The 288,358-nt window shown below is 39.8% G+C and overlaps 2 protein-coding genes across 2 annotated transcripts; one reads left to right on the top strand and one right to left on the bottom strand.

Moving 5' to 3' along the window:
* Positions 1-57,404: 57,404 nt before the first annotated feature.
* Positions 57,405-175,385, top strand: LOC149192458 (tail-anchored protein insertion receptor WRB-like protein). The gene is made up of 7 exons (XM_089406394.1): positions 57,405-57,813; positions 140,113-140,192; positions 148,398-148,468; positions 148,814-148,884; positions 149,009-149,090; positions 174,881-174,930; positions 175,052-175,385. Exons 1-7 carry the CDS (start codon positions 57,679-57,681, stop codon positions 175,160-175,162), a joined length of 600 nt encoding a protein of 199 aa, XP_089262520.1. The 5' UTR covers positions 57,405-57,678; the 3' UTR covers positions 175,163-175,385.
* LOC149192459 (uncharacterized) lies at positions 67,777-69,364 on the bottom strand. The gene is made up of 2 exons (XM_089406170.1): positions 68,267-69,364; positions 67,777-68,145 (listed from the first exon to the last, which is right to left on the bottom strand). The coding sequence occupies exons 1-2, from the start codon at positions 69,362-69,364 to the stop codon at positions 67,942-67,944; spliced, it is 1,302 nt and encodes a 433-aa protein (XP_089262296.1). The 3' UTR covers positions 67,777-67,941.
* Positions 175,386-288,358: the final 112,973 nt, after the last annotated feature.

Here is a 288,358-nt window from a genome sequence, read left to right as displayed (position 1 = left end):
GCTGTACAGGACCCGCCTCCCATCCATATGTACCATAAGATTTTGTAGGAATCTCAATTTCACCCCCATTTTTATAAAATCTATCAAGGACTTATGCTACCCATCCATAAAGAAGTGTACAACAGAACCGCCCCTATGTTTTATAAAGAGGCCGAAATAGATATCTTGCTAGTAGCCAGATGGTTTAGGGAAGAGACCTTTACCTACATCAAAGTATTTGGGAGGATTGCTTCACTGCATGTTCTCCCATATTATGTCCCCGACAAATTAATGGCCAGAGAAATAATGTACCAAACAATAGGGGAAGACGGGTTAAGCAAAGGACTAAAAGAGAAGAAGGCGGCCATTTGGCCTACATTTCCATTACAATGTGGTGTATTTGTGCTACATGATTTTGGACATGTCTGCAAAGAAGTAGAGATCATTAAGTTTTTGAAATTAGCTATAGTCTAATGAAGGAAATATGAACCAAATGGCATTGTTAAAGACTTTACTGCTATGGTGAAAGTAAAGCAGTTGACCCACAAAGAAGATGCCTTTGATGACCTCTTCCTACAGGCAGAAATATTTTCACAAGTGACGCATATGGCATCACTACTTTTGACCCCGGATGATGTTAAGGCTTTCCATGTGTATAGAAAAAAGAGATTATTGAAGGTCCCATTGGAGCTACTGCAGATTGAACCAATAAGGCAGCCAACTCCCAGTGTAAGCTTGGAGGGAAGCTCCAAAGAAAACTCTGAAGAAGAAACCCAAGAGGGATCTACACATGAGTCAGAGCACTCAGTCTCAAAATGGGGGAGGAAACACCAATAAAGAGTCTAAAAAGGACACAGTTGGAACTACATAAGAGACGGTCATGAAAACCTCAACAAAGAAACAAGAAGAAGTTGCCTCTACATCAACTCAGTCAGGTAAAAGCTCAATTATTGCCTTGGAACAGGAATGGGAACAATTCAACGAAAAGGTTCACACAGATTCAAACCCTGAACAAAGATCTGAGATACAGACTCCTAAGCAAACCCAGCACAAGTCAAATCCGAGAATGACAGGGGAAGGAACTATGGGCACTCAGGACCTTGAGATCATTCCTGCTACTCCCACTTCATAAATTGTTTTGAGAATTGAGGAAATATCTCCGCTAGATGTATTTTATAGTCCTACCCACAAAGTTGTAGTCAAGAGACAGAGGAAGAAAAGAAAGCTGGATGTTGTAGGTATGACGACTCTAGATAATGAACCAATGGACATCGTATGGAAGGACTCATCCATGGACCCATCTGAAAATATTACAAAATTATCACAATTCACAGGAGCCTATGCCACAAAAACTATTGACAAAGCGACAGAGGTCCAAACGCTACTCAAGGAAAAGGAACAAAGAATTTTGTTGTTAGAACAGCAATTAGCGCAGGAAAAATACAATCAACGGGTAGAATTACAAATAGCCCAACTCCAACAGGGATTTGAACATATGAGAATACAACATCAGGCTAGCTTAGAAGAAAGAGATGCGCGGATACAAGCTATGATAGATAAGTTTAAGGATAATCTGCAAATCGATGAGTTCATGAAGGAAGCGCTCAGCCTTAATTCCCTACTAATGCAACAAAAGGAAGTACTTTACCAGAAAATCTCACAAATAAGTCCATATCGCGAGTGATAAGTTAACAAACCAAGTCGTTGACATGAAGCTCGAGTATGACGAAATCCATAAAAGGATTTCTGACTTTATCACCTGACAAGAATTAGAGGATGGGAGAAAGGGTGACCTGCCAAAGCTTGAAGAATCTCATAAAGGCATCTTGTTTACGGATTGGGATTCTCGAGTAAAACAAGTGGAAAGGGAAACATCGATTGCAACGACAACAATAAACAGCATAATAGAATCCATCAACGAAAATCTTCATGGTGCCAATATTGTTACGGAATGCATACTAGGATTTCTTCCGAATGTCAAACAGTTAGAGAAACAGTGGAGACAGGAAGCACAAGAAAAGGAGGAGGCGATCAGACAGGTAAACAGGCTGAATTGGGAAGCATACTGGCAGTTTTTAATGAAACCACACAACGAGTGGATTAACTTGAGGTGCTTAACAACCTCTACACAAAATATGGTGCCAACACTAAAAAATGCCATATTTGTTGGGCAATTAAAATCTGCAATCAGCCAACCGACTCAGCTTAAGCCAATGATTGATATTTTTGATCTTAGAGATCAAGTCCAAAGGAGTTTGTAATTTAATTTATTTCTTTTAATTTTATTTTTGCATATTCCGAGGAAGGTTGTTTGATCCTCCTCAATTATGTTTTGTAATAATCTATTTTAAGACATATAGTTTAGTATTTAAACCCCTCTCTTGCATTTAGAGAGGGGGGTCTAGAAATTTGATCAAAGACATTCTTCAAAACATTGCACTTCTGTACTTTTGAGGAGGTTTTGATGAAATGAATGGAACATGAACTATTTTCTTTCAAATATCTAGCATGCTCCACTGAAATGCACTTTTGTACTCTTAGAATATGTTGGATTGATTGAAATTGGGTCAATATTGTTGAAGCACATGAGCTGGATTTATCATACATGGTACTTTTGTCTTATGATAATGTTTTATTTATGTATCAAGCAATACTTCTTCTTTCAATTGTTTTATGTACGAAAGTCTAAATTATAGTTTAGCATTATTGCACTTTTGTATGATGTTAGCTCTGATTCTATTCTAAATACATGAATGATTTTATATGCGATATATTTCTCTCAATCGTTTTGTCTAACTATTTATCCAAAACAATTATTGTTAAACAATTTAACTTCTTATTGCAGTTGAATGATCTTTATTACCAATTGTTGTAAGATATTATTTTAGATCACATATTATATTTAATTCCCAGGTATATCTATAGTTAAATAGTGTTAAATTAGGATATATGTACGTGTTTATTAGTTAGATTGGATTAGACTTAGTTCAATCATTTTCCTGTTACATCATATATCACCCCACCAACACTATCAAAATCTTTTCTGGGAAATTGGTCCCATTATCCCCAATCGGAGCCACTACACTAAACGGAAAAGGAGCTGCCAACCAAGGTCCGGACTGGGTGGTTTTCCCCCATGTTGTCGCAGCGATTTTCGAGGATTCAACAGGGTTCAACGAAAAATCCTAATTTATCAATACTTCAAAGGTTTTAGATTTCAGACATCATCATTCAACCCTAACAATTTAGGGTTTTTATAACCATGCCAAAACCCCAAACATAACATCACCAAAGCATCAAACATTTTCTTTAGACTTCAAAAATAACCCTAAGTAGGCTATGGTTTCACACATTATCATCGACATACCCTTGAGTTAAGGTTTTACAAAGAAACTTTTTAGGGTTCCACAAGAATAATCAAAGATAAGAGGAGGGTAGATTTATCTAACGATTAATCACCCAATCAAGAATCTTTATGATTCAAGAGATCTAGACACAATAATGTTAGTAATGTAGAATAGTTTATCAAGAATGAATATACCTTTATCATGAAGAGGGAAAAACTTATAGTCTAAGGCATACCTTTTGTTTCTTAACAAACCTTGTAATTCCAATGCTTAGTCTTATGAGGCCTTCTTCCATACTCCTTGAGTATTCAACAACGCTTTTCTAAACAAGGAAAATATGAATAGAAATGTGATTAGTATTTTACAAGCAAACTTAGATAAGTAAGGGAAACCAAAAATTAGAAGGTAATACAAGGAGTAAGATACTTATCTTTGGAAGTTGGTGAGGGCTCCCTCCAAACTCGAGGGATACCTATAACCTTATAAAAACAATTCAAAAATGTGAAACCTGCAAATACTAGAAATTAAAAATGAAACAACTATAGCCTAAAGTAAAGGACTTAGTAGTGTAAGTCCCTTATATCTGATTCTTCAGCTTTATTCTTCTTTGGAGATCCTTCTTCAACAATATTAGCTTGGTCCCTGTTCCTTTTTTTATTCTTCGAATTACCAGGACAATCACTTTTATAGTGACCCATTTTATGACATTGGTAGCATTCTATTTTGGACATGTCTACCTTCCTTCTTGGCCCTTTTGACTTCTTGAAGTTTCCTTTCTTGTGATGAGCGAAGTAGGCATTTGAAACTTTCTCTTCTTCATTATTGGTTACTAACGATATTCCCATCTGGTCTTAGCTACAGGGATTCCATAATTCTTCAAATGAAGGAGTTTCTTTCCAGTTGTTGATTCCTAAAGCAAAATCACTCCATGTAGGTGGCAATCCCAATAATGCAGTAATCACTGGCTCTTTTTTGGTACAATCTCATATATGGCTTGAAGGTCATCTCTAATTCTAGCTATCCTTACAAAGAAGGAAGCCACAATGTCATATTTTGTCATTTTTGTGGTCACTAGTTCATTCTTAAGACTTGATACATGACCAATGTTCTTGATAGTGAACAATTTTGATAAGGCTTCATACATTTCTTGAGCAAAGTCTATGTTGGAAACGTATGGGACAAGATTGTCCTTTATACCTTCTACCATTGGCGTCATAGCCAATATTTATGACTCTCTAAACGTCACTTTATGTGCATCACTAGATCCTTTTGTAGGTTTCTTCACTTTTCCTCTGACCAAATCCAGGACTTTCTTCTTTTCAATAATGAGATCAATTATACTGGTCATTTCTAGCAAGCACAAGCAGTACTTGGGTACCGGTGAGTTGTCTGTCACCATGGTTATTAATTTCCTATGGTCCCTAATGTGCCTTACCTCTTAATATTATGGTTGGTCGTTGGAAATTGCAGTTGATTCAAACAATTACCAAGCTTCGCTTTCTCTGATGAGACATCAGGCACGTTAGCTATGGCAAATGTAACAATCTCAAATCAAGACAATGCAATTTATAATGAAACAATATTTGTTAGTTTTGGTTAGAGTGTTGTACATTTGCTTGATTAGAAACTCGGATCTTGATGATCCCTTTATCTATGCTATCTAATCGAGGACTCTCAAACTAGGCATGTACATACAGGCTAAGCAAGGAACAATGTTTATGTCACCACATAGAAATGATGTTGGTGGAAATCCTTTTTCTGCTATTGGGTGAATATTTGGACTGTATGCATTTACTTCTGGAAACCTAAGCGTCATAATTAACCATTTAGTGGTAATGATATATTTTTATGGAAATCTAAGAGTCACAATTAACCAACTATTAGTGTTGATATTAATTGTAAGCCACATTCCCACAACTGGTTAATAAATTTAGATCATTCCATGGCGGTAAGAAAATGTATATCTGTACCAGCGATACCACATGACTAAATGAAGTTTGATCTGTGAGAACTAATCTTCATGCGGTATTGTTGAACACGTGTTATATATTTTTTGTAATGGCTGAGTTAAATGGATTTGTATGGTTGATAAAATAGGTATCCTCATGACAAGTTCAACCAAATCTGGGACCAATTTTTAGAAGCTTATAATTATTTTAATCTACAGTTTGTGACATTTGAGGAGCCCATTTCAACCAATGATAACAAGGAACTTCCTCCACATGTTGTGATGAAAACGACAGAAGTCATATATTCAACATAGAGTTTTTGACCCCTCTATTGGCCCCCTAGTCACAAAGTATTACTGCTATTATATTTTGCAGACATCGAGAATCTAAATATGTCTCAATTGAGATCTTTTTATGTGCTAATAAATGGTGGATTTCGATCTAAAGCCATTACATCTCTAAGAAATTATTCTACCCTAGAGCTAACGTTCATACCCAATCAAACAGATGGCTTGTATTTTCGCTTTGAGAACACTAGTCACTTCGCCAATAAGAATTTCGGAAATGTAAGTTTGATTATTTCATGTGTTTCCTGTTGAAATCATAAAATTGAGGAGATTCATAGGTGAAATTTTATGTTGGAAAAAACTGTACTGTAGCCAGTGATTTGTCAGGAAAGAATCTTACAGGATTAGTGCCAAGCGAAATTGCACATTTGAAAATATTAGTTAGACTGTAAACAGAATTTGACTTCAAAGAAATCTTGATTAGGCTCATGAATGGGGTCATAGTTTGTGTTTAAATGTTATATCAAAAATAAAAAATCATAGGTTTAGTATTTACCTATTCGTAATGAAATTTTGCAGGCCGGTTGGCAATAATCATTTCATGGGGCCATTGCTAATTTTTTCCACTCTAACCATGTTGGAAAGACACTGAGTTTCTTTTCAACAATTATTTTTCTGCCAGTGTGGTTTTAATGTATCTTCATTAACCAAAATTTACTTTGCTCTATTGTGTAGATATCTACAAAATAACTCTTTAAGCAGTACCTTTCCATTTTTGCTATCTGAACTGGGAAACCTAAAAGAGTTGTACGCCAATCTCTTCTTCCTTCTCTATTTATCTTTTGGGCCACTGTGGTTCAAAATTAAATTAAAATAATTAGTAATTTTTATTGATAATATTTTCTCAAAGTTAAATGAAATTAATGAGCAATTTTTGTATACTAATATTTTTTCCTCATGAATATAGAAAATAATAATTTCAGTGGCGTAATTCCTGCCCAACTTCTTAATAGTTTGGTGAAATTCAGGTAATCATATCATATTTTATGTTCTTTAGGTTTTGACACAAATCGTACCTCAGTTTCATAATTTTCTTTAGTGTTTTCTCTACAGGAAAATGTCATAGACATTGATAATTAATCCATCTTAGATTTTAATTAATCTAAATGGAGGACGTTCATAAAAAATCTCTTTTGTTGGTCTATTAAAGTTATTGTGGAAACCCCTACTTACAAATGCATAAGACAAAATGCATTATACATAATATAAAGGAGAATAAATTTCATCACGAACTGAAGCAACTTTACGTTGTATGACACAAGTTTCATCATTGGGTGCAGGAGGTCCCCTAGGGCTTGCCAGAATGGCATTATTGTTGACCTAGCCACTGGTGCCCCTATTTAAGATTTAAAGGATAGGAAGAAAACGCTGAGAACACAAAATGAATTAAAAAAATTCATTACAAACATTACCTCGCCTCGTTCCCTTAAGCTTAATGGCATTGGCGTCTTGACCGATACTCCAATTTTGCAAGGCAAGGGAGACAACAACACAAATAGAAACAAGAGAACACCCATATAAATGAAACAATGTCTGCTAATGTTTTCCATAGTCGCCTCTCATGGCAACCCTCACCAGTTTGTACAACCAAAATTTTTGAAACATATGCATGCATGCAACCCAGCAAATGCGCCCTGCTTGCCACTTCATCATTATCCATATTGTGTGGTGGGAAAGGAGAGAGATCTACCAACGTTGTTTGCAACAATCAACAAAAGTTGTAGTTTACAACAATATTCACTTTCTCAAAAAATTTCATAGCCTCATAATATCATGCTTGATATACGGGCATAAACTCATCATGTCATCTTCTGACCTCGATTGATCATTGTCTGAAAGACTAATCAAGAAACATAAGAGAAACTATGAATCTACTATCATCATGAGAGTGAAATTCTTAGAGTACATAGAGACTCAAATATCGATTATATTTCATTGTCAATATATTTCACTTGTTTATTTCCTTCCATATTCCCCGACTCCTTCCATCGACGTTCCTTTGCACCTCTCGGTGCAATTGCTAGTATTAATTTTTTTTTCCATTATTTTGATAAATACATTTCATTGTGACTCAAATACATTTTATGAAGACCGAACCTACTTAAATTATTCAACACCCTAATCTCACTACTAATTTGGAGATGAAAAACCAACATAATGAACATAAGAAATGAGAGTAAACATGATAAGATTCTTAAGAGAGTCATATTCTTCCACAATGATTGGATCCTTGTTACTACTTGAAAAGCATATAGGATTAAGAGGAATGCCTAAATAGGCTTCAATTTGTTATAGGCAACTGCCCAAGCTCGTCATGGAGAGCTAAAGCCCATCCATCATTTGGAGGATTTCCTCCTTGTCTTCATTCCAATCCAACAAGACACAACCCAACAAATTTTTGCAAATGCTGATAAATATCCATCATGTACATGTATTGATTGTATCTACCTTTGATGTGCCCTAAGCTTGGCACTAAGTTAACTACTTTCCTAGTGACCTCGGTATTTGTCAAGCAACTATGCTCACCTACTATTTCCCTTTCTTTATTTATCTCATCCTAAATGGACTAAGGAGTGTGAGTGTGGTAAAGATGGGGAGAGGTTTCCTCTCTTTGTTTAGCCCAAGAACCTCCTTGTTCCTTGCAATAAGCTACACATCTCTTGCTTCACACAAGCTGATGGAGCACTGGAGATTTGAACCAAAATACTATTAGAGAATCTGGGGAAGGAGTGACCACTCAAGATGAGGGAGTAAAAGGCAAGGGGAGTCTAGTTAAGGAAAAACATAACAGTCGAGTGCAGGTGACAAGGGATGACTGAAATCTGTGAGAACACTGAGAGGAAGCACAAAGAATAAGGATTTAGTTCCAAAATAAGTTACCAAACCCAAAGAAAGGTTGACAATAGATACAACAACCTAAAGAGAAATCAATAACTAAATTGAATCTTAGAGGACATGCATGGGAATAGAATCAGAGACGAAGGAAACAACAATGAAAAGTGAGCTACCCATGGGGCCAAGTAGAAATGGAATCCATGGAAGCTAATGATATAAGTGGCATCAAAATGGGAGAGCCAAAATCCATGACAATAATAATTCACAACACTACATAGCTTTGTGCCTTGAAAAAAACCTTTGACTCATGCTAAGTCACACTATCATTTGGATCATATGGCATACTATGTGAATCATGAATGGTTTTCATGGGTGGGAGGAGAATGAGTTCGATGACGGCTCCATAAATCCATTTTCCCCCATCATCCTGTTGTAATTATCCACAAAATCACTATTATTGAATTTGTGATAATAAGAGATAGTTCTCACATCAAGACATAATGCAAATGCACGATCTTTTTTGCATCAAATGGATAGTTAATTGATATTATTGAGGGGCACATTGCCACTTCTGGTGGGATGAAAACTAAGCACCCTCCCACCTTGCCCATCTTTGTAACCCTATTCAGGTATACCCTACCATACTTTATCACTATGAGTAACCTGACTTTTCAAATAGTGGGAAAGCCTATCATAACTCAATTGTCAAACCAATTATGAGGACAACCATCTCTAGATGCTATCTACGAATGCAGGCTGGCTCATTACCATTATTCAAGGAAAACCATGCCATGGAATGACCCGATGGTGGTTTGTAAGGGGGAAAACTTTCACTCCTAGTAACCTGACTTAAAATCTCTTAAAACACACACATAAAGGCAAACAATCAAATAAAACTTCAATTGAGATTTAAATTTAATTAAATAACATTACATTATATCTTTTCTCTTTAAAAAATGCCTTTATATTTCATACTCAGAATGTACATGTTTTGTAGGCTTAAAATCATTAAAAATATTCACTTGTAACTCATGTCACATGTAAAATTCAAGGAGGATGACTATTTCTTCTAAACACTTGAACTTATCATCTTTCAACTACGCATTTCTAAATTATTATTTTTGTGCCAAGAGACCCTCTTCAGCGCAATATGGAAGAGAAGATGTAATGTCCTGCCCTTGTCCTCTTAAACATTTTGGCTCGATCAATTTACATAAAAATAAAAATAAAATAAAATTTAAAAACTCTCCAGCCTAGTATGGGATAGATGTAATCTTTAACATTTTGACTCATTCAAATAACATAAAAATATAATAAAATTAAAATTTAATATAAAAAATTAAATTAAATTAAATTAAAAATATGATGAGTAGTGAGTGGGAGGAGTGATGGCGGTTAGGGTTGTGGTGGAGGGTTGCATCGGGAAGGAGAATGGATAGAAGAAAATTTTGTACACTAGCGGCTGGTGGCAGGGATCGACCATAAAATGGGCCATGCCTGGCACCAAAATAATTCATTTGGGGAACATAGCCTCTTGGAAACAGAGTAACAAAGATATGTGATTTCGTAGGAGGGTTTTACATCAGTGTTTGTCTATGTTACTAGTGTTTACCCTCATCTGCATGCGCCCTACTCAGGAGATTAACAACAAGAGGTTTTACGGTTGTTTTTTCATGCTTCAGACAGAGACAGTAGGAATGGTAAACCCTTAGGACTGTGTCGACCTGGAGCCCGAACCAGAAGATATTCTTTCGGTTTTCACCTTGGAGCCTACTCAGGAAAAACTTGCTAATGTGATTCATCCAGGTAGATCTATAGCTTGTAAACTAGAAGGCATGACAATATATTGGATCCTAGAAGGCAGATTAGGGTTTCTGGAAGCAGGAACTCCCTATGTTTCTATTGATGGTGTTGGACCCGCCAACATGTCAAGGGATCTCCTCGGTAATAAGTCCCAACTAGACCTCAGACCGTTTGGTCTAGGAGTCCCAGCAGTGGGTAGTATGATATCACCTTGATCACAGTTACGCATAGAGGTAAGTAAGATGTCCTTGTTGGTAGCAAGGGTGTGACCTTGCAGCAAGTCAAGGAAGGTGCATACAAGGTTCTAACACACAAAAGGGGGGATGAGTGCGCTCCTTAGAAATATGTGATAACACGCAACTTGAAAGGGAACACACAAGCAGTAAGAGATCACGAGATGGAAAGCATGATAACTGACGATCCAAAGTGATGGATTATATCAACAACACATTTCAATAAGATTCATACAAACACATACAAAATAGTCCATACATAAATGTGTAAATAACAACTACATATATCATTAGAGTAACTAGGATAACCGAACTACAATAACAACATATGCATGAAATGCGTTGGATCTGTTTTATTAAAAGAGTGAAATATCTAATCATACATACAACCAAGACTTCCACTAGCCCTGATAGCGAACATTACATTCATTGTCGCCTGCTCCTCCAAAGATATGTACTAGCTCTGCACTGTGGAGAAGCCAAGGCTCGTTACAATACACTCCAAGATTTCTCTAAGTTACACCTATAGGAAGTTTGGCTTTTAAAAGCCTGTACAATGAGTTACGAGGTTCTATAAATAACAAAGGGTGGGGTGACCCTTGACATTCCCCTTTTTGACTCTTCACCTACCCTCATGATTGTTACATTCTACTATCAGCACTTGGTCCTTCACTATTACAACATGTTTACATTACAATCTGCACATGTACCCATGTGAGACAAAATAGGCTTAAATAAGCCATGCAAGGCATCAAAAAGACTCAGACAGTAGTGGGAAGACAAACTCTTCGACATCCTCACAATGATCAACAATGGCGAACTGATGCCAAGCTTGGTAGTCTGCTATGGTTTCCGCATGCTCTATGGTGACATCCTTCTGAAAGCGAAGTCTTGCCTCCGTTGCATTCGGGTACACTAATTTAGCACCTCTATCTAACTCATCTGATAACATGCGCATCATAATCTTGAGTGCAACCGAACTAGCAACATATTGATGCATAGTGTCTACGCTGATCTCCAAGTCTGTGATGGTGGCTATGTGCATCAATTGATCAACGTACATGTCCAACTCCAGTTGAACTTGGTCCTTTGACTTCACCTCGGTGAGTGTGCCAATGGATGGGATCACATGCATGCGCACAATGACATCCATGCTCCTGAACACCCGTGCATATGAAGCCTGCAAACTGGTGATGAACTGTGGGAGTTCCTCATAGTTCTAGATCTGACTTTGAATGCATGCTTTCAACTCTATCGCCTTTGGCTTTATCACCTTTGGCAAGTACAATGGGGCTCCTTTGTACCTCATTTTCCATATTTGCATGTGATCGATAACAATGTGCAGATCTGATAAGATGCGTGCTCATCCAGCATAGCGCTGCTGCAAACCGTTGAGATGGACATCTGACTTATGCATGGCGACAAATCTAGAGTACAACTTTTGCATGACTATCTCAAGAGATGATACTTCATCTAGTATCACTCTCCTCAACTTTTCTCTAGTAGATGTTGTCACCTGCTCTCCTCCCTGGTTGGCTGCTTGTAATTCCTTAGTCATGCGCTCGTTCTCAGCTATCAAGAATCTAACACTCGAGTTGGTGGCTTCGGCATATGCTTTAGTAGCATCGACCAACGGGGATGGTTGTCTGCGCACATCGGACATGATTACTCACTCTTCAAACTGCGCAGGAGATACATGGACATACGGAGTAGGCACTCTACATGACTGCACAACTTTGTTTTGTGATTCGTCGAAAGATATGTTGTGCGTTTCCGCTTCCAGATTGTCTTTAAGGATTTATGTGTCTCCTTAATCACTTGGGACCTACTTTGCTTCCAAATCTAGTGAAGTTGGTGGGGTGACCACGTGGTTTTGAGGCATCAGGTCAATATCTTGATCTAACTCTGGTTGAAACATATATGTGTCCATCTGCTCTAGCATCTGTTCAATTTCTTGAGCCAAGTCCTGCTCCTATGATTGCTCACCCTATCTGCTTTGTCCTAGCTTCTCAAATGAGTTTATAACCTACATGGGCACAATTTCATCAATCTATGCATGTTCCACCTTTTGTTGTTCCTGTTGCGCTTCCTTCTCCTTCCTTTATAGCTCTTGTTCTTCCCTGAGTTACCACTTCAACTCCTGTAAATCCTTTTATATTTCCTCCATCCTTTGTTTCTCCCTCTGCCTTTGCACAATCCTCCTGTTGTGATGTTGCCTCTTAGCCTCAATCTCCAAAGCTAATTTCAACACAAGTGGATCTGCTTTGAACTTGCAGCTTTGCTCTACCTCTACGCTATCAACAACCTTTTTCTTTCCTTTTTCATGCGCAGTTCTGCTTTCCTCTCTTATTGTTGATGATGTTGCTCTCTGTAATGTTGCTTCCTTCTGCTTTGCTAACCACTCTACAACTATGCTGACTAGTTCATTGAGCCTTGAGAAGTGATAGCAGTATCTTCATGGGTCTTCCTTAGGCCAATGACATGCCTCGTGGATCCAAGAATGTTACACTCTCACATAATGGTCCTTCACTGAGCAATGCGGGTCATACAGATTGAAACTTCTGGTGCCGAAGGTGAATCTCTTGAATTCCTCCATCTCAACCACAATATGCTTGAGATTTTGGATCTCATACTTCACGATCCATAAAGGAAGAGTGGGCCAAAGTGCCTTCTTCTTCCTGTGCAGTCTCGCTGACAACCCTGTTGAGATGTGATAAGACACATCTTGCATGATGAGCTTGTCCATGGCAAACTTCGGTAAAACATTCAGAGCCTTCTCTGCAATGTACATCTATATGAAGGTTCCAAGGGGTGAGGCATACCAATCTATTATGTCGGTCAATGCCTCCATTGTTGCCTGCGACATGCAAGGTCATTCCTTTTCAAAGATCATCCTATATACCGAGGTGATGAAGTGGTCTAATAGTTGTATGATAACTCCACAGAAGATGCATTCACAGAAAAACCTGCAATAAGTGTGCACAGAGGTTTTTGAAGGTGTCCATGCCCAACCCAAGCCTAGGAATTGCTGACGGGCACAGACTGCATCAAGTATGTAAGCGAACATGTTTATCTTAGCTTTCTAACCCTTGGGCGGATGTCAGGTTTATGTTACCTGAACCTTCAACTTGAGAGCCAACATGTCGGACCAGTTGCAAGGTATTCCTTTGCTTACCAATTGATCCAACACATTCACCCAATTCTGCGGGAAGTTCTCTGTGCTCTCTTGGCCGTACAAGCGACATGCAAAGATGATCAAGAGTTGATATGCCTTCCATAGTATCTTTGTCTTGTAAACCTAGCTGGGCGTTGTCCTGAACTTGGATGGCTCTTTCACCCAACTCTTCAAGGTATCTCTTGAGTTTACACTGTTGCTGGGTCTGGTGAAGGGTGTATCCATCGTGATCACCAGTTGTGGCAAGTGATACATCTCTTGAAGTTCCTTCGTCCTGGAGGTAGCAAGTTGTGTTACACTGACATTGCTCAACACCATTGCCTCTGGATTAGTATGCGAGACAATCCAGTGGATCATGTCCGCGCATGGAAACGAGGGATACCTGCATGCAGTTCGGTACAAGCTAGACTTGAATATGTCGACATAGACCCTACGGTCTTCCAAATTCTCCTCAAATGTGCCTAAAAAGGTGTCATTGATGCCCTGTCATTTCATATTGATATCCTTGTCTATGAAAAACTTGGTGTCTTCAGAGATACGCAAGCTCATATACACTTGCTCAGCTGCATCTCCAGTTGTGCTCTCAACGGTTTCCTTTGACCCTGCTCTCTTGGAGGCCATTATACCTGTAATTCTAAGAGACAAATGAACACCTGTGATATTATTGTAGTGGCTACAACCACCCTCCAAAATTTTGCCTTAGCTTCATTTTGGAGCCTCCCTATTAACCATCCTTAGCAACATGTCTTGCACTGTCAAGTACATAGGCTTCAACTGAGTTTCAGTGGCTCAACAGCCTGTGCATGTCAACTTGTTTGTCTCCCACCCATTCATTACAGACGTAGACAATTTTCTGGCTGAGATGCTCCCCCTGAAAATTGCGTAATTCCGGAGGGGAGATGCCTTCCCTCTAGAAATTGCGCAATCCTGCTGAGCTCCAGAAATGTGCAGTTCAATTAGACACCCTTCCCTTGGAAAATTACGTAGTGCAGCCTGACACCGGGCTTCAACTCAGGAATTATACAGTTCTAACTGATAGCCAGGGCTTCAGTCTAGAAATTGAGTAGTGCATGAGGGAAAACCAGTCTTGCTTAGCCTAGAAATTACGCAAATTTCATCCCCAGGCTTGTAGACTACTACATGTGCTGTCAGGTTGACCGGTTCCCTCCGGGACTGAGCAATCCTGATTTGCATGCATGGGTTACTTTTCCTGAAAAAGCAAAAGGCAAAGCATCCCTATATTTTAGGGATCTATTTTTAGCAGCTGGAGGTTACATGCAAAGATCGTTTTAGAAACCTCCCACCAAATGTCACTTTATCCTAGACTTGTGGCATGCGCGTCACAACCTCGATCTTATCGAAACTCATTCGTCAGACACTGCAGAGCTCATTCCTTACATCGATCTTGCAGCTCTGACATCCCACATCGCATCTAGGAGTCTTTGGCACATTCAACTTAGCTTTTTTAGGGTAAGTTTGCTTCACATGTATTGTGCTGCATTTCTATCGCTTTTTGTATTTCGCTTGTGTTACTGTTATTTGCTTGATTTCAATGAACGCTTGTTGTCATTTTGATGCATGTTAGCTTGTAGAAGCATTGTTTTAGTTTTTCTTTGCATCTCATTGTTGTCGCATGCATGGCACTATTTCTGCATTGACGGTCGTCGTTGCGCGACTCGCTTCGCTCACATGCTCGTTTTCCCATTTTCTCAATCTTGCACTCACTGTTTGCATGCATGATCATTCACTCTTACTTACACTCAGTCTTGCCATAAAGCTAACCATTTTCATGTTTTCAGTTGCCCGTCGGCGGGTCTGCGTTGCCTTGACCCGAACCTTGCCTTGCACGAACAACAATGCACATTTTTGGAAGTGAAGGCTTAACCTTCCATCTAGAAATTGCACAAACCTGGCCAACACTGACCTCCAGGCTTGCTCTGCACAATTCTGGGAGGCAGTGCCCTGTTGACCCAGAAAATTACGCAATGCAGTCCCTGGGATTGCATGTCACTGTTGACTGAAATTATGCATTGCGCAGTTTCAGTCCTCAACAGGCCAAACTGGACTGTGCATTGCATAGTTCCAGTAGTCATTCAGCCTCCTGACAGCCCAAACTGTGCCTTGCGCAACTTTAGCAGTCAGTCTCCTAGCCTCCTGATGAAAATTGCACAATCTTCACAATCAGTCACACAGGTATGTTGCATGACAACCCTCTATTTTTTTTAGGTTTTCAACTAATAGATTGCTCACCATGAGTGTTGCTATGTATCTAAGTATCACAAATATTCGTCTACCTCTTAGCAATACATGTACAATGGACTCCAAGAGAGCAAAGTCAAAGGACACCATTGAGAGTGCAATAGGATATACAGTTGAGCAAGTGTCTACGAGCTTGCCTATCTATGAATGCACCAAGTCATTCATAGACAAGGATATCAAGAAGAAATGGCAGCAGCATCGCAGTGAGTAGCACCATCAGCAACAACAGAGGATAGCAAACCTACGTGTGACAAATTCAAGAGGAAGGTTGTTGACAGCGTAGAGGCAGAGCAAAGCTGCAAGTTCAAAGCAGATCCACTCGTGATGAAAGCAGCTTTGGAGATTGAGGCTATGAGGTGACAACGCGACAAGAGGATCGCGCAAAGGCAGAGAGAGAAATAGAGGAGTTGTAGGTGTTGAAGCGACAACTCAGGGAAGAACAAGAGCTGCACAGACGAGAGAAGGAAGCACAACAAGAACATGTACAACAAGAGGCGCAACATGCACAGACTGATGAAACTGTGCCCATACAGATTATAGACCCATCGCAGCAGCTGGTACAGAGCAGACAGGGCAAGCAGTGTTGTCGATTGCATGCAAGAGTGTTCAGGGGTATGGATGTCATTGTGCGCACACATGGGATCCCACCCATTAGCACACTCATTGAGGCAAAGGCAAGAACCAAGTCCAATTGGAGCTGGATATGTACTTTGATGAGTTGACACGCATAGCCACCAACGCACACTTGGAGATCAGCACAAATGCTATGAATCAGTATGTTGTTGGTTCAGCTACACTCAAGACTATGATGTGCATGTTATCAGACGAGTTGGATAGAGGAGCCAAAGTAGTGTACCCAGATGCAAGGGAGGAAAGAGTTCGCTTTCAACAAGATGTCACCATTGAACACGCAGACACCATCACGGACTACCAAGCTTGGCATTAGTTCGCCATCGTTGATCATTGCGAGGATGTTGAAGAGTTGGTCTTCCCACAACTGTCTGAGTCCTAGCGATATCTTGCACAACTTTCTCAAGCCTGTTTTATCTCGCATGGGTACATGTGCAGATTGTAATGTAACATCTTGTAAAAGTGAAAGACCAAGTGTTGACGGTTGAATGTAACAGTCATGTAGTAGTTGAAGAGTCATGAGGGTAGGTGAAGAGTCACAAAGGGGAATGTCGAGGGTCACCCCACCCTTTGCTATTTATAAATCCTCATAACTCATTGTATAGGCTTTTGGGATCCAAGCTTCCTATAGGTGTATCTTAGAGAAAGCTTGGAGTGTATTGTAATGAGCCTTGGCTTCTCCACAATGCAGAGCTAGTATATCTCTTTGGAGGAGCGTGCGGCAGTGACTATAACTTTCCGTTGCCAAGACTAGTAGTTGGACATGGTTGTGTGTATGATTGGAACTTTCACTTTCTTAATATAACAAAGCCAACACATTTCATGCATATGTTGTTATTGTATTTTAGTTGTCTTGGTTACACTAACGATATATGTATATGTTTGCTTACACGTGTATGTATGGACTCTTTTTATATATGTATGTATGAATCTGGTTGAGATGTGTTGTTGGTTTAACCATCACTTTGGATCGTTGGTTCACCTGCCTTTCAGCCTGTGATGTATCTTTGCTTGTGTGTTCCCCTCCAAGCTGCATGCTTCCACAAGTTTCCAAGGGTGCACTTATCCCACTTTCTGTGTGTTAGAACCCTTCATGTAACTTCCTTGGCTTGCTGCGCTGGTCACACCCTTGCTACCAACAAGGACATCTTGCTTGCCTCTGCACACAACTGTGGTCAAGGCGATACTGTATGACCCACTGTTGGGACTCCTACACCAAATGTTTTAAGGTCTAGTTGGGACTTCTTACACAGGATATCCCCTAACATGTTGGTGTTGGCATTATGGCTAAAGTGTTGTCCTTGATGGCAACCCATTCAGGTGATAGATCACAGTACTTCAAGTCAGCAGCAGAGATTGATGATCAACTATCAAATATTGAAGAAAATAAGGGGTACGCAGGTACACCTTACATAAGGTGCATACACGCAGGTCGGTGTTACATAAAGTGCGTACATACCCGCAGTTATCCCGTTCAGGAGGTGCGTACCCCCAGTGCACACATTTCAAGGCAGAGAAAAGCACACGTGGGGTTTCTTATGTTTAACCTTTGGTATTTAGCCGACGGTTTTGTGTTATTATGGTGTCGGCCCGTGGTATTGATCCATGATTTAAGGAAGAGTTTTCCTATATAAAGCAAAGAAGATCATTTGGCTTGTGCATGTTTTGTGTTGAATATCTTATGAGGGCTAGATCTGAAATATTATGATCTCTTGGGAGTAATGTCTAGATCTAAATAAGGCGAATCTACTGATGGATTGAGATCCCTTCGGCGCATGTTCAGATCTGTAGATCTGACTGTCTGGGTTATTTCTGAAGTCTTGAAATCATCTATGCCCGAAGGTACGCAGGTACAGTGAAAGAAAAGTGCGTACATACACAGGAACGAAGCGTTTCAGGTGCGCCGGTACGCAGGCACAGAAGGGTTGCAGGTGCGGAGGTCCGCAGGCAGTTCAATGGATACAGTGCGTATGTAAGCAGGCGAGCAGTTGAGCAGGATGCGTACGTAAGCAGGCGAACAGTTGAGCAGGGTGCGTACGTAAGCAGGCGAGCAGTTGAGCAGGGTGCTTACTGTAAGCAGGCAGTACATGGGTGAAGCTGCTTACTTCTCTTAAAATCTCTATTTATCATTGCTGTGTTCTGGGTTTGGTTCTATTATTGTTGATCTGGTTACTACAGTTGACTGGGTGATTCTCTTATACTTGATGATCATTTGATGCTTATGGATCCAGTTTGAAAATTTATGAAAAGTGGTCCTTGTAAGAAAAGAAGTAGGGGGTTGTAGCTCCCTTCCATGAGAGACTGGAAAACGAGAGAGAGTTGTAGCTCTCTGCAGGTTGCAGCCTGCGTACTGGTAAAGGACTGCACCAGTACAAAACCATTGTAAAAGGAGTTTCTAATTTGAAAGAAGATAGAGACATATTGCAGCAGGTGGTTTTCACCCACATTGGGTTTCCACCTTACATCTTGTGTTCTTTGGTGTGACTATCTGTTTTCTTTGTTCATGCTCATTATTTTATGGTACTGACATGCAAAACTAATTCAAAGAACAAATAAGGAAGATTTATTAAAAGAATTAGATAATACTGATTCACCCCCCCTCTCAGTATTATTTCCAACAATTGGTATCAGAGCAGGTCCTTCAGAGAAGCTTGATCGCTTGAAGGTAGATCGTTCATCATGAGCAACTACGAGAGAGAAGCATCAATCAGGCCACCAGTTTTTGATGGGACAAACTTCAATTATGGGAAGGTAAGAGTTACTGCCTATCTTCAATCTCTTGGTACAGAAGTTTGGGACATCGTAGAGACAGGCTACGCTTTTCCTTCAGCTACTCCTACAGATGCAGCCGAGAAAAAGAAGTATGAAACAAATGCGAAAGCAGTCAGTACTCTATTAGGATGTATATCTCAATCGGAATTCATGAAGGTAATGCACTATAAATCCGCAAAAGAGATATGGGACAAAATTGTCACGAGCTATGAAGGAGATGAACAGGTAAAGCGTGCTAAACTTCAAACTCTCAGAATTCAGTATGAGACTCTCGAAATGTATAATGATGAAAGTGTGGCTAACTATTTTCTTCGGGTAGATGAGGTTGTTAATTGTATGAAAAATTTTGGTGAAGAAATAAAAGAGGCTATTGTGGTTGAAAAGGTTCTAAGATCATTGTCCCCCAAGTTTGAATCTAAAGTATCTGCAATAGAAGAAAAGGAAAATCTACGAATTCTTACTATGTATCAGCTACATGGAATTCTAACTGCTTATGAAATGAGAAAGGGAGGTCCATCAGACAGAAGAGAAGCTGCTTTCAAGGCATCAGGCAAAGGAGATTATTATGAAGCAAGCCACGTTCCAGAAGAAGAGGAAGAAGAATCAAATTTTTTCAGAAATCTTCAAAGGGGTTCTGGAAGGTTCAGAGGTAAGTTACCTTTTAAATGCTTTGCTTGTGGAAGAGTAGGTCATTATGCTGCAAAATGTCCTTATAAGGATAAAGGAAAGGAACCTGCTAGATGGAACAAGAAACAGAACGCAAATAAGAAAAGCTACTACACTCATGAAGATAGTGATGGTCTATCAAACAGTGATGAAGATGAACAAGGTAATGAATATAAGTTGTTAATGGCATTTGAAGATGATGATTATATGGATGCTATAGATGTGGATAACCTTTATGATGAAATTACTAGACTCAAGAGATGTATAGAAGAAAAGAACATGATCATTGATACTCTACAATTTCAAATTGATGAAAAGGAAAAACATCTTGAAAAATTAGAAGGTGAAATTGTTGGTCTTAGAAAAGAGATTGAGAAAACAAAAGCTATTAATCTCAAGTTTGTCAAAGGATCTGAAACTTTGGATGAGATTATCAATGTGCAGCGGTCTCCACTAAACAAGACAGGTCTGGGCTATAATGGAGAAACTTCTCAAGCATCCACCTCAAAAAGTTATCTTGATGCAGCAAGAAGAAATGAGCAAAAGCACAATGAAGATCATCAGGTAAAGCAGGGACGAATTACAAACAGAAACTATCAGGGGCAATCCATCTTAAGGGTGAACAAAAGCTACAACCAGCCACAGGTAAAATCTTCTCAATTTGGTTCAAGAATAGATGACAATAGAAATTACAATCAATTGGCTGGTAGATTCGATAACCGCAGAAGTTTCTTCAATGGACAATGCTTTTCTTGCCATAACTTTGGTCACAAAGCAGCTCAATGTGTTGCATATAAAACAATCATGACTAGGGAAGCTCAAAAACAAAGAAGTATGACCGAGATTACAAAAAGGACCTATAACAACTTTTCGGTTCTTGAAAATGAATTTGAATGTTCTATTTGCAATAACTTTGGTCATGAAGACTCTGAATGCAGGAGCAGGTTTCAGCAGAAAAAGGAACAAGCCTCAAGCACCAAAACATGGAGAATAAAGGAACCACAAACAGAAAGATGTGGGATAGCATTTTATGCAGAGGGACAGGAAAATCTATGGTACATTGACAGTGGATGTTCGAAGCATATGACAGGTGATAAAGAAAAACTTGAGTCATATTCTGCTCTAGAAAAAGGAAAGAAAGTCTCTTTTGGAAATGATACTCCTGCAACTATAAAAGGAAAAGGCATTGCTCAGTTAAAAGAAAAGGTCAAGGATGGAAATGTTTTGTATGTTGATGGATTGAAGCATAATCTTCTAAGTGTCAGCCAGATGTGTGATCAAAGAACCGAGGTTATATTCAGATCAAATGGATGTCTTGTTCGTGATCTTGATATAGGTAAAACAGTGATCAAAGGCAAAAGAACTCCAAATAATCTGTACATATTTGAAGAAGGACAACAACAATGCTATCTGAGCAAGGATGATGAGCACTGGCTATGGCATCGGAGGTTGGGACATCTAAGCTTTTCACAAATAAGGAAAGCATGCAAATATCAGGCAGTTCGCGATCTTCCAGATATCAAAATTCCTGACAACACCATATGAAAATCATGTAAGTTTGGAAAACAAACCATAACTAACTTTCTAGAGAAAGAAGGTTCAGCTAGCATGCCTCTTGAGCTAGTACATACAGATACATGCGGTCCTTTCAGGAAAAGAACACCTCGAGGAGAAGAATACTTGATATTATTCATTGACGATTTCTCCAGGTTTGTCTGGTTAGGACTTATGAAGCACAAAGATGAAGCATTCGAAAAATTCAAATCCTTCAAAGCCTTGGTTGAAAATGAATCAGGTCACAAAATTAAGTGCCTCAGATCCGACAGAGGTGGGGAATTTACTTCAAATGAATTTTTCGATTTATGTGAAGAACATGGGATAAGAAGAGAATTCTCTACAGCAAGAACCCCTCAGCAAAATGGAGTTGTGGAAAGAATGAACAGAACAGTCCAACAAATGGCTCGTGCTATGCTTGATGAGTCAGGAACTCCCGCAACTTTCTGGGGTGAAGCTGCACATGCTGCGGTTGTTATTCTCAACAAAACAAATGTCCGGGTGAACAACACTCAAACTCCTAATGAGCTCTGGAGTGGTAGGACTCCTTCGGTAAAGCACTTCAAAATCTTTGGGAGCAAATGCTATATCAAGAACACTGATGAGTAGCTTGGCAAACTTGAACCTAGAGCAGATGAAGGCATTCTTCTTGGTTACTCTCCACATAGAAAGCATACAAATGCTACAATAAAAGACTTGGCAGAATTGTTGACAGCATTGATGTAGTGGTTGATGAGAAGGGATACATTCCTAGGCAAGTACATCATGAAGACATCGAAGAAGATGAAGGCTACCCCCAACGACAGAATGATGAAGAAGAAGAACCTCAAGAAGAACCAGAGGAGCAAACAAGAATAGAAGAAAAGACTCCATCCAGATATGTTCAGAAGAATCATCCAGAATCTCAGATTATGGGGCAGAAAGAAGCAGGTGTACAAACAAGAAGAACAGTTGCAGAAGCTTCAAGCTATTTGGCGTTACTCTCCTCTACTGAACCACAAAATGTGAAAGAGGCATGCAAAGATGAATGTTGGGTGAAAGCAATGGATGAAGAACTTGAGCAGATCGAAAAGAACAACACTTGGGAGTTGGTTCCTAGACCAAAGGATAAGAATGTTATCGGAACAAAATGGGTCTTCAAAAATAAATTGAATGAAAATGGAGAAGTAATTAGAAACAAAGCCAGACTTGTTTGTAAAGGTTATGCGCAGCAAGAAGGAATAGACTTTGAAGAAACCTTTGCTCCTGTTGCAAGACTTGAGGCCATCCGAATGTTCCTTGCTCTCTCAAGTTTTCAAAACTTCAAAGTATTTCAAATGGACGTGAAATCAGCCTTTCTGAATGGAGACTTGGAAGAAGAAGTATACATTGAACATCCAGATGGGTTCATTCTTGTAAATGATCCAAATCTTGTATGCAGATTGAAAAAGGCTCTCTATGGACTCAAACAAGCTCCAAGGGCTTGGTACTACCGTTTGGACAAATATCTTCATCAACAAGGTTTTTCAAAAGGATCAGCAGATAGCAATCTTTATATAAAAGTTGAAAATGACAAATTGCTAATACTTGTTGTGTATGTAGATGACATTATTTTTGGGAGCAATGAAGAAGCTATGAGTCAAAGCTTTGCCTTGGTCATGCAGAAAGAATTTGAAATGTCCTTGCTAGGAGAACTGACATATTTCCTTGGTTTGCAAATCCAACAAAAAGAAGGAGGAATCTTTTTATCTCAAACCAAGTATCTCAAACAGATTTTGAAGAAATATGGTATGGAAGATGCAAAACCAGTATGTACACCCATGGTCACAGGATGTAGCCTCAGTGCAAATGATGAATCTGCAGCAGTACATCAACCAACCTACAGATCTATGATTGGAAGTTTACTTTATTTGACAGGTACTCGACCGGACATCATGCATGCAGTTGGAATAGTTGGAAGATTTCAGGCAAATCCGAAGGAGACTCATCTTCAGGCAGTGAAGAGAATTTTCAAATATCTTCAAGGGACTCAAAATTATGGCTTATGGTATCCTAGAGATACAGATCTTACACTTCATGCTTATACAGATGCAGATTGGGCCGGAAGCGTGGATGACAGGAAAAACACAAGTGGTGGTGCGTTCTTTATGGGTTCCAGACTGGTATCTTGGTTCAGCAAGAAACAGAGTTCAATTGCCTTGTCTACAGCTGAAGCGGAATATGTTGCTGCTGCATCTTGTTGCACCCAACTCCTTTGGATGATGCAGACTTTGCAGGATTTTCAAATCACTTGTGCACAACCAATCCCCATCTTATGTGATAACACAAGTGCAATCAGCATCTCAAAGAATCCTGTTATGCATTCAAAAACCAAGCACATACCAATCAAGTACCATTTTCTTCGGGAACAAGTGCTTGAACAGAAGGTCAAGTTGGAGTATGTTCCTTCTAAGGAACAAGTTGCTGATATTCTCACCAAACCATTGCCCAGGGACACTTTTGAATACCTCAGGCAAAAGCTGGGGGTTGTTGATGCATCATCTTATTGCTGAACCTCTTCTGATTGATGGTACAGGTTCAGGGGGAGCATATAATGCATTGTTGGCATTATGGAGGATGTGCAAAAGGAGATCTTGGAAGTAGCTGCAATATGTCTCTATCTCTTTCATGGTGGATTATGCTTCTTCATTGCAGATCTGGTTCATATTCAGGGGGAGCATGTTCTTAGGGGGAGCATAACCCTTTGCCCTTGATGTCAAAGGGGGAGAATGAAGCTGAAGTTTTGAGGTTGCCATCAAGTCCAAAAGGGGAGATTGTTGGCATTATGGCTAAAGTGTTGTCCTTGATGGCAACCCATTCAGGTGATAGATCACAGTACTTCAAGTCAGCAGCAGAGATTGATGATCAGCTATCAAATATTGAAGAAAATAAGGGGTACGCAGGTACACCTTACATAAGGTGCGTACACGTAGGTCGGTGTTACATAAAGTGCGTACATACCCGTAGTTATCCCGTTCAGGAGGTGCGTACCCCCAGCGCACACATTTCAAGGCAGAGAAAAGCACATGTGGGGTTTCTTATGTTTAACCTTTGGTATTTAGCCGATGGTTTTGTGTTATTATGGTGTCGGCCCGTGGTATTGATCCATGATTTAAGGAATAGCTTTCCTATATAAAGCAAAGAAGATCATTTGGCTTGTGCATGTTTTGTGTTGAATATCTTATGAGGGCTAGATCTGAAATATTATGATCCCTTGGGAGTAATGTCTAGATCTAAATAAGGCGAATCTACTGATGGATTGAGATCTCTTCGGTGCATGTTCAGATCTGTATATCTGACTGTCTGGGTTATTTCTGAAGTCTTGAAATCATCTATGCTCGAAGGTATGCAGGTACAGTGAAAGAAAAGTGCGTACATACGCAGGAACGAAGCGTTTCAGGTGCGTCGGTATGCAGGCACAGAAGGGTTGCAGGTGCGGAGGTCCGCAGGCAGTTCAATGGATACAATGCGTATGTAAGCAGGCGAGCAGTTGAGCAGGGTGCGTACGTAAGCAGGCGAACAGTTGAGCAGGGTGCGTACATAAGCAGGCGAGCAGTTGAGCAGGGTGCTTACTGTAAGCAGGTAGTACATGGGTGAAGATGCTTACTTCTCTTAAAATCTCTGTTTATCATTGTTGTGTTTTGGGTTTGGTTTTATTATTGTTGATCTGGTTACTACAGTTGACTGGGTGATTCTCTTATACTTGATGATCATTTGATGCTTATGGATCCAGTTTGAAAATTTATGAAAAGTGGTCCTTGTAAGAAAAGAAGTAGGGGGTTGTAGCTCCCTTCCAGGAGAGACTGGAAAACGAGAGAGAGTTGTAGCTCTCTGCAGGTTGCAGCCTGCGTACTGGTGAAGGACTGCACCAGTACAAAACCATTGTAAAAGGAGTTTCTAATTTGAAAGAAGATAGAGACATATTGCAGCAGGTGGTTTTCACCCACATTGGGTTTCCACCTTACATCTTGTGTTCTTTGGTGTGACTATATGTTTTCTTTGTTCATGCTCATTATTTTATGGTACTGACATGCAAAACTAATTCAAAGAACAAATAAGGAAGATTTATTAAAAGAATTAGATAATACTGATTCACCCCCCCTCTCAGTATTATTTCCAACAGTTGACAGGTCCAGCACCATCAACATTTTGGAGATAGAAGGAGTGCCAGATGATAAGCTGAGTCTTCACAATCTATTTTCAATCTTTTCATATTTATCATGACTAACTACATAGTTTCTCTTCTGGAGTGTATGTCTCACAGAAATGACTTTGAAGTCTCGGAAGAGCTCTAGGATAACTTGTCACATAAAACATAAGATGGTGGACGCTACGTAGCCTTGGTTAGGGAAGCGGTCGGTGTTGTAGGCTCATGTGAAAGACATGAAATCTTTGAAGATTACATGACCTGCGCGTTGTTCATCTACACACGTCGAGGGCACCCAATGCATTGGTGTGCCACACTGCCCGACAAATATATTCATTCTCTTTCACATCTGGTCACAAAGATAGACCGTGCTTTTAATCACTTTGACCGTCAAGCACTCAACAAAGAAATTCTGGAATTACGGAAAGCACCTAATGAATATGTTGAACAATTTTACATGCGTTTTCGTAATCTTGCATACTGATTTCCCAAATATGAGATTGATTGGGAATTCCTTGATGGAAGATTTGAGTATATTCTTTACACATCTGAAAATCCGCAATTCTTGAAATCATTCGAACCCTGCTTAGCACACTTCGGTGATGGAGTTGCGCAATCACAGGTAGGCACAGTTGCTGTCACAAGTGATTATCTACCTTCACCTCATTAAACAACTCCACCACTGCATAGTGATGTGGGAGAACATGCACACACATCTGTTGAATTGTCACATCTACGTAGATTTGGTTTGAAAGCTCGTTGGTTGTCACGTGGATTCGTTCCCTCCACCTTCGTCCCCACATTTTATCGATCCTTCGGATTGTGCTGTCTTGTGTTCTTTCGTTCTGGACTCCACACTTGTTGTGAACGAGGATCAAGTTGTTGACGGAGTTGGTGTTGTGTAGCCAACCTATGTTGTCATTCATGATGGGTGTGTGTAGGAATCTAAAGAACCCGCGGTGAAGGATGACTCCCTTCTAGTTGTGCCTCATACGCTTTATCCTAACATCCCTTGTGATTCTGCGATTGTTGATTTTCCCTGTGAAAACTCGTTTTTGGATGTTTCTACTTCCGATCATTCATAGGACACATCGGATGTCAGTCTGTCATTACATTGTGGAGAGGACACATCTTCCGCTGAAAATCCATCCAATCTGTTATCTATCATTTCTGAAAACACAGAGGGTGAACATTCTTGTAGGAATTTACAGGGTAAGTTCCTCAGAAAGAACACCAAAAGGACACCGCTCACAACGAGATCACAGATCAATACACCAGTATTTTTGACGTGGTTAAAACCCTCAAAGAGGGAAACAGTCCACGGCCTGCGCCAACGTGGCTACTACAGGCAATTTATTAATCAAAGAATGAAAATTTACATAAGCTTCTCTCATGCACGGATTACCCGAACAATAACCCTCCATGCGCTTTAAATAGAACTCATGGACCAATCGGGTGTCAAGCCACGGATCAAGTGTCGGTAATACCGAGGAGAGAGTGAACCGTCGGATCACTACATATCGTGACCGTCGGATTGTAAGTTACAAAATGTACAACGGTAAAGAAACACACTTTACCTAACTCTATACCTAACTCTATACTAGACCAAGTTGAACTTAACTATTTCCTATGTGTCGAAATATCCTAACATCCCCCCTTAAGAACAACTTGGGATTTCTTGCTTATCATCTACCCCTCTACATGATTCATCAAATCATGAGGATGTCGATAAACATCCTGAATTTTCTGATCGTGGGTGTCTTGATCTCTGTACTTCTTCATCTGATCGCAATGTTGATTCACTCGTTGTTTATATGTCTAAGCCACTGGTCTCCGATTATCTACCTGTCGACGAAGTCAAAACCCCATAGGTTGTCAAGGCACTCAGCCCGAGCTGATGGTTATGTCAGGCCCTTGTTGTCCTAAGGTTGGTTTCACTTCCGATCAGGAAATTGTTGAAACATGCAAGGCTCCTCATCACTCTTTGCTTTGCATTGAAGATCAACCAAACACCCAGATTCTGCTTCCTCCACTCGAATTACACGATCCCATAGCTCTTACATTTGAGGAATATTACACAACAAACAGACTTTATCAATGTAGGTGGTCTACCTTTCTCACATTTTCTTGCATGTCACAGTCAAGAGAATGTGTATGCTTAACATATACACGTAGTGTAACACAGCACCATGACAAGTCCACAAAGTGCATGTCATGCGCTTTCACTCATTTCTTTTCTATGGACGCACTTAAGCCCGAAGTGTGTTTGTCTTCATCGTTATATCTTTCATGTTTATTGGTTTACATGAATATGTTATTCACGAACCATGCCTTCACCAGCATGGGTCGACTAATGCGCCAATGGCTACATTGAAAGTATCACTTCACGTGAGCAGAACCATGCACCATTAGCTTCAGAGTAGGAGTATTGTTTGCTTCTTATCTTGTCTGCTTGCATGCATGTTTGCTTCTTACTTTGTGTGCTTGTTTGCTTGCTTTCTTGCTTTTATTACTCTCTCTGCTTGCACATTTACTTATGATTTTGCTTTGTTTTCTTGTTTACATTTGTAGGTTAGTTTCACATGAAACCGTGTGCTACTCTTGAAACCAGTAGGTGAATTACAAGAGGACTTGTGCTATTATCAATACTTGGTTATCTGTCGTATTGTTTCTATATGAATAACTTGTTGTCTTCAGTCCGTGATACACCAATGGAAAATACGTTCTGTTCGAAGTGAACCTTGATGAAAACACTACGCTTGCACAGTAACTAGTGTCACCTACTCTAGTTGGTTGTTTGGGTTAATCCTTGTCGTCTTAGTCAAGTATAGTAAGGTGAGGGGGAAAACCTTAAAAATCATATCAGAGGTATATACAAATACATCTCTAAAGGAAAAACCTCTTCTGCTCTCAATAAGTTGGGATCCCTCTTCTGCCTCCGAAATGAATAAGTGTTATGCACAGTTGTTGAAAAATACAAAAATGAAAATATGAAACTTAAAAAAAAATGAAATATGAATAAGGCAAAAGAAGAGAAAGGATTCATGTGAAGAGAGGTGATGCAAGTAACTCTGCCAGTGTATTGACTAGGCTCGCTAGCACCATAGCAATGCTTGTGTTCCTGTGTGACTCCACTGGGGTACTGTCCAGGCCTGCTAGCAGTGAAGCAACACCAGAGATGAAACTTAAAACTCTAACTATCATATTGCTTGTGCACCAATATACCCCTCATCCCAATCGAAACAACTGTGCTTTCTCGGCTTGGAATATGTGCTGATCGAACAAGAGCATGGCAGATACTACATCTTCCATTCAAGCTAGTGTGTAAATCAAGATGATTAGAGAACTGAACAATAATTTGAGAGGAGTTAGACTTGTTTTTCATGAAACAAAGTCCATTCAGAGAGTTGGAGTTCTACAAGTGTGTCATCAAGTGTTGTAGCGGCTACCACCCTCCAAAATTTTGCCTTAACTTCATTTTGGAGCCTCCCTTCCAACCATCCTTAGCATCATGTCTTGCATTGTCAAGTACATAGGCTTCGGTTGAGTTTCAGTGGCTCAACAGCCTGTGCATGTCAACTTGCTTGTCTCCCACCCGCAAGCTGTCATTCTGGAATTAATTAATTTTCTGGTTGAGATGCTCCCCTTGAAAATTGCGCAATTCTAGAGGGGAACCAACCTTCCCTCCTGAAATGCGCAGTTCAGCCAAGCAACCTTCCCTTGGAAAATTGCACAGTGCAGCCCGACACCGCGCTTCAGCTCAGGAATTGTGTAGTTCTGATTGACAGCCAGGGTTTCAGTCCAGAAATTTAGCAGCGAATGAGGGAAAACCAATCTTGCTCAACCTAGAAATTGCGCAAATTTCATCCCCAAGCTTGCAGACTGTTGCATGTGCTGTTAGGTTTACCAGTTCCCTTCGAGACTGAGCAATCATGATTTGCATGCATGGGTTGCTTTTCCCAAAAAATCAAAATGCAAAGCATCCCTAGATTTTAGGGATCTATTTTTAGCAGCTCAAGGTTACATGCAAAGATCGTTTTAGAAACCTCTCGCTAAGTGTCGCTTTCTCTTAGATTTGTGGCATGCACATCACAACCTTGATCTTATCGAAACTCATTCGTCTGACACTGTAGAGCTCATTCCTTACATCAAACTTGCAGCTCTGACATCCCACATCGCATCTAGGAGTCTTTGGCACATTCAGCTCAGCTTTTTCAGGGTAAGTCTGCTTCACATGTCTTGTGTCGCATTTCTGACGCTTTTTGTATTTCACTTTGTGTAGGTGGCGTCTACTTGATTTCAATGAATGCTTGTTGTTGTTTTGATGCATGTTAGCTTTTAGAAGCAATTTTTTAGTTTTTCTTTGCATCTCACTGTTGTCTCATGCATGACACTATTTCTGCATTGATTGTCGCCGTTGCGGCGACTCGCTTCGCACACATGCTTGTTTTCCCATTTACTCAATCTTGCACTCATTTTTTGCATGCATGATCATTCACTCTTACTTACAGTCAGTCTTTCCATAAATCTAAACATTTTCATGTTTTCAGTTGCCCCTCGGTGGGTCTGCGTTGCCTTGACCCGAACCTTACCTTGCACGGACAACAATGCGCATTTCTGGAAGTGAAGGATCAACCTTCCATCTAGAAACTACGCAAACCTAGCCAACACTGACCTCCAGGCTTGCTCGTTTTCTCGTTTTCTCAATTTTGCACTCATTTTTTGCATGCATGATCATTCACTCTTCCTTAAACTCAGTCTCGTTGTGCATCTAAACCATTTCATGTTTTCAGTCGTCTGTCAGTGGGTCTAGGTTACCTTGACCTGAACCTTGCCTTGCTTGGACAATAATGCACATTTCTATAAGTGAAGGCTCAAAATTCCTTCCAGAAACTACGCAAACCTAGCCAGCACTGACCTCCAGGCTTGCTCTGCGCAATTCTTGGAGGAAGTGTCCTACTGACCCAGAAAAATGCGCAATGTTGTCCCTGGGCTTGCATGTCATTGCTGATTGAAATTTCGCATTGCGCAGTTTCAATCCTCAGCAGGCCAGACTGGATCGTGCATTGCGTAGTTCCAACAGTCAGTCAGCTTCCTAACAGCCCGAACTGTGCCTTGCACAGTTTTAGCAGTGAGTCTTCCAGCCTCCCGTTGAAAATTACGCAATCTTCACAGTCAGTCACATAGGTATGTTGCATGACAACCCTCCATTTTTTTTTGGTTTTCAACTAACAAATTTCTCGCCATGAGTGTTGCTATGTCTCCAAGTATCACAGGTGTTCATTTGCCTCTCAGCAATATAGGTACAATGGCCTCCAAGAGGGAAGAGTCAATGGACACCGTTGAGAGCACAATTGGATATATAGTTGAGCAAGTGTCTATGAGATTGCCTATCTATGAAGACACCAAACCGTTCATAGACAAGGATATCAAGATGAAATGGAAGCAACATTGCAGCAAGCAACACCATCAACAGAAGCAGAGGGTAGCAGACTTGCGCGCGACAAATGCAAGAGGAAGGTTGTTGACAGCACAGAGGCGGAGGAAAGCTGCAAGTTCAAATCATATCCACTCGTGATGAAAGAAACTTTAGAGATTAAGGCTATGAGGTGACAACACAACAAGAGGATTGTGTAAAGGTAGAGAGAAACAAAGAAGGAGTTGTAGGTGCTGAAGCGGCAACTCAGGGAAGAACAGGATCTGCATAGACAAGAGAAGGAAGCGCAATAGGAACAAGTACATCAGGAGGCACAACATGCACATACTAATGAAACTGCGCCCATATAGGTTATAGACCCATCCTAGCAGCTGACATAGAGCAGACCAGATGAGCAGTGTTGTTGATCGCATGCAAGTGTGTTCAGGAGTTTGGATGTCATTGTACACACGCATGCGATCCCACCCATTGGCACACTCATTGAGGCGAAGACAAGAGCCAAGTCCGATTGGAGCTGGATATGTACTTTGATGAGTTGACGCACATAGCCACCAGTGCAAACTTGGAGATCAGTGTAGATACTATGCATCAGTATGTTGCTGGTCCAACTACACTCAAGACTATGATGTGCATGTTATCAGACAAGTTGGACAGAGGATCGAAAGTAGTGTACCTGGATGCAACGAAGGCAAGAGTTTGCTTTCAGTAGGATGTCACCATTGAACACACGGACACCATCATGGACTACCAATCTTGGCATCAGTTCGCCATCGTCGATCATCATGAGGATGTCGAAGAGTTGGTCTTCCCACAACTATCTGAGTTCTAGTGATATCTTGCATGGCTTGCTCAAGCCTATTTTATCTCACATGGGTACATGTGCAGATTGTAATGTAACATCTTGTAAAAGTGAAAGACCAAGTGTCGACGATCGAATGTAATGGTCATGTAGTAGTTGAAGAGTCACAAGGGTAGGTGAAGAGTCACAAAGGGGAATGTCAAGGGTCACCCCACCCTTTTCTATTTATAGAACCTCATAACTCATTGTGCATGCTCTTGGCAACCAAGATTCCTATAGGTGTATCTTAGAGAAAGCTTGGAGTGTATTGTAATGAGACTTGGCTTCTCCATAGCACAGATCTAGTATATCTCTTTAGAGGAGCAGGTGACAGTGATTCTAACATTCCATTGTCAGGACTAGTAACTGTACATGGTTGTGGGTATGATTGGAACTTTCACTTTATTAATATAACATAGCCAAAACGTTTCATGCATATGTTGTTATTGTATTTCAACTGTCTTGGTTACACTAAAGATATATGTATCTATTTACTTACGCATGTATGTATGGAATCTTTCTATATATGTATGTTTGAATTTGGTTGAGATGTGATGTTGGTTTAACCATCACTTTGATCGTTGGTTCACTTGCCTTTCAGCTTGTGATGTATCTTTGCTTATGTGTTCCCTTCCAGGCTGAGTGTTTCCATAGGTTTCCAAGGGGCGCACTTATCCCACATTCTGTGTGTTAGAACCCTTCATGCACCTTCCTTGGCTTGCTACATTGGTCACACCATTGCTATCAACAAGGACATCTTGCTTGCCTCTGTGCGCAATCGCGGTCAAGGCAATATCGTATGACCCACTGTTGGGACTCCTACACCAAACAATTTGAGGTCTAGTTGGGACTTCTTACTGGGGAGATCCCCTGACATGTTGGCGGGTTCAGCATCGTCAATAGATGCCAGGAGACATAGCAACACTCATGGAAAACAATCTATTAGTTGAAAACCAAATGTTGAAATATGGCAAAAAGAACATTCCAATTTAATTTGTCATTGAATTAAAATTGTGAATTAAAATCGAATTTAGTCTTAACAGCTACTTGGAAATAATTAATTAATTTATATTAAATTAATTAGTTGGAGAAATTCAAGTTAGAAGTCTCTTTGAAGTCATGCAAGAGTTATCCCTTAAATTAAGGAGATAAGATTTAGTTATATTTGAGTTGTAATTAGTTAACTCAGTTTACTGAGTTAAGTCTAGTTAAATTAGTTCCAAACTGTTTGAGGAACTAATAGTGATTTAATAGTCAGTTGATACATTAATGCACTCAACTAGTGCTACTCCAGTTAACTAAAGATTCCCTCATCAGAAACTCATGCATGTCTATTCTGAGAAAGACCCAGTTGAGATAAATATTCAAGGACAGTGTACTATCAGTTGCATGTGTTTTCCCAGGGAGAAAACTCATGCATGCAATCAAGGATTCATCCTTGAGGATTGTGCAGTTTTGGAGGATTAGTTTCCCACTTGGTAAAGGAAAATCATCCACAAGGAATAGCGCAAGGAAATAGGAGCTTGGAGGACAGAGAGGAAGGCTCGAGAGAAGCCAAGATTGCCTATGAGCATCTGTGAGGATTGTACTAAGAGCTAGCTAGCTGTGAGAGCTAAGGCTTTGTATAATTCCTATGTATTTCCACCATGTATGATAATATAATAGTGTGGGGTTTATAGCTGAGGCTTTCCCCGAAGTATTTTCATGTGTATTGTGTCATTGAATCTTCTTCTTCTAGTTATATTATTCAGCTCAATCTTTAAGCTTCCACAAATTGATAGTAGAAGTAGGTTATAGTATTCTGCTTTAATTTATATTGCATTGTCGAGTTAACCTATAACATATTTTCTACATGGTATCAGAGCATGGTTTGTAGAAATCTCTACATGGTATCGGATTTGTGAACAGTATATTGAGAAGAGAATTCAAAGTTTGAAGTTTGGGGTTGCAGGTGCAAATTGAATTCATATCATACTTCAAGGTTGGCCAATGGCATTCTATGGCTTGAGACTCGAGTATGCCTTGGAAGGTAGCTCGAATTACATAGCATGGAAAGATAGAATGGAGGCTGTATTAGAAGATAATGGCTTGAAGGAATTCATTGATCAAGAAATCCCAAAGCCAGCTTCAACTAATGCACAAGAGTTGGCTGAGTGGAAGAAGTGTGTGGTGAAGGTGAGACAGATCATCCTTGAGGGAGTTCGAGACCATATTGTCTCGAGTCTCCATGGGAAGGATACTCCATTTTCAATGTGGAAGACATTGAAGGACCTCTACCAGAACAGTAGCGACCAGAGGAAATTGGTGCTCAAGGATAAGCTTTGAAGAATCAAGATGGAGAAGGGCGATACTATTTCCACATATCTGAACAAGCTCACCACTTGCAGAGATGAGCTTGGCAGTGTGGGAATAATTACTTCCAATGATGATATGGTGAGCCTCACTCTCCTTGGCCTTCCAAAGAGTTGGAATAGCTACTAGGACTCTGTGAATGGAAGGGAGAAACTGCCAGAATGGGAACGACTATGGTCGGATCTTATGTAGGAGGAGATCAAGAGGAGCACATGACATGGTTCTTCATCCAAGAATGATGATGAAGAAAATCTAGCCTTAGCAAGTAAGGCAAGGAAAGGGAAGGGGAAGGATTCCCATTTCAAATCGAATTCTTCTCATGGAGGGAATAAGGGTGACATGTCTAAAGTAAGATGCTTTAATTGTCACAAGATGGGACATTATGTGACTAATTGCCCATCGTAGAAGTCCAACAAGGGATCCTCGGAAGGATCGGAAGGTGAGGCATTAGCCTCTCAGTTCTAAATGGACTTTACCCTCTTCGCATGCATGGTGTCATCGATGATGGGTTGTGTCTGGTATCTTAACAGTGGAGCCACATTCCACATGACCAATGATAAAAATTTATTCAATGCCTTGGAGGAGAAAGACCTCAAGATGCGCATAGAGATGGGTGACGATGGAAGGTTTAGTGTTTCAAGAGTGAGCATGGTTGCTTTTCAGAGGGAGCATGGAGCTCCTCTCACCTTGACAGATGGGATGTATGTGCCTGACTGAAGAAGAACTTGGTATCGGTCACGATGTTGGAGGACAAAGGCTACGATGTTGTCTTTAGTAAAGGAAAGGCGTTCCTAAGACACATAGCCACGGGTCAGACCAAGAGGATAGGGATTCGGGTGAAGGATCTCTATAAACTAGAGGTATATGATTATGTAGCACTGAGTACGAAAGCAAAATTGGTGCAAAGCCAAGACATTGGTGAGCTGTGGCACAGGCGGTTGGGCAATTTGCATCATGGGGCTTTGAAGATAATGCAACAAATATCTATAGGACTTCCCAAAGGTAAACTTGAGCAAGTTGACACATGCAAAGGTTATACCTTGGGAAAGTACACCAAGTCTTCCTTTCATGATCGAGACAGTCGAGCATAAGCTATCTTAGAGTGAGTTCATACTGATTTTTGTGGACCATTCTCGACGGCATCCACAGCGAAGCAAAGGTATTATGTGCTTTTCATTAATGACTATTCTCATAAATGTTGGATTTATTTCATGGAGAAGAAGGAGCAAACTTTCACAAAGTTTTGTGAGTTCAAAGCTTTGGTCGAGAAAGAGTCTGGGAAGAAGATCAAGGCCTTGAGAAGCGACAATGGTGGAGAATATGTTTATCAAGAGTTTAAGGACTTCTGTGCAGTGGAAGGAATAAACGAGAGTTGACGGCACCTCATAACCCACAGCAGAATGGGGTGACCGAGAGGAAGAATAGAGCTATTGTAGGGGCAGCACGGGCAATGTTGCATGACCAAGGCCAACCACTTGACTTGTGGGCTGAGGCATGCAACACAACGGTCTATTTGCAGAATAGAAGCCCGCATCTCATACTTGGGATGAAGACACCAGAGGAAGCTTTCTCCAGTAAGAGACCAAATGTGGGTTACTTCAGGATCTTTGGCTCATCGGTATATTGCCATGTGACAAAGGATGCACGGAAGAAGCTTGAGCCGACAACAAAGTTGGGGATATTTGTGGGGTACACAAATACACCTCACATTTATCGGGTGTACTTGCCTACCAGTTGGAGGACAGTGGTTCGCAGAGATCTCAAGTTTGATGAGCAAAAGGCCATGCGAGTCTCCCTTGAGAGGGAGCTCCAACTACAGGCTGTGGTGGCATTTTTGGTTCCCAAGGAGGAGTAGCTGCATGCAGAGGTTCCAGGAGTGGAGACATCCACTCAAGCAGAGTCTTCCAGGGATGGACAGAAGCACGCAAGAGAAGCTGACGGATTGTTGGAGGATGCGAGAGAGAATGTGGGAGCACCATCTTCTCAGCGCAGACAGAGGAGGTCACCTGAGAGGTACAATGGATACATGGCCCTTGCTGGGGAATGCATTGAGACCGAGCCATCTTCCTTTGAGGAAGCAGTGCAGCAGCCGATTTGGGTTGATGCTATGGTGGAGGAGTATGACTTCGTAGTTCGTAACAGTGTTTGGGACGTGGTTCTGAGACCGGAGAACAAGTCAGTTGTGAGTTCCTGTTGGCTTTACAAGATAAAGCAAGCTGTTGATGGTAGTGTGGAGAAGCATAAGGCAAGATTTGTTGCCCGTGGATTTTCATAGGTCTAGAGGATCATGTTGCTGCAGTATATTTGGACAGAGGAGCAAGATGCTGACATTTTGACAAAGGCATTGTCAAAGTGTAAATTGGAGTTCCATAGAGACAGGATCGGGGTGGCAGATAATCCCTTTCTTGTTGAGAGGGAGTGTTGAAATATGGCAACAAGAATATTCCAATTTAGTTTGTCCTTGAATTAAAATTGTGAATTAAAATCGAATTTAGTCTTAACAACTACTTGGAAATAATTAATTAATTTATTTTAAATTAATTAGTTGGAGAAATTCAAGTTAGAAGTCTTTCTGAAGTCATGCAAGAGTTATCCCTTAACTTAAGGAGATAAGATTGAGTTATATTTGAGTTGTATTAGTTAATTCAGCTTACAGAGTTAGGTCCAGTTAAATTAGTTCAAAACTATTTGAGGAACTAATAGTGAGTTAACAGTCAATTGATGCATTAATGCACTCTACTAGTGCTACTCCAGTTAACTGAAGATTCCCTCATCAGAAACTCATGCATGTCTATTCTGAGAAATACCTAGTTGAGATAAATGTTCAAGGATAGTGTACTATCAGTTGCATGTGTTTTCTCATGGAGAAAACTCATGCATGCAATCAAGTATTCATCCTTGAGGATTGCACGGTTTTGGAGGATTAGTTTTCCACTTGGTAAAGGAAAATCATCCACAAGGAACAATGCAAGGAAATAGGAGCTTGGAGGGCAGAGAGGAAGGCTGGAGAGAAGCCAATATTGCCTGTGAGGATCTGTCAGGATTGTACTGAGCGCTGACTAGCTGTGAGAGCTAAGAATTTGTATAATTCCTATGTATTTCCACCATGTATGATAATACAATAGTGTGGGGTTTTTAGCTAAGGCTTTCCGCCAAGTATTTTCATGTGTATTGTGCCATTGATTCTTCTTCTTCTGGTTATATTGTTTAGCTCGATCTTTAAGCTCCCGCAAATTGATAGTAGAAGTAGGTTATAATATTCTGCTTTGATTTATCTTGCATTATCGGGTTAACCTATAACAGATTTTCTACACCAAAGAAACTTGAGGATGGACATGCAACGCACCTCGGTGACTAATTGGAGAGATTGTGGAATTTTGACTGGGAGGCTCGAAGACTGACTGCCAAAACTGCGCAAGGTACAGTCTGGACTATAAGGGGACTCATTGACTGCTGAAACTGCGAGATGCACAGTCTAGCTTGGCCTGTTAGGGAATGAAACTGCGCAATGCACAGTTTCAGTAAGCAATGACTGCAACCAGAAAACTGCATTTGCGCTATTTCTGGGGCCAGCAAGGCACTACCTCTCTAAATTGTGCAGAGAAAGCCTGGAGGAAAGTGTTGGGCCAACTTTACGCAATTTCTGGGAGGAAGGCAAAGCCTTCACTCTCAGAAATGTGCATTGCAAGCCGGGCAAAGCAGGGCCCGAACCAAGGTAGCCCAGACCCACCGACGGTCAACTAAAAACATGAAAAGTTTGAATGCGTGGCGAAGCTAAGCGCAAATAAGAGTGAATCATCATGCATGCAAACAGTGAGTGCAAGATTCATAAAATTGGAAAACAAGCATGTGTGTGAGGCAAGTTGTCGCAACGAGGACCGTCAGTGTAGAAACGAGGTCATGCTTGCGATAATAGTGAGATGCAATGAAAAACTTGAAATAATGCTTCTACAAGCTAACATGCATTAAAACGACAACAAGCGTTCAACAAAACCAAGCAAACAACGCTCACACAAACTGAAATATAAAAAGCAACAAAAAGGCAGCAAAAGATATGAAAAGCGTACTTACCAGGAAAAAGCTTAGTTGAATGTGCTAAATTCTCCCAGATGAGATGTGGGATGTCAAAGCTGCAAGATCAATGTGAGGAATGAGATCTAAAGCGTTGAATAAATAAGTTTGATACGATCGATGCTTATGACACGCATGCCGCATATTTAGGAAAAAGCGACACTTGGTGGGAGGTTTCTAAAATGACTTTTGCATGTAACCTCCAATTGCTAAAAATGCTTTTTTGCCTTTTCGGCAAAAGAAACCCCTGCAAACCAAAGTTGCTCAGTCCTGGAGGGAACCAGTCAATTTGGGAGAGCATACAATAGTCTGCAAGCCTGGGAATGACTTTTGTACTATTTCTAGGCTGAGAAAGTCTGGTTGACCCTTAGGGATTGCGCAATATCTGGACTAAAGCCTTGAATATCAGTCATAATTGCACAATGTTTTAGAGGAAGCCCAATGTTGGGCTGCCTTGCGTAGTTTCCGGAGGGAAGGTTGCCTGGTTGTTCTATGCATTTCTGGAGAGCAGCAAGCAGCCCAAATGGATTGCGCAATTTCCGGAGGGAAGGCTGGTTCTCCTCCAAATTTGTGCAATTTTCCAAGTGAAAATCACATCCAGAAAATGACTAATTCTTGGAATGTCAGCTTGCGGGTGGGAGGTAAACAAGCTGTCACAAATAGGTTGGTAAGCCACTGAAACTCAACAGAAGCATTTGTACTTGGACAGTGCAATACATGCTGCTAAGGATGGTTGATAGGGAGGCTCCAAAACGAAGCTAAGGCAAAATTTTGGAGGGTGGTTGTAGCCGCTACAACACTTGGCAAAACACTGGTAGAACTCTAGCTCTCTGAATGGACCTTGTTTTATGAAAAAAAAATCTAACTCCTTTGGAAGTATTGTTCGATTCTCTGATCATCTTGGTTTCCACACTTAGCTTGATTGAAAGATGTAGCCCTTTCCAGGCTCTTGATCGGTCAACACACATTCCAAGCCAAGTCAATACAATTGTTTCGATTGGGGATGAGGGGTATATTGGTACACAAACAATATTACTGTCATAGTTTAAGTTTAATCTCTCGTGTTGCTCCGTTGCTAGCAGGCCTGGAGAGTACCCCGACGGAGTCACGTAGGAACACAAGCATCGCTCCACTGCCAGCGAGCCTGGTCAATACCCTTATGGAGTTACTTGCATCACCTCTTTGCATAGGAAGCCTTTCTCTTCTTTCGCCTTATTCATTTTTCATTCTTCAAAATTTTCACATTTTCATTTTTCATTTTTCAAGCATTATGCATAGCCCTTATTCATTTCAGAGGTGGAAGAGGGATCTCGACTTATTGAGAGCAGAAGAGGTTGTTCCTTCAGAGAAGTATTTATGTATACATCTAACATACTTGTTAAGGTTTCCCCCCTCACCTTACTGTACTTGATTGAGCTAACAAGGGTTAACCCAAAACAAACGACTAGAGTAGGTGGTACTAGTTAGTGTGCAAGTGTTGTGTTTTCACCAAGGTTCACTTTGAACAGAACGTATTTTCCATTGGTGTATCATTGACTGAAGACAAAAATTTCTACATAAAGATAGAAGACAACATATAACCAAGTATTGATAGTTGTACAAGTCCTCTTGTACTTTACCTTGCTTGTTTCAAGAGTCGTAGACGGTTTCATGCGAAACTAACCTACGGACGTAAGCAAACAAACAAAAGAGCAAAGAGAAGAAGTAAATGCGAAAGCAAAGCAAGCAAGCAAGAAAAGAAAGAAAGAAAGAAACCAAACATGCATGCAAGCAAACCAAACATAAAGCAAACACTACTCCTACTCCTCAGCTAACGGTGCATGGGCCTGATTACGTAAAGTGTTATTTCCAATACAGCCACCGGCGCATTGGTTGACCCATGTTGGTGAAGGAATGGTTTGTGAATAACATAGTTAAGAGAAACAACAAACATAAAAGATATAACAATGAAGACAAACACACTTCGAGTTTAAATGCGTCCGCAGAAAACAAAAAAGTGAAAGCGCATGACAAGCACTCTGTGGACTTACCATGGTGTTGTGATACACTGCGTGCAAATGTTAAGCATATGCACTCTCTTGACTATGACATGCAAGCAAACATGAGAAACATAGACAACTTACGTCGTGCAAGTGTGCTTGTTGTGTAAGATTCCTCCAATGCATGAGCGATAGGATCATGTGATTCAAGTGGAGGAAGCATAATCTGTGTGTTGGATTGATCTTCAATGCATACATATGAGTGATGAGGAGCCTTAGGTGTTTCAACAATTTCTTGATTGGAAATGAAACAAACCTTAGGATGGCAGGGGCCTGAACCATTACCTCAGTCTGAAGTGCCTCGAAAGCCTGCGGGGTTTCGACTTCATCGACAGATAGATCATCATAAATGGGTGGCTTTGAAAAATCAACAATAATAGAATCAACATCATGATCGGATACGGGAATAAAAAGATCAATAAAGCTATGATCAAAAAAATCAATGAGTTCATCGACATCCTCATGATCCGATGAATCAAACAGAGGGGTAGATGAGAAGGAAGAATTCTCACCCTCTTTGTTTCCGAGAAAAGCAGATGAATAATCAAGTGGATTTTCAATGAAGAATTTGTCCTCTCCGTTGTCAAATGACGGACTGATATCTAGTGTGTTCTGCGAATGATCAGAGTAGATGCATCAATGGATGGATTTACAGAAGGAGAATCAAAGATAGCAGAATCACCAAAGATGTTAGGAAAAAGCAGAGTAGGTGAGGACAGAAGGAGGTCATCCTTCTTTGTCGCTTGATGTTCAGGTTCCCAGTCATACTAATCATAAATGACAACACAGGTTGGTTGTGCAACATCAACTCCGTCGATAGCTTGATCCTCGTTCAAAACAGTTGTAGAGTTTGGAACGAAAGAACACAAGACAGTGCAATCGGGAGGATCAGCAGAACGCGGAGATGAAGGTTGAGGTAAAAAATTAATGTGACAACCCATGGGCTTCCAACCAAATCCACACAAAAATTGAGAGTAGTGATGATGGGAGGATGTGACAGTTGAACAAACATGTGTGCATGTTCTCCCACATCACTCTATGGTGTGGAACTGTTTGATGAGGGGAAGACGGACAATCACTTGTGACAGCAACTGTGTCTGCTTGCGATTGCGCAACTTCATCATTGAAGTATGTTGAGCGGGGTTTGAACTTCAACTTCAGTTTGGGATAGAATGATTTGTGAAGACGATACTCAAATCTGTCCCAAAGATATTGGAATTTCATTTGGTTTTTTGGAGCTTCAAATTGAAGTACGTGGAAGCACTGCCAAAAATCCATAGGCGATTCATGCGAAGTCTTCCGTTGTTTTAATAATTTTTTGTCAAGAGGCTCAGGATCAAAATGATGGAAAGTAGATTCAATTACATCACAGGGTTGCTTAAGTGAGTGCACGCAATTGTGAGGCAAGCTGTGACACCAACATTGTGGGGATTCACGAAATGTGGTTGAAAGCAGCATATTGACCTTTAAATCATCAAACTCATCTGCATCCTCCAAGAATGCGAGGAGGTCATGTAAGTGCTCAGGCCAGGCCACTTCGCCTTCACCATCATACGTGAATTCCAACAAGAGATCATAAAACTCCTTCGTGATGTTAAAGGGTTGTGCATTAGATAAACATCGTGGAGGGTGGACTCTAACGATATCCATGACAGATGTGCGAAGATTCAAAACATGATGTGAGTACTTAGTTTGTCATTTGGCCCTCCTTCTAGCGCCATAAATGTTTACAGTGTTGGACCCGCCAACATGTCAGGGGATCTCCCCGATAAGAAGTCCCAACTAGACCTCAAACCATTTGGTGTAGGAGTCCCAGCAGTGGGTAGTATGGTATCACCTTGACCGTGGTTGTGCACAGAGGTAAGTAAGATGTCCTTGTTGGTAGAAAGGGTGTGACCTTGCAGCAAGTCAAGGAAGGTGCATGAAAGGTTCTAACACATGGAAGGGGGGGTGAGTGTGCCCCTTAGAAACCTGTGATAGCACGCAGCTTGAAAGGGAACACACAAGCAGTAAGACATCATGAGATGGAAAGCAAGATAGCTGATGATCCAAAGTGATGGATTATATCAACAACACATTTCGATAAGATTCATACAAACACATACAAAATAGTCCATACATACATGCGTAAATAACAACTACATATATCATTAGAGTAACCAGGATAGTTGAACTACAATAACAACATATGCATGAAACGTGTTGGCTCTGTTATATTAAAAGAGTGAAAGATCCAATCATACATACAACCAAGACTTCCACTAGCCTCGATAGTGGAACATTACAGTCACTGCCACATGCTCCTCCAAAGAGATGTACTAGCTCTACACTGTGGAGAAGCCAAGGCTCGTTACAATACACTCCAATCTTTCTCTAAGTTACACCTATAGGAATCTTGGCTCCCAAAAGCCTGTACAATGAGTTATGAGGTTCTATAAATAGCAAAGGGTGGGGTGACCCTTGACATTCCCCTTTCTGACTCTTCACCTACCCTCATGAATCTTCAACTACTACATGACTGTTACATTCTACTATCGACACTTGGTCTTTCACTATTACAACATGTTTACATTACAAGCTGCACATGTACCCATCTGAGATGAAATAGGCTTGAGTAAGGCATGCAAGACATCACTAGGACTCGGACAACTATGGGAAGACCAACTCTTTGACATCCTCGCGATGATCGACAATGGCGAATTGATGCCAAGCTTGGTAGTCTGTTATGGTGTCTGCATGCTCTATGGTGACATCCTTCTGAAAGTGAACTCTTGCCTCCGTTGCATCCGAGTACACTCATTTAGCACCTCTGTCCAACTCATCTGATAACATGCGCATCATAGTCTTGAGTGCAGCCGAACCAATACATACTAATGCATAATGTCTAGTCGGACTCGGTTCTTTGAATTTGCCTCTATGAGTGTGCAAATGGATGGGATTGCATGCATGCACATAATGACATCCATGCTCCTTAACACCTGTGCATGTGAAGCCTACAAACTGGTGATGAACTGCGGAAGTTCCTCATAGTTCTGATTTTACTCTGGATACTTGCTTTCAACTCTACCGCCTTTGGCTTCATAATCTTTGGCAAGTACAATGGGGCTCCTTTGTACCTCATTGTCCATATTTGCATGTGATTGACAACAGTGTGAAAATCTGACAAGATGCGTGCTCTCCCAGCACAACGTTGCTGCCAACCATTGAGATGGACAACTGACTTATGCACGGTGACGAATCTAGAATACAAATTTTGCATGATTGTCTCAAGAGATGATACTTCATCTATCGCTCTCCTCATCTCTGCTCTGGTTGATGCTCTCACTTTCTCTCGTCCCTACTTGGAAGCTTCTAATTCCTTAGCCATGCGCTTGTTCTCACCTATCAAGAATCTAACACTCGAGTTGGTGGCTTCGGCATATGCTTTGGTAGCATTGGCCAACGCGGGTGGATGTCTACGCACATCGGACACGATTACTCGCTCTTCAAACTGCGCAGGAGATACACGGACATCCGGAGTAGGCACTCTGCACGACTGCAGAACTTTGTGTTGTGATTCATCGAAAGATATGTTGTGCATCTTTGCTTCTAGATTGTCTTCAAGGATTTAGGACTAGCTTTGATTCCGAATATGGTGAAGCCAGTGGGGTGACCTCATGGTTTCGAGGCATCAGGTCAATATCCTAATCTGAGTCTGGCTTAATCATATCCATGTCCATCTACTTTAGCATCTGTTTAATCTCTTGAGCCAAGTCCTGCTCCTGTGACTGCTCTCCCTGTCTTCTTTGTGCCAGTTGTTCGGATGAGTCTATAACCTGTATGTGTTAGAAAATTATATATTATAGAGCAATGGAACACATAAAATATTGCATAAATATAAACACAGAAAACGCATAAAACAAGAGAGACATAGATATACGTGGTTCACCCAGTTTGGGCTACGTCCACGGAGAAACAGCTAGTCCTTCTTTTTATATTATCCAACAAACTTAAAAGATACAACCTATAGCAGATCCGTTGTAACTCCCTCTTCGCTCTCAATCTCCTCTCTTGTCCTCACTCAGAATACAGATATACCTAGATGCAATACAATTCCATCATATATAGCGAGGGGTTGCCTTCTAGGGCAAAAAAACCTAAATTAAACATAACTTCTACCGTCAGATCTCCGTCTAATGAACGGCCTAGATTGACTATGAAATTACAACATTTTACAAGGCAATTTTACATCTATTCTTAGCTTCAGTGGCACTGCCCCCGAAACCCCCCCCCCCCCCCCCCTGCCAGGGGGGGCTCCCAAAAGGTTGCAGCCGCCCCCCACCCCCTAGACCCCCCCTGCAGCGAATATTTTACGGGCGGCAACGAACTGGGGTCCAATGCGGCGATACCTTTGAATACAGAAGATAATCAGGCTCCACACCCAATAGTATGGGCGCATTTCATCAATCTGTGCATGTTGCACCTTCTGCTATTCCTATTCATGCTGCGCTTCCTTCTCTCTTTTGTGCAACTCTTGTTCTTCCCTAAGTTGTCGCTTCAACTCCTGCAACTCCTTTTCTGTTTCCTCCATCCTCTGTTTCTCCCTCTGCCTTTGTGCGATCCTCCTGTCGTGTTGTCACCTCTTAGCCTCAATCTCCAAAGTTGTTTTCAACACAAGTAGATTTGCTTTGAACTTGCAGCTTTGCTCTACCTCTCCACTGTCAACAACCTTTCTCTTTCCTTTTTCGCACGCAGGTCTGCTACCTTCTTCTGTTGTTGATGATGCTTCTCTTTGCGATGTTGCTTCCTTCTTCTTTTCTAACCACTCTACAACTATGCTGACCGGTTAATTGAGCCTTGAGAAGTGATAGCAGTATCTCCATGGGTCTTCCTCGGGCCAATGACATGCCCCGTGGATCCAAGGATGTTGCACTCTTGCACAATGGTCCTTCACTAAGCAATACGGGTAATACGAATTGAAACTTCTAGTGTTGAAGGTGAATCTCTTGAATTCCTCCGTCTTGACCTTAGCATGCTTGAGATTCTGAATCTCATATAACCCAATCCACAAAGGACGAGCGGGCCAAGGTGCCTTCTTCTTCCTGTGTAGTGTCGCTGACAACCCTGTCAAGATGTGATAAGACACTTATTGCATGACGAGCTTGTCCATGGAAAACTTCGGTAAAACATGCGGAGTCTTCTTTGTGTTGTACATTCATATAAGGTGCCAAGGGGTGAGGCATACCAATCTGCTATGTTGTTCAATGCCTACATTGTTGCCTATGACATGCAAGGTGGATCTTGTTCAAATATCATCATGTATACCGAGGTGACGAAGTGGTCTGATAGTTGTATGATATCTCCACAAAAGATGCATTCAAAGAACAACCTGCAATAAGTGTGTATAGAGGTTTTCGAAGGTGTCCATGCCCAACCGAAGCTTGGTAACTGTTGACGGGCACAAACTACATCAAGTATGTAAGAAAAAATGTATATCTTCGTTTGTTGGCCCTTGGGCAGATGTTAGGATTCTGTTACTTGTTCTTTCAACTTGAGAGCCAACATGTTAGACCAGTTGCAAGGTCTTCCTTTGCTTGCCAGTTGATCCAACACAATCACCCAATTTCACGGGAAGGTCTTTGTGCTCTCTTGGTCATACAAGCGGCATGCAAAGATGATCAAGAGCTGATATGCCTTCCGCGGTATCTTTGTCTTGTAAACCTAGATGGGTGTTGTCCTGAACTTGGATGGCTCTTTCACCTAGCTCTTCAAGATATCTCTTGAGTTTACATTGATGGTGGATCTGGTGAAGGGTGTATCCATTGTGATCATCGGTTGTGGCAAGTGATACATCTCCTGAAAGTCCTTTGTCTTAAAGGTAGCAAGTTGTGTTCCACCGACATTGCTCAACACCATTGTCTCTGGATCAGTATGCGAGACAATCCAAGTGGATCATGTCCGCGCATGGAAACACAAGATACCTGCATGCAATCTAGTACAAGCCAGACTTATGTAGTTTACATAGACCCTGTGGTCTTCCAAATTCTCCTCAAATGTGTCATTGATGTCCTGCATTTTCATCTTGATATCCTTATCTATGAACAACTTGGTGTCTTCATAGATAGGCAAGTTCATATACACTTGCTCGACTGCATCTCTAGTTGCGCTCTCAACGTTGTCCTTTGAGCCTGCTCTCTTGGAGGCCATTGTACCTTTACTGCTGAGAGATGGACAAACACTTGTGATACAAGGAGACATAGAAACACTCATGGCAATCAATCTATCAGTTGAAAACCAAAACAACTTGAGGACTGACATGCAACACACCTAGGAGACTGATTAGAGAGATTGCGCAATTTTCACCGGGAGGCTGGGAGACTGACTTCCAAAATTGCACAAGGCATACTTTGGACTGGCAGCGGGCTGACTGACTACTAAACTATGCAATGCCTAGTTCATCTTGGCTTGTTGGGGACTGAAACTGTGTAATACGCCGTTTCAGTCAACAATGATTGCAACCAGCAAATTGCATTTGCGCAATTTTTGGGGCCAACAAGGCACTGCCTCTGCAAATTGTGCAGAGCAAGCCTAGAGGCCAGTGTTGGGCCAAATTTGTGCAATTTCTTGGAAGAATGCAGAGCCTTCACTCTCAGAAATGTGCATTGCAAGTCGGGCAAGGCAAGGTTCGAGCCAAGGAAACCCAGACCCGTCGACGGGCGACTAAAAATGTGAAAAGTCTTAATGCATGGTGAAGCTAAGTGCAAACAAGAGTCAATGATCATGCATGAAAACATTAAGTGCAGTATTTAGAAAACGGGTAAACAAGCATGTGTGTGAAGTGAGTCGCCGCAATGGCGATTGTCAATGCAAAAACAATGTCATGCATGCAACAATAGTGAGATGCAATGAAAAACTTGAAACAATGATTCTACAAGCTAGCATGCATTAAAACAACAACAAGTGTTCAACAAAACCAAGCAAACAACACTCACACAAATTGAAATACAAAAAATGACGAAAAAGAAGCAAAAGATATGAAAAGCGGACTTACCTGGAAAAAGTTGCGCTGAATGTGCCGAATGCTCCCAGATGCGATGTGGGATGTCAGAGATCCAAGATCGATGTGAGGAATGAGCTCTGAAGTGTCGAATAAATAAGTTTGATAAGATCGAGTCTTATGACACGCATGCCACAAATCTAGGAAAAAACGACACTTGGCAGTAGGTTTCTAAAACAACTTTTGCATGTAACCTCGAGCTGCTAAAAATGGATCCCTAAAATCTAGGGATGTTTTTTTGCTTTTTTGCCTTTTTAGGAAAAGCAACCCATGCATGCAAACCGAAATTGCTCAGTCCTGGAGGGAACCGGACAACTTGGGAGAGGATGCAATAGTTTGCAAGCTGGGAATGACTTTTGCACAGTTTATTGGCTGAGAAAGTCTGGTTGGCCCTCAGGGATTGTGCAAGTTCTAGACTGAAGCCCTGGCTATCAGTCAGAATTGCACAATTTTTTAGAGGAAGCCCAGTGTTGGGCCGCCTTGAATAGTTTCCAGAGGGAAGGTTTCCTGACTGTTATGCGCATTTCTGGAGCGCAGCAGGTAACCCAGATGTATTGTGCAATTTTCGGAGGGAAGGTTGGTTCCCCTCCAAAATTGCGCAATTTTCGAGGTGAATATCACAACCAGAAAATGACTAAGTCCCGGAATGTCAGCCTGCGAGTGGGAGGCAAACAATCTGTCACACACAAGCTGGTAAGCCACTGAAACTCAACTAAAACATTTCTACTTGGATAGTGCAAGACATGTTGCTAAGGATGGTTGGTAGGGAGGCTCCAAAACGAAGCTAAGGCAAAATTTTGGAGGGTGGTTGTAGCCGCTACAACAGTTTCAAAGGCGGGGGGCTAGGGGTCTGACATTAGTTTCCTTGAGAGTCAGGTGACAACAACGTCAATGACGGTTCAAGCTGCAAGGGAGTCTGTGGAGAATCGGGTAAATTCAAAAATCCTCTCTTGTTTTCTTGTATCGGGTCTTTTTTCGGAAGGTTTGGAGGACATTGCCATTAGCAATGGTATTCAAGGAAATGAGGGCATGAAATCGTGCTTGGTAACAGACCTAGGGAAAAATGAAGTCGGTGGGGGAAAAGGTTGAACATATCTAATGCATGCAAGAATTCGTTGAGCCAGAAGGCCAGTGAGGCGACTAATCTCTGTGAAAAATTCAAGTCAGAAGAGGAGACAAGAGAGATCTTTCTCCAAGAGATACAGGCACAAACTAAAGGGGTAGGATCAATTTCAACTGAAATCAAGGGGGAAAAAGGGTGGTTGGTCCCTCTTCTGGAACAATGTTATTTGAAGATGAAGGGTTTTGAAACCCAGGAAGTGGGGAAGCGACTTCAGATTTCAGACCAAGGGGAGGCGGGGCAACATATAGCTCCTGGGGTTTTTACCAGTTGGAAATGAGTAGTGGAAGAGAAGTTAGGGCCGCTGTATGAGGAAGGGATCGATGAGTGGGAGTGGCAGTCATTTTCAGGAGTAGCTGGAAAGGACCAGAACACCAGTGTGAAGAGGAAGAAAGGAAAATTAATAAAGAAGAAGGCAACATGCCCGAATTTGGTTGTAGGAGTCGATATCGAGATTGACAAAGCCATGGAAGCCTCATAATTAACACTGGTTGGAAGAGAAAAAGGTAAACAATACTCAGCAAATTACATTTCAGAATGGACAACCAAGGCAAGGAGCGAGGAACCAGATCATCAGGTCGAAGTGACCACTTTGGCTAGGGGTTGGTTTATGGTCAAATTCAGTAAGGACGAGATGTTGAAATGGGTTATGAAGCAAAACTGGCGTTTTGGGAGAGCGCCAATTCTTTTCAAGAGGTGGAATCCTCTTTTCAATTCACAAAGCGAAAAGGTTGCAAAGATACCAGTATGTGTTTGACTATTGGCTCTCTCCCTGCAACTCCGGACGGAGGATGTCTTCAGAGCGATAGGTAACACTAGGTTTTTTTCCTGGAGGCAGATATGTCGTTCGTGGAAACAAGAAATAGGAGTATGGCTCACATTTTGGTAAGACTAGACCTAAGGGAGGGTTTGGTAGAGAAAAATCATCTTCAACTTCAAGATTACTCTTACACTCAACTCATTGATTATGATCAGTGACCTTTTTGATGCCACGTATGTCATAAGTATGGACACTTAGTGCAGGATTGTCCTCTGGGGTTCAACATGAGAAGAAGACAAAGAGGTGATCCAGGGTCAGAGGACCAGCCTCAGGCTGAAGTGGAGGAAATGTTACAGACCAAGGAATTGGGGAATCAATAGGAGAGTGAGCAGGTGTCAATGGAAATTCAGGATGATCAAAGTGTGCGACTAGAGATTGAGGTTGTGTTGGAGCAGGATCAACTCTAGAATATACTTCGGGAGGATCAGGAGGAGTTGGTTACAATCAACCCTACTCCCCAATCGACGGGTACTTGTTCTCTCCCTCTCTCCTCATTAAATGAATCTCTTTAATTTTTGCTCAATATGATCCTTAGGCTTGGCCCTCTAGGCCTGACACATCGGTAGACTCGTTTATCGACTTTGTGCCTTTAGCCCTAGACAATATAATAACATCTATCTTGACACTTAAAATAGCCATTTCTCCTTCTGATGGCCCTGTGTTTTTTTATCCCCTGTGGACACTGCTGAGAAATATCACTATAACCTCTGTCCTCGGGAAAAGAAGGATTTCCCTCTGGAAACTATAAGTGGTCTGGGAGACATACTTGCTCCCTCTTTGCCTGGAAGACTCGAGGTAGGAAGTGTAATCTATCAAAGGCCCAGCTAAGAGCAAAAATTGACATTGATGATGGAAAACAATTATCTCTTAAAGGGGTGCTTAGAGCAATGCAAGCCCCGATCAGGGTTTCCAAATGATTGTTTTGTCTTTCAATTGTCATGGGTTTGCTAACACTCGCAAGAAGCTAGCTCTAACATCTTTGTTTCTTAATTATTATCATGATGGTATTATACTCCAAGAAACTTTTGGATCTAGCGAGGAAGTACGAAATTCCCTTAGTAAAATGATGTCAGGCTGGCCTTTTCTGACGACTGATGCAAAAGGGAGATCTGGGGGTTTGGCTCTAGGAGTCAAAGATAGTAGTGTGAAGTTGTTAAACTCATGGGGATCAGACTTGGTGTTGGGGGCCGAGGTCTACTCGTTGGAACTATGCTCAGAATTTTCACTCATTAACATTTATGGGTCATGTTAGGATAGGGTTCTTTTATGGAATAATCTTTTTTCTAAATCCTTTATGAAAAATCCCAATTTGGTTGTGGGGGGGATTTCAATTTTTCTTTGGGATTATTTGAGAGTTGGGGTCCAATAGCCCAAGATGACCCTCTGGCAGATTTCTTTATGAATAAAATTTGGTAAGGAAAGTTTATTGATGTAAATCTATTAAAATCTAGACATACTTGGAGGAACAAGTGAGTGGGGGAATCCACGGTAGCGAAGAGATTAGACCGGTTTCTACTAAAAGAGGAAATGGCTAATCAAATTCCTTTCTTTAGGCACTGGGTAGGAACTGGAGGAGATTCAAATCACTTGCCTATTATGCTAGAGTTGAAAGGGTACAGTCGGAAGCATGGGTCACCCTTCAAATTTCATTCAACATGGCTCAAAGAGGCCTTATTCAACAGTTTAGTAAAAACAACCTGGAGGCCATTGGTTAGTCAACAAGGGTCTTATTTAGCCCAATCTTTTATGGCAAATCTAAAAAGAATGAAGAGGGAAATGATAAAGTGGGTGAAAGACAAAAATATAAGGGATGAAGCTGATTTAAACAGGATAGGGGAGGAACTAGATTCATTGGAGAGCCCGGAAGCAGATGGATATGAGACTGAAGAGAAGTGGGAAAGGATCAAACAGTTGGAGTTAAGAATAAGGAAAATATTTAATGATATTGAAGAACGATAGAGACTCAAAAGTAGAGTAATATGGCTCGCAGTTGGTGATGAGAACTCAAAATTCTTCCAAAACTATGCAAAAGGAAGGAAAAATTCAAACACTATCTGGGGACTGGATAGGGCAGATGGCGACATAGAAAAATCTTTTGATGATCTAGCCTCTATGGAAAGGGACCATTTCAAAAATTTGTTTAGAGCTCCATAAGATGTTTCAATTGCAGAGGTTATTCGGGTGGCCTAACTATTCCCTCGCTATGTGGAGGAGGAAGAAAATGAGATGCTTATGGCTCTTGTGACAAAAGGGGAAGTTGAAGGGGTTTTAAAAGCCATGTAGAAAGATAGGAGTTCAGGGCTTGATGGTTGGACTATGGAATTCTTCCAACATTTCTTTGATCTAATTGGGGAAGAACTTACTGGGGTGGTGGAGGAATCTCGGGTTAAAGGCTATGTATATGAACCTTTCAACTCTACTTTCCTGGCTTTAATTCCTAAAACTGATGACCCCTCATCGTTTGAGGAGTTTAGGCCTATTTATCTATGTAACATATTTATAAATCCATAGCCAAAATTATTGTTGTTCGCGTGAAACCAATACTTTCAAGCAATATATCAAAATAATAGTTTGGGTTCCTAGATGGTAGACAGGTTCATGAAGCTATCGGGGTAGCTCAGGAGATGTTGCATAGCAATTTAAGGAGCAAGAAAAAAGGATTGCTAGTTAAAATTGATTTATCTAAGGCATATGACATAGTTCGCTGGCTTTACATTCATATGTTGTTGACGCCCTAGGTTTTAGTATTGATTTCATCAATTGGGTCATGGGATGCTTCTATAATGTTAGCTTTGTAGTTCTGATAAACGATGTTGCATACCCCTTCTTCCACAACCAAAGAGGGCTTAGACATGGATGTTCATTGTCTCCTCTGCTCTTCTTACTAGTGGTAGAAGGCCTAAGTCAACTGATTATGGCCGTGAAACAAAGAGGTGAGTTAAAGGGAATAGAAGTATCTATCAATTTGTATATCACACACTTGTTGTTTGTGGACAACATACTTATATTCAGTGATGGAAGTAGAAGTGATATACAACATCTAAAACTTTCTCTTGATCTATTTTTTAAAGCAACTGGGATGTGTATAAATGCTAAAAAATCATCAATACTACACGAAGGCTTATCGGGGAATGAGGTAAACAGGATCATCTCGGTACTCCTTTTTGAAGAAAAACCCATGAAGGACAGTTTCAAATATTTATGTTTCCATCTAAAACTAGACACTTACAGGAAACATGATTGGCATTGGCTCTTGGCAAAAATTGAAAATCGTATAAAACACTGGAGCTATAAGTGGCTTTCGAGAGCTGGGAGACTGGTTTTAATTAAATCAATCCTTCTAGCCATTCCAGTATATTGGATCGCTCTCACATGGGTCCCAAAAGGCATCCTTACTCAGATTAGAAAAGTGTGTGGACGTTTTCTTTGGGCTGGATCAAAGGAGGATGCAATACTTCCTTGGGTAGCTTGTGACAAAATTACTCGGCCAAAGGCCCGAGGAGGTTGGGTTATAAAGGATATCTCATCTTTTGCATCCTCCCTAGCAGCAAAATCGGGGTGGAGGTTAATATCAATGGAAAATCTGTGGACGACTGTCGTGAAAAGAAAATACATAGACCCTGTGCCCACTGATGAATGGATGCGCATGCTTGATAAAATGTTTTTCTACGCTTCAACAGTATGGAAGGCGACATTGGATTCTTTCATAATTGTAGAAGATGGTTTAGCCTGACACACTGGAAATGGGGAAAATCTCATAATATGAATTGATCCGTGGGTGGGGTGCAATGAGGGTTTCGCTCTTTCAAGGGAGATAATGGATTGTTTGCATACCCAAGGTGTTGAATTCCTGAATTTTATTGCAAGGGAGGACCTCTCCACAAATTGGCATCAAGGATGGAAAACAATAGATGATCTACAACTAGTGCCTCCTTGGGAAGAAGAATGGTAGAATTATCTAAGAGAATTACAACGCACTAATGTTAGGATAAGGGATCGACCAGATGTGCTTTGATGGGTTCATGCTCCTACAAGCAAATATACTCCCAAATATGGTTACAACTATCTAATCGACATAAGGGCATGGGGGGTATAGGATTGGTGGTGCAAATTTCTGTGGAAACTAAAAATCCTAACGAAATCAAGACTCTTATTTTGTTGCATCCTAAAAAACAAAGTACCTACTTGGGATAACCTTTAGAAGTGAAACAAACATGGTCCCGGATGGTGTACTTTATGCAAACGTTCGGAAGAAATTGTCTGTCACCTATTTTTAAGTTTACCTTTTATCAATAAGATCTGGGAGGCCACGCTGAGACTATTTGGGATATCACAAACATGGAATGGGGCAAATATCTAGGATGCCTCACAAATATGATGGAATTATGCTACAGATGAAAATCTCATAAATATCCCTTTGATAATTTCTTGGGGCATTTGGCTGGCTAGGAATAAGGACATCTTCTAGGACATCACTCCCTCACACTCTCTGATTGTTGTTGAATGTGCCTCTATTTTTGCTTTAATCCCTCTGCCATCTCCAAAAAAGACCTCTAGGATCTTTAGAGATGAACAAATCAGGGCTGATTTACCATGGGCATACTTTGATGGAGCATTTGACGCACAAAATAGATGTGGATCGAGGCTAGTTATCCATGTCAAAAATCACAAAACTATCAAAGCTTCAGTGGGCCTTGGCTCAGGATCAAACAACTATGCATAACTTCAAACATTGAAACTACTATTGTGTTGGCTTATTCATTTGGGGATGGGATCAATTCAAATTTTTGGTGACTCACTAAATGTTATTAATTACTTTAACGGAGTACGAAGATGTCAAAATTATATTTTGATTCCAATCTTAGAAGAAATTTTACATTTAAAATTGAGTTTTGATCTCATATTTGTTTGCCACATCTACAAGTAGAGGAATACATAAGCATATCTCCTTTTTAAGGAAGGTTTGCAACAAGATTTGGGCGACTAGCGCATAAATGAAGTGGAGGATGATAGGATCTATGTGTCGGATCATCAACCATACATTTTTTGAAATGTTTGGCCTGCTAGTTAATATTTTTATCTTCTATCAGCTCAACTTTTTGTTGACGTTTTTACTGTATATCAAACTCTTTATGGTTCGGTGGATACTAGTATATACTATATGGTTTTTTGTATAAAAACAAACTATTGTATGGGTCATATTCCCCATTAATGGGGAGGTCTAGGATCTGGACATGGTTATTATTTTTTGGTATATGGGTATGAGTAGTTTTTGTTACGATCAACCCAGATGTAGTCTTGCTATATGTTTTTGGTGGACATATAGTACTTAGAATGCTTAATTGCATCTACAAATGTAACTTTTTATTGCCTTAACAGAAATTTTGAATTTTCGTCGGGAAAAAAAATCAAAAAATCTCATGAACATAATTATTAATAAAACATTTTCACTTAGTATAATTTCATAAAAATAAAATAATAAAATAAGAAATAAGAATATAAGAATAAAATAGAATAAAATAATTTAATTAAAATAAAATAGTCAATTTACCCTTATGAAACATTTTGACTCACGATTTTCACAACCCATGGGAAAAACAACCCTTGGGTTTTTCCCATGGTATTCTTCTCTAAGGTATGTATATATATATATATATATAGTAAACAAAACAGATACATTATATTCAAAATCTGGATTACAAGACCAAAATTGTTTTTACAATATCATACCGAAACTTGCTTCAGTCCGTGTAACTGCTTCCATATCGCAATACAACCAGAAAACTATTTTCTTCCCCCTACAAGCCCTATGAACTACAACAAAACACTGATATCTACCATAAACTCGAAAGAACAAACTCAATATCAACACATAACGACAATACATAGAAAACATTAACTAGGGTTGGACTTCCTCGCATCCTCATTGATTGCTTTGTCTCGGTTGCTCGAACCCGCTCCAGAAGCAACTTCTCCTCCATTTTTTTGCAATTGGGACACTACCTTCTCAGGTAACCCCACTATAATCTCTTTCACCTCAACAAATATATTGTCACTAATCAAATCGAAGTTGGAAATGAGCATGTCTGTATTCATCTTCACTATCTTTCACTCTAGAGACACCTCAACACTCTCAAACTTGGCATTAATGCGCTTGACGTTGGAATCATGATCTTTCTCCAACATCTCCACCTGGCGAGTGATAAGGTCGAGCCTTCCCATTATTAATTTAAACAAGAATTCAACGACCCTCTTCCAACGAGCCAAATCCTCCTTAGGGGATTTCCTACGTTGACCTTCACGCATATCCATATCAGTGTTCCTCCAAACCACACAGTTATAAAATCGACGCTCCAAACTTGTAACAACGAGTGACTTAGGGGAGGGCCGTGAGTCCTTGAATAGACAAATTTCCTCCTGCGCGCAATTATCATATGCTCGTGCCATAATTGCGTGGAGATCCTCAATCTTCAGACCCATTATATAGGCATCCTGTCCAAGGGATCTGCCGAACCATCAATGTAGCCAATTTGTTGAGTAAGCAGATGAATCCTTGCCCCATCCTCTCAACATTAATTATCTGGTGCAATATGTGGGCCCTCTATTTCTCTGATATGACATATTCCCTATGATTTCCATGATGTGAATTAATACCCATCTTATGCCTTGCAACTTGTTACCCTAGGATTTCGAGAAGTCGCCAAGCGCTAGAAACACTCTGTCCTCCCCCCACTTGTCCCCCCTGCTGGTTATACTTCCCCACATCATCCCTTTGTCATCAACATTACTGGAGATATTTATTGCTTCCCTGACCAACATTCTATTAAGGTATGGGAAGATGGCCCATATCTCTCCCGTTAACCTCATATTTCCCTATACCCGTAAGCACTCCACGATTCGTCATCTCGTCAATGACCCTATCTAGGTGGCGAAGAACATGGGAGAACGAGTGTTATTCAATTTTTTTTTCGAATGATAAGCTATTCTTTTAACAATATAGGGTTTTTTAGTATCATATTGGACGTTTGACGCGGTGAACATTCTTATAACCATCAAGGAGTCCCCCACAAAATTTATTTATTTTATTCCAAGAGATAGAGCAAGGTTCGGTTCTTTCCACAAGACTAATAACTCTACCTTGTTATTGGTGGCCACTCCTAAACCCCACCCATATTTTATCTCTACTTGTTTATCGGGGCAACATAATACCCCACCCTCAGGATCTATGAAGTGCCACGCAGGATCAAATCTTTAGAGGTGCAAACTTTTCCTCAAGTTCAATCTTTAAACCTCTTTTTTGAGTGCAAAACTTGAGGAAAGTTTGCACCTCCAAAGATTTGATCCCTCTTGCAACTTACATCTAAAGTTAAGATGGATCTACATTGGTATTGAAGAGATTTTAATGTCTTGTTCTCCTTTATCTATTCTATAAACAAAATTAATAAAATAATAAAAATAAAAATAAAAATAATCTTACATTAAAATACAAAATTTTTTCAACTAATTAATTTGACTTAGTGAAGTTACATATGATTTTTGAGCTCAATGTGCAATGTTTATGAGAACTCATGATATTCATGTTGAATATAACCTATTTAAAAAAGGAAATGCAACCAACAAATGAATAATTATAACCCATAATATTCATATGGAATATAACTTATTTAAAGTGGTAAATTAAAAATTATATTTATATTATTTCTTAATTATAATTAAACGAGTCTATATCCATCTTAACTTCTAATCTAGGAAGCTTTTGAAATGGATAAAATCTCTTGAAGTGCAAACCTCTTTTCGCTTGAAAAGAGATTTAATCACTCTCACTTTGGTTGAATCCAAAATTAAGATGGACTTAGGTTGATACTTAGTTAAACCTCTCATTAATATGAAAATAATTTTAAAATATTTATTAAAAATTATTTTAAAATATCAATTACTATGATCACCAATGAAAATTAATTTTAGAGATCCGTAGTTAACATTTTGAATGTTTCATAAGAATTAGGAAAATTCACCTGCACACATGGTGCAGTTAAACCACACAGGAGCAAGTGAGCCATTGAAATGTGCGGAAGATAGATTTGCAGTTACGCCCGAAGGCTGAAAGAGAAAGTAACCCGTTGAAACGAGAGCAAATTCTGGAGTTCGGCTTGTACGATTTCCGCGCGGCTTTTATGAATAGAAAAGGAAAGGTAGCCAGAACTTATAGTTACAGAGTTCTAAGTAACTGAGCAAGCGAGCTAGTGACTGGATGAATGAGACAATGGACGATCCTAAGAGCATGATCAGCGGAGTAGAAGTACCAGCAGCACCACTAATTCTGGTGGTGGTATTGAGCATGCATATTCTCTTCGGCTACATTCAACAATATCTGGGCAAATTACAGGTATCCACCTCCCCTTCCCTCCCCTCCTGCAACAGAAGAAAAATTAATTTATAATAATCTTCTCTATGAAATGAAATAATTCAGTCATTCATTCCTATCTTTTGATAACTCCACTGCTCGCTGGAACCAATCTAATATGTAAATAAAATAGTTTCTGTCCGAAGTTGGTAAAGCTATATGTGGGTCTGGTCTTTCTTTTCTTGGTTTGTCAATTTGGGGCGATTACCACGCCCTTGCCCACCTCTTGCTGTAAAACATGTTAAGGTCAATACCCACATTAAAAAGATTAGAGACTTTTCCGAACAATTCCTTTTGATTGCCACGAACATGTTCCTGAACTGCTCCTAATGCGCGTTATCTAAAGATGAACTAAAACGCACTCTTTTCGGTTACTTTTCCCGAATCCAGAAGATCAAAATTTCATGTTTCCTCTGGATCGAATGCGTTTTTAGATTTTCTGATGCTGGGTTGATTTAGAGACCCGTAAAACCCCTTTAGCAGGGTGGAATTATAAGGGGAACAATGCATAGAACCAGTTTATGCCGAAATTATACCAGAGTTGCCGAGAAGGGCTGAATTTTCACTAATTTTTAGACTACGGTCTCCTGGTGCCACAAATTAGGTCCCGTTCCTTAGTTCTGAACATCATACAAAGGCGAAATCGGGCACATATCAAGGTTTACATGACTTACAAAAGAATTACCTTTAACGTTTGGAACTTTATATGAAGTGAAACTATGTTAATGTCCATGAATGACTAAAGCAGGTCCATGGGACCAGAGTGCATCAGCATATGAATCACAGCAACATCAGTGCCCAAGAAAGGGGAACTTCTATCTACAGAAACTGAGTATAAAGACTAGGAATTTGAGAAAAGCTTCCATGGAGAGAAGAATGCTAAAATCTCTATTCCAGCAATCCCGGTAAATTAATTCATTATGATTTTATTACTGAAAAGTTAATTTAGATTGAATTCTTCAGCTCATAAAAAATACTCTTGCTGAAAATTTGATTGGAAATATCAGCTTTTCATTAAAATGATTCCAAGCTTATAAGAGCTGCTAAAGAAAAAAGAATTACAGCAAACCTGGCCGTTCTGGGGAACCATATAACCTATATGGCCCTGCCAAAACCTGCTGTAAAAACCCTTTCGATACTGCTGAAATCTGCCCCAGAAATTTGTACAGCCACCCTTCTCTTTTGTTGGGTTGTATGACCTCCTAAAATTGCCTCTGCACTTGTTGTGTACAACCTCTTCAATTTCTGGGAGCTGGGTTAATCTCCTTTTGTTGCTCACATTGTTTCCTCTTTTCTCCTTTGGACTTGCACACTGAATGAAAATCCTTTATCACTCTCTCACTTGTGTTTTTTTAACACTATATCACACTTTTTGTGTCTTTCCCTTTTCCTTTGTCTTTCTTTTATAACATTGAGTTGATAAGCAAGTCTTCATAACCCTAATCTCTCAATGAGATTGATGGTTGAGATTAAATCCCAATCGATGGTGGAGATTACATCTAAATCACTAATGTAAATACTTTACATTTTATTAGACATTAATCAACTCACTAATAAAAGACTCTTCACTTTAATAATTAACTTTAATTAAAGTGAATTACAAAATAGAAAGGACCTTTTTGGATGACTTCCACACATCCGACACTAGACTTGTGCAGAAGTTCTTGTCTGATGCTACAAACATCAACACTCCCTTTTACTGAGGAAGGAACTTCTTCCTAGGATTAGCTTTCCCTTCGGTCTTGTCACAATGTACTGCACATCGTTCTCCACCATGGCATTCCTCTGAACTTGCTAGTCTGCTGCTTCTTCAATGTTGCTACTTATTAGTGCCATATAGTTTGAAAACTTCTTTGGAGGCATGCTCACCCTGATTGCGCTCCTAGGACCCTCCACATGCTCTTGAGCATTTCTCAATGTCTGCATGAACCATCGAAGTCTTCTGACAGAACTTGAAGGAGCTGATCTCTCCTCCTCTTCCCCTGAAGGTTGACTACCATCACTTGAAGCTACTAATATAGACTCAACCTTTAGAGCTTCCTGCTTGTCATCCTTTATTACTAGTAATGTCTCACGTGACTTCTTGGATGCAAGGTCCTCCTTGAACTTCACATCCTGGCTCACCACAGTTCTTCGCTACGCTGGAATGAAAATCCTGTAAGCTTCCCAAGTCTTGCTGTATCCCACAAACATTCCCTTTATGATGGAGGGCTCCATCTTGGTCCTATTCTCTTCTAGTACATGTATATACATTGGACAACCAAAGATACGTAAGCGGCCCACCTCTGGCTTCACACTAGTGAATGTTTCTTTTGGTGTCTTGTCCGCCAAGATCTTGTAAGGACTCTTGTTATGGATGTGTAATGTCATATTGCATGCCTCTGCCCAAAAGAACACGAGCAAATCTTGATTATGGATCATGGCCTTAGCAACCCCTATGATTGACTTGTTCTTTCTCTCTGCAACCCCATTCTACTATGGATTGTAAGATACTACTAGCTCCCTCTTATTTCTTGCGTCCTTGCAGGAATCCTTGAATTCATTAGAGGAATACTTATCCCCATTATTTGACCTTAGGACCTTGATTATCTTTCTTGTTTAATTCTCCACAAGAGTCTTGAACTTTTGAAACGGACTGACGAACTCATCCTTGGTCTTCATGAAGTAGATCCATGTATTTCTATAGAAGTCATCAATAAAAGATACGTAATACATGCTTGCCTATGCTAATGCTACTGACATTGGCCCACATACGTCTGAATGTATCTTATCCAAAACATCCTTGTATTTGGACTTGCTACTTGGGAAAGCGCCCTTGACATGCTTGCCAAGCATGCACCCTTTGCACACCCCCTGTTGCGCCATATTGAAATCTGGAAGACTAGTGACAATCTCCCTTAGAATTAACAATTTGCTATAATGTAGGTGCCCCATCCTCCTATGCCACAACTCACATAGGTTGTCATTGCTACGAATCAAGTTTCAAACAGGCTCACTTTGTAACCTATACAAGTTGCCCTCTCTACCCTAATAACTTGAGCTGTGTCATGGCTAGATCCTTTTGGTTTGATAAATGCTTTCCCTTTTTGGAACTCTATTGGCAAAGCCCTTATCTTCCATGTCTGACACTAAAAGCAGGTTCTTTTTGCACCCGGGAACATATAGCATGTCCTTCACTTCCAACGAGCCACCTAACTCAAGTTAAAACAAAATTGTCCCAACTCCTTTTATTGCATACTTGGCATCATTACCAAGATCCACATGTACTCCTAAGTCCTACTTCGTTAGACAGGTAAACAAATCTTGTGCTAATGTCATATGGCGAGATGCACATTGTCCATGTACCATGCACTCTTGGAAATTGTGCTGGTAGAAACACAGGAAACAAATGAGAAATCCTTCTTGAGCTTTGTATCAAACTCACTAATTTGAGTTCCACTGAGGTTGCTATCTCTTGTTGCTGCAACTTCCCTTTGCCCTTTTTCCTCTTTGGACACTGTGATGTATAGTATTAGTGACCATGCTTGTGCTGAGTTTTGTAGCTTGGAAGGTACTTCTGCCTTGTGTCTTGATTAGAGAGACCTTGACTTGCCTCTTTAGGAGCTTGCATGTGACATGCAGAGTGTGCAAGTGAGTTGCACGCATGTGGATGTGTTGCATGTGACATGCATGAGATATGCATTTAAAACAAGCTAAATTTATGACTTGTACTTGAGTTAAAGTAAAGAAAGCTAAAGATAGGAAAGTTAAGTAAAGTCACTTATCTTTAGTTAAATTGGCGAGCTAATTTTAGCCATCAATATTAGTATAGGAAGTTATAAATTGAGCCTAATTGTTGAGGGGAAGACACAACAACAACATGAGATTGAGAGAGGTTTCTCAATGAGCGTGTGCTAGGTCTGAGAGAGTGTAGATAGGCTGGTGATCAGTTTTGTGTTTTCTCAGTTGGGACATTATCCTAGGATGGGAGCCCAAGTAAGTTTTGTGATTAATTTGTTATTGAAGAACTATTGATTGGGCATAAATTTGTTTGTGTATGTGAATCGGATCAAGTAATTTTGTTTCCGCTAAATATTTTTGGTTAGGAACTTAGCTGTGTATTTGTTCAGTTAATAATTGCTGGGAATTGAATACTGGGTGTTGGGTTCAGTAAAATTCTAATAGCTTGTGACGTACAAAACACTTGATTTTACTCAAGTCTTTCTTCTTCCTTGGCTGTGAGGCTATCTCCTCACTCTATCCTTTACTAGAACCCTTTACTTTGCACTTTATTGTCTAATAGACAAGGGCCAAGTTCTCGATACCTTACTACCTGTTGGCTTTAGACTCCTCCCAAGTCTCTTCTTGGACAAAATCACCCCAAAGCCTCTAAAAAATGTGAAGGTTCTCCTGTGGACAGATACAGTAGGAAAATGGTTCCCAGGGCTTTTATAATCCATTCGGTTACCAATTCTGCATTGGTCACCCTCTTCCCAACTACTGCAAGCTGATTACAGATATGAGTGATCTTCATGAGGTAATTGTCAAATTGATAACTGAATCTAATTTGGACATCTGCATAGTTCTAAGCTTATTCCTTAATACCATCTTCCTGTCTTTTTCTCCTTTGGTTGAGGCTTACTTTGGCATTGGACATCTCCTTGGTTGTCTTCTTTGTAGATAAGTGAGGAATTAGATGATCCTTCACTTCATCCAAGATTACCGGCACGGCGTTGCTATCCTTCTTCTCATGAGTTGCCAATTGCTGCAACTTTGTTGGTGAAGAAACTACTTTGTTAACAATCTACCAAAGAGCATTTTCCTTCAAAAGCAAAGTAACTCTTGCTTTCGGGAACAAGAAGTTTTAAGTTCTATACAATTTGTCTTCAAACCTGAGACTAGCTATTGCCATATTTTAGATCTAAACAAAATTTCCTTGTAGATGTGCTTAGTCCTTCAAGCACCCAATAAAAAATCATTGCTAGTTGCTAGATCTACTAGATTTGCTTGTTTTATACCTAGATCTGCACTATATTTGTCTACTGGCCTCTTAGATTTGGATGATCTGCTTACTGTAAACCTAGATCTGCGCTAGAAATTTTTGCTGTTTACTCAGATCTACAAGATCTGCCTGCTGTAGACCTAAATTTGCACTAGATTTGTCTCTTGGTTATTCAGATCTACATGATCTACCTACTATAAATCTAGATCAGCACTAGATTTGTTTGCTAGTCACTCAGATCTACAAAATTTGCTTGTTGTAAACCCATATCTACACTATATATAAGCACCCAATAAAAAATCATTGCTAGTTGCTAGATCTACTAGATTTGCTTGTTTTATACCTAGATCTGCACTATATTTGTCTACTGGCCTCTTAGATTTGCATGATCTGCTTACTGTAAACCTAGATCTGCGCTAGATATTTTTGCTGTTTACTCAGATCTACAAGATCTGCCTGCTGTAGACCTAAATTTGCACTAGATTTGTCTCTTGGTTATTCAGATCTACATGATCTACCTACTATAAATCTAGATCGGCACTAGATTTGTTTGCTAGTCACTCAGATCTACAAAATTTGCTTGTTGTAAACCCATATCTACACTATATATGTTTGTTGGTTACTCAAATATGCAAGATCTACTTGTTGTATGCTCATATATGCACTATAACTATCTTCTGGAAACTCAAATATGCAGCTATAACCTTCAGATCTGTTGCTGTAACTATGTAGAAATTGACTTCTCTCAGAGATCATGCTCGGATACCATGTTAAAATCTCTATTCCAACAACCTAGGTAAATTAATTCCTTATGATTTTCTTACGACAAAATTAATTTAAATTGAATTCTGTAGCTCATAGAATAAAATACACTTGTTGGAAATTTAACTAGATATAAAAAGAATCAGCAGAAGCTACAAGAAACTAATCTCCAAAATACACAATTTTTTTCCCCTTCAAATATCGCCTTTTCATCAATATTATTCCAAGTTTACAAGGACTCCCAAATTAGGAAAATAGCTCATCGAGAAAAAAAATAAAATCAAAATCTGGCTCTTTTGGTGCATTGTACAACGTGTACAACCCTACCAAAACCTACTATAAAAAACACTCCCTCTACTGCTGAAATCTGTCCGAAAAATTTGTATGGGTTCCCTTCTCTTTTGTTGGGTTGTATGGCATCCCGAAGTTGCCACTGCACCTGCTGTGTATGGTCCCTTCAATTTCTGAGAGAGGGGTTAGTCTCTTTTTGTTGCTCACACTATTTCATATTTTCTCCTTTGGGCTTCCACGTCGAGTGAAAATGCTCTATCATTTTCTCACTTGTGTTTTTCTAACACTCTTTGTGTTTTTTCCTTTCACTTTGTCTTTCTTTTATAACATTAAGTTGATGACCAAGTCTTCGTAACCCTAATCTACCAATGAGATTGACAGTTGAGATTCAATCCCAATTGATGGTGGAGATTACATCTAAATTTCTTATGTAAAGATTTTACATTTTATTAGACATCAATAAACTCACTAATGAAACACTTCACTTTAACAGTTAACTTTAATTAAAGTGAATTACAAAATAGAAATATCCTTTGTGGATGACTTCTACACATCCGACACTAGACTTGTGTGGAAGTTCCTGTTTGGTGCTACAAACATCAACAAAGAGCACATGAGACGATACAAAAGAGAGAAGACAAATGCTTTTGTAGGAAAACCATAAGAGAGGAAAATGTTAATCCTCCTGCTCACCAAAAGTAAGGACATCAAAGTTATTAGTGATAGCCTATAGACAAATGTTCTTTGGAGGGTGTCTTGGACTCATAGGGCTCTTGGGAGCAATCCTCAGTGGCATCAAAGCATTTCCCATAGGGGTTGAAGTGGAAGCACTCCTAATTTCAAGGCTGATAAATCCGAATATAAGTGAAGAAGCTTGCGTTATTCCCATGAATTGGTACTCTCGGATGGAATAGATGATCAACAATTCACACTCATTTTGACATATTGGAACTCAATACACAGTTGGCTTGCCAACAACACAGGGTAAAAGCTATGTTTCATTCACGTTTGAGGGCAAGGGGAGAAGGGGACATAGAGAGACCCCCAAATCATAGACTCCCAAATTATAGGGTATGTCGTAAGATGTCACGGGCACTAAGGCTGTGCTATGGACACATAAGAATAATATGTCGAAGTGACAGAAAGTGCACTAAGTATCACTGATGCCAAATGTCGCAAAAAACATGCCAACTATTTTATATTATTTATTATTGAAATAAGCGTGCTGAGTATGCCAAATGTAATAGAATGTGCTAAATCACAAATCTAAGCTGGCTATGGTACTTTTTGAAGTAACAAATTTAACAAATAACAAAGTAAAAGGAACTTAAAATATTAAAAGAAGAAACATTCAAAATTGTTCATGAAATAGCTACAAAAAATAAACTAACTACTCAATTCAATTGCATAAGAAGTAGACACCATAATGTGGTAAACATAGGGTTTTATTAACACCATATAAATTTGTCATTTTTTAGTTGTTAAAAATAATGTGAATGGAAATTGATTATTTTAATTTGAAATTTGGCATGATTCTAGATTGATAGAATTGCAAATATTAGAGATTAACATTGCACAATCCAGTTGCAATAGGGGTATTCGAAGGCGCTGAATCAATTTTTACATTCAAAATAACATTTTTATGAATCCAAAATTACAATTTTGGGAAAGATTGCATGGCCAAATTTTGGTAATGGCAAAACAAAGAAAAGTTCAAATTCATAGAATGTTTAGCTTTCTTTGTTATTAATGTCTCAACAGTATGGATTACATTGTGGTCTATCTATTTGGATCTCACTTGTGCTCGACAAGTGAAAGGAGCACTTTACATAGTGTCTTAAGACACAATAAAATAGAATATTTTACAATGCTTGAAAAATGTGCTAGCTAGTTAATGGCTCGAATTATGGGATACAATCTCCAAAAAAGGTCCACACTTACAAAACAAACCATCTTAAGGGGATCCGAAGCTTGAATGGTGCCATGTCCAAACTTAGGATAACACAAGGGATGATAGGGTATTATGCACAAGGGACATTAAAATATAACAAAATTACTACTTTTACTATCATTAAATCATGATTAATCATAAAGAAATTCAACAGTACATCCAATCATCCAATTTGAAACTTAAATAGGCGAATCCGTACATCCATACATCATATATTAATATAACAACCTAAGTCACTTGACATGCCCCTCACGTGTCTCGAATCCCTCGTGTCGGACACGACATGAGGGTGACATGTGCCTGACATGAGTTTGACTCGTGTCCAAGATGAGGGTCACGAGTTTGACTCATGTCGGGCACATGCCAAATTCATGTCTCGACTTTCGGACATGTGTCTAACAAAAAGTGACCCGCACGCTTGCTAAATTCCGGATTTGGGCCACATTTGCTCATTTTGGTTTGCTGTTTGGGTGCTGTAGGACTGTGTGAGCGACCAACAAAGGAGATAAACGACTTTTGGAGGTGATTCAAGGTGCAGGTAAGTGGATTTCCCTTCCATTTTTTTCTAGTTTTGCTACAACAATCTGCCAGTCCATTTTGTTTACATGCACAACCTTACAGCAATGCATTTTTCTTTATTTTTACAACAGTCATGGCTCAATCAAGGGCAGCAGGGAAGGGGCAAAAGAAGGGGAGGAATGTCCCCATTGGTAATGCCTCCTCTTTCAATTTCATCAGGGTTTGCCAGATTCCATTTGTTGGAAGTGGGGCTGCAACAACAACTTCAAATGTTGAGAGAAACATCATTTTAGCAAGACAACAAGCTCAAGAATTGAAATATCCCTTGTGGAAGTATGCTACAAGACATCAAGGGCCAGACAACAAGTTAAAGGGAGGAGGAAATGTTCTTTGGACATGCAACTTTTGCAACCATCAATTCAAGAGCACCTATTTCCGCGTGAAAAAGCATTTGTTGGGCACATCTTGTGGAATTGGAGCATGTGTAGGAGTGACTCCATCTAAGAGGAAAGAATTAGAAAGAGAGGCCAATGTTGGTGTGGCAATGGTGGCTGCAACATCTAAAAAACAAGAATGAGGATCCCTTCCATTCTTGAGGAAAAACAATTATCCATTTGGGAGTTCCAGTGGGGGTGCAGGTCAAGCAACAAAAAGGAGGGCACTTGGTCCAATGGACAAGATATTTCAGCAAGAGAGGCGAGAAGAGATTGATATTACCATTGCCTTTTTTTTCTTATCTCAACTTCATATCATTTAATGTTGCACGATCACCTTTATTTATTGAGATGTGTCGAGCTCTAGCTCAAGGGGCTCCATCGGGGTATGTGCCTCCTAGTTCAGAGAAGCTTAGAACCACATTGTTGACTAAGGCAAAGAAGGAGGTGGATAAAATGCTTGAGCCTATTACATTAGCATGGCCAACATTTGGTGTTAGCATTGTTTCTAATGGATGGACAAATGTAGAGCACCATCCACTCGTCAACTTCATGGCGTCTTCCTTGAATGGAACAATTTTCTTGAAAACAATGGATGCTCTTGGAAAATAGAAGGATGCACAATATATGGGTGAGTTGTTCATTCCAATGTTGCACGAAGTGGGAGCGAAGCGGAAGCGTCATTTTCCAAAAATCTAGGAAGCGAAGCGTCCGCGGAAGCGTCTGCTATATATATATATATATTTATATTTTTTTGCATTTATACTCAAAACAAACATCCCAAATACCAAATTAATTGTAGAAGACATGAAAACATGCATATTTTTGCATAAATCAAGATAGATATGGCATCCATGATTCCATTGTAGTTACTAGTATGTACAACAATCATCTATATTCTAGCTATTACAAACATACATCAAATTTTTAAGCATATTATAAAACATAAAACATTTAAGCATATTATAAAACATAAAACATAGAGCATATTATGATTTATCTAGCAAGTGAGCAACTGTCAACATTTGTCATGTCCAAAATTCAAATAATAATGTTTACAAAATATGTCACTTGGTCACCGCCAAGCCAAAAAGGTTCAAAATTCAAATTCACAAGTCTACAAGTCTAATGAGTAATCTATGACAAAAAGTAGTAGATTGTGAATATATCTACTAATCTCTCCTCCTTCCACCACGAATAGAACGTGGTGGCGGGCCTCCACGTGGTGGCAATGAAGAAGATGGTGCCTGTGGAAGTCGTGGCACTGAAACTGATGAAGAAGAACCCCCTGCTGTTGGTGTTGAACCATGGAACCTAGGAACCAAGGGACCAGATGGGGGTGGGGGTGGTGGCATATCAACACGGTCATCATCATCCTAGAATCGCTCAAAAAATTCATGCAAAAAAAAAACACTAGTTAACAAAAAAATAAAAAACATGAATTAGAGAAATGCTTTATAAGGGAAAATTGGAAAATTCATACCACAATGGACATACCTGGATAAGAGCATCCTCTAATTGCTCTAGTCGCAACACTCCATCCTCCAAATTGGGCTCCTCTGGATTCTTGTCCCAAATCAACAAGTCTTTATTAGACTTTGCATCTTCACAGTAATGGGACAACAATCGCAAGTTGTAATGAACATAAACCAAGCTCTCTGCCCGGTCTAAACTCAACCTGTTCCTTTTAACACTGTGGATGAAAGAATAAGAGCTCCAACACCTCTCTGCAGAAGAAGTGTTTACCACCTGTGATAGCACCCGCAATGCCAAACTCTGTAGAAGTGGAGTACCCCCTCCATGCATGTTCCACCACTCAAGAGCAGAAAAAGTCTCTCGATCTTTAATTGCATGCATGCTCCCAAATGGACCAGTGTTGAGCGTATAGTTGCTCACCTGTCTCCGTACCAATGCAACGTCCTCCTCATCAGGGATTAATTTACTCAATGCAGCCATATATTTTTGGTGAACCTCTTGATCTTGGTGTGGTTTTCTCCTGCTTCCCCCCCCAGGTGCTGGTGTTGAAAGCCATGATGGATGATAGTATTTAGGTGTCAAAACATATGCTAATGCATGCAATGGAATATTTAGCATTTCCCATCGGTTTTGCACCTCTACACGAATATAATTGTACAAGGTGGTATCTCTAGGCTCAACAATGTCTTTAATCTGCCCCAACATGCTATCCATTTGCTCATACACCTCCCCAATTACTGGTCGATCTGAATCTGCAAACTTGATCATGTAATAAATTGGTTTGGTGAATTGCAAAACATATTTAACCTGTGACCAAAAGTAACTGTCAAGAACAGTGTCCTTGACTGCATTAGCACCATCTGTGTCAGTGTTAATTTCATCCCATGTTTCAGCACACACCAGATTAGTTAAAGCTTGTCTCACCTTCACTAGCCGCCTAAAGGTGAGGTAATAACTAGCAAATCTTGTCTTTGCAATTTTAAGCAATTGCAACTTGGAGTAAGTGCCATAGAAGTAGTTTACCCTTGTATGCCCTGTGATGAATTTAATGAGCTGCTTCCCTTTCCAGTAAACCTCAGCAATCCACCCACATTCTTTGTGTTTCACAATATCATGCATCAAAAGGTTCAATGTGTGAACCAGGCACCCAGACCAAAAGATGTGTGGATGAGTACGCTCAATAATTTTTCCTGCTGCCTTACAATTTGCTGCATTATCTGTGATCACTTAAACCACATTATTCGGACCAACATCTTTGATTGATTTCAATAGGAGATCTGCAATGTTTTGTGCAGATGCAGTGATGGAGGAGGAGTCATGACATGCAATAAATACTGCACCACTAGAAGAAACACCAAGAACATTTATCAAATGTTGGTTTCTAATATTTGTCCACCCATCTGATACAATGGATACCCCAGAATCTACCCACTCATTTGTAAAACGTGTCAAAGCTCTTTGAACCTTAGCTTTTTCTCTTTCTAATAACACTGTTCTAGCTTTCTCATAGTTGGGGGCCTTGTATCCTTTTGGGGCTTCATTGATGGCCTTTACCATTTCATGCCAATAGGGAGAGCGAAGCACATTGAATGGTACACCGCAAGCACAAAGAAAACGGACTATCTTTCCATCCACATCATCCCTCCCAGCAACATTAAGGAAATCCCCTATTGTTCTTCTACCTCCAGAGCTTGCAGAAGTACCATGAGGAGATGAGCAACTACCAAATTTAGAGGTTGCACTTGATTCAGAATGAGTTTTTTGTTTCTTGTTTTTTTGTTGTGCAGCCATCTCTATTTGGATGTATTTTCTTCTTTCTTCAGTTGAAATGTTTGGGCAAATTTGTACCCCCACAGAACCCTTTTTTTCATCACTGTCCAGCACCCCACAAAGATGCCTCCTCAGACGGGTATATGAACCACAATATGGTTTTCCTCCATGACAACCATGAGGGCACACAAATTTGTAAGATCCACCACCCTTTCCCCCATCAAGTTTGGTCACATAGTTCCACAAGGGTGTTGATGTAGCTTTCCCATCTTGTGTTTCAGTGTCCCCTTCAAGTTCATCCCCTTCCTCTTCAAACCCTTCCTCCTCATCATACATTGGGTCACTACTATTAGGACCATCACCAATGTCCTCTTCTGTTTCTTCCCTTCTATTCCTCACCCTTGCCATCATTAAAACCAAGAGTGGAATGATACATAGAAGCCAAAAGAACACCATCTTGGAATATGGATATAGGTGGTGGACAACGGCAACCTGTAAATAAAGGAGCAAGTAGAAACAATGGGAAAGAGTAGGAGAGGGAGGAGAAAAATACAATTTTTTTTTCAAAAAAACAAGGGAGTTTGGGGTTTGAACTTACCTCTTTAGCTCTTGTAGATAAAGTCCTCCAAGCTCTTGCTCCAAGCTCCTCCTCCTTCTCCTAGCTCCTCCTTCTTCACTCCTCTCTTCTCCTCTCCTTTCCTCTCTTCTCTTCTCCTCTTCTCTCTTCTCTTCTCCAACTCTCATAAACTCAAAGTGAGAAAATGAGGAATGAATGGGGGCTTTATTCTTTTCATTCCTCACCTTAACCTCACCCTAACCCACCCCCTTAAGGTTGAGTGAACATAACTTTAAAAAAGAATTAAAAAAAAATTTGTTTCTCTCCCTTGGGCGCGCCCCTTTCCGCCGAAGCGTACGGAAGCGTGCGTGCGCTCGCGCACGCTTCCTGCTCCGAAGCGCCACGCTTCGGCGGCCCGAAGCGCTGTGCGCTTTGGAGCCGGCGCTTCGGAAATTCCAGGAAGCGCAAAAAAATTTGCGAATCGCGCTTCCGAATTTCCGAAGCGCGCTTCGGAAGGCGCTTCGTACGACGCTTCCGTACGGGGCGCGCTTCGGAGCGGGGGGGGGGGGGGGGCGCTTCGTGCAACACTGGTTCATTCAAGTTATTGAAGATGTAGGTGTTGATTCTTGTGTGCAAATCATTACAGATAATGCACCTATTTGCAAGGCTACTGACATGATTGTGGAAGCTAAATATCCACAAATATTTTGGACACCTTGCATTGTCCATTCCTTGAATTTAACACTTAAATCTATTGCTTCTGATGTGCCATGGATTGGAAATTTTATTGAGGATGCATGCCATATCCACAACTTTGTACAAAATCATACCAGTGCCCTGACAATCTACAAAGAGTACACACATCTATTATTTTTGAAGTTTGCAGATACATGGTTTGCCTTTGCATTCATCATGCTAAAGAGGTTGAGGGAGGTCATGATTGTTGTTGGAGCCATGGTTATTTCAAAGTTTTGGTCTTTTTGGAGAAAGATAGATCAAGAAGCCTCAAAAAGAGTCAAGGACATAGTGTTACATGATGCTTGGTGGGAGAGGGTAGATCTTACTATTAAGATCATGGACACTATCATTACTTTGTTACGATTTGCAGATACAAAGTGTTAATTTTTGGTATGTTCTATGCTTAAGAGCAATTTACTTCAATTTTCTTATTAGCCCAATATCAATATCCAGATTAGCAATCACATCAACATGATAGTAAAATGTAGATAGAACATAAACATAAACAGTAAAAGACAAGCTATGAAAAGAGGTTACAAGATGTGGCACCAGCTAGGGACAAACCCCAATGTGGGGAAACCCTTGATCAATTCTTCTTATATTCTTCAATAGTTCAACAGAGAGAGAGAGAGATAGTACAAATATACAAATCTGATATTTTATGACAGCAACAGTAAAGCCTTGACCAGAGAAGTCAATGTTGGTCAAACAGGATGGAAATCTTCCTCTAAATGGCTCGATCAAACCCAGCCAACATCGGCCTTCAACAGTAAGCTCAATGCATCCAAAAACTACACTGCTGGTTCTACTGCTAGGAAGGTCCTTCAACTCCTCGGAAGATCATCCATATGGCACCAACAAGATGCTCATTAAACTGAACCAAACATGGTCAAACCTTGACCCAATACATCTCCCAAAATGCTGTTGTCCTCTTGCTGCACTTGTTGTCACTGCTTCATGAGTTAGGGCATCAACCTTCAGCCCTCATTCTCCACACAATCAACAATGCAGGTCTTCTTAGGTTGCGGTGTACCAAGGTGAGACTCCACCACTGCCACACTGTCCAAGTCTGGCTTGTTTACCCTTAATGCAACCCTTAGAACAACCTTTGCTGCTGGCTATGGCCTGCGGCCTAGCCCAACAGTAAGTTAGGCCTACGGTCCTCAAACAAACAACACCCAACAACCTCCAATTAGCAACGCTAACTCCTTATCTTCCTCGGCCCACACAACCCTACAATCTTGGACCTTGAACAACAACTCGACTTCCAGTCTTACCCTAAGACAACCACCCTAAACAGATCCGCAAGCTGATCCCTTTCTCGCTGTTCAAGTCCTCTTTTGTTCAGTTCACTAGCCCAGCAACTCGGTTCAAGAGACCACCCTATTTAGACATGTTTTGACCTTCTCTTGCTGCGGCTAGGGCTTTGCTCTTTGCTGCGGCTAGGGCTTTCTCTTTGCTGCGGCTAGGGCTCCTCTTGACTGCGGCTAGGGCTCTTCTTGATCTTTCTTTCCACCACGTCCTCCTTGTGAGAAGACATACCCAAACAAGTGGAGAGAGAGATCATGAGATGATGTGCTCCTCAAATGACTTGAGGTCTCCTCTATTTAAATGCAACGTTGAGGATGAGTTGGGGGTAAAAGTGCTTGTTTAGCTTGCTGGCTGACCTTGACAAGTTGTCAATAATATAAATAAATTCATATCTCCATTTTAACACTCCCTCTCAACTAGGGAGAACTCCATTTGCTAATCCATCTGTTTCGGTACTATCTTTGCCATCAATGCACTGCTCTGCATTGCTCTGCTTTGCACTGCTTTGCTCTGCTTTGCACTGCTTTGCTCTGCTGAACTATGAAGAAGAAGAAGTGATCGAGAATGTATCATACCATTTTCTACTGACCTGAAGTTAGTCCCATATAAAGAGAGTCTCATATCACTCTTATTGACCGGAAGTCAGTTCCAATTGATTCCAGATCAATATAGGTCATCCTAGCATAGGGAGTACGGTAGTACATGATGCATCCATCGCTAGTACTATGGTCCCTATCCTCATTTCCCTACTCATTGGCAAGACGAGAGGTACTTCCCATGAGTCCCAAATTGCATGGGTAGGATGTCTCAGCAGGAGAAGGATGAACCACTCATCCTACCTACATGTCGCGAAGGGGTATCACAGGGGAAGGCTGAACCAATGTTTTAAGACTCCGACTCCGACTTCGACTCGGCCGAGGATCGACTCCGACTTCGACTCCGACTCGGCCGAGGATCGACTTCGACTTCGACTCCGACTCGGCCGAGGATCGACTCCGACTTCGACTCCGACTCGGCCGAGGATCGACTCCGACTCCGACTCCGAAACGGTAATGACTCGGCCGAGGATCGACTTCGACTTCGACTCCGACTCGGCCGAGGATCGACTCCGACTTCGACTCCGACTCGGCCGAGGATCGACTCCGACTCCGACTCCGAAACGGTAATGACTCGGCCGGCTCGATTTCAATGACTCGGTCGTTGTAAAAAATACATTAAATATTTTTTTTTTTTTATAAAAAAACATAATTTTAAAGATTTTAAACATAATTTTAAAGATTTTCATTCATGTTTCCAAACGCACAGCATTATAATATAGATGGAAGACAACATATGATCAAAGTAGGCTCATGAACCAATCCATTATATCAAAATGGTACCCAATGGCAATACATAGTCAACTGTCATACATGATCGAAGACTCAAAACAAAAAACACATAACCAAGGAGGCTAGAAATGGCCTCTACAACAAAAGTAAACTGTGACGGTGACCAGACTCCAGTACTAGTACTACAGTACTACTGGGCCACTGGCTAGTAGCTACTGTCAGAGGAGCCAAGATCACGTCGATCAATCTCTGGATCATCATCATCAGAGTCAGACAGGGGGCCCCATGGCTCCTCCTCATCATCATCATCCCCAACTGCAACTGTAGAAGTGGTACCACTAGCAGGCTGTGCAACTGCAGCAGATGCACGCTGAGATAGAGTAGATATGCGGCTGCGCTTCTGTCGTGGCTGAGCAGAGGAAGCACCTACAACTGTAGTCCCTGCTGGCTGTGAGACTGAGGCTGGTGGATTGGGATCTGCATTCAACTGAATAGGCTGAAGTTGAACAACATGTTCAAGTTTAACTGATGTCTCCAGATCTAAATCTAAATCAAGATCCTCATCAGGATCAAACTTTGCTGGAAAACTCTCCACTACCCAATCTGATGTTGGATCAATGTCTTCCAACACAATGGGATCTGAATCCGGTCTTTTGTTCAGCAAATGGTTTCGTCTGAGCCGAAGGTTGTATTGGACAAAAACTAGATCATTTAACCGTTTTTGATCCAAACAGTTTCTCTTCTTTGTGTGAATCCTCTCAAAGACAGCCCAATTGCGCTCACACCCAGATGCACTGCAAGTTTGACTCAAAATACGAATTGCAAACCTTTGCAATTCAGGACAATGGCCACCAAAGGCCTCCCACCATTGTGCTGCAAAAAACATAGGAGTGTAATGAGTTAGCTCAACAAAATTACAAATTATATCTAACTTTCAAATTATAAACGATTTAACAAACTTTAAAAAAAAGTAAAACTATGAAGAATTTCAAAATTGAAATTTTTGTTTACCTGGCTCATCTGCTTCTCTTGCAATCTTTGCTAGGTTCTTCCCAAAGGTACCTGCTGCATTGCTGAAGACATTGGCCTGTCGGTGTATCTCTAGCTGATCAGACTCCAATGGGATCATGCGTTCAATGCAATCAACCAGTCCATCTCTGACCTCCCCCTCAAAGCTCCTGACTCCTTAGCTTTATAATGATACCGTGGGTTCAAAAAATACCCAGCTGCATGTATAGGGTGATGGAGTTGATTGTTCCATCTTTCATCAATGATTGCCCAAATGGGCCCATACTTTGCCACTCTATCCTTGTATACTGTCTTTATTTGCTCCTTTGCTTGATCCATAGCCTCATAAATGAAGCCCATAGCCAACCTTTCCCCATCCACCAACCGTAACACCTTAACTAGTGGCTCAGCAAGCTTCACAATCTCTGCTGCCTTTCTCCAAAAAGTTTCTTCATGGACTTTCCTTTTCAATTCTTTGCCTTCTGGTTTGTTAGACCAATTGCTTTGATTCCATTCATCACTGGAAAACATCTTTTGCAAGTTTCTATGTTGGGAAAGCATAGATTGCAATGTCAAAAAATGTGTAGCAAATCTAGTGATGGTAGGCCTAATAATATCCTTGCCCCAAGTGTGTTTCCTCATGAGGCTCAAAACCAATGTATGATTGTAGATAAATTTTGTTATGCTTTTGGCATGATCTATAGTGTTTTTGACCCAATCTAATTTTCCAATATCCTCAAGCATGAGGTCTATGCAATGTGCAGCGCATGGGTTCCAAAATATGGTCTTGTGTTTTTCCTCTAACAGTTTACCAGCAAGAACATAGTTAGAGGCATTATCTGTGATGATTTGAACAACATTAGCCACCCCCACCTCCTCAACAACCTGATCCAATAGCTGAAACAACAAGTGGCCATCTTTTATCTTATTAGATGCATCAACTGATTTTAAAAACATGGTTCCTTGTGGGCAGAAGACAAGAAAGTTTATGATGGTACAGTTTCTTTGATCAGTCCATCCATCTGACATGATGGTACACCCTGTTCTTGCCCATGAGTCCCTGAACTCTTGCAAATACTCATTAATGGATTGAATTTCTTTCTGCAAATGAAACCCCCTTAGCTCATGCATAGTAGGGCCTTTGAAGCCTTTTCCAGCAGCATGTATGGCATCAAACATAGGCTCATAATATGGTGAACGAGCAGCATTAAAGGGGATATCAGCATCATACCACCATCTAGCTATGTAATCACAAGCAGTCTCCCTCAATTCTTTCTTCCAATGGTCATCTAAAGTGGGCTGCATTTGAGTTTTACTAACTTTAGGACCATGTGCATCTGATGGAGAGGAGGGAGTGAAATAACTTTTGATAGTCACATCACCCTTTTTCAAATTCATTCTACCCTTTCCCTTATCTTGAACAGAAGCAAAAGAGGGAGGAACATATCGGAAAGGGTTGGATGCCTTAGTTTTAGGGATAGAGGAAGAACCCTCAAAATCATAGTGGGGGTTGGTAGCCATCATTTTTTGTATCTCCCTCTTCCTCCCAATTTCAGCCTGTATGTCTTTTTGCCTAGCCTTATCTTCTTTAAATTTCTCAAAGTTGGCCAACAAATTCTTTCTAATCTCCCCAATTTCTGGTGAGGTACATGGGGTAATTTGGCCTCTAATCCCTGCCAAGTGTTGTTTCAGCCTATTAATGCCCCCAGGACCTTCCTTAATTTTCCTATGGCAAAATTTGCATTGCATTTGACTATCAACCATTTCAACATATGCCCAAGCAGGATCTCTTGCTCTAGGTGCCATTTTTTGACTAGGAAATGAAAGCAAACAATCTGAAAATGACAAAAAAAAAACATTGATTCAATGTTCATTTATTTGACAAAAAACTCTCTTTAAGCTTTCTAGATATGCACCTAAAATTTACTAAGCAAAAACAGATTTATAGAGGTGGAAAAAAATAACTCCAGGCACAATCTGCCTCCTCAAGCTTGCTCCAAGAATCAGCTCCTCAATGCTACTCCAAATGGCTGCCCAAGAAGCTCCTCACTCCAGCTACAATGCTCCTCCAAGACTCCTCACTGCTGCTCCAAAACAAGCTCAAGAACTGCTCACTAACTCTCAAAGAAGACTCTCACTCAAATGCATAAGACTGCTGTGAGTGAATGAGAGCACTTGGGTGTGTTAAATAGGGTTTGGGAGGGGGAAATGGACCCCAAAAATCATTTATCATATTCAAATAGCTGTTTGGGGTCCAAACCAAACATAAAACAGTTAAAAAATACATTAAAAAATGTTTATTTGTTTGCTGTTTACGCGCCTGGGCCGTTCCTTTGTGACTCGGCCGAGTCATATCGGAAACGGTCGGGTTGGCCGAGTCATTGCCGAGTCATTCAATGACTCGGCCGAGTCATGGGTGACTCGGCCAACCAGACCGTTTCCTAGGCCGGGTCACTCTCCAAGCTTCTGAAACGGATCAAGCCGGCCGTTTCGGTTTCGAAACGGCCGTTTCTTAAAACAGGGGGCTGAACCACTCACCCTGTACACAACAAATCACTAGGGGAAGGCTGGACCACTCACTTTGTGATTGTGTCTCAGCAGGAGAAGGATGAACCACTCATCCTGCCTACATAGCAAACCACTAGGGGAAGGCTGAACCAGTCACCTTATGTTTGCTCATCGCTCCAAGAAGTACCCCAAGCCCCCCTAGAGCTCCCATAGCTCAATATCCGTATCATACAGGATCCTTAGGAGAGGGTCTCTCCGCAACTCCTAGTCGTTCTCAGAAAGTCAAGAATTTGACCTTTCCCAGGGGCTTCGTCAGAAAATCGGTGACCTGCTCATCAGTCTCAATGTGTTGGAGCCTTATTGCTCCTCGTTGTACCATATCCTGGATAAAGTGGTACCTGATGTTTATGTGCTTGGAGCAATCATGAAATACAGGATTCTCTGATAATCGAATCCCACTCTGGTTGTCGCAGAGGATCACGGTGGTATCCAACACATGTCCAAACAACTCACTAAAGAGCTTCCTCAACCAGACAGCTTCACAGGAGGCCATACTCGCAACTATGTATTCGGCCTCAGCGGTGCTCAAAGCAACCGACTTCTGCTTCCTGCTCATCTAGGATATTGAAATAGAACCCAAAGAGAAACAACACCCAGAAGTGCTCTTGCGTTCCACCACACTGCCTGCCCAATCAACATCAGAATAATCATGCAGTGTCACATCTCTAGCAGTGTAACTCAGTACATGAGTGATTGTGCCTCGAAGATATCTCAAAAGATTCTTGGCACCAATCCAATGTGTGTGATGAGGCTCAACCATATATTGGCTCAACGTGTTAACTGCAAAACATATATTCGGACGGAAGTTCACCAAGAACATCAATGCTCCTATGAGTTGACAATACTCAGAAGCATTTCCCAATTCGGGTCCGACAACACTACCACATAACTTCTTAAAGTTAAGCTCCATCGGGGTAGTCACAGGCTTGCAGTCCACCATCCCAAATCTTTCCAATATCTTCACAACATATTTTCCTTGAGATAGGAAAATTTCTCCTGGCTTTTGCCAGACCTCCAACCCTAGGAAGTAGTGCATCAGTCCTAGGTCCTTCATCTCAAATTCGGAATCCAACTCCCTCTTACGTTTGTGAATGAGAGGGTCTGCACTTGTCAGAAAGAGGTCATCCACATAAAGTACTAGTATGAGAGGTTTATCATCCACAACCTTAAAGTAAAGGTTTGGATCGACTTCACTCCTAGTGAATCTCAACTTCATCAGATAGCTGTCAATCCTCTCATACCAAGCCTGGGGTGCTTGCTTCAAACCATAGAGAGCTTTCTTCATCCTGCATACATGAGATTCCCGGTCATGAACCTCAAACCCCTCGGGTTGTTCCACATAGTCTTTGAAGTGACGAAACCAGGTGTTTACTTCATCCTTCCAAGAGCTTACGGGCATCATACCAGATATGTCGGAGTGGACCAACTGCAATATATCTGTGGTCTTGCTATTACTTGAGGGGAATGGTCCCCTTGTAAGTTTTCCTTCGGTACATACACCTTCATGCTCTACTTTGAACTCGGGCATCCTTATCACCATTTGTCTCACAGTGGGTAGGGCCTTATAATGAAGATGGGCAAACCTCTGGTGCCATGGTTCAGATTGTAGAGATGTGTCGCAAGACATGGCCCCCAATGGACTTCCTCCAACTTGATACAAAGTGTTGACCTGAGACCCAAGAGTGATAACATTTTTAAAATTCTTTTTCCAAACACATACCTTTCCATCGATGAATGCCACTTTGTATCCTTAGTCTTCCATTGCCAAAATGGACACCAGGCTCTTCTTGAGATTAGGTACATAAAGAACTTCTTGTAAATGAATCGTGTTACCCTGATTCAATTGAAGGGTAACACTCCCTACACCCTTCACGCGATAGGTGGCATCATTTCCAAGAATAATCTCCAAGTTTGTATCCTTCTCTATCAGATTAGAGAGAGCTTCCTTATATCCGGTGAAGTGCTTTGAAGCACCACTATCAATAAGCGAATTCCCCAAAGAGTTCGGAGGAGAAGCAGTGGAGAGGGCCGATATAAGATAATACTCCTTTTGCTTATTGTTAACAACATTTGATTCTTTATACCTGGAGTTCCTTGCTTTCTTTGAGGGTCGACCATTTCTTTGATGTCCTGCATTCCTTTTTCCTTTTCCATTGTACTTGTCATTCCTTCGATCATTGTTGTTGAAGTTGCCCTTAGAATGATTGTGATCATCATCATGTGATATGTCCCTTCTATTTGGACACTCCTTTGCATAGTGGGCAAACTTATTGCAAGCAAAGCACCTGCCTTTCCTTCCTCCCTTAGATCCAGGCTTTCCATTGAAATGACCTTTAGACCTTGCATTATTTCTCCTTTTGGCATGAGCTGAAAATGTAGTAGGGTTGCCTTTATTAAAAGGCATTTCTTGCTCCACCATTCTTGTTTCTTCTTGAATGCACCTCGACATTAATTCTTCAAACCCTAGAATTCGATCATTATTGAGAATAATGGTTCTAAATATATACCACTCGGGTGGGAGCCCTCCAAGGGTAGTGATAGTAAGTTCCCTGTCATATATGATTTCTCCAATCGCAAGAAGATCATTCTTGATCTCGGTGATTCTTAAGAAGTAGGATTGAATATCCTCGTCCTTGCCCTTCTTAATATCCTTTAGCTTATTTTTGAGAAATAAAATTTGATTTGCATCACTAACCTTGAACATGCTTACCAATCTGTCGTAGATTTCCTTGGAGGTGTTTAGATCGGAGATGTAGGCCACCAGACGCTTGTCAATGGAATCTCTGATAATCTTCTTCGCTTTGACTTCAACCTTGTTGTACTTGTTCTTTGTAGTAGCCGGTGCATTTGAAGGAGGCTCAGGGATTTTACCCTTGACATAATCCAACACTTGTTCTTCCAATGTCAGATCAAGGGACATCTTCCATCCATGATAGTCAAACTTTTCACGGAGCTTGTCTTCAGTTGGAAAGTGGGATGAGGAACCCATTGAGCCTTTTGTCCTTGTCCAACTGTCTTCGGTGATTTCTCTTTCACTCTTGCTTGGGCTTTGTCTTCACCTCAGCTCTGATACCATGTTAATTTTTGGTATGTTCTATGCTTAAGAGCAATTTACTTCAATTTTCTTATTAGCCCAATATCAATATCTAGATTAGCAATCACATCAACATGATAGTAAAATGCAGATAGAACATAAACATAAACAGTAGAAGACAAGCCAAGACAAGAGGACACAAGATGTGGCACCAGCCAGGGACAAACCCCAATGTGGGGAAACCCTTGATCAATTCTTCTTATATTCTTCAATAGTTCAGCAGAGAGACAGAGAGATAGTACAAATATACAAATCTGATATTTTATGACAACAACAGTAAAGCCTTGATTAGAGAAGTCAATGCTGGTCAAACAAGATGGAAATCTTCCTCTAAATGGCTCGATCAAACCCAGCCAACATCGACCTTCAATAGTAAGCTCAATGCATCCAAAAACTACATTGCTGGTTCTGCTCCTAGGAAGATCCTTCAACTCCTCGGAAGATCATCCATATGGCACCAACAGGATGCTCATTAAACTGAACCAAACATGGTCAAACCTTGACCCAATACATCTCCCAAAACGCTGTTGTCCTCTTGCTGCACTTGCTGTCATTGCTTCATGAGTTAGGGCATCAACCTTCAACCCTCATTCTCCACACAGTCAATAATGCAGGTCTTCTTAGGCTGCAGTGTACCAAGGTGAGACTCCACCACTGCCACGCTGTCCAAGTCTGGCTTGTTTACCCTTAATGCAACCCTTAGAACAACCTTTGCTGCTGGCTATGGCCTGCGGCCTAGCCCAGCAATAAGTTAGGCCTACAGTCCTAAAAAAACCAACACCCAAAAACCTCCAATTAGCAACGCTAACTCGTTATCTTCCTCGGCCCCCATAGCCCTACAATCTTGGACCTTGAGCAACAACTCGACTTCCAGTCTTACCCTAAGACAACCACCCTAAACAGATTCGCAAGATGATCCCTTTCTCACTGTTCAAGTCCTCTTCTGTTCAGTTCACTAGCCTAGCAACTCAGTTAAAGAGACCACCCTATTCAGACTTGTTTTGACCTTCTCTTGTTGCAGCTAGGGCTTTGCTCTTTGCTGTGGCTAGGGCTCATCTTGACTGCGGCTAGGGCTCTTCTTGATCTTTCTTTCCACCACGTCCTCCTTGTGAGGAGAAATACCCAAACAAGTGGAGAGAGAGATCATGAGATGATGTGCTCCTCAAATGACTTGAGGTCTCCTATATTTAAATGCAACATTGAGGATGAGCTAGGGGTAAAAGTGCTTGTTTAACTTGCTGGCTAACCTTGACAAATTGTCAATAATATAAATAAATTCAGATCTCCATAAATACATGTCGGAATCGGATGATCTTTAGATCAATCCTACACCTCTCAGAGAGAGGAATGCAAGAAAAATATCAGTTGCCATAAATAAGGTGACCCACATGGAGTTTGGCCTTAGTTGCCAATTTTAACACAAAGCTACCCATCCAAGGAGAGGTTTATGAGGGATGGGATTCCATGATTGAGTCCGTGAGGACCATTATTTTTTAGACTGAGTGCCCTTCGTAGGAGACATCAACGAAAACCTTCTTCACCACCACACATGATATTCTTGTCTGCAAGTGGGACAAGAATCACACACCTTTGTATTGCTTGGCTCACTCATTGAATCCAAAATACTACAACCATGAGTGGCTCAATGGTGGACCTTCATGCAGATTTCCTCGTCACATGGATGGTGAGATTTCACAAGGGAGGAAGGATGCATTGAGATGGTATTTCAGGATAGAGCATCCCTTGGTGAGGTGGAGGATGCCTTTGCAGAATTTTTTGGTGGCATTGGGGGATTTGCAGGTTATGATGTGATTAGAGACAGGGGGGCTAAGAAGTCCTATGATTGGTGGGCAACTCATGGGGCAATGTGCCCTCATCTACAACAGTTAGCCATGAGGCTCCTCTCTTAGGTTACTCCGTCCTCTTGTTGCGAGAGGAATTAGAGCACATATGGGAATTTGTATATTTTGAAGAAGAACAAGCTTGAGCAGTCCAACGCAGAGAGAATGGTGTATTTGCACACCAACCTTTTACTTATTTATAGGCAAAGGGAGGAGTGGTTGAAGGGAAAGACAAAGATGTGGGATGTGTTTCCTGATGATATGGGTTTGGACAATAGTGTTGAGTTGGAATGGCCAACTTGGATCGTAATGAGCCAATGCTAGAGCCTGTCACTTTTAATGATGGTGATACTTGTTGTTGCTCAGATTTTATAGGTACGTTGTGACAACGACTCAGGTCGGGGGCTGTCACTTTGATCCCCGACCTCTTCGTTTTAGCTATCTCCCAACAATAGACTATGGGGGGTAGTCCTTATAGAAGATGGAACTGAAGGACAAGTTGGAAACCAATGAGTCCGGGAGACACGATTGAATGGCCTAGCCACTTGGTTGATTTAGCAAGATTTATAGATTAGATTAGATGTGAGACCAGTGCCTTGTGGAGTCAATTTCTTACTTTATATCGATTAAAGACCAAGGGACCGAATGAACAACCACTGCTTAATGAATGACTATTCTATATGCTATGTAAATCCTAAGACCTAGGTGTGATGCAAGAATCTTGATTGCTTTTAATTAGATGCGTATTCTAGGTGTATCCTTCCTCCTAACTATTTTGAAGCTAGTCTCTAGAGTAGGTTGTGAGAAAGAGGCCAAGGGGAAGCAAGCAAAGGCTTGATTAATGATACCTCCTCTTAGGTACTAACCACCCGATGCCTCCAGCACTGCAAAGATTGTGGCTCTGACGACTGCAAGGTCACCGTGTTAACCACTAAAGAGGTGCTAGGCTCCTCAAGCTAGATGAGAAAGGCAGTCCTATTGTCTCTATCAACCAAGCTTATGCTTGGAGGTAAGTTATTGAATGCAAGACTAGCTCTAGAATGAGATGCAAGGAGAAGAGTGTTTCCTAAGGCGAGATTGTTAATGTGTTTTTAAGTACTTAATTACAATTAATCCTTAAGTTATGACAATAAGTACTTAGCAACGGAAAAAGAGACAATCTCAACCACACGATGATGTGCTAATTTAACAAGTGCCAACAAGATGGAAGATATATCCAAGATACAATTGCTCAAGATATGTGCAATGTATATTAGATCTTCAATGTGGCAAAGGAATAATTGCTCAAAATACCCAGTGATAACACAATAGATGCTCTTTAACAATAGATTGCCGAAAATAAATATTTAATCCAATCAGGAACAATAAATGACAATAATGGCAATAAAAGATACTAGAGCACTTATCTTAGAACAATTAGTCAAGTTGCTTTAGAGACAATGCAAGAAGCAAAATACTTGCTCAAAATATTGACAATTTAGATGATTTAAAATGATGACAATGCCAATTAGATTTCAAATGTCAATATTAATATGCCCAAGTTTAATGTTTCCTTTCACCATGAAAATATGGCAAGTGCTTTAGGAGTGCGCTAATTGCAAGATTATATGCATTACATCCTTTGTAAAATTGATCTCATTGCCAAAATGAAGCCACAAGAATACTTGTTCAATAATCACTTGCAACTCATCAATAGCCTACTTCTTTAAATGATAGCCAAAGTATTTCCCTTTAGGATAACAACAAAGGCATGCAACTTTAACAACCTCTGATTTGTAAGTTAGGGGAAACCATATGCTAGTGATAATACTACTATTTAGATGATAAGTGTTGGAGAAAGTGTAACTAGGTTCTGTCTTCATAGATGTAATTTTGATATTTGTACTTATTCAAGAAAAGATAAATTATTTTTGTATTATTTGTCAATGTGTTTCTTGCTCATTGAAAATAGGTTGAGCACATTTTGAAGTGCTTCTAGAGAGCCAAAGTCAAAATGTAATTATGAAAAGACCCTTTGAGGGCATGTTACATCATGTCAGTCATCATACAAGGTCAAGGAAATAACTCCAAGCATGGTCAAATCCTCTCCTTGCAGCAACGAAGTCTACAAGCAGCAAAAACAATGAATAAATGTTGAAATATAATGCAATTGCAAGTCGCCCTAAGAGACTGTCAAGTTGGCTTAAAGGAGGAGGGACAGACCTCTATAAATAGAGGCTGCCCACTCCTCATTTGGACACACAAAACAAGCTCTGAAATCTGCAATCAAGGAGGTGACAAGAAGGGAGAAGGACAACCGAGTAAGGGTGGAAGAAAGCCGAAATAAGAAGTCTGTTAGGGCAGCGAAGAAACAAGGAGAAACAACGAAGATAAGGGGCAACTACAGCCACTTGTGCGAAGAGAGAAGGGACAGGTCTGCGGCCAGATCAGCAGCAAGGTTGCAGTAGTATATACTTTATAGTTTGGGCTAGTAATTAGGCCTACAAAGGCCTCATACTACAACATTGAAGGCAACCTCATAAACGAAGGAAGAAGAGACAAAAACAAGGAAGAATAGGACTGTTTCTAGGGCTAGAAACAGTCACACGTGCGAGGTGCAGGAAGGACTTGACAATAATTTAGGGCAGCAGCATAAGAGGCCTAATTCGGATGTGCAGTTAGGCATACAAGGTATCCCAAGGTTGAAAAAGAAGGTCCTCTCTATAGCGAAGTAAAGGAGCCCTAATATTCTAGGGTTTCCTATCCTAGAAGACAAAGTGCCGGAAGATGTGCTGTAAGTAACAGTGCAGAAAGAGGAAGGATTTGACTCATGCTTGGAGGATATCTTAGTCAAGGGTCTAGGGTTTGGCAGTTGTTCAAATAAGAAGCTTTAATAAGAGAAAAATTACAAAGGGTTTCCCTCCAAGAGTGGAGAGGGTTTGCCCCTGGCAGAGAGCCAAATTTGTGTTCTTGTTATTTTGTTTTGGTAGCAGTTTGATGAAGCACACACATATGCACTATAAGAACAAGAAGAAGAATAAGCTAACTAAGAAAAGGTAAAAAGACTTCACGAATTGTTATCAAGTCTCGGAGAATCACCACAACACTACTTTGCCCTAGATTCTCTAACATGTTATCAGAGGGAGGGTGACACATCAAGGAAATGGCAACTCAAGAACACTCAAGCATCTACAAAGTTGAAGCATCAAGCCTAGATGTCTCAACCACTTCAAGGACAAGAAAGGTCTACAATCCATCATTCATCAAGGAGGGCTACAAAGCTAGAAGGAGAGCCTTATATAAAGGCACCTACAAAGAAGAGCAGATCTACATCAAGCTACAAATCTTCAAGCACACCTCATCACCAAGCAAGTCCACTTGGAGGAGACAACTTGAAGGACATCAAGATCCAGGGAAGAGAAGCCATCAAGATTTCAAGGGGAAGCAAGTCCATCAAATCTCAAAATCTATCAAGTAAGTACATTTCCCCTTCTGAATATACATCAATGTCTTTTTGCAAGGAAAGCAATAAATTGGTAGGCACCAATAACTTTCTTGCATGGAAGAAGAGGACTGATCTACTTCTCAAGGAGAATGAGCTCCTAGAATATGTCAAGGGGAACATCACTGTCCCTGCTAAGGAACAGACTCAAGCCTTAGCCAAGTACAATAAGGATAAGACAAGAGTTCAAAGGATCCTGATAGGATTAATCAAGGACTCTCTCATTTCCTATGTCTCCAAGTTTGAGACATCAAAAGAAATTTATGATAAGCTAGTAGAGCTATTCGCGGTATCCACCACCAGAGAAGTATTATCTCTGAGGAATGAATTATACAAGATGAAGATAACAAAGGAAGGAATAGCTCCCTACTTCATGAAAATCTCTGAGATGAGAGATCAACTTCAAGAGCTTGGGGAAGTCATGTCTGACAGAGAGATGACAACTATTGTACTCAATGCTCTACTTGAGGAGTGGGGAAACTTCACATCAAGCATTTATGCCAAGAAGGAAGCAACCACTCTTAGTGATATGTGGTCTCTATGCAGAACATAGGAGACTAGACTTAAGGCGAAAGAAGATGTGGGATCAAAGGAGCAAGCATTTGCTACCATGGCCAAAATAAAGGGTAAATTTGGCAAGTTTGGTCCACGAAGAAAAAAATACAAAGACATTTCCAAGATCCAATGTTTTGGATGCCAAGAATATGGACACTACAAAAGGAATTGTCCCAAGCTTAAGAAGGACAACAACAACAAGATGGGCTACCAGGTCAAAGCATATAACCTAGCAAGTATGATGGAGCATCCATGAGGAGAGCATTCCAAAGCATGGACAAGATGACAAAGGAGTAGCCAAGATGACTAGAAGAACCTGATAGTCACTTTCCACGAAACAATGACATGACTAACCAAAAAGGAAAGTGATAGATGGATGGTGCCCTACCGAGAAGAAGTTTGATCGAAGACTTAATGACATCAAGAAAGGAAGGAGATCATGCAGTTGAAGGATCCATGAAGAAGCTACTGATGAAGGAAAGAGTCCCCAGTTAAGAGGGAGCTCTGACAAGTCCCTGATCAAGAGGGAGTTTTGAATCACCCTTGATTACAAAGGAGTGACTATTGTGTTTTCCATGTCATGGGTCATGCAGGACTAACAACCGTAAGTCTAGATGAAGGCCATGAATGAAAATGTAGACACAATATAGACACAACATTCTTGTCTTCACTTGGGAAGAAAGAATGGGAGGATTAGGTAATCATCTGGCATTCGATACTCTGTGAGGATGAGTAGGGCATCCAAGACAAGGGTAGGCAAGAGAACCGATATTCTTTGAGGGTTGGGAACCCAAGATAAGAATAGTCCTAGAAGGTCATACTCGGAGAACACCTGGGTGGGTATGTACCTTGAGAGACAATGATGAAGGTGTCTATAAATCATTGGTCTCGTAAAGAGATGGAGCTGTTAGTCAAGGACTTGCACTATGACAATGCTGTTGAATATGATGCTATAACAGATGGATTGCTAATCCGGTTTCTCTTATGTGAATTCTTCAAGATTGAAAATTGCCAAACACCTTGTAATGTTGTATGAATACCTCCCTAGTTAAGAGGGAGTGTTGGAGAAAATGTAACTAGGTTCGGTCTTCATAAATGTAATTTTGATATTTGTACTTATTCAAGAAAAGAGAAATTATTTTTGTATTATTTGTCAATGAGTTTCTTGCTCATTGAAAATAGGTTAAGCACATTTTGAAGTGCTTCTAGAGAGTCAAAGTCAAAATGTAATTATGAAAAGACCCTTTGAGGGCATGTTACATCATGTAAGTCATCATACAAGGTCAAGGAAATAACTCCAAGCATGGTCAAATCCTTTCCTAGCAGTGACGAAGTCTACAAGCAGCAAAAATGATGAATAAATGTTGAAATATAATGCAACTGCAAGTCGACTTAAAGGAGGAGGGACAAACCTCTATAAATAGAGGCTGCCCACTCCTCATTTGGACACACACAACAAGCTCTGAAATCTGCAATCATGGAGGTGACAGAAGGGAGAAGGACAGCCGAGTAAGGGTGGCAGAAAGCCGAAATAAGAAGTTTGTTAGGGCAGCAAAGAAACAAGGAGAAACAACGAAGATAAGGGGCAACTACAACCACTCGTGTGAAGAGAGAAGGGACAGGTCTGCGGCCAGATCAGCAACAAGGTTGCAGTAGTATATACTTTATAGTTTGGGCTAGTAATTAGGCCTACAAAGGCCTCATACTACAAAGTTGAAGGCAACCTCATAAACGAAGGAAGAAGAGACAAAAACAAGGAAGAATAGGACTGTTTCTAGGGCTAGAAATAGTCACACGTGCGAGGTGCAGGAAGGACTTGACAACAACATAAGAGGCCTAATTCGGATGTGCAGTTAGGCATACAAGGTATCCCAAGGTCAGCAAAGAAGTTCCTCTCTATAATGAAGTAAAGGAGCCCTAATATTCTTGGGTTTCCTATCCTAGAAGACAAAGTGCTGGAAGACAAATTGTCGAAAGATGTGCCGGAAGTAACAGTGCAGAAAGAGGAAGGATTTGACTCATGCTTGGAGGATATCCTAGTCAAGGATCTAGGGATTGGTAGTTGTTCAAATAAGAAGCTTCAATAAGAGAAAACTTACAAAGGGTTTCCCTCTCAAGAGTGGAGAGGGTTTGTCCCTGGTAGAGAGCCAAATTTGTGTTCTTGTTATTTTGTTTTGGTAGCAGTTTGATGAAGGACACACATATGCACTAAGAAGAACAAGAAGAAGTATAAGCTAACTAAGAAAAGGTAAAAAGACTTCACAATTGTTATCAAGTCTTGGAGAATCATCACAACACTACTTTCCCCTAAATTCTCTAACAATAAGCAGCCAGAGTCATTAAACTAGAAATGCAATGCTAGTTCACTAATATCTTGTATTCAGAGATCGGTGATATTTACTTCAGACACTACAATCAATATGTCAGCTTAGGAAGAAAGATGCTAGTGCTAATAATTTTTTGGTCACTGTCACACACTCTTACCCCACTGTTGTGCCTGTCTTCAGACCTTTAATTGGCTTAGGAGTCCTTGAAATTTAATGAAACATATTAATCCTAACAATGCAAAACAACCTTCCAATTTAACTAGATGACCGCAGATTAGCTCTTTGGTTACTGCTAGATGTGTCGTACCATTGTAAGCAATGTATTATTGAGTTGCAAATGAACTAGTGACAGAGGAGGGAGGGTAAGGAGGCAAACCTCTAGGCCGTATGGCCTTGTTGATGTAAAAATTAGCTAATGAGAACCTCCAATATGCATGTCCACATGCATTCATAAAATTTCATCTCCAAGACCACATGAGGCCTTTGCAAAAATGAATTTATAGTGCCCAGAAATCATTATCAATCTTAAGATAGCCCTGGAGTAAGGGTTAGCAGGAGAGCAGAGAAGGCTAAAAGGGAAATGATGAGGGTATCAAAGCCTCGAGAGGGTAGCAAAGAGGGTGAGAAGGTCCTTTAGGGCTTGCGGTATACCACAAAGGGAAAAGGAAAGCCTGCCGTGGGGCAGAGGGAGGTCAAGAGAGGAGGGATAAGCCCACAACAAGGAGGAAGTTGCAGCAAATCGAGGAGTAAGGGCTGCCATGAGGGGATTAGGCCAGTCTAGGCTTGTGGCAAGGGACAACGACTCACTAAAAGAAGGGAAAGGCCTGCGGCAAGGGTGATGGAGGCCCCTTGGCCCTACGCGAAGGACAAAAAGGGCAGCGGATCACTGGAAGAGGAGACAAAGACTACGACAAGAGCAGATCAGCCCAAGACTAGGCCTCAGAAGCCTAAAACATTCAGATCTCTGCAAAACCCCAAATGGATTAGCCCAAAAAATACCAAAACCTCAAAAAATTTACCTCTTCAGGCCAGTGACTCATGTTTTTGGCCGAGTGTTGGAGTTCTTGGGCCTTTGGGAACTAGATTTAGGCCTCTAGGGCTTGATTCAGCCTTTCCCTCTGAAACGATTTTTCCCAATAGGCTCGATGTCTTGCTTGGAGGATGAAAACCCCTGAAACCGTAGCCTGAGGGCTAGTTCCTTGTTAAAGGAATTTGATTTCCTTGATAGCTTGAGAAAATCACTTGTACAAAATAAAAATAGAAATACCCAAAACCCCAATATATACAAAAAACTGAAAAAAAACCCAAACCCCAACTAGGTGCAAAAAAAGGGTTAGAAAAAATTATTTACAAAAAATTACTCTACAAAAATAATTTACAAATATATACAAATATACAATGCTTGAAAGATTTTTTGAAGAATAATTTTTATAATAATGACAATGGCTTGATGTATTTCGAAAGATAGATATTAACCACAACCTTAGCGAAGTAAGAAAATCACATAAATTTCCCGAAGTCCAAACAAGGTCAGTCTGTGCCCACAGTCTGTGAACTTGGAGCCCAATGGTCGGGGAACCTGCAAACTCTATATATTTCCTTAAAGAAAATTTGTTAGACACATGGTGAGTCAGATCACGTAAGATAGATCCAAAATCTACCAATAGAATGTTCTTATCCCTATTTAATGAATACCGAGCCTATTAAAATTTTAATCACAATATAAGAAAGCACATACGCAACACGTACCGTAGATCAAAGAGACAAAGACACCATGAACTGTACCCCTAAGTCTTATATTATGAATTTCAAACGTTCCTAGCAGAACAGTGGCTTCACACCAGTGTTTACAAAATTACATCAGCCAAAGATGAAGAATAGAAGCAAAATGACTTCTATTTATAGAGAAATCCCTCCAAGTGGAAAATAATAGCTAGTTGGCTTGATTCCCGTCAAAATAATCTTGATCGTTGATCAATACTTGATCATCTTTTAATCTTTGCTGTCAAAAATATTTATTTTTGAGGAATTTTCGAATTTCTCATTAAAACCACTTTTTATTAATCCAAAAATAATTATTTTGGATTAATTTCCTAAAAAAATTGACTTTGATCTAACCACCAAGGTCCAAGGACTCAATTTAAAAAAAAAAATCCAATTTTGCCTTTGTGGGGGACCTCCAAGAATTAACTTCTTCTTGACCCATGAATTTTTTTGGTGATATTCTCCTTGGAGAAATTAATTCCTCTAGAATTTATTTTTTGACTCTAAATTAATTAATTTTCTGGCTTAGGATTTAATTTTATTTGCCAGAAAAATGAATTAATTGACACAAGAGGGGACTAATTATTTAACACCCTCAAATACTTTAACCATGGCGTCTGATTGTGAGGGACCATGCACTAAAATATTTTTACATTAGATAATTAAATTCAACCCTTAAAGGGCGAATACCCTTTCGTTATAGACCTTCATAATATTTACCCAATTCTGCGACTCAATACGATCTAATAGACCAAGTGATCTATGTTGATTTGGGGTAGCATTGGATGTGCTCTAGCCATGAAAATTGGTGGAGAGGCTAAAGCACATGAGATCTCCAAGGCCCAGAAATGGTTTGGGGAAATTCCACCCGGTTAGAGAGTTATTAAAATAATTAATATTTTTAATGCGTTCCTAAGTCTAAGCTTAGGAAAATAAAAATATCAATGGGTATTAATATAAAACTGGGTGAGAAGGTTCTAAATGACATGGATAAAGCCAAATCTAATCGTAGCCGTTGATTAGAGATTTAATCTCGGCCGTTGAAGACTCAACAAAAAAAATAAAAGAGGAGGTTTGAGGGTCAGTGGGAGATACACCAAATTGATCAGTCAGTTCGATTTTCTGGAGTGGGGTTTGCTGAGAGAAATTGAATCACTGATCAGAGTTGCAGCGAGGGCAGTGAGTGCATAGTAGAGAGGCAGAGATAGTGCTGGAAGACCAATGCAGAGGCAAAGAGGCAGACGTAGAGCCAGCAGGAGCCACGCAGAGGGCTAGAGGGCCAGAGAGCTAGCGTAGAGCATCTGTAGGCTGACGCAGAGGCCAGGAGGGCTGACACAAAGCCTCAAAGAGGCGTTGGAAAGACTTTCGTGGAGCAGACTTGCCTTATATCTGCTTTCGAAGAGAGGTATTACTGCCAGATTGATTTCTCTGTAGGGTGAGTTAGTTTGGCACCCAGTTGTATTCAAGAAAGCTGCTTAATAATAAAACCCTCAAAATTGCTGCACCGATTTTCCCGCATTGGGTTTTTCCGAGGACGATTGTCCAAAAATAACGGTGTCCCTTGTGTTTTTGTCTATTTCTTTCAGTTGTTGATCTGTAGATGGTTGAGACTGCACTTGTGTTTATTTTCATTATTTATATGGTTAAATAACTTGTTAAAGAATAAAACAAGTAGGTGAAATAAACTAGATAGTGCAGGAAAATTTCTAACGGGTTAGACTTAGAAATTTCAACATGGTATTAGAGCGTTGCAGATCACAGGAGAACTGAAGGCACCAACTATATCAGAAAATTTGCAGCAGAAACAGTTGTCCCGAGTGACAAAAGCTGTTCCTAAGTTGAAAGCAGCAAAGAAGGAGTGGCGTAGAGGGCCTGCGTCATCAGTTTGAGCCAAAGAAGGGGCTAGCGTAAAAGCAGTGAGAGGCAGAAGAGGGTCACGAAGAGCCATGTCATCCTGCTCAGCCAAATAGGAGTGATGCAGTTGGCTAGTGGAGCGATTCAGCCACTACCGGGATTGCGCAGAGCCAAGAGGCTCAGTTTCTTCAGCTGCTGGGGCCTAGGAAGCTGTGGGCAGATTGTGGGTTGTGAAGCTGGTGGGGTGTTGTTGCTGTCGAAGCAGAACAATACCTAACGAGATAGAACCAAGGTAGAAGGGAGTCGCTACCTAGGCGGATTTCTAGCCAAGAAATCCAGATCAGTGTTGCAGGAGCAAAGGAGATTGGAGAGGTGCGATTCGACTGTTGGTAGAAGGATTTCCAGGAGGGAAATCGAGACTCAGAGGGAGTCTAGGAGAGGATTTCCAGGAGGGAAATCGAGACTCAGAAGGAGTCTAGAAGAGAACTTCCAGGAGGGAAGTAGAGACTTAGAGGGAGTCGAAAAGAAGAGCAGACTTACTTAACGCAGTTGAATCCCAAAAATGATATCTAATAAGAAGAGCAGAGATGACCATGAACAAACCGAGGGATCAGTTCAGGCTGGATGGGTATCCAACTTTATCATTAGGTATCCAACTTTATCATCTGGAAGGCCAGGATCCTGTTTGTTCTGGATAGACATCGCATCAAGGCCTTCGCCTTGAGAACCGTAGCTATCCTAGTCGACCCAGCTGATAACGAAAGTATGCGGACGTGATGGCCAAGGCAAAGTGCACAATCCTTGATGGGGTCAAGGATCATGTAGTTCAACATATTGCCGAGAAGAATACGACAAAGGAGATGTGGGACACCTTGACATTGTATCAGGGCACTTCCATGCAGAGGAAGATGCTACTGGAGAATCAACTACGGTCATATCAAATGCAGAAGGGGGAGCAGATAGATCACTTCCTGAGCAGGTTGCAGGAGATTTGGGACTAACTTACTTCCATAGGGGCCACATCGGATCGGGAGTTAATGGTGAGAACTGCCTGAATGCAATCTTCGAGGAGTGGGAGACATTTGTCCAAAGCATTTTGGGCAGAGCAAATCTTCCAGATTGGGAAGAATTATGGGTAGCTCTTCACCAAGAAGAGATCAGACGGCTGACCAAGGCGGGAAGTAGCAGCAAAGGAGCCTGGGTCAAGAAAGAGGAGGAAGAGGATGCGCTTTGGCATCTGCGGGGCAGCAAGGGAAGAGGAAGAAGAAGGACATCTCCAAGATTAAGTGCTTCAACTATGGGGAGTTGGGCCATTATGCAACCCAGTGTCCCAGGAAGAAGAATAAGGGAGAGGCTTCTGACTCCAAGGTAGCGCCGGCTAAGGCGGAGAAGGAAGTGGAGGATGATGATGATTGTGCCATGAGTGCTCATGTACCTCTAGAAAAGAGGTGGGGTGACATCGAGCTATAGTCAGGAGGACTATAGGAGGTGTGGGGAGGGATCCTTGAGGTACCCAAACTCTTCGACCATATCTGGCTACGGGAGCCTCGAGAGACAGTAGCAGGATGACAGATGTTGGTAGAAGCAAGATGTGGATGGAGCGGCAGAAGAGTGCTAGAGTGCAGTAGTCCCTGACAGCGCAGAGAGGGTTGCAGTAGTGCGAGAGGCACAAAGGAGGTGCAAGAAGGCACAAAGGTGTTTGCAACAGTGTGAGAGGCACAAAGTTGTTGTAGTAGCGCAGAGGGAGCACATGATAGCAAGAGAGAGAGCTTCAGCATCAAGAGGGCTTCTACCCTGACAAGGATGTCAGTGGTTGGGTAGATCAGTTACCAACGTCTCAGTAATTGAGTTGCAGTGTAGTAGTAGTACTGGTAATGCTATGAGCAGCACGATGCAACATGATGAGAGAGGGTTGCAATGTAGATGCAGTTTTGGGAGAAAGGACCAGCAACAACACAGATGGAGAGGGAGTTGCAGTACAGATGTAGCAGTGGTAGTGGCAGAGCCATGGACAACAGTATAGGAGGCAACAGTGCAGAGGATGTTGGGCGGCATGCCAAGCATTAGCACAGGTACGGGTGCCAGATGATCAGGGCGATGTTTAGTGGTGGAGCATTATTAGAGCACATTCCTCGCTAAGAGAGAGTGTTGATTTGGGGTAGCATCGGATGTGCTCTAGCCATGAAAATTGGTGGAGAGGCTAAAGCACATGAGATCTCCAAGGCCCAGAAATGGTTTGTGGAAATTTCACCCGGTTAGAGAGATATTAAAATAATTAATATTTTTAATGGGTTCCTAAGTCTAAACTTAGGAAATTTAAAATATTAATGGGTATTAATATAAAATTGGGTGAGAAGGTTCTAAATGACATGGATCAAGCCAAATCTAATCTTAGCCGTTGATTAGAGATTTAATCTCGGCCGTTGCAGACTCAACAAAAAAAGTATAAGAGGAGGCTTGAGGGTCAGTTGAAGATACACCAAATTGATCAGTCAGTTCGATTTTCTGGAGCGGGGTTTGCCGAGAAATCGAACCAGTGATCAAAGTTGCAGCGAGGGGCAGTGAATACATAACAGAGAAGCAGAGATAGTGCTGAAAGGTCAGCGCAGAGGTAAAGAGGCAGAAGTAGAGCTAACAGGAGCCACGCAGAGGGCCAGAGTGACTGCGCAGAGGGCCAGAGGGCCTACATGGGTGACGCAGAGGGCCAGAGAGCTAGCACAGAGCATCTGTAGGTTGACGCAGAGGGTTCTAGGCTGACGCAGAGGCCAGGAGGGTTGATGTAGAGCCTCAAAGAGGTGTTGGAGAGACTTTCGTGGAGCAGACTTGCCGAATATCTGCTTCCGAAGAGAGGTATTACTGCCATATTGATTTCTTTGTTGGGTGAGCCAGTTTGGCACCCAGTTTTACTCAAGAAAGCTGCTTATTAATAAAACCCTCAGAATTGCTGCACCGGTATTCCCGCATTGGGTTTTTCCGGGGACGATTGTCTAAAAATAACGGTGCCCCTTGTGTGTTTGTCTATTTCTTTCAGTTGTTGATCTGTAGATGGTTGAGACTACACTTGTGTTTATTTTATTATTTATATGGTTAAATAACTTGTTAAAGAATAAAACAAGTAGGTGAAATAAACTAGATAGTGGAGGAAAATTTCTAACGGGTTAGACTTAGAAATTTCAACAATCTGTAATAAAATAATTTAGCCAAATAGCTTAAATTATTATCAAATCACTTTTACAATAGACTTGATTAAGAACACTAGGACTCACCTAAGACTTTGACAATAAATTCTACCCTAGCTTTGGGGTTTAAGCTGGAGGGATAAACTCTGACAATTATTCGTGTTTAGAAACACACATAATTCGGTGAGAAGAAAAACCTCCTAGGATGAAAATTGTCGCCAAAATCATAGGCTTACCGAGGTTGTTACAGAATTAAACAGTCGTACTAGCATCATTTACATTACAATTTGCAGAATGGGATTTACAATGACATGATAACTGATTGACTGATGATTCTGAACTTTGAAAAATTTGGCACAACTGCTTCCTTGGAACTGTGACAAAATGGGTGCAACAATACTCTTGAGGGGTCATCCTCCATACTAGCAGATGCAAAGATTACATTGGATACAAAGGTGGAGGATGCAGAAGAGAGGTGTGGCGGTACTAATGCTGATTTTGATGTTGATGAGCTATAACATGTTGGAAGCTGCCTATGAGATTCTTCCATCTTGATCTACAGTTCTAGTATCTACCTTGTTTTGTTTTGCTATTTTCCATTGACATTCCCACATATAGTATCAGTGACTCAGTGAGGAGTCCTCAAGACTCAATATGTATTTATTACATTTTGGTTTTGATGACTTAATGAGAAAACTATAGTTTATAGTTAATTTCTTGTGTTTGTCAAGTTATTGTCATTGATGTAATCTTAAGTACTAGTTGTAAATTTGTATCATTAATGAATCATAATTATATACATAATGTATGTTTAATTTTGTATCATCATGAAAATCTATGTAATATGATGTATCTCGTGTCATGTGTTGGATATTTGAATCCTTGTGTCCTTCGTGTTTCGTGTCCCTGTGTTAAGTGACTTAGGTAGTGACACATCTTTAGGGTGCTAGGGAAATAACATTGATGCTTCTTGTTGATGATAGTAGCATCAGACAAGTACTTCCGGAAAGGTCTAAGTGTCTAGATGTGTGGAAGTCGTCCAAAGGACTCTTAACCATTGCAAATTACTTCAATTAAAGGAATTATTAAAGTAATTGAATTTGATAAGAAAAAGTCAATTAATCTAAGAAAATGCAAAGTTTATTTGCATTAGTGAATTAGATAAATCTCAGTGGTTGATTTCAAGTGAATTTGAGATCCAATCTCAATTGTCAATCACTTTGGAGATTATGGTTGTGGATTTAGTCAATAACTCAAACTTATAAAAGGAAGGCTAGGCTAAAGGAGAAGACACATTTAGTGAGCATAAGATAGTGAGTTAGTGATATCTCAATGATTGGGTGGAGAAGGACATTCATCCAAGTTTATAGATTCTAGAGGAAGAGAACAAAGGGAAGTGAGCGAGAATTATCCAATAACCAACAAGATCGAAGGACAAGTTTTGAGGATCGCTGGAAATATTCGAGGTTTTGCTTATTTGTAATTTCATCAGTGGGAATTTCCAGTTCGGGAAAGACCTTGTATGCTGTAAAATTTATTAATGAACAACAAATTTGAAGGGTAGAACTTTTTATGTGTGCATGTGTGACATTGGCTAAGTTTTTGCTTCTACTATTTATATTTTATTTGCCTGTCAAACATTCTAGCAATGTGTTTATTCAATAGAGCTGAAGTAAATTAATTTACAAGAAGAAAATTTACTAGGTAATAAATTTCCAGTAGTTGGTGTTAGTAAAAATCTAAGTGGCTAGGTTGTAGCAGTTTACGGGTATAGGTATGTCTATTTTTGAAACAGGGTGCATGGGTTTGTCGAGGGTGTATACTATATATATGAAATTTGAATTATGAAATTCAAATAATGATTTTTCAATTTTGAAATCTTCTAATTTACAACAAGAAAAATAAAACATTGAACATTTACATTGAAATTTCAAATTTAATATCAAGCAAAGAGATATGAATCATGATAATAGATATATATTATATGTCCAAGATTCCATTGTCATACTACATTCAAAATTTGCCTTAAGGCATTGTTACCGCTCAAACTATCCGGGGACCTAAGGGGGTTCCCCAAAGGGCAAATGCTGGGCCAAGGGCAACAATTGGAGGCTTAGCCCACTGTCACCTCAACTAAGACTCTCTTCTATTTACAGAGTTTCATCGATGGCAGAAGACTTGTATGTATGGAGTCATTGATGAAGGATGAAACAATGAATGGATATGAGTGCCCCCAATAAACCCTTTCCCAGAAGGGCTTGAAGGATGGAGCTTGCTTGCTTTTTCTAATCAAGGTACTATGTGTTCTAGGGAAAGGAAGCGAGGATTTGAGGGTTAGGTTTATGCGATAAGATTTGTGAAGGAGTTTTCGAATCCCTAAAATACTTGTTAGAATTGGTACCTCGGGTGGCTCATGAATAATGATCTTTCAAAGGAGCGGGACCACACGGGGCCAAGTGGACCCAGTCTAGGGTACGAGGGAAGAATGTAGCAACCAATGATATTCTTACCCTAGACAAGGAGGGGAAGGATCAAAGAAAGAATTTGCACTTGAAGGTGTTGTTTTGACCCTATGAGGTACTAGCCTTGGGGATGGCAGGGCAATTTTCAATCTCGGAGTTGGGGCTTGGCTTTTCTCCCAACTCCATCGTCGGAATGGCCTCAAAATTGGAGGAGAGCTAGAAGAAAGGCCAACACAGGAGACCCAAAGAGATTGAAATTTCTGATGGCTAGCTTGTTGGGAAATCGATGCCCTAGGTAACCCAACTTGGCTAGACCTAGGAAAAGGTGAAAAAGATGAAGAACTGGGTTTAAAGTGACCATCTTTTTGATGGATCAGTGCCTAATTCCTTTGGGGATATGGAGTCAAGGAGAACTATGAAGATGGATCTTGTTTTTTGTTCAAGGAGGTTCTCAAAGTCAACTTTGTCCAATGTTAAGGGCAAGAGAAGAAAGGTGACCTTAAAAGCATTTATACTTCGTTGCAAATGGAGAAGGCTTGTCAAGGTAACTTCGACCTCTAGGACAATTTGTTCATCAAGCATGGCCTATACGTAGAGACAAGCTATATAGAGACGTAGTTTCACATGATGTCGTAATTGCATGCAACAACTAGCCCTAAAACAACAAAAATCTCACGATCAATGTATGCAGCAAAGTAAAAGAAAATAACGTCCAAATTGTACTTACATGTAAGAGAATATATCCAACAATCATCACATTTGCAATATAAGAAGCTCCAAGATTAGAAGACCCAATCAATACATCAAAATTCATCCATGATCCAAAAATATCCTCCAAGGAAAAAATGCGAAATTCTCAAGAGAGAGAATGATCCAAGTCAAGTGATGATCCAAAGTGAATTCATCTAACTCCTATTTATACACTCATTAGGAGTTTGAATTACCTAATTGGGCCTACATTAGCCCCTAAAATAAAATATTGTGCAAATTAACTAACTTTTGGTGACAAGCCCACCAAACTAGCTCATAGATGAAAAAGTAAACCTCTCGAAAGGTCAAATAATAATCTATGCATGTTGTAGGGCCCTCTAAGAGGCCTAATGAGGTCCATGGGTGCCACAATTAAGAGAAGGATCCTCAAAGCAGTGGACAAGGGGGTGGCCCCTTGTAATAACCGTGGTGCTCCAAATGACATGTGGGGGCACACAAGTGTCCTCATGGGTTTCTAAACAAATCGAAGATGCCTGTAGATCGCCTGCAAAGGCTAGGATGATGGTGCAGGGGATGCCACATCATCGTGCAAGTCCTGGATCATTTGCCACGTGTATGGTGTATTTGGGGCCAGCTGGGCATGATGGATCAGGTGCATCCTGCTTGTCCAATAAGTGAACCACGAGCAATCTCTGAATTGCAATGGGGATCCATGGAGTACAATCTACTGCTGTGGAGGCCCATGGCTCTCAACGCTCACCCTACATGTGCCAATGTAGCCCTCTGGAGGATTAGGACTCCGTATAGGGAGACCAAACCCAAAATGGAGATCATTTGTAATCCTGCATAAGATCCAATGCATCCCTTAGCCTTTTAGCATAACAAGTCATTAGAGAAATCGAGTAAATGCGCTTACTAATCATGGACCACAGGTGGGGACTTCATAATGGCCTTCCCTTCCATAATGGGCTTCGAAATGTGCCAATGTCTCCTAAACTCTAAATGGGGTTAACCAATAATCCTATTAGGTGGTTTCTACTTCTAAAGGCGATAATATAGTCAAGGTACATCCTTCAAAAGGTGGTGGCATGTGACAAATAGGTGAATGAAATAAGGGATGAGAAGGGGCAGCCCTGGGTCACATGCTGGTGTACAAGGATAGCTAATAAGAGGGAAGCCCATAATGGGGTTTATAATGTGTAGGAGGGAGCAATCGTGGTACATGAAGTGCCTCGACCTTGATTTTTCCACCTTCCTTTATATGCCTCTTGCCTTTTCATGATTTTCTTTGATTAACTTCTCGTGGCTCAAGGAGTTAGAGCATGATGTATAAGATATAGCAGTGAATTCCTCCTTTTTAAGGTGTGGCGGTTCATCGCCCACCAGGGGTTGGGACAATCATGGGTTCCTATATGATGAAGAAGGCTCATAGAACCTGTAGGAACCAGGGTGATGGCCATGATGATGGGGTAGAGCTCATGTATTGGCTTTTGCCCACGTGTTAAATGTGTTTGTCCCAACCATCTTTTGCATTTTGTGGTACATTTTCCTGTTGAATGTGGCCATATATGCTTTTATTTTTCTTTTTAGCTGCATCAACCTCCGAGCTTCATTCCAGGCCATGACCCAAGGTGTGGACAAGGGGAAGGGGCAAGCTAACCCTATGTGGACCCAGGCGGGAGAAATGATGAATGGGGTAATAATGAATGGAAAGAGGGTAATATAAGCGGATAAGGGAGCAGGACCACACAACCAAAATCGGGGTTTCCCATGAAATACCATCCCTAGAGCCAAATGGTCAGTAAAAGAGATCCCACGGGACTAGAATCCAAGGTTAATACCTAAAAGGGGTCTAGGGGACAAGGGCACAAACCTAACTCATTTCTTTTCGCCGAATCCGCCCATTAATCCATACCCAGAAGTGTCCATGATATGCAAACTACAATACTTAATTTCCAAATGACAAGGCATACCTTTAGATTCGGGAGGCTCACCTTCAACCATACGATCATGGTAGATGGATGAGGAATTACATGGTTGGCTCAGGTAACGGAGAAAATGGCACAATGACCTAGCTGGTGGCTGCCGACTGAGGAGTTGGTTCACCGAACTGTTGTCCAAGTCCTGAAATGTCTCTGTTGTCAACCTGAAAATTCTCCTCATAACGTTATCATTGAATGGAGGTGTGAGTGTGGTGAACCTCATAATGTCACTGAGACATGATGCAACTGGATGTTTGACCCCTTCACAAGGTTCCTCCAAGAACTTGGGTTGTAAGAGAGCAAGCATAGTTGGTTTTAGAGCCCAAATTAGTTTCTTCCCTTCTAACTGGCTCACTTTGGAAAGGAGTGCATCTAGTTCATCAAGGTTGAAAAGAACTCTCCAGGTGACTCTCATGCCTTTTAGATCAGTCCCAAGTGCAAAAATCTTGTGTCCTATTTCCTACCCCTTCTGCACATCCTTTCGCTGTTCTCTAGGAAGAATGGCATAGACCCCCTTTAAGAAGGGTCCACTGTTTGCTGTTGTTGGTTTATTACAGGAGTTAATATAGGTTTGATCCATGTTTTGGTTCAATGATGACAAGGATATCAAGCTGTTTTGACTGACAGACTTCTCCCAATTTACAACACAACTTCAACAATGTTTACAAGGCCAAATGATGATGGACAAGCTTGGCAGCGCAAAACTCTGTCATACAAGAATTTGACTAATTGATTACACCAATGCAAATCTCCCAACAGATCTTGTCTTCTCCCCAATCCTAACAACAACTTGACTCAATAAGGTTCCCACAGTTTACAGGTTCAAGGGGTGCAATGGTACCTCTGCAACTCAATCTCTATAGCACTGCAGGGTCCCCTCCTTATTTTCAAGAAATTTTCTGAGTTTTTAAATGAGTTTCAGTGATGCCTTCCATCAAATGGTTTGGTTGCAAACTGCTGTAGGTGTTTTTTATTATACTTGATACCAAAGAACAACACAGGGTTGAAGAACAACCCAGATTTTAGAGACCATGCGTTCATTGGCACAATTTTCCCTCATTGACTATACTCATAAATAACATAACAATCAACAAATTCTCCTTGGCATTTAATAAAAACAAATCACTGATATATGTATGCAAACATTACGAGAAGAACTCAAAGAATCCTATGGTTTCACAATGTTTCAAATAGATTGCTTGGTTGTAAAGTAATGAGGAACCTGGTGCTTAAGCTACGGTGGCTCAGGAGTGACAAAATATCACCAACAACTCCCCCCACGGATGCTCTTAGCAGTCAGCAGTTATAATGTAACTCCACTCGAGTTTAGAGGATGGTCACTCCCTTGATGCGTAGCAGCCTTAGCGACAGTCTCTAGTGAATAGAATCCCTGCGTGTAACTAACTCCTTGTATTGGTAATTCGACCATCCTTAGCAGTTAAACAACTGTGGAAATATTGAAGACTCAACCACCAAAAGTTTGTGAACTCGACCTTATCATAGTTAATAAACTAGTTGCATTAATGCAGAGTTGTGATACTCAGCCCATCTGTGAGAATGTGGTATTTTGCAGTGTTGTGAAAAGCGCGATCGGGATTAAATCGGCGCGGGGAACGAATCGGAAAAAATTGGAAAAATCGGGAAAAAATCGTTTGGTACAAAAATATTCATTTTTTTTCAATTTTTTTAATATCTAAACCATCTACAACATAAAATAAATACATTGACACATAAATATGATAAAAAAACTAATATATAAGATGTTTAATATCATTTCTAGCGCTAAAATAACACATAACATTGAATCATGTCCTGAATAGGAAGTCCTGACTCCTGAGTCCCAACTCAGCCTCAAAATATCAACAAAAAATATGATAATGTATCTCATCATGTCATAATGTCATATACAATAAAATGAAAGTCTAATCCTATTGATTTCCTTTGCCCCTCTTGCGAGAAAATGCCACAGCTTTCCCTTTCCCTCTAGATGTAGATGCTGGTGCTCGTGCTAGTGGAAATGGTAGTGGAGTCTGATGTGCTCTAGAAGCTGAAGAACTAGCAGTAGGAGCTATAGGAGGTAGACCACGTCCTCTACTGGTGGTAGTGGTAGCCGGGGCAGGCGGTGTCACCTCCTCCTCCTATTCCTCCTCCTGCTCCTCCTCCACCTGCTCCTCCTCCCCCTCCACTACATCCTGCACTAACCAATCATCAGTAGAATCCATGAGAGGCCTCTTAGCCTCAACCCTCCATGCAGCAGTGGTGTCATCCCATCCAATGAGATGGCATCCACATCAAGTGTCCTCTCAAGTTGCCTCCAAGAGCTCCTCTTCCCTCCGCGCGCGCCACTGTCCAAATGAGCAACTGAAAAACCAAAAAAAAGTTTATAAAATCGTGCTGCCCCGACCCCGCACGATTTTTTCAGTAAAATCGGCAAAAAAAAAGTAGGCGATCTTTTCGTATAAAAATCGCGATTTGATCGGCAAGCTGAAAAATCGCGATTTTCACAACACTGGTATTTTGACCCCTGTTCTAGATATTCAACTAAATGAATGTGTAGACCAAGAACTCGTGTGACCAAGCTGGAGTCACTTCGAACTTTTTTAACACCAACAGTTTGGATGCCCTCCAACAAAGACCTCGTATATGCATGAACGATACCAATATGCTCCAGATACGTTCAACAGAGCCATAAGGGACAACGTTTACCCTTCATTAAGTCACCAATCGAACAACAAGTAAGTTGAGGCCCCAACATGTCCTACCTCAACCCAAATGACATTCAACCAAGAATTTACGACCACTTCCAGCCAATGCGTCCTCAACAAGCACAAGAATCGATAAATCTGGTTACCAAATAGCAAGTAATTTTGTCTAGAAATCGATAGTTCTCCCAGTCAAGTTTGAGGGAGCTTGTCCTTCAATTCCTATACCTGAGTCGTTGCACGCTCAGATATACAGGGCGGCTTATTGATACCCTTAAGTCTGCTTCAATTGGAACATACACATCACACTGTTGCAGCCTTGATGCTTGTCGAGTAACAAATGCATTGACATCTTTTCAATTATATTCGGCAACTGGTCATCTTGAAGCCAACTTCTTGCAAGGGTTCCTTGGCCCTACCCTTCTGCGCATGCAAAATTTGCTTGTGGCTCCTCAGACCTGGCATTGTATTAAAATTCGACTTGGCATTAAAATTTGCTCACGGTGTGTGGATGGACCCCTGCCAAATGAATTTTGTCTTGATCTCCTCCCTATATGATTTGGCTTCTTGAGATAGTCGGCTCATTCAATCAAATTAGGACTGCTCTGTTTAAGAATTCGAGCTCGACCTTCAGAAGCAAGAGCGTATTACAACGAAATTTGATGGCGACATTTGAATTTTAAATCATAACACTAGACTTGGCCTAGAGAGAATAATGACGCCCCAATTAATTTGTGTTTTGTAGTGAAAATAAATGCGGCCCAAGCTGAACAACAGATTCAGTCTTCACTTTAGACAATTCACATTCTACTGAAATGGATTGAAAATACCTTCCAAGTCTGCAAAAATCGACAGCTGTGACAGTGTGGCTCGACCCACAAGACCTCTCGGCCTCCCCTTGTGCTGACACGAATTTGGCCCCACTTTCAATTGGCGACTCTTTCAATTTGATTAGCTGCAGATTTTTGGAAAAAGAAAAATGTAATTCGTGCCCCCTCTCGAAGCATTAAAAATTTTTCCAATAAAATATTTGGCCGCCTCATATGAAATTCATCTTTGCCCCATCATTATAAAATAAATTTCTTCTGCATCAAAATAAAGACTTTGGCAAAATAGAATAAATCCTGAAACCCTTCAATTGATCTGCAACCAAAATTAAAACCCTCCAGGCTGACAGGAACACTAGCTCTGATACCACTGTAATGTCCCAAATGAAGAAAATTTGGAACAACCCCTTCACATAAAATTTCTACTCATAAACAGAAGATTGCCATGTAAAATATAACATATAAAATGCATGCAATTCCATAACATGATAAGCAGAAACAATCTCAGCTTTATTATAATATATAAACTGGGGTTTTACATGTTGGAATAACAAAATAGCTGAGATAGCTGAGATAAAACTGGCCACAAATAGATCTACAATAATGGCGCAATGGGCCTCCCAAAACAAATTGAAAATCAAATAACTGCAACCTGTGAACCCTGAATGGATCCACCAAGGGAAGAGATGGGTGCTCGCCCACTCTCACTGAATCACCCAAGGGTTTCCGTCCTAGAGCTACTGCGGATGTACATAACCACGTTCTCAAACCTCTCCACAAGAAGAAATCTCAAATCCAAGATGTCTCCAAATGAGCTTCTCCTCCTCTTTTTATAAATCTCATGGATAGATCTCCAAGCATCTAGAAGCATCTTATTTTATTATTATTCTAGAAGCTCCTCCATTGACTTTATCAAGTGACTTGTAAAGTTCCTAAATAGGAATTATTTAAGTGATAAACGAAGCAAGCAGACAATCCAATAATCGGAAATGCGAAATAAACATCATGCGCCCATGAAAACGCTGGAAATAGAGAACTGCTGAGCCATTTTATTAAATCATCAAGGGCAAATACAACAGTGAATGAAATGGTGCACCTGGGCTTGTCTCCACAGACAAGCGTGACAAAACCCAAGTGAGCAAATGCTGATTTGAGGGCTGCCCAACTGCTGCTTTAGAATTGATCTCTGTTGCCCAGAAACTGTGCTGTTGGCTGGAACAAAAAGGCTGGAATCACTGCTTCCCGTGCTCAGAAAATTATAAAACTTCAGCTCTCGGATCTTCAGCAAAAACCACCGAAACCTAGGAAGGGTTTGGCCTAGTTCAGACCTCTGAAATTCCACTCCCAAGGAGTCCATCCTCTGCTGGAGCTGGCAAACTCAACCTGTCTAAGTTGGGAAGGCTCTCCTAAACTGCCCCAAATCATCGGAATGAGACCCCTTATGAATTCCTTCCTTCCCAAATGTGATTCTGATGGTGTGGCTCTCTCCCTCAAGACCCACGTGATGCCCAGTCTGGCCCTCTGCACTGTCCTCCAAGGCTGAGTTTCGAACTGCCATTGCTGCATCCAAACTCCTCCCAAGTGCTGGCCTCCTAATATCCTTCAACTCTTCAGGTTCCTCTGGCAAGTGCTGGCCCAATGAAGCTCTGTCCCCAACTGCGTGTTCCCTTCTCTGCTGGCCCAGAAATACACACTGTTGGTTTGTGGCTGAATGTGTTGGCTATGAATCCTCCCTGGTGCTCCTCAAGGTGCTCTGAAAATGCCTTCCTAGGGTGGCACTCGTAGTCCCCCGAAGGTAAGGTTGAATCTCCCGCTTGAGAGATTCGTGGCTAAGCAACCAGTTGACTCGGCTAAGCAACTCGAGCAAACAGTCAAGTGATTTCGATATGCAAGAATGAATGAATCCCCAAGTGAGGAGCTCTTCCTCCTTATGACTTCGTGGGCCTCCCTTTTCCTCATGTGGCCCCCCTCCAACAACCATACGATTTCCCTCCAAGGATATTCAAATCGCCCAATGTGTTTTCCCACGTGGGTGGCCCCCACCTTCCACTAGCAAATTAATTTGGTCTTCATTTCTCCTAAGTTCCTAAGTCAAAATTGCTTGGGTCCTTTTCCTTAACAAAATTTGTACAAAATTGTGGAGAGACAAAACCTGTTACAAATTCTTTTGGGAAGGGACATGACAGTCCTCCCCTCCCAAATGTTGCTTTCCCTCAAGCAACTTTAGAGCTAGGTGCTCCAAAATGTGCTCACCCTCCCAGGTGGCATCCTCATCCGGCAGGTTCTTCCAGCGCACCAAGAACTCCTTGATGGTCCTGCTCCTCAACTTCCTCTCCTGCCTCTCCAAAATGGCCTCAGGCTCCAAAACCAGATGGCCCTCATCATCTAGTGGGGGTAACTCCACTGCTGCTGTCACCTGTTGTCCCAACACCTTTTTAAGGCATGAGACATGGAATATGTTGTGAATCCTGCTCCCGGAGGCAGCTCCAACTCGTAGGCCACCTCCCCAACTCGCCTGACTACCCTGTATGGCCCATAAAAATGGGGCTGTAGCTTCTCGGCCCCCTTCTACTTCAATGTGGACTGCCTGTACGACTGTAACCGGAGGTACACCAAATCCCCCTCCTCAAAATGTCTCTCGGTTCGGTGCCGATCTGCATACATCTTCTGCTGGTTTTGCACTGTCACTAAGTTATCCTTGAGAGCCTTGAGGATATCTTGGCTCTCTTGGATCCAATATTTGGCCTTTGGGGCCCGACTATCTCCAAAAATAATGTCAACAAAAGATAATGCATCATAACCATACAAGGCACGGAAAGGAATCATACCGATGGACATGTGATGGGTGGTGTTGTAGCAATACTTGCCCAAATGCAGCCACCGAATCCAAGCCCTATACTGCCTAGTCACATAGTTCCTCAGGTACCCCTCCAGCCATTGATTAACTCGCTCGGTCTGGCCATCTGTCTGGGGGTGGTAACTCATGCTAGGGGTGAGCTCAGTACCAAGCAACCTGGAGAGATTCTGCTAGAAGCCTCCCATGAACCTACTATCCTTGTCACTCACTATGTTCTTAGGAAGCCCGTGTAACTGGAAGATCTCCCTAAAGAACAACTCTGCAACCTGTGAAGTCGAATATCTGGTAGGGATGGCGAAAAAGTGGGCATACTTGGTCAACTGGTCAACCACTACATAAATGCAATCCTTGCCTTGTACTGTGGGGAGCCCTGTGATGAAGTCCATGGAGATACTTTCCCATTTCCCCTTGGGGATGGGGAGCGAATGTAATAATTCTATAGGATGAATAAACTCCCCTTTGTTCCTCTAACATGCCTCACACTCTTGTATGTGCCTCAGCATGTCCCCCTTGAGGCCCTTCCATGTGAAGCGCTCCTTGACTGCCATGTATGTTTTCCTGAACCCCTGGTGCCCTGACAATGGTGAGTCATGTGCTGCCTGGAGCACTCTCTCCCTCAACTACGAGTTGGGAACCAGAAATATGTGCCCCTTGTAGTAGATGACCTCGTCCATCACCCGGTAGCGCTCATCTGCGTGGGTACCCTCCAGAATCTCGCATGCCCTCCTGTCCTTAGAATACTCCACCAATAACTGGGCCTTCCAATCATGGCAGATGCTCATGAGTGATAGGCTTGCGGGTCTTCGGGATAGGGCATTAGCACCACGTTGTGTTTTCCCCGCACATACTCTATGTCGAAATCATAGGCCTGCACCTTGCTGACCCATCTCTGCTGTCTATTGTTGAGGCCCTGCTGCCCCATGAAGTGACGAAGACTGTTGTGATCAGTCTTCACCCGGAACCTGTTACCCACCAAATACTGTTGGAACTTGGCCAAGGCATGCATAATGGCCAACATCTCCTTGTCATATATAGAATATGACCTCTCATGGGGTAAGAGCTTCCGACTCTCGAAAGCAATGGGGTGCCCATCCTGAGATAGTACTGCTCCAACTCCCTCCCCGGATGCATCACACTCCACGGTGAAGGGCTGGGAGAAGTTCGGAAGTGCCAAAACTGGACAACTACTCATCACCTCCTTGAGGTGGTCAAAAGCTGTTTGTGCCCCATCTGTCCATGCGAAAGCCCCTCTCTTTGTCAAATCCATGAGGGGAGCTGCCAACTACGAAAATCCCTTGACGAACTTCTAGTAATATGTGCAGATGCCCAAGAAGCCCCTCAGCGCTGTCACATCTCTGGGTACTGGCCAATCACGGATAGCTCGTATCTTCTCCTCATGGACCTTCACCCCATTTGCGCCAATGATATGCCCCAAGTAGAGCATCTTGGTCAGGCCAAACTCACACTTGGACAACTTGGCATAGAACTGTTGTTCCTCCAAAATACGCAACACCTCCTCCAAGTGCTGGAGATGCTCCTCCCAAGTCATGCTGTATGAATGCATACTTCTAATGATCACCGATTTGCTATTCGAGCCGGTGAACTCCATCTCCAGTTTCTTCCAATCAGTGGTAACTCACCCAAGGGAGTACAACCACTGGACACCCATCACCACGTTGGTGTCTAGCACATCGACCACAAAGAAATGGTCCGTCATAGAGTAGTTCCCCATAACTACTGTCAAAGCGGGCACATACCAAGTGCATTGCATGGTACGATCACCCGGTACCAAGACTGAAAAGCCCTCAAACTCGGTCGTGGTGAGGCCCCTCCTCTGAACCAACTGGGCATCTATGAAGTTGTGGGTAGCCCCACTGTCAACTAAGACCGATACCCGCTGCCCCTGTATCGTGCCTCTGATCCTCAATGTCAGAAATTTGGGGACCTCGCATAAAGAAGCAAGGACTCCCTTGGATGGGGCAAAGGATGCCCCCCCTATGGAGGTGGTGGTGGTGGTCCCCTCTCTGCTGGACTCTCACCGTCTCCCATACCACACTCCTGCTCCACCTCATCCTCCTGGTCACTATCTGAAAAGACCTCAATGTAATGTGCTTTGCCAGTAGTGCACCGATGGCCTGGTGCCCAGGGCTCCTGACAAGTAAAGCACAACTTCCTCCTCCTGAGGTCCTTCCGTGTCTCATCATCCAACTGCCCTTGTCCTTGGGTGGTTCTTTGAGGTGGGGGTCTAGTGTCATTCCCCCTCTGGGGAAAAGGGGTACGTGCAGGAAATGGTGTTCGTGTCTTGGAGATGATCCCTTGTAAATCTATGGTACACATAACTGCTTCTGCAGTGTGGAGGGTCCGCGTGACACCAGTCCACGTAGGGTATCGAGTAAGCCCTCTATGAAGGTGTATACCCACCTAGCATCTCATAGGTCTGACACCATCATTGAAACTCTCAGGAACTTTGAGATGTACTATTCTGGGTTGCCTGTTTGGCAGAGTTGGGTTAGCTCCTTGAAATGAGCCTCCGGATCCCTCTAGTTAAAGTGCTCCACCACCCTCCTAGTGAAATCCTTATATGAAGTAACATTGGCATGCCCCAGGGTGGCCAAGCCACGAAACCACTAGTTGTGAGCTTCCCTCTCCATGTGCAGTGTGTCCATATTGATGGCTTCCAGCTCTGTCATTCGGTTAAGCTAGAAATACGTGTCCACCTTCTCAACCCAAGCCCAAGCAATGCACTTGGCAGTGCCATCGAATGTAGGGAAGTACATCCTCCCTATTGTCCTCTGCAACTCATAGCTCTACGTGCCCTGTCCTCCATAACCCTTGCTCTTCTCATTCTGCTTGAGCTTGCAGAAATCTTTGAAAGAGAGTGCTTCCCTGAAATCTGCACCCATGGACTACCATTCTCTAAAGTGTTCTCCCATCTGTGAAGGGTCTTCGGCCCCTGCTAGTTCAACCTGTGCCACAGGCACGAAAGAGGGCAGTGTGGCTCGAGTTGGCCCACTCGCTGATGGAGGTTGTGCTGCAGGTGAAGGGTGATCGAATTGTTGAGAGGCCCTCGAAGTTTCCCCAAATAGGAATCCCCTAGGGGTGGTTCTCTCCCGGTTCTGCATTTTAATCTCTTATAGCATTTCCTTCTGCCCCTTTGCTAGATCATTCAAAGCCTTCAAGAGGCTATCAAAAGCCATCTCCTCCCTGCTCTTGGGCTCTCCCATGTCTTCCTCTGCTACTACTGCCTTTCCCCTATCCTCAATGTCTAGAGTGATCTCCAACTCTCTTTCTCTGCTTCAGTACCTCTGCCTCCTGTATGTAATATTTTGCTGGTCCCCTTCTCTCATAGGAGAAACTCCCCACGGTTGAGCCAAGACCTAGGCTCTAATACCACTGTAATGTTCCTAAATAGGAAATTAAGTGATAAACAAAGCAAGCAGACAATCCAACAATCAGAAATGTGAAATAAACATCATACAACCATGAAAACGTTGGAAATAGAGAACTGCTGAGCCATTTTATTAAATCATCAAGGGAAAATACAATAGTGAATGGAATGGTGTACTTGGGCTTGTCTCCACGAACAAGCATGACAAAACCCAGGTGAGTAAATGCTAATCTGAGGGCTGCCCAACTGCTGCTCTAGAACTGTTCTGTGGTGCCCAGAAATTGTGCTGTGGCTGGAACAAAAAGGTTGGAATCACTGCTTCCCCTGCCCAGGAAATTATAAAACTTCGGCTCCTAGATCTTCAACAAAAGCCCACCAAAACGCAAGAAGGGTTTGGCCTAGTTCAAACTTCTGAAATTTGACCCCCAAGGAGCCCATCCTCTACTGGAGCTGGCAAACTCGGCCTGTCTGAATGAAGTTGGGAAAGCTCTCCAAAAATGCCCCAAATCATCGGAATGAGGCCCCTTATGAATTTCCTTCCTTCCCAAATGTGATTCCGGTGGTGTGGTTCTCTCCTTCAAGACCCACGTGATACCCAGTCTGGCCCTCTGCGTTGTCCTCCAAGGCTGAGTTTCGAACTGCCTAATTGTTGCACCCACCTGCTCCAAAACTCCTCCCAAGTGCTAGCCTCCTAATATCCTTCAACTCTTCAGGTTCCTTCAACGATTGCTGGCCCAATGAAGCTCTATCCCCAACTGGATGTTCCCTTCTTTGCTGGCCTAGAAACACGCATTGTTGGTTTGTGGCTGAATGTGTTGGTTATGAATCCTCCCTGGTGCTCCTCAAGGTGCTCTGAAAATGCCTTCCTAGGGTGGCACTCGTAGTACCCCGAGGTAAGGTTGAATCTCCTGCTTGAGAGATTCATGGCTAAGCAACCAGTTGACTCGTCTAAGCAGCTCGAGCAAACAGTCAAGTGATTTCGATATGCAAGATTGAATGAATCCCCAAGTGAGGAGTTCTTCCTCCTTATGACTTTGTGGGCCTCCCTTTTCCTCATGTGGCCCCCCTCCAACAACCATACAATTTCCCTCCAAGGCAATTCAAATTGCCTTATGTGTTTTCCCACGTGGGTGGTCCCCACCTTCCACTAGCAAATTAGTTTGGCCTTCATTTATCCTAAGTTCCTAAGTCGAAATTGCTTGGGTCCTTTTCCTTAACAAAATTTGTACAAAATTGTGGAGAGACAAAACCTGTTACAAATCCTTTTCGGAAGGGACAGGACATGGCCTTTTAATTTTATTTTATTTCACTTAAGTCACTTTTGGCCATTTTTCTCCATTTAATTATTTTTGCTTAATTAAATGACTAATTAAAGTCATTTTTAACTAAGGAAAATGGAAAATCGCCCACCATAATCTCTTCGGCCACTGGAAGTCTCTTCTCAACATCTCATCTTGTAGATCTTCTCATTCCGGTTCCAACGAGCTATTACACTGAGGTGTTCCATCAATTAATCTCCTCGGAATGCCACCTCGAGCATAATTAATTAAGTTATGCCCAATAATAACGCTGATTTTTGAAAGTTGTCAGAATGCGACGGAACGAAAGGCAAACTGTGCGGATGATGGAATATGCCAAGCGAATGCCATCAAATCCCATAAAACTCCTCAAAACTCCATCGGGACCCCTGATGACATAAACCTGCTCCACTGACTTGGCCATCCCCTACCTTGGAAATCCACCCTAGCTGTACTATGAAGAGGAATAAATATGGGGACTTGACACAAAGCATTGTAACAACCTTGTGAGGTTTTATATTAGGTATCCTACACTGTTAAAATATCCTAAAACCAACTATCTAAGCAAATAGATCAGATCTAGTTACTTGCTGGAATTATTAACTTTTGCATGTAGCAGAAAACGAGAAAAGCAATCACACACAATGCACAAATATTTCTTCCCTTCTAGATTAGTTCATCATTCAAAATTATCTTCAAAACTTATAAGAATTCCCTTTCAGGGAGAAATGGCTCTAAGAACTTAATCAAACGAACAACAAACCTAAAAATTAAAGTTTGCATGGAAATCGAGGTAGAGTGTTGTTCAATTTGTATGGCTGTACGAAATTCGTATGGTGATATGGAATCCGTACAGATGACTGTACGACCTACTCTGCTGGGATGTATGGTTACTCTTTTCCTCGCTACTGACTGGTTGCTTGTCCTTGTTGAAGACTCGCTGCCTTCTCCTTGCTGAACTGTTGTTGAAATGCTCACCAATGGCTGAAAATTAGATCCCTGATTTTCTCATTCAGTTACGTGACTTGTGAAATGAATGCTCTATGTATCTTTGTCCTTTACCCTTTTTTTCTTTTATAACTTTGACATGAGCCAAAAGCCTAATATTCAATGGTTGAGATCTAACCGTGAGATCAATGGCTCTCTTTTAATTAAATTATTAAGTGACCCACTTTAGTCACTTTATTAATTAAAAATCACTTTAATAAAAAATGTTCACTTTATTAATTAATTAATAAAGTGAACTTCTGAAAATGCGTAGGATACTTTTAATGATGATTTCCATAAGTATACACCCTCATGGAAATCCCTGCTTGACCTACAAACACTAACACTCTCTCTTAGCGAGTAAGGTATTCTCTATTAGTTTTTGATGGTTGGGTAGCATCAGATAGGTGTTCTAGTCTCGACTTTGGTTAGAGAGGATTGAAAACACAAGAACTCTTGAACCTAGAAAAATTTTAAGGAGAAAACACCTAGAGATGCCTCAATTAAGTTAATTAGTCAATAATTAAAATTTTCCTAAGCCTAACTTAGAAAAAATGATTAATTAACAAAAATTAATTGAGAAAGGTGAGATTTCTCTAGAAACTCACATGGATCGACTTAGAGATGATCTTAGCCGTTGATGAGGATTTAATCATGGCTGTTGGTGAGCCAACGAGAGATTATAATAGGAGGTTGATGGGGTTGGAGCTAAATACAGACGTGATCAAGGCAGATCAAATTTCTTAGAGCAGAGTTCAACTAGAGAAGAATTCAAGCCAGTGATCGAGTGACAGTCACTGAGGGAGCAACAAAGTCATTTCTAGCAGAGTTTCTCAACAGCAGAGCAGTGGTAGTTGGGAGGCTGACTTATTTCTGTAGAGAGGTCGTGCTGCCAGTGCGAGTAGCCAGAAACTCCAGTTCGAAGTGCCAGGAAGAGACCGTTTCATTTGCAGTAAGCCATGAGACCACTTAGAAAACAGAGCAAGTCACTTCCAGGGTTAGAGGGAGGCAGTACGACTCATCTAGAGTCAACTCACATGCAGTGTGAATTATCTGGGCCAAGCAGTGCACATTTTTGGCCAGTGCGAGTTGCCGGGAGGAAGTGCGAGTAGGGCTAGAGGGGCGAGTTTAGTTGCAGAAGGGAGGAATTTCCTCCAAATAATTTCGACATTATATTTTGCTGGCGGGTAGCCAGTTTGGCATCCAGATTTGTACTCAGAATTTTTGCTACTGCATAATAATAAAACCCTCATCTGCTGCACTGGTTTTCCCACATCGGGTTTTTTTTCCGGGGATAGTTGTCCAAAAATAACGGTGTCATATTTTTGTGTGTGCTCTATATTTCTCAGTTTCTAGCATTTTATCTTCCGCAACGTATTTTTATTGTGAAGAAATTGCATAGTGATTAATTCGTTATTTTGTCGTAACAGAATAAACTGCATAATTTGATCAGTTAGAAGAAATAATTCTAGTTGCTGCATTTCAAGGAAAATTTTGCATGGTATCAGGGCACGACTTATCCAGAGCCAACAAGCAGGCAGTGAAAATTATCTCGGCCAAGTAGTGCACATTTATGGCTAGTGCGATTTTCCGAAAGTAAGTGCGAGTAGGGCCAGAGGGGCCAAGTTTGGTTACAGATGGGAGGAATTTCCTCCAAATAATTTCGACAGTATATTTTGATGGAGGATAGCAGTTTAGCATCCGGATTTGTACTTGGAATTTTTGTTGCTGCATAATAATAAAACCCTCATATGCTGCACCGGTTTTCCCACATTGGGTTTTTCCGGGGATAGTAGTCCAAAAATAAAAGTGTCATATTTTTGTTTGTGTGCTCTATATTTCTCAGTTTTCAACATTTTATCTTCCACAACGTATTTTTATTGTGAAGAAATTGTAGTGTGATGAATTCGTTATTTTGCCGTAATAAAATAAATTGCATAATTTAATCATTTAGAAGAATTAATTCCAGTTGCTGCATTTTTGATCCAGGTGGATATTGGTGGCTGCCCGCCTACACCTCTTGGACCCCCAACATTGTTTCTTTCTATTTTTCAGTTTCCTTATTTGTAGCACAATTTACTATTTTTGGCAGTTTTCGGGTCCTGCACTTCCATAGCCGTTTTGAAGCCTTAAATGACATTTTTTGGGAAACGGGGGCCAACATGGGTCATAGACTGATGTTGGCCACCCGAAAGTTGTAGTCCTCGAATAGATCTTTCTAACGAGGTATTGTACACATCAAACAAAGATCGTATGCCAAAGTTAAGACCCTAGGAAGTTGATGTACCAATTTACCCAAATGGGGCCTATAGTTTGGCGCTTCATCTCCTAGGGTTAGGTTTTTGGATGTTTAGAGTTTTTCATTGTTTCTCAATAATAAATAGGCCTTTGAGCCTCATTGTAACATAGTTCAGAGGCATGTAGCGGCCACATTTCTTCTCAGAGATAAGCTACCATCGCTCAAGCTAGTCTTATTTCCATTCTGTTTGTAAGTATACTTCAGTATTTGATATTAATGAAATGAAGTGTTCTTTCCATTGCATCTCTGTATTTATGGTTATATCTGTAATTTGTTGCGTTATTGTTTAAATTCAGATCATTGGTATCAGAGCGGTCTGCTTTTCTCTGTTTTTCTTTGCATGTCCCCAACGAGGTCAGGATATAAGGAGTTAGGGCTTGAACTGGTTGAACCTTTGCAAGACCAGCGTCGCAGATCCCGACGACCTCCCATGGGGGAAGAAAAGAAAGACGAGGGAGCAGGAGATCTTATCAAAATATTGCTCGAGGAGGTCCTCGAGAAACAAAGGAACGCGATGATGGATAATTTTGCCCAGATCCTTCAACTGTTGCCCACTAGCGGCGCATCCACATCTAGCAGCCACTCTAGAGGCGCCACTCCTTTTAAGGTACAAGTAAACTTTGACATTCCCATATTTGAGGGCCAAATAGATGCAGACATCATAATGGTTAAATTTGCTAGGAGGATATTTTTCTGTTCATGATTTTTCCAGTCGAGAAAAGATTACTTTTGCTCTTCTCAAAGCCACCCCCCACATCAAGGACTGGTGGGAAACCTACTGTGAGCAGAAGGATGAAAGTACGCCCTCACTGTTTTCAGCCACTCCCACTTGGAATTCGTTTCGGGACACCATCAAGGAGCAGTACTACCCTGTCGGGAGTTATGAGGATAAATACATAAAGTGGACCACGCTGCGGCAGGGAAGGGACCAAGATGTGTCGGAGTTTACCAATGTTTTTCATACCCTTCGTACGAAGTTGGGTATCAAGGATTCTAAGAAACATTTGGTACTCAAGTACTGCAGTTGCCTACACAGGTACATCCAGGATGAGATGGAGTTCCTGGACATCTCCTCGCTCAGTACGACACACTGATACGCTGTCAAGATCGAGCAAAAGCTTAAACAAAAGAAGCAAGAGTTTGGATCTACGAATCCGAAGTATGGGAAAGGTGCCCTAAACCGCAAAACAAAGGAGAAAGCCAAGGCAGGGCGGCCCAGGACAACCCGCAAATGCCGCTAGCAAAGAACAACACCGCGAAGTCGAAGGACACGGGAAAGTGGTGTGAGTTCCATAAGAGCTACACTCACAACACAAGTGAGTGTCGGGCCAAGTAGTCACTCGTGGCCGAGCTGAAGGCTTCTGAATTAGATGCATGTTCCGACTCTGAGTCAAAACGCAACAAGGGGAATGACAAAGGGAAGCAAATTATCGATGTGGAGCCCAACACCGCCGTTGCCACCATGAAGATCCAGAAGGAGGAACCCGAAGATGGAGAGGAGGTGGAGCGCCTCTTCCACTCCTAGATGTGGGTAAAGGATTCCCCGCTACAGTTCATTATCGGTAGCGAGAGCCAAAAGAACCTCATTTCAGCAAAGGTCGTGAAGCATCTGGGCTTACCGACCATAGCACACCTACAACTGTACACCATCGGGGGGCTTCACCAAGGACGAGATCTTCGCGTCAGCCAACAGTGCTGCCTTCTATACAACATCAAGCCCTTCATAGATTAAGTATTATGTGACGTTGCTCCCCTTGATGTTTGTGATGTATTATTAGGCCAACCATACTTGTGGAAGCGACACGCTGTATATGAGTCAAGGCCTCGCACTGTTATTGTTACTTTGGGAAATAAGTTGTACAGGATACCAGAGGTAGCACCGCCTACCGCCATCTCTTTGGTTACTGCAAAACAATGCAGTAAGCTCATTTCCAAAACTGGGAAATTTGTTTTCCTGATGATACGTCCTTAGGGAAAGAAGAAGACGGTGGCCACGACCTCCAGATAGAGCCCCTCTGCACGACAACAATAGATGGACAAGGTCGTGGAGGAGTATGAGGACATCTTCACCTCCCCCACAAGGGTGCCTCTGCACTGTCAGGTCAAGCACTCCATCGATCTGACCCCAAGTGCGTCGTTGCCCAATGGACCAATCTATCGGCGCTTTGTTCTAGAGAACGATGAAATCAAGAGGTAGATTCAGGAGTTGCTGCAGAAAGGTCACATTTGGTCGAGTTCATCGCCCTGTGGGAGCCCGATTGTGTTGGTACAGAAGAAGGATGGGACTTGGAGACTCTGTATTGACTATCGGGCGCTGAACAAGATCACTGTCCGGAATAGGTACCCGATCCCATGGATTGATGACCTTCTAGACCAACTTAAGGGGGCAAAATATTTCAGCAAGATCGACTTGAAGTCCAGATATCACCAGGTACCAATCGAACCCTCCGATGTGTGGAAGACTGCCTCTGCCTTTAAAGCCAAGGAGGGCCTTTTCGAATGGCTGGTTATGCCTTTCGGGTTGATGAATGCTCCTGCAACCTTCATGAGGTTGATGGATGACATCTTGCGGCCATTCGCCAACTCATTTGTAGTGGTATACTTGGATGACATCCCGATTTTCAGCCAGAGTTGGGAAGAGCACCTCCACGACATCCGACAGGTTCTCCAAACACTGCGACAACACAAGCTGTGTGCCAATTTGGAGAAATGCACTTTTGGCATGACCCAGGTTCAATATCTGGGATACATTATTGATGAACGGGGGGGGGGTGCATGTGGATCCAACCAGGATCCAAGTCATTCGAGATTGGCCAGCCCCAAGCACTCTGACAGAGCTCCGCAACTTTCTGGGTCTTGCCAATTTCTACCGTAGGTTCGTGTTGGGTTTCTTTGATATCACTTGGCCCTTGAGTCAAGTCACCAAGGGAGGAGTGAAAGCAAAATTCTTTTGGTTTGAATCTCAACAGAAGGCATTCGTAGAGTTGAAACATTGCCTCTGCTCTACACCAGTGCTCACTTTACTGAACTTGCAATAACCATTTAAGATCGAGACAGATGCCTCTGACTATGCTATTGGGGCAATCCGTACTCAACAGGGGCATCTAGTGGCATATCACAGTGAGATACTTTCAGACACAGTCCGAAAGTATCCCACTTATGACAAAGAGATGTATTCCATTGTGCATGCCTGCCGACAATGGAAGCATTACATTTTGGGGAAGGAAATGGTCATCCACACAGACCACCGACCCCTGCAGTTCATACAGACGCAAGGGAAGTTGCAGAATGATCTCCATCATAAGTGGTCCACATACCTGCAACAATTCCATTTGAATATCAAGTACAAGAAGTGCAACACCAATAATGTTGCAGACTGCCTCAGTCGACCACTGATCATGGCGTTAACCATTGTGCTAAACTCTGGTGGGCACGAGACTTCTGATTGGCCACTTCAATACAAAAGCGACCCTGAATTCGACCACACACACCAGACGCTCTTGAAGGGTCAGCAAGTTCCAGATTTTCACCTCTAGGATGCACTGTTATGACACCTAGGACACTTTTGTGTTCCTTCAAGCGAGCGTGCCAAGATGATTTGGGAACCACACTATAGTTGGGTCGCTGGGCGTTTAGAGGTCGAGAAATCAGTGGCAGTACTGCAAAAGTATTTTTATTGGCCGAATCTTCGACAGGATGTCAGGAAGTACATCAAATCTTGCATTTCTTGCACCATTGCCAAATCGACCATCAAGAAGCAAGGCCTCTATACTTCGTTGCCTACCCCTAGTCAATCTTGGGAATCCATCTCCATGGATTACATGTCGGGCCTTCCTTCTACTAAGCATGGCAACGACTGTGTTTTTGTGGTCGTTGACAGATTCTCGAAGATGGCCATTATGGCAGCCTGCAAGAAGAATATCACAGCAGAAGCCACTGCTAAACTCTTCTTTGAATGAGTGTGGGTACACTTTGGGATCCCACAGTCTATCATCTCAAATCGAGACAACAGGTTCCTCAGTACATTTTGGTCTAGTCTCTGGTCGATGCTGGACACCAAGCTCATTAAGTCCACAACTTTCCATCCCCAAACTGATGGCCAGACAGAGGTCGTCAACAGGATGATTGTACACATTCTGCGCATGTACAACTCAAAGCATCCACGCACTTGGGATGAAAGCCTCCCCTATGTCCAACGTACAATAACCGGGCTCTCCATAGCTCGATTGGTCAAAACCCTTTTAAGGTGGGCTTGGGATTCCAGCCACTATGTCCCATTGATGTGGCCATACCATTTGCAGCTACTCAGGCATATTCGGCTCATGTCCAGTCCGTAGCCGACAAGGCAAACAACTTCATTGAGCACATCCAACACATCCGCCAGCAGGTCCATGACATTCTGGAGAAATCAAATGCCAAGTACGAGTAGCGACATGATCAACATCGGGTGCTTCGCAAGTTTCGGGTGGGTGATAAAGTCTGGTTGCATTTGAAGAAGGAACGCCTTATTGGAGCCTATCAAAAACTCATACCACTCTGATATGGTCCTTACAGCATTACCAAGGTTGTGGGAGACGATGCATTTGAGCTCAACATTTCCCCATTCCTTGGCCTGCACCCAGTGTTCCATGTGGGCCACCTTGGACCATACTTCCCACCATTGCTAGACACATCAGACATTGCAGAACAACTCACACCTACAGAGTTAAATCCAGACTGCATGGAACAAGCCACAACTGATCGAATCATGGACATGCAGATCAAGAACACCCGATAGCAAAGGATCCAACTATATCGAGTTGTCAAAGCAGGCCAACTCCTTCACGAGGGCAAGTGGCTTAGTAGGGACCAAGTTCAACGAAGTTTCCTCTTCTCATGGAGGAACTCAACAAAATGGGGACCATTGCTTCCTAAGGGGGGGAGGAATGATCCAGGTGGATATTGGTGGCCACCTGCCTACTCCACTGGGACCCCCAACATTGTTTCTTTTAGTTTCCTTATTTGTAGCACAATTTACTATTTTTGGCAGTTTTTGGGTCCTGAACTTCCAGAGTCATTTGAGGCCTAAACAACGTTTTTTAGGAAAACGGGGGCCAACATGGGTCATAGACCGATGTTGGCCACTCGAAAGTTGTATTCCTCGGATTTATCTTTCTAATGAGGTATTGTGCGCGTCAAACGGAGATCATATGCCAAAGTTACGACCCCGAGAAGTTGATGTACCAATTTACCACCAAACGGGGCCCATAATTTGGCGCTTCATCTCCTAGGGTTTGGTTTTTGGATGTTTAAGGTTTTCCATTGTTTCTCAAAGGCCTTTGAGCCTCATTGTAACATAGTTCAGAGGCATGTAGCCGCCACATCTCTTCTTAGTGATAAACTACCATCGCCAAAGCTACTCTTATTTCCATTCTGTTTGTAAGCATACTTCAGTATTTGATATTAATGAAATGAAGTGTTCTTTTTGCTGCATCTCTGTATTTATGGTTATATCTATAATTTTTTTCATTCCTGTTTCAATTTGGATCAATTTCAAGGAAAATTTCACATGGTATCAGAGCTAGTTTGATAGATCAGTGGCTCAGAGACGAAGAGGGAGAAATTTGCAGTTCAAAGGGAGCAACAACACAATTTCTCCAGATTTGCGTAGAGCTAGCCAGGTAGTTCAAACTGCTAGGCAGAGGGGTCGATTTTCTAGTGCAGGTGGCAGGAAATTTCACAGAGCCCAGTAGCAGTTCTAACAGGCAGTGGTGAAGCCAGAAACAGTTCCGGTGAAGCAGATTAGTGAATTCGAAGGGCAGATTTGGGTGTGGTGATTTTGCAGCTAGACCAACAGTGGTAGATCAACGCTGGGTGGAAGAGAAATAACACACACGGAGGATTTTTCTCAAAGGATTTCCAGATCTAGTTTTAGGAGGAAATCCAAAATTTCTAGTTGTAGAGGCAGAACCAGAAAGCAGGACTGCTCATTCCAGAGAGGAGTGCGAATTGCAGAGCAAGTAGCCAAGCAAGAGAGGAAGAGATTCCTGTTTATTTCCCAGTTGTGAGTTTTGTAGAAAATGGCCTCAACAGGACTTCAAGATTAGGATAGTTTAGATGGAGCTTCAAATTATATTATCTGGAAAGACAAAATGTCTTTTCTGCTAGATGAGAGGTCATATGTAGATAGAGTTGTAGCAGTATCGACAAACCGACAACGCCTAGAGAATTACAATAAGGAGATGGCCAAGGTGAAGCAGTTGATTCTCGATGGAGTTCGAGATCATGTAGTCTCACACATTGTGGCCAAGAATATGGCCAAAGAGATGTGGGATGCTCTCGTAGCACTATACCAGAATCCTTCGGAGAACCAAAAGATGTTCCAGAAGGAGAAGTTGAGGACCACTAAGATGCAAAAGGGAGGAGTTACCCCCTACCTCACCAGGATTCAGGATATCCAAAATGTGCTTGCTGTAGTTGGAGAGACACCCCAAGACGACGAGATCTGCTACCTGGTTGGGATTGATTGTGGGTAGATTTCACGCAGGAGGAGATGTGGCTTGCTCTTGTCAAGAGTAGGTGGTAGCAACAAAGGATCGAAGAGTGTGAAGGAGGAGAACGTAGCCCTTGCATCGAAGGGAAAGGCAAAGAAAGGTCCCAGTCAGGGACAAGGCTCATAGGGAGGAGAGAAGAAGAAGAAGGATCTGTTGAAGATCAAATGCTTCAGGTGTGGTGAATTTGGTCACTACAGTACCTAGTGTCCTTAGAGGAAGAAGGACAAGAAGGAGAAGCAGGAGTAGGCAGGGGCTTTGGTAGAGATTGATCATTTGTCCTCTAGGTTGGAAGAAGATTTCGCTTTGTGTACAACTATACCTCCAAGAGAGAGGTGGGAAGACATTGAGCTCTAGACTATAGAGTTGCACGCAGAGTTGGGCAGGATCCTTCGAGGAGAGCATTGGACCTGTGTTGAACATCATACAAGTGTTTCCTCTTGGATCAATACCCTTGCTATAAGGGCCCACAATATTCAGTAGCAGATAGATCAATGTTGAGGATGGTGCAGTCAGATCTTGAAGGATAGTTGCAGTCAATACTGAGGGGCACAAAGTAGTGGTAGCGCAGACAGTTACTCAGTGGATAGTGCAGAGGCTAGTAGTAGTCAAAGGCTCAGGAAAGAGTTGCAGAGCCACTCCACTGTCCAGTGGCACAATTGATTAAGAGTTTGGTTCATAGTTGCAGGAGTTGCAGTGGCAGTAGCAACATGAGATCAGTTGTAGCGCAGAGTAGAGTTGGCAGCAGTACAGGGTATATAGTGCAGTGTCAGTAGCAGCGCAAATGCGGGATGGTTCAGCTCAGAGTAGCAGATGAATCAAAGTTGTGCAGTAGTTGGTGGGCAGTGGCAAGTTGTCACAATTGTCAGACATCAACAATGTGTATGGGAGGATGTTATGAGATCGTCTAGAACACCTTCCTCGCTAAGAGGGAGTGTTAGTTTTTGATGGTTGGGTAGCATCAAACAGGTGTTCTAGTCTTGACTTTGGTCAGAGAGGCTTAGAAACACAAGAACTCCAAAACCCAGAAAAAGTTTAAGGAGAAACACCTAGAGATGCCTTAATTAAGTTAATTAGTCAGTAATTAAATTTTTCCTAAGTCTAACTTAGGAAAAATGATTAATTAACAGGAATTAATTGAGAAAGGTGAGATTTTTCTAGAAACTCACATGGATCGACTTAGAGATAATCTTAGTCGTTGATGAGGATTTAATCATGGCTGTTGGTTAGCCAACGAGAGATTATAAAATGAGGTCAATGGGGTTGGAGCTAAATACACCAGTGATCAAGGCAGATCGAATTTCTCAGAGTGCAGTGTTCAGCTAGAGAAGAAGTCAAGCCAGTGATCGAGTGGCAATGACTAAGGGAGCAACGTAGTGACTGAGGGAGCAGAGAGTCATTTCCAATAGAGTTTCTCAGCCGCAGAGAAACAATAGTTGGGAGGCTGAGTTATTTTTGTAGAGAGGCCGAGAAACTAGAGGGAGCAGCCAGAAACTCCAATTCGAAGTGTCGGGAAGAGATCGTTTCAGTTGCAGGATGTCGAGAGATCACCTGAAAAGCATAGCAAGTCACTTCCAAGGTCAAAGGGAGGTAGGACGACTCATCCTAAGCCAACTAGCAGGAAAGGCAAATTATTTGGGTCAAGCAATGCACATTTTTGGCCAGTGAGTGTTGCCGGGAGGAAGTGCGAGCAGGGTTAGAGGGGCCAAGTTTGGTTGCAGAAGGGAGGAATTTCCTCCAAATAATTTTGGCAGTATATTTTGCTAGAGGATAGCCAGTTTGGCATCCAAATTTGTACTCAGAATTTTTGTTGCTGCATAATTATTATTTATTAATAATAAAACACTCATTTACAACATCGGTTTCCCACATTGAGTTTTTCCGGGGACAATTGTCCAAAAATAACGATGTCATATTTTTGTGTGTGTGCTCTATATTTCTTAGCTTTCTAGCATTTTATTGTTTCTTAGCAGCAGAGAAACAATAGTTGGGAGGCTGAGCAACTAGTGCCAGCAGCCAGAAACTCCAATTCCAAGTGTCGGGAAGAGATCGTTTTAGGTGTAGGATGCCGAGAGATCACCCAAAAAGTAGAGAAAGTCACTTCCAGGGTCAAAGGGAGGTAGGACAACTCATCCCGAGCCAACTAGCAGGAAAGGCGAATTATTTGGGTGAAGCAGTGCACATTTCTGGCCAGTGAGTGTTGTCGAGAGGAAGTGCGAGCAAGTTAGAGGGGCCAAGTTTGGTTGCAGAAGGGAGGAATTTCCTCCAAATAATTTCGGATGTATATTTTGCTAGACGATAGCTAGTTTGGCATCCAAATTTGTACTCAGAATTTTTGCCGTTGCATAATTATTAATAATAAAACCCTCATTTACAACATCGGTTTACCCACATTGAGTTTTTTCGAGGATAATTGTCCAAAAATAACGGTGTCATATTTTTGTGTGTGTGCTCTATATTTCTCGGCTTTCTAGCATTTTATTGTTTCTTAGCAGCAGAGAAACAATAATGGGGAGGCCGAGTTATCTCTGTAGAGACGCCGAGCAAATAGTGCCAACAGCCAAAAACTCCAATTCCAAGTGTCGGGAAGAGATCATTTCAGTTGTAGGATGCCGAGAGATCACCCAAAAAGCAGAGAAGTCACTTCCAGGGTCAAAGGGAGGTAGGACGACTCATCCCGAGCCAACTAGCAGGAAAGGCGAATTATTTGGGTGCACATTTCTGGCTAGTGAGTGTCGCCTGGAGGAAGTGTGAGCAAGGTTAGAGGGGCTTAGTTTGGTTGCAGAAGGGAGGAATTTCCTCCAAATAATTTCGGCAGTATATTTTGCTAGAGGATAGCCAGTTTGACATCCAAATTTGTACTCAGAATTTTTGCTGCTGCATAATTATTAATAATAATACCCTCATTTACAACATCGGTTTTCCCACAATGAGTTTTTCCGGGGACAATTGTCCAAGAATAACGATGTCATATTTTTGTGTGTGCTCTATATTTCTCAGCTTTCTAGCATTTTATTTTCCGCAACGTATTTTTAATGTGAAGAAATTGCAGTGTGATTAATTTGTTATTTTGTTGTAGAAAAAAAAACTGCATAATTCAATCAGTTAGAAGAATTAATTCTAGTTGCTGCATTTCAAGGAAAATTTCACATTCTCCACCACTCCAAGCTTGTCTTAAAGCCAGATGAACTTGCCCTTCCCCAAGGGCTTGGTGAAAATGTCTGCCAACTGCTCCTCTATAGAAATATATTGGAGCTTGATTGATCCGTTTGGCACTGTGTCTCTAATGAAGTGGTATTTGATCTCAATGTACTTTGACCTGTCGTGAAACACTGGATTCTCCAAGAGTTTGATACAACTCTTGTTATCGCAATGAATCATTGTCGGCTCAAGCTTCTGACCAAACAATCCTATGAGTAGCTTCCAAAGCCATTTGGCTTCACAACTAGCTAGATTGGCTGCCATGTACTCTGCCTCACTGAGGTCTGCTTCCCATTGAATCAGGAAATCACTGTTGACCCCAAACTAAAGCAACACCTAGAGGTGCTCTTTCGATCTGTATCATTGCCTGCCTAGTTTGAATCTGAGTACCCTTGAAACCTGACACCATGACCACCAAGGTACTGCAATCCACATCCTACTATGCCTTGCTAATATCTGAGCATGTGCTTTGTTGCAACACAGTGAACCTTCCTTGGTTCCACCATGAATTGGCTTAGGGTGTTAACAACAAAGCTGGTGTCTGGTCGAGTGTTGACCATATACATCAATGAGCTAATCAACTGCCTGTACTGTATGGAGTTTGCTAACTCTGAAACTGAAGAATCTATATTCTTCAGGTTGGTCACCATAAGAGTGGCCATCGATCAACTGTCCTCCATTCCGAATCTCTTTAGGATCTCTAGAGTGTACTCCTATTTGAAGAAGATCTCGCCCTATTGCTGCCAATAAAGTCCCATAAAGTAATGCATCGACTTGATATCCTTCATCTCAAATTTTGACGCCAGATTTGACTTGGAACCCACAATTTTTCTCTTTGCACTTGTCAAAATGAGATCATTCGCGCACAAGACCAAAATGAGGGGCTCTGATCCATCAATAAGAAGTATAGGCTGGGATTTGCCTCACTCTTGGTGAAGTCTATGCCCTGTAGATCCTAAAGAGATTCGGAATGGAGGACAGTTGATCCAATCCAACTTTGTCATCTGGAAGGCCAGGATCTTGTCCGTTCTGGATAGACATCGCATCAAGGCCTTCGCCTTGAGAACCGTGGCTGTCCCAGTCGACCCAGCTGATAATGAAAGGTATGAGGATGCGATGGCCAAGGAAAAATGCATAATCCTTGATGGGGTCAAGGATCATGTGGTTTAACATATTGCCGAGAAGAATACAACAAAGGAAATGTGGGACACCTTGATGACATTGTATTAGGGCACTTCCGTGCAGAGGAAGATGCTACTGGAGAATTAGCTGCAATCGTACCATGTGCAAAAAGGGGAGCAGATAGATCACTTCCTCGGCAGGTTGCAGGAGATCTGGGACCAACTGACTTCCATAGGGGCCACCCCAGAACAGGAGTTGATGGTGAGAACTGCCCTGAACACAGTCTCCGAGGAGTGGGAGACATTCGTCCAAAGCATTTTGGGCAGAGTGAATCTTCTAGGATGGGAAGAATTGTGGGCAACTCTTCGTCAAGAAGAGATCAGACGGCTGACCAAGGCGGGAAGCAGCAACAAAGGAGCCTGGCTCAAGAAAGAGGAGGAACAAGATGCAACTTTGGCATCTGTGGGGTAGCAGGGGAAGAAGAAGAAAAAGGACCTCTCCAAGATAAAGTGCTTCAACTGTGGGGAACTGGGCCATTATGGAACCCAGTGTCCTAGGAAGAAGAATAAGGGAGAGGCGTCTGACTCCAAGGCAGCACCAGCGAAGGCGGAAAAGGAGATAGAGGATGATGACGATTGTGCCATGAGTACTCATGTACCTCTAGAGAAGAGGTGGGGTGACATTGAGCTGTAGTTAGAAGGACTACAAGAGATGAGGGGCAGGATCCTTGAGGTACCCAAACTCTTGGATCATATCCGGCTACGGGAGCCTTGAAGTGACAGTAGCAGGATGGCAGATGTCGGTAGAAGCGGATGCGGATGGAGCGATAGAGAGTGCTAGAGTGCAGTAGTCCCAGGCGGCGCAGAGAGGGTTGTAGCAGTGCGAGAGGCACAAAGGAGGTTGCAGCAGTGCAAGAAGGCATAGAGGTGCTTGCAGCAGTGCGAGAGGCACAAAGTTGTTGCAGCAGCGCATAGGCAACAGAGGGAGCACAGGATAGTGGCAGAGAGAGCTTCAACATCAGGAGGGTTTCTAGCTTGACAAGGATGTCAGTAGTTGGGTAGATCAGTTACCATCGTCTCAGTAAATAAGTTGCAGTGCAACAGTAGCAGTGGTAGTGCTATGGGCAGCACGATGCAACATGATGAGAGAGGGTTGCAGTGCAGATACAGTGTTCGGAGGAAGGACCAACAATAGCATAGATGCAGAGGAGTTGCAGTACAAATGTAGCAGTGGCAGTGGTAGAGCCATGAGCAGCAGTACAGGATGCAACAGTGCAGAGGATGTTGGGCAAGAAGGCCAAGCATCAACACAGGTACCAGTGCTGGATGATCAGGGTGATGCTCAGTGGTGGAGTATTACTAGAGCACATTCCTCGCTAAGAGGGAGTGTTGATTTGGGGTAGCATCGGATGTGCTCTAGCCGTGAAAATTGGTGGAGAGGCTAAAGCACATGAGGTCTCCAAGACCCATTAATGGTTTGGGGAAATTCTACTCGGTGAAGGAGATATTAAAATAATTAATATTTTTAATGGGTTCCTAAGTCTAAACTTAATAAAATAAAAATATTAATGGGTATTAATATAAAACTGGGTTAGAAGGTTCAGAATGACATGGATCAAGCCAAATCTAATCTTAGCCGTTGATTAGAGATGTAATCTTGGCTGTTGAAGACTCAACAAAAAAAGTATAAGAGGAGGCTTGAGGGTCAGTTGGAGATACACCAGAGTGATCAGTGAGTTTGATTTCTAGAGCGGGGTTCGCTAAGAGAAATCGAACCAATGATCAGTATTGCAGTGAGGGGCAGTGAGTGCAGAGGCAGATAGGCAGAGATAGTGCCGAAGACCAACGCAAAGGTAGAGAGGCAGACACAGAGGCCAGGATGGCTGATGCAGTGCTTCAGAGTGGGCTGGAGAGGGTTTCGTGTGGCAGACTTTCAGAATATCTGCTTCCAAAGAGAGGTATTGCTTCCAGATTTTTTTATGTTTGTCGAGTGAGCCAGTTTGGCACTCAGTGTACTCAAGAAAAGCTGCTTAATAGTAAAACCCTTAGAACTGCTCCACTGGTTTTCCCAAGTTGGGTTTTTCCGGGGACGATTGTCCAAAAATAACGGTGTCACTTGTGTGTTTGTTTATTTCTTTCAGCTGTTGATCTGTAGATGTTTGAAACTATATTGTGTTTATTTCAGTGTTTATATGGTTAAATAACTTGTTAGTAATTAAACAAGTAGGTGAAATAAACCAGAGAATATAGATAAAATTTCTAACGGGTAATACTTAGAAATTTCAACAAGAAACCCCTACTGCAATTACTGGTTTACAATCTCCTACTTGTTCTTTACATTAACAAGTTATTTAATTGCATAAACATCGAAGTAAACACTATTGTAACCTTCACAAATATACATATCATGCACTGAAAATAGAACGAGACAAATACACAAGGGACACCGTTATTTTTGGACAATTGTCCCCGGAAAAACCCAATTCGGGAAAACCGATGCAACATATAGAGGGTTTGTATTATTAAGCAGATTTCGTGAATACAACTAGGGTGCTAGAAATGGCTCACCCAACAGAGAATATCCTCGACAGTGGTACCTCTATCCGGAGATAGATACTCTGGTAAATCAACAACTGGATGATCAAACCCCACAACGACTCTCGCTGTTCCCTATGCTGGATAACGAATTCTTTCCAAACACTGCTCTAGAACTGCGTCACTCCTCCAGGAGCTGCGTCATCCTCTCCCGGCTCGGAATTTGCTGATCTGCTCCCAGTCTGCCCCACATAATCTCGCCAGCGCTGCCTCTTTGCTATGTATTCTTCAACCTCGGATGAAAATCCATTGCTGAACTGCCCCTCACTGCAACTTTGATCACTAACTCGATTTCCTTAGCAAACCTCGCCCCAGAAAATCGAATTCTTTGATCACTTGGTGTGTCTCCAACTGACCCTCAAGCCTCTTCTACTACTTTTCTTGTTGGCGAATCAAAGACCGAGATTAAGTCCCTAATCAACAAAAATATTAAAAATATTAATTATTTTAATAACTCCTCATCCGGGTGGAATATCTCCAAACGATTTCTAGGTCTTGGAGATCTCATGTGCTGTAGCCTCTGCACCAATTTTCAAGGCTAGAGCACATCTGATGCTACCTAAAATCAACACTGGGGTGCCTGTATGGAGTGGTGATGACCACTTGGACCCCTTCCTCTACCTCAATGATATGCTTGAAGCCCCTATTAGGTGGCCTCCCTGATGGAATGGATCTAAACACCTTTTGATATTTCTGCAATAAAGTTGTAATGTTTGCTGGATACTGCAGACTTCTTCTCTGACACTCTGCACTCTATTGCCCACTCAATATCTCCATGTCGAAAGATTCCCTCCATCTTATTTGATGTCACCATCTTGGGAGGATAGGTGTGCATGCCTCTTAGCACCACCTTTTTGCCATCCTTCATAAACTCCATCTCCATCTGCTGGTAATATGTGGTGTATCACCCAATAGAGATAAGCCATTGAACTCCTAGCACTACATTATTGTCATGAACATTAGTCACAAAGAAGTCATTTGTGACAGTGTAGTTCCCCATTGTCAAGCTCATCTTGGGGATCATCCTGTTGCATTGCATGAATTTGTTTCCTAGTATGGCTATGGAGATTCACAGTGTTGTTAAAATCGCGATTTTTTCCCCTTCACGATCAAATCGCGATTTTTACCCATAAAAATCGGCAATTTTTTTTATACACGATTTTTTTCGAAAAAATCGCGATTTTTTCGAAAAAATCGCGATTTTTAAGGAAAAAATCGCAGATGGTCGGGGCAGCGGGCTTTTAATAGGCAAAAGTTTAGATATTAAAAAAATTGAAAAAAAATGAAAAAAAATGAATATTTTTGTGCCAAACGATTTTTTCCCGATTTTTTCCGATTTTTTCCCGATTTTAACGATTTTTTCCGCTTTTTTCCCGGCGCCGATTAAATCCCGATCGCGCTTTTTACAACATTGATGGAGAACCCCTCAAACTCTATGGTGGCTAACCCTCTCCTGGATACATAGCCAACATCAATAAAATTGTGGGTGGCCCCATCATCAACCAAAACTGTTGCCCTTTGCCCTTGTATAGTCCCTTGAATCCTAAGAGTGAGATATTGAGGAATGCTCGTAACTGTAGCAATGACACTACTCTTTTCTCCCTCTGGAGGCTACTCGCACTCCATCTCTCTAAGTTCCTCCTGTGACTGCTCCTGCTCATCCTCCTCGTCCTCACTGTTGGAGAACACCTCGATATAGTGAGCCTTTCCCTTTGCGGTGCATTGATGCCCTAGTGCCCAAGGTTCTTGGCATGTGAAACATAGCCTTCTTCTCCTAAGATCTCTTCTAGTCTCCTCATCAAGCTGGTTTCTTTCGGTCCACTCCTTTTGAGGAGGTCTGGTGGTGGGAAGGTAGGTCTAGTGGTTGCTCTAGTCTTTAGAATTGCATCCTGCAAATCCCTTGTTCTGCTGATTGTATCCTGCAAAGAAGTAGGCTTGTAAGACCTCACTAATCCTCGTAGAGGTTCAAACAATCCTTCAACAAATAGCATACTTCTCCTGGCCTCTAACAGATCTGGTACGATCACTGACAACCTCAAAAATTTTGATATGTAATGCGTCCTAAATACAACTCTGGATCCTTTTGATCAAATTTTTCTATTACCCTTTGAGCAAAGTCCTCATAAGTGGTTACATTGGCATGTCCCAAGGTGCTTAAGCCATGGTACCACCAATCATGCGCTTCTCCCTCTAAATGCAAGGTGGCCAACTTAATGGCATCTGCTTCAGTTACTTGGTTCAGCTGAAAATAAGTATCAAGTTTTTGGATCCATGCCCTTGTTGTACATCTAGTAGAACCATCAAAATTTGGAAGGGTCAGCTTCCCAACAGTTCACTGCAATTCTATGTTTTGTGTAGTTGCTCCTCCAGCCCCTTTGCTCTTGTTACCACTTTTCAAGAGACAAAAATCCTTGAAAGTGATTGCATCTTGGAAGCCATCTCCCATGGATTTGTATTCCTGAAAATAATCTCCCAATGGCATGTCTTCTTGATCCGCTGGTTTTGCTGTACTGGCAGGAAGAAATTTAGGCTTAGTGGGTCGAGATGTCCCACTATAAATCCGAGGGTTGCTTTGGGGATTGGTTATTGCAATATTATGAGATGTCCCTACTCCTCCAACATATGAGTCCCCATTGTTGCCTTTGTTCCAGTTTTGTTGTCTCATTTCTTCAACCATTTCCTTCTGCCCCTTTGCCAAGTCATTTAGAGCTTTCAAAAGGCTATGAAATGCTGCCTCTTCTTTATCTGAACCTATCATGTTGATCTCCTTTGATGTAGTAAGAGCTTCTTTATGCAACGGTGAGTCTGGGGTTCTGGATCTATTTGCAACACTCTTTCTTTGCTCCTGTACCTGTGCCTCCTATATGTCATGTTCTGAAAATTCTCTGAGGTCATACATGTTGAATCGATACCACAGCTGGCCAAGACCATTCTCTAATACCACTGTAATGTTCCCAAGCAAAAATTCATACAAATTTCTTAAAGATTTTTAAAACTTTTTCCTTGACATCTTTCTTCAAACAATTAATGTGCAAACTTAACAAACTTATGGTAGAACACCTTCAACAAATTTACTCAGACTTTCGTCAAACATGTCATAAACAAAATAAGAGAAATATAGGAGATATCTGAGTCAAGTCTGAACTTTATTTGAGAATGATTTTCAAGGATTACAATGCAAACTGAGATCCTGGAACCTTGCTTCGGCTGATACAGAGGCAAATATCTCTTGTTTCACTGATATTACAACACTTGGAGATTGTACTTCAGCACATATAGAGTCAACTTGCCCCCCTGGTCAATGTACCTTGGCTCTTGAATGAAAAGTCTACTAGAATATTTCAATCTGCTACAGGAAAATGACTGATATGCCAAGAATGTATCTCCAGCAAATACAAAATTGAATCTCAGAGAAATGATCAAAATCTGCTCCAGGCTTGATGAATTCGGCCAACTGATCTGAAGGTGGGAACAATAGTAAATACATAGTTCCAAGTAGAGAGTTACCCTTAGGGAACTCAGTCTCTTAGTGTAGTTGAATTCGGCACTCTGATTCAAGGAGAAATTCGGCCTATGAATAACTTGTATGAGTGCCAAACCTCTGAGATCACCAAGTTCGTACTTCTCCTGCAAACTCAGATGTATTTGATGATTGATCTTACGAGGAAGATGTTTATTTGCTGAAGATATCTCTGTGTACAAGATGCTGATCACCCACAGAACTCGAACCTCTTAATTTCAATGATTCAACAACCACATGACAATGAATTTATGAAGGACTCGACCCTATCTCTCTGTGCAAGAAATCTGAAATTCACTGAGTCAGACTGTTGAAATATGGCAGCTTCAGTCAGTATTTTTTTCTAGTAAAAACATCAAGTTGGCCCCAAGCTGCCCCTCTTCAAGTCGTCCCAGTGATGAAGAGACATGAATTTTCACCTCATGCAAACCACTATAAATATAAGTCGATTTGAGATCTTTTTGTCACATCCACAACAAACCGACCATCAAGAAGCAAGGCCTCTATACTCCGCGGCCTACCCCTGGACCTTGGGAATCCATCTCCATGGATTACATGTCGGGCCTTCCTTCTACTAAGCATGGCAATGACTGTGTTTTTGTGGTCGTTGACAAATTCTTAAAGATGGCCATTATGGTGGCTTGCAAGAATAATATCATAGCAGAAGCCACTGCTGAACTCTTCTTCGAACGAGTGTGGGTACACTTTGGGATCCCATAGTCTATCATCTCAGATCATGACAACAGGTTCCTCAGTACATTTTGGTCCAGTCTCTGGTTGATGGTGGACAACAAGCTCACTAAGTCCACAACTTTCTATCCCCAAATTGATGCCAGACAGAGGTTGTCAACAGGATGATCATACACATTCTGCGTATGTACAATGCAAAGCATCCACGCACATGGGATGAGAGCCTCCTCTATGTCCAACACAACTATAATCAGGCTCTCCACAACTCGACTGGCCAAAACCCTTTTCAGGTGGGCTTGGGATTCCAACCTCTATGTCCCATTGATGTGCCCATACCATTTGTAGCTACTTAGGCAGATTTGGTTCATGTCTAGTTCGAAGTCGACAAGGCAAACAACTTCATTGAGCACATCCAACACATCCACCAACAGGTCCATGACATATTGGGCAGAGCCAATGCTAAGTACAAGCATCGACATGATCAACATCAGGTGCCACACAAGTTCCAGGTGTGCGACAAAGTTTGGCTGCATTTGCAAAAGAAGCGCCTCGCTGAGCCTCACCGCAAGCTTTGCCCGCTCCAATATGGGCCATACACCATCACCAAGGCAGTAGGGGACAATGCCTTCGAGCTCAGTATTCCACCATTCCTTGGTCTGCACCCAGTGTTCAATGTGGATCGCCTTCGACCCTACTTTCCACCATTGTTGAACACATCCGACATTGCAAAACAACTCACACCTATAGAATTAAATCCATACTGCATGGAACATGCCACAGCTGATCAGATCATGGACTCACAGATCAAGAACACTCGACAACAAAGGATTCAATTATATCGAGTTTTCAAAGCATGCCAACTCCTTCACAAGGGCAAGTGGCTCACTAGGGACCAAGTTCAGCAGAAGTTTTCTCATCTTATGGAGGAACTCAACTCAATGGGGACCATTGCTTCCTAAGGGAGGAGGAATGATCCAGGTGGATATTGGTGGCCACCCACCTATTCCACTTGGATCTCTACCATTGTTTCTTTCAGTTTTTCAGTTTCCTTAATTGTAGCACAATTTACTATTTTTGGCAATTTTCTGGGTCCTGAACTTCTGAAGCCGTTTTGAGGCCCTAAACAACGTTTTTTTGCAAAATAACTGGTCGCGAATGATATTGTAACTTGGTATTCGATGTCAGCAGTTGTAGTCCTCGGATAGATATTTTTAACGAGGTATCGTGTGCGTCAAATGGAGATAGTATGCCAAAGTTACGACCTCAGGAAGTTGATGTACCAATTTATGCCAACGGGGCCCATAGTTTGGCGTTTCATCTCCTAGGGTTAGGTTTTTGGATGTTTAGGGTTTTCCATTGTTTCTCAATAATAAATAGGCTTCCAAGCCATTGTAACACAATTCAGAGGCAAGTAGCCGCCACATCTCTTCTCAGAGATAAGCTACCATCGCCCGAGCTAGTTTATTTCCATTCTGTAAGTAAGCATATTTCAGTTCCTTGATATTAATGAAATGAAGTTTTATTTTTGCTGCATCTCTGTGTTTATGGTTATACCCGTAATTTGTTGCGTTCTTGTTTAAATTCGGATCAACAACATTCACAAATAAAATACCGCGGAAACAATAGCGTTGGAAACTGAGAAAATACTAGCGCACACACAATAAAAATGACACCGTTATTTTTTGGACAATTGTCCCTGGGAAAACCTAACTTGGGAAAACCAGTGCAGCAACTGAGGGTTTTTATTATTAAGCAGCAGTGAGAAATTCTGAGTACAATAATTTGGATGCCGAAATCTGGCTATCTTGCAGAGAAAATATTGGCAAAAATACTAGAGGGAAATTTACCCTCACTCTGGGCAATTTCAACTCTTGACTAGCACTGAAAAGCAAGCTATCCAATTGGGTCTACGCAGGCCCTGCATCACTCTGAAGCTGCTTGCTCTGCGTCACTCTAAAGCTGCTTGCTCTGCGTGTTGCCCAAACTCTCTACTAATCAAGCCGCCCTGCCTGTTGCTGGCCAGGAAAACGTCTCTCCGGCACTCTGGGACTCCTTACCGGCCTCTGGGAATGAAAACGTTTGCGCTCTTCAACAAATTGAAATGCCTTCTTGAGGCTCCGTGCAACCTCTACACAACCTCCTGGAGAAATATCGACCTCTCTACAAATGTACTCGCTGGATTTGGAAAACTTCCTCTAGCCTCACTGTCCTTGCCTCTCTTTGTCTTTGCTTCCTCACTGAAGCTCAAACTCTCCAACAGCTGACTGCTGCTACTTTGGAAAATCGTATTCTCCAAGTGACTCTGGTGTATTCTCCATGACCACATCGATCCCTTCTTATATCTTCCTGTTGTAACTCTAACGGCTAAGATTAAATCTTAATCGATGGCTTAGATCATTTCTGGATCGATCCGTGTGAGTTTCTAGAGAATTCTCATATTGACTTTATTAATTTTGATTAATTAGCCAGTTTTCCTAAGTTTAGTCTTAGGAAATATTAAAAAATTGGTTAATAATCTAATAAAATAATCTCTAGATGGAATTTCTAGAAATGATTTCCGGGTTTTGGAGATCGCTTGTATTCTTGCCTCTCCATCGAATTTCGTGGCTAGAACACATCCGATGCTACTGAAACTAACAATAAGAAAGGCCGTTCGTAAGCATATATGAAAGTTGCTAGGGATGTTAAGCAATAGTGGGGGCGAATTCGTTTGAGATCAAACCCACTCCCTTGAAATTAGCCGACAATATCGACCTAAGAGGATCTCATTTTGCCACTCGGTTCACCTTGACTTCATCACCCTTGAAGGATATTGGCACTAGTCTTCAAGTCCCTCCATCACCTTCCTCTTTCCTATATAAAAAACCCAAACTTTGTTTCACTAAGGCTATTTGTGACATCACCTTGCACTCTTTTGTCCAAGCCCTAGTTATCCTAATAGGGGAGGCCCCCTCGAAACCGAAGGAGAGCCAACCGAAAGAGAGGCAAAGTTAGTGGTTGAGGTGGTAGTGGGTGACTTACTGAGGTTCCACTCAGATTGTGTGGTGTGGTTTGGAGCTTTTATCATTTGAACACACAATTTGAGTGGTAACAGGGGCGACTCCTCATAGATACCAAATCCACTTCCTAGATTTATCAACAAGACTGACTTAAAAAAGTGCGTATTTCACACTCCAACAAATTTGAGGTGAGTAGGGCACAAGGTATTCACTCAACAATCACTTCTTTAAATAACTCAAACCTTTTCTTTTAAGCATTAGATTAGGATTGATTTAGCTTGCTGATTTTCATTGATCTTAGTTATTTAGCAAGCTTTACCTTTGGGGAATTTGATTTAAATTGCTAGATCTAACCAAGGATAGATACAATAATTTATTTTGCATTTCTTACACTTTGTATTTAGTCAAATTGTCTTGTAGATTCGGGATTTAGTTGGTTGTTACATATGAGATCTACTAAAAAATCAGAGATTTCCAATGTTTCTCAAGTAAGTCATACTCAAAAAATCTCTTTAATAACTCTACCATGCTTAATTTTGTCTGTCTTACTGTTTAGAGTGAATTTATTACACTTTTCAACTATATTTTGAAATTTGAAGCTCATCTTTTGAACTGAAAATTTTGGTACTTTGTGCAAGAGGGTTTGAACACATTTTTTGTAAAAACAATTTCCAGCTTGTCGAGAGTTGTCTTTTTCAGCTATTATAGGTTGGTTGAAGCCTCGTTATCCTCAAATCAAGTTTTCAAGCCTTTCCACCTCAAGATATAACATCTAGGAGTGCTATAGCTCTTGTAGGGTGGCTGATTAGGGCTTTATAGGCTGCTTTCCATGTGTTTTATGTAGACCTTTGAGTTACGGGACAAGCTGTTTTGACCTAAAAGCCCTAAACCAATAGTCTAAACAACAAACTAATTGTATATTTGGTTAGGATAACTTCTGTACACCAAAAAAGTCTGGTCATACAATTCAGTAATTTGGTGTCTATTAATCCATTCTTTAGTTTTCTTCTACATAGTTAGATCTTAAACAATTAAACAAATTTTAGGAAGTAACACCACCTCTATTTGACCTCACGTAAGGCACTGGTTTTGTTTGGGATTAATTGAGGTTATATTTGGGACACCTCCCTTGACCATTTAGGAGGTTGTTGGGTCTAAACACTGGGGGCTTGGGCCGAGTTGAGAGTGGGTCCCTGCCCTCTATGTGCCCATATAGTAGGCCTGCCAGGACCTTAGTGACCTTGCTAATTGGATATGTAACAAGACACTTGAGGATCTTTGGTTGTCTAGTATACATCCATGTGCCTGTGGAGAAGAGTATGAAACTGGAGCCTTTAGGAGGGAAGGGAATATTTGTTGGATATAGTGAGACCTCAAAAGCTTACATGATCTTCATACTAGTGTAGAGAAAATCCATTGTGAATAGAGATGTTAAGTTCGAGGAGAACTTGACATCTAGGAAGTCTCATGAGTCGCCACTAGCAGTGACATTGGATGAGGAGCAGGAGGCTTTGACGGGAGAGCAACATGCAAAAAATTCTAGTTCAAGGAATCAAATTTAGGATGGGAGGAGTCAATAGCTCTTTCCAGTTCTATCAGGAGACCTAGGTGGTTTGAGTAGACACTGAGTGATCCTTAGGAGCATGTGGAGGCTCCTAGGAGCACATTTAGGGAGAGCAGGCCTCCAAAAAAGTTTTCTAACTACATGACATTACTGAGTAGCATCATTGAAGAGGCAACAAACCAGGAGGTTTGGAGGAAAGCCATGGTGAAGGATGATGCATGGGACATTGTGCTAGGACCGGAGGGAAAGCCAGTTCCAAGTGGCTCTTTAGGAAGTACCTTCCTTGCTAAGAGGGAGTGTTGATGATAGTAGTGTCAGTTAGGTACTTCCACATAGGTCTAACTGTCTAGATGTGTGTAAGTCGTCCAAAGGACTCTTAACCTTATCAAATTACTTTAATTAAAGGAATTGTTAAATTAATTGACTTTTATAAGAAAAAGTGAGTTAATCTTGTAAAATGCAAAGGTTATTTGCATTAATGAATTAGATAAATCTCGATTGTTGATTTCAAGTGAAATTCAGATATAATATCAACCATCAATCAATTTGGAGATTCGGGTTGTGGATTTAGTCAAAAATATCAAACTTATTAAAAAAAGGCTGGGCTAAGGGAGAAGACACATCTAGTGAGCACAAGACAGCGAGATTGCAAGATCTTGGTGATTGGGTGGAGAGGGACATTAATCCAAGTGTGCAGTGTTGATTTTCCACGAAATTCTGCAACTGCTATGATGAACAATCTGAAATTAATTTCTTTTCACCAAGACATAAAATTTCTCAACAATAGATAAACAGCAGAATAAAACGCAGAGATAAAGAGCACAATCATGCAATTAACACAGTAATTTTTCTTGTGAAACCCAACTGGGAAAACCCTCTCCTTGCTGTAAAATTTAATTGATAGAGTAAATAGATTAAATACAAATCAATCTGTCTATTGAGAACATAGATGTTCTCCTGCTGATCTACCCTAGACTTGCCTGCAAAAAATTTGATCACAGCTCCTACTTCCTTGTGCATTCACTGCCCCCATATCCTAGTGCAGTTTAGGCCCCTGTTATTTAGGAAAAACCTCCTAAAGCCTAGTGCAAACCACCAGGAAGAAAGTTTCTCTATCACAGCGTATTGGCTCCTCCAAAGTACGCACTCTCAACAAGAAGCTCTCTCACACAAACTTGTGCAACAACAATGATTACAAACTTGTGCCTTTGTCTTCCTTTTATCAATTCAATCAATGCATCAGACAGTTTACAAATTTGGAACAACAGTTGTGATTGACTTAGTTAACTGAGTTTGAGCTGAACTCTCTCCAATCATAGATTGGAGTTATAACTCATCCTTGCCTCAATCGAAACTGGAGCGTCCAACTTTTCTTCTTCCAAACTCGAACTGCCACTTGGAGATTCCCTACATTGACCCTCCAACTCTGCGCATGAATTTACTATCTCCACGAACTCACCATGGTAAAAGGAAGACTGATTGTGGTCTCTCTCTGGCTAAGGCACAAGCCAAAGAAGACCTTCTCTCACTACTATTTTCAACACGTGGAGTCCGAGGAAGAGTGCAAGGGGCAGTAGGGGTGAAGGATCTAGATGAATGAGCAAGATTGAAGGACAGGTTTTGGAGGGTTTGATCAGTTGGAAAATATTCAGGTTTTGTTGTAATTGTATTTTCACTGAGAGGGCCATTTTCCCAGTAAGGGAGCCCTTGTATGCTGAAGATCACATTAATGAAACAACATATTTGAGGGTCAGAAATTTATATGTGCATGCGTATGAGATTGGTGTCATTATTTTGCTTTTGCTGTTATCTTTTTATTTACATGTTAAAATCTCAATAGCGCTTTTTATTCAATAGATCTGCAGTAATAACTAAGTTATAGAAAGGAATCTAGTAGGTTAATAAATTGCCAGTTGTTGGGATTAGAAACTAACGCTCCTTGGGGGTGCTGGGCACTGCCGACAGGAGTGATGCACCCTGGGAGCGCGTAGGACCACTGATTGTTTATGATTGTGTTCTTAAGTGAAGAATCTGTGCTCTGAAATGGATTATGCAAGACTTCTATACAATATGTACTGTAGACCTTTGATTTTGTTCTCTCATCAAAATATGGAATATAAGGAAAACTATGTTGGAGTATGTATACTGTATTGAATATATATAATCTGTGTTTCTTTGTTTTCTTCTGAGAATTAAATTGTGATTTTGAATGTTTGGAATTTAATATTTATATATCTGTCAATGTACTTTAATTTAGCAGAAACAGGCATATTACAGCTCCTCTCTGAGACATGGTCATTACAAAGCCCTAACAGTTGATTCTAGTGCAACTGTGTTTCATCCGTCTTACTGGAGCTACATAGTCTCCAGCAGCAGATGCAACCTTTCTTTGGTTTATAAAAAATATGTTTATTCCAATGATAGGAGGCCGTTTAATATTTTCATCTCTATACTCAAGATTGAAGACCAAGCCCTGAAAGACTGAAGTCATTATTAAGTTCCTATGTTTGAAATTTTGAATAAATTTTCAGCTTGTTGACAGTAAAAGCAAGTGGCAGTCATTCTTTCTTTGTTAGGTAAGTGACAATTCCCGAACCTTAATGAAGGTGAAAATATCAAATGCAATTTCAGAGTAGATTTTTAGGTGCAATAGAAAACATTTAAAACTCTTTCTAATATTGAAAAAATGCAGTCAACGATAATTGCACTTAATGCCATTGGTGTGTAAGCATGGTGTTTCTGTTTCACAATCATTTGCAGAAACGAATGATGAACCCAGAAGAAGTTCAAGTTGTGCAAGAAATCAAGCGTCTCCTGAAAGAAGCAAAATCATTATCAACGTAACTATCGATCTTTCCCTTTTTGAAAGCTATATTGTATTCCCTTTTAGAAGATATCTTCCTCTGCATGAACATTTGTATTATTCTGTGGATAATTGTGGCACTCAGTATCATACCATCCATTTTGTATAAGCTGTTCTTTATAAATTTCATTTTCCATTTAATGGTTAGTTTTTAAATAGACTTCATTTTAGTTTTAAGGAAAGTCCTATCCCAATACTTGAAAAAATGTCAGCTTTGGTTTGGGATACTTGAAACCTAGTGCTATTAATCTTTATTTACCTACATTGGTGGTGGACATCTTCTGCTTTAGGTGATTGGGTTAGTAATTGGCCTGGAGGTACTCTTGACCATTGAAATTTTAAGTAGTCCCGTGATACTTTTTTATTAAACATTTTGAATCAGGTATCTTTTCATATTAGGAAATTTCTGCTACAAGCAAGGATGAATGAAAGAATTTGGAAAGGGGGACTACCAGTTAATTGAGAGAGTTTAAGTTACAATGAATGAAATGAAACAAGACTCTAGCATTATCTTTCGATGTTCTGATATATATTCCTTCTTGTGAAATCCATGCTGTTGATCTTTCTAGAAACTTAGACAAAATCTGGTTGCAAAGTAGGATGTTTCGCAAAAAATCATCCTTAATCAATGCTGAAAAATTTCTGCATTTGTTCAAGGTAAATTTTTCCTTTCCACCAATATTTAACATTCACAAGATGTGGCACTCAGGAGGTATACTAAATTTTGTTTTATTCTCTTTTGCTCTTAGTAGGGAACATTAATATGCAGATCTTTTTGTGCAAATCCTTTTTGCCACGAGCCGTGCTCTGTGCTTGTCAAGTGAGCCATCTGATTTATATCTGTCCTTGAAGACCCACTTGCAGCCAATTGGTTTGATTTCAAATAGAGGGTCCGCCAACTTCCTTGTCTCATTCTTGATGAGAGTATCATACTCCTGCATCGGTTCTTTCCATTCATCATGAGAAGCAGTTTGTTCAAAGGAAGTTGGCTCAAAGTTAGTAGATAAATTCAAATCCATGATTATATGAAACACCCATATCCCCTGAATCTGAATTATCTACCTCACCTCTATCTTGTTTGGTAGAACTTATGGTTCCTGTCTTTCCAATCTCTTTAGGATGATTACTTTCAAGCGTGATGAGCCACTTTGGACGATTCTGAGAGGGTCCAAGTTGCTCCTCTGATTTTGATGGTGCTGCATTTTCTGTTGAATGGTGTTGTCGTTAATGTCAAAGTTAGTCTTTAAACACTTTTAATATAGGTCATTGGATTACAATAACTGGAAGTACTGATGGACAAGAAGCCTTGGAAGAGAAGGAAAGGAAGCCCTAGTCTAGATGCCCCGCTCTTGTTGAGGAAAATGAATGGGAAGATTAGTGAACTTGCAAGCAAGACCATCATAGGGTTATAGTACTCGCATGCCGTTTCTAGCGGTAAGCGGCACGCCACATAACTCCTCATGGTTGAGGAGATATGCCTTATCAAAGTTGAAGTCCAGAAAGTGTGGTCATGGTGCCCAAGTCTGAATGGTGTCTTGGTTCAAATTTGGCATAAGAAAATTCATAAAAAGAAATAATGCTTATGGTTGTTAGCTACTAGAAAGTATTGACCAAGTCAGCCCTCAAATTTTTTTTATATTTTGAAAAATAGTGTCAAGAAGGATTAAAGTCGACACTATAAAAAAATTGAATTTGTAATTTCAATTTTTTATTGGAGTTCAGGCTGACTCCTTATTTTAAGGGGTTTTAGGGCAAGTCGACCCCACCTTTCATGCCCCTTCGTCTTGTATATATAGGGCACTTGGTTGCCCTCCAAAAGCAACAATTTCTCACACATTATCTTAAGCATTCTCTTCGTGATTTTCTGAGGCCAAGAGGAGTCACGCAGATTTGAAGGAGGTCGAGTTCTGAAGGGATTTTGGTTATTTTTTATTGTGTTCTTGTGGCTATTCAGTGTGTTAAATCTGAGATTCTGATGCTCATCTAAGGCTGAATTTGTAGCTGTGAAGAGGAGATGAATTCAAGCCTATTCTGGTTGCAGGAGAAGGGGAGACAAAGGTTGAAATTGTGCTTGTTTGGGCCACAAAAGGGCCTATTCTAGACTGCAGAATGGCCACAGTAAGGCAAAATTAGGGCTGCAAGAGAAGGCACAAATTCGGGCTGTGTAAGGAGGATGAATTGAGTGCAGGCAAGGGCCTTTAAGGGTTGTTCTAGCCGCAGGGTTTCAAGGGTTGAGTTAGCCCTGTAAAGGCCGCAGAAAGAGGCCCATTTGTGTCAAGTTTCAGGGGACAAAAAGGGCTGTTAAGACCAAGTTTTCCTGGTGATTACCTCACTGTAGGGAGAATATTGTTGAGAAGATTTTTACATTGACTGATTACTGAAGCTATTAAAAGCCATATTGACAGTCTGTATTATGTGCCAATGGTCAGGACAAAACCGTTGCAATAGTGAATAGATGTTTGAATTTGTGACAGGGTTGATGGTGACTATCTCTTATTGAAGCATTGGTTTTGTTGGTTTGATACATGCCAAACATTGTAATAACTGTGTTGCATTAAGAGTAAAGCGAAGAAGACTATCTATTATAAGTTGTTGCCATCCTATCTTAATGAGTGAAGTGATTGAGTGCAGATATTTGATATTGTTTACTCTTGTCTTTAAACTACTGGAGCCGAGTAATGGCTGACTGTTAAGACAATTCAGGAGTACTATTGTTTATATGCACAGGGTTATTAATGTTGTCAGTGGGACTGAGTATGTAAAGGGTTTATTGCTTAAGCTATTAAGAATGACAGTATATTGAATGGAGGATTAGACTCATACCTGTGTATTTAGAGTTTAGCAAATATTGATGCTTATTATTACTTGATGCCATTGCTAGGGTTTGTGTAAGGGTTTGTCTTGAAGAGTGGATTTGCTATTGAATGTACATGTTAAGTAGGGAGAGCGTTGGCTATATCATCATCAAAGTATGACACTATTGATGTATATGTGCAAGCTTTGTTGAGCCTAGTATTGTCAATGTATTGCCTTGAGCTGCTGCCTTGTATGCCTTGAACCAGGGTTGGTCAGGAAACATTTGTGTGTTGCTGCCAAGGTTTTGACATTGTATTACATATTCTAGAAAGGTCAAAGTATTGATTTGAATTGCTGAGCAAAAGTAATGTCGGTGCTTGGAAAAAGTTTGTTCTGCAAGTCGAGTCCAGAGTTATGTACGGAGTTGATGTATTGCTTCATATGCTGCTAGCAAGAGTTTATGCTGCTGCTAGGGCATGATACTATTGATGAGCAGTGGAATGTGTTTAGCAGAATTGTTGAGTTGGGGCTTGTATTGAAAGGTTATTGGCTTGGTGTTTTACGATTTTGTGTTTCCTACAGTAGAAGTCGAGATAGCTTAAGGTTGGGTACATGACACATTTGTGGCAAATTGGATTATGCATGTGGGAAAAAGCTAGAGTGACACGATTTCATTAAAAAGGGCATTGCTGAGGAGAGCTATCTCATTGGTGATAACATTGATAACAATATTGTGGCAGTTGGACAGAAGCAAAGGCAATGACAATGTAGCAGGGTATTGGTAGCAGTGATAGTGAAGTCATGACAATGATTAAGCACAATGGTAAATAATCTACAATAACAAATCTATCTTATTTTAAGGGTGGTAGGGTAGAGCAAGGCGGAAATTGAAGTCTCCTTCAGGTTGGATCCTGAGAACACTTCAGGGTGGTAGGGTGGTGCTAGGGAAATAAATTGATGCTAGCAGGGTGTTGGAGCATCCTTCTAGTTGGAGCTGGTAAAACTAGGGTGTTGGAGCATCCTTTCAGTTGGAGCTGATAAAACCAAGGGGTTGGAGCCTCCTTCCAGTCGTTGTTGGAGAATCTTGGAAGTTGGAGCTTCCTGTTGATGTAATCTTTAAGACATATTAAAAAGCGTTCGATGGTTTTTCTCCCGAAAGGGTTTCCACCTAAAAATCTATTGTGTACTGTCTATGATGTTATGCATTATTGAATGGTGTTGTTAATCTTTAATGTTTAATTGATATGATTAAAATTGTTAAAAAGTGCCCAATATTGATTCACCACCCCCTCTCAGTATTGGTGAATATTCCAACCATTTCATCAACACTCAAACTTCCAATCGTGTTAATGACTTCATCCAACCAGCTTTCTTGTTTTAATGAAATGGCCAGAACTTGTTTAGGAGGGGGAGATGGTGTTGCAGAAGGAGATTCCAAAGGTTGACCTAGGATAGGGATCCCCCTTCAATATTTGGAATTTCATTATCAAATTCATGATATGTCTTTACATGAGCAAACCTTTCTAGATGATTAATCTTGCGCTTAACAATTTCATCGATCTTGGTGGATTCAAAAGATATTACATCTCTAGAAAGTTTGAACTTTTTGTTTATCTCATCGTAAAGATGGTATGCCTTAGTGGTATTTGACTACCCCAAGAAGATGCGCGTATGACTCCTTGAATCAAGCTTATTTCTTTGCTCCTTAGGAATCAAGGTGTATCAGGTGGAACTAAAGACCTTGAGATGCCTTATTGCAGGAATATGACCATACGATATTTCATAAGGAGCCTTGTTTCGAAGAGCATGAGATGGACACTTGTTTTTTACATATACTACACATTGTACTGCTTCAACCCAAAACATCCATTTCACATTTTTTAAAAAACATCATGGAATGAACCATATTTAAAAGAGTCGTTTTCATTCTTTTAGATACACCATCCTGTTAAGGATTGTATGGAATTGTAGTTTGATGTTGAATCCCATGTTGGTGAAGATAATTTTCAAATTCGTTAGATGTATGTTCTCCTCCATTATTAGTGTGAAGAGTGCCAGTATGTGGTTGTGCTTCATTTTGAATCTATTCTGAATGTTTCGAAAGCTTGAAGTTGTAATATATATTTCAACAAATAGACCTAACACATCTTGGTGTAGTCATTAACAAAAGACATGCCATATTTATTGCCATTAGCTGATGGAACAGGCACAGGGCCACACAGATTAGAATCTGTCAATCCAAGTATTCTACATGCTCTGGAGTTGAAATCATGGAAGGGTTGTTTGCTATGTTTTCCAAGGATACAAGCATGACATTGCTTCGACTTTCTAGGATTAGTAGGCAAACCGGAAACACCATTTTTTTCAACAAATGAAGGCTGCCATAATTAATGTGCCGAAATCTAGCATGCCACAAGAGACTGGAGGACATTGTACCTTCATTGTGATGAGTGAGGTATGCAGAATTTTGTGCATGAGCAAACGCTCCCTTTAACTTTAGCAATCTTTCATCTCCCACTCATGTCATCACAACCATGTTGTCGGAAGCCCTCCTTATTTCAATCTTGCCATCAAAGATCTGAATAGAGTGACCTTTCTATTGAATGTGCACAAGAGAACAAGTTCCTCTGCAACTCAGGAATATAGAGAACATCATGCAGAATAAAATCTGGGAATCCAGGCAACATGAGCCTGATGATGCCAATTCTTGAAGGCTTGAGGTTTGATTTACATGCAGAATAGACTTTGCCATCTATATTTCATTGAATCTTTCGAAAACATCTCTCCATAAGGTCATGTTAGAGATTTTTAAATATTCTTGGTTCTCATTAACTCACAATGCCAATATGCCTGTTTCAGGTTACATGAAAGCAGTTTCATGATAGTGCTATTTTTAGAAGTCTGATTTTTAGTGCTTGCATGCTGTTTCCAAATATATGTTTGGGTTCCTTGCAGAAAGCAGTTTAATGAGACTGCTTTCATTGACATGTGAGATGTTGCTATTTTTAGTAGTCCCATAGTTGTTATTTTCATGTGGAGTCTTTCCTGCTTTTTAGAGCTAGATTTCTTTTTTGGGCATTTCTATATTTATTAGTTCTATTTTTGGTAGGTATGGGGTGTGATTTCAGGATTCCAAGTGTGCAGTGGTGCAATGGCTCCCAAATTCTGGTGGATGAAGGATGATAAGTCAAGTGCACTGTTGAGCAAGTGGATTGTTCTTCAATGTAACATGTGGCAGATTGATGGAGGGTGTACATGTGCATGAGGTTCTAAATTTATCTCATACCAAAACCCTGATACCATTGTTAATTCTACCTAATTTTAAACCTAGGTTAAGTTGCCTTTGCTAGTATTACCAGCCTTAAAGCCTAATATGACTCTCTTCACATAATTGCTAAAATTTCCCTTCATAATTATAATTTATGCTATTATTAAATCCTAGATGATTTCCTAATCCTACCAAGCCAGGAAAATCCTAAGTGGAATTGTTCTTGCTAATTTTATATCTTATATCTTCCTATTGGAACTCAAATTCCCTAAGGAAGCCCACAATTTTCCTTTGAAAATGAATTTTTGGTGGTTAGTGATCAATATAGTAGCCTTGCTCCCCCAACGTTCACCTTGCTTGGTCCAATTTCCAACTTGACTTGCTCATAGAAGGTGGTGTGAAATTTGAATTGCCTAGATAGCTCGACTTGGTCCCTTGAGAGAAAATATTGTTCTAATGGTCGTTCCCTTGGTACATAACTTCCTGGTCCATGGTGAGTATAATGTCTAGTTGAGTCATCCCCAATGACTACTTTGATACCCAATGGCTAGTTTGATTTGACTTTGTGTTGACTTTTCCTCTTGCAAGTTTGACTTGTTCACTGTACCACTAGATTTCCGATTTCCTAGTTGATTTGGCAATTTCAAAACCTAGGTTTTGTTCTGAATGTCTTGATCTGTACCAGATCTATTTCTGTTTGGCCACCTTAGTCAAGGCATTGCTGCATCATCACTCTATATGCCATGTCATAATGCCCTTTGTGCTGGTTCTGTAATGCCTCAATTGCTCTGCAAAAATTGACACCTAGGTATTCTTCATCTCTCTATGCTGATCACTTTTGACATATTGCATGCTTGATTCTTTCCAACATTTTACCTGAATTGACCCCTGGAAACTTTTCCTATTTTGTTGACCAAGTTTGACCAGGTTGTAACTAGCCACTAAATCTCCAGTTTGGGAAAATTCCATGTGGCATGGAATCCTCTCATCATGCTCCACAATATGAGACTGGGTTGATTTTTTAACTACTTAGACCATTTTGCATTGGGAACTGTGAACTGCCTCGAGAACATGAAACTTGTCATATGAGACTGCTATGCTGTGAGAGCTGTAATGAGGAATATTGCATGAAGGCCAAGGTCATCTACAAACTTGATAAGACTCTAACCTTGTAGAATGACATAGGTGCACCTTGACATGCACTGGACTGACCCATATATCGGTGATCACTCGTACAAATGCAGGCTCCCATAAAACCATGAGTCCTCAAGAGGATCCACCAAAATTCCTCCAATAAGGTTAGGGATGAGAGTGCATAGGTGAAGCTTTCAAGGGACAGGGCATGGTCCAACCATACCATTGAGAACTGACTCAAATTGACAAGACATAGTTCTAGGATGTCTAATACAAGGTGTCACATGGTTTTTACATGGCTTTTGACTTGTGACATTGGGCTTACAATGGTGGTGAATGCTGCATTGAAAAAATGTATGTACCCCAGCTAACAAGAGGGGTAACAGGTCCAATGATCACAATTCACACCATCACTAGTGGGTGCCATGTACTCTTTTTGCTTCTTATTAATGATATTTTACAGAAGACATGGATTTTCTTTCTTATAGAGTGGTTAGGTACATTAGGAGCATTTAAGAAATTCAATGCTGCAATTGAGGCAAATGTTTATATAAGGATAAGTGTTCTTTGGTCAAATAGTGGAGAGGAGTTTGTGGCGCTTCCTGACTTTTTCCTTCTTTGTGTGCATGATTTTGATAATGAGGATGTTGCAATTGTATTTTTGCATCAAATCATCTTCTTTGTTGTTAATTTTTTATTTTCTTGTCATGTTTTTTTAATAATTATTTCCTTCAACACATGATAGGGGAGCTTGTTACAATTTGTTTTTTGTAATGAAAATGATCCTTGCTTTCGAGGCAGGTGAAATCTAAAACTGTCAGAAAAAGGACGATGTGCTAACGTTTTCATTTGTTTAGGGTAGTGTTTCTATATATTTTGCATGGTCCATGTCTTAGAGTTAAATGTCATGCTAGTTTGAATCCACTGTTGTTTCAATTATTGTAGCTTCTGACGTGACACTTTGCTGAATGAACATTGTTACAGGCCTTCGACATTTGCACAAGCTGCAAAGCTTAGGCGGGCTGCTGCAGCTAAGGAGAAAGAGCTTCTTCAGAGTATGCTAATTTGTGGCTTTTGCAACACTTAGCTGTCTGTGCATTTGATGCTTGAATTTTAATGTGTTGAGATCTTTTGCTATTTGCTCCTTTTTTTAATCTTGGTAAAACTGATTTTAGAGCTTATATTGTTACAGCTATCCCGTATAAGTTTAATATCAGCTTGCTTTTTCAGAACAAAACTCCATAACATATCATTTCTTCAGCAGTATGAAATTGGTTCAGGCATCAATTGTATCTGCTCGAAAATTATTTTTGATATAGATCTTCATATGTTATTTTCTTGTCAGGTTACTGGATTTAGCACCATTTGATGCGTATTAACAGTTAGCATCTTTTTTTCAGTTAGACAGAAGCTCTCAGTAGAAAAAGGCCTTTCATCTCAGCTGCATCTCATGGCCCCAAAAATTTTGAAGGCAAGTATGATACATTTTGCAAGCATAAAATATATTATATATTTTACAAACTTGGCTTTTATTTTTCATTGTTTGCATTGATTTCTATTCTTCTTCTATTATTCAACTGTATTTCTGATTTCAGGCCTGCATTTATCTTGGTTTTGTGTGGTGGTTTTGGGGTGTCCCTATCGCAGTAGTTTCAACTCAATTGTTACAACCATTGGGTAGGTTTATTTCCCTTTCTTTTGGTTGTCTCTTCACATTGTATCCATATTAAAGAAGAACTAGGAAATAGCAACAAATGTTTATTATACACGCTACTTTTTTATCATTTGTTACTTTTCCAAGTTCATAAACTGAGACCTCGCTGTCTTGGGTGAAGGTTCCAATCTTGTAAATGTCAGAAATTGTAACAGCTCTGAAATTTGGTGTTTGTTTGCATATCTTGAACTTCAAAGTACATACCATTTGTCGTTAGTTTGGCACAACCGTGGTTGTGTACACAAATTGGGACTGCTAGACCTAATGTCATGTAATAGGAATAGAATGCATCCCTTGTTGGTTTTTGTAACAACTAAGCAATTCTGCTATTGCAGATTGTATATCTTAACCTACAAAGCAGATACCATATTTGACATGCATGTAGATTGTAACATAGATTAACAATCTTTAAAAAAATTACCAGAGAAATTATCTAGATATTCTGACTTGTTAATTGGGGTAATTTGAAAGTGTTTACACCATGTTTGGGCTGCTTCATGAGATTTGGGATACATTGTGTATGATCAGTCCATAATGGTTGGTGATGGATTTGCATATTGGAGATGGATTACTCAGTAGTTGCTTGATGGGTGCTTGCATGATATGCTTCCCTAGGGTGTTGGAGATCTCGTGATAGCTTGGGTGACATTCTACATGATGACTAGATGGAGACGGTTGCTTGCTTGGAAATACCCTACTTGCGAAGAGGACTAGATGGAGACAGTAGCTTGGATGCTGGCATGGAGGCTTGGAGTTGTTGAGAAACCAAATGCTAGAAGATAATGATTGATTTCTCTTAACTTGATATTAACTTGTGAATGTTTGTTGGCTTCTTATTTGTTAAATTTGGCAACTAGGGCCAAACTTCACCTTGGACAGCTCATATGAGACAGCTGATATTTTTATTGGATTCCTCTCTCCTAGAGTTGTAGGATTGATCTAAAGATCATCCCATTCTGACATGTACAAATGGAATTATGAATTTATTTTGATTATGGACAAATTGTCAAGGTCGGCCAGCGATCTAATTTGCACTCTCAAGCCCACAACGTTGCATATAAATACAAGGAACATCCTCCTCATTTTGTCACCTCACTCACTCACACTTTGTAATGTTCCTAACTAGGAAATTCAATGATAAAAAAAGCAAACAGACAAACCAATGTCCAAAAATGAGATGCAATCAATAAACACCCATGAAAACGATGGAAATAGAGAACTTCTGAGCCATTTTATCAAATCCTCATGGAGCAAATACAACAGTGAATGGAATGGTGCACTTGGGCTTGTCTCCAAGGACAAGCGTGACAAAACCCAGGTGAGCAAATGATGATCTGAGGGTTGCCCAACTGCTGCTCCATAAGTGATCCACGTTGCCCAGAAATTGCGCCCCCTGTTAGAAAGGATGTGCTGAAACCCCTGCTTCCCTTGCTCAGAAAATTATGAAACTTCAACTCCCGGATCCTCAACCAAAACCCACCAAAACCCAAGAAGGGTTTGGCCTAGTTCAGACCCCTGAAAATCGACCCTCAAGGAGCACATCCTCCTCCTGAAGCTAGCAAACTCGGCCTGTCTGAAATGTGCCGAGAAAGCTCTCCAAATCTGCTCCAATCACTGAGATGCTGCCCCCATGGATTTCCACCCTTCTCCCAACTGATCCCAGTGTTGTAGCTCTCTCCCTCAACTCCCACGTGAGCCCAGTCTGGCCCTCTGCGCAGTCCTCCAAGGCTGTAATTCGAACTGCTCAAATGCAACACCCTCTTGCTCCAAAAATCCTCCCAAAGGCTGGTCTACTGATGTACTCCAACTCTCCAAGTTTCTCTGGCAAGTGCTGCCCAGATGAACCCCCAGTCACAACTGCGTGTTTCCCTCTCTGCGTGATCCAGAAATATGCTCCACTGGTCTGCGGGCTAAGTGGAATGGCCACAAATGTTCCTCCCCTCCCAAATGTTGCTTGCCCTCAAGCAACTTCAGCGCTGGGTACTCTAGAATGTGCCACCTTCCCATGTGGCATCCTCATCCAGCAAGTTCTTCCAACGCACCAAAAACTCCCTAATGGTCCTGCTCCTTAGCTTCCTCTCCCGTGTCTCCAAAATAGTCTCAGGCTCCAAAACCAAATGGCCCTCATCATCCAATGGGGGTAACTCAACTGCTGTTGTCACTTGTTGTCCCAACACCTTTTTAAGGCATGAGACATAGAATATGTTGTGAATCTTGCTCCTCGGAGGCAGTTCTAGCTCGTAGGCCCCCCCCCAACCCATCTGGCCACCCTATACGACCCATAAAAATGTGATTGTAGCTTCTCGACCCCCTTCTGCTTCAAGGTGGACTGTCTGTATGGCTGTAACCGGAGGTACATCAAATCCCTCTCCTCAAAATGCCTCTCAGTTCTGTGCCTATCTACGTACATCTTCTGGTGATTTTCTATTTTCACTAAGTTGTCCTTGAGAGCCTTGAGGATGTGTGGGCTCTCTAGGATCCAGTCTTTGGCCTTTGGGGCCCGACTGTCTCCAAAAACAATGTCAGTGAAAGACAATGCATCATAACCATACAAGGCACAGAAAAGAGTCATACTGATGGACATGTGATGGGTGGTGTTGTAGCTATACTTGCCCAAGTGCAACCATCAAATCCAAGCTCTCTGCTACCGAGTCATGTAGTTTCTCAGGTACCCCTTCAGGCACTGATTACCTCGCTCGATCTGGCCATCTGTTGTGGGGTGGTAGCTCATGCTAGGGGTGAGGTTAGTACTAACCAACCTGAAGAGTTGATTTTTTGGTAGCATCAGATGTGCTCTAGCTCCGAAATTTTGTGGAGGGGCTAGAACACATGAGATCTCCAAGACCCAGAAATCGTTTGGAGAAATTCCACCCGGAGTGCATATTATTCAAATAATTAATTATTTTTAATGGTGCCTAAGTTAAAACTTAGGAAATTAAAATAATTAAAGTGAATTAATGTAAATATGGGTGAGAAGCTTCTAAGTGACGAGGATCAAGTCTAATTTAATCTTAGCCATTGATTAGAGATTAGATCATGGCCGTTGATTTCTTAACAGGAAAAGTATAAAGGAGGGTTTGGGCTCTGTTAACCCTGACGCCTACACCTACCTACGAGTCAGTGAGAAAAACCTTCAACCCCACAAGGTGTGGTTTGTGGCAGGGAACTAAGAAAAGGGGCTGTCACACTAATCCCGACTCTTTCCGTTTGAGCTATCTCCTAGGTTAGCTAAGGGGGGTGGTTCCTAATGAAAATTCAAGTCAAAGAAGACGTGAGTTTCTAGGAGAATTGTTAGAGTTAAATAGATTATTTCTTTAAGACTTATAAGCAAAATTGATATGAGAAATAACCTTAGATACATAAGATAAGCATGAAATACATAAACAACCAGTGCATTCAAAGTATTGCTCTTTAAGAAATGAAATTGTATTTGCTTAGAATGAAGTGATGCTTTCAAATGGAAAGCCAAAATAACCCTGAAAAGTGAAACAATAAATTGTTAGCACAAGACATTATAAATGCTTTCAAGATGAATAAGCCTACAAATCAAAGCATGGAAACTATCTTGCTCAAAAGGATACAAAACGAACTCAAATGTTGGACCAAGATGACAACATGCAATTAGGTTTGCAACCCAAAATAATAGTACTTGAAAGTGAAATCAACCATTCATGACAATATGCAATTAAACCAAAAGATAAACCAATTTCCAAGTACAAGAAAATTAAACTTGTTGCAAAATTAAAAGAGATTACAATGCTTGCATCCAAAGTACCTCTTGAAATAAGATTTGCATGTGAGACTTTAAACCATCAAGATTGCAAGAAATTTAAGAACTTTGCAAACAAAGCAAATAAAGTGGAATGAGTTCTTGGTTTATTTTATTAATTAGTGCTAAGGGAAAGTTACAATTGAACTCTAGTTCTCAGACCTCATCCTCGCCCAAATGTTTGGATCTCACAATGAGGAGTTAATAGAGGTAGAGGGTTCCTAAAAGTCTATTCAACCAACTTAAGTTGGAGGTAAGTTTTAATGAGGCTTGGGGCCTTCCTATACTAAAATGCTTAGATGAAGTGCAAATTTTGTTAATTCCCCAAATTAAACTAATGCTTCATGCAAATGCTTCAAAGAGATTGATTTGCAACGCTTGAGAGCGTATGCATGTGGGAATTTAAATACAAGATTAGTAAAATTTTGCATGTGGAGTGAAAGATGTTGATTTTAAGCACACATAATATGAAATTAAAAGCTAAGAAAAACTAAAAGCAAGATTAGGCCACCCACAAGAATCCCTCCTCTAAATGAGGAAGGGGGATGCCATGGGAAAAATCCCAAGCTCCCTCCAACAATTTTTTTAATCTTTTATTAGCACTTAAAGCGGGTAAAAATGCCTCTAAGAGGGCAGCCCACAATACGAGAGAGATCTTTACAAAGATGAGACTCTAACAAAGCTAGACTTTCTCCCCAAAAAATATAACAACAACAAACTTGAAGATGGAAAAAACTCTCCAAAAGAGATTCACAAGGCCCACGGCCTCGATGAGTTTACAACTCTCTCCCAAGTGCTTATGGCCTCCCTAGAAATCAGTCTTTGGATAACGTGAGGGGGTCCTGTATACACACGAGTTAGTAGTTTTCCAAAGCTTCTCCTCAAGCTCCTTGTTGCCCAATGCTCAAGCCTATGGGTTGCAAAAAAAAATACCAGTTGTCAGTGTAAAATTAGGAAAAAGAAACCAAAACTAAGCTTAGAACTTAATTTACAAAGTACTAGCTCAAGTAATGGGAGTGAAACCCCATACTTGCTTAGCTTTAGAAATGACTCTTGAATAGGAGATATAATTTTGAAAGAAGTAGAACCAAAGAAGTATTTAGAATTTTAATTGGATGATCAAGTAGCTATAGGTTAAAAAAACTCCTTTTTGCTCTTCGTTGGATTGAAAACTTGGAGCAAAAAAATGGCTGAGTCTTGGATCGTTGTGATTCTAGGAGTGAGTCGATCTAATTGAGATTTCTCGCACTTCTAGATGGATTCCTGCACACAATACAAAAGATCTTTCCCACACACTTGAAGACGTATTAGTTTGCACAAGATTAGAGCAATATAATAGATAAGATAAACCAAACATTCCTTCTAAAATGAATTGACAAACTTATTCCTAGAATGCTACTCTAAATCAATGATATGTGCAAGATAGCTTGCACACATCAATCCAAGCAAGATGACAAACATAAACTAATATTAATTCAACATGCGAAAGAAATTAAACACAATAGCAGTAGTATGAAAGGACATCACCTCATAATGCCAAGATTTCACCAACCAGATATCCCCAAAGTCTTGATTGTATTAAAAAAGTATGCAAGTACAAAATGACAGAGTTTCTTCAAGCCCAATAGCTTATTACATGATACAATATGAGAACCCTTGGCTCTATTATATAGAGATTTGGGAGCAAATCCCAATGAAGAATGACAATGACAAATGGCATTGGAGCCAATCCCAATGTAGAAGTGATTAAACAAGTGGCATGAAGTGACAATCCCAAAAAGAAATTCGAATTTGTTGAATGAAGCTCCAATGCCAAGTGTAAAAATCGAATTCTGGCAAGTGGACATCATTTTCTTTTTTCCTTATGTGCCAAATTCGAATTTTATGATAGAATGACAAGTGTATATGGGTGGTAACCCATGTGGGGACAATTTCCCACAAAAATCTCCACCAAATATTCTCCCAAATCCTTTCAAATGTGCATTAACTTCACAAATTCGAATTTTCAAGTAAGCAACTTTCTCCTTTAAAGCTAGAAATTCGATTTTATTTGAGCACATGTCATTTCCTTGATTTTAGGAGTCCACATCACTTTGGGACTTCACTTTAACTCCCCTCCTATAATTTTCCACCTCATTTCCACGATATTTAGCATGTGTGGATATTTATTTTTCTCCATTTATTTAATTTTTGGCTTAATTAATTGCTAGATTTCCCACTAAACTTAAGAAAAGTGGGTTTTGAGGGTTCAAAGCACATTTTTAACCCATCAAAATGTGCCATATTAGAAAGTTGAGGGTGAGAGGTGCAAATTTCATTACTCATACCCTATACAACTTCTCTAGAGATCATTTATTACATTACAAGTATAATTCTATTAGCAATTTCCATAGTGCGGAAAATCTAAAAAAATAAGAAATAACTACCTAGACCTAACCAAATTCTACGAATTTTTTTGTGTGATCTAATATAGTAATATACATCGACTCTAGACACTAATATGTGTTAGGGGCTCAACTTTCAAGCCATCACTCTGACTTTGGGGTAAAATGTGAGTGAAAAAACCCAGAAAATTATCCGCCTCTGAAACAGAAGGGATAATTAACCAGATAAAACAAACACTCCAAGGTGTACTTGTTTGAGCATCGAGTCCCAACACCCTAGGCTTGTTACAGAGTCAAAAACTCATCATTACTAGTATCACTCATTACAATTCCTTGTAGGGTGTGTAATCTGGGTACAAGAAAGATGACGAGAACATAGAAGTAGAGTTAAAAAACTCTGTTGAATGATGATATCTGATGGTACAAGTGTCCTCTGGATCATCCTTGGGCATGGAGTCTTCATATAATCATCAGGTGCCACTCCAATGGTCAATAAGGTCAGTTGGAGAATACACACAGAGAGATTAAGGAAATCGATTTTCTGAGGTGAGAAGTTCTCAGGAGGAAAATCGATTGGTGAGATCTTGCAGCTCAGGGGCAAGGATAGTTCGGGAATATTGACAGAGAGGTGGAGAGAAGCTTGTGGAGGCAGCGCAGTAGCCAGGAGGACTGACGCTGGACCAGTTTGGGCCCACGCAGCCTTGATGCAGAGCCAAAAGGGCCAACACAAAGGAGAAAGCTGCCATCCACGCAGAATGCCGGAACTGCCGGAACAACTGGGGAAGCTGATGTAGTAGGCAGAAGAGCTGACACAGAACCTGTTGCGCTGACGCAGTGCCAGCGTAGAAGTAGCAGGGCTAGCTAGTTTTGCTGCTGGATCAGCTGGAATCTGCCGGGAGAAGTAAAACTCACTCAGTTTTTCCGCCATTGTATTTCTCTGTAACTAGTTTGCCGAGAGGGCAACTAGCATTTGTATTTAGAACTACTGCTTGATAATAGAAAACCCTTAGAGCTGCTGCACCAGTTTTCCCGCATTGGGTTTTTCGAGGACATTTAGTCCAAAAATAAGTGTGTCCTTTGTGTGGTTGTCTCATTTATTTTTAAGTACTTGATCTGTATATTGGTGTAGGTTGCAGTCTATTTGCATTAATATTTTTGAATATTTCTAAAAATAACTTGTTAAAATGAAGAACACAAGTAGGTAATGAAAATCAGTTTATTGCAGTAGGATTTCTGGTTTGTTAGATTCAGAATTTTTCACATGTTATCAGAGCGATTGCAGATCAAGGAGGACTGAAGCCATCAACGGAAGAACAGAGGAAAATCTGTGCATGAAGGCAATTGTCTCGCGAGACAATACAGTTTTAGGCCAAGAGAGCAGAGGAGGGGTGATGTAGTCACCAAGGGAGGCTCACGCAGAGCCTGCGTTAGCTTGATTGGGTGACGCTGTTGCTGCAGAAGGTAACACAATGATTGCTGGGCTAGCGTAGAGACTGTTGAGTCTCGTTTTTCTGGTTGCTGTGGCTAGAGGTGCAACACATATTTTGTAATATTCCTAATTAGCCATGGCTAATTGGAATACTCGATTTTGCTCAATTTTGCCTTCTATAGTTAGTTATAAATAAAAAAGTGAGGAAGGGGGACATAACTCACTTTATGAATAAAGTCACTCCCTAGTAGCACAACGTTGTAACTTAAAAGGGGAGCTAAGGGGGCCCAAGGACCACGTAGAGAAGGGGTCCACGCAGACACTTGGAGGGACTGCGCAGATGGAGAAGGAACACGTGGCAAGAGAGAGGCTATGTTGGAGGAGGTGGGCCTTAGGGTTTTGAGAGAGGCCAACGCTATAAAGGAGAGAGGAGCCTTCTCATTTTGATCATTCGATTATGTTGCATTTGAGCTAGTCACTTCGACTTAGAGCACGTTGGTTGTTTAGCCTGTCTGCAACACTGTTTAGTGCATCGAGTGTCTCTATTCAGAGATCTCACCCTTAGCCCCGGGGGACTTTGAGTGCCTACTTGGGCAAGGTAGTTCCATCAGTATTTTGCAGGAGGAGCGATTTCTGGAGTTGAGGAGGAGCTGAGTATTTTGATGACTGCGCAGTCTTGAGAGGGGAGGACGTAGTTCTTTTGGGTAGGAGCTCCGGATTGGGTTTTTGTGGAGGATTTGAGCTGGGAGATTGAGCAAGGGATCAACCCTTGCATATTGGAGGATTTTGGCAGAGTTTCGGGCAGAGTTTTGGAGGTTTCTCTTCAGGAGCAGTGCAGAGCCTTGAGGGATTGCGTAGATCCCCAAGAGGGTGATTTTCGGGGGTCAACAATTTTAGAAAAGCTTTCTGGGCTTTTCTGGGTTTATTGAGCAGAGGCTGATTCCAGAGTTTCAACATTTTCTGAGGAGGGGAACAACCCCAAATCTTCATTTGATTCCAGCAGTAGCAGCAACACAACAGTTCTCTGGCAGTTTGGACGCAGTTCAGAGAGAGGCCATTTCCTTACCATTCTGAGTGTATTTCTTCACTTGCCTTGTGCAAGTCGAGGTGCTATCCTTCTGATCACCTCTTGTACTCTTTCCATTACTCAGTATAATAAAATGGCTTAGCATTTCTCTCTGCATTTCTCGAGTATCTGCTTATTTTCTATGTATACATTATTGTATGTTGCACTATTGTTATTTCTCTGGTTGGAGTTTGCTTGTATTTGAGGGATATCTCTGGTAAGGGATATTACAGTGGTATCAGAGCATAGATCTGGCTCAGCCTGTGGAGCTAGCAGTCTATGACACCGAGGGAGAAGCCCTACATCTGTTACAGAGGTAGGAAATACAGAGATATTGAGCGTAGGTTGGAGAACACCTACGGAGAGGGAGACTGTGTTCGGGTGGTGGACACAGAACAAGAGGAGTTTATGGTGAACACAGAACAGGAGGAGCCTGTGGTGGACGCAGAGCAGGAGGATCCGATGGCAGATGATGATGGGAAGAAATTTGCGGACATGCTCCTCAAATCAGTGCAGGATCTGTCGAGGCAGATCGAGGTGATGGGGCAGAGATTCACGACGGTGGAGGCTAGACAGCGTGAGAGCCCACGGGTTTTCTAGGTTGGAGAGGGATCGGGTGCATCTCACCATTTGCCAGAGCAGGGTGCCACTCAGCGTGATACTACTCAGTAGGTGGCCTCACATGCCCCTATATGCTCTACCATGCCCACTTTCCTAGGAGCAGACACGGGGGCCGGAGCATAGCAGGAGGCAGAGCCCGGTCATATGGGCGATTATTTTGTGGAGTACCAGGCCTATGGGCAGGAGTTCAGGGATGCTCTCTCATTCAGAGACTTTGTTCAGCTCCAGCGGGATAGTAGACCTCGCGACCATCACAAAGGATACCGACATTATCATGATGGAGACACCCACCGCACAGCTAGTAGATTTCACTTGCCTACGTTTGATGGCTCATCAAACAGTTCGGCAAAGTCTTGGGTGGAGAAGCTGGACATTTATTTCTAGCTTAACCAGATGTTGGAGACAGAGGCTATCAAGGTGGTGACATTACATTTGGATGTTGAGGCCTAGGACTGGTGGTTCCATGGGTTGGTTACACTCGGACACTCCACAGTGACGACATATGCCGAGTTCACCAGGAGACTGATAGAGAGGTTTGATTGGAGGGATCCGGAACAACACTTTGTTGAGCTGACGAGGCTCAAACAGACCGGAAACCCAGAGACCTACATTGCAGACTTCTTGAGGGTTTCAGTGATGGTGCCAAATCTATCCACGGCATGGAGGATCTACATGTATGTTGAGGGGTTAGCAGAGCCACTTCGGGGTCTAGTCAGATCCACTAGACCAGCCACACTCCAGGATGCTATTAGCAGGACCTGGGACTTACAGGATGCCTTACCCAGGACCTGGACACCTTACCCCCAGAGACAGGCTTTCCAGCCTAAGGGGAAGGATGTGAGGATTCCGCCTCCAAAGGGGAATCCAGGATGAGCATAGATTGATGATGATACCAGGAGGGAGTTGAAGAAGAGGCAGTTGTGCTTCACCTGTCAGGAGCCGTGGGCACCGGGACATAGATGTGCTGCTGGCAAAGCACATTTTATTGAGGTCTTCTCCGAGAGTAGCGGGGAAGAGGATGAGGAGGATGATGTGGAGGTAGGGAATAGTCATGCTGTGTAGGATCCACCTCCACCACCAGCAGCCAGGGGTGCAGCTTTTGCACCTACCAGAGGGGCCCTTGCAGCATTGCGAGGAGTTCCGAAGTATTTGACGCCGTGCGTACGGGGGACAGTACGTGGCCAAAAAGTATCAATTTTGGTTGACAGTGGGGCAACCCACAACTTCATCGATGCACAGATGGTTGAGCGGTGTGGTATACAGATAGAGAGCTTCGATGGCTTTTCAGTTTTGGTCCTAGGAGATCAGACCATGGTGTGTGCTCGTTATGTTCCAGAGTTATCAGTGATGATGGGCACCTACACACTGACTGACCACTTTTTCGTGGTTGATATACAGGACACCAACATGATACTGGGTGTTCAGTGGCTTATCACTTTAGGGAAGGTCACGACAGATTGGAAGGCCCTAGAGATGGAGTGGGATGATGAGAAGACAGAGAGGCATGAGAAGATACGGGGACAACACACATATCCGCCTCAGACTGTTTCGACTCATCGGATGGAGGCAGTCTTCCGGAAGGGAGACGTAGAATGGGCAGTGGAGCTGCGTGCATCAGAGGTAGGAACTATAGGGCAGACGGTGCACCTAGAGATACAGTCCATCCTTGACCAGTATGCCACAGTGTTTGGGGAGAGTCCGCCGGGACAGCCACCGGACCGAGGGTTTGAGCACACCATTGAGCTTGAGCAGGGCATACAAGCAGTGATCACTACCCCCTATAGGCATCCCAAGGCTTATCGAGATGAGATTGAGTGGGTCATCCAGGAGTTGCTGGCTCTTGGGCACATTCGGCCGAGCACGAGTCCTTTTGCTTCTTCCGTGGTGTTGGTGAAGAAGAAGGACGACACATTGAGGATGTGCATTGACTACAGGGCCCTGAACAAGAAGACCCTGAAGAACAGGTACCCCATACCCAGGATCGATGAGTTGAGAGGAGCACAGTTCTTCTCAAAGATTGATTTGAGATCTGGGTACCATCAGATTCGTGTGAGGGAGCAGGACATTCCCAAGACTGCATTCAGGTGTCACTATGGGCACTTTGAGTTTTTGGTGATGCCCTTCGAGCTAACCAACGCCCCAACTACATTCCAGTCCTGCATGAATCACATCTTCCACAGTCACTTAAGGAATTTTGTGTTGGTGTTCTTTGATGACATTCTCATTTACAGCAGGACTTGGGAGGAGCATCTCCAACACATTGAGACAGTGTTGCACATCTTGGAGGAGCAGTGGTTCTATGCCAAGCTCTCCAAGTGTGAGTTTGGATTGACGGAGATGTTGTACTTGGGACACATCATAGGAGTGGACGGAGTGAGAGTCCACGAGGAGAAGATCAGGGCCATCAGAGATTGGCCGTAGCCGAGGAACATGACAGAACTTCGTGGATTCATTGGCATTTGTACTTACTACCGGAAGTTTGTCAAGAGTTTCTCACTGCTTGCTGCACCCCTGATAGATCTGACGAGGAAGGGGGCATTCAGTTGGTTGGATACAGCGCAGTGAGCCTTTGACAGGCTCAAGGAGGTTATGAGTAGTTGCCCAGTGCTTGTATTGCCAGATTTTTTGCAGCGATTTGTTTTGGATTGTGATGCATCGGGAGAGGGGATCGACGTAGTGTTGATGGAGGGAGGTCACCCTATAGACTTTGAGAGCTGGAAGCTCCTTCCGCATGAGAGGTTGTATTCTATATACGACAAGGAGATGCTGACCATTATGCATGCATTAGCCAAATTCTGGCAGTATTTAGTGGGTAACAGGTTCAGGGTGAGGACTGATCACAACAACCTCAGGTTCTTTTTGGAGCAGAAACAGCGACAGGAGAGGCAGCAGAAGTGGATCAGTAAGATCCAAGCGTATGACTTTGACATTGAGTATGTGAAGGGTAAGAACAACGTGGTAGCAGATGCCCTTTCACGTAGACCAGCCACATTGTCTCTTATGAGCTTGGACACGAACTGGAGGGCTCGACTCTTAGTAGAGTACTCCAAGGACAGGTTTGCATGTGAGATTCTGGATGGGCAGGTGGCGGATGACAGGTACAGGGTGATCGTTGAGATCATCTACTATAGGGATCGGATCTTCTTGACTGAGGGATCTCAGCTCAAGAAGAAGATACTTTAGGCATCACATGATTCACCATTGGCCGGCCATCAAGGGTTTACCAAAACCTACAGGGCCATTAGAGAGAGGTTCTCATGGAAGGGCCTTAAGGAGGACGTACTCTAGCATATCCGGGAGTGCGAGGTTTGCCAGAGGAACAAGGGAGAGATGAGCCATCCCGCAGGATTATTGCAGCCTCTTCCCATTCCGGAGGGGAAATGAGAGAGTATTTCGATGGACTTCATCATAGGGTTGCCCATGGTGCAGGGCAAGGATTGTATCTTTGTCATCGTTGATCGGCTGACAAAGTACACACATTTTTTCGCCATATCCGCACACTACACTGCAGCGCAGGTGGCCGAGCTGTTCTTCAGAGAGATCTTCAGGGTACATGGTCTTCCTAAGACCATCATCAGTGACAGCGACAACTGTTTCATGGGCGGGTTTTGGCAGGAGCTTTTTCGGTTGGTGGGGACGGAGTTGACACCGAGTACTAGTTATCACCCACAGACGGAGATAGTTAACAAGTGGCTGGAGGGCTACTTGCGTAACTATGTCAGTGGGCAACAAGAAGCTTGGCTGAAGTGGCTGCATCTGGGGGAGTACTGCTACAACACTACACATCACATGTCCATTGGTATGTCACCATTCTATGCTTTGTATGGATATCATCCTTTATCTTTTGCTGACGTGATGTTTGGTGCTAGCAAGGCTCCGAGAGCCAAGATATGGATCCAAGAGAGTCAGGGTATCCTCCGAGCTCTCAAGGATAATATGGTTATAGCGCAGAACCAACAAAAGTTGTATGCTGACAAGGGTCGGGTGGAGAGACAGTTTGAGGTAGGGGACTTGGTCTACCTACGATTATAGCCATACCGACAGTCGTCATTGAAGCAGAAGGGAGCTGATAAGCTCAAGCCCCGCTTTTATGGGCCATACAGGGTGATACGCAGGATTGGACAGGTTGCGTATGAATTGGAGCTGCCCCAAGGCAACAAGATTCATAACGTTTTTCATGTATCATGCCTGAAGAAGGCATTGGGGCAGCAGGTGACAGTGACAGATGAGCTACCACCCACGGATGATGAGGGGCATTTGGTGTTGCAGCCAGAGGCTATTATTGATACCAGGGAGAGGCAGCTACGGAGCAGGACGGTCCGGGGATTTTTGGTGAGGTGGAAGAATTTACCGAATGAGGATGCCACTTAGGAGAGTGAGAAAATTTTGCAGCATGCATCACTTCAGTTGCTTGAGGACAAGCAACATTTTACTGGGGGAGACTGTAATATTCCTAATTAGCCATGGCTAATTCGAATATTTGATTTTGCTCAATTTTGCCGTCTATAGTTCGTTATAAATAAAAAAAGTGAGGAAGGGGGACATAACTCACTTTATGAATAAAGTCACTCCCTAGTAGCACAACGTTGTAACTTAAAGGGGAGCCAAGGGGGCCCAGGGACCACGTAGAGAAGGGGTCCACGCAGACACTTGGAGGGACTGCGTAGGTGGAGAAGGAACACGTGGCAAGAGAGAGGCTACGTTGGAGGAGGTGGGCCTTAGGGTTTTGAGAGAGGTCAACGCTATAAAGGAGAGAGGAGCTTTCTCATTTTGATCATTCGGTTATGTTGCATTTGAGCTAGTCACTTCAACTTAGAGCACGCTGGCTGTTTAGCCTGTCTGCAGCACTGTTTAGTGCATCGAGTGTCTCCGTTCGCAGATCTCACCCTTAGCCCCGGGGGACTTCGAGTACCTGCTCGGGCAAGGTAGTTCCATCCGTATTTTATAGGAGGAGTAATTTCTGGAGTTGAGGAGGAGTTGAGTATTTTTGATGACTGCGCAGTCTTGAGAGGGGAGGACGCAGTTCTTTTGGGTAGGAGCTCCGGATTGGGTTTTTGTGGAGGATTTGAGTTGGGAGATTGAGCAAGGGATTAGCCCTTGCATATTGGAGGATTTTGGCAGAGTTTCGGGCATAGTTTTGGAGGTTTCTCTTCAGGAGCAGCACAGAGCCTTGAGGGATTGCGTAGATCCCCAAGAGGGTGATTTTCGGGGGTCAACAATTTTAGAAAAGCTTTCTGGGCTTTTCTAGGTTTATTGAGCAGAGGCTGATTCCAGAGTTTCAACATTTTTTGAGGGGGGGAACAACCCCAAATCTTCATTTGATTCCAACAGTGGCAGCAGCACAACAGTTCTCCGGCAGTTTGGATGCAGTTCAGAAAGAGGCCATTTCCTTACCATTCTGAGTGTATTTCTTCACTTGCCTTGTGCAAGTCGAGGTGCTATCCTTCTGATCACCTCTTGTACTCTTTCCATTACTCAGTATAATAAAATGGCTTAGCATTTCTCGAGTATTTGCTTATTTTCTATGTATACATTATTGTATGTTGCACTATCATTATTTCTCTGGTTGGAGTTTGCTTGTATTTGAGGGATATCTCTGGTAAGGGATATTACAGATTTTATCTGGAGTTGCTAGTGGGGTGTTGATTTTATTGGTGCAGAACAATACCTAGTGGGGCAGAGGCAAAGTAGAGGGAATCAGTTCCTCATAAGATTCCTTGCCAAGAAATCTAGATCCAGTGCTGAGTAGCAACAATGAGAGATTAGAGAGGGGTGGTTCAACAGTGGTTGGCAAAGGAAATTGAACTTCAGAGGGAGCTTGTTCCTTAGAGGATTTCGAGCGCCAAATAAATCCAGATCGGAGTTTTGTTGCCGCAGCAACGAAAGAGGGAGAAGAGAACCAGTTCGACATTCATTTGGCAGAGATGGTAGCGACATCTCCAGGAGGGAGGTGGGGTGATTTAGAGTTGTAATTCTAAAGCGCTACAGAAAAAGAGCAGGATCCTCTAGGTGCCCAAACTCTTGGATCACATACGGCTACAAGAGCCTTTAATGACAGTAGCAGAATGACGGGAGTCAGTTGGTGCGAGGGATGATGGAGCAACAGTGGTAGAGCTAGAGTGCCAAAGTCTGAAGCAGCGCAGTGGAATGTTGCAACAGTGTGGGAGGCACAAAGCATATACAACAACAACGTAGTAGCATCAGAGGGTCAACACAGATTAGCAGCAGAGGTAGCTTCAATGTCAAGGGGCATCCAGACTGACCAACATGTCAGCTTTTGGGTAGCTTTTCCGTTGCTTACCTCTCAGCAACTGAGTTGCAGCAGTTAGCAGTGGCAGTGCTATGGGCAGCATGATGCAACATATTGAGAGGGAGCTGTAGTACAAATGCAACAGTGACAGTGGGACAACAATACATATTGCAACAGCGCAGTGGATGAAGGGCAGCAGGCCAAGCATCAACAGTGCAGAGGATCGATGCTGTGGATCAATGTGATACTTCAGTTGGGAAGTATTGCTAGAGCACATTCCTCGCTAAGAGGGAGTTGATTTTTTGGGTAGCATTGGATGTGCTCTAGCTCCGAAATTTTGTGGAGGGGCTAGAACACATGAGATCTTCAAGACCTAGAAGTCTTTTGGAGAAATTCCACCTGGAGTGCATGTTATTCAAATAATTAATTATTTTTAATGGTGCCTAAGTTAAAACTTAGGAAATTAAAATAATTAAAGTGAATTAATGTAAATATGGGTGAGAAGCTTCTAAGTGGCGAGGATCAAGTCTAATTTAATCTTAGCCGTTGATTAGAGATTAGATCATAGCTATTGATTTCTCAACAGGAAAAGTATAAAGGAAGGCTTGGGGTCAGTTGGAGAATACACACAAAGAGATTGAGGAAATCGATTTTTTGAGGTGAGAATTTCTCAGGAGGAAAATCTATTGGGGAGATCTTGTAGTTGAGGTGCAGGGATAGTTTGGGAATACTGACAGAGGCGGAGAGAAGCTTGTGGAGGCAGCGGAGTCGCCAAGAGGATTGACACTGGGCCAGTCTGGGCCCATGCAGCCTTGACGTAGAGCCAGAAGAGCCAACACAGAGGAGAAAGCTGCCTTACATGCTGAAAGCCAGAACTGCCAGAACAACAGGGAAAGTTGACGTAGTAGGCAGAAGAGCTGACGCAGAGCTGATGCAGAGCCTGTGGGGTTGACGTAGGGCCAACGCGGAAGTAGCCGGGGCTAGCCAGTTTTGCTGCCTGATCAGCCATAATCTACCGGGTGAAGTAAAACTCACTCAGGTTTCCCACCATTATATTTCTCTGTCACTGGTTTGCCGGGAGGGCAACCAACATTTGTATTCAAAACTACTGCTTAGTAATAGAAAACCCTCAAAGCTGCTGCACTGGTTTTCCCGCATTGGGATTTTTCGGGGACGTTTAGTCCAAAAATAAGTGTCCTTTGTGTGGTTGTCTCATTTATTTTTCAGTACTTGATCTGTTTATTGGTGTAGGCTGAAGTGTATTTGCATTGATATTTTATGAATATTTCTGAAAAGAACTTGTTAAATTGAAGAACACAAGTAGGTAATGCAAATCAGTTTATTGCAGTAGGATTTCTAGTTTGTTAGATTCAGAATTTTTCACAAAGAGCTCCTCCCAGAAGCCTCCCATGAATCTGCTATCCCGGTCACTCACTATTTCTTAGGAAGTCCTTGCAACTGGAAGACCAACCTGAAGAACAACTCATGCAATCTGTGAAGCCGAATACCGGGTCGGGAAGGCGAAAAAGTGGGCATACTTGGTCAATTGATCAACTACTACATAGATGCAATCCTTTCCCTGTACTGTGGGGAGCCTAGTGATGAAGTCCATGGAAATACTCTCCCATTTCCCCTCGGGGATGGGAAGCGACTGTAATAACTCAGCGGGATGAATCAACTCCCCTTTGTTCCTCTGACATGCTTCACATTCCTGTACGTGTTTCAACACGTCTCCCTTGAGGCCCTTCCATGTGAAACACTCCCTGATTGCCATGTATGTTTTCTTGAACCCCTGATGCCTTGACAATGCCGAGGGATTTTTCGGGGACGTTTAGTCCAAAAATAAGTGTCCTTTGTGTGGTTGTCTCATTTATTTTTCAGTACTTGATCTGTTTATTGGTGTAGGCTGAAGTGTATTTGCATTGATATTTTATGAATATTTCTGAAAATAACTTGTTAAATTGAAGAACACAAGTAGGTAATGCAAATCAGTTTATTGCAGTAGGATTTCTAGTTTGTTAGATTCAGAATTTTTCACAAAGAGCTCCTCCCAGAAGCCTCCCATGAATCTGCTATCCCGGTCACTCACTATTTCTTAGGAAGTCCTTGCAACTGGAAGACCGACCTGAAGAACAACTCATGCAATCTGTGAAGCCGAATACCGGGTCGGGAAGGCGAAAAAGTGGGCATACTTGGTCAATTGATCAACTACTACATAGATGCAATCCTTTCCCTGTACTGTGGGGAGCCTAGTGATGAAGTCCATGGAAATACTCTCCCATTTCCCCTCGGGGATGGGAAGCGACTGTAATAACTCAGCGGGATGAATCAACTCCCCTTTGTTCCTCTGACATGCTTCACATTCCTGTACGTGTTTCAACACGTCTCCCTTGAGGCCCTTCCATGTGAAACACTCCCTGATTGCCATGTATGTTTTCTTGAACCCCAGATGCCTTGACAATGCCGAGTCATGTGCTGCCCGGAGCACTTTCTCCCTCAACTGCGAGTTGGGAACCAGAAATATGCGCCCCTTGTAGTAGATGACCTCGTCCATCACCCGATAGCGCTCATCTGCATAGGTCCCCTCCAGAATCTTGCATGCCCTCCTGTCTGTGGAATATTCAACCAACAACTGGGCCTTCCAATCATGGCAAATGCTCACGAGTGATAGGCCTGCGGGTCTCTTGGATAGGGCATCAACCAACACATTTTGTTTCCCCCGCACATACTCTATGTCAAAATCATAGGCCTGCACCTTGCTGACCCATCTTTGTTGTCCTGTTGTAATCAGTCTTCACCCAGAATTTGTTACCCACCAAATACTGCCGAAATTTGGCCAAGGCATGCATGATGGCCAACATCTCCTTGTCATATATAGAATATTACCTCTCATGGGGTAAAAGCTTTCGACTCTCGAAACTAATGGTGTGCCCATCCTGAGATAATACTGCCTCAACTCCCTCCCCAGATGCATCACACTCCACGGTGAAGGGCTGGGAAAAGTCCGGAAGTGCCAATACTAGACAACTGCTCATCACCTCCTTGAGGCGGTCAAAAGCTATTTGTGCTCCATTTGTCCATGCAAAAGCCCCTCTCTTAGTCAAATCCGTGAGGGGAGCTGTCCACTATGAAAATCCCTTGATGAACTTCCGGTAATACGTGCAGATGCCCAAGAAGTCCCTTAGCACTGTCACATCTCTGGGTACCGGCCAATCACGGATAGCTCGTATTTTCTCCTCATGTACCTTCACCCCATCTGCACCAATGATATGCCCCAAGTAGAGCATCTCGGTCAGGCCAAACTCACACTTGGACAACTTGGCATAGAACTGTTGTTCCTCCAAAATACGCAACACCTCCTCCAAGTGCTGGAGATGCTCCTCCCAAGTTCTACTGTATATCAGTATGTCATCAAAAAACACCAATACAAACCTCCTCAACTACCTTCGGAACACATGGTTCATACATGACTGAAAGGTAGCCGGGGCATTGGTCAACCCAAAGGGCATGACCAGGAACTCGAAGTGCCCATAATGGCATCGAAATGCTGTCTTGAGGAAATCTTGATCCCTCACTCTGATTTGAAGGTACCCCGAACGTAGATCTATCTTAGAAAAGTACTTGGCTCCTCTAAGCTCATCCATCAACTCATCGATGCGAGGAATGGGGTACCAGTTCTTCAATGTCTTCCTGTTGAGAACCCGACAATGCACATGTGCAAGGTTCCATCCTTATTCTTCACCAACACCACTGAAGAAGCAAAGGGACTGGAACTTGGCCTGATGTGGCCCAATGCCAACAGTTCTTTGATGGCCCACTCAATCTCGTCCTTATAAGCCTTAGGATGCCTATAAGGGGTGGTAATCACTGCCTGCACACCAGGCTCTAGCTCGATGGTGTGATCGAATCCCTTGTCTGGTGGCTGCCCTGGTGGAATATCCCTAAATACCATTGAGTACCTGTCTAGCAAGGCCTGTATGTTTGGAGGTGGTGGTTGGGCTTGTCCCCAAACCTCTGAAACTCTTAGCTCTACAGCTTATGCTATTTCTCCATGTCGCAGATCTGCCTCCATCCTATGCGCTGAGACTGTTTGTGGTGGGTACGAATGCATGCCTCTCAGGACCACCATTTTGCCATCCGGGCCAGTAAACTCCATCTCTAGCTTCTTCCAATCAGCGGTAACTTGCCCGAGGGAGTACAACCACTGGACACCCATCACCACGTTGGTGTCTGGCACATCAACCAGAAAGAAAAGGTCGTCATCGAGTAGTTCCCCATGGCCACTGTCAAAGCGGGCACATACTGAGTGCACTGCATGGTCCGGTCACCCGACACTAAGACCGAGAAGCCCTCAAACTCGGTCGTGGTGAGGCCCCTCCTCTGAACCAACTAGGCATCTATGAAGTTGTGGGTAGCCCCACTGTCAACTAAGACCGACACCCGCTACCCTTGTATTGTGCCACTGATCCTCAATGTCAGAAATTTGGGGACCCTGCATAAAGGAGCAAGGACTCCCTCAGATGGGGCAAAGGATGCCCCCCCCTTATGGAGGTAGTGGTGGTGGTTCCCTCTCTACCGGACTCTCACCGTCTCCCACACCACACTCTTGCTCCACCTCGTCCTCTTGGTCACTATCTGAGAATACCTTGATGTAGTGGGCTTTGCCAGTTGTGCACCGATGGCCTGGTGCCCAGGGCTCTTGACAAGTAAAGCACAACTTCTTGCTCCAGAGGTCCTTCCGTGTCTCATCATCCAGCTGCCCCCATCCCTGGGCGGTTCTCTGAGGTGGGGGTCTAGTATCACTCCTCTTCTGGGGGTAAGGGGTATGTGCAGGAAAGGGTGCTCGTGTCTTGGGGATGCCCCCCTGTAAATCTCTGGCACATGTAACTGCCTCCTGTAGTGTGGAAGGTCTGCGTGACTTCACCAGTCCACGCAGGGGCTTGAGTAAGCCCTCTATGAAGGTGTACACCCTCCGAGCATCTGATAGGTCTGACAACATCACTAAGACTCTCAAGAACTCCGATATGTACTGTTTTGGGTTGCTTGTTTGTCGGAGTTGGGTTAGTTCCCTGAAGTGAGCCTCCGGATCCCTCTGGTCAAAATGCTCCACCACCCTCCTGGTGAAATCCTCATATGAAGTCACATTGGCATGCCCCAAAGTAGCAAAGCCATGAAAGCACCAGTCATGGGCTTCTCCCTCCATGACAGTAAACCATCGAACTATTTGACAAAATGTTTCGCTAGAAAATCACATCAAAACTCAAGAAAAACATAGGGGTATTTTGGGTGTTTTCCAAGGAGGAATTTTACAAGACTAATTTTTACCCTGGGAAACCCAACCTTGGGAGAAAACCCAACAACTTTTCTTTTAGGAGGAATTATTCTTTAGCAAGGTTTACAAATCCAATTTGTATAGAAATCTATGCTAATATTCAAGTCAAAAATACCAATTAAACATGGTCAATCTTCAGTAGGTCATCACTTGTCAAAACCAGTCAAAATAGTCAAAAGTCAATGTTGGTCACACTGCAATTTGCAGCCAAATTTGGCCCTGTGGTCAAAGTGATGGCATTATTGTCATTGATGGATTTTTATTTAATTTAGCTAGAAAAATTAATTAATTGACACTATAGGGGATTAATAATTTTTCCACTCAAATATTTTAGCCATGGTGTCTAAAAATGAGGTACAATGCACTAATATATTTTTTATATCAAATTATTACAATATCAACCCTTGAAAGGGGAAAACACATTTAGACTCATACCTCAATAATTTACCCAATTCTCCGACTCAATATGATCTAGTATAAACCAAGTGTGTTTGTAATAAAATAATTTAGCCAAATGTGCTTAAATTATTCCCAAACACACTCTTACAAAGACTCGATATAACACTAAGACTCACCTAAGACCTTGTCAACGAATTCCACCCTAGCTTTGGGGTTAAGCTGGAAGAAAAACTCTGTCGATTATCTGTGTTTAGAAACATGCATAATTCGGTGAGGTTAAAAAACTTCCTAGGATGAAATCCTTTGGAAAAATAAGAGGCTTACCTAGGTGTTGTTACATAAATAAATGGTCATACTAGCATCATTTACAATATAACTTGTAGAAATTGGGTTTACAATGATACAATAGTGTTGGTTGATGACTTTGAACTTTGAAAAAATTTCTTCATGTCTTTGCATTCTGCTTCCTTGGACTGTTGACAAAGTGTGGTCAACATTTGGCTCTACTTGGGGACACATTGCTTCGTTGAAGGAATGTGAGAATCCATGATCCTATATCCAAGAAATTAGAAGTCCATCAAATAGATATCCGTTCAAAATCAAAATCATCATGTATATATAGAACATCTGCTGGAATAGAAAAATTCTACTCTAACATATCAAAATGTAAAGACATAAAATATAAATGCATGAAAGAAAACTAACTAATGACATAATGAAATCCTAACTAAGAGTGTAGGGTTAGAGATACAATACAAAAGATGCTCTATGGCATCCGATGTCATCCTTGTGGCACAATCTGTAACACTTGTTTGGTTACAGGTAATTCGATCAGTTTCTTGTCAGATATCCCTTTTGAATCTTGACCCTTTTTGGTTGATGTGAACTTTCATCACTGCGCTGCATATCCTTGTCAAAATCAAGCCTTCTTCTTTTCTTGCTTGGAAGATGAGATGAAGAAAAATGATATATAGGCTGGAAGAACTCAATCACAATTGCATTATGCTTTGAAGGATGACCCTGTGGTTCAATTTCCTCATCATTGTCTGGCCTCTTCGGATTTTCAACATGGTACCTTCTTTCTACCTCTCTGTACAATCTGATCATACCACGTGCTGTGCGGGAATAGTAGCATACGATAGATCCATCTTGATACATCCACGTAAGTCAGTTGCGAACTTCCTGGATAAAAGCATTCCCCATATATCTGGCACATCTATGATTGCTATGTCCATGGTGATAATCTTGTATGGATAATTTGCCAAGGCAACTTGCGAGTATTTAACTACACCGAGGACTTCAATCTTCTTCGAATCCGTAGAGAAAATGTTGTGATAGGGCCTTGAAATTCTCAAATTCAACTGGTCCATAACCTTCTTAGTTATGATATTAGTAGAGGCCTCAGAATCCAACATACAGTTGTGAAGCAAGTAGTCATCAACTTCTAAAGTTAGGAAGAAAGGTTGATTATCTTCATTCATCATGTAACAATTTAGATCCTTTAACTTAATTTCTTCATCCTTTAGGTGTGTACCAGTCTTATCCTGTTGAGCCATGCCTAGAGGTTTGAAGAACATTGCCCTTTGGGAAGGAATCTTTAGAAGTTTTAGCACTGAGACAAAACTCTTGACACTATTTATCCATGCAGCCCAATCAATTTTGAATCTTGATTGATAGCTTTTAGATGCAACTTGTTTATTCTGATTTTGATCTTTGCCCTTCTTTTGATAAATGCAACCTTTACTTCTAGCAATTTCCAGAATCTACTCCTGAGATGGAGTTTTGCCATACATCTGGGTGATAGGATCATTTTCATCGCTAAAATTATTGATGGTGAAAGACGAGGAATCATGTTTGTGCAACGACCTTCCTTTGAAGAATTAACATTATTTATTTGTTCACTGGTTCCCTCATCTAGGAGTCTTCTAGCAAGAGCACATGAACTTTTCTCGTGGAATTATTCACAAGGCCTGTAAAAAGGTATAGGCTGATCAATGACATTGGCGGATTCAAGCAAAGTAGGAGGCCTTTGATCATTAGGAGGACTCCTTCTTGGCCATGGATTATTGTTACCTCGATTATTATTATTATTTCGAGGTTGAACATTTTGAGCTTAATTTTGTTCCATTTGAATTAACCTAGATTGCATGGCACTCATTTCTTTAGCATGCTCAATTCTCATTTCCTTAATCATTTGATTTAATTCCTTGATTGGGTCATACTCTACCTCCTTTATTTCTTTTCCTTTAGCTCTGATCATACCTCTTTCAAAACTAGGAATTTTCAACTTACCAGACGCTTTCTTATCTTTTTCTAATTCTTCGGCAATAGCTTGAGCAGTGGCTAAGTCAGTTGGTTTAGCACGTCTAATTTCATAAGATGTATCAACACAAAAGGCTTCAAGATACTGCTCTAACAAAGACTTGTCTGGAGGTTTATAATCCTGAGTCATTTCTTTGATAATACCATTGAATCTTTGATTAAATTCTTCAATTATTTCATTCTCATTCTTCTTAATGTTGTTGATGGCTTTGAACATATATCTTCCTTCTTTTTTGTCCCCATATTTACCCTTAAATGCATTAATGATAGCTTGCAGAGAATCAAAAGAATTATCAGGCTTGTCTAAGTACCATTGCAATGCATCATCTTCTAAAGAGAGAACAAAGAGCTTCATTCTAACATCTTCATGATTGTAGGTAGCAGCGTGAGCATGTCTTAGCAGGAAAGATGTGAACTTCCCGATGTGAGCATCAACAGTGATTGCATTGTTCCCCTAAAACATAGGGATCTTATCTAAACCGGCATCTAGAAGATTATGAGGGCACCCTTGGATATTGGTAAAGTTGCAAGGCCTGTAAAAATCCGTGATGTCTTGACTGATGGAATTAGGGAAAAGCAAGCGGATATCAGGAAGGGCTTCCTGTCTGAGAAAGATTCAATGCTTACTAGATAGTAATTTGTTTAATCGAGCTCTTAGAACCTTTTCAGGATCAGGAGCGGTGTTAACCAAGCTACCATGATTTCTTCTAGTATAAGGTCTTGTGAATGGATGAATAAGTGGATTCACCACCCAAACAAGAAACTAACCCAAATGTCTAGGTGCTAAGGTGCAAATTGAGAATGTGGACAAGGTGATGAGAAGATTAGTGAAAATATGAAAGATGAGAGGATGAAAAGATGAAGAAAATGTCGTTAAAATGCCGAGAACAAGATAAACTTATCCCTGGCAATGACACCAGAAATGTTGTTGCCCAAACTGTAAAGGCAAGGTGCGACAACGCTCAGGACGGGGGCTGTCACTCCGATCCCCGCCCTCTCCATAGCATGTTGTAGGGAGACAACTAGAACAGAGAGGGTGGGGATCAGAGTGACAACCCCTGTCCTGAGCATTGCACCTTTCTTGTACAGTTTGGGTGACAACAGACCTAATTGACAAAATAAAATAGAGCATAAAACCCATGCTTTCAAAATTATATTTTCTTTTTTTTTACAATATACAAAAATTGAATTATGAAGACCAAGCATAGTTATATTTTCCAACACGAACAAATACTTACTCATCAGTTCAAAAGGACTTGTTAGTATATCAAGTCCACAAACCAATAATCTTTTATTCTGTTTGTATTTACTGGCTATGCTGAAGGCTGTATAGTTATGTGTAGTTATAGCATCTCATATTGTTTCTTTTGGTAAATAAAAGAAAGAAATTGTAATATATAACATAGAAATACAAAAATGTTCTGACAAAGTCTGGCCAAGAGCTGGTGGCAGACCTTGCCGAGGTGGATACTTCCAAGTCTTTCAAAAATCACAAGAGAACAGAGTTCAGGTTAAACTGTGGCGCTTGTATCTCACATGACAGTGGCAGTTAAATGGATGAATCTTGACTGTTTTCAAAACATAGAAACCATGTTCATCATTGCTGACATAAGTACTCGTGAAAAAGAGTACACAGTGCCTTCCTGGAGGCAATATTAACTTGTAATAGATCATGATTCATAATGCCTGTGAATCCTACTAAGAATAAAGCGTATTAACAGGAAAAACCACGAGTGCAGAGGGTAGGAGGGTCTCTTAGGGTTAATGAGAATCACTAATGACTGTGGCCTCTTCCAGAGACCTGCTATCATTTTCACCTGTGAGCATGTCCACAGTCAATTGCAGCATTTTGATTGTTTCCTTCATTTATGTCATGTCCTTTATATGTTCAGAAAAGGTGGGGCCGGTTGTGGGGTGCTGGGGCTTTTAGCATCTCACATTGTTATGTGCATTTATTGGTTTTTTTCCAACGTGAATGATACATCTGCCATTTTATTTTTCCCTATTTTGTCTTACTACATTATTGTTAGATTATATTCTTACTATTTTAGGAGATGCATTAGTCACTCCTTATTTTACGATTTGTACTGACCACACTCATGAGTCCCATTGTTTTTTGTTAGATTATGAGTGGACATTAATATAATCCATTTATTTTGTTCAATTCCAAATTATTTTCAGGGAGTGCATTATCATTGAGGGTTGGAGGTAGTAAGGACTGCCTTGTGAAGGTATGCATCTTTATGTGCATGTCAGTTTTGTTGCTTGTAGACCATTCACTAGGGTTTAAATTATTGTCAGTTGATGAATATAAAGTAAAATAAATCTTATTTTGCTAAAAAATATATGCAGATTGGGATTATACCATGGCTGTTGCTGACAACAAGAGTGAGTGTATTTGTTTCTCGTAAACTAGTTTCCAAGCGCACAGCCACAATGAGGATCAAGGATGCTGTTTTATGAGAAGCTTGGGATGCAGATCCAGTTTTGGATATTGAATTTTAAAATCAGTTCTTGTAGTGAGGTTTTATCTCCATTTTTACTATGTGACATTTTTGCAATTGTTGCAGAGAGTGATATTGTGAACCAATATGTGTCTTATGATTGATAATATTCTCTTACCGTGTCAGTGATCCAGTATTCTCGATCATTTTCCTCTTGAAGTTTTGTTATTCTTTTAAATTCATATTGCTGTCCTATATGGCAATAAACGAGCATTTAGTCTAGTTTTACTTTATAAAATATAGTGTTATGAATAAAATATATAGGAAATAATGTAAATGATAATAATCATAAATAATGATTAGTTAATTAGTAATTAGGTTGAAGAGGCATGTCTAAATGAGACATGAATCTCCATGAAGAGACCCCTGCTTGGTATATAAGCAAACCTCTCGCTTTCATTGTATCATCATTTTTATTCATACATTTTAATTTATATTCTTGTATCTCAATGGAGATCTTTATATTCCAAGCCTTCTGGAGTATTTAATTTGAAGAACGAACTTTGTTCACTTCATTTGGTATTAGAGCCGTTTGATCCTCTGACTGCTCAACCACTGCACAAGAGATTTGTTCTCCAATCCAGGGCTTTGGCTATCAAAATTCGTCAACTTCGTTGTCGTTGAAGCATTTCGCTACAAGCTTTGGAGTTTCTCCATTTTCGCCAATTGGCCCTTGGCCATAAAAAAAAAGAAAAGAAACACAATGCAGTCGTAAGGCCGCACCTTCCACTTCACAGTGGCCACCACCAACATTCTGCCGCCTGGAAACCATCGTTCACAGTCCATCGTACAACACAACATTTCCACTTCACATATATGTCCCAGCCAACGCCGCCAACCCACAACTGGTTGTTTAGCCACCAATCGACGACTGCACAGCAGCAGTGGCCACTTGGCATCCGTACATCCATCATCTGGCTTTCTCCCTACACCCTACCAGCAATCGTCTACATCCTTCATAGCCCCTTCCGCCTCAAACACGCAACCGCCAAAGTCTACAACCTTCAATAAAGCCCCCGCAACAAAGTAAAAAAATAAGGATGCTGTCATCTTGGCTGAGCCCCACGACAACCATTGTTTTATTGCCCTTGCACACTATTGTCACTCACCTGCAACCGCCACCACTTACGTGTAGCAGTCGCTTCCACATGCCATTACCGTCATCCATTCGCCCTCCGTTGCCTTTTCTGCGTCCACCCTTAGCCTCGTCCTCCATCGTGTTTGATCCATTTTCCACTGGGTCCCAAGCTACGCTCATTATTCCACTGCTACATTCGTTGTTATCTCCCCGACCAACCTTGTTGTGGTCGTTTCCACTTGTAGCCACCGCTGAATAACATAATTATCATTTCCGTGTAATGAGATTAATCACAGCACGCCCATTTTTTCAACACATGTACTTTACATTTTTCAATTTTAAATCATTCCATTACAAAATTCAAATCCATTTGTTTGATTCACATACCTTATACCTAACAACGATCCAATTGTTCTCTAGAAATCCGTACTCCAAGTTAAAATTTCCAAGAATCACATCTTCTCATCACAATTGAAATGGTAAAAAATTTCCAAGTGACCATTCATACTCCAAGTTAAAATTTCCTAGTGACCATTCGCATAGTCATGGCTTCTCATCACAATTGAAAGGGTATATATTCAAAAAAGTATTTTTAATTTGTGTAGGAGGTTAAAAAAAAAGAGAGTTGAAAATATATTAAAATCATACATTATAAAGCCAAAGTTTATATAGTTACAAGGGTATTATAATTTTAAAAAAAGGGGAATAATATTTTAGAAAGGGTTATTTAAAAAAAATAACCCAAGCTCATCTTGACAAAAGCAAAAATGGAGACAATTGCTGACAAGAAAGAAATTGAGTCGAAGTCGGAAATGAAAGAGGGAAGATTTCCTAAAACTCTTAGTATATGTGTCGGTGCGCTATTCAAACTCAAAGGATCACTTGTGAGAAATGATGTTATCATCTCTATTGATCCTACTCAAAATAATAATTATGTTAGTACTAAATGTGCTAACCAATTAGTGATTCATGAATAAAATATAATTGAAACAAGTTTTGTTGACACAAGTGACAAACAATACAACATAAGCAATCTACAACTAAGTATTGGAGACTATACTTTTGTATCGCATTCACCGTTAAAACCTTATTTTGCGACCACAGTGATATAATTTTGGGTTCGCATTGGATTGAATCACTAGGATCTGTTATCCTAAATATGAAGAAGAAGTTTTTGACATTTTCATACAAAAAGAAAAATATAACATTACAAGATGTTATAGTGAAGCCAAATTCCATAACACCAGAAGATATGCAAGATATCGCAAAAGTCATTTCTCGAGAATGTAAAAAAGTAATACATAATATGCAAAGGGAAATTGACAAAATCACCATTGACAAAAATAAAGAAGTTACTCGCCTTAAGGACTACGACGAGAAATTATTGGCGCAAATTAAGAAACTTAAAAATGACAACAAAATATTGAAAAGCAAACTAGAAGAACTCAACATGGAAAACATATCGAAGTCTTCAGATGTAGTTGATCAAGTTGAAGAAAGAGGAATGAATATCGATTCAGTCAATATCAGAACTCAAGAAGATGACCATCCAGTTGAGGGGATATTCGGATGTTGTAGTTCAGATGATGAAAATTTCAAGTGAAGAATATGTAATTAAATTAACAACATTAGTTTCTGAAGTAAATCAAGAAAATCCCAGATGCATGATAAGGGAAAACCAAACCAAAAGAACCCCTTATCTACATCTGAATTACGTTGATAGACACCACAATCAATCTACGAATCTGTATCAATCAAAACATAAAGGACAAACTTATGTTCCAAAGACTACTAATGTTAGTACAATTCAGTCTTGTGATAACAATTCACACGAAGTATCCAGTAACCACAAGATTCCACAAAAGATTAATCTAGGATGGTCTGATCCCTTCTCAGTGCGACATTTTTGTTTATCACTTAGAAGATCATATCAACTTGTATCAACGAAGATGACAATGTTGAGACGAGAAGACATTCAAAACTAAAAAAGAGATCGAGCCTTTTGCATCAACAAGCTTTGAGGACGAAGCTTTTTGAGGAGGAAGGCAATGCTATGAATAAAATATATAGGAAATAATGTAAATGATAATAATCATAAATAATGACTAGTTAATTAGTAATTAGGTTGACGAGGCATGTCTAAATGAGACATGACTCTCCATGAAGAGACACCTGCTTGGTATATAAGCAAGCCTCTCGCTCTCATTGTATCATTATTCTTATTCATATATTTTAATATAAATTCTTGTATCTCAATGAAGATCTTTATATTCCAAGTCTTCTGGAGTATTTAACATGAAGAACGAACTTTGTTCGCTTCATTTACATTATTTCCTATATTTTATTCATAACATATAGAATAATTAAATTCATAACACCTCATGAGTCCTAATCTTGCCTCTTTTCTCAAACGTATAATTAGCTAGAAAGCATACTCTACGTTTGTAATAGATGAGAAAACCCTAGCAGCATTCTATGAATAGTGCAACCACTATTCCAGGGATGGCTAGACTCTAAATCCAATTAATATGAGTTGGATAGCTCTAAATCTAGTGAGTGAATATGCAACTTTTATTTCAATACTCTCAAAAGCAACATCTTTTCATGTTTTATGAATGTCCAGTTAGTCATTATCAATAACCATTGGATCTATTGATCCCATTCAAAAGTGTTCTCCATGCTTCTGAAACTTATCACAAGGAATTCTGAAAGTGGTTGAAGGTGGTAAATATTGGGCAAATTCTAACCTTATTGCTCTATACTAGTTTGAAGGAAGTACCTGAAACCAGTTCGTTATAGTCTTGTGCTTGGACCTGCTATCTTCTACTTAGCTATCTGTGGGGTACTCAATCTTATGTATTGATTCCATGTAACTACTATATATGCACCAAGCAATAAATACATTTCACTTTTGAAGGAAGATATTTGTTGACATATGTTGAAAGGTATTGAACTTGTATTTAACCTGTAAAACATTCTCTGGCGAAATCGTATGAATTCAATGATATTTAATAAATAGAGATGGAATCCTAGCTATCCCACTCTAGCAAATTTGGACCATGTTGATTTAGCTATATCTACAACCAACATTTTAATCTAGATGTCTTATTTGGCTGTAGATGTCTTATTTTGTTGTTTGACACGACTTATACTTCACTTAATTACTTGACACTGTAAGGGTTCCATGAAATTACTCCAAATTAAGATAGTCTATTTTAGTTCTTCCACTGTCCACATCTCCCAATCAGAATTACAAAAACCCTTAGGTTTAATTGATTATTATCAATGGTGCCATAGTTTAACAAATACCATAGCTTATGTATTCTTTTGTGCTACCGATCAATTTTCTTTGCTTTGCCTGACAATCTTGCGGGGTAAGTTATCTCAAAGATAGGATAACAAAATTCAGCAAAATCAATATCCATTTTGGAACAAATCATTGGATATGTAAAATTTCTATAACATTTTTTAAGGAGTAAAACTCAGTTTTACCCTCTCTAATATGAAAATTAATATCCATGTGTAATTTGACATCAACAATGGAGTGGCTACAGGTTTGCACATGTACATCCCAAACTGTTTTGAGTACACATTTAAGATACTTATCTTGGTTCAAGTGAATAATCTTGTTTCATGCCGAACGACGGACACATTGGGAGGAAACATATGCGCGGGAGGCTCTGCAACTTGAACTAGGGTTAGGGTTTTGACGTTGGGCACCATGGTGAGACGTGCAGGGGGGAGTGTTGCTCCCTCCTACAGTCAAGTAGTTACAGATAGAAGCAAGGACGCGGGAAAGAAGCGTTTCAAGAAGCCTCTGGAGAAGGCAACAGGGGCAAGTAACACAGACACATTGGGAGGAAACAGACCTCATGAACAGGAAGGGGAGCAGCAGGAAGCTAGTAAGGAAAAGGAGAAAGGGGATAGCAGTCAAAAACCTACTTCTGTAAGGACATCTGGGGTCTGCAAACCTAAGTCGAACACCATTCCTCGGGTCATCTTGAGCGACCTTGCGCTACAAGCGCATAGGGATCATATGACGGAACATGCGGTCATCTGCAAATTCATGGGAATATGGCCGACGGAGAGGGCGTTGCATGTCTGGATAAGGAGCCACTGGAAGCCAAAGGGGGAAATAAACCTTCATCTAGGATCCAAGGGCTTTTTCATAGTAGTATTCACAAGCCTAGAGGATAAAGATAGAGTGTTTGAAGGAGGACCATATTTCTACGTTGCTGCAGGCCTCTACATGCGGCCATGGATAATGAAATTTGTTCCGGAACGTGAGACATTTTCATCGGTACTAGTATGGATCAGACTATACTCCCTTCCTCTGGATTATTGGTTACCAGAATCGTTGAAAACAATAGGCAACAAACTGGGGCATTTTCTAAAGATCTCAGATGCGACTCTGAAAGGAAAATACACCTCCTTCGCCTAGATCTGTGTGGAAATGGACTTATCTAGAGCACTTCCGGATGCGATAATTTTAGAAGTATATGATGAAGAATGGGTACAGGCGGTGGACTATGAGCACATCCCATTTAGATGCCGCAAATGCCATGAGCATGGGCATCTATATAGAGATTGCCCAACAAACAATATCGAGAGAAATGTGAAAACCATTGTGGATAAAAATCCTGAGGGTTTTACCAAGGTTGGGGGCAAAGGGAAAGGCGGAAAGAGGTCGCAAAAGAAGATCAATGAGGAAAAACAACCGAGCCACAATAGCTTTAAGATCCTAGAAGAAGAAGAAGGAAACAAAGAAATGAACCAGGAAATGGAGAACATTATCACTGAGAAGGAAAGGGATGATAGCATGGAAGATATCATAGAAAACATGATGGAGATAAAAAGGGACCATGAGATGACTCCAAGTGAGGCGGGAACGGAGGACCATGAACTGCAGGAGATTCTAGATAGGGAAAATCTGGATCTAGAGAAATTTCTGGAACAAGGAACGACTAGAGGAGTGGACTCCTTGCCAAAAGAGGAATATGATGGGTTCAACAACTCTTCCTATGGAGATCACAAACGAAGGGAACTAGAGTCAAAAGAAATCATGAAATCCAGGAACATAGAGGGATCAAAATGATGGAGGAGACACAGGCACAATCTCTAAAGAACCCAGGCAGGAAAAGAGAAAGAAAAAGACAGAAGGAGTTGCTGAATGAATGCGGGAAACTATTGATTAACTCAGGTAAGATAAAAGAGCTTACCAGTTACTCCTTTACAAACCTTTCTTAATGAAGCTCACAACTTGGAATATTAGATGCATAGGAAATAGAAGGAAACAAAGAAATCTCAGTACTAGAATAAAAGAAGAAAAACCAGATATGATTTTTATTCAGGAGACAAAATGTTCGATGGATAAGATTAGAGAAATTCATAATAAATGGCTAATCAAGTATGAGTATCTAGTGGTTAAAGCAAAAAACTCAGTGGGGGGGGATTCTCACGCTATGGGATCCACAAAAATTTGGAATCGTAGATGCCGAGGCATCTAGGAACTATCTTTCCTTGGTTTGTCAACCTTTAGGTGATAAAGAGATATACATGATCACAAATGTCTATGGACCTCAAAAGCAAGAAGACAAACTCAAGCTTCTCACCTCCCTTGAGGAACTAAGAGCAAGACACCCTAATATGCCCTGGATCATTGCAAGAGATTTCAATATGATAAGATCTCTTACAGAGAAAAAAGGCGGTATCAGACAGCTAGGCAGAGACTCCATGGCCTTCCAGAACTTCATAATGAACATGGGGTTAGTGGACACTGGAACAATAAATGGGACCTTCACCTGGAACAAAAAAAGGGGAGGAGCTTCACAAGTCACATCTAGACTAGATAGATTTATTATCTCAGAGGACCTCTTTCTCTCAGGCCTTGCCATAACAGCTTCTATTCTTCCCTTTGTAGGTTCGGATCATTGGCCTGTACATCTGGAAGCCACTTTTATGGGTACACAAAGAAACAGACCTTTCAGGTTTGAGAATGCCTGGCTCTCTCATCCTGAATTCACCAGTAATATTGACAAATGGTGGAGAGAGGATCTAAACATTCAAGGCACTAGAATGTTCCTGCTCCAACAGAAACTTAAACATATCAAATCCAAGCTTAAAGGTTGGAACAAAAAGGAATTTGGAAATATCTTCAAAGCCAAAAGAGAAGCTGAGCAGAAACTCCAGGAGATCAATCAGATCAACATCACAGAGGGCTTTACAGAGGAATGGAAAAAGCTAGCTGATTCTATGCAGGAAGAATGGAAAGAACGGTGCTTGCAAGAGGAGATTTTCTAGAGTCAGAAGTCAAGGATTGAGTGGATTAAAGAGGGAGAAAGAAACATGAAGTTATTTCATAAATCCACAATGGATCACAAGGCACACAACAGAATCACAAAACTCAAAGACTCTCAAAGGAGAGAAATCATCTCTCACATAGACATGGAATCTCTCATTGTACAACATTTCCTCAGTATTGCAGAGGAGCCTCTGGGGGATAGATCCAGGTTCATCAACCATTTCACTCAATATATCCCTCAACTAGTTACCAGAGAAGATAACCACAATCTTAATAGGCCAGTTTCGAAAGAGGAGGTCAGTGAAGTGATCAATGAAATGCAAAATGGAAAAGCTCCAGGCCCAGATGGGTTCAATGTAGACTTCTTCAAAGCATGTTGGAAAACAATCAAACAGGATATCCTTGAGGTGGTGGAAGACTCAAGAAGATCCAAAAAGGTTTTGAAGGCGTTTAATGCTTCCTTCATAGCTTTGATCCCAAAAAAGGAAAATGCCATGACTCCAGATGGCTTCAGACCCATAGCCTTATGTAATGTGGTGTATAAAATTATTTCCAAGGTGATCGCCAATAGACTCAAGCCCCTTTTACCAGCTCTCATCTCAGAGGAGCAAACAGGCTATGTGGAAGGAAGACAAATCCTCAATAATATCATCCAAGCTCATGAGGTGGTACACTCTCTCAAAAGCAACAAACAAGCTGGTATGATCATTCAATTAGACCTAGCAAAAGCTTATGACAAGCTAAGTTGGTCTTACATAAGGGCAGTTCTAAAAGCCTATGGCTTCGACCAAAACTGGATAAGATGGGTTATGGCACTAGTCACCACGACTAGTTTCTCCATCTTGCTTAATGGCGCTCCTTCAAGACTCTTCACACCCTCCAAAGGTCTCAGACAAGGGGATCTGCTCTCACCCTTCCTCTTTGTTCTCATGATGGAAGGGCTTGGTAGAGCGATTAAAATGGCTAATGCTGAAGGAAGAATCCAGGGCATCAAACTCACCTTGGATGGAGCGGCAAACACACATCAGCAATTTGTGGATGACACAATGTTGCAGGGCTTACCTACAACTAGGGAAGCCAGATGAAGCATAAAAGCTATGGCTGGAGCAAGAAAACTGATAGCTTGTAGGCTTGAATGTAAAAATAAACACAGGTATTTAATAATAATAATTTATTAATATATAAAATTGTATAAGATGATATAAGATGATGATTGTTTACAATGAGGCCCTGCTTTTATACCTCAACAGATGACCTTTCGTGAATGGGCATGTCTTTTAGACATGCCTTTTCACTTAACTTAATGACTATTTAACCTAATTAATATTTAATTATTTAATCTTTATATTTATTTAATTGTTATGAATTATATTCATAACACCAGAACAATCAAATTTTGAACACTTTGCTATGGTTGCTGGCACAGAGGTAAGCCTTAACAAATCAAAAGTTTTTTTCTTTAACATTGACATTGCTATTCAAAGAAATATCACCAGAATTCTTGGGTTTCAAAGGGACTAGCTACCTTCCAAGTATCTAGGCATACCTCTCACAGATAAACCTCTCAGCAAGGAAGTGTGGGAGCCAATTATAAATAAACTGCAGGACAAGATCCGAAAATGGACATGCAGGTCTTTAAACTTGGCGGGGCGCCTTGTGCTCACACAGGCTGTCTTGCAGGCCATTCCTATATTTATGTTCTCAACTCTTCCTGCTCCTAAAGGAGTTAAGCAGCAGATTAGGAGCATACAAAGGGACTTTCTATGGGGCAAAGGAGAAGAAAAAAAGAAATGGGCTTTAGTAGCCTAGGACAAGATCTGCAAACCCAAGAGCCATGGTGGCTTGGGGCTTCATGATCCTGAAACCATCAACAAGGTTTCGGGAGCTAAACTCTGGTGGAGATGGATCAAGGAATCGGCAACTCCCTGGGTTAAGCTTTGGACACAAAAATATGCCAAGAGTTGGCAGGAGAAAGATCACATTAGAATGTCAGGGCACATTAAGGGCTCCCATATTTGGAACCTTGCCTAGGAAAATAAAAGTATTGTTCAACAACATATTTTCTAGGAAATTCGAGTTGGGGACCTAGCACGATTTTGGGAGGACAACTGGCAATAGGAACCTAATTTGTAAAATGATGAATTAGCAGCTCTCAAGAATGACATAGACAACAAAGGTCTACTTATGGTAAAAGACTTCTGGGACCAGGAAAGGAACAATGGAAAATGGAGAACTTGGAAGGATCTATGAAGCATAAAAACTATGGCTGAAGCAAGAAAACTGATAGCTTGTAGGCTTGAATGTAAAAATACACACAGGTATTTAATAATAATAATTTATTAATATATAAAATTGTATAAGATGATGAATGTTTACAATGAGGCCCTGCTTTTATACCTCAACAGGTGACCTTTCGTGAATGGGCATGTCTTTTAGACATGCCTTTTCACTTAACTTAATGACTATTTAACCTAATTAATATTTAATTATTTAATCTTTATATTTATTTTATTTATTTAATTGTTATGAATTATATTCATAACATAGCCCCTTCCTTCAGAAGCTTTGTCCTCAAAGCTATATTGTTGGCAATTATCTTTGTGGTTGTCATCTCGGCATATGGAAGGCGGAAAATTGGCTCAACGTCTATAATTCGCTAATAACTCTATTTTGAGTGGGTTTTTTGTTTTTTTTTGGTTTGTGTATTAATAATAATAATAATTTAATTAATTAAATTATAATTATAATATATTAGTTATAAATATAGCTTTATATAATAGTTATAAATATAACACCATATATATATATATATATAGATATATTAATAATAGTTTTTTTTTTGTTTTTTGTTTTTTTTGTTTTGTTTTTAATTTAATCGTATGAATGTTATATCATACCATAACATACCCTTTTAATCACTTTACCCGCTGACTGAACAGTCACGCCACTCGGTCTTACGGTTGACCCTTAGTGCGGATATTACTACGACGACAGCCATAGGTCACCGCAGGGATCACCACGACGCAGATTTCCGCTGACGGTTCAGCGTACCAACCTGCGACAATCGTAGCGTGGTTAGTCGTGGTGTGAGGTTGTCCGAGGAGTTGTGCTACGGCTCGGCGTAGCCACATCCTGAAAACCTGTGACTGGCTGCTGTTTAGCCGCAAAGCACCATAACCACACACACAGGTCACGTCCCAGGATAGATAGGTCCTTCACTTCATTGAGGACTCCTTCAACATGGGTGTTGTGGCGTCTGTCAAGGTGGTGGGTGCGGGGAATTATATTTGTTTTTGTGATGGCTTGTTGCGAGGGAGGCAATAAATCCAAGATCTTGTCCACCGCAGCATTTGCATAGCATTCCACTCCTGCCGTGAAGATGACAATCTCATACAACCTTGTGCTGCCTAATTTCTGCAACAATTTGTCCACGCCAGGCCTTTTCGACACATACAGGGGTTTGTTGTTGCCCTCAAGATATAGGGTAAAATCATAGCCTGCTGGCACTGGTGTATAAGCGGAGTGAACCAGAGTTCCGTCCAAGTCTAACACAAGTGTTTTCTTATTTGGATTTTCTCCTGACATGGGAGGTAAAACGCCACCCGCCTGGCAATTCAACCCTTCGTTCTTACTATTGTCATTCAAAGGTGGTACAGGCACGTGTGGCTCACTAACATGCACGTTTGATGATTCACCTTCATCTTGGCGGAGTTCTCCATTGGCATTAGGGTTGGCGCTGGAAGAATGCATTTTTGAAGAAAACCCTAGGTCAGCCACCCGTTTTGATATTGAACTCAAGAATGGGATATTGAATTGACAGGGCAATAACCCTATCAGGTCCCCAATTTTTCTAACATTATAGAGTACTGAATTTTCATATGGCAAGGCACGAAGAATACGAAACACCTGTTGCCTTGCTTCATCTTTAGATAAATTCACAACAGTACGGTAGTGCCCCAAAACATCTTCCTCCCATTCATTTTTTTCCCTTGATGATTCCAACTGTCTTGGAAGGTATCGATCAACCAACACAGACAAATCTGGAGATGATTCAAGATTCTCAACACGATCAACTTCAACAAGAATTTGCAGTGCTGCTAGTTGTATCCCATCATCCCTTCCAACAGGATAATTACCAATAAGGTAGTCATGTTGAGACTGGATGTATGATAGTTGTACAAATATAGGCTCCGTAACTGATACCTCTACTTTCTGAGCCGCCTTATTTTTCTCCTCATCTGGAATATCCATTGGTTGTGGCTGACCTAGCAGTGGGTGTAATGGAAACTCCATCTCTAAGGGAGGGCCTACTGGTTTCTCCTTTTTCCCTTCCTCATATTGTTGTTCTTCTTCTCCAGAATAACCGAAAAAAACATCACGCATATCTATTGTTGAATGACTTACATGGTGACCATCACCTTGATCACTTAGTTTTCTAACTTGTTCAATTTCTCCATCCTCGTCCTCTAGATTTTTTTGTTCATGAGATCTTTCAGAGACACTTAGACTGATTACTTGTCTTCTATTGGTTGCCTCTTTTGCATCATTCTCTTGTTTCATTTCTTCACCATTGTTATCATCTTCCTTATTATCGATTTCCTTTCGACATGGTTTAACTCCTGCAAATGATTTTTCTAAACACTGAAATACTTCTTGAATTTTATTAAAATTTTCCATGGATTCAAGACGTGAGTGTAATGGCATATTGTGCGGCGAACTACGTTCAAAGGCCCGCATAATTATATCGTGTGCCATGGCTCTAATGCCACTGTAGCATAAAAACTATGGCTGAAGCAAGAAAATTGATAGCTTGTAGGCTTGAATGTAAAAATACACACAAGGATTTAATAATAATAATAATTTATTAATATATAAAATTGTATAAGATGATATAAAATGATGAATGTTTACAATGAGGCCCTGCTTTTATACCTCAACAGGTGACATTTTGTGAATGGGCATGTCTTTTAAACATGCCTTTTCACTTAACTTAATGACTATTTAACCTAATTAATATTTAATTATTTAATCTTTATATTTATTTATTTTATTTAATTGTTATGAATTATATTCATAACAATCTAGGCCATAGTGAAGAAAGTCCTCTGAGGGCCTAGGCAGACTCTCTTACCTAGGATCTAGAGCATAGGAGGATTATGGTATCATCCTGCCTGACCAACTAAGATGAGGTAAGAACACTGAAGGAAACTTTAAACTCAAAGAAGCCAAATAGGTAGTAATAGGATTTAACTATCTAAATCTTGATTAGGTTTGGAAGAATCTTTGGCAAAGCCTCCACTGGATGAAAATAAAGTTATTTATTTGGCTAGTTCATCAAAGGAAAATCTTAACTTGGGAGAATCTTATGAAAAAAGGCTTCACTGGACCATCCAAATGTTACCTTTGTGGTTCACAAGAGGAGACGATGGATCACCTTCTCAACCTCTGCCCTTTCACCTCCATCGTGTGGGAATGGGTGGCCTCAATCTTTAGGCACACTGATAGGGACAGACTCAGCATCTCTAACACTTTGAAGAATTGGAGGAAAAACTTCTCAGGGAATGAAATTATTAATAAAGCCTAGAACCTAGTTCCATGCTTTGTCATTTGGAATGTCTGGAAAGAGCACAATAGTCGGATCTTCAAGAACAAAGCAAGCAAGCCCCAACACATAATTGACCAAATTTTAAGGTAGCTCAAAGATACAGTCAGTAGCTTGTTGAGGACACTTCCTAAGGACCCTCCTTTGCCCCAAGATGCGAGTATTCTACTACATTTGGGTCTCCAGTCCATAAGCCCTCAGGGCATTATCAAGGGAGTGAGCCAAATAAACTCAGATATAAACATTTGGAAGCCTCCTCCATATGGATTCTTAAAGGTCAATATAGATGCAGCATCTAAGGGCAACCCAGGGTTAGCTGGTTTTGGAGGTGTTATAAGAGATGAACAGGGGCAAATAAAGAAGATCTTTCATGGCCACTTGGGGAAGGCTACTAATAACATGGCGGAACTCATGGCCCTAGAGCAATGCTTGGAAATATTGGTGGATTCAGATTCACACAATGTCATCATTAGAGCGGCCAAGAAAATATGCAATGGTACGTCACCGGATAAAGTGTCGAAACACTGGAAGCTCTCGCAAGTCTTTCACCATATACACTCCCACCTGCAAACTTTAAAAAATGTAAGCTTTGTCCATGTGAAAAGAAAAGCTAACATGGTAGCAGATCGTTTGGCAAACGAAGGAGTGATTAATAAGGAGAGAGACACCCGACACGTCTGGGAGTTGTTACCCCCGGGCAAACTATTAGAGGACTATCTCTATCAGGCTGCCAAAGATATGGAGCAATTGTAAAGGTTGAGATCAGCAGAGGAAGACCAAGGATACAGTGGCGTGAGGACAGATTCTGGAAGTGCTGTAGGTTTGTCATTTCATTGATCACTGTATGGATTAATGGTGACACATTGATTCAGCAAAAATCAAAGAAACTGGGGTTTAAGAATAAATCCATCGAAAAGCAAAAGATCAACGGCGTAGGGAGGAAGGACCGGGAAGCGTCTGATGGGTTGGATCGACGGTCATTGCTCGACGGAAGAGCGCGTAAGTTAATTCGCGAGGAAGTGGTTTCTCGTACCACAAGTGGTATTTCAGAAGGGGTCTAAGTGGTAACCGGTATTGCGAGGAAGGCCTCTGATTCCACTCTTCAAGCGACACGTAGCAGTGAGGAGAAAAGAGGATACCGCTTTTCGGGCGGGTATTCCTCGAGCTACTTGTCCACCTGAAATCTGTGTGGACCGTTGGATCCACGAAGGGTAGATCAACGGTGGAGGGTTGGTTGTGCAAGTGGAAGGTCGGATGCGAATTTACGATTCAACATTAGCCGTTGATCGTTGATTTTGCTGGACGGAGGATGTCAGGCCGATCGGTGATCGGGGTTCGATGAGCGCAGTGGGAGGGCGCTGTACCGGGATTGCGAACATGCCGTTTTTTATGGTAGCGAATGTAATAATTTTGAAATCCGACCTGGTGGGTTGCGGGTCGGGTTTTTGTGTATTACCTGTGTTAGCCATATCTCCCGATAGAGGGGATGGTTTCGAGTTTTAAAGATTTAAAGCCAACTCCGTTTCAGATAGGTCATGTGGACCTTTTTTCTTTTTGGTAAATGCAAGGAAGTTTGGTTTACCTTGTAAAATATGTAATGTACTTGTTTCGGTTAATAGAAAGCTCCATTCTTACTTGACCAAAAAAAAGAAGAATAATCTTGTTTCATGGTTTTGTTTTACTTGAATCCCCATACAAAAATACATTTCACAATAATGAATCACATCAAGTTTAAATTAGAGCCTTTCCTTGATTTTGATTGGAAATGTGGAATCATTTGACATACACGAAGGTCACAAATGGCTTCTCCTTCCATACCTATATATACATTAATTCAACACCACATTTTTGGATAGTGACGTTCTTGTAATACTAGGGAGATTGCTTGAATCTATATAATATGAATTCTTTAACTTGCAGTAGGGTTTTGAAATCTAGCTACAACAAAACCTGGAGGCTTCCCAATGAATATCACCTCCAATTCTCATTAAAAGTCTGTCCTTTATTTGTCCATTAGATGTAGTAAATATTTTATGGTTACTATGGCTGGTGAAGCTCAAATCAGAATATATTTTAAAATAGAGGAAATACTATAATGAAAATATATACCCTTGAACTTGAGTGAGTCCTTTTGCAACAGGACAAGGCTTCTACTACTTGATATTGCCATGGGTTTTAAACATTTGTTTAACCAATTATTCCAATTTTCATTAAAAGTTAGATGTACTAATTTTTTATGATTACTATGGCTGATGAAGTTCAAATCAGAATATATTTTAAACTAGAGGATATACTATCATGAGAATATATACCCTTGAACTTGAGTGAATCTGTTTGCAACATGACAAGCGTTCTAGTACTTGATATTGCCATAAAGTTTAAACATTTGTTTAGGAAATACTATCATGAGAATATATACCCTTGAACTTGAGTGAATCCGTTTGCAACATGACAAGCTTTCTAGTACTTTATATTGCCATAAAGTCGAAACATTTGTTTAACCAATTATTTGCATTTAACCAACTTGTTCTTTGCTGGAAGAACAACTCAACTGTTGTCCATTTTCCTTCATATTTTATGCTTCACTTGAACTTTTGAAGCCTTTCAATATGAAAAAATGACTATGTTCAAGAAATTGATATTTTTTACTAAAAACATCAACGGAGGAAATGCATATGTAGCTTCTTTATCCAATAGTGTGTGTTGGACTACACGTTTCTCAATCAGTGGGCTGGTGAAGCTTAAATCAGAATATATTTTAAAATAGAGGAAAAACTATAATGAAAATATATACCCTTGAACTTGAGTGAGTCCTTTTGCAACAGGACAAGGCTTCAAATACTTGATATTGCCGTGGGGTTTAAACATTTGTTTAACCGATTATTCCAATTTCATTAAAAGTTAGATGTACTAATTTTTTTTTTTATGATTACTATGCTGATGAAGTTCAAATCAGAACATATCTTAAACTAGAGGAAATACTATCATGAGAATATATACCCTTGAACTTGAGTGAATCCGTTTGCAACATGAAAAGCTTTCTAGTACTTGATATTTCCATAAAGTTGAAACATTTGTTTAACCAATTATTTGCATTTAACAAACTTGTTCTTTGCTGGAAGAACGCAACTGTTGTCCATTTTCCTTCATACTTTACGCTTCACTTGAACTTTTGAAGCCTTTCAATATTGAAAAAATGACTCTGTTCAAGAAATTGATATTTTTTACTAAAAACATCAACGGAGGAAATGCCTATGTAGCTTCTTTATCCAATAGTGTGTGTTGGACTACACATTTCTCAATGCACTGATTCAATAATGCTTATCATTAATTATGCACTAATTTAACCAACACATTTATGAGTTTTTCGGAAGATTCCAACTCTTACAAAACACGAGTAGGAATTTTAAATTGAAATATTCTTTAGCATTTGGTCTCTTTTTTGAAATCATGTCAATGATGTGTTGATATTTATTAGAACAAATTGATTATTTCACAATTTAATGTGATTCATTAAACATTTAAAGTGGCTAATAGTCTTTAAATTGACGTCATTTGGATAAAACTAATAAAAGATTACAAACTTGAACCACGTTTGTGACTATTTAATTTTAGTGTTTTTTATTAAAATAAAGTTTCAACGTTTACCAACAAAAAAAAATACTTGACCATTCCAAACACGTAACTTTCTTTACAATCTCCATTGAAAAACAAGTTTTATGGATATATGGATATGATCCCTTGGCATGTTTTTCCTCTAAGAAATATCTTTTAATGGTTTTGAAGTTGGAATTTGACTCAAAGAATTCCTAACATGGTAGTTCTTTGTGTTGTTGAATAGTAACATGGTAGTTCTTTGTGTTGTTGAATAGAAAAATTGTTGTTTGATTTTCAACAAGTATAACTAAATTTGCTTTAAATGATTTCTTTTAATAATTTTCTAGTAATTTATTTTATTTTCTTGTCCAAATCACATTTTGTTTTTTCCAATAAAGTATGAATTGTTTAAAGGGTTTATTGAAGAATAATTAGTTTCTTGTCTATAGCATTTGCTTTTTTCAATGAAGTTGTTTAAAGGGTTTATTGAAGGATATTTTTATATTTATTTTATTATGATGGAATAATTTTGAAAGGTCCAAGGCTACTAAGTTATCCAACCCATTCCAGCTAAATTATGTTAAATTTAACTTATTTTGTTGGCATTTATTTTAAAATATGTATGTAATTAAGAGACATGTGCATATTGTTGGAGAAATAGTTCTTGATTAAACACAAGTTTCAAAAAGACATACAAAAGTATATAATTTTCATTGAAATAATTAAAGAATAGAGGAAAATTATATCGAGAATGCGCAAAGCCTTTGAGCAACATAAAGGGTCTTGATAGTTGGGAGACCAATGATCAATTTTGAAGTGAAAATTTGAATGACAATCATAACGACACGTATGAATAAGTGTTACTAGATTTATAAATTGCATAGGATATAAAGATGACATTTGACCGACAGTATAAGCTTATACCACTGACCATTTCAAGATTAATCAATAATCATGGGATCCATATTGATGATAAAAGTTTGGAGAACATTAATGAGTAGTCATTCTTGATTGCATAACATGACAACATATAATAAAATTAATTAAATCCTATTTTGAGAATAGATACGTGATAATGTAATCTTACATATTATCTATATTGTTGAAGCATAATATGTTGAAAGGGAAACTTAATTACTGGGTATTCATCTACCAAGGATACAAAATATCTCGAAAAAGATATCTAGAGTGTTATGAACAAAGTTTGTAATTATGTAGTAATCTTTAGAACATTTGGAATATGAAGGCATCCATTGAGAATAAAAATATTTATATTGAGTAATGTATAAAATAATTGATATGAGATGTGATTGTTGCAAATGAGGGTTTGCTTATATACCTAGGTAGGTGCCCCTTCATGAATGATCATGTCCTTAGAGACATGCATCTTCATTATCTATTATTGTTTAATTTAATCATTATTTATAATTATTATTTATTTGTATTCATAAAATTATCTTCCTCTTCAAATTTTTTTTTTCCTCAAAGCTTATTGTTAATAAGACATGTCATCTATTTCTTTTGTCTTGTAATCTATTTGTATATTTCAGAGTTCTTTGAATTATCATCTTTGATGATACAAGATGATAGGATCCTCTGAGTGATAAATAAAATTATCAAACTAAAAAAGGATTTGACCACCCTAAATTAATTTTCTGTAGAATCTTGTGTCACTAGATTCTTCGTGTAGATTTTTATCACAAAATTGAATTGCACTAACATTAATAGTCTTCGGAACATAAGTTTGTTGTTTCTGTTTTGAGTGATACAGATATGGAGACTGATTGAGTTGTCTTTTCTTGTGATTCAGATGTCGATAAAGAGTTCTTGTGGTTTGATTTTCCCTTATCATGTTTGTAGCAATTTCTTGATTTACTTCAGGTACTAATGTATGTTGAGTTGGTTGCATAAACTTAACTTGGAATTTTCATTGTCAAAACCACAACATTTGAATATGTTTTTACTTCAATTGGTTTGTCACTTTATTGAATTGTCATATTGACTGGATCAATATTTGTTCTTTTTTCTTCAACTTAAACATCTACATATTTTGATGCTTCCTTTTTGATAAACTATTGTACTTCATTTTCCAATAACTTCTTGTCTTTCTTAAACTTCTTAATTTGTGTCAGTGATTTCTCATTATGGTCCTTGAAGTGAGTAACTTCTTCGTTTTTGTCTATAATAATATTTTAAACTTCCTTTTGCATATTTTGCATTACCTTTTGGTTTCTTTGAAGAATTATTTTTGAAATAATTTTTACGTCTTTTGGTGTTACTAAATCTGGCTTCAATGTAGCCTTATTTTCTTCCTATTGTAGAGAACATCAAAAACCTTATTTTTCGTATTTAGGATGAAGGACCTCAGTGATTCTATCCAGGGCGAACCCAAAATTGTCACCCCGAATGTCCCATAGGGATCGAACAGAGAATTGTGATATAAATGTATAGTTCCTAATATTTAATTGTGATTCGGGAATCACCAATTAGTTAGCGAATTTAGGGTTTATATAATTCTTATCTTCTGTAGGCGAGATAAAAATAATAACATCTTTCCCCACCAGAGTCCCTTTTATTTTAAATAGTACTCCCTTTTATTTTAAATAATACTGTAACATAGTTATATGAAGTTTTTAAAAATCATCCTTCATTTCCAAATTAAATTCCATTTTACTTTCGGGATAAGCTTAAGACTATTTTTATTTACTTTAGTCTTGAATGTAATCATTTTTTTATAATAATTAATTTTTTTCCCTTTGGTTTTAAATATATAACATTTTTCCTTTTTTATGTTAATGACTTTTTTCGTACTTTTATAAAATACTCACTTTAAATATTTTATTAAAACATCTATAATTCTCTTTATTTATATGGCATAAATATCTTGTAAAAATGAAACACAATTAAATAATATTCTCTTTTAACTTTTTAGTATCATAATTAAAATATAACCTTTGCTTTTTTCGTCTTTTTACTTATAAAACTACTTTTTAACGGTGATTAATTTTTTTTTAATATAATTCCTTGCTTCAAAATTAAACCAAGTTTTAAGGAGCAGGGGTTAAATTTGACGCTCGTATACACGTTTTTAGCTTTTTTACCTGTTAAATATTATTGGTTTCCAAATCTACACGTTATGGGTCACTGGCAAATAATTTTTGAAAAAGTCATATTGTTAAAGTTGGCAACTAAGGCCAAACTCCATGTGGGTCATCTTATTTGTGACAGCTGATATTTTTCTTGGATCCCTCTCATCGAGAGGTGTAGGATTGATCTAAAGATCATCCGATTCCAACAAGTATTCATGGAGTTATGAATTTATTTGTGTTACAAGACAAATTGTCAAGTCGGCCAGCATCTTATGTAGGCTCAGGAGCCCAATAGTCATGTCTATTCATCATCTACGTTTTAGTATAAATATGAGAGGACTTGAAGTCATTTATACACACACTACTCATGTGATCTCCTCCTCTCCACGTCCTGGGTTTTTGGTGAAGGAGAGACACTAAAGAGTACGCTGGGCTAAGTGTATGATGCCCTAGCCGTAGTTCAGATGTCCCCTAGTCGTAGTCAAGGGAGCTCCTATACACAATCAACGTGATGCCCTAATCTGCTGTCAAGTGATGCCCTAATCCGTGGTCCAAGGAGACTCTAATTCGTTGTTAAGGAGAGGCCTAATCTACACAGGGAAGGAAGCTTCTCTAACGCAACAAGAAAAGGTTTTAACGCTGTCAAAGAAAGCCCTAAAAGAGCCCTAACCGCAGGTCTAGAAGAGACCTTACTCCACTGTTTCAGGAAGCCCTAATAATGTCCTAAATGCATGCCCTATTCCGCAGCATCAAGAGACCTAATTGGCAGCCATCATCTACTGTTAAGAGAGAACCATTCACAATCTTGTGAAGCTCCTATTTGTTGTCATGAAAAAGCATTATACGCAGCTCTCTTAGCCGCAGAAGAAGAGGCCCTAATTAGCAGCATATAAAGACCTAAGATGTAGGAAGAAGAGTGGACTTATGCCGCAGCAAAAGGAAGTATTTCATCAGGGTTAAAGTCACATTGTTGTAGCTGACAGCGTGGACTGTTCTGGACATGATCAAGCTATTCTTGAACTCGGTATGCTGGGCAGAAGAAACCACAATAAGGAAGAGCTAGAGGCTCCTGTGTAAAGGTTGTTTGGATCATTGTTTGAAGGGACCCAAGTTATAGTCAACTGTTGGGCTAGGCCACAAGCCATAGCCAGCGATTGGAGGCCTTTTTAGCAGCTACGTTTTGGAAGTTAGTAGCCCTATAAGGTAGTGTATGGTTGGATGGTCTGTTTGAAGGAATCTGGAGCTATAGCCTAGCTACTTTGCTAGGCTGCAAGCCATAGCAAGCAGCTAAGGCTGATATACATATGGCAACATAATGAAGCAACAAAAATATAGTGCAGCATGATGATGAATGATGCAGCATGATGGGCATGTTAGTAAAGTACAACATGATGATGATTGAGACAGCATGATGATGATGAATAATGAAGCATGGTGATGGGAGCAGCTCAGTGACCAGGTGTAGCACAATGACGGGTGCAACATGAGTACGAGTTGCAACACCATGATAGGTGAAGCAGTCACCTTGGAGAATCAGTTGAAGCAATATGTCTTCAACTAATCTCATGTAGATATCAAAAGTCAAAATGTTGACTTCTATTTTAAATGTACTATCTCTCTCTCTCTCTCTTTGCTGAACTTTGAAGAACATAAAAGAAGAATTGATCAAGGGTTTCCCCACATTGGGGTTTGTCCTTGGCTAGCGAACACATCTTATGTCCTCTTGTCTTGGCTTGTCTTTTGCGATTTATGTTTATGTTCTATATATACATGATCCAGTACAACCTCAATATTCGAGACTTGATAGCATGAAATGATGGAAATGTTACATAGTTAAAGCTTGCAGAACGAAGCAATAAATTTCAGCGTTAAGTGTGAATGTTATCTCAAATTTCTATGCAATATGCATTAATTAGGTTGGTGAGTCGTCACCTCCCATCTACTAGCTACCAACCTACCAATTATGTTCACAGCTTCTGGTTCAAATTTCAAATTCTAATTATGTTAATTGAAAGGCTACAGAACTTGGAGGTTGAAAATCACAGTTTGAGAATAAATTGCAGACCACTGGCACAGTTTGAGAACATGTATGTGTTTGGTGGTCCTTAAGCTTCTCGCCCTTAGATTTCGCCAGAGATAGGTGGTTTAGGTGGCTTATGCGTTTGATTCTTTTGTGCTTTTGTTTGAAAATTTTCAGATATATAATGCAATATTGAAATAGTGGTTCCATTAAATATATGTATAGTGATCTCTTTTAAACTTGATTAAATGTGATTTTAATATATGAGTAGAATTTGTATTTCACATATTTGTAGTTTAGTCATGAGATCTCTGCAAAATACTCTTCCATCGTTCTTTGAACTTCATAACATAAATCTGGATGCCTTTCACCGGTGATGCCCTTTAGCCTATTCTTGGTCAACGTGCTTATGTAGTGTACACAATTTAAAAGTAGGTTGCTAAATTGCTTTTCATTATCAGGGCTACAGAGTCATAGACAAATGCTCCTTGCAGACTTCAAAAATAAATTTCCATCATCTTGACAACTCCTGAATTAATTCTGAAATCCTCACTGGTTGCACTGGTCCTTTGAGATATTGTAAAAGTTTATGCATTGAGAAACATCTAGCAATTTGCTCCTTGCATGTTTGCCTAAGAGAAATCTTGCTTTTGTTAGGTAGTATTCCTTACATGTGGCTTGACAAACCAACATAAATTCTCTATAATACCGCGGGGCTTTGTGACACCTCACTAAATGTCCCTTTCAATTACGGCGCTAAAACCCATTAACCGATTTGTGTTGTTGCTAAAATTCATTTAGTTGAAACTTGAAACCATGATTCTTGCTAAAACAAAGAATAATACAAAACAAAGAATATAAGAGAATAATACAAAACAAAGAATATCCATTCTGTACTATCGTCATTCAACAAATAAATTCATAGTAACAACATTTTAGCCATCACTTGATGAGTTTGGTTTTTATTCCCTATTATCAAATCTAAGATGTGACTTATTACCACGAGAGTTTAATCATTCTAGTCTCGAGCCCAGAAGATGAGATAAGATGATATTCCTGAAAGATTTTGGATTATTCAATAAATATCATAAAAGTTTCTTAGATATTTTTGTTTTTAGTTGGGAAATTGGTAATATATTATTTTTAAATTGTGATTTTTTTATCGTTTTAAATATTTTTTCGAAAAAATCTATGAAACAATATATTTTTGTATATTAAAAAATTTGTGAAACATTATATTTTTATATATTATATATCTTACATTTGTTGTTAATTAAAATTATAAAATTACAAAACAAAGAATAATTAGACTACTTTATTCAATGAAGGAATCATATTACATTGGAGGGTGCTATAAAGGATTTGGGTTGGACAATAATTAAGTACAGAATCAATGCAAACAACTACTAGTTGCCTCTTTTAGTAAACACTTATATCACATAACTTGCATTGATGACTTTGAATTTGGTTTCTTCCCTCTTATCTAATTTAGGATGTGACTTATTGCCAGTCTGGAGCCCAGATTCCAGAAAATGAGATGAGATAATAAGCCTGAGAGGTTTTGGATTATTAGATATTTTTTTGGGACATTTGGCAATATATTTTTTAAAAATTATGATTTTTCTTAATTTTTAAATTTACAAATACATTAGATGAAACTTGTACGAATAAATTTTAAAAGTCATATGAAACTTGTACGAATAAATTTTAAAAGTCATATGATGGGGGGTTTAAAAATGAAACCGTCGTAAAAAAATTCTCTGATGGGTAAGGACACCCGTCAAATTTAACCCATGTTTAGGAGGAATGTGATCGTACAAAGAGGGGTATGATTGATGGACCATACGACTGAGCAATTATTTTGTGCGGCAATGTGATTTTTAATACGACATCAACCCAATTTTAATGGAGGCTAACTTTGTCATGACGACGGTGAATTGGACGAGCAGGTCAGATGGAACAAACGTGGGCGAGTGAAATTTATGATTAGAAATGGGTGGCTACAATCAATTCATATGTTAGTGGTCGTACAATGTTGGAGGGCGGATGGCATGGATCAATGGAAGGGTGCTAGTCACCGACGACCGCTCCTATCTGCAATTAACGGGGGATCCTGAGCAGTGTGACGACTTGCGGGGCTGTTTTCCGTCACTGTGGGAAAGAAACAACAATGGTAGGAGCGAGGAGCAATGGTGGTGGGTGTGTGGCACGATGACTATGGTAGGTTGCGACGATTGTCGTTAAGCCCGGTTGGTAGTGGATGTTCAACCAGACAGTTGATAGGAGTCAGCCAACTGTGGGCTATCGACTACCAGAGAGGATTTTTATTTTTGATATATATATATATATATATATATATACACACACAATTACACATATTTTTTTATATAACTTTTTTTTTTCACTATAATTTTTTTTAATAATATTTTTTTCACTTTGTTTATTTATTTATTTTTAATTTTAACTTATATATATCTTAAATAATCTCTTTTAATTTTTATTTATTTATTTGTTCTTATATATCCATAATATTGTATTCCTTTTTTAATATTATATATTCTCTTTTTCTTTTTCTCTCTCTTTTTTTCAATGACCAAAGGCCTGATGGTAAAAAGGGAGAACCTCCAAATACTTGTGTAGTGAAACGCTTGAATCGAGACGACAACGAAGGGTTGACGACGAAAGTTTGGATAAGACTAACTCTATGAAATGGTTGAGCAGCCAGAAGATCGAGTAACTAGTATACCAATGTTACGAACGAAGTTCGCACTTGTGTAGTAATCTTCAGAACACTTAGAATACAAAGACATCCATTGAGGATATAAATATTTATATTGAATATGTATAAAAGAATTGATATGAGATGTAATTGTTACAAATGAGGGCCCACTTACATACCTAGGTAGGTCCCCTTCATGAATGGTCATGCCCTTAGAGACGTGCCTCTTCATTAACCATTATTGTTTAATTTAATCATTATTTATAATTGTTTATTTATATAATTTATATTATTTTCATATATTTTTATTCATAAGATAGAGATTTTTTAACCCATTTGGAAAGGTTTGGAAATTTGATAATAGAGTTACTCTTAGAGGAACAACTTGTTGCAAAATCAACTTCAAAATCATTATTAATAATAACCGCAAAAGATGAAAATACATAAACCAATATGTAAATGTACAAAAATGTTCATTTAGATGAGAAAGATGAAGTTAACTATTGGGTTATTATTTGTGAGTGTTGGAGAATCTAAGGATTATGTAGATTAGAAAGCTAGTATTCCAAGAGAGAGGTGGTGTTTGAGACAAATTTACAACACCCAAACATAATTGACCATGCCTAAACATATATAACATTGTAAGATAGTGAAAGGATTTTGATACACAATACATCATACACATACATTCACTTCTTAATTGACCCACAAATCTATCTTTTTATAGCACCAAGATGTAACTGACTCATTTGAAGTGAGAAACATGAGGTCCATAGGGATTGGTGAGGATGCATGACAAACTCTTTGTTTTTTGTTTGATTTTGTGTATTATAATTTGACTAGTTGAATGTCTAGTTGATCTTGTAGTTGATTGCATAGTCAAATTTTTTAGTCGTGTCAACTATCTCTATAAGATTCAAAGGTGTAATGACCCTGCACATCTGATTATTACAACACTCCTCCATTAGCACAATGATTTAGAGATTCAACAAGTGAAAACACTTATATACATCCCCAATAATTGTAGCTTCTTGAAGTCCATGCAGAGATTGAAGTTTCACATATTTAGTTTATTATAAAGGCTTTATAAGATATCAATGACCTAATCACCTGTTCCATAATAAACATGATTCAGAATGTTATCATGTACCAATTGTCTCAAGTAGTGAGCATGAAGTTGCACATGCTTCTTCTTGTTGTGTGCAATATGATTCTTTGCAATTTGTATCTCACTTTGATTTTCACAATATACCATAGTCGATATCTTGATTGGAAATCCAAGTTTTACCATTTGATGTCAAAACCACATTGCCTATATGCCAACATGCACTACACCATTATATTATGCTTCTATGGTAATAAAAGAAACCACTTTATGCTTTTTACATGACTAGACTATGAGTCTTGAGCTAAGATGTAGCCAAATGTAGAATTATTGTTGTTTCCATCTCTAGTACAATCCAAATTGATGTAATTGACTAACTGGTTCACTTTATCACCACAATATTTTATACCAAACTAGTAAGTACCTTTGATATACCAAACATTTCTCTTTGTGGCCTTAAGGTGACATTGTGGATCCTACATGAATATAGAAACCACACTAACAGTATAAAGGAAATATTACGTCAATTGTGAGGTAAATAGGTAAGGCTACTGTTACATAGTAATTTGTCACCATTTGTCACCGTCCCTGTTACCCCTTTCCCGCACTTTGGAGGACTCATTCTGGGACCTGTGAGAAGTGACATAACTTGAAAACACTTGCATTATGTTCCCCTAAGTATAGACTTCATATGCCCTGAAGACATCTCCTGCAGAATATCCTTAAAAAGTCCCCTTTTTCCATTAGCGCGGATCCACAGTGTATCACCCGCGCCAATGGGGGAAATCCTCCAAAGAGGGCATGCCAGTTGGCGCTCTGTCTCAGAACTATACCCGCGTCAACTGAGTTTGGAAAAGGTTTTTAACAAATGCACACACGAAGGTTTTTTCCTTTCGACTCATGAAGCTTTTTAAGGATAATGCCAATCCCATGGATGTCTTGATTCATCGTATCTCCCTTTCCTCTATCCATAATATCTTTTGAGGATAAACCCAATCCCATAGATGGTGTGATTCATTGTATCTCCCTTTCCTCCATCTATAAAAGCTTGTTCTGTTGCCTTGGACAAGCTAGTTCAAGCATAGGGAGAATTATACTGTCGGAAGTCTGAGAGATTGTTGTAAGAGTCTTCTTTGCATTCATAATCAAAGAGAGAGAGGCTTGTTCCCAATCCCAACAAGCTTTGCAAGACATATGTAGCTGATCACCCAGCCAAAGGAGGATTTGACGTCAGAACTATGGTTGTATTCTTCTTTGTTGATTATCAATAATAGATGACTATCATTATGGTTCCACTCTTGTTGTTCATTGTAATGATATTTGAGTTATATCTTTTCTGACCGATATATAATTGCATCTATTGGATTTTATGCTTGTATTTGTGTTGTTCTTTGCATGTGCAGGTGTCCATTCACGGAGATCGTGGGGATCGTGACTGGCCAGAGCAAAGGAACGGAAGTGTAAACTCTTCTACAACACTAGCGTTGGAATCCATGTAGGCTCTCATAATCCACCTTTAATTTGCAATTAGGAACTTGTGTGATAGCATTGTTTATTGATAATCAACAAAGAAGAATACAACCATAGTTCTGACGTCAAATCCTCCTTTGGCTGGGTGATCAGCTACATATGTCTTGCAAAGCTTGTTGGGATTGGGAACAAGCCTCTCTCTCTTTGATTATGAATGCAAAGAAGACTCTTACAACAATCTCTCAGACTTCCGACAGATATAATTCTCCTTATGCTTGAACTAGCTTGTCCAAGGCAACAGAACAAGCTTTTATAGATGGAGGAAAGGGAGATACAATGAATCACATCATCTATGAGATTGGGTTTATCCTCAAAAGCTATTATGGATAGAGGAAAGGGAGATACGATGAATCAAGACATCCATGGGATTGGCATTATCCTTAAAAAGATTCATGAGTCGAAAGGAAAAAACCTTCGTGCGTGCGTTTGTTAAAAAGTTTTTCCAAACTCGGTTGGCGTGGGTATAGTTCTGAGACAGAGCACCAACTGGCGCGCCCTCTTTGGAGGATTTCCCCCATTGGCGCGAGTAATACACTGTGGATCCGCGCTAATGGAAAAAGGGGACTTTTTAATGATATTCTACAGGAGATGTCTTCAGGGCATATGAATTCTATACTTAGGGGAACATAATGCAAGTGTTTTCAAGTTATGTCACTTCTCACAGGTCCAGGAATGAGTCCTCCAAAGTGCGGGAAAGGGGTAACAGGGACGGTGACAAATTACTGTGTAACAACTACCAACAATCTATCAATATGATGTAGCATTTACTTTTTGGAGAATCACATTCCTTGGTTATATTTAGTCCCAAATGATAAGGAATAACATAGATAAGGATTTAAAATGTTCCATTCTAAAATTTGTAAAAGATTTAACACATAGTTGGGTTAAGAAATAAATATATGTCATCGATTTTAGGACTTGGATGTCCAAAATGAAATGCAATAGACCAAGCTCAATCATCTCAAACATATGTGTTGCTTCATCAAACCCAATATTGAATTAAGATTGCTACTAGTAATGAGTAGGTCATCCATATACAATGCAACAATTATGGTTTCACCATTTACATGCAATACATAGATATTTTGATGCAATTCACAATGTTTGAAATTGAGAATAAGGAAAAGATCAATCTTCTCACCATGTCCTTGGGGCCCATTTCAAACCATACAAGAATTTATTTGATGGGCACATAAAATTTCCATATAAATAACCTTAGTAAGATCACCATGTAGGAAAATGCGTTTGAATTCCATCTAATATACCTCCCATCCAAAGTGAGCAACAAGTGAAAGAATTAGTTTAACAAAGTTTAACTTTGCAATTGGGGCAAAGGTTTCAGTGTAATTGATTCCTTCTTGTTGAGAAAAATCCCTTCACTACTAAATAAACCTTATGTCTTTCAACATTGCCTTTAGATCAACAATGCACATCTACATGTTTATCTAAATTACCTGCCTCCAGTACATGCACCATTTAGATCAACAATGCACATCTACATGTTTATCTAAATTTCATGCCTCCAACACCTGCACCATTAGAGCAATACTACCATGTTTTTTATTTCTATTTTTTCTTGAGTTGTTGATATCCCTTGCATCAACTCTTAATTGTCTTGGTCACTGATTTGGAAAGACAAACTCCCTTGTTGGATTTCTTGAACCAAGATCATCATTTTCTAGGGTTTAAAAACTCATGGTTGATTCCATTGTGAAAGTTTCACTGTATGTTGAGTCAGGCAAAGATGTCAATTGACCAATTGATGGTCTTGTGAAGTAGTCTGTCCAAAATTCCTTAAAATTTCCAAAGGATCATTGTTGAACAAGCGAAAGGAGGAATTCAATAGAGTGAACCCTGAGGTACTCTCGTCAAACAAAATGTTTGCATCTTTTGTATATAATCTCTTGTTTAATAGGGTCAAGCAATCTATAGATATTTGACTCGTCAAAGTAGCCTATCATGATATAAGCTTGGCTCTTTCTATCTAGTTTCATTATACGATCATCTAAGATTTGATCCCACACTATGCATCTAGAGGTTTTAATATGTTTGAATAAGTGTTTTATTCCATTCCATTTAGTGATTGTAGTCACCTCCCATATAGATTTAGTTATTAAAAAAAAAAAGATCATTTTTACCCAATATTTAGTCAGTAGACATTTTGGCATGAAGCAAGCAACATGCATTTCTACCAAAGTCTGAATTTTTTCCTTTAACAATACCATTATGTAAGATGTGTAAGGTACATATTTCTACCAAGAAATACCATTATGTGACAATTACATTTCAAAATCCTCGTTGACAAATTTTGAATTTTTCATAGTCTTTATTCTTATTCTTCAAGATATTAACCAAATATACCTAGAAAAGCCATCAATTAAGTCCAATACATACATCATACTAGCTAGTGATGGTTTGTTTAGGGAGCACATATCACTATGGATAAATTCTAGGGAACAACCTTAGGCAGTGCAATAATTGTGTTTTCTTTTACCATTAGTTTAAAGCTTCAAAAATTGATATGTTTGAGTCATTCATGTCAAAGTCTACTTGAGTCATCAATATAGGCTATGAATGCAATTGGTCTTGGATCTTTCTTAAGAATTTTTTACACAAATAAAATATTCTATCCTTAGGGTCAAGAAAACCTTCAACGACAACAACAAAGTTTTTGTGCATATCCTTCACAATAAAATAATCTGCCCAAATTTTTACCTTCTTAATAATCTAAGCTAGTTGGGGCACAAACAACAAATTGGCACTCAAACTAGATATATGGCACCCATCAATAATCACATTGTTCTAACATTTATTCTTTCCACAACCAACAATAATAAGTGCATAATCATTCACTACAAGGATTTCTTTTTTCTAGCCTCACCTAATGAAGAAAAGAGAGAAGTATCTTTATCCATATCATGCAAGTCCCTTTAAGAAGTGTGAGCATGTAAGCCCTAAGAAGTGTTAAAATTGGAAACTAGGGCCAAATTCAACTTTGTAAAACTCACTTGATGGAGATGATGATTGAAAATTACTATTTTCAAGAGGACCAAAATCAACCTAAAGACCATCAAATTTGGACAAGGGAAAGTGTATTTTTGAATATTGAGCCTACATGTGTATATTTGATCAGGTTGACCCTAAAGAAAATTGGACACCCTTGGAAGGCTATAAATACAAGTGACCTCAACCTAATTTGGATATTATCATGAGAAATTCTTCTATTCTCTTTCTTGGTTTTGGATCGCACAGGTCTGATGCACATCCGTAGAGAATGGGTTTGCATGAAGGAGAAATTGCAGGGTCATAAGTTCACATTTTTGTTTTATGGTTTTGGGCTTCAGTCACAGGAATGACACAAAGAGATATTGACTGCAGTTGCTCGTTGTCCGGTTCATTTGTGAGACTAAATATTTTCAGTCGCATGCACAACACATCCTCCATGCAACTGGCATCTAGAGTTTTTGAGTGACAGTCGCAGGCTGTCCAAAGGTTGATTTTGATTGTACTCGCTAGATTACAGGCTCAAGGAAGCGTCTGGAACCTCTTAGTCACACACATGACTCCTCCATGCGACTGGGACCTAAAGGTTGATATTTTAGTTGTCCAAAGTTTTCGCTCGTTGACCATAGTGTTCGACAAGTTGACCACAAACAATGATAGTTTATTATAGGCTTTTGAATCAGTGTTTTGAGTATGAGCATTGTTGGGTTCATTTCATGGATGTTGTTAGTTGTTTTTTGCTAAATAGTTGTATGGATGAATATATGGATGATTGTACTCTCTTTTGCTGAATCATTCAATGACAATCTAATAAGAAGAATAATTTGAAAGGGTTTTCCCCATAGTGGGTTTTGCCCTGGTCTCCAACCAATCCTGGTGTCTCTATGTGTGAACACTTTTCTTCTATTGTTACTTTATGTTTCACTACATTGATGATGATGATATTGTTCTTTCTATATAGTTGCATATGTTGTTGAATAATGATGCAAATATGAATAATGTTATGATGTCATGGGGTGAATTTAAAGTGTTAATGAAGAAATGTAATTATCAAAGCAAAGAACAGTATAGCCCTAAGAAAAATTACGATGGTATCAGAGTTGGCCTGAAGAAAAGTCATGGAGATCACCCCTATGATGACACCATTGATGGAAGCAAGAGAGGCTAGAGGAGATATAAAAGAATTCTAAGGTTTGAAGGAAACTCTAGGCAATTTGGTTATTAGGGTTTGAAAGAAACCCTGGTTTATGGCAAGGATTTGAGATATGAAATCTAGAATCCATAGCATGGTCAATAAGAAGATACTCGAGCACTTGTGACAGATTTGATGAAGCCCTAGATGGGATATTTTCTATTAGGTCTGGTTGTTGTTGAAGTTTATGAATATATATTGAAGGAAACAAGTGGACAATGGACAATGATGGCTCTTGAATGTTGGTTCAAGAGGGAGATGATCACCTCTCATTGAAGATAAGTACTTTCTGATTTATGATTCTCCTTTATTTCTTCACTTTTGTTTAGACTTACAGATATTGTTATTTTTTTGATTACTTATACTTCTTGCCTGTATATTTGAGCATGTGGATACTTTTAACTCCCCGTTGAGTTTTGATAAGTGGATCATTCTTGAGGATCATGACTAGTGCAGGAAGAGAAGAACTAGCGTTGGAAAAGGTAAAACTTGATGAAAAAGTGACAAAGTGCTACAAGTTGCCTATGTAAAATAAGAAGGTGCACATGTATTTGAATACTACGCAATCTGCATGGTATATTGTTTCAATGTTATGTTTCATCTGTAACATTGGATGACAAGGTAAGCCCTAAGGTATGATGAGAATGTCTCCTTCACAAATGGCTCATGCATATGAAAGTGATTTGGATTCATGGTTCTTGTGATGAAATGGTGCAGTTGGTATTGAACAAGTATCTTACCTTTTAGACATGATGAACTTCTTGATTCTATGAAGCTACTTAATATTGATCTTTGATATATTGGTATACTTGATGTTTGGCTAACATCTATCATTTTGGATATCTTGATCCCATAAAGAAGGCTAGTACCTTGATTCTAATATATGGTAACTTGATACTATTGATAATGTTTGTGATAAGCATGGTAACCATGATGATAGAAGTGTAACAATGAGATTGATATTCAGGATCATTTGTTGACCGTGGTTATGTTTTCATGTGCTTATTATTATGACATATGGTAAAATTGAATGCCCTGACTTGATGGATTGAGTTATGTGACAAAGAAGTAATGTTGTGATCATGATTCTTGAAGTATACTCCTATTAGTTATTTGACACTAACCCTTGATGAAAGATTGATGTCATGATGTAATGGTAAAGTAGTTGATGCTAACATGATATGACCATGATAAATATGTGATATAATTTGACTTTATGATCTAACAAATCTGTTGATGCATGAAAATATTATAGACAAGTTGATGACTTGAATGGACATGACTGAAGTGGCTTCTTATTCAGACAGAGAATATCTCCATAATATCCCTACACCTATTATCATTTGCATTATATGTATAGAATATTATTTATTCTTGAAGTAATATTTATGGACATGAATAGACAAATATCTAATATTTTTGGTTTGCAACAAAAGTTCTGGTCTAAGAAGAAAGAGTTATCCTTACTCTAAGCCTCAACCGCACGGAAGCAAGCTTAAGGGTGTGACTGAATACCTTCAACCTCACGGAAGAAGGCCTATGTGTGTGGTTATGCCTATAGGACACAAAATTAAAGCTTTTTGCATGAAATTATAAGTTCACCTGAAGGATGACAGTCCTACAGACATGGAGTAGACAAAAAGTTCTATAAGCAGGGAAGTTTGAATATTTGACTTTCTAGAGAGAATGTGAATGTGCTAACTAAACTTGTGTTTGCAGGTGACCAGAATATGCATATTAGTATGTTATTTAGATTTGATCACTAAAGCTAGGGTATGGTAGTATATGATAACAATTACATGGGTTTGACAAGATTTGACCTATTGGTTTGACTTAGTGAGCATATTGGCTTGAATGATTGATGATATTTTAGAACTTTGAGATGATGCTTGATGATTCATAGATATGTTTTGGCTTATGGATTATTTGAATTCACAGTGGTGACAAGTTACATTTTTTATCTGATTTGGTACTTGATGACTAATGATTTGCCTTGATGACAGTGCCATGTGAGCATAGTAACTTTCAGTGACTAATATTGATATTCAATAATGGTTTTGTATTGGCCTCCTTGACCTTGGCACAATAGTTGAAGTATAAACAGTTGTGATTCAATATGTAGTAATTTCACAATAAATGGATGGAACCTACATGACTAATCCTTGGTGTATGCATTTGCATCTAGTGACAGAAATTATTTATATTATGATCATGAGGATTACTTGATGAAGTTTGGTTTGATATTACTTGGTAAATGACAGTTTGTTGGCATGACAATATATGAAGTCATAACTTGATATTTGGATGATATCTCTACCTATCACTTGGTCTAAATAATGTGATATGACGATATTAATTATTTTGATATTAGTTCTGATCTGGCATCTAAACTTTGATAAGTTGAATTAGTTGATTTGATTGCACAATATTGATTTATGTAAGGTTGAGCATATTGGTTTGCTAAAGTGTTATGTTTTCATAAAGCATTGTATGAAGCAAGCTCCCTGAGCCTGGTATGAAGCAAGCTCCCCGAGCCTTGGACCACTTTTGAAGTAGAGGTTTGGATCGACACATCTTATTGACTTAGTGAGCATGTCACCTGATGAAGCCAATAAGATGTTTCAATCCAAACCTCTACTTCAAAAGTGGTCCAAGGTACGATTTTGGTTTTGGTTTTATATACTGATGGCCTATTCTTGACAAGAAATGAGCCTCTGATTACCAAAGTAAGAGGGAGATGTCTTGAAATGAAGAACCATGACATGATGAATCGAATTCTAAAGTTTGGAAAAGAAAATCTATATCTTGAAGCTATTAAAGAGTTTTTGGAAAAAATGGAAATGCAAATTCTTGGTCACTTTGATTGAATTTCAAGAAGTTGTGAAGAGATATTGTTGAACATATCTTGGAAAACAATAGTTGATTGAAGCATTGATGTTCCATGTGAACACTTGTTCGTATATTCTGATTCAATGCATGATTGAGCCGCTTCATACACATTGAGTTACTGTCGAGCTCACTTCGAGATATTTGCATGGGATTATCTATTTTTGTTTTGAAACATTCTTGTGATATGTGACTCTGCATAGATGTACCGATGATGTTTGGGATCTTTGTTGACGAGATAATCACACTTGGCTGTTGCCTTAGTATGATATCTTCCATGATGTTTTGGATGATAAATTCATAGATTTAAGCACGACCGAGGTTGAGTATTATGTTGCTAGCATGGATAGCTGCGAGGCGGGATGAAGAAGCTCTTTGGAGAGATGTTTGAGCAGGTTCTGGATATGACATGGATACATTACAATGACAAAGAGTGGGAACAATTAGAAAATAATCTTGTATATAGATGGGAGTAAGATGCCTTCATTTATTGAGACAATTCTTCTCTATGAGATAAGCTTAGGCTTGTGGGGTGCACCTCTGTGAGAGGGAGGATGACTATGGTATCCTTTTTGTATGTATATATATATATATATATATATATATTTGTTATAATATAATATTTGATTTGATGTCTTGTATTAACATGAAACTACTGCTATTGAGACATGATGATTACCAGATATGAGCACAATGATATTTTATGATCTATAGATAGCATCGTTTTTCAAGGACACTGAGTCAGCTCTTTCCCCCTTGTTTGAGCTCCCAGGGTGTGGAATTGAGATGGAGGTCTCCTAAGGTTGAGGGATCTCTGGACAATAGGGTATCACCCCTATCTGTTACCCATAGGGTTGGAGACGTTTCTCCCCTATCTTGGTCTTTGTAGAGTATACCCCAGTTGGCATCATACCCACAAGTCGAGCTTGATGGGATTATCCCTCCTTGTCTAGCCAACGCGTTGAGGAGGCTTGTGGCACGTGATCATTACCTTTTGGCAAGTCGGGTATCTAGCCCAAGCTTGAGTTATGATGAAGGTGTCCTACCACATGACTCTTGAGGGTCATTGCTGGGAAGATCGACAGGAAATAGGATGGGTTGAGATGTTCTCCCCTATATCACTTATTACTTGATATAGGGTCGTATATGTTTAGCTCCCCCATGAGATTTTGGGTTGAGATGTGCTCCCCTATATCACCTATTTCTTGATATGGGGTCGTATATGTTTAGCTCCCCCATGATATTTTGGGTTGAGATGTGCTCCCCGATGTGGTTCTAGGTTGAGATATGCTCCCTAATGATATGCTATCTGATGATGATGTGGCTCATAGAATTGTCTCCTCGTTGATGTTTCTTGGGTGGTAGCATTGGTCTCCTTGCTGGCAGTGATTCTAGGTGGTAGTAGTGCCTCCCCAATGAATAGAGGGTGGTAGCTTAAGCTCCCCTCTGATGTCAACTTCTTCTTTTAGATTCAAGAATGTTCAACATATGAGTAGGGGCAATCAAGAGATAAGTAGGAATAAGAAATAGATTAATCAAGATGATAAGTGATGATACGTGATGATGGTATTCTTGAGATCGAATATGTTTTGATGACAGGATACACATGACATGATGCAGGTGGAATCCCCCACAGTTGAGAGGGAGTGTTAAAATTGGAAACTAGGCCCAAATTCCACTTTGGAGAACTCATTCGATGGATATGAAGATTTCATTGAATTGCTCTTTTCGAGAGGACCAAAATCGACCTAAAGATCATCAAATTTGGATAAGGGAAAGTGTATTTTTGAATTATGAGCCCACATGTGCATATTTGATTAGGTCTGACCCTAAAGCGAATTGGAAACCCTTGGAAGGCTATAAATACAAGTGACCTCAACCTAATTTGGATTTTATCATGATACATTCTTCTTTTCTCTTTCTTGGTTTTGTATCGCACAAGTCTAAGGCACGTCTGCAGAGAATGGGTTTTCACAAACGAAAAATTGCAGGGTCTAAAGCTCACACTTCTATTTTATGGTTTTGGGCTTCAGTTGCAGGCATGAAACAAATATATCTCGACTTCAGTCGCTTGCTCATCGGCTCATCCATGCGACTGAAGCTTTTCAATCGAAAGCACAACACATCCTCCATGTGATTGACATCTAGGGTTTCTAAGTCACGATCACAGGCTTTCCAAACGCTGATTTTGACTGCAGTTGTTGGCTTATAGGCTCAAGGAAGTGATTGGAACCTCTCAGTCGCATGCATGACTCCTTGTCCATGCGACTGGGACCTAAAGGTTGAAATTTTAGTTGTCTGGAGTTTTTTCTCATTTACCGCAGTGTTCGGCAATTGATCGCAGACATTGACAGTTCAGTATAGGCTTCTAAATCAAGGTTTTGAGTATGAGCATTGTTGGGTTCATTTCATGGATGTTGTTAGTTTATTTTTGTTGAATAGTTATATGGATGAATATACAGATCATTATACTCTCCTTTTCTAAATCATTCAATGACAATCTAATAAGAAGAAGAATTTGAAATGGTTTGCCCCATAGTGATTTTTTCCTTGGACTCTGACCAATCCTGGTATCTCTATGTGTGAATTCTTTTCTTCTATTTTTCCTTTATGTTTTGCTACATTGATGATGATGTTATTTTTCTTTCTACATAGTTGCATATGTTGGTGAATAATTATGTAAATCTGAATAATGTTATGATGTCACGAGGCGAATTTAATATGTTAATGAAGAAATGAAATTATCAAAGCAAAGAACAATATATCCCTAAGAAAAATTAACAAGAAGCATAAAAAAATATATACTTATCTTCCTTACCTTATGAGGTTTGGTTCAACAGGTAAGTCAATCTTCCAATTGACGCATCTCCAAGTTTCTTCACTTTCTCCTCAACATCCTTGGTTTTCTACCATCAAACCTTTTCCATATATCCTAATTTACTACAATAACAATTAATCTTTTCCTTTCTACCTTCCTTAGTTAAAATTTGGTCACTACATGTTCTTTCTCCTAATTATATTATTGACCTCTTTCTTTATAATGCTATTGACTTTTTCCCTTTCAAAAAATGGACTTTTCGCTTGGTCTCAAGTTTCATTTTAACAAACAATTTTTTTTTTATGCCCCAATCAATAAACCCCATAAAGAATCATAAAAATAATTCTTGCCATCATCTTATTTCGAGGTCCAATTGGCATCTAAAATCAAGGAGAACACATCACAGGGTGTATTTGTATTTATTAGGATTATTCTATAGATTTGACAATATTTCTTGGGAAATTTCTTTCTACTTTCACCTAATTTTAACTAAAGTTCCTTCACACAAGTCAAAAGTCTTCAATTCTTTAAAATCAAAGATCTAGAGAAATCTCTTTCTCATTCTTCATAGCCTGATTTCACTGATTTTATTAAATAGTGCTCAACTTCTTCTATACGACATTCAAGTAGTTGATCCAACTTAAATGAAAGAGAATCTCCATAGAGATGTAGATCATTATGACTCTTATAGACTCATTCTTCTTTCTATTGTTGACGATTTTTCACTAGTCAGCCTTTGGACCTAGAACAACATTTTTTGTAAACTACTAAAGCGCTTTACTTTTCAACAATATTTTCATATATTGGGCCCATATCCCATAATTGTGTTTATTTAGAATCACATTCACTTCCTTGGTACTCATAATGCTCACATACAAATCTAATCCTAGATTTGGCTTTCAAGTGAAAATACCAACTCACTCTACCAGTTAGATTCGATTTGTTGAGAGCATAAATAATTGAGAACCTCCAAAAGGCTTGTAGTTGTAGGATACAAACTAGATGCCAGACCACTAACTCTGATACCATGTTGAAAAATCAGAAGATTAGATAGATTAGAGAGCTAGTATTCCTAGAAAGAGGCGATGTTTAAGGACATTGTTACAACATTTAAGCATAATCAAGCATAGCTCAACATATATAAAAATGAAAGTATTTCCATTTGTAACACATCATACATACATGTTCATTTATTAATCAACCCATAAGGCCATCCTTTTATAGCACCAAGATGTAACCAACTCCCTTGAGTTGAGGAACATAACGATCACATATATTGACAAGGACAAATAAAAAAATCCTTGATTTCTATCATGATATGCACCCCAATAAACTACTTTGTTCTAACTATCCAACCAAATCAATGACTATTGAACCATCTAGTTGATCCCATGATCCACTACACAAATGATTGCATATACAGCTCTCCTAGTTGAATATCAATATTTTATTGACTATCGTAAGAGTATCTAGAGGTACAATGAACCTGGATAGCCTATGTTCCAATAATGGGTAGTCCTAATAATAACACTTGTGTATAATTCGAGGTTCGTGGTGGTATCATTTGGAAGTCAATTCCTTGTCTTCATAAAGTATTAAGAATTACATGTGGAAATAGACCTATTGGTGAGTAAAACATTCTATACATTAAGAGTTTTGAGATATATGTGGTGGGGATTGTTAGAATTGCTCAGAAAATCCGTAGTAGTCATCTTGAAATTGTCATTAACATTTTGGATCACTAAATAGATCCATCATTAGGACAAAAAATAAAATATAAGAAAAGAGAAACCATACATAAGAAATAAAACATAGAACTGTAACACCACCCCCTCCTAATCCCATACAACACATGTTGGGAGGAGGCTAGTTACTAGATTGACCCAAGATCCAAGGTGCCATTATGGAAATGGGGTCTAAAAATTTTGGTCCCTTCAACTTGCTCACAACCTCAAGTAGACATCATCGTTTCGTCTGTCTCATTAGGATGATTCTGACAATATAAAATTTTACTTCAATCTAACCTAAGGACCAAGAGATACGACCATTTGAATTTCTAACGAATCAGAATGCGCCACATTGTCACCCTGCCACGTGGTTGTCCTAGCCAACCTCCTGACACCACTTAGCATTAGTGTACTAGATGTAGACCTGTTCATGGCATGGGTCTTCACCATTAACACGCATGTGTGTGTGTGTGTGTGTGTGTGTATATATATATATATATATAAGAGAGCTATTATTCCTAGAAAGAGGTGACGTTTAAGGACATTGTTATAACATTTAAGCATAATCAAGCATAGCTCAACATATGTAAAAATGTAAGAACTCAAATTATTTCCATATGTAACACATCATACATACATGTTCACTTCTTGATCAACCCAATAAGCCCAGACTTTTATAGCACCAAGATGTAACCAACTCCCTTGAGTTGAGGAACATGAGGATCACATATATTTACGAGGACATATAAAAAAAATCCTTGATTTCTATCATGATATGCACCCCAATAAACTACTTTCTTCTAACTATCCAAACAACCAAATGACTATTGAACCATGTAGTGATCCCATGATCGAATGCACAAATGATTGCATAAAAACCTCTCCTAGTTGAATATCAACTATTGATTGTCTATCTTAAGAGGATCTAGAGGTGTGATGAACCTCGATAGCCTATTGGTTCAACAATGGGTAGTCCTAATAATAATAATTGTGTATAATCCGAGGTTCATGGTGTTATCATTTTGGAAGCCAACTTCTTGTATTCAAAGTATTAAGAATTCCATGTGGAAATAGACCTATAGGTGAGTAAAACATTATATAAATTAAGAGTTTTGAGATTTATGTGGCGGCGATTGTTAGAATTTCTCGGAAAATCCACAATTGTCATCTTGAAACTGTCATTAACATTTTGGATCACTAAATAGATCCATCATTAGGACAAAAATAAAATATAAGAAAAGAGAAACCATACATAAGGAATAAAACATAGAACTGTAACACCACCCCCTCATAATCCCCTACAACATAGGTTAGGAGGAAACCAATTACTAGACTGACCCAAGATCCAAGGTGCCATTATGGAAATGGGGTCTAAAAATTTTGGTCCCTTCAACTTGCTCATAACCTCAAGTAGAGATCATTGTTTTGTCTATCTCATTAGGATGATTCTCTATCTCATTACGATGATTCTGACAATATAAAATTTTACTTCAATCCAACCTCCAAACCATGAGATATGACCATTTGATTTTTTGACGAATTAGAAGATGCCACACTGTCACCTTGCCATGTGGCACCCATGTGACTATCCTAGCCAACCTCTTGGCCCACTCAACATTAGCGTATTAAATGCAGACCCATTCATGGCATGGATCTTCACCATTAATGCACATGTGTATACACACACACATCTAAACCCCGACCCTTCTAACTTTCCACCTTCACAAGCGATCCTAAGGAAGGCCTTCTGGGATGACATGTCTATGGGCCTGCCTTTGTGTCAATGAATGATCTACTGGGCTCGTGTATATGCCACCATGTCTTGTGTCGAGTTACTCCACGCCATTTTAAATGTTTTCCATCGTTGAACTGCTAGGGTTGACCTTTGGGCTTATGGCATACCAACGGGTCCACACCTTCGCATGGTAAATGCTCCTAGTTGGCCCACAAGATCTTGCTCCTATTTGATATCCCTGACAACCTTGCTCCTTCCACAACATCTCAGTGTTGAATCATCCTGGCACTCCCGTGAGCAATGTGACTTTCTACCTCCTGGAGACGGACTCCGAGACAGAAATATTCCTATCGACTACCGCAATATTCCCCGTCTAAATGGGCCCTGCCTTCAACTTCCTAACATCATGATAAGCCTTTTGCATGAGGATTGACTCTCTCATTGGCCAATGCACGACCTCCAAAACATCCTGACCTACTCCACGCTACTGACCCTACCATGTTGGCAGGGGCTAACCAGCCATATATCGCGTATTCAATGCACCTGGAGATGCACCCGAGATAATCCGTTAACACGAATTTGAAAACTCGTCACTAAATAAAAAAAAGGCAATTTGCATGTTAACAGGCTATGTCCCGTGCATCTCCGGGTGCATTGAATACGCGATATATGGCTGGTTAGGCGCTGCCCTACCATGTTAGCTTGGCCTTGGTTAGTCCGACATTTCTCTTTCCTGACCTCTTGTGGGCTTCTGGGAACGTAACCTCCAGGGCACGTCATCCCAGGCTTCCTCTTCGTTGTTGATTTTTATCACTTACTTACTCTCAGTCATTGATCATGTGACCTCCCGCTCTTAGTCTTGTGTTGCGGTCATATAGGCTAGCAAGCTGAATTTTGAGCCAACTGTCACGCAACCTAATAAGTTTATCCAAGATCAAGATAAGGCTAAGAGGTTGAGTATATGAACTAAGGTTGCGAGATAATATTTTTGCTGGAAATACATCATGAGCCATTTGCGAATGTTCTTGCCCATGGATTGACTACGATGGTTCTGTAATCGCTCGGGCTTGCAATAGAACTCTTCCATAGTCCTTATAGTTTTATGAAGCACATTCCGGTGCTATCCTTCTTGAGATTATGACAAGATTCCCTTTCCTAGGTTTTCGCTGGCTGAATTGAAATGTGTCAAACAAGGACTTATCCATTCATATTAGGTCTTATCCATTCAACCTCTCCAGGCCTATGGTCCATTGTTCCATAATAGTTTACATGAAAGAAAAACCCCCTCGTTCCAAAGATTTACTGGTCTCCTAGAGGAATGAATAAGCATTGCAAGACTTATAAGGACAACCATAGGGCAGAAAAATTATGCCCAAATAGGCTATAAAAAAATCAACATTCCACCAACATCAAGAAGGTCCCTTCTCAATCGAATTATAGGCACATGCCTTACAATTGAACATCAAATGACTATGCCCACATACAACAATAATATTCAATGAGAAAAACACTCACATAGATAATTATATATATGTAGTCCTACATAAAGAATGGTTAGTAGAATACCACAACAACAAGGTACACATTTAGCATAGTTTACCATTCTAATCATAGTGAATCCATGAGCCATTCACACAATGAATACAACATTGATTTAATAGCTCAATGATAACTCAATAACAAGGAATGTTTTTACAATCGCTTATCTTAAATTTATACTAGAATGGGAAATTGAGTTCAGGATGACAACTTTCCACCCAACCAAAGACAAACTATAGCTAGTTCTCACTTGAAATTGTCACCACTGATCCAGATTCCAGAGACTGAGGTGGTTCTACTTAAGGGATTGATCACCATTGTTGATTAAAACAGGTAGTCTATAGGTACTCCCACCTCCACCCACCAATCAGTTAGCAATCAATAACTCTGCAGGGAATTGTGAGGATTTCTGCGTCCACCCTTTAGTTGTTCAACAACCAACGAACTCTAGGGACTCTAGAGGCTTCACCTCCACCTTGAAAAATAAAACATAGTGGTCCCACCCACTGAAGGGAATCTAGAATCCATTATACACAAATACAACAGGATAGGCTCCATAAGTCCTCTCTCCAGGAATCCAAGGAACAATCCATTCACCCTAGCCTTCAAGGGACTTTAGATAAAACCATCTCCACCCTCCAGTCAATGGGGAATCAAGAGACCAATGTCCTCACCTAAGAGATCTTCTTATGCCATTCTTTCCAACCAGAATCAACTATCCAGGTGCTTCTTCTTGGCCTTGAACTTTAAGGTCTCCCTTTTCTACTGACCTTCACCGCTCTCTCTTCTTCCCAAGTGATTCATCTATCTCTTATACCTTTAATTCCTTATCGTCCATGGTGGTTCCTATTTTTATCTACGAATGTTCCAGTGGTTGAACTCATCGTTCTTCCTGCTGAGTACACAACCCCCATACTCCATTAATTTTTTTGGTCTTTATTTCTTGTCACATTCTTTCCAAGGCATAATGGTCTGCATGCCTTTCTTGTATTTGTATTACTTTCAAGAACCAATCTATTAAAATACACAACAACCAATATTCAATGACTTTCCTAATAATACGGAATTTCCTGCCTTAAGGAAACTTACACCATCCCAACAAGCAACCTCCCTCAATCCCTAGAATTCGTGTCCCTTAGTCATCCCTTTTAATTTATAAATCCAAATACATGGAAGTGTTTACATGTCATTCACAAGTAAGATATAACCAAATATATCACAAACCCCTCCACCTTAGGCAAACACCGTCCTCGGTGTTCAATGTTTATAAACAAGACAAGAGATATGCTAGAAAAAAACATATTGCTTCATGGAGATTTATATACACAAATCTATACAATATTTATATACACATTTGCTTCAACCAAAAAACAAAAAGGCGTATGATGGCCACATTGTATCAACAATTTCTCAAGTGGCTTCCTTGGGTCCAAAGTGCCTCCACTGCACCTTGAATTGCTTTATTGCTCGATTCTGAAGTGTAAAGCTCCTTCGGTCTAGAATGCATAATGGCTATGGATAGAACTCTCCCTATAGTTCCACCTGTAGCACAAACCAATCAATCACATGATTAAAATCTTGTACATATATTTTAAGCAAAGAAACATGGAAAACATCTTGGAGTCTAACTAATGGAGGTAAGGCGAGTCTATAGGACACTAGCCCTATTCTTTCAAGTATCCAAAAGACCCACAAAACCATGGTGCCAACTTGGGACATGACCTAATCCTCAAGGAACTTTCCTTGGGTCTAATTCTTAAGTAAAAATGTTCTCCAAATTGGAATTCTTAATGCACCCTATGCTAATCCACATATCTCTTATGTCTATCTCATTCCACCTTTAAGTTATGTATGATAATTTGCATCTGCTACTCCATTTGTTTTAACATATCAGGTCTAATGAGGACCTTGTTAAATGGATCGCTCCAGATAATAGGAGTATTGCAACTCCTCCCATAAAGTGCCTCAAATGGGCTCATCTTTATAGATTCTTGATGCCCATTAGTATACGCAAACTCCACAAGTGGAAGATACTTTTTCCACTTTCGTGGTTGGTGCATCACATACATCCTCAACATGTATTTGAGGATTATATTTGTCCTCTCTGTTTTCCCATCCATATGTGGATGATAAGATATATTGAAGACCAAATATATTCCCAATCTTGCAAATAGTTCCTTCCAAAACTTTGAGGTGAACTTGACATCTCTATTTGAGATAATCTTCTTAGGAAATTCATGAAACCTCACAATATCCTTTATGGATATCTGCTCCACTTCACTAGCCTAGTCAGTGGATTTGATTGCCACAAAATGAGATAATTTGCTCAACTTGTCAATGACCACCATAATAGCATTGTTTTGCCTGGTCATTCTTTGCAACCCGGTAATAAAATCCATGGAAATCACTTCCCTCTTCCATTCCAGAATGGGAATGGGTTGCAATAAACCTACTGGATGTTTACATTTGGACTTCACCTGCTAACATTCAATGCCTTTAGCCATGAAGTTAGCTACTTCCCTTTTTAAATTGGGCCAATAATAAAACTTCTTGATGGCGATGAGGGTCTTTTGGTATCAGAAGTGACTGGAATATAGATTATTATGAAACTATCACATTGTGCGTGTCTTTAATTCAAGATTGTTTGGTACATAGATTCTATTCTTGAATCTAATTAAACCCTCATCTGTGAGATGATATCCTTCATCCTTACTATCCTCGCTACCTTGTTGTAGCCTTTCTTTTACCTGCTAATACTTCTTGTTATGTTGTTTTTCATTTTTGACCTGCTCTCCTAGGTCTGTCTCATAAGACATTATCGCTGCAAGGTGAATCACTTGGATCCTCCTGCTGAGTGCACCCATAACCTTGTTTTCTTTTCCCTTGATATACTTGATCTTAAAGTCAATTTCACAAAGTATATCCAACCACCTAGCTTGCCTTACATTCAACTTAGGTTGATCAAACAATATTTTAACCTGCCATGATCTATCATGAGCGTAAATCTCCTATCGAGGAGGTAATGCCTCCACATATTCAATATGTGAATAATGGCAGCTAACTCCAAATCACGAGATACATAGTTTTCCTCATGTTCATTTAGCTTTCGTGACTCATAGAAAACTACCTATACTTCCTGCATCAAGACCCCATCGAACCCTTCCTTGTAGGCATATGTACAGACCATAAAATCTTTGTCTAGATCTACAAACCTTAACACTAGTGCATTAGTGAGCAACTGCTTCAACTGGTCAAAGCTTGTTGCACATTCAACTGCCCATTCAAATTTATTTCCCTTCCTCTGCAAGGAAGTGATAGGATGGTCTATCTTGAATAAGTTTCTGATGAATCTTTTGTAGTAGCCTTCCAACCCCAAGAATGATCTAATCTCATTCACATTCTTCGACATTGGCCACTCCATGATGGCCTTAATATTTTTGGGATCAACTAATATCCCAACATTGGGGACAATGTGCCCCAAATAATGTATCTGGAAAAATTCACATTTTCTAAGCTTTACATAGATTTGGTGCTCCGTTTCCAACTATAGTACTACAACTAAGTTATTTTCATGTTATTCTTTAATCCTTGAATATACCAATATGTCATCAACAAAGATAATTACAAACTTGTCCAGATGAGGACACAACACATTGCTCATTAAAAACTTGAAAGTGGTAGGGTATTCAGTAACCCCAAAGGGTAGCACCACGAATTCATAATGCCCATCTCTTGTCCATAAAATTGTATTATGGATGTCCTCTTCCTTGATGCACACTTGATGATACATTGAACTCAATTCGATCTTGGAGAAGACCATTGCTCCTTTCAATTGGTCAAATGAATCATCATTTTGTGGCAACAAATATCAATTCTTGATGGTCACTTTGTTTAGTTGCATGTAGTCAATACATAATCTAAGGGTACCATTATTTTTATTCACAAACAAAATTATTTCTCCCCATGGGGACACACTTGGCCTTATGTAGCCTTTATCCAACATTTCCTTAAGTTGTAATTTCAACTCAATCAATTCTGGAGTGCTCATTTGATATGATGCCTTAGATGTTGGAGTTGCTCTAGGTATAAACTAAATAGAGAAATATACCTCTTTATGAGGAGGTAATTGAGGAACATCTATTGGAAATACATCCTTGTACTACTGCAACACAAGATATCACTTCATTGTCTCACTCTTCCATTCCTCAATATTGTTATTGACTTTGTCGTCACTATAAATTTGCACAACATATAATTGACAACCCTTTTGGCAACAACATTTAGCTTGCATGGAAATGATCAACCTCACTGAAGTAGGCTTTCACTTTCCTTATATCATTCTCCTTTCTCCATTCTCATCTAGGCACTCGATTTCATTTTCAAATCAATCAACTTTGGTCCTACGTGCATACATCCAATCCATGCCTAGCAACATGTTGTATCAGCACCCAAAGGCAGAAAAATTAAATCTGTTGTTGTTGACATGCTATTAAGTTAAAATACACATGATTCTACCTAGTAATTAACTTTTCTTTTTGTCCATGTTTCTAATTGAACTGGCAACCAAGGCTCTACATGTTCTTTCTTAGCCAGCTGGCATTTTCCCACAAGCTCTTGGATGACATAACTATAATTATAACTTGGGTCAATTAAAACAAGAATAATCTAGTTGCATAGCTTACCTTCCATCTCAATTATGGACTCTTGGTGGTCTTCCTGACAATTATCCACCATTGCGTAAATTATGGGCAGTCTCTACACTACTTCTCCCACTTCTCCAGGCTCCTGTGCACTATATATCTAAGGTCCAACTTTTTTATGATGTGGGAAATCTCTTTTTCAGTGATTCTCACCACATGTCCAACATTTCAATGGTTCTCTACTCTCAAATTCACGCTTCTCTTTCATAGACTGGCGCACATGGTCTTTCTCAGCTAAACTGTATGTTGCACATGAGCTGTACTGGCAGTGCCTACACTTTCTTTCTTGTCTAGTATTTTATTTGGCCATTTATTCTTATCCTTTTTTCTATTCCTTACTTTCCAATCTCCTTTGAATTTTGGCCTTCTTTTAGACTGTTTGTAGTAGTGCTTTAACTTTTTGATGGCATCACTTAAAATTTGAGGCTCATGCATTTCAATTCAATCTCTAAATGACAAGGGTAGCCCACTGATAAATATTTGCACTTTTCCTTCTCATGCTTTAGATATGGCACATATCTCAACAATTCCATAAACTTAGTGGTGTATTCTTCATCTGACATTTGTCCCAGCTTAAGCTCATAAAACTCCTTTGCCTTGTTGTCATAATAACTATCTAATAGATACTTATCCTTGAAGAGGCCTTCAAATTCATTCCAAGTTAACCTTTCTTCAATTATTCCCTTCACATTTTTCATATCTTCCCACCATATGTCTGCTTTTCCTTTTAGATTGTAGGTAGCCACTTTTTCCTTCATGTTCTCAAAGTATTGATGGATTCTGAAGAACTTCTTCATTCCAAGAAACCATGCTTTAACATCTTTATATTTCTTCAATTCCCCATCAAATTTGGGTGGTTTAGCCTTCTTAAATTCCTCCAACATATAATCCCTTCCTCTCTTCTTTTGGTGATGATGATGGGAATGATGGTCATTCCTCCTGGTAGTGGGAATAGAAGATCTACTAGAATGGTGCCTCCAAGTGCTAGGTTTTCCATCTGAGCTACTCAATGGTCCATTTCCTTTCACAATGACTTCACTTTCTCACATGTGCCTCTTCCTGGACTTGCTACGATCTACCCCATTTTTTTCGCCTCTGATCTTGGAGGGCTCTGCCTATCTCTATAAATGACCCCTAGTTCATTCTTCATCTGCCTCTACAAGTCATATATATGATTTGCAATATGATTGCATTCACCTCAGCTTGTTTTTCCCGATCCCTTACTATCCTTTCATTTTCTGATTTATAGCTCCTGATCTCCACCCTTAGGCTCCTCAAGGTATCCATCTAGCTAGGAGAGTTTGCCCCTCCCTCTTGATTGATTGATATTTATTCCTAATTCATTATTACCTCTTCACATTAGTGATATGATTGATCAAATCCATACTGCACCATTCTTGTCCTCATTCCTTTGCTACTTGAGATGTGTTGTCATTCACACACAATTGTTAGATGCATTATGACATAAATAAGTAATCATTTTCATGACCATGAAATTTCTTTTATGGAGCTAATATGGAAAACTAGTTGTACAAGAGAAGCCATATTAGGACTCCAATGTCAATTTATCATCAAGTTATTAATATCACTACAGGTGCCTACATAGCCAACATAGTATGTTAGTATACACAATTGTTAGTACCATACTACATGCTTAAATTATAAAGTATGCATTTCCATGATGTCTGAGATCAATCAATCAAACCGAATTTTAACACCTAAACATTTGTGTTATTAATTTTCTAAAAATCAATGTGAAACCCTTTTGTATAAGTCTTGTTATTACTTTCCCATGATAGAGTCCATCCATTCCAAGTGTTGAACCTGGATGCTCTGATACCACATTGTAACACCACCCCCTCATAATCCCTTACAACACAGGTTGGAAGGAGGCTAGTTAGTACACTGACCCAAGATCCAAGGTGCAATTATGGAGATGGGGTCTAAAATTTTTTATTCCTTCACATTTCTCATAGCCTCAAGTAGACATCACTATTGTGTACATCTTGTCAGGACGATTCTGACGATATAAAATTTTACTTCAATCTGACGTTCAGACCAAGAGATATGACCATTTAAATTTCTGACGAAGTTGAAGGCGCCACATCATCACCTGCAATTCACAAACCACGTGACTATCCTAGCCAACCTCTTGAAACCACTAGGCATTGGCATACTAGCTGTCAACCTGTTCATAGCATGGGTCTTCACCATTAAAGTGCATATATATATATATATATATATATATATATATATATATATATATATATATATATCAGACCAAGAGATATGACCATTTAAATTTTTGACGAAGTTGAAGGCGCCACATCATCACCTGCAATTCACAAACCACGTGACTATCCTAGCCAACCTCTTGAAACCACTAGGCATTGGCATACTAGCTGTCAACATGTTCATAGCATGGGTCTTCACCATTAAAGTGCATATATATATATATATATATATATATATATATATATATATATATATATATATATATATATATATATATATATATATATATATATTGAATAGACAAATTGTTAACCGTTGAAAACTTTTCTATTACACGGGTCTGTTACCTGACCCTTCTCACCTTCTGCCTTCACAAGTGACTCTCAGGAAGGCCTTTCAGGCTAACCTACCTATGGGTCTACATTTTCACCAACGAATGATTTGTCGAGCTCACGTGTATGCCACTACATCCTGGATCGATTTACCCCACGCCATTTTAAATGAATTCCATCACTGAACAGTCCAGGCTAACCTTTGGGCTTATGTCATATCAACAGGTCCACACCTTCACACGATCAATGCTCCCAGCTAACCCATAAGCTCTTACTCCTATTTGATAGCTTCAATGTCCTTGTTTCTGCCATGACAACCTAGTGTTGAATCATCCCGGTTCTCCCATGAACATTGTGGCTTGCTATCTTCGGGAGACATGCTTTGAGACATAAATATTCTTGTCGACTGCTGCTATATTCCCCCTCTAAATGGGTCCTTCCTTAAACTTCCTAACATTGTGATAAGCCTTTTTCATGAGGATTGGCTCTCTCATCAATAAATGCACGACCTCCAAATAATCCTAGCCTATTCCATGCTATCAACCTTGCCATGCTAGCCTGACCCTCGTCAACTCGACATCTTGGGCTTCCTTTGTCATTGTTTTCTCTCACTTACTATCAATCATTGATCATGCAAGCTCCCACTCTTGGTCTTATGATGCGATCATATAGGCTAGCAACTTGGATTTTGAGCTAACCATCACGTGGCCCGATAAATTCATCCAAGATCATAGATAAGGTTAAGAGGTTGAGGATATGAGATAAGGATACAAGATAAGATTTATGTTGTAAATACATCATGAGCCATTTGTTAAGGGTCTCGCTAATGGCTCGACTATGGTGGTTATGTAATCGTTTGGATTTGGGACAGAACTTCACCATAGCCCTTATAGTTTTGTGAAGCACATTCTGGTGCTCTCCTTCCTGAGCTTACTATAGGATTCCCTTTCGTGGGTTTCTAATAGCTGCATTGGAATGTGCCAAACAAGGACTTGTCCATTCAGACTAGGGCTTATCCATTCAACCTCTTCAGGCCTATGGTCCCTTGATCCTTAATAGTTTACATGAAAGAAAATCCCTCTCATATCAAAGACTTACAGGTCTCTTTGAGGAATGAATAAGTGCTACAATATTTATAAGGACAACTAGAGGGAATATAGCACCCAAATAGGCCATAAAAAGATTAGCATTCTGCCAACATTAGGAAGATCCCTTCCCAATTGAATCATAGGCACACGCCTTACAGATGAACATCAAATGACCATGCCCACATACAACGTTAATATTCAATGCATGCATCACTCACATAGATAATTATATATATGTGGTCTTGCATAAAGAACGTTAGTGGAATACCACAAAAACAAGGTACACATTCATCAAATTTTATCATTCTAATCATAGTGAATCCATGAATGATTCACACAATGAATACAACATTTATTTAACAACTCAACAAGAAATTGATAACAAGGACTGCATTTATAATCACTTATCTTAAATTTATACTGGAACAGGAAAATGAGTTCGGGACGACAACTCTCCACCCAACCATAAACAAATTGTAGCCATTTCTCACATGCAGTCGCCCCCCCTGAGCCAAATTCCGGAGACTGAGGTGGGTCTTCTCCAAGGATTTATCACCACTGCTAATTGAAATAGGGACTCAAGAGGCTCTCCCACCTCCACCCACCAATCAACTAGTAATCAATAAATTCACAATGAATTGAGAGGCTTTCCACCTCCACCCTTCAGTTGTTCAATAACCAACGAACTCTAGGGACTCTAAAGGCTTCACCTCCACATTGAAACATAAAATACAGTGGTCCCACCCATTGAAGGGAATCCAAAAACGAATTCACACAAACACAACAAGAAAGGCTCCAGAAGTCCTCTCTCCAATAATCCAAGGAACAATCCCTCCACCCCAGCCTTCAAGGGACTATAGAGAAAACCATATCCAACCTCTATCGAACAAGGAATAGAGAGGCCATTGTCCTTACTTGAGAGATCTTCTTATGCCAATATTGTCAACCGAAATCAACAATCCAAGTGCTTCTTCTTGGTCTTGAGCTTTAGGGTCTCCCTTTGCTATCGATCTTTGTTGCTCTCTCTTTTTCCCAAGCCCTTCCTCTATCTCTTCTTCCACTAATTCCCTCTCGTCCATACTAGTTTCTATTTTTCTCTACCAACATTTCACTCCCTTGGTTGACTTCATCATTCTTACCTCTACCTACATAACCCCCATACTCCATTAATGTTTTTGGTCCTTGTTCTTGTCACATTCTTTCCAAGGCAACATGAAATGTGTACCTTTCTTGCAGTTCTATTAATTTCATGAACTAATCTATTTAAATTCACAACAACCAATATTCAATGGATATCCCAATAATTTTGAGTTTCTTGCTTTAAGGAAACATCACCATCCCAACAAGCAACCTCCCTTAGTCCCTAGAATATGTATCCCTTACTTAACCCTTTTAATTTAGAAATCCAAATACATGGAAGTGTTTACATGGCATTGACAAGTAAGATATAACCGGGGTTGTCACAAGAACATAAAAACTCAAAAGAGCGTGCCATTTGAAGAGAGATATAATCATATGAACAAAGATATTACATAGGAAAGAGACCTATCCAATCCTAAAATAATAGTAATTATATGAATAAAAAGACACGCACACACACACACAATTGTAACCCTTATTACAATTATAATATTATAATCATTAACACTCTAACACTAAATATTGTACATATAATACTATAATACTATAAAGCATAAGAGAAAGAAAAACATGAGAGAAAACCTATGAATACTACCCGCTTCTTCTATTGCAGATCGACGAGATCCAATTTTCACTAATTTTGTGACCTCCATCCCCATTTAGGTTGTTGGATGTTTAATGATTTCAATAGGTTTTATGTTTATATTATTGAAATAGTGGTCCTCTTTGGCCAAGAATTTGGTTTTTTCAAGGCACACATGGTGTCTAGCTCCATTAGAATGTTCAAATAATGCTAAAATGCATGTGCACCCATTATACATATAAAATTTGTGTTCTTTAATACTTATGTGAGATGATACTCTAGTTTCTCCAATGTAACTTTTGTTGCAAATTCATTTCACCTTATAGACCCCTTTTTGTTAGTAATGGTATAAGGTGCCTTTTATTGATCTCATCTTTTGCCTGATGGTTTCCATGGGTTTTGAGCTATCTTACTCGAGTGACTTTCTGTAGAACGTGGATCACCTTCTACCCTATCCATAACCCTTCTTACTGCATTTATAATATCCTTATTCCTATATATTTTCTCCTAAAAACCTTGACAATATGTTCTTTTTCTTGTTCTAAGTGGTCTTCATTTGGGATTCTAATAGACCTCATGGCTAGGGTGTTTAGAAATCCCATATTGTGAGTGGGATGGTGAGGAGAGTTCACATGAATTTAACTCTCTATGTGAGTTTTCTTTCTTTAGAATTCATGGCCCAAGTGCCCATCTTAGTACATACAAAAAGGGGATGCTATTATTTGGGCCTCCATTTCCATTGTAAATTAATGTCCTCTATTATGTCATTAAGGAACTAAAGGAATTTGTTGAGATATTTTCTCCCATAAAAACATATCACACTGGTATCATCTACATATTGTTTCCATATCTTTGCCTTTAGAGGGTATGAGTCAAGCCCTCCTTTTTCAAATTTTTACATAAAAACGTTGTCCATAATAGAAAATAGGGGAGACACCATTGCAACACCACTTATTTGTTCATAGAACACTCTTTGACTATTAGATACAAGTTCATTTTTTTTGTCCCACCTTTTTCAAGAGGGATTTTTAGTATTAAGATTGGGATCAAGTATTTGAGAATCTTAAACCATGACATATCAAAATTATTAATACTCAAGACGTGTCATTATTGTCACTATGTAAAGTTTCACAAATATTATGAGGCATTCCTAGACTTTGGAAAAATGCATTAGCTTGGTTACTAGCCTCCTTCCACCATCCATGACCTTCCATGCTCCTTATTTTACCAAATATCTCTTGGTGAAGTATTTTTAATAAGAAATATGTTGATGGAAAAAGTGTGGTGCATGTGGAACTTTGCCACCTTTTTTTCTTTCCAAAATATGATATTGATCCCAATGACCCAATTGCACATATCAATGTGAAGTGGAAGAGATGATATTAAGTTATTTTTATTCCCCTATCCTCTCCATGTGCATCTAAAGGATGACTAGTGAAAAATTGTCAACAATAGAAAGAAGAATGAGTCTATACTAGTCATAATGACCTACATCTCTATGGAGATTCTCTTTCATTTAAGTGGGATAAACTACTTGAATGTTGTATATAATAAGTTGAACATTATTTAATAAATCAATGAAATCAGGCTATGAAAAATGAGAAAGAATTGATTTCTCTATATCTTTGATTTTAAAGAATTGAAGACTTTTCAACTTGTGTGAAAGAACAAGTATATGAGGAAGTTCAAAAAATTTCTCAAATATATAATATAACAACCATTCTAATAGATCTAGGTAGAATGATTTTTTTCTCAAACAATATTGTGAGGGATTTCCATGTGACATGATATCATCAATGGTTCATTTTGTTGATAATTCTACATTTGTTGCAAAAAGGGAAATTCAAATTGAGTATTATCATTCATTTTAGATTTCTATGCTTGTGCATGTATTGTATATGCATGCATATGAACAATAATGATGGTAGGATTAACATAATTGACAATCATAATGTGATTACACATATCTATTTTATATTAGCGATGATCATCAACATGACATGTTATTTTTTTAGTAGGGATAAGCATTTTCAAACACAACAAAATTTATGAAGAGTTTAATTAGTTGGTCATACCGTGAATGTTGATTTGTGACACTACTTTGTATGTTTCACATGTCATAACATTATTGTGACATGTAGAGTCCAACCATACAAATCCTCTATGTTATTACCAAATGGTGATATGGGGCAGACTACATCACCCTTATGCATGATGTTATCCTCGTTGCAACTTAATGGTCTATTTAATGTCATTTATTCTCTAATCCTTGTTTGGAAATATTGTTTTGAATTGTTTTTTGAATCAAGAAACTAGTACTATAGGGACCTAACAAGAAGAGATAGGTGGTCATGTTTTAAGAATAATGAGTTTGGTTAGATTGGTGTATTGGTCAATATAATCATGATTATATTTGATATCCTTGGAGGTTTCTTGAGATTAAACATGGAAAGGGAGAGTGATGGTTTCAAGATCATGCAAAGTTAACACTCGTGAGGTACAAAATGAAATATTTTGTTACTTGACTTACATCATCTTATACCAGCTTTCAATCTTGTTCAATGGTGGTGCAAAATAATTTTAAACCATATAAATAACATATGGTTGATTCATGTGCACATGTAAGGGAAACTAGCATGTTAGCATTTAAATAAATTGTTTTTTATTTCTTGATACATACATGTGTAGCTAGTATTTAAATTAGATTTTATTTAAATTAAATACTAGATCTTCATAATTGATACTAGAAAGTATACTTGTTTGTCATGTTTGTATTGATGCATAATTTGATGATGTGTGCGATGGAAAATCGAATTAATATGAGAAATTGTGGAAACATTGTGAACATTCATCAAAAATTGCATTTACACATCAGATCAAGGGTGATATGCATGAATAAGTTGCCATGTTTTCAACTCATTATGAGAGTTTATTATGTTTTCATGCAAGGTACATGGGTACATCTAAAAAGTAAACTTCAAATAATATGTAGTCATCATAATAGTTGTATCTCTCTCTCTCTCTCTCTCTCTCTCTCTCTCTCTCTCTCTCTCTATATATATATATATATATATATATATAGAGAGAGAGAGAGAGAGAGAGAGAGAGAGAGAGAGAGAGAGAGAGAGATATTCAATCCCTAAGGGTTAGTTCAATTGGTTGATTCATCTTCCCAAGGCATGTTTTCCATTGGGAGGCCATGAGTCATAGGTTCACATTGGGTAGTCTCTCATGATTACCAACCATTATTGTGGTTGGAAATTGAACCACCCTCCAACCAAACATTTGAGGGAAGAGGGGGCATCCCACAAGGTTTTCCTTAGAAATGTGTGTGTGTGTGTGTGTGTTTCAAGAAACAATGGAAAGTTTGGATACTTTGAAGGTTTATTATCAACAACTTAAATGTGGGAAATCCTAGCCTTATAGAGCACTTTCCATTCTTCCTTGAAATTTCTTGATGGAACTAGATCAACCACTACCATTGTGGTTGATAACTCCATGGACTTGACAAAATTGGAATGTTTAACCTCCTCATTGGCAACATGCACTAAGTGGATGGTCCCAATGGATTAAGACAATCCATGGTGATTTTTATCTATTAAAATGTCATTGAAGAAACCCTCTAGATTCTTCATCACTTTCCATGAATGATGCTTTAAGTAAATTTCGTTGGAGTATAACTTGTACCCTCGATCTAGAGGGATTATATTCGAGTTGAACACATGACCTCTTAGTGATATCCACCTAGAAACTGTTCATTTCAAACCAATTGAACTACTGCACTAAGGTATATATATATATATATATATATATATCCCAGTGTAGTCAATTGGGTAGTTGGGAGGAAAGATTGTTATCCTCTCCACCCAGGTTCAATTCCCACAAGTGGCATGATGATCTCATATTAAGTATATTTTTAAAATGAATTTGAGTCTTGTTGTGGTTGAATGACCTTGAGCCCTAAAGAATATTTTACCCTTGTCTATATGCTAGAGGGTGGGGTGCTTTGTTACATGGAATATGTTGAAAATATTGAGGTGGGGGAATGAATCAGTATTTCATCAATTTAAAGATCACATAGCACTAACCATTCACATCAATTTAGAGATCATAGAGCATTAACCATTCACATCACATCAAAGATACATTATATATATATATACACACACACACACACACAATTTAGTTATATTATGAAGGAAACTACAATTTTTGGTTTACCAACTACAAGTGGAAGTGCTACAACCCCAAAATATTTACCAACCACTACTAGAAGGAGCTACAACATATAGTTTACCAACATCCATTAGTAAGAGGCAAAAACCTCCTAATGGAAGCTATAACCTCCTTGCCTAATACCACCATGCCACTCTTAACAATAAAAGATAAAACAAAACTCTTAGACTCTTATACCAATGACAATAACCCATTTATAATAATACTCAATAATTTCAGTAATCAAATAATCTAGTCATTATCCTCTTAATCAACCAAGACTGTTAATCCAATGTTGTTTCACTATATCATTGTCCAATAGCCAATCAATGTCGTATCAATATCATAATATTACTTCAAATCAAGACTGCAATATCAATAACATTCTTCTTGTGCTCAAAAAAATCCTTGATCACAACGCTTCTTCTAAGGCTCAATAGAGACCTTGACTGTGCAATTCCCTGCCTCACCAACTCTTTTATGTAATGTCTCTTGATAAGCTTTTTATAGTGTATTCCGAGAAAACACTAGGATCCCTGCACCACATCACACTATAGCCAATTATTATTTCATTGTTATATATACTAGATCCACCTCGTACCAAAGTTACTTGACCAATCTCGCAAATTATGGAGGCATCAACATGGGTACCATACACGTTTTTCGCTTACGGTGATTTGGAAATGTATCCATTGATAAATATTGTTTTACTTCTATTAGAAGTTTGAAGATGGTGGTTATAGGTAGCTAGATGACATTAGATATCTCACTCGTTTCTACGTAAAATAGAACATTCTACAACATGCAACAATCTATACATACAATGGAATGCAACACTCCATGCACTATGCTCTATATGCGAGTCACATTAGTGCACATGGGCATCCTTAAGTCGATTGCAGATTCCTCGAATATTCGGGAATCAGACGGACATGGGCGCGGTCAATTTTTTGATCGTGCCCATGTCCGTCCGATTCCCGAATATTCGGGGAATCTGCAATCGACTTAAGCTCAGGGCATATTAGTTGGTGCACGATTCCAAACAAAATCACATTGAGTCTTGAAGCACAAACTGAATCATACTTAATATACACAAATTGTACAGAGAATCGTTAGTAAGATTGTCCACATTGTCTCACATTAATGTGATCTGGACAATGTTTTCTCTCTACAAAATCATCAGATTCGCTCTACCTCCACTATTGTTGTAACCGATATATGTATCTTGATGTTATTCACATAACCTCAAATCCTGACTCAGTTTCCACTAAGCTTAAAGTCTTTGCTACAAGTCAATCATATTGTCACCACTGAATCAGAGAACCATTATCAACTAAAACAATCACATTACTAAATATGGTTAATAGGAGTATAATTATTTTATTATTATTAATTAATATTACTATTATTATTATTCAGTTTAGCTTTTCATTACTTATTAATTTATTTTTGACCAAAAATTTCTGCAATTTATCCATAATTTTTTTTTTTTTTTATTATTATTATTTAAATTTATTTATTTGTAAGGTGATTGGTTGGGGTCTTATTATGGGTATTGTTAGTAATTTCCATTTCTCTATTAGTTACTTTTTTTTTTAAGTTTTATTTCTTTTTTATTTAACTTTTTTATTTTTATTTTTTTCCCTTTTCATTATTTTGTTTTCCATATTTTTAATTTAAGATGACCAAAAAAAAAATCCAATTTTTTTTTTTTTTTTTAGTTTTATTACTTTTTTTTTTGTCTTTTTCTATGTATCTATTTTCAATTCCAATTCCATTAATTTTATTGTTAATTTTTAATGTGACTTCATTATTTTTTCTTCACCTTTCTATAATTTTATTTTACCAAAGAATAACTATACAATAAAACTTCCATTTCAATGAATATAATTAAATTATTAAAAAACAAATAGTTTTTAGAATCTTGTGAGCATTTATTTACACATAGCTTTTATAATTCTGGCCTCCAAGCTATATGAAGAATTCAAGAAATTGATCTTATTACAAGAAATTGAATTCAAGAATTCAAGAAATTGATCTTTTTGAATTCAAGAATTCGATAAGTTTTTTTTTTTCTCCTTTTGTGTCTACATGTATCTTTTCTCTCAGGTCACAGGATTTGAAACTCCATCCGAGGGTGGACAATTGGTTGGCCACAAATCCAACGCAATGCACTCGAACCCTTCATTTCATTTTAGGGGATTCAAAATCTACGGTGCAAACATTGGGGTATGGAATCCAAACTAATTCTACGAGTGTGCAACAGTGAGGGTTTACTAGGATCCCACATTGAAGTTCCATATTCCGCTTCAAGTAGTTGCAAGACAAGAGATTGTCTGACATTTATTGGGAGGTTAGCCTTCAATTTATCATATGTTTCAATTGGTTTGTTAAATCTATTTTACCTTCTTTCCTCAAACCAAACACAGAATATTAGTCTTAATTACCATGGAAAAAATTAATGTATGAATTTTGTTAAAGTGGTTTAAACTACAGCAATTTTATTTTTGGTTTTATTTGAAGTGAATGTGTCAAATTCAACCAATTTAATACTAAATCACAAATCATAGACAAACGTATAATATTTGGAAAATATTTGAAAATGGCTAATGATATATTTTATTTATTTTAATATTTAAATTTTTTAATGATTTTTTATTTTACTTTAACAATATAAAATGTTTTAGGAAGTAAGTATTTTGACTAGAAACTAAGTGTTTTGATATCTATCTATATAGTTACTAGATAATTTATATAACTACGCTAGTTATAATTTAGTTGTTAAATTAATAGTAAAAAAATTGTTATCGTGTATTATTCATAAACATTAATTAACTTGTCTTTACAATTTAATTTAAAAATTAATTTAATACTAAATTGCAAATTATAGATCTTCCTAACTCCATTTTTGTTCTGCAAAAGAAAGCAATATTGTTTAAAATAGGACACCATGGAGAGATAACATTAAAAGTTTTGTTCCATATTCCCTACCTTCACTGCCACAAACACAATTGCATTCAAATCTATATCACGTATGTACAATGCTCATAAATTTTGTAAGAGACAAATGTTTGTGCAAAACAATATTCTTGGAATTGGCATCTCATTAGTTGAAACTAAGTTTCTTCATATCAATTTGAATGAAACACTGCCAAAGAAATAAAGTTATAAAGTTTCATTACAACCAATTAGGTACGGTGCTCACCAAAAATCACCATTTGAGCACAACATTTTCACTTTCGTTTCTATTTTTTATGAAGCTTTTAGTTGATCAACTCGCAACCTGTCAACAACTCTGACTCCAATTAGCTATATTTAAACTAAGCGACAAGTACTAGCTACTACGTAGCACTTGTTAATTAATATTATTATTTTTATTGTAAATTAAATTTAATGGCATTATCAATTAATAAATATTAATAATAATTAATTCATTAGTAATTAATTAATTCTTAATTATTAATTAATTCTTAATTATTAATTAATTTATTCAATATTAACTAAATAATTAATTTCATTCATTATTGATTCATTCATTCATTAATTAAACCAAACGGAATAATAAACCCAAGGTCTATAAACCCTAAGATAAATATTATAAACCCTTAAATAAATATGGTTGACCATGTTTGATTTTGATATTGACACAATGGTTGTAATAATGTGACATTGGACGATCATTGAACATGGTTTACTATGGTTGACATGTGACATTGGACCATGAGACAATCCTTGTCACAATGTGGCCATGGTTATTGACCATGGTTGACCATGATTGACGATGGTTGACGATGGTTGACAATGGTTGACCATGGTTGATTTTCATATTGAGACAATCTTTGTCACAATGTGGCATTGGACCATGGTTGACCATGGTTGGTTTTCATATTAAGACAATCTTTGTCATAATGTGACCATGGTTATTGACCATGGTTGACCATAAACCCAAGGGATTGATATTATAAACCCAAGGGATTAATACTAAAACCCCGAGGGATATGAACCCAAGGGAATAATATTAAACCTAAGGGATTAATATCATAAAACCAAGGTATATAAACCCTAAGATAAATATTATAAAACCTAAAATAAACATGGTTGACCGCGATTGGCCATGGTCAATTTTCATGTTGACACAATCTTTGTCACAAGGTGATGTTGGACCATGGTTGACCATAATTGATTTTCCTATTGAGACAATCCCAGTTAATAAACCTAAGGGATTATTAATATTGATTTTTATTAATGTGGGGTTGACCATGATTGATTTTCATATTGAGACAATCTTTCTCAAAATGTGACGTTGGACCATGGTTGATCATGATTGACCATAATTAACCATGATTAACTATGGTTTCCCATGGTTGACCATGATTTTCCATGGTTGACGATGGTTGACAATGATTGTCCATGGTTCATTTTCATATTGAGACATTCTTTGTCACAATGTGATGTTGGACCATGGTTGACCACGATTATAAACCCAAGGGATTTATATTAAACCCAGGGATTAATATCATAAACCCTATCAATAATATTAAATCCTAGGACTATGAATCCTTAAAATAATAAACCCAAGGGATCGATATTATAAACCCAAGGGATTAATACTAAAAATCCAAGGGATTATAAACCCAAAGGAATAATATTGACCATGGCTGACCATGGTTTTACATGGTTTAACATGGTTAATTTTCATAAGGACACAATCTTTGTAACAATGCAATGTTAGACCATTGTTGACCATGGTTGTCCACAGTTGTCACAATGTGACGTTGGACCATGAGACAATCTTTGTCACAATGTGACCATGGTTAACAATGATTGATTTTCATATTCAGACAATCTTTCTCACAATCGATGTTGGACCATGGTTGACAACATAACTTTATCACCATAGAATCGCATAGGACTTTATGATAAGTTGCATTGTTCACTGCAGAACTGCATTGTATCACCACATCTACCAAAATATATGCCACAAACCCAAAATAAAATTATGCCACATATTTAGAGATATTAGTGAAATTCATTGAAATGATGAATGCACAGATATATACTTCATCGCATCAGATTAGGGCTGAGTCATGTTTTATTGCATCACATCACACATATATATTCTTGTACCATGCTGGTGAAGAACATTGTCAAATTCACAATCTTCCATCATCCTCTCGTGATATATATAATTTTCTATGGTCTCGGGCTGACCATGAACCCATTTTTTATGCTAAAAATCCTGGAGCCATACGACCGAGTCAACACATGTCACAAAATTAATTGAATCTATAGATATGTCAATGTGACCCTATCATTAATAATCAAACCACAATCCATATGACCATATTACAAGATCAGATCACACTTTCAAAACAGGGTTTTCTTATTATTATTTTTGTTTAACAGATAACTATTTGCATATGAACTATTTACATAGCCAATGGGGAAAATGTCTTGGTGCAAAAATCCATCCTTAGGGCATAAAATTTCATAAAATCAGTATCTTTCCAATCAAGAGGATCCACAAGATGTGCCACCTATTAAAAGAAATGGTGTGACATGAGCTATCAAACTAGAATGTACTTGTATCCAAATCATTGTCTATTTCATGCATATCATCATACAAATGCTAGCTCATTCACCCTATAGCAACCCAACTTCTTAACCTCATGTATGCAATGTAAATACTTTTATAAAAGAAATATGGGTTGATTTAAGGGACACATATTCCAGAGGCTGAGGATGGTTACTTGCTTGGGATGTTTAATTTACTTGTAGGAAAAACTACACCATTTGGACAACCATTGAAGGTTTGTTGTTGTTCTTTTAATGAAATGGTGTTCAGAATTTATAGAATTGCAATAAAAGGATGAGGCTCATACTTGTTAGGAACAACTGACAAGGGAAAAAAAACGAGACATTAGTGAGAAAGGGATTTCACCAATAGAGGAGACAGGGGAATTCAACCACTGCATTGAAGAACACATGATGAGGGAAAAAGGAAGGGGGGGAATTTTACTCAAACAAAAAAAAAGAGAAAAAAAAAAGGAAAGAGGTGGCACAAAGGCGGGGATCATAGATTTCAGCACCAATCTGGGCAAAGAAAGAGCAGAACAACAACAACGAGGGAAGAGACAACTTTAGGTTGGCAAGGGGTCAGGGAGGAAATCACTTCTAGGTAGGGAAAAACTGTCTCTCGAGTCCCCAGTAGCCAAAGGGTGGAGATGGTGTTTCTCAGTAAATCCCAAAGGGTTGGGGTGGAGGAATTATTCCTGGAAATTTTTTTGGGGGATTTCTAGATGGCTTCATCGATGTATCTTTAATTTTATTGTGTTATGGAGTCTCCAAGCGGGCGGAGACAACGAGTCTCTAGATTTCCTATGCTTTTATTGCTTGTAACTCTGTTGGAGGGTGGAGGTGAAAATATATCTTGAGTCCCTTAAGAAACTAAAGATTGTGCTTTCAACCCTTAAGAAAAAGACCCCTCAATTTCTAGAATTTGTCTCGGAGGTGATAGTTGCAAGTGAGAATGGGCTGCAACTATCTACGGTTGGGCGGAGATTCATAGTCCCAGACCTAGTTTCCCATAACTCATAAGATAAGTGTTTCTTATATATTATCTATGTTTATGAATTGTGTATCTATGTTCTGGTTTGGAATGGTGTAAGTGTACATGAAACATGACTATATGAATCATTATTAAAGGAATTGACTAATATGTTATGCTAATGATAAAGGTGTTATGATGGTGTGTAAGAATGATGGATAAGTGTAGAATTATTTAGCTTGAGAATTCTTCTTCTTTACTACAATATGATGACTCTGTTGATTTCAAGCTTGCATTGCATTGTTTTGTTGCAATGTGGTAATGTGGAGGATTTCCTCTTCTTTTATTCTTATTGACCTGGTATTTTATGTGAGAGTCTCCTTCAAGTCTTCAACAATGCATACCCTAGTGTCATGATTTCACATTCATTTACCAAGAAATTGGTCTAACAAATTTATATCTTGTGCTATGTGAGGCACAAACTCATGAACTTGAATAATTTGACTCTAAAGTTCTTGTACTCCATACAAATATTCATCCTTTCTATGCACTTGTTAAGGTTGAAGTTTCAAGGTTGAGTGTGTTGTTTCTATGGGGGATGGCGTGGGAAAACCATTGCTTAAATGAGTGGTTTTATCCATGGTAATCAATTCGATTGCTACTCCATAGTGGGTATTCATATATCGGGCAATAATGTTGTCAAGTTTCCTAGAATTACTTTTCAAACAAATGAGATGATTGTAGGCTTTTGTTACTATTAGTTAAGTGACTATGCTTATGGTCCATGTTTTTTAATTGAGCTTAACCATCCTAGATCCATTTTAACTCTAGATCTCTCAAGCGTCGAGAGGTATCAAATATCTCGACATGAAAACCTATTTTTTGAGTGCAAAACTTGAGGAAATGTTTGCACCTTGAGAGATTTGATCCCTCTCGACGCTTGATAGATCTAGAGTTAAGATGGATCTAGGTTGGTTTCAGTCATGTGTGGTCAAGGAAAATTTATCGAAGATATGATTAATTTTATCAATAATATGTAAATACATTTAATATTAATATAATAATTTTAAATATGATAAATATGTCTGAGATTGATCTCTTCATTTTAATTTTAAATTTTCTTAGTTATATTGTTAATAAATTTAATGATGAAATAAAAAATTTGAATGAAAAGTGACAATATAATAGTGTTGAATGATAGGAAATGTGAATAATAAGAATGTAGTCAATTATAAATAGTCTTCAATGTGATCAATCTCAAAATATTTTCTTCTATTATTCTTATTGTCACCCTTGTTAGTTTTGTCATCTTTTCATATCGATTATATGAAAAGGAAAATTGAAATCGTAAGCCATTTAAATATTTAGCTCAAGTTGTTGTAGTAAATAGCATACCTTGTCTCTCTTGCTCTCCAATATTAATAGGTTTAATTACTATAACACAAAAATAAATGTTGTGAATAATAAGAATGTAGTCAATTATAAATAGTCTTCAGTGTGATCAATCTCAAACTATTTTCTTCTACTATTCTTATTGTCACCCTTGTTAGTTTTGTCATCTTTTCATATCGATTATATGAAAAGAAAAATTGAAATCATAAGCCATTTAAATATTTAGCTCAAGTTGTTGTAGTAAATAGCATACCTTGTCTCTCTTGCTCTCCAATATTAATAGGTTTAATTACTATAACACAAAAATAAATGTACATTGTAAATAATGTTTTGTGCTTACATTGAAATCAATGTGCATTGTTAATCCAATCACTTTAAAATTAATGTACCATCATACATCCAATTACATCAAAACAAAAGTCAACATCTACATTGAAATCAATGCATCTAATGCAAGAAATCAAATAAGATTAGAAAACAACATCTACACTGAAATCAATGCATCTAATGTAAGCAATCAAATAGGATTAGAAATAAACATCGACACTCAAATCAATGCATCTAGAGTAAGTAAGCAAATAAGATTAGAAACCAACATCTACACTGGAAGCAACGCATCTAGTGCAAACAATCAAATAGGATTAGAAATCACCATCTACACTGAAATCAATGCATTTAGTGAAAGAAATCAAATAGGATTAGAAATAATTTACATTAAAATCAATGCATCTAGTGCAAGCAATCAAACATAATTAGAAATCAACATCTACATTGAAATCAATGCATCTAGTGCAAGCAATCAAATAAGATTAGAAATTACCATCGACACTAAAATCAATGCATTTAGTGCAAGAAATAAAATAGGATTAGAAATCATATACATTTAAATCAATGCATATAGTGCAAGCAATCAAATATCATTAGAAATCAAAATCTACACTAAAATCAATGCATCTAGTGCAAGCTATCAAATAGGATTAGAAATAACCATCTACTCTGAAATAAATGCATCTAGTGTAAGAAATATTCTTCCCTCTCTCCCCCATCCATCTATATCTATATCTCCCTCTATCTCTCCTTCTTTATCTCTCTATCTCACCCCCCCCAAACAAACACTCTCCCTCACTCTATATCTATCAATATCTTTTTCCCTCTCTCCCTCTCTCTCCCTCTCCCCAAATTCTATCTCTCTTCCCTCCTACTTTCCTCTCTCCCTCTCTCTCCATCTTCCTTACCACTCCCTCTCTCTCTCTCTACCTTTTTCTTTGTATGTATTTCTTCTTAACTCCCTCTCTCTCCCCCTCCAACTCCATTTATATTTCCTTCCCTCTCTCCACTCTCTCACACCATCTCTCTCTTCCTTCCTCTCTCCCCCTTTCTCTCCCACATCTCTCTCTCTCTTCCTTCCTCTCTCTTCCTTCCTCTCTCTCCCTTTCTCTCCCACATCTCTCTCTCTTTCTCTTCACCCTCCAACTCTATTACTATATCTCTCCCTCTCTCCTTCTCTCTCCTTCTCTCCCCCCTTCTATCCATTAAGAACCTAAAGGAGATGATTTGGTTGTAAGCTCACGAGGGCTTCCTTGACTGGTTGTAGCCCAAACTTATTACAGTGAGGAGTGAGTCAATGCACAAAATAAGCCCTTATGAGGATCCTTGTCCTTAACTAGTTCTTCCCTTTAGCCCTCATGACTAGGTTAATGATCAATAGTGAATGCCTTTGTAACAAGTGGTTAAGATCAAGTTAGAGAGAGATCAACAATTGAAGTGAGTGATCTGAATGGAAAGTGACATCCACCCATGGTATTCATATACCCATGGTATTTATCCACCCATGGTATTGTAAGTGGTATCTATCCATGGTATTTATCCACCCATGGTATTGTAAGTGACATTTACCCATGGTATTCATCCACCCATGTTGTGGGGAAAAATGCCTATGCAGGACGATCCTATCCACCTAAGGTGTGACAGTGCCTTAGCAACAAACAGATACAACTATTCTGGTTTCTTCCTTTATGAAATGTGAAAGAGGGGAGATTGATAGACTTACCGTTGTCTTCCGTTTGTCCCTCGATCTAGATCCTCTTCTCTTTGGGTGTTCACAGCTACTTGCCTCCTCGCTTGCTCAAGAGAACAACTACTTGATTCCCACGAGATCACAAGAGAACAGCTACCTGTGACAAGAGAACAACTACTTGCGACAAGAGAAGAACACAACACAAAGGAAAATATTCATATTCATAAATGATTCAGGATTAGAAGTAAATCAAATACACTAATGCAATCATATAAATACACCAGTATATAGGAGAAAACCAAGATAGCTTTATTGATTGATAACAAGGTTCAGGAAGAGATACAACCCAGAGGGCTCCAATCCAGCATCTCCTTCCCAGCAGAATGGAATTCCTTCTTCAGCTCCCTTCAAAGCATTAAGCACCCAATGTTTCCAGTCTCAAACCAACAGCAATTCTTTGCAATAACCAAATTCCAGCCTCTAGATCTCATGGAGGTGAGATCCATATATAGATGTTTGGAGAGAGGATGAGTCAGCTTGAGATCTGACTAGTCTCCTCTCCCTCTATCAGTCCTTGAGTCCACTTGGAGGTTCTTGCTTCCACTTGGAGATTTGGAACCTCTTACTCATCACCAGTCGAATTCCCTGAGGCAAGTGTCATTTTGGAAGCTTCCTGAGCATTGACACATTGAGGAATGAGCCTGCCACTTGTCCAAACTCGCTCAGCGCAGGTACCCTTTGTTGGAGTTGACATTCAACGCAGGTAGACAGTGGAGCAGTTGACATTCAGCGCAGATGCTCAGTGGAGCAGTTGACATGATCCTGAATTGACTTGTTTTTGAGTGGTTTCAGGTGGAGAACTTCTGTGAATTGTTGTGGTTAGTTAGCCTTGTTCCTCTAGGGGTAGGAACAACATGTTTAGGGAATTTGGATCCCTGAGATTATGGACATTTCATGCTCAATGCTGTAAGGCACAAAAATGTCTATAACAGTTGCCCCCTAAAGTATGAGGCCGTTTATCGGGTGAAATGCTTTATCCAGGAGGGTCCGAAGTTCATCCATTTGCTGGGAGGAAACCTGTAATAAGATACAATACAATACATTATGATTCATACTGCTTTCATGATCTAGCTGAGGTGGGCATTCCCATGCTCAGCTTTATAAATTCATTTTTGTACATAGAACAGATGATCGTCTGATGGTAGACTGATAATTTTGGCGAAATTATCATCCTTTGAGTAGGATTATCATCTGTTGCAATGATGTACATGTCAAATGTCTTTATCTTTCCTGAATATATATCGCAGCCCGGATGGATGAAACTAGATCCGGGGTCTTCAAACTCGTTCGATCTTCACTCTAAGTACAAGTCGATCCATGTGAGAATTGCGGTGAAGTCGAACATGGAAAGACATCGCTTGATTACCGGTCAATGATGTAAACCGTTAACAAGCGCGAGACGAATCACCGATAATGATAATGACCCTCAAGGTACTGCAGTACAATTCACGTGGTGTGAATAAAGGACTTGGTGTCGAACACCACGCAAAATCTTCTGGTCGAAGGTCATTGATGTATACCTGTCGCCGGAAGTGAGAAACTTGCCATTGAGGCATGCAAGCTTCAAAGTACTGAAGGGGTTGTTCCTAGATCAACTTCTTGGATAATGAGCTGATGTCGACAAGAAGCGATCCGTCAAAGGAGGGCCTTGATGAATCCCACATCAGTGACACGGAACGGAGCTAATGATTTTAATGGAGGTGAAAACGATCTGTGACATATGATTCAGGGTGGCGGTCATGGATGGATGAAGGATAATGTATGGCAGTGGATGGAACCCGGTTGACTCTTTCTGAACGACTTCTCTTGAACATATGGCGACACTGATGCGATGGATCGGTAGCATTACCCCAAATATGGATGGTATGGCGAGACCATGGTGATGAGACCGGTGAATGAGACAACCCAACCCGATTGTGGTACGGAGGAAAAGTGTCATGTTCAAGAGCGACCTGCTACCATCAAAGTTTTCTCGATTTTCTCCCAAATTTTCCCCAGTCGTTGCTGACGAGTACCTCTTTATTTTTGTCAAGCTTGAGGAGGATAACATATGCTTGTTCTATAACCTGCCCTTCGGGCAAGCCCATCGCTATGTTTTAACGAGCCTAGCGATAGTGAAACTCGTTCTCGTCTAAAGACAAGTTTGTCGCTATTTAGTGATTTTAACGAGTCTAACGACAAGGATAACTCGGTCCTTTTCATTTTTAGAGAGTCTGAAAAGGTACATAAAGTCAACTCCAAAATTCCTTTTTCGTCATCTAATCCCTTAAGTCTGAAAAAGTATAAAACAATACATAAGGAATGAGTTTTCGATAGTTTTAACGAGCCGAATAAAACAAGCGCTCGATCTTTTTGTGCAATAATCCCTCAGGTCCAAAAAGATTAAAATCTAGAGGAGGGATAGCTCTTTCGGTCACTTTAACGAGCTGGAAGGCTAAAACTCGGCAATCTTTTCATATTTTACGAGTCAGCTGAAAAGATCTTAAAGAAGACTCGTCTTTTGAGGAACGAGTGATAAATAGGGTTAGCAGCAGATTCCAGGTACAGGTTGGAATTTTCCAATCACGGCAGTGTCACAAGGATGGCTAGGTGAAATCACTCTTCGCAGCTGTTCCTCAAAATGGGTAAACAATCATATGGAGGTGAACGATCAGCCAAATGAAAAGTGGAGGTGGCAGGTGCAAACACGACCAAGGCTTTAACAGCTGATAAATTTACGATCACAGTGGTTATTTACCGGTTCATTTTTTCTGGATGAGCTTGAACTCTAAGGGAAAGATTGCTCACAATCACTTTTCTATTTTTTAACGAGCATAAATTCCGCGTTAAAACTGCTCGATCTCCCTTTTCTATTTTTTAACGAGCATAAATTCCGCGTTAAAACTGCTCGATTTTGCGTTTATTTTTTAACGAGCATGAACTTTATGCTAAAACTGCTCGAATACCCAGTCATAAGGTAAGAGTGTCTCATCAAGATTCTATTTTTTATGGAGCTTCATCTCACTAAGCTTTGCTCCTTATCCTTTCTTTATGCAAGTTTGGAAACGACTAATCCTACGAGTTTAAAGGGTTAGAGGTCCTAAAAATTTAAAAAATAAATAGCCGTCCCTTGCTAACACTCCAAAAGGTTTGCATGCCCCCAGGTATAAAGTACGATTTCAAGGTTACCTCTACTTCTTTTCCTTCAAAACAATTGTTTTAAAGAGAGAGGCTTACCTCTTTCAGGTTACCCAAAGATTGTCTCGTTACTCTTTCAAACAAAACACTTCCTCGGCAATTTCTACCGAAATAGACAAGTGTGAATGACTCTGGCGCTAAAAACGTAACTTTGACAAAAGAATCCTATTCTAGAACAACCCCTCTTCCAATCACGGACGGGGTACGGACTAGTCATATTCTCCCATGGAAACCTACTCTATACCCAAAGTTTCCCTGCCGAAGCAGGCCAGGACGCATGCCCCCTGGGTTCCAGTCATATCCTCCCGGATTACTCGCGCTCATCAGGAGGACGGACCGTGGGTTGAGACACTTCTTGCATGAATAGACCATTTAGGGATGGTACATGACTATTTGCGATGCGTGATCCGGGAAACGAAAGTTGGTCTACGAGCTTGACCATTCTTCCTTCATGCGGAAAACACATTACTCTAAAGAGTAAGGAGACTATAGCTCCCATGCAATATATATAGTCTCGTCCAAGGAGTAGGTTATAATCCAAGGGTCCTTGAACGACCATCACGTTCATTTGAACGATCTTCCCTTTCAATGTTATAGGCACATTCGGGAGGATCCCTAAAGGTCGACTGGTTCCCTTATCAAAGCTTGATAGATTTCTCATTTCAGGCAAAAGCGCAGGCGAACCAAGTGCTTTCCAAGCAATAGAGGAAAGGATACTCACAGATGCCCCTTCATCAATAACTGTACCAGCCATTACCATTCTGTATATTTGGACAATGATTCTGAATGGTATGCTAGCTGGCAAGCGGGGTCTGCCTAGTTGGTTCCAGTCGAAGGACACAACCAGGTTGCTTGGTGGTGGGACCGAGTATACGGCCGGATAGCGCTCTGATGAACTTCCTTCTTGTGATAAAGGAATGGTGGCATTGCCCCCTTGATCATCAGAGTCAGAGCTGATGAAGAAAATCTGGACGGTGTCGTCTTTATTCTCTTCTGTGATGGTGTCATTCGAAGATAGATCCTCTGAAGGCAAAACCGGGTCAACTGCCGTTTCAACCTTTAGACTTTCGTCAGGTATGGATTCAGACGGTTCATCTTCAATGACAGGTGCTTCGGCTGACCACCTGGGTGGGTCAGCCGGGTTCTCAACTAGTGAGGGACTTGGCAGGAGTCTTTGATATCCAGGAGGGAGATGCGCTCGTAAAATCGGGCGATCTTCCAGAACTCTTTTTGCCTTGTCTAAGAAGGGACAATGGTGGATGGTGTGATCGCCTTCACACAGTCTGCAGGGAAATTTAGCTTTCCCGCTCTGTCCTGGGGCTTCACTCCCACTAGTTGATGGTGAGCAGTCGACATGGCTATCAGAGGTCGATGCTACCGAATTGTGCAAACGGGGGGACTAGTCCCTTAGTATCCGGTGGATACAGAGACAATCTCTATGGAAGTGGTCTCCCTTGCATATGACGCACGACGATTTAGGCCTTACGAGTGCTGTGTGTGGATTTTTGTTAGATGACGTTTGTTTGCCCCCAGTCGCCTTAGGCTCCTTCTTCTTCTTTTCTTTCTTCTTCTTCTCCTTCTTCTCCTTAGGAACCCGGTTTTTTGTTCGACCAGTTCTGTCAAGCGAAGAGGAAGGAGGGGAGGAAGATGAAGTGGAAGGCTGGGAGGCAACTCTTGTCTGATCTAACTGTTGACTCGACTATTCAGGAATGGTGGTATTCTGAACGACATTGGTTGAAAAGAGCCAGACTGGTAGGCCAATTGTCAGTCCTGGAAGCGACAATGTGGCCATGTGGGGCGCACCAACATCTCCCCAAGAGGAGAAGGGACTAGGATTTCCACCAAGAGGAATTCCTTGGTTGGTGTGCTCCATATTTTCAACCTAAAGATCAACGCGGGAATAAAGGGTGATTGTTCCATTTAAAATAAATTGTTAACGACGCTTTAGACACAACTTGCTTTTTCACTTTTAAAGAGTCGAGAAAAAGCTAAAGATGACTCTAGTCTCCTTCGATGTTTTAACGAGCCCGAAGTGACAAATGCTCGGATGGACTTTTTTTGTTATAGAGTCTGAAAAAGGCCAAAAGAAATTGCTCTGGAGTTCTAGGCAGAGGGTGTGCCAAACTTTTCGCAAAACCGCATAATACTTTTTAAGGTACGGGCGGTCGATCTTCGTGAATGCTGTGTTCACTGCATTGCGATCAGTAGGGCGGCCGACACGGCTTCCTAAGGATAAAGGATATATGCCTATAGGGGTCTCCCAATATATACGCGATGGTACGTGGGAGCACAATCCGTACTAGCGCTATCGTCCCTCAGGAGGAATCACCCACCTTCTACGAGATCGACAGTCACTAGGCTTAACGACGCCGGAACACGTCTCTAGCCTAGACCTCTATGTTGTGCGTTATGTTACAAAGCGTTGTTAGGTTCATTCAGTTTATTTTAGGTTGATCTTTTTAAAGTTTGCCTTTCAAGGTTCACCACGAGATGTATGATACAAATTCCTAAATGCAGTCTAAAGATGATAAGCAAGCTTTATAATCTTTTCAACTTTGAAATTCCTAGCTACTAAGGGAAAAGAAAAACACTATCTTTTCTCAAAGAGCAATCAGCAGACTCTAATGCACTTTTCCTAAATCCAACATGCAAACTATCAAATGCAAAATGCACAATGCAGGTGTTTGTTTTCCACTTTCTTAGTATAGATGCCTACAAAGAAAGCTTTTTGTACAACTTTGAATTTGCTTTTAAATGATCAATACAAACAAGTTCACTTTTTCCAAAATCAAAGAAGATAGAAGAGATTACAACACTTAACGATTTTCGAAATAAAGACTTGTTTTGACACTTAAAAGATACAAATTCAAACCAATAAGCAAAAGTAAATCTATAATAAATCTGCAAACAGCCAATGAACTCTCTTCTAAGACCACAATCAATCAGATCTGAATCAAAGGCTACAGGATGACCACTTTACTCATGCAAAGGAAAACTGTAAATGACGCCACAAACACATAAAAACATTCACAGTCCTTTTGTACAAAAAGAGGCGGAATCTAAGCAAAGAAAAGGGGTTATCAGACTGGTACCTATGCTGGTTAAAGGCTGCAAAAAACAGAGATCAAAATAGGGCAACAGACAGCAGAGAACCCCAGCTGCACAAGGCTAAACTGGTTCAGCGCAAGTCCAACACTGTGGGTGTGACATTCAGCGCAGGTAGCCTTCACGGGACCTGCATTGAAATGCAGACTGCCTTCACAGTGTCTGCGCTGAAGGAGAAACTCTAGTTTCCCCTTGGGTTCTGGGTCATAAAATGCTCAAAAATCAATTGTTTCAGGCCAAATCAAAAACACAAGAAAGGTGTAAAAAAATGGATGCTTTGAGAGGGTACTAAAGACTATCACAAGGATCATCAAATCATTTGTAGATCCATTGTTTAGATCATAGACAAGTCCAGCAACTGGATCAAAGCAGCAACTTTCTACTTTGCATCCGGGAAAGATGCAGTTCGATTGTTGCTGTCAAGTCTATGAAGTAAACAAATGATAGAAACACAAATGAAATGAATAAACAAGTTCTCCCCAGCGAAGTCGCCAATTTGTTGTGGGGAAAAATGCCTATGCAGGACGATCCTATCCACCTAAGGTGTGATAGTGCCTTAGCAACAAACAGATACAGCTATTCTGGTTTCTTCCTTTATGAAATGTGAAAGAGGGGAGATTGATAGACTTACCGTTGTCTTCCATTTGTCCCTAGATCTAGATCCTCTTCTCTTTGGGTGTTCATAGCTACTTGCCTCCTCGCTTGCTCAAGAGAACAACTACTTGATTCCCACGAGATCACAAGAGAACAACTACCTGTGACAAGAGAACAGCTACTTGCGACAAGAGAAGAACACAACACAAAGGCAAATATTCATATTCATAAATGATTTAGGATTAGAAGTAAATCAAATACACTAATGCAATCATATAAATACACCAGTATATAGGAGAAAACCAAGATAGCTTTATTGATTGATAACAAGGTTCAGGAAGAGATACAACCCAGAGGGCTCCAATCCAGCATCTCCTTCCCAGCAGAATGGAATTCCTTCTTCAGCTCCCTTCAAAGCATTAAGCACCCAATGTTTCCAGTCTCAAACCAACAACAATTCTTTGCAATAACCAAATTCCAGCCTCTAGATCTCATGGAGGTGAGATCCATATATAGATGTTTGGAGAGAGGATGAGTCAGCTTGAGATCTGACTAGTCTCCTCTCCCTCTATCAGTCCTTGAGTCCACTTGGAGGTTCTTTCTTCCACTTGGAGATTTGGAACCTCTTACTCATCACCAGTCGAATTCCCTGAGGCAAGTGTCATTTTGGAAGCTTCCTGAGCATTGACACATTGAGGAATGAGCCTGCCACTTGTCCAAACTCTCTCAGCACAGGTAGCCTTTGTTGGAGTTGACATTCAATGCAGGTAGACAGTGGAGCAGTTGACATTCAGCGCAGATGCTCAGTGGAGCAGTTGACATGATCCTGAATTGACTTGTTTTTGAGTGGTTTCAGGTGGAGAACTTCTGTGAATTGCTGTGGTTAGTTAGCCTTGTTCCTCTAGGGGTAGGAGCAACATGTTTAGGGACTTTGGATCCCTGAGATTATGGACATTTCATGCTCAATGTTGTAAGGCACAAAAATGTCTATAACAGTTGCCCCCTAAAGTATGAGGCTGTTTATCGGGTGAAATGCTTTATCCAGGAGGGTCTGAAGTTCATCCATTTGCTAGGAGGAGACCTGTAATAAGATACAATACAATACATTATGATTCATACTGCTTTCATGATCTAGCTGAGGCGGGCATTCCCATGCTCAGCTTTATAAATTCATTTTTGTACATAGAACAGACGATCGTCTGATGGTAGACTGATAATTTTGGCGAAATTATCATCCTTTGAGTAGGATGATCATCTGTTGCAATGATGTACATTTCAAATGTCTTTATCTTTCCTGAATATATATCGCAGCCCAGATGGATGAAACTAGATCCGGGGTCTTCAAACTCATTCGATATTCACTCTAAGTACAAGTCGATCCATGTGAGAATTGCGCTGAAGTCAAACATGGAAAGACATCGCTTGATTACCAGTCAATGATGTAAACTGTTAACAAGCGCGAGAGGAATCACCGATAATGATAATGACCCTCAAGGTACTGCAATACAATTCACGTGGTGTGAATAAAGGACTTGGCGTCGAACACCACGCAAAATCTTCTGGTCGAAGGTCATTGATGTATACCTGTCGCCGGAAGTGAGAAACTTGTCATTGAGGCATGCAAGCTTCAAAGTATTGAAGGGGTTGTTCCTAGATCAACTTCTTGGATAATGAGCTGATGTCGACAAGAAGCGATCCGTCAAAGGAGGGCCTTGATGAATCCCACATCAGTGACACGAAACGGAGCTAATGATTTTAATGGAGGTGAAAACGATCTGTGACATATGATTCAGGGTGGCGGTCATGAACGGATGAAGGATAATGTATGGCAGTGGATGGGACCCGGTTGACTCTTTCTGAATGACTTCTCTTGAACATATGGCGACACTGATGCGATGGATCGGTAGCATTACCCCAAATATGGATGGTATGGCGAGACCATGGTGATGAGACCAGTGAATGAGACAACCCAACCCGATTGTGGTACGGAGGAAAAGTGTCATGTTCAAGAGCGACCTGCTACCATCAAAGTTTTCTCGATTTTCTCCCAATTTTTCCCCAGTCATTGCTGACGAGTACCTCTTTATTTTTGTCAAGCTTGAGGAGGATAACATATGCTTGTTCTATAACCTGCCCTTCGGGCAAGCCCATCGCTATGTTTTAACGAGCCTAGCGATAGTGAAACTCGTTCTCGTCTAAAGACAAGTTTGTCGCTATTTAGTGATTTTAACGAGTCTAACGACAAGGATAACTCGGTCCTTTTCATTTTTAGAGAGTCTGAAAAGGTACATAAAGTCAACTCCAAAATTCCTTTTTCGTCATCTAATCCCTTAAGTCCGAAAAAGTATAAAACAATACAGAAGGGATGAGTTTTCGATAGTTTTAACGAGCCGAATAAAACAAGCGCTCGATCTTTTTGTGCAATAATCCCTCAGGTACAAAAAGATTAAAATCTAGAGGAGGGATAGCTCTTTCGGTCACTTTAACGAGCTGGAAGGCTAAAACTCGGCAATCTTTTCATATTTTACGAGTCAGCTAAAAAGAGCTTAAAGAAGACTCGTCTTTTGAGGAACGAGTGATAAATAGGGTTAGCAGCAGATTCCAGGTACAGGTTGGAATTTTCCAATCACGGCAGTGTCACAAGGATGGCTAGGTGAAATCACTCTTCGCAGCTGTTCCTCAAAATGGGTAAACAATCATATGGAGGTGAACGATCGGCCAAATGAAAAGTGGAGGTGGCAGGTGCAAACACGACCAAGGTTTTAACGGCTGATAAATTTACGATCACAATGGTTATTTACCGGTTCATTTTTTCTGGATGAGCTTGAAATCTAAGGGAAAGCTTGCTCACAATCACTTTTCTATTTTTTAACGAGCATAAATTCCGCGTTAAAACTGCTCGATCTCGCTTTTCTATTTTTTAACGAGCATAAATTCCGCGTTAAAACTGCTCGATTTTGCGTTTATTTTTTAACGAGCATGAACTTTATGCTAAAACTGCTCGAATACCCAGTCATAAGATAAGAGTGTCTCATCAAGATTCTATTTTTTATGGAGCTTCATCTCACTAAGCTTTGCTCCTTATCCTTTCTTTATGCAAGTTTGGAAACGACTAATCCTACGAGTTTAAAGGGTTAGAGGTCCTAAAAATTTAAAAAATAAATAGCCGTCCCTTGTTAACACTCCAAAAGGTTTGCATGCCCCCAGGTATAAAGTACGATTTCAAGGTTACCTCTACTTCTTTTCCTTCAAAACAATTGTTTTAAAGAGAGAGGCTTACCTCTTTCAGGTTACCCAAAGATTGTCTCGTTACTCTTTCAAACAAAACACTTCCTCGGCAATGTCTACCGAAATAGACAAGTGTGAATGACTCTGGTGCTAAACACGTAACTTTGACAAAAGAATCCTATTCTAGAACAACCCCTCTTCCAATCACGGACGGGGTACGGACTAGTCATATTCTCCCGCAGAAACCTACTCTATACCCAAAGTTTCCATGCCGAAGCAGGCCAGGACACATGCCCCCTGGGTTCCAGTCATATCCTCCCGGATTACTCGCGCTCATCAGGAGGACGGACCGTGGGTTGAGACACTTCTTGCATGAAAAATAGACCATTTAGGGATGGTACATGACTATTTGCGATGCATGATCCAGGAAACGAAAGTTGGTCTACGAGCTTGACCATTCTTCCTTCATGCGGAAAACACATTACTCTAAAGAGTAAGGAGACTATAGCTCCCATGCAATATATATAGTCTCGTCCAAGGAGTAGGTTATAATCCAAGGGTCCTTGAACGACCATCACGTTCATTTGAACGGTCTTCCCTTTCAATGTTATAGGCACATTGGGGAGGATCCCTAAAGGTCGACTGGTTCCCTTATTAAAGCCTGATAGATTTCTCATTTCAGGCAAAAGCGCAGGCGAACCAAGCGCTTTCCAAGCAATAGAGGAATGGATACTCACAGATGCCCCTTCATCAATAACTGTACCAGCCATTACCATTCTGTATATTTGGACAATGATTCTGAATGGTATGCTAGCTGGCAAGCGGGGTCTGCCTAGTTGGTTCTAGTCGAAGGACACAACCAGGTTGCTTGGTGGTGGGACCGAGTATACGGCCGGATAGCGCTTTGATGAACTTCCTTCCTGCGATAAAGGAATGGTGGCATTGCCCCCTTGATCATCAGAGTCAGAGCTGATGAAGAAAATCTGGACGATGTCGTCTTTATTCTCTTCTGTGATGGTGTCATTCGAAGATAGATCCTCTAAAGGCAAAACCAGGTCAACTGTCGTTTCAACCTTTAGACTTTCGTCAGGTCTGGATTCAGACGGTTCATCTTCAATGACAGGTGCTTCGGCTGACCACCTGGGCGGGTCAGCCGGGTTCTCAACTAGTGAGGGACTTGGCAGGAGTCTTTGATATCCAGGAGGGAGATGCGCTCGTAAAATCGGGCGATCTTCCAGAACTCTTTTTGCCTCGTCTAAGAAGGGACAACGATGGATGGCGTGATCGCCTTCACAGAATCTACAGGGAAATTTAGCTTTCCCGCTCTGTCCTGGGGCTTCACTCCCACTAGTTGATGGTGAGCAGTCGACATGGCTATCAGAGGTCGATGCTACCGAATTGTGCAAACAGGGGGACCAGTCCCTTAGTATCCGGGGGATACAGGGACAATCTCTATGGAAGTGGTCTCCCTTGCATATGACGCATGGCGATTTAGGCCTTACGAGTGCTGTGTGTGGATTTTTGTTAGATGACGTTTGTTTATCGCCAGTCGCCTTAGGCTCCTTCTTCTTCTTTTCTTTCTTCTTCTTCTCCTTCTTCTCCTTAGGAACCCGGTTTTTTGTTCGACCAGTTCCGTCAAGCGAAGAGGAAGGAGGGGAGGAAGATGAAGTGGAAGGCTGGGAGGCAACTCTTGTCTGATCTAACTGTTGACTCGACTGTTCAGGAATGGTGGTATTCTGAACGACATTGTTTGAAAAGAGCCAGACTGGTAGGCCAATTGTCAGTCCTGGAAGCGACAATGTGGCCATGTGGGGCGCACCAACATCTCCCCAAGAGGAGAAGGGACTAGGATTTCCACCAAGAGGAATTCCTTGGTTGGTGTGCTCCATATTTTCAACCTAAATATCAACGCGGGAATAAAGGGTGATTGTTCCGTTTAAAATAAATTGTTAACGACGCTTTAGACACAACTTGCTTTTTCACTTTTAAAGAGTCGAGAAAAAGCTAAAGATGACTCTAGTCTCCTTCGATGTTTTAACGAGCCCGAAGTGACAAATGCTCGGATGGACATTTTCTGTTATAGAGTCTGAAAAAGGCCAAAAGAAACTGCTCTGGAGTTCTAGGCAGAGGGTGTGCCAAACTTTTCGCAAAACTGCAGAATACTTTTTTAGGTACGGGCGGTCGATCTTCGTGAATGCTGTGTTCACTACATTGCGATCAGTAGGGCGGCCGACACGGCTTCCTAAGGATAAAGGATATATGCCTCATAGGGGTCTCCCAATATATACGCGATGGTACGTGGGAGCACAATCCGTACTAGCGCTATCGTCCCTCAGGAGGAATCACCCACCTTCTACGAGATCGACAGTCACTAGGCTTAACGACGCCGGAACACGTCTCTAGCCTAGACCTCTATGTTGTGCATTATGTTACAAAGCGTTGTTAGGTTCATTCAGTTTATTTTAGGTTGATCTTTTTAAAGTTTGCCTTTCAAGGTTCACCACGAGATGTATGATACAAATTCCTAAATGCAGTCTAAAGATGATAAGCAAGCTTTATAATCTTTTCAACTTTGAAAATCCTAGCTACTAAGGGAAAAGAAAAACACTATCTTTTCTCAAAGAGCAATCAGCACACTCTAATGCACTTTTCCTAAATCCAACATGCAAACTATCAAATGCAAAATGCACAATGCAGGTGTTTGTTTTCCACTTTCTTAGTATAGATGCCTACAAAGAAAGCTTTTTGTACAACTTTGAATTTGCTTTTAAATGATCAATACAAACAAGTTCACTTTTTCCAAAATCAGAGAAGATAGAAGAGATTACAACACTTAACGATTTTCGAAATAAAGACTTGTTTTGACACTTATAAGAGACAAATTCAAACCAATAAGCAAAAGTAAATCTATAATCAATCTGCAAACAGCCAATGAACTCTCTTCTAAGACCATAATCAATCAGATCTGAATCAAAGGCTACAGGATGACCACTTTACTCATGCAAAGGAAAACTGTAAATGACGCCACAAACACATAAAAACATTCACAGTCTTTTTGTACAAAAAGAGGTGGAATCTAAGCAAAGAAAAGGGGTTATCAGACTGGTACCTATGCTGGTTAAAGGCTGCAAAAAACAGATATCAAAACAGGGCAACAAACAGCAGAGAACCCCAGCTGCACAAGGCTAAACTGGTTCAGCGCAAGTCCAACACTGTGGTTTTTACATTCAGCGCAGGTAGCCTTCACGGGACCTGCGTTGAAATGCAGACTGCCTTCACAGTGTTTGCGCTGAAGGAGAAACTCTTGTTTCCCCTTGGGTTCTGGGTCAAAAAATGCTAAAAAATCAACTGTTTCAGGCCAAATCAAAAACACAAGCAAGGTATAAACAAAGGGATGCTTTGAGAGGGTACTAAAGACTATCACAAGGATCATCAAATCATTTGTAGATCCATTGTTTAGATCATAGACAAGTCCAGCAACTGGATCAAAGCAGCAACTTTCTACTTTGCATCCGGGAAAGATGCAGTTCGATTGTTGCTGTCAAGTCTATGAAGTAAACAAATGACAGAAACACAAATGAAATGAATAAACAAGTTCTCCCCAGCGGAGTCGCCAATTTGTTGTGGGGAAAAATGCCTATGCAGGACAATCCTATCCACCTAAGGTGTGACAGTGCCTTAGCAACAAACAGATACAGCTATTCTGGTTTCTTCCTTTATGAAATGTGAAAGAGGGGAGATTGATAGACTTACCGTTGTCTTCCGTTTGTCCCTCGATCTAGATCCTCTTCTCTTTGGGTGTTCACAACTACTTGCCTCCTCGCTTGCTCAAGAGAACAGCTACTTGATTCCCACGAGATCACAAGAGAACAACTACCTGTGACAAGAGAACAGCTACTTGCGACAAGAGAAGAACACAACACAAAGGCAAATATTCATATTCATAAATGATTCAGGATTAGAAGTAAATCAAATACACTAATGCAATCATATAAATACACCAGTATATAGGAGAAAACCAAGATAGCTTTATTGATTGATAACAAGGTTCAGGAAGAGATACAACCCAGAGGGCTCCAATCCAGCATCTCCTTCCCAGCAGAATGGAATTCCTTCTTCAGCTCCCTTCAAAGCATTAAGCACCCAATGTTTCCAGTCTCAAACCAACAACAATTCTTTGCAATAACCAAATTCCAGCCTCTAGATCTCATGGAGGTGAGATCCATATATAGATTTTTGTAGAGAGGATGAGTCAGCTTGAGATCTAACTAGTGTCCTCTCCCTCTATTAGTCCTTGAGTCCACTTGGAGGTTCTTGCTTCCACTTGGAGATTTGGAACCTCTTACTCATCACCAGTCGAATTCCCTGAGGCAAGTGTCATTTTGGAAGCTTCTTGAGCATTGACACATTGAGGAATGATCCTGCCACTTTTCCAAACTCGCTCAGCGCAGGTAGCCTTTGTTGGAGTTGACATTCAACGCAAGTAGACAGTGGAGCAATTGACATTCAGCGCAGATGCTCAGTGGAGCAGTTGACATGATCCTGAATTGACTTGTTTTTGAGTGGTTTCAGGTGGAGAACTTCTGTGAATTGTTGTGGTTAGTTAGCCTTGTTCCTCTAGGGGTAGGAACAATATGTTTAGGGACTTTGGATCCCTGAGATTATGGACATTTCATGCTCAATGTTGTAAGGCACAAAAATGTCTATAACAACCCATGGTATTGTAAGTGACATTTACCCATGGTAATCATTCACCCATGGTACTTACCCACCCATGGAATTTAGCCATGGTATTGTAACTAAAAAATGATATAATTTCATTTTTTTAAAGGACAAATTGTCCACCACAATGTAGCTTTTACAGTTATTCTCTGTTAAAAAAAAAAAAAAAAAAAAAAAAAAAAAAAAAAATCTTTGTGGTTTTTATTACTTTGTGTTCTCCCATTCTCTTCTGGAATTTCAATTTTTTAGATCTTGGGGGCCTACCCCAAGATCCAGATCAGTGGTATCAGATTCAGGTTACGGCTCCATGGGAATGAGGGTTTGAAGCATATTTCAGTTTCAAAGTTTTGCAACAATATTCATCAAACTTCATGCAAGAACTAAGACCTCCAAAGAGAATTTTAGAAGGTGAAAAATAGCTCATTTGAGATTATTTTATGTTAGCTCAAATGGGTTTACGAAATTTGATTTTTTTTCTCAGTTTGAGAGATATGAGCAATTGAAGTTACATGTGTGGAACGTTGCACGACAACATGTACCATGAGTTTCTAGAATCATTTTATCACTCCACATGTCATCAAATTTAAATTTTCTTATATCAATAGGAATATATCTTCAATACCTCAAATGGGTCTTTGATAAAATTTAATTTCATCACCTATAGTAAAATTTATTAGCAAAGTTGCAGTAAGAGGTCTATAATGTGAAATAAGCCTTTACAACATCTCATTGGATAGGAGAAATCTACTAGACAAGCCACTATGCTTTTACCAAACAAAATGAAAATCATCACAGTTATGGGTCACCCACAAACCTAAGGTTATGGGTCAACTGCACAAAACCATTTTCATCAAAGTCCATTTTCTAGGCCGCACGCTGTTAGTATCATAGTTGGTCACAAGCATTATAGGGTATCTCTATCCTCGGATATTCATTTTTCATGGTTATGGGTCATTCAAAAACCCATGCTTCATTGAATTCCATTTGCTAGGCCACACACTATCAATATCATAGTTGGTCACAAGCATTACAGGGTATATCTATCCTCAGATCTTTGTTCATCACAGTTATGGGTTAACCACAGAAAACCCTTCTCTTTAGTGGCTCTTCATATTAAACAAAGGCTTATCAAGAGGGAAACTTCACACAATGGGGACCATTTCTTCTTAATGGGGGAGGAATGATCCGAATGGAAAGTGGCATCCACCTATGGTATTCATCCACCCATAGTATTGTAAGTGGCATCTATCCATGGTATCCATTCACCCATGGTATTTATCCACCCATGGTATTCATCCACACATCAAATTTACCAATGGTATTGTTAGTGGCATCCACCCATGGTATTGTAAGTGACATCTACACATGGCATTCATTCACCCATGGTATTTACCCACCCATGGAATTCACCCGTGGTATTGTAACTAAAAAATGTTATAAGTAACAAGTCGCATTTTATAAAATGATAGATTGTCCACTACCATGTGGCTTTTATAGTTATTCTTTATTTTAATGGAGAAAAAAAAACACAAAAAAACCTTTGTGGTGTTGTTTACTGTGTTTTCTCCCCTTTTCTTTTGGAATTTCAATTTTTTAGATTTGGGGGCCTCCCCCTAAGATTCGGATCAGGGAGACTCGGGATGACGTCAACCCAAAGGTCTCATTCACGAATGATCACAAGAAGTCACGCAAAGAGGAGAGTTGGGTTTCCATGAACCGGGTTGAATTTGCAAAGTCGTCATCTTGATGTCGGCGAAGGACCAAGCACAAGAGATTGCACTTTGAGCAGTGTGGCCCCATGTTACACCTAATCTTGGAGGTTATTCCCCAGAAGCATGAAGAGGAGTGCACGTTAAAACGAGCAGGGTGATGTGAGCCTAGGATACGGTGGCATACATGCACACCCGACAAGAAACTCATTGGAGTTATTCGGACCCACAGATGGGTCATCCTGGAGGGTCAACCTGGAGTAAAACGACAAGCACACAATTGTAATGGCCAGGTAACAGAACTCGAGAGACTAAAAGTTTGGTGACAAATAATAGTCGTTGTGGGATCAATGACATATATGTATATGTATGTATCTATGCATATAGGTAAAGGTTGCATTTTAATGTAAAGCGTGGGTCTGTGGAACCCTAAACCATGAACAGGTCAGAAGCCATTAACCATTTTCCATGTAGTTCTGGGATGTTAGCCTAGGGGTATATCCACGTGACTTCCATGTAGCTAAGAGGATGATGTGGCGCTATCTGCTTCACCAAAAATGCAAAGGTCACATCTCTTGATTTGAATGTCAGATTGAGGTAAAGTTTTATATTACCGGAATCGTCTTGACAATGGCGATTTCAAAATCAGGTTTTAAGTGAGTTAAAAATATTGAAATTTTTAGACCCCAATTCCATAGCGACACCTTGGATCTTGGGTCAAGACAGTAATTACCCTCCTCCTAACTTGAGTTCTTTAGGGGATTGGGATGGGGGAGGGGGTTATTATAGAGTCATGGTATCATAGCATCTAGGTTTAACACTTGGATTGGATGGGCTCTAGCATGGTTAAATAATAATATAATTCCTGCAAGAAGGCCTTATAGTGATTTTTAGAAAGTAACTAAACAAATGTTTAGGTTTAACATCTGGTCTATGACTATTGACTGACATATTTTATTTGTGATATGCCTTTGTAGTGTGGACTAATAATTGATATGTTTCAGTTTTATTAATGATCTAATGGTCGTTTTTATATATGTATATTTTGTGGACTATGGAGGCTTGTGTATTAATAATTTGTTGATTGACTGATATTAGTATACTGATATGGATAGTTTATTTAAGCCAAGGTTTTCCATAACGGTTTTGCAAAAGCAGGATCATGTACATGATTTATTGTTGTTTACTGATATTATTATTGTGTGTCTAAGAATTATGTGTGAATGAAAGCACATAACATAAGATAACATCAGATGAGGATCACCCATAATAGCATAGGGTGGTACAACATAAATCATGATGACCAAGAAATTATCAGGAAGATGGTAGAATATAGTTCTCACCACACATCTCACGGGCATGAAGAAGTGACGATAAATGAAGTAGAAAGATCAGTTTGCCAAGGGGGAGGGATAAACTCTCTTGATTTGATGGATATCTTGAGGATCCTATGGGCTAAGGTCAGAAGTTTTAAGGAAGACAATGAAATATTGGTAAGATCTTAGGAGAAACAAGTTGAAATCAATGCATACATCTTGAAAATCCTCTTGAACTTATAGAGATAGAAGCAGCATGAGCTAGGAACTAGTCACAGAGGGAAGAGAAGCCTTCGGGAATTAGAAGAGAAAATAAATGGAGTAGATGGTAGCAGTTTTAGGAATAGGCATAGGCAAGAGAGTGAAGACACGGTGAAGGGAAGTGTACCCCTAAGTACTCCAAGAGGAATAACTATCACCTATGTGGACCACTTTGGTAGATATTCTCGCTCTACTACTAGGAGACATCATTATCACTCTCATCATCATTATCATCATCATCAGAGATGGATGAACCACATTAGATGGTTCAAAAAGTTGACCAACAACTTATGATGTGATTAATCTGAAATACATTATCATAATCAATATGGATCACAAAAGTCTAAAATCAAGCAAAAGGATTATATGTTTGAGTAATTTAAGAAAAAAAAGCCACCCACATTTGATGGAGAAATGAGGAAGGCTAAACATGTGTAATCTTGATTGTTGGGTATGAAGAAATTCTTCAGAATCTATGATTATTCTGAAATCATGAAATCCATGATTGCCACTTATAGCTTGAAGGGGAAAGCAAACATATGGTGCGAAGATCTGAATAATTTCATAGGTGTCGTTTAAGAGGAGATGACCTAGTGTGAGTTTGAAAATCTCTTCAAAGATCAATATTTATCATAGCGATAATATGACAATAAAGCGAAAGAATTCTATGAGCTCAAGATGGGACAAATGACAAATAAAAAATATGTCACTAAGTTTCTGGAATTGTTAATATATGTGCCATATCTTAGAGATGAGAAGAACAAGATTCAAAGGCTCATCAGTGGGTTTCCTATGATATTCAGAGACTGATTTGAACTACTGGAACCTTAGATCTTAAATGATGCAATTAAGAAATTGAAACATTGTTACGAGAAAAAAAATCGTAGGTCAAAGATCGAAAGTGACTAGACAACAAAGAGAAACATTGGAAATAAAAGTAAATGGCCTAAGAAAACCATTGAAAGAAAGGAAAGCATACTCCCATCCAAAGAAAATAATCCTCAGCCAAAAATCGATTTGGTTTCCAAAGGTCGTGTGCATCATCTGATAACAGAGTAGTGCACATTTGAGACAAAAGATAAATTGAAATGTTGGATGTGTGGTGAAAGGTACCATAAAAGAGATTGCCCACATCAAATGAACATAAGGCCTAACATCTATAATGCCCAGGAAGCTCACATAGTGGGGGACGTAGGATAGAGCTTGCCCAAAATTTATGCAGCCATGGACAATTGCTAGGCATACCACCAAGCATCCATCATTGAGATGGAAGGTAAGTTTTGTGATCAATTTGTTTCCATTTTAATTGACCCAAGTTCTAATTATAGCTATGCCAACTTAGATCTTGTGGAAAGATGCAAATTGACTATGGAATTGCACACGGAACCATGGTCAATTCAATTGACAATGGGAACAAAGAGGAAAATTTTTCATTGGGTGAAATCGTGTGCATTTTAAATTAGTGGCATGCCCACAACAACACATTTAAATGTGTTTCCATTGGGTGAGTATAACATATTATTGGGCATGGACTAGCTATACATGCACAAGACCAAAGTGGATTGTTTTGAAAACGCAATTGAATGCTTGGATAATGTTGGAAAAAGGAAATATTACAAGGCAAGTGAAAACCAATTTCATTCAAACTAATCATAGCAATGCAGGTTAAATGCAGTTTTCGAAAGGGTTGTAAATTATTTGTTGTGCAAATATCTAGCGATAAGGAAGCTAGTGATAGCGTCGAGCAAGAAGAAATCGAAATACTAAAAAAATATCCAGCGTTGCAACAATATGAGGATTTATTTCCCATAGACATACCTAGATTACCTCCTCATAGGGAAGCTGATTTATCTATTAAATTGGTGCCTAGAGCAGCACCAGCATCCAAAGCACCATACTGGATGAGTAAGTCGAAGCTAGTTGAGTTAAAAGTGCAGCTGAAAGAGATGATTGACAAAGGTTACATATGGCCAAGTGTGTCACCATAGGGAGCTATATTATTATTTATGAAGAATAAGGATGAGACACTTCGACTCTATATTTATTACAGGAAATTAAATAAAACAACCATTAAGAAACAATATATGTTTCCATGGATTGATGATTTATTTGATCAATTGAGAGGAGAAAAAATCTTCTCCAAGATCAATTTGAGGCCTAAATATCATCAAGTGCTTATCAAAGAAGAATATATTCATAAAATTGCTTCCTAGACAAGATACAGGCACTATGAGTTTGTAGTGGTACCCTTTGGGATTACTAATGCCCCTACTACTTTCATGAGTCTAATGAATAGTGTGTTACATCCTTATTTGGATAAATTTGTCATTTTTTTTGTTGATTACATATTAGTGTGTTCAAGAACCAACAAAGAGCAGGAAAATCACCTAGTTGCAGTATTACAATTATTTAGAGAACAAAAGCTTTATGCAAATCTTAACAAATGTGAATCTTCCAATCACAGATACATTACTTGGGGCACATTATCTCCAAGGAGGGGATATCAGTTAATCCAAAAAAGATCAAGGGTATCATGGAGTGGCCAATGTTTAGTCAATTTAGTGTGTCCTAAATTGCTACATTAATTATCAATCCGGGAGTCATAGACTGATGAAGTGTGGCGCACTATATGTGCAAGACAAACTCTTTCTTACCTTTTTGTCATTTTCAATTTTTATTTTGTTTTGGGGGTTTTTATCTTCGTTTATCTCCTAATATGAATGGAAATACTATTCCTGATTTTTAAGAATACTTTATAAGGCAAGAATGGAAATAGATTTTAAGGCAATTATTTCCTCTATAATGATTTCCAGAACTTAACACTTCAGAGGGTCTTAGAACATACCAATGATGAAATTAATACTTGAACAAGAACAAAAATGTGCTACTATTCAAATCAAGCAAATAATGAACTACTGATCATGAAACCATTATCTCTGCTGCTGTCTAAATACAGAAAAATGAATTAAACTACTACACTCAAATAAAATCAAAAATTGCAATCTAGTAAAAGTAAAATCAATTCACATCATTCATAGTTTGATACCTCGCCAGGTAGTCTAAGCTATGGATTTCGGAGATAACATCAATGATATGAGCAAGTTAATGTCTAATTGCAAAAAAGTAAAACTAAAATCAAATCACATCATTCATAGTTCGATACCTCGCCAGGTAGTCTAAGCTATGGCTTTCGGAGATAACGTCAATGATATGAGCAAGTTGATGTCTATTTGCAGAAAAGTAAAACTAAAATCAAATCACATCATTCATAGTCTGATACCTCGCCACGTAGTCTAAGCTATGGCTTTCGGAGATAACGTCAATGATATGAGCAATTTGATGTCTAATTGCAGAAAAGTAAAACTAAAATCAAATCACATCATTCATAGTTCGATACCTCGCCAGGTAGTCTAAGCTATGGCTTTCAGAGATAATCGTCAATGATATGAGCAAGTTGATATCTAAACTAACTAACAAAACAAGTGAATAAGATTGAAATCAACAAAACAGAACTGGAATTAAAAAAAAACAAAGAAAAGAAAAGTCAGCAGAGAGGTTAATCCCATGTCACTAGTTATTGCGAAAATTATATGAAAATGCCTGGGCCTACTCTATCCTGAAACATACACACACTGATCAGTGTTAACAGCAATATACAAATCTTGCAAAATCATAAACAGGAATGAAATGTTAATACCGTAACAGATGAAATATATACACAGGTGGATAACTATGAAACATGTGCAATGGAAATAAGGAAACAATACATAAAAACTGTACAACAATAAGGAAACAAAACCTCAACATGCAGGGGCCCTCTGCACGGCCTTGGTCAACAGGCTATCAATCCAAAATTATGCGCACGCAGTCATATAAAAATAGAGTCTTCTTTTATAATTCAAAACAGAGGAATAATCCTCTCGTTACCACAGTGGAACTAGTTTCACAACACAGTAAACTTTAACAGCAAAATTTCATTAACAAAGACTAACTCTATGTGTTTGGAAACACGTTATTTATAACAAAAGCTTCATAATTATTTTCCTGTGAAACTACGTCAAAAGAGGACACGTAAAAGACAGCGTCCATGAATTTAGCATAATGGTTGCCGAGATTATTCAATATATCAAAAGTGGTTGTTGGATTCGCATCGTGGGGCAGTGTACAGTTGTCAACACGACCCCAGGGATCTAGAAACGGCCGCGAATCCTTCACATGTTTGAAAATGGAGTCCTGTTGCTGTAGGATTCCTCTATTTGACCATTTCTTGACCACCGTTGACCACGGCTTTCCTTGATGAATACGGCTAAACCAATAGGACCTGATCCATGTCCAGGTCATTCCTGATCTGCCCACGTGTCCCGTTTTGCCTGATGTCACCTACAACCTGGAGTTTAACAAAAACAGCCGCGGAAAGTTGAATCAGCTGCAGAAAGTGGCTGCATTCCGCAGCTAATGAGCAAAAGCTAAGTCAAACAGAAAACACAAAAACATAGTTATAAAACCACTTAAATGCTCTTTTAGAATCAATATGCAATGATTTCTGATAGCTTATGGAGTATGAGGGGAAAAAGTCTGGGAAAATGTGTAGGAGAGGTGTAATTTCAAAGCTCAACATCCAACACCAAAGAATTTGAATGAGGTCAAATCATTCATGGGATTGGCAGGCTACTATAGGAGATTCATCAAGAAATTCTCCAAGATAGGCCACCCCATAACATCCTTGTGAAGGAAAGGAAAGAAGATCGACTGGGCAGTTGAATGTGGAACAAACTTCAAGAGTTTGAAGCAATTTCTCATTAATGCAACCATTTTGAGGATTGCAAATCTAGATAAATATTTTGTGGCATGCACAGATGCCTACAAGGAAGGACACAGAGGAGTCTTGATGTAGGAATTTCAAGTGATTTGTTATGAGTTGCGGAAATTAAATGAGCGTGAGGTAAATTATGTGACTCATGATCTAGAGTTAGCTACCATTATTCATGCATTGAATATGTGGAGGCATTATCTCATCGACATAAAATTCACACTCATGATAGATCATGGTGGACTCAAATATTTATTTGATCAACCTAAGTTGAATGCAAGACATTTAGGTGGTTGTCTATGCTTAGAAAATTCGACTTTGAAATTAGGTATATCAAAATAAAACGAAAACAAGCTTGCTAATGCACTCAGTAGAAGGATTCAATTGAATCACTTGGTATTTATAAGCTCTTACAAAGTTGACATGGTGGAAAGGATAAAAAATGCAAGACAACATGATGAAAAATATCAATTGAAGGAAAAGTTACCATAAGAAGGTGAGCATGAGGAATATCATCTCACAAGTGATGGCCTAGTTAGATTCAAGAACATAATCTATGTACCAAATAATGATGATTTGAATAGGCTTATAATGAGAGAGTTTCATGAGAAACCATATTTTGGTCATCTTGAATATCAAAAGACTCTCACGACCATCAATAGGTTTTATTATTGGCCTAATTTGAAGAGGGAAGCAACTTATTTTGTTTCTAATTGCATAACATGCCAACAAATGAGAGTTGAATGCAAACACCCAACAAGTTTATTACAACCCATTCCCGTTCTGAAATGAAAGTGGGAAGTACTATCTACGGATTTCACCACACGATTACTGAGAACCTTCAAGAAGCATGACACCATCATGGTGGTGATTGACAAGTTGAGAAAGGTGGCTCATTTTGTAATGCTCAAAAACTGAGCAAATTAGGTAGCTTTGATTTTCATAAATGAAATTGTGAGGCTGCATGGAATTCACAAGAATATTATCTTAGCTAGAGATGCCAAGTTCACTTCAAAGTTTTGGAAGGAGCTATTCGCAGGTTTGGGGATTGAATTGGCATTCAATAAAACTTATCATCCACAAACAGATGGACAAACAAAGACACAAATAGAATCCTCTAGGACATGTTGAGGATGTATGTGATGCACCAACCCAAGAAGTGGGAAGAGTATCTTCCTCTTATAGAATTTTCATACAACAATGGGCACCATGAATCTATAAAAATGATCCCATTTGAAGCACTTTATGGAAGGAATTTCAATACTCCTATCAGCTGGAATGAGCCAATGAACAAGGTCCTTATTAGCCCTAATATGTTGAAGAGATGGAGCAACAAATGTAGATTATAATGCATAATTTGAAGGTGGCACAAGACAATAAAAAAAGCTATGTGAATCAGCATAGGGTACATAAAGAATTCCAAGTTGGGGAACATGTTTACTTGTGGATTAAACCCAAGAAAATATCCTCAAATATTGGGTCATGTGTCAAGCTAGCACCTCAGTTCTGTGGACCTTTTGAGATCCTTGAAAGTATCAGACCAGTGGCATATAGGTTGGCCTTTCCTCCATCCATAAAAGTCCATGATGTATTCCATTTTACATTGCTTAAAAGATATGTACATGATTCTAATCATGTGATTGATTTGTCTATCGTACAAATGGAACCAGAGGGAGAGTTCCAACCAGAGGCCCTACGCATCCTAGATCGAAGGAGCATCACACTCTATAATCGGGCCATAGAAAAAGCCAAAGTGCAGTGGAGGCACTTTGGGCCCGAGGAAGCCACTTAGGAAATGGCTGACCCAATGAGGGAAACATACCCCTTTTTTTGTTGGTTGAAGAAAATGTATATATGTAATTATAAATATTATATAGATTTATGTATATAAAGCTCCATAAATAGTATGAATTTGTTTTAAGAATATCTTTTGTATTGCATATGAACATAGAAAACCGATGGTGAAGTCCCCCCAAGGGGGAGGGGTTTGTAACAACCCAACTACTTAACCTCATGTATGCAGTGTAAATAATTTTATAAAATAAATATGGGCTAAGTTAAGGGACATGAATTCTAGAGGCTAGGGATGGTTACTTTCTTGGAGTGTTCAATTTACTTACTACAAGAAAAAATGGATTGTTTGGATAGCCATTGAAGGTTGGTTTTTGTGCCTTTAATGGAATGGTGTTCAGAATTTATGGAACTAAAAGAAAAGGATGAGGACCATACTTGTTGGGAGCAACTAACAAGGAAAAAGGATGAGACATTAGTGAGAAAGGGACTACAATAATAAAGGACACAGGGGAAGTCAACCACTATGTTGGTAGAGGAGAAAGGGGAAGTCAACCACTGTGCTGATAGAGGAGAAAGGGGAAGGCAACCACTACGTTGAAGAACACATGATTAGGGAAAAAGCAATGGGGGTAATTTTACTCAAAGAAAAAAAGAAAAAAAGGAAAGAGGTGGCACAAAGGTGGGGATCATAGAGTTCATCACCACTGTGAGTAGAGAAAGAGTAACACAGGAGCAGTGAGGGAAGATAAAACTTTCAGTTGGAAAGGAGTCAAGGAGGAAATCACTTCCAGGTGGGGAAGAATTTTCCTCTCAAGTCCCCAGTAGCTAGAGGTTGGAGATGATGATTCTCATAAAATCTTGAAGGGATGGGGTAGAGGAATTATTCCTAGAAATTTCATGGGGGATTTCTTGATGGCTTCCTCGATGTATGTTTAATTTTTTTGTGTTATGGAGTCTCCAAGTGGGTGGAGACAACGAGTCACTAGATTCCCAATAGTTTTTCTAATTGCAACTTAGTTTGGGGGTGGAGGTGGAAATATCTTTGGAACCCCTTAAGCAACTGAAGATTATGTTTTCAACCCTTAAGCAAAAGGCCCATCATTTTCTAGAATCTGGCTTGGGGACAATAACTACAAGTGAGAATGGGTTGTAGCTATATATGGTTGGGTGGAGAGTGATAGTCCCAAACCTAGTTGCTAAAAACTTTTTAATTATCTATTTGATCTTTATTTTCATGTGGCACCAACGTGGACTTCACGTGGTGCCCATGTGGTATATTACCCTGTAGTTTTGGCGAAGATCCTCATTTTTTTGGAATCACATGCCTATGTGGCATGCTCATGAGACACTCTTGTCTTGACCATGAAAATATAGTTGTTTGTATATATATATATATATATATATATATATATATATATATATATATATATATATAATATATATATATATATATATATATATATATATATATATGTAATTATAGTAATTAGCTTTGGCGGGGTTCAATAATCACATAGTATAAGTCATGGCTATTTCCTACCCATGTTGCATGGCCCCATCATAGATTAACAACATATGAATCTATGTGTGTTTGTGTGTGTGTGTGTTGACATATCTTGTATACCCCAACCCATATGTTACGCCTTCCAACCCTTCATGACAAACATATGTTTCACAGATGATATATGTAAATACCTATGTGCCTTGTAACACATATGCCATGCAATCAGTGATCGCCTATCTAACGGATAAAGTTGAGCAGGCTAAATTGACGACGGAGATCAAAAGTGCAACCGCCCCCTCCTCCATGATGTTTGGTGGGGGGGGGGGGATGGGCTTCCACTATCGCGGTTCCATGCAAGTTTCAGCTTCATGCATCAATGGTAAAGATCAAAAGGTTAGATATGACGGTTTGCAATGGCTCACCCCTTCCCTCCTGACATCACAGGGGGGGCCTCCACCAAATTATGGGTCGTTGATTGCCCAAGGTTTAATTGAAGGCTGAAATTTAGGCGGGGGCTCCTCTTTTGATGCTGACACTGCAAAGAAGAGACCCCTCACCCATCACCTCTGTTAGTTTTTAAAATCAAATTGTTTTCTTGTAAATGTTTGGTTTGATGAGGAATGCAAAATTGCAAGGAGAACCTTGAAAAAGGCAGGCAAGGAGAAGATGAATGTAAAGTTATATAAGTAGATACTAAAAAGGGTAAAAGATGAGTTCATGTAAACAAGGTGAGAAGAGTTAATATATCTAAGAAAGAATAACCCAAATCTTTTCTGGAAGGAACTTCAACCAAGGAAGAAGTAAGTCGAAAATAATATTACAGTTAATCAATGGTTTGAATATGCAAGACAACTCTGTGAGAAAGAATCAGAGGTGGAACCTCCCCCCAGGATCGACATAACTACAAATATCTTCACGTTACAAGAGGTAGAGATTGGAATTAAGAAGCTGAAAACAGGAAAGGCAAAGGACTTGCTTAAACTTCAAGCAAAGTATCTAAAATGGGGAATGAACACGCTTGCACCGCACATCATGGAAATATTCAACAACATCATTCAACAAGGATTCCCAATAGACTGGACAACTAGCCTAGCAATACCCCTTTTTAAAAGTGGAGACATTAATAATCCTTCCAACTAAAGAACCATTGTGATCAATCCTTTGTTTGAAAATCTTTTCGGCAACATGGTAGAAAATAGAATCAGTAGGTGGGTAGAAGTAAAAGATAAGAGGGCAAGAGGACAAGCGGGTTTTAGGCCAAAGCATTCTACAGTGGATCATGGTATCACATTGAGACACATTGTTGAAAAGGTTTGGGAGGACAAAGAAGAAGTATTATGCTACTCTGTTGACTTCAAAAAGGAACTTGACACAGTCCCTAAAGATAAGTTGTGGCGTAGAATGGAAGAACTTGAAATTCTTTTGCATTATAGATATTTTATCTGTAGACTTTATGAAGAGGTGAAAGTCAAAATTAGAACCTCAGCAGGTATTTCAGAAAGCTTTAAAAGTGACATTGGAGTCAAGTAAGGTTGCCCTCTATCCCCTACTCTTTTTGGTTTATATATTGATAAACTGGAAGAGTGGCTAAATTTGCAAGGTGGAGATAGTGTTTGGTTGGGGGAGTTTGTGATAAAGCTTATTTTATATGTTGATCATCTTGCATTAATTTCTAAATTGGCCCATGGATTGCAAATGCACCTACATTCCCTTGAGCATTTTTGTAGAGCAGTTGGGATGCAAGTTAATACTAGGAAGACCAAAATAATGATTTTCTCTAGTAAAAGGAAGCAAAGCCAGCATACATTCTTCTTTGAAGGCAACATTCTTGAATAAGTAAATGAGTACAAGTACTTCGGGATTGATTTCAAAAAAAAACTTAATTGGGAGGTCTACAAAAAGAAGAGAATGTTAAGAGGGTGGAAAGCATTATATGCTCTTTAAAAAATATGTAGAGAGGAAAAGTTATGGGATTGGAAAACGATTAAAGTGCCTTTTGGAATCCTAGTTTGTCCATTGATGCTATATAGGTGTGAATTTTGGGATAGCAGCACCCCCGTCTCAAAATGGAAACAAATTGATAAAATCCAAAAACTCTTGATCATGAGAAAGTTCAAAATAAAAAGTTTGGTACCTTATGAGATAATGTTGAGTGAAACAGGAGAAACTCCCATTGAATAAATTGTTATGGTGCGGCTCATAAGATATCTAAAAAGAATTGAGAAAATGGGAGTAGTTAGATGGCATAATGTTATATTCAATGAAGGCGTGAGTGAAATAAAGAAAACATGGATGAAACAAAACTACACATGGATGCAAAAATGGAATATCTACCTCAATGCATGTCCCACAAATATCAAGGAGCTAAATAATTTTGTTATGGAGAAGTTTCGTAAACATGTATGGGAAAAAGAGTTGGGTAGAAACAAGAAGTAAAACATTGAGGAATTCAACCGTACATGTGATCTAAAACAAAAAGAATTCATTGGAGCTATCATTCCGTGGAGGGAAAAGGTTCTTATTGCTCAATTAAGAACCAACTCACATCAACTTTGGTGTGAAACAGGACAATGGAAAAGACCTAAAGAAGCTTGGGAAGAACGGGTGTGTACATTTTTCATGTCTGGGGCAGTGGAATTAGAAAAACATTTCATTTTGGAATGTGATGCATTCAAAGACATCAAAGAAAGCTATGGGAATATGTTAGTATTGATTTCTTGGCATTGTCTTTTCAGTGAGGGGATTGTTGGAAGGTTGGGCCAACTCATCATCAATTTGAATAAGAAAATGATTGAATTAAAAAAGGTGAAAAGCAAGGAACTAATGGTCCCATAGACTATTTTTAGTCTCATGGACGTTAAAATATCATTTCATTTATTGATTTTCGCCCATGGCCATGACACACGGGCATACGCTTTACGGCCCACATATGGCACGTAATGGATTGAATGAGTTGTGTGACTTGAGCCAAGCCCTTTCCCTTGGTCACAATGCACAGTATTTATGCACGCCCACCATACACACATCCCGTACCTCATCTTGCCACGACATACATATTTAATAAGGCTCGCCCATATATATATATATATATAGAGAGAGAGAGAGAGAAAGAGAGTCTACTTTGTGTAACTAATATATATATATATATATATACATATATATATATATATATATATATATATATATATATATATATATATATATATATATATATATAAAGTGAGAAATATATGTAACCCTTGGACATTTCATTGAATTCGCCCATTGGCTTGGTGAGCCGACACCCCAAGTGACACGCCCTTCATATTTCCAACCGAATGAGTGGGTATATATGCGATGGGCGAGTTGGGAGGAGATACCATCGAACATCTCAACATAGTTCGTAGTGTGAAGATGGGGAGTTCAGCATGAACACATAAAACCAAAACGCAGGAACCGATCGAAGGTTGTGTATGAGCCTGCATGGTGGGCAGACTAGGTGAAACCCTGTGAAGTTCGGGTGTGGATCAGGTGGTGGTTGCAGGGCGGGCAGACCACAAACCCGTGTAACAGTGGCACAGTACACAGAGTTCGGGTGTAGTGGCAGGGCGCCATGGCAGGCTGCAGCGAACGATGCGACAGTGTTGCGGTAGTGCGGTAAGGCATTCATGTTGGGCAGACTATGACTGGTGGCGGGTTGGGCACGTATGAACATGCGACATGGCAGGCACGGCCAAGATGAACGTTGAACTATGTATAAAATGGGTCAAGTTCAAATTGGCCTCACTATGATGAATTGTAACCCAGAATTTTATAAATGAAATTATAAAATTGTTGATATCTTATTATTGGCCTCGTTGTACATTGTTTTAGTTGTTGTAATGTTATGAATTTCTACACATAACTAATAATGGAGAAAAGTAAAGATGATGTTTGTAGGCGTAGTCCAGAAAACATGAAGAAAAAAAATGTGAATGTTTAGTTGGTGCCACACGACACTCCAAACGGGAAAACTGATTTGGGGTTGTGACAGATGGTATCGAAGCCAGTACAACATAATGTTGCAAAGACCAGGGATGTATGCAAACAAAAGCTTTGGAGAAAAAGAGAAATCGGTTGCATAGTTTGGGGTTTCTTGACTTGGAGATTCATGGAAGAACCATCCAAGCCTTGGTGGATAGGAGTGCCACACTTAACTTTATGATGGCAAAGTTAGCAAAGGAAGTTGGACTGCAGATTGTTCCAATCGATGTAGAGGTCAAGACAATGAACTCTAAGGCTAAAGTGTTAGGATTGGTAGATGAAGTGCCAGTTCGAATTGCATATTGCAGGGTTGTTTGGACTTCACGGTGATGGAGATGAATGACTTTGACATGATATTGGGGTAGGATTTTCTGAAGCACAACAAGGCAATGGTTGTCCCCTTTTATGATGAGATCATGTTGGTCGGTGACACACGGACGTGGGCTTTACCTACTCACCAGCAAAGAAGGGAAGTGAAGGTAAAACATGTGTCTGCACTAAGCATAAGCAAGGCAATGCAGAATTCAGATGTTGAGACATATGCGACAGTCATCAGGGAGGTTGAGAACGATGACGGAGTGAGGATGCCTACTCCAACTGATATTTCTGATGTATTGGACAAATATGCATATTTGATTCCCAATGAGTTGTCGAAAGTACTTCCACCAAGATGTGCAGTGGACCATAACATTGAGCTAGAGCCAAGGAAGCAACCTCCGACAAAAGCTCCTTATCGTTTTTCGGGACCAAAGTTGGAGGAGTTGAAATGAAAGTTGAAGGATTTGGCTTATGTAGGTTTCATACAACCCTCAAGGTCCTCAAATGATGCTCTAGTATTTTTCAAAAGGAAGAAAAACACGAATGATTTGAGGATGTGTTGTGATTATCGTGCTCTTAACAAGCAGACGATAAAGAGCACGTATCCTTTGCCACATCCTGCGGATTTCTTCAACAAGCTTGCGAAAGCTTGAGCGTTTTCCAAGCTAGACTTGAAGCATGGGTATTATTAGGTGTGTATAGCAAAGGGGGATGAGAAGAATATCACAATTATGATGAGGTATGGGAATTTTGAGTTCCTTGTCATGCCATTCGGGTTGTGCAACGCTCCTGCTACGTTTTTCACTTTGATGAATGATGTTTTGCATCCATATTTGGATTCGTTCGTGGTAGTATACTTGGATGACATTGTGATATTCAGTGATAACATGGAGGATCATAAGAAGCACTTGGCTTTGGTGTTTGAGGCACTGAAGAAGAATCAGTTGTACTTGAAGAAGTCGAAGTGTATGTTTTCCCAGATTGAGATTTTGTTCCTTGGACACATAGTGGGTCAAGGTCACATACGGATGGAGCACATACGGATGGAGCCGAGCAGGATAAAGGAAATTGAGGATTGGGTCGAGCCGAAGAATGTCCATGATATGAGGGTGTTCTTGGGGATGAAAAACTACCAGCGGAAGTTTGTAGAGGGGTACTCCATGGTGACTGCACCACTGACAGACTTTCTGAAGAAGAACAAGTGATGGAATTGGACAGAGAATTGTTGAGAAACATTTAAGGATTTGAAGAAGAGGACTGTTACAGCACCGATACTGAGGCTACCTGACTTCAAGAGACCATTTGAGGTGCAAATTGATGCTTCAGATTTTGCAATAGGGGGATTACTATTGCAGGATGGGCATTCGGTGGCATATGAGAGTCGAAAGTTGCATGATAGATAGCGAGAGTATCTGATTCATGAGAAGGAGATGACTGCGATCATCCACTGTTTACAAGTATGGAGACATTACTTGATTGGGAAACCTTTTGTTGTTAATATTTACAACGTTGCAGCGAGTTATTTTTCATCCCAACCGAAGTTTTCAACGAAGCAAGCTTGTTAGCAGGACTTCTTGATAGAGTTCATCATGACTATTGAGTATAAACCGGGGAAACGCAATGCAATTGCAGATGCCCTCAGCAGGAAGAGGAATTTAGCTGCACTTGAGGAGGGAGAGATCTGAGCTGAGTGTAGTAGTATTCAAGTACAGATGGCTAATGAGATGCAGAATAGACTTTGAGCTAGTGTGGAGACCGATATTCAAGCGAAGAGCTTTCTGAATCAAGTGAAGGAGGGGAAGACTCGAAAGTTTTTCCTACAAGATGGACTCTTTTTCTATGGGAACCAGCTTTACATTTTGAAGTCATCTGGACTTAGGAGGCACCTCTTGAAGGAGTTCCATGATTATCCATGGGCTGGCCACCTAGGGAAGTGTCATTCTTTGGCATTGTTGGAGAATGGGTACTTTTGGGAGAAGATGACGAAGGACGTAGAGGAGTATGTACATACGTGCATAATTTGTCAACAAGACAAACTGGATAACCAAAGGTAGGGAGGATCGTTACAAACTTTATCGATTCTAGAGAGACCATGGATGAGTGTTTCGATGGAATTAATCACTCAGTTACCACAGTTATAGGGGTATAATGGGATTACGGTCGTTATCGATCATTTTTCCAAGCATGTCACCTTCATTCCAACAAAGATATCGTGTGGGATCGAGAGGACTATTGAGTTATTCTTCAAGAATGTTGTGAAGTATTGGGGAATTCCATTGAGTATTATGCCTGACTGAGATCTGCAATTTACAGGCAGATTTTGGACCACTCTGTTCAAGTTGGTCGGGACAAAGTTGTTGTAGAGTTCGAGTTATCATCCATAGACATATGGGCAAAGTGAACGATTACCGCGCTACTCGAGGACTACTTGAGACATTATGTGAGGGATGATCAGAAGAATTTTCCTGAACTCTTGAATGTAGCTAATTTTAGTTGCAATATGCAGAAGAGTTCTGCAACTAGGTATATTCCATTTGAGTTGGTCAATGGATAGGTGCCAGTTGCTCCACACACTATGCTACCGAGAGGATTTTTGAGGAGTCCACATGCGAAGAGATTCTTGATAGCATGGGAGAAGTCTTTTGAGTGAGCATGGGTGCACCTGCATGATGCTACAAGGGGAATGAATAAATGGGCAGATAAGGATAGATGGGACTCACACTTTGATGTTAGGGATATGGTGTTTCTAAGGATCACCAAAGATTAGTTTGAGCCACCAAAAGGGACTACGAGATCTTAGACAAGGAAGTATGAAGGGCCATTCTGGGTGAAGAAGTGTTGTGAAGGAAAATCCCCTCTGTGGACAGAGGCGATCCCTCTATCCCAATGAGTGGGTCTAGCAACAAACTAAACAAACTAACATACACTTTCCTAGCTTATGTTTGACAAATGCAAAAGGAAGGAGAAACCTACCTCATTATGATGCTAACCGCTCGATCCTTAATGATGGCTTTGAATCTTTCGCTTCAGGACTTGGTCCTTATTTGTTCTTCATATCTGAGTACCTGCAAGGAAGATCAAAGAGCTGCAAGATAAAAGAGCATATATGGCATACATCAAACATAAACTACTTAATAGATCAAGGAGTATTAAGCTAAAAGCATAAACATTTACACAACTATGGAAAGTGAACATCATATGTATATATTAATAAGCTAAAGAGGGAAGCATACAACCTATGCCTTGATGTTGGAGACCTCCTTTTGGTGAATGTACAAGTCCATGCAAAGACTCTTCAAGAACTCCTCCAAGCTAGAATGGGTATCATGTAAGCATAATCTTAGCATAGTGATGCAACAATCAATGACCAACCATTTGGGGATGGAAGTGAGTGAATTTATAGGAAGGGAGAGGGGAGTTAGGGATCTGAAAAAGAGGAGGGAGGTCCACATATCAAGGGGAAATCCCATGATGATAATATCAAGAAGCCCAAATGAGAGAGCTCGACCATATCAACAACAACCAATATCCAGCTCGTTGTTCCCGAAGGTTTTAGTGAGTGAAGCTTCTCCTCCAGTTTGGGAAATCCTGCCAGAAGAGGTTTAGGGTTTTCTTATGAAAATTGGTACTGGCAACGCGAGTGTATAAATAAGCAACCTACCATCAGCACGAGCAGGCAGTGGAGCAAAACTCATTGATGCCAAAAATTAGGTTTTTATGCAACCTTCTCCAGAATAGATTCAGGGCAGTTTTCCTTTAATTATTCAGGGAGGATTTGGTTTGTATATCATGATGGATATGTTGCATAGTAGTCAATTTTTCGGCACTTTGAGATATGGCACGGGAAGTGAACTGGAGATATGACAAAATATTGTGTAACAAATGCCCCCTAAAGCATGAAGGAAGAACAAGGAGTGATGGCTGAGATGCTTTACAAGTCAGTGCAAGGACAAGAAAAACATAGTTACGAGACCTGCAAATCAAACATATACATATACATATCTGACATCTCTGATGATCATGCCTAACAATACAGGAATAAGCATCTAATAATACATGAATCTGCGGTATGGATGCAACCATCCATATAGAAGGGATCATGTGCAAAGATCCTCGGTATGGTTGCAGCCATCTGAATAGAAAGGATCATGAATATGGACCCATGGTATGGTCGCAACCATCCATCCAGAGGAAACATGTGTACAATCATGAATGACTCATAACTCCACGCAACCTGGATTTTATCAGAGAAAATCTAGGGTATTGCGCTTTGTCTCGACCCGATCAATGTATGAATTATAACATGTGAATAGATGTGTCGAAGTCGAACATGATAGAAACCCACCTTATTAATGCTCAATGATGTACACCGTTAAAAAGCACGAGAGAAACCACCAATGATGACATTGGATCTCAAGGTACAATCAACACAATCCACAACTGTGAGTAGTGAAATTGAAGTCGAACACCTGTGGAATCATATGACGGAAGGTCAACGATGTAAGCTTGTCGTCGAATGCGAATAACTTTCCACTGAGGCATGCAAACTCTAAGGTACTGGAAGGGAGTTTCTAGACCCTCTTCCCTGATAATGAGTTGAAGTCAACAGGAAGTGATCCGTCAAAGGAGGGCCATAATGAATCCCACATCATCGACACAAAACAAAAGGACGTAGTAGAGTAGATAAGTGTAATCCAGGACTGTAGCAGAGAGTCAAACAACGTATAGGAGAATCTAGCAGATAGGACTTCTCTTGAACATATCAACAACACGACTCCAGAGTTTGGCAGCATTTGACTCAATATAGGATTAGAGGACATTATGATGAAATGGTATGATCAAATGAGAGTCAAAATGGATTCCTCAAACCTTTGAATGCAAGTGATCAAATGAGGATGTCCCAAACCCGACACAAGTAACAGATGAGTGTCATGTTCAAGAGTGACATGTTGCCTTTATAGGATACAAGAGATGAACACTTTCACTTTTTCCGCCACTATTTCTGGGATGTACCCCATATATTTTTTTTCGCAAGCTTGAAGGGGATAACATATGCTTGCCATATAAGTTCACCCTTCGGATGAATCCATCCTAGTAAGTTTTACAAGCACTAGGAAGGAGGAACCTGACCTCGTCATGGTGACAAGTTCTGTGTCGTTTAAGTTTTACGAGTCCGACGAAGGTGAAACTCGACATCTTTTTCATGTTTAGAGAGTTTGAAAAAAAAGCAAAAAAGAAACTCCAAAGGTCCTTTTTCGTAAATCGTCTCTTGAACCCAAAAAGGTAGAAAACAATATCTAAGAGAACCTCTTAGCCATGTTCAACTAAGGTATTCCTTTTACATACAATAGTCTATCTCAGTCTGGAAAAGGGTTAAACTTATACTGAGTAGACGTCTGTTGGTACCATTCCATGACCTTCTTTTTCCTCTTGAAACACATCATTTGTCTACCTTTTCCCTCCATAGATCCCTTATATTCCTTGAAATTGATTAGTTAACAGTATTATAGTTTTTAGTTTGCATTAAAGTTAGTTTATGAGTTTTTATGTTAGAAATTAAGAGTTTTTAATAAAAAGGTTACAGGAAGTTACAACATCCTGTAAATACTTCATCATCTGACACGTGGCATGACAGGTAAGCTAAAACAAGGGATAGGAACGAAAACTAGAATGTACAAACATGGAGAAACATCGATCCTACAGCGAATCCAACACTCCTTGTTATGCGGTCAACGCTGGTCAAAGCCCCAGCCTTTTGGTGACAAACGCAACAACAGCCATAGGTTTCCAAACCAGTTTCGTTTTGTTTCTTTTTGGAAATCGGTTTTGAATGGAAATGGCCCAAAAATCATTCCATAGTAAAAGCGGAAACAACTGCATAGTGAATGTACATTCAATCCAAATGTAAACGGTGTATTAGTTGTTTTTAAAAACACGGATGTAGACACAGTTACAGGATTATTGTTTAATCTTTGTATATCGTTTGGAGAACAGAGCTTTTGTATACTCTTAAAAACATAATTCAGAACTCGATTACAGTCACGGTTTCAATATAACCTTGTTCATGCATTAAATACCTTAGTTGCTTGCGCACATTCCAGTATATCGTTGAAACGCGGACGGGCCCTGCGTGGACGGGTATACTGTCATTTTCATTTCATTAGCAGCTTTTAAATATTGAATAGCATGCACAGTCATTAGAGTTATGCTTATGATTTCGTTGATGTAATTAGCAATCCTTATGAATGATGTTTATGATGATAGCTTAAAGGATTTATCGTTAAGATCATTGAACTGTATCTCGTAAGAGGACTGATCCTTCGTTATATTTTTAAAGCATCCTCATAGACCTTGTTTTTGGAGGACATAATCGTTTCACTGGACTCTTGGGAGTATCCAGTGAACTTTTTAGTTCTTCAACCCAAATCAAATTTAGGAGGGCACCCTATCATCCTTGGTAGACCATGGTTAGCAACTGTTGATGCATTCATAGGATGTCGGTCGGGTAATATGATCATTTCACGAGGAACTGAAAGAAAACAACTCACTCTTTACCTAGCAGCACAATCACCAGCAGTAGCACACAATTTATGGCTTGACAATAAATAAAATGACAAAGCAGAAGTACAATATGTTTTTAGCATCAACCAAATCTATGATTTCCAAGAACACAATGATGATGATTTGGTAGAATTGTTCCTTTCTCAACCCGATATTTCCGAAAATTTGAGAAATGACCAATATCATGCTGCAGATGAACTTTTAGCCCAAAATTTTTAGGAAACATGCACCATTCAATCTTTGCAAACAACATTCCACGATATTTTTCCCATTCAATCCATCACAAACACACAGACTCAGACCATAGAGATTAGTCCATGAAAATCTCTGAATATTGGCACCCACCTAGACTCATATCAGCAAGAGAAATTGATTCAATTATTAAGAAAATACCAGAAATCATTTGCTTGGGACTACACCGATATGCACGAGATTCACCCTGAAACATGCACTCACCATATTTATACCGATACTACTATCAAACCAATGAGGCAACCGCAGAGACGAATGAACCCCATGCTCCAGGATATTGTTAGAGAGGAATTACAAAAACTGTTGAGAGTTAATTTTATCTATCCTATCTCGAACAGTCAGTGGGTATCCCCATTGGTAGTAGTGCCCAAGAAAAATGGTAAGTGGTGGATTTGTGTCGATTACAGACAATTGAACAAAGCAACGCTCAGAGATTATTTCCCACTACCATTTATTGACCAAGTGCTAGACACATTAGCTGGGAAATCATCATTCTCTTTTGTTGATGGTTTCAGTGGCTACAACCAGATCAAGATAGCCTTAGAGGACCAGGACAAAACCACTTTTACTTGTCCCTGGGGCACTTATGCTTATAATGTTTTGCCATTTGGAATTTGCAATTCTCCAGCTACATTTCAGAGAGTTGTGTTAGCTATTTTTGCTGATTTAGTTCATGATTGCGTTGAAGTTTACATGGATGATTTTTTAGTGTATGGTGATTCATTTGAGCATGCATTAATAAATCTTGAAATTTTTTTGAAGAGATGTATTGAAGCTAATCTGTCCCTGAGCAATGAAAAGTGCTTTATGATGTTAAATGAGGGGATAGTATTAGGCCACTATATTTCTTTTCAAGGTATTAAAGTTGATCCATCGAAAATCCAAATCATTGTCAATTTGCCAATTCCGAAGACTCAAAAAGAGGTAAGAAGTTTCCTTGGGTATGCAAGCTATTACAGAAGGTTTATTGAACATTTTAGTAAAATAGCTTCACCTTTGTTCAAGCTTCTAGCCAAAGATGTACTTTTCAACTGGAATGAGAATTGCCAGCAAGCATTTGAAACACTCAAAAAGAAGTTATCAACCACACCAGTCTTGAAAGGACCTAATGGGAACCTACCATTTCACATCTTTATAGATGCATCTGATACTGCAGTAGGTGCCTCATTAGGCCAAAAAGAGGAATCTTGCCATTATGCCATCTATTTCATTAGCAAAAATCTAACACCTGTCGAATTAAACTACACAGTCACAGAAAAAGAAATGCTTGCCATCATATATGCTGTGAATAAATTCCGACATTATATAACTGGTTATGAAGTTTTTGTACATACTGACCATTCTGCCATTAGGCATTTAATGAACAAACCAATAACTAGTGGCAGAGTTACCAGATGGTTATTATTGTTACAGGAATTTAACATCACAGTGTTAGATAGACTAGGTAAGGAGAATCAGGGGACAAATTTTCTTTCTAGACTGCAAAATCAAGGTGAGGTTGTTCCGGTTGAAGATTATTTTCCAGATGAAAATCTATTTGAAATTTCAATAGTGAATCCTTGGTATGCTGACTTGGCCAATTATTTGTCTACAGGAAGAACACCTCCATACTTTACTCCAAAGGAAAAGAAGAGGCTAGTCAAACAAAGTGCTCGATACTCATGGATTAATGGCGATTTATTTTACACTGGTTATGATATGATTATTAGACGATGTGTAAGAAATGATGAGATAATTGATATTTTAAAATCTTGCCATGACGAACCGTGTGGTGGGCATTTTGCAGCTAAGCGAACAGCATTCAAGATTCTTAGTCTTGGATACTACTGGCCATCCATTTTAAGGATTCCAAGAAGTACGTGAAGAGTTGTGATAGCTGCCAAAGAATGGGTAGGCCAACAGCTACAGATGAGATGCCACTTCAGCCCCAAGTGCACCTAGAGCCATTTGAAAAATGGGCTCTAAATTTCATAGGACCCATTAATCCAACTTCCAATGGTAAGAAGTACATCATAGTATGTACCGATTACGTAACAAAATGGGCTGAAGCAAAAGCACTAGTTAGAGCAACTGAACAAACAGTGATAAACTTCCTTTTTGAAGAGATTTTTGTAAGGTATGGAGTACCAAGGGAGATAGTGACTGATCAAGGTACTCAGTTTACTTCAAAGTTAGTTAAGGACATCACAGAAAAATATCAAATCAAGCACAGAAGAAGTACACCTTGCCATCCACAGGCCAATGGCCAGGTGGAATCCACAAATAAAACTTTGGAAGGAATTATTACTAAGACGGTGGCAATGAACAGAAATAATTGGGAAGAGAAGCTCAAAGATGCACTCTGGGCTTATAGAATCACGTGGAAGAATACTATAGGATTTACACCATATTAGTTGGTGTATGGCAAAGAGGTAATGCTTCCTATTGAGTTTCAAATACATACTTTTAAGATGGCTGCAGATCTGGGAATTGATCTGAATGAAGCACAACAAGAAATAATTCAGCAGTTGAACCAGCTGGATGAAATGAGGCAGAAAGCAGAGGAAACAACAATCCTCATGCAAAAACAAAGGAAGCAGTGGCATGATGCACATATCAAGAAGAAGCAGTTCAAGGAAGGAGACTGGGCTTTACTCTTTGATTCTAAATTCAGAGATCATAAAGCCAAGTTTACTACACATTGGATGGGCCCATACGAAATCATTCAAGTCTATGACAATGGATCAGTCAAGCTCATCACTATTGATGGAGAAGGCCACTCCTTTACTGTCAATGGTCATTTCTCGAAACTTTACAATAAGCCCATCAACAAGCAAAATTTTCTTCAAACTGTATCTCAACAGAAAGAGGTTGAGATATTGCAGCCTTCAGCTGCAATATCTCTACCTTAATTCATTTCATTTCAATTTAGAAATTCAAAAGAAATTTAAAAATAAAAATAAAAATAAAATAAAATAAAATAAATAAATAAATGGGTTAGATGTGAAAACCAGACTCTGGCACACTCTAACCCAGAATTCTTACTTGAAAACCAAATTCGTTGGCTGGTAAGAATTCCTTTTCTTTGTGTCTCCTATTTGATTCATCAATTGAATAATGACTTGAGGATAAGTCAACACTTTAGTGGGGGAGAAGCATCAGCATTTTTTTTTTCTTATCTTATCTCCTCATTATAAATTCTCAAAGATTTCTTATCTCATCTCCTCACTGTAAATTTCCAAAGAGTTTGTTTCAGCACTCCAGATTTCAATAAAGAAGTTGTTTTTGTCTTTGTTCTAATCAGAGGGACCTGTTTAAAAACACTATGCAGTGGGACCTGTTCTGTCCAGAAGACCATGTTACCAACACCAACAGTAGTGGGACCTGTTCAGCATACATAAAAGGGACCTGTTAAGAGACTGTTATCTCAAGTTACTTCAGCAAAGCTTCATCAAGTTTCAACAGAGATTCAAAGGTTGCTTGTCACCTAGGCTTCATCAAACACCAAAGATCAAGGAACCTGCACACATATAGTTCTTTTCCAGATTTCAAAGAAGTTGCATAAACATTTTCCAGATCTCAGAGGGACCTGTTGCATTCAAGTTTATCTCAGAGGGACCTGTCATGAACAGCAAAGATTAGTCAAGAAAGACTAGTCCTACCTAGCATGCCAATTCAACGATTGATCAACCAATAAAAGTGTAATGTATTCCTTATTTTTAACATTTAAATTCCTAGATTAATTTTTAATGTTAAATGTGATGATTATGACTTCTACGATCAATTTCAAAAACACCTGCATACCTATCACCCCTTATCATATTCTCATATTCCTAATCCCTATCATCTCCCAACACTCTAGCCTATCCCATATTTATAAGATTTTTAAAATCCCCATACTCACCATACGATTTCTCAATCCCCTCCTATATCACCCTTCCAGCCTTTGTTATTAAGCCAACCAAATCCTACTGTCGGTCCAACATCTCTATTCGGCCGGGTACTAATGAACGGGGGACATGTGGTGAATTGTTATAAAGCCAAATGTTATACGATTTTTTCATTATGTTTGAATCGGCTGAATTAGGACATAACCACCCGACGAAGTCGAATGATGCAAACGACTATCTGATATCATGCTCTAGTACTCCATATATCCTTCCAGCGTTCTCATGATGGTATTTATACGACCCGGTACAGCCACTCCTCTGTCATAAAATATGACTATGCTATGAATTGAGTTGGGTCGATTATTAAAAAAAAAAAAAATCATTTCATTCTCAGTGTTATATATTAGCAATTCGACTTCTGTGATTTCAACAACAGAGACTGAGAGTAGAAAGTGCTGCAAAAAGGAAAACATAGTCATCTGGGTTTACAGGTTTCGACCTCCACCATAATTACAAGACAGTCATTTGGGCATCGCTTAAGTCACTGAAGGAGCTGGTTTCGAAGAACAAAGGAGCGCCACCAGGTCACCAGTGTGGAGAAAAAGACAAAGGTAACAAAACAAAATACCTTTGTTGAATTCGTAGGCATAAATGAAGAGGGTTAGAGAAAAATTTCTCTGTCCAAATGACTAATAGGGTAGAACCAAGCACATTCGACAGTTCCCAGTACCACGATGATTGCATTGCAATTCTAAAAGAAAAACAACGGCTACCCTTCTTGGAGAAGTTTCATGGAAACAATGAGGAAGTCACTAAACAATTTTCCTTTACATTCAATGGGGAGAAAGCCTTGATAGGTAATTTTTCATTCAGGGTTTCAGAAGACACCATAGCACAGTCCTTAGGGATCAGTCCAGAAGGGGAGAAATACTTCAAGACAAAACAGTTCAAAGAAATATCATGGATCCAATTCATGTCCAGATCGAGGGTCTCATCCGTTAACTGGAAGAAAGGTGTCCCTAGGAGCTGGCTGATGCATCCATGGGATGAGATGGTGTATATCATCCAAAAATTTGTAACTTGTGAGGGCTACTACATCATCGCTTACTTATACCACATCAAACTACTGTTACATTTGAAAGTGCAGTGCACTATTAGCTTACCATACTTCCTCTTGCAGAGCCTAACCAAAATGTCGAAGACCATCCAAAAGCAAAAAGGTAACGAGGACAAGAGCTTATATCATTTCGAGCTAATTAAAATCCTTATTGAGTCTGAATTACAGAGAAGAGGAAGAACGTGGAAGGAGTTCTTGGCTGCCAACCAAATCAAAGATGAAGAGGATGAGCAAGAACAACAAGAGCATTTAGGATTCATGCATGACATTGATGAAGAGATTCCTGCGCACAAATAAAGCAATGTACCTCCACCCATTAGTAGTGTGAGGATGAGGAAAATAAGAAAAGAGGATGCCCAGAAAGCAGAGCAAGATAAAAATTTTACTACCTATACAAGAAGATCTAGGAGGGCACAAAAGACTCAGCTACAAGAAGACCAACTAGAATCTAATGCCCCTGCACCAATGGATATTGAGAGTAGTGCTCACTCACAACTTGGACCAGAAGCTTAGATGGAGGTTGAGAGCAGCAATAGGCAAGAAATAGAGTCACCACCCGCCATTAAGAAAGAAAGAAAGCTGGAAAAGCAAATTGAAAAGTTAAAGGAAGAACTGATGGAGGCCAACATGCTGGAAAAAGTCATCAAGAAAGAGAATGAAATGCTAAGAGCACAGAGTAAAGAGACTCAACAGAAAAATGAGAAGTTGAGGGAGCAGATCAAGGAACTTGAGGCTGAACAAACTGACATTTGCAAGTGGGCAACCAAATGGTATAACCAAAAGAAATCCCTCAAGGAGAAGTACAAGAGTTTAAAGCATGAGCTCCACAGTCAGAAAGATGCCCAGGCTAAGAAGAACATGGATGCATTGTTGAAAGCAGCAGAGGTGCAGGCAGGGACAGAGTTTAGAGGCAGCACATCAGGATTAGCATGAGGACATGCTAATTCATTAAGCTTGGGGGAGATGTTGGTACCATTCCATGACCTTCTTTTTCCTCTTGAAACACATCATTTGTCTACCTTTTCCCTCCATAGATCCCTTATATTCCTTGAAATTGATTAGTTAACAGTATTATAGTTGTTAGTTTGCATTAAAGTTAGTTTATGAGTTTTTATGTTAGAAATTAAGAGTTTTTAATAAAAAGGTTACAGGAAGTTACAACATCCTGTAAATGCTTCATCATCTGACACGTGGCATGACAGGTAAGCTAAAACAAGGGATAGGAACGAAAACTAGAATGTACAAGCATGGAGAAACATCAATCCTACAGCAAATCTTGTTATGCAATCAACGTTGGTCAAAGCCCCAGCCTTTTGGTGACAAACGCAGCAACAGCCATAGGTTTCCAAACCGGTTTCATTTTGTGTCTTTTTGGAAATTGGTTTTGAATGGAAATGACCCAAAAATCATTCCACAGTAAAAGCGGTAACAACTGCATAGTGAATGTACATTCAATCCAAATGTAAACGGTGTATTAGTTGTTTTTAAAAACACAGATGTAGACACAGTTACGGGATTATTGTTTGATCTCTGTATATCATTTGGAGAACAGAGCTTTTGTATACTCTTAAAAACTTAATATCAGAACTCGATTACAGTCATGGTTTCAATATAACCTTGTTCATGCGTTAAATACCTTAGTTGCTTGCGCACATTCCAGTATACCGTTGAAACGCGGATGGGCCTTGCGTGGACGGGTATACTGTCGTTTTCATTTCATTAGCAGCTTTTAAATATTGAATAGCATGCACAGTCATTAGAGTTATGCTTATGATTTCGTTGATGTAATTAGCAATCCTTATGAATGATGTTTATGATGATAGCTTAAAGGATTTATCGTTAAGATCATTGAACTGTATCTCGTAAGAGGACTGATCCTTCGTTATATTTTTAAAGCATCCTCATAGACCTTGTTTTCCATGCATTTGAATTTTAGTGTGCTTTTGATTTCAGTGTGCTTTTAATCTTTCATGAACGTTTAGTGTTAAATGCTGAGTGTTCACTGGATAGAGTTTTTATGCACAGTGTCCTTGTAAGGGGACTAAAATCTCAGTTTAGTAATACACAGTGTCTTTAGGACAGTTAAATGAGTTGAGTGACTTGAGTGTCAAGGTGATAGGGAGCATCTCTTAACCTTCCATAAAGAAGTATTGTAACCTACCACAATGAACACTTAGTTAGGAATCGTTTATGTCTATATATTTTAGACGCATGCCTCGAAGTTTACTTACCATGGTCGATAATAAATATAGCCTAATCTAGCACCCTAGGTTTGTCACTACAACGCCTTTTCATTTACTTTTACGAGTTCGAAAATGCAAGTGCTCAGCAATCTTTTCATATTTTTAGAGTCCGATAAGCGTTGAAAGAGGACTCCAAGTGGATGAATGAGTGGTATAAAACGATAGAAATTGGTTTTAGTCATGGTGGAACTGCTCAAAACATGTAAGGGTCAATAGGTTGGCTAATAATACCACTCATTGCAGATATTCCTCAGGCAAGGGTAAAACAACCAAGTGAAAGCATATGATCGGCCAAAAGAGATGGTGATGGTGGAAAGGAAAAAACCAAGGCTCATCTAGCAAAAATGGGCTAATAAAACATCAATCACGAGAGATAAAAAGGGAAATGGTTTCATTTTTAGACAAGATTGAAACATGGGAAACTATGCTTGAGTATACTTAATGATGGTTTCATTTTTTCACAAGCTTGAAACATGAGAAAAACCTATGCTTGGTTTTGGTTTCATTTTTACACAAGCTTGAAACGGAAACAAACTATGCTTGGGTTTGGTTTCATTTTTACACAAGCTTGATACAAAGATAAACTATGCTTAAGATGAGTTTTCATGCCCCCATCATAATGACTCAATTCTAGGTACATGCCCCCCAAGCTTCATTTCATTCACTTAAGCAAACTACTAGTTACTAACAGGTGGATGGAATGAAGGTTCACTTACGAGATCAAGTGAAAAACTCGACTCGGATTTTACGAGATCTAATCAAAGAATCGAATTGGAAGGGGATCTATTTCATTTTTTAATGAGCTTGACACATGAAAATAACCATGCTCATGACACCTTGTTTCATTTTTTAACGAGCTTGACACAAGTAAAAGAACTATGCTCACTAAGATCCATTTCATTTTTTAACGAGGTTGATATAGTGAAAGAACTATCCTCATGGGGACCTATTTCATTTTTTAACGAGGTTGACATAGTAAAAGAACTATCCTCATGGGGACCTATTTAATTTTTGAACGAGGTTGACATAGTAAAAGAACTATCTTCATATCCCTTGATCATGGACTATAAGAGACCATGGCTTCCATTAGGTTCTCATTATATGGGAGAACAACACTTTGGAAGGGATACATGTCTAGGGATCCAAATGAAAATATGGGCTCCAATGCCCCTAGTACATGATGTACTACATCACCTACTAGATCATCAGTATATGTGGGCATGGAACAGGTGGCCACATAATTAACCTATGGCAGGGGTGATATCACTTGCATATAAGAACCATTTAGGGATAATGGTTGAATGGGGGTTGATTCAAGACCAATGAATGTCAGCTGATCAATGATTTCAATTCTTCCTTCATGTAGGAAACACATCACATGAAAGAGATAAGAGACAAGATCTCCCATGACATAAACATAGTCATGACCAATGAGTAGATTAAAATATAAAGGGCCTTGAACAACCATCACGTCTATATAGATAGTATTTCCTCCCAAAGTAATAGGTAACTTAGGAAGGATCCCTAACGATTGATTGGTTCCTCTGTTAAAAGCTAAAAGATTCTAGGTGATGGGGACAAGCTAAGGAGAACCTAAATCTTGCCAAGTAGTTGAGGACAAAATGCTAACAAATGCGCCCTCATCTATGACTCTGCTAGGTACAACCATATTATAAGCTTGTACTGTAATCTAGAAAGCCACATAAGACAGAAGAGGATATCCTTCAACATGACTCCAATCAAAAGAAGTGATGAAACTACTTGGATGGGGTGTCGTAGGAACATGAGAGTTTCCCTCTTGAGTTATGGGAACATGAGAACTATTCTCATGCACCTCGGGAACAAGAGGATTTCCCTCCAGTTCATTCGAAACTAAAGAAACTAGAATAACCTGAGCGGTATGAGGTTCACTCTCTACCTGAAAGGTATGGTTAACTGAAGGTGGATCCAGGTCTACCGGTTTATCAACCAATGGTTGGTCGAGAACAGACTCACGAGACTCACTTTTAGAGAGAGTGGGGTTGACCAATGATGAATTTTGATCCATCACTAGCTCAACTAGTGAAGGATTAGGGGAAATATTTTGAGACCCAGCCGGAAGATGAGGTTGAGAAGTTGTAAGGTTTTCCAACTCTTTGGATGCTTCTTCCATAAGAAGAAAAATGTGAATGGGATGATTACCTTCACACAACTTATAGGGAAATTTGACTTTTCCCCTTTTCCCATGGGCTTTACTGTCACTAGCTGAAGGTTTATCACCAACATGATCACCAGAGGTTGATGACAATGGTTGATGTGAACATGTGGACCACACTTCTAAGAC

The sequence above is a fragment of the Pinus tabuliformis genome, chromosome 2_2 (assembly GCF_031772625.1).
Source record: "Pinus tabuliformis cultivar Carrire ecotype Pingquan chromosome 2_2, CPIR1, whole genome shotgun sequence".
NCBI classification, from domain to species: domain Eukaryota; kingdom Viridiplantae; phylum Streptophyta; class Pinopsida; order Pinales; family Pinaceae; genus Pinus; species Pinus tabuliformis.
The sequence above is the reverse complement of the archived record's forward strand: the minus strand, read 5'-3'. Positions and strand labels throughout refer to the sequence as shown.

What these genes read in the sequence shown, in the direction of transcription:
- LOC149192459 (XM_089406170.1), bottom strand. Translation starts at nt 69,364, where the DNA reads ATGCATGATATTGTGAAACACAAAGAATGTGGGTGGATTGCTGAGGTT. An exon ending in TAGAGGATGCTCTTATCCAG is followed by an intron (nt 68,146 to 68,266) that starts GTATGTCCATTG and finishes GAGCGATTCTAG; the next exon opens with GATGATGATGACCGTGTTGA.
- LOC149192458 (XM_089406394.1), top strand. Translation starts at nt 57,679, where the DNA reads ATGAATGAGACAATGGACGATCCTAAGAGCATGATCAGCGGAGTAGAA. An exon ending in GGAGAAAGAGCTTCTTCAGA is followed by an intron (nt 148,469 to 148,813) that starts GTATGCTAATTT and finishes TCTTTTTTTCAG; the next exon opens with TTAGACAGAAGCTCTCAGTA. An exon ending in TGGCCCCAAAAATTTTGAAG is followed by an intron (nt 148,885 to 149,008) that starts GCAAGTATGATA and finishes TTCTGATTTCAG; the next exon opens with GCCTGCATTTATCTTGGTTT.